The sequence below is a fragment of the Cryptomeria japonica genome, chromosome 9 (assembly GCF_030272615.1).
Source record: "Cryptomeria japonica chromosome 9, Sugi_1.0, whole genome shotgun sequence".
NCBI classification, from domain to species: domain Eukaryota; kingdom Viridiplantae; phylum Streptophyta; class Pinopsida; order Cupressales; family Cupressaceae; genus Cryptomeria; species Cryptomeria japonica.
Window position 1 is genome coordinate 207710463 of NC_081413.1, and position 288358 is coordinate 207998820.

The window sequence follows — 288358 nt, forward strand, 5'->3', positions numbered from 1 at the left end:
TCTTCTCATTGGAATATTTTCCTTGACTCCCTTGACTCCCTTGATTAGCCACCAAAGCCTTGGACTTTGAGGACTTGAGAAGCCCCATGTTCAACAACTTAGATTGTTCCAATATCAACATTTCTATGAAAGCATCAAATGAAGGCATAATGTAGGAACTCCCCACTGTCAAACAATGAGTTTGGAAGCTAGACACAAATGTTGCATATTCTGGTGCAAGCTTGTCCAATAATTTGAATATCAATTGAGCATCCTTTTTGTCAATTCCACAATCCTTAAGCTTTTCTCTTAGCTCATTTGCTTTGGTGACATAATCTTGGATTGTATCAAAAATCTTGGGATCCAAGTTGGTGAGCTCATTGTCGATCTTGTAACCTCTTATTTCATCAACTTGACCATACAATTTATGAAACATATCCCAAGCCCCCTTGATTGTTGTACACTTCTCAATGTGAAAAATAAGGTCATCTGATACATACTTACGCAAAGTTCCAAGAGCCATGCAATTCTTAGTAAGTCATTCTAACTGAGCATTAGGATCAACCTTAGGATTAGGTGGTGCTGCTATTGTTCCATCTATGTAATGTGTGAGACCTTTTCCCATTAATTTGCTCCAACTTTAATTTTCCATGATGCATAATTATGTGGAGTTAAAGGTGGAAATTTATGAGGACTCATTGCAACAAAAATGAAAGAGAACAAGGAAAAGAGAGGCACAATCACACAAGACACCCCCCCAAATTCACTCAATCAAGGACACACCCCCCAAAAAAAAGATGATTTGGCACTTTATACTTAGTGCATGTACAATGGGCCACTTGCAAAAAATGGAAAAGTGGACTTCTGATTTCAATTTTACAACTGCCTCAATAAGGCCAAAGGAGACTCAAACTAATAATGCAAGAGATCTAAACTAAGATCCAAGCAAATTACAAGTACCAATTAGGCCAAATAAGACCAATATCTGAAAGTACAATTTCCACTTAAAATCTCTGAAAAATGATCATAGATTATGAAAGTAGAAAAAAAAATATGCACTTTCAAAAAAAATGACACCTGAAAAGGAGGTCATATGAGCTCAAACGAAGCCTTTGAAGTTGCAAAATTGGGGATTGGACAAGTACAGCTGAGAGAATCCAAAAATTCTGAAAAACCTATGCATCAAAATCAAAAAATAACCACACCACTACGAAGAGCATGAACAATTACCCCAAATCAAAAAAAAATTGCACCCAAAAAGGAGCAAAAATGAGCAAGTTATGAGCCTCCAAAGTTGACTCAAAAATCCAAACTGCTCAATGGAGAGGGGTCTCAAAAATTTATTAAAAATGTTGACTGGGTGCTGGCTATGCAAAAAATGTTAGGTGGCACTGACTGGGAAAATTTGCTGATGTGGCAGGTGACTGGACCTGTTGGTGACGTGTCAGGTAGAGGTGGGTGACGTGGCAAGCAGGCAAGCTCTGTCGGCGGTCGTCGTGGCAGAGGCTACAGAGTAGGCGATGGGCCTGGATTCGGAGGTTCGATGACTGTCGGAAGGCCGATGGGATGTCTGTCGGGGGTAGGTCGGGCCGGCAGGTCGGCGGAAGGTGTCGAGGCCAGGTCAGAGCTGTCTGCCAGAAGGGTTGTCGCGGGGGTCGGGTCAACGATGGAGGGCATGCATGGAGACCGGCAGGAGTAGACACAGGTATGACAGCACCTGCAATGGTTGGCCTGCAATACACACAAGGTATGGAGATCATGGGGGGGGGTCTACCAAAATCAATTTTTTTTTGCAGAAAATTATTTATTTAAAAAAAAAATAATTCGAAATCCGTACAAATATAGCAAAATTGGCGAAATTTTTTCCCTCACCAAATATAGTTGACTTTATTGTCAAAATTCATGAAAAAGGCCTCCTGAACGCAACCGTGATGTCCAAATAGCTCTATGACGCCCCCAAAAATTGAAGATCCCCAAATCCAAAAATTTAAGCCTCCAAAATGTCTCCAAAAGACTAATCAATGAAGCCCTATAGGCTCTGATACCATGTGAGATTTTGCCAAGATCAAGGGCACAATGAAAAGTATAAAAGAGAGATAAAAGAATGACAAGAACAAACTGTGTTCTCATCAATATGAAAATGATCAACTAGATTAACCAATACAATAAATATGGGCCTACTTATATAAGCAAGGCCATATGGATATACAAGCACACAATCATGACATGTGGCTCAATGAGAAACAAGGGTAGGTAATAAATACTAGGGGTAGGTAGGAGAAATAATATAATATCCCACAAGAGGTGGATGACCCACTGAATGTGGAGTGTAACAGCAAAATAAGACCACAAAAGGTGGAATTTCTCCTACAAGCTATATCCCTATGTGCACAATTCCCTAAGTGTCTCAAATCCAAACTACAAAGAGATGCATTATCCTAAGTTAACTTAAGTAAAGTGTAATAATATCCATAATGAATATATATTTACACCAACACTCTCCAAAGTGAGCTTCTTGGGAAGGTTTTCTAGGGGTGTCTCTGAGTGCAGCAGTTGAGTTTTCTTCATACACACTTCAAATTTCTCTTTTCTCTTTAAAAGGTGCCAATACAGTATACCATTCTTCTTTCAAGACACCAATTGGATTTCAAAAGTGTCGAAGTCCTCGATTAGTCCCCACACACGATTCCTATAGGTTGCAAGTCTTTTCTCATGGCACACATACTAACTCCTCACTTGTTTAACCACTAGCTCCAAATCTCCTTGTTCTTTTAAACATTTGGCACATTTCTTGAAGGCGAAGAGGAGTCCTCTGACTAAGGCCTCATATTCATCATCAGCTATTGGACACTACAGGGTTTGCACAGGTTTATACGGATCTCACGAGCTAGCAACAACGAGCAAAGAGTTTGGGTCAAGAGGTGGCCTATTACAGAGGATTGTAACATGGGGTAGTGTCAACAGATCAGTGAGCCACATCATATACTAAGAGCACTCAGTCACATAGGACACAGAGTCACCATATAGGTTCTTCCGTGGGGATGAGGGCACCACAACAACTAGGTGGGCGCTCTAGTGCAGCAGCAGCAGGAGATTGGAAGAGAACAAGATGGTGCTTGTATGTGACATTAGATTATTTTGACCCTTCAGGGAGGACATGCTATTGTACCATGATTGACACATTCATTCATTTTTTTGATATATATGAGATGTGATTTTGGCGGCGTATATGCATGTATATGCTTTTATTATGGACTTTGATGGACTTTGATTGTTGTTTTATAATGTTATGGATGATGATGTTATGATTATGATTTTATGTTATTGTGATATTATGCTTGAATCAACCAAGATGAAAGAGACCAATAGATAGCACAATGACAAGAGAGATAAGATATAACAAGAATAAATTGTATTCTCATCAAGATGCAAAAGAGATCAACGAGATCATCAAGAATTACATACAATGTAGATGAGTCTGCTTATAAATACAAAGCTAAGAGATCAGAGAGCACACAATGATGACATGTGGCTCAATAAGATCCAAGGGTAGGTAGGGGTAGGTAGGAGAAATAGTAAAATATTCCACATGAGGTGGATCACTCACCAAAGGTGGAATGTAACAACAAAATCACACCATAAAAGGTGGAAATTCTCCTACATACACACTCCCAATGTATGCACATCTCCCTAAGTGTCTCATATGCAAACTACAATGTGGTGCATGTACCTAAGTAAACTTAAATAAAGTGTAATTATATCCAAGATGAATAGATAATTATACCAACACCCCCGCTTAAGTGAAACTTAGGGGAATACACTCAAGTCTACAATGCAATATGGGTCCCGGCTATAAGGCCATGTTAGGTACCCATGTACAAATTCAAATGCAATCTCCTATAAAGAGGGGAAAGAGAGAAAAACCTAAATGGGAAAAAATCATCCCCCAAAAGAGATCAAAACTATACAAAGGACTCTCAAAGAAGTATGTGAAGGACAAAACCCCATGTGAGGAAAAAGTTCCCCCCATATGAGAGAAGAAGAAGAGAGACTAGGTATCCCCCCCTCAATGTAGAATCTGCACCAATGGTATAAGCTCGAAACCGAATAAAGAAACTACTCCATGAACATTGACCAACATTCCTCCCCTTGGGAAGAAACAATCAAACTTGTATCCATGAAGTCTCCCCAATCATGAAGGGAAGATGTAGGAAAAAAACTCATGATGTATGGTCTGAAAAATGCTCAAGTGTCCCCATGTCAATGCTGAAAATTACCCCCTCCAAAGGTGGTGTACTGATCCACACTGATAAAAAATGAAATCCAAGATCTAGTGGAGAAGAATGTAGAACAATTTCCAAAGACTCACATGTCTCCTCTAAGGATAAAGAGACCTCCTCCAACTATTGTACATAAGAATCCACAATCATGTCAACCTTGAAAGAATGATCATGTAGAGAATGAACAAGAGGGTCAGAGTGTTCCCTCGCAACAATCAAAGAAGGATCATCTTTATCAAAGAGAAGATGAATATCATCAATGATGTCTCCCAAATCTGCAATGTAGGACTCCACAAACAAATATGCAATGTATGTCAGGTACTCATCCCAATGTACTGAAGCTGGAAGACAAGATATATCCTACTGCACTAAATCACAAAAATGCAAAATTATTGCATCATCTGCATCATTAGGTGCAATAGGTGATGTGATATCAAAAGGAGGAGATGAAATCCAAGTCTCAAGAATGGGGTCACATGTGAGAATCCCCAAGCTCAAGTACCCAAAGTTCTCCTCAAAATATGAATCATCACAATAAGTGTGATCATCATATGTAAAATCATCCTCATCAATAGGAACAAAATCTGAAAATGATCCACAACCCCAATCACAATGATAGCTCTACTCTCCAAGTCTCTAATAATAACTGACTCAGGTGTGAACTCCATAGTTTTCTTTGTTTCCCCATGTGTGATTTGATAGATGGAAAGAAGATTGTTTGTCAAATAGGGTACATACAACACATCATTGAAGGAGTTATCCCAAATGGCAATAGATCCTTTCCCAATCACATCCATGTATGTATGATTGCCCATAAAAATATGGGGCATGGTGCAAGGCTCAAATGAAGAGAACATAGATTGCAAAGATGCCATATGATGAGAATTTCCTGAATCTAGAAGCCATCTCCATGAATCATGACTTGTAGTAGCACAAAGAGGTTGTCCTTTTCTTGTCCCAAAAGCATGAGTCTTCCCACTTGTTGCTGCCATAAATGTTTGTCCTTTCCCCTTTGATTTTCAAGAAGTGGAAGGTGACGAATCCTCCTTCTTGTAGGCATTAGGAAATTCAATGTTGTTCTTTTTGAGGGTATGGAGGAGTTCATCAATCTTCTTAGAATGGCAATGACGCTCCTCATGACCAACCTTTCTATAATAGGCACAAGTTCATCTCTCCTTCTTTGGTGAATTGTCCTTCTTGGAAGAGGATGAAACCCCTTGTTGTGGAGAAGGTGGTGCTTTGTCCTTAGGCTTTGATTTCTCTTTCTTCTTGTTGAGTAGTCCTTTCCTTGATTTCCTTTGTTCCCTTGGGTTTCCACATATGCTTCAGACTTAGAAGTCTTAAGAATGCCCATGCTTATCAACTTAGTTTATTCCATCATCAACATGTCGGTGAAAGCATCAAATGTAGGAATTGTGTAGCTTGAACCCATTGTCATCCTATGGGTTTGGAAACTAGAAACAAATGTTGCATATTCTTGTGGAAGCTTGCTCATCAAATTAAAGATCAATTGTGTATCCTTCTTATCAATGCCACAATCCTTGAGTTGTGCCCTCAACTCCTTTGCCTTAGTGACATAATCTTTTATTGTATCAAAGTTCTTGGGATCTAACATGATGAGATCACTATCAATTTTATATCCCCTATTCTCATCAACTTGACCATACAAGTCTTGAAACTTTTGCCAAGCATCCTTAATTAAAGTACATTTCTCAATATGAAAGATGAGATCATTTGATACATACTTTCTTAAGGTACCAATTTCCATGATGTTCTTAGTGATCCAATCCAAGTGACCATTGGGATCATCCTTAGGATCAGCAGGAGAAACAATAGTTTCATCCATGTAATGAGTTAATCCTTTTTTCATTAGTTTACTCCATGCATCAATTTTCCAAGTAGCATAATTATGTGGAGTTAAGAGAGGGAAATTAGGAGAACCCATAGCAGAAAAATGAAAGAACACAAGATAGCAAGAGCACAAGAGACACCCTACCAAATTCACTCAATCAAAGTACCCCGCGGCCCCCCCAAAAAAAAGAAAAAATGATGATTTTGGCATTTTATATGTAGTGTGTTTACAATAGGCCACTTGAAAATAATGGCAGAGTGGAGTTCTGATTTTGTTTTACAACTTGCCCCAATAGGCTTACAACTATAATGCAAAAGACCAAAAGGATAGATCTATGCAATACAAGTGCCAAATTGGCCAAAAAAGACCATATACTGAAAGCACAATTTCCACTCAAAATCACTACAAACTGATAGATGATTATGAAAGTAGACAAAAAATTATGCACTTTCAAAAAAAACAGCACTAGAAAAGGAGTTTGTATGAGCCCGAATGGAGTTCCGGAAGTTGCAAAAATAGGGATTGGACCGGTACAGTCACCAAAAACTTAATTTTCTGAAAAATAGGTCCACCTAAATCATAAAATAACACCACCATGTAAAATTACATGAAACATTAGCCCATTTCAAAAAAAAATTCACTAAAAAGGGAGCCAAAATGACCAAGATATGGCCTTCCAAAGATGGACTGCTAAACTGAAAATCTCAATAAGAGGGGTTTGAAATTTTTTGAAAATGATGATGTCATCATATCACCCAATTAAATTTGACGGTCGTATGGTCATCCCCAAAAATTCACCTCCCTACCTTATTGGGTGTTCATACGGTACAGAATGCTAACGTGGTTGAATCAAAGGATGATACATGGCAGGCCGTACGAATGATGTGGCAGTACGAAATTCGTGTGGCAGTGTATGGATTTAGTGATATGGCAGTACGAAATTCATGTGGTAGTGTACAGATTTAGTGATGTGGTAGTATGAAATCCATGTGGCAGTGTACGAATTTAGTGATGTGGCAGATGCTGATTGGACCAGCCTGCTGGCTGGATTCCACGTGGCACACTATGGCAAGCTAATGTGGAGCTGATTGGATAGATCGGATTTTCTACATGGACAGGTGAGTCACCAAAAGATATGGAAGATGATGTGGTATTCCTACATGGGAAGTGCACCCGCGCGCCACTGGTCACCTACCATGTGGCGAACTTGGGTCCCGGTAGTAGGCGGTGGCAGGAAGAAGAGCCCGGTCAGAGCACGGCAAGGCCTCAACGGTGGAGGGCGGAAGAAAAGGCGGTCGGCAGAGTGAAGACACTAGCCGGCAGTGGTAGAAGGGTCCATGACCGGCGGGGTTAAGACACCAGAGGGTCGGCGACCACATTGTTGGTGGCACGGGGAGGAAGTGACTGTGGGAGTGATCATTGGGAGCTGGGAGAAGCTTGAGAGGAAGGCAGACCGTCGACGGTGATATGAGTCAGGGGAAGACCAGCAAGGAGGCAGAAAGGCCAGTGGTAGATGCGATCCAACAGATGTACAACCCAGAGAAATAGGAGTTTGTTGACAGATGTACAACCCTACAATAATGAATAAGCATTATGGGTGTCGAGGGAGGTTTAAACCCCAAGAAAAATATTAAAATACTTTGTTTTTTTTGTTTTTTTTTTCAATAATATAACAAACATTTACATATAAATAAAAACTGAGAAAAATAATAGAAATGTGGAAATACAAATTTCACAGAATTTTTTTTTTTTTTGAAAAAAACTGTACCGCTAGCCGAATAGGCTAAATTTTTCCTCCAAAGCCCCAAATCTTATTTTCACCCAATATAGGCAAAGTTATAGTCAAATTTCATGGAAATGGCCACCTGGACACATTGGCAAGGTTGGATCTGGTCTAAGACACCTCTAAAAGATGTTGCTCCTCATATTTGCCTTTTGATCTCCTTCAAAAAACACAATAAAATCTCTCCAAAGGCTATGCAATGGTGCTCCAACCACTCTGATACCATGTGAGATTATGCTTGAAGCAACCAAGATCAAAGAGACCAATACATAGCACAATAACAAGAGAGATAAGATATGACAAGAATAAACTATATTCTCATTAAGATGCAAAAGAGATCAACTGGATCATCAAGAATTACATGCAATGTAGATGAGCCTACTCATAAAGACAAGGCTAAGAGACAAGACAGCACACAATGATGACATGTGGCCCAATGAGATGCAAGGGTAGGTAGGAGATATAGTAAAATATTCCACATGAGGTGGATCGCCCACCAAAGGTGGAATGTAACAACAAGATCACACCATAAAAGGTGGAAATTCTCCCACATACACACTCCCAATGTATGCACATCTCCCTAAGTGTCTCATATGCAAACTACAATGTGCTGAATGTACCTAAGTAAACTTAAGTAAAGTGTAATTATATCCAAGATGAATAAATAATTACACCAACAGTTATGATGATGCATGTGATAAATATTATCTGATTTATTTGTGGTGCAGGACGGATGATTATATATGTATGCATATATTGTTTATGTTGTTGCTAACATGTTTGTGGATGCAGGATGCATGTGGATGATATGTCTATATGATATGCATGTTTTGGATGTTTATGTGATGATGATGTTTATGACATGCAATGCAAATGAATGTCCTATATGCATGCTATATGTTGTGATGTGATTAATGAAATGCACCTAAATGAATAATAACTAGATGTGTCGAGTGATATAATGGAAACCCTTATTTAGACACTAAAAAGATAATAAACCAAAACCCTGTGCCCGTTTAATGACCTACATGACCATTGGCATAAAAAATTATTGAGTGAGATCCTGATGTATGGTGTGCTGACTAACTTACCAAAATGTGATTATTTTTGAATGTTTTATATTGAATAGTGTGATTTTTAATGATTGCAAAAATTAAAAAAGGTCGATTAATGGCATGCATTACCATTCGCATGAGATGTTAATGTTTGAATGCATCTAAATGTAATTAGATTATTTTCGAATAATTAATATTGAATAGTGTGATTAATGAATGCAACACAACATGAGATGCTAATGTTTGAATGGGATTTCATTAAACTTACATCAGGTATTTATTATGAACCTAAAATGTGTGGCTATGAACGTGCATGACAGGTACATTTCGATAGATAGTCAAGATTGTATGTACCAGTTTGCATGACACAAATGCAATTAATGAACAATGTAACTAAAACAATTAAATTAAATGAATAATGTACCTAACTAAATGGACAATGCAATTAAATGAATAATGTATCTAATGATGAGAGTAAATGGTAATGAATTGATTTTTTTTGGAATGTGCCAACATAGTACAACAACATAGGACTAGAAGAAATTATCAAAGTGAATAAATTGAGGTATCCAAAATGCGTAGTGTTAGGATGAAATGCAAATGATGAGAGTGAGATGGAGGGATTAATTGTTGTGCGAAATGTGGAGAGAAAACCTAGTTTTGATATTGCCAAGGATAGTCTACACCACTGATTATAGGAACCAAGATGTTATTAAAAACCCAAGGCATGGACTAAATTTCAGACAATAGTGTTGGCATTTGACTGAACCGGTAAAGACTATTGTGTTTTGCAATCGGTAAATGATTGAGTGGTGAATGTGATGAAGAGATTGAGATTCTTGTTTGATGACTAAGTCTTGTGTTTTCATTGATGGCAACAATATTTTTGTGGTCATTTAAGTCTTGGAAGCCAACTGGTAAGGTATAACCGCTACAATTGATAGTTTACCAATGAACCAACAAATAGGTTCTTAACCAGTAAACAAAGACAAAGTTGCATTCATGCAACCGATAGAGGCGATTGATGAAGATTTGAATGATGTGATTTTATAGGAGTGATGGAGAAAGGTATTTGGAGCTATGTTCATGACCGCATTGGTAGATTCAACCGGACAAGAAAGATTTGATGTATAGAGCAAGTATTTTGATGAACACTTAACCAGTAGTGATAAAGTCACTTAAATCGGTAAAATGACATAGGTTTTCATTTGTTATGTCGGTGGCCGACATAAGTTCGGCGTGCAAAGTTATTTTGTCTAGATTCATTGAACCTAGGAAATTGTTCCAAGGTTGTAGCCGACTAAGTTGATGCCTATAAAAAGTGTGATGAGTTATGAGATAAATATAAGACCAAAGGTGAATATTGAGATTGTGATTGTGCGGTAATTAGTGAAGCTTTGTATTGATGTGTTATTGATTTTTTGAGGGTCTAAAGTGGATCTTATTAGGCACAAAGGTGTTATATGAAGATCATTTGAACTATTGTTATCCTAACAGTTACAACAGTAAAATCCCCTAACCGGGTAGGTCCTAACAGGGTAGATCTATATAAAAGTGTTAAATCCTCTTGCAAGGTTGATCCTAACAGGTCAAATCTCCTAATAGGGCTAATCATTTAAATCCCTTAACTGGGTGACTCCTAACTGGGTCTTCTCCTAACAAGGCATGTTTGTAAGACCTTAACCGGTCAAGATTTCTATTTTGCAGATAGTGAATCTTGTGGATATTAACTCCCACTATAGTTTTTCCCTTTTGGGTTTCCACATATAAATCTCTTGTGTTATGTGGAATTTTTTTTATTGGACATTATCTTATGTGGTGATATTCCTCTTATGCTTGTTAAGTTTTAAGTTGTTTAAGTTGGTGATCAGATTCATATGTTTTTTCTTGCACTGATTCACCCCCCCCCCCTCTCAGTGCCTTATAAGTTTATCAAATAGGTATCCCTTTCACACAACCATGTAAACCATATAGATGTAGATATAGGGCTTTAGGTTCATGCAAGAGAAACCATCAAACATTCTATACCATAAAGAAATGCCCCAGTATACACCCATCCAAAACATGTTAGGATATAAGATGATCCTGGCAGCCATAGGAAGGAGTAGTCGTAGGATAAAATGATGCAAATCAAATCAAAAAGATAAAATCATGCAAACAAAATGCACAAGGCCAACTGACCTCTCTTGCCAAGAGTAGGACTTAAGGCTAGGGATAAACTGCCAAACCTAGGAAGGATGCATCCCATTGGACAGAAATGTTGATAGGACTATTTAGGCAATAGAGTAGAAGACATGGACATATTGATGCAAATGTGATACTCATTGCAAAGACTTGATTAGGCTTATGTGGATGGGTTTTTGGACAACGTGAAATTCAAGAAGAACCTCAAAGCTCATAAATCAGGGTTAAGCTCAATGTACTGGGATGGAAACTCAATGTGATTGGATGAAGCTCAGTGTGATGGGATGATCCTTATTCATGACTTGGGTAAAGACTCATCATCTCAAGGGAAATAGATCAATGAAGATACAAATAACCTTGATATGCATGGGTGAGATAGAAAAGGTTTATGTGATGACATGGATTGAAGAATGTAATTGAGGCTAGGGAGGGGTATCATTATGTAGATTTATTAAGAGATTAGACATTCTAGGAGTGGGATGGAAAGGTTTATGTGATGGCAAGGATTGAATAAATGAATGGGTCAAACGGTTGCAAGAAAGCAAGAGGAATGTAATGGGGGATAATAGGATTGACTTTTCCTATAGAATGAAGGAGACAATCGGCTACAAGTGAAGTACGAGGAATGGTGGTAAGTCAATACAGGAGTCATCCGACATAGATGGCCTTATAAATAGGCTTCTACAATCCTCCTCATTGTTAGGGTACGGGAATGATGTCAAAATATTTGATTTTTATTATAAAATATGAGAATTGGGTGGGTGGGCGAGGGAGGGATATGCCATGAAGCAGAATTTGGCCGCAAACACTATCAGAATTGCAAGACCACTAGGTGGGTATTTGAGTCTGTCTAAATAGACGATGGGTCTAGATTATTTATGTTGATGCTTGAAACTAGGTTTTCACCAAGGTACTTTCCCATAGTGCCACAGAGTGTTTTTCACTAATGGACGAATTGATTTTTCTTTACTTTTTCCATTTTTTCATTTTTTTGTATTTTTCCTTGATTTATTGATTTTTTGATTTCTGAAAACTTGGTGATCTCGTAGGACTAGGAATAAAAAATCTTCAGGTGCACGATGTTCATGGGCTCCTCCAAGGGTTCAGCTTTCGGAGTAGCCAACTAGTATGCACCTGATCCATATTTTATAGTAATCATGTAGGGTCCAAACCAGTTAGGCTCAAACTTACCTTTCTTTTCTTAGTCCTATAGATTTCTCTGAATCTCCATGAGCACAAGATCACTAATTTCAAACTCCCGGTTTTAGACCTTCTTGTTGTAGCTCAACCGTAGGCGATTGTGATATACCCAAAGATGATTCAAGGCCTTGAGATGCCTTTCATTCAACATTTAAAGATCTTGTAGCCTAGAAAGCATGTACTCCTCATCAAGGAGGATGTTCTGCAGCGAGACCCTTAGTGAGGGGATCTTGATCTCAAGGGGTAGGATGGCTTTGAAATCAAATACTAGGGAGTACAGGGTGGCTCCTATGGGTGTGTGGATGCTTGTGTGGTAGGACCAAAAGGTAGGATGGAAATGCAAGTGCCAATCACGGCCAACTTCATTAACTATCTTTTTGAGGATTTTTATGAGGGTTTTATTTGAAGCCTCATCTTTACCGTTAACTTGCAGGTAATAGGGCATAGAGAAGCAGTGTTGGATGGAGAATTTCTGGCACATTTCTTTAACATCCTAATTTTTGAAGAGTTTGTCATTATCTGTGGTGATTGCTTTAGGGATTCCATAGAAATAGATAAGGTAATTTGGGATGAACTTGGAAACTTGTTTCCCAGTCATGAAGGTGAGTGGTATGGCTTCCACCAACTTGGTAAAGTAATCAGTGGCAGTTATCATGAATTTATGACCATTGGAGGAAGTGGCGTGGATTTTCCCTATGAGATGAAGCCCCCACTATGAGAAGGACCAAGGCATGATGAATGGCCGTAGATCTTGAGAAGGTGCATGGATTTTGTCCCCTTATTTTTGACAAGGAACACATTTCTTCGCATAGTGATATGCATCTTCTTCCATGATTGGCCAATAGTATCATGTTCACAAGATATTTTTTGCTAATGTAAGGCCACTTATGTGTGCCCCACAAATGCCTTCATGTACCTCAAATAGTGACCATTCAACCTCCTCTTTGTCTAAACACCTTAGGAGGGTTCCAATAAAATGCCTTCGAAAGAGTGCATCACCAAGGATAGTATATCGGGCAGATCGGCAGATGAAGGTTTTTTGGTGGGTTTTAGTGAGGTGGGGTGGGATAATGTTGCCTCAGAGGTAGGTGTATGTTTCTTGATACCAGGGAGATTGGGGACCAATAAGAACACACACCATTTCAGATTTGGGGAGGTCATATTTTGGTATCACGAGTTGCTTGACCAAGAATTCACACTTCTGACTGTTTGTTGGCATCTGTAGGAGGGAAACAATTGTTTCCATGGCATCAATGGCTCTATTGTTTTTTCTAGGAAATTTCTCAATCTGGATAACAGTGAAGTGTTTCTTGAGATATTCAACCATACTTTAGTAAGTGATAAATATGTCATCCTTAGTCTGATACTCATCATTTACTTGTTTGATGACAAGTTGGGAGTCACCATAAACTTGTAGCTCATTAATCTTTCATTGTATGGAAAAATAAAGTCCAGTGATAAGAGCCTCGTATTCTACAATATTGTTGGTGCTTGCAAAGGCAATTTTGTAGGACTTAGGAATACAATCTCCTTGAGGGGTTATCAGCAGGATGTCTTCCCTCAATCCATTTTGTGTGCATGAGCCATTGAACAACAACTGTCATTTGGTGGATGTGGAGATAGTCATGATGGCATCATCAAGGAACACAGCTATGAGGGGGTGATCTCCTTGAAGAGGGGCTTCAGCCAGCTGGTTTTCTATAACCTATCCTTTTATGGATTTTTGATCCACATACTCAATGTCAAATTCATTCAATAGCATGATCCACTTAGTAGTGCGGCTTGTGGGGGAAGCCTTAGACAATAAATACTTCAAAGGCTCAATCTTGGCTATGAGATTTGTCTTGTTGTTGAACATGTAGTGCCACAATTTTTGTGTATTGAATACTAATGCAAGGCAGGCTCTTTCAATAGGAGTGTAGTTAAGATAATACCCTACAAGAGTGCAGTTGATGTAGTATATTGCATGCTCTTTGTCATTCTCATCTATTTGTGCCAACAATTCCCCCAGTGCCACTGATGTTGTTGATACCTACAAGATAAGCGGCTACCCTAGGATTGGTGGCATTAAGACCGGAGGAGAAGCCAAGTACTCCTTGAGTTTATCAAAAGCCTTCTGACATAGGCAATCCCACTTGAACCTGGTGTCTTTGCGAAGGAGATGAGAAAAAAGGATGGCACTTGTCTACTAGTTGTGAAATGAACCTGTGGATGGATTGGAGCTTTGCTTGAAGACTGTGGAGCTTCCTGAGTGTCTTAGGGGGAGGGATTTCCATTATAGCTTTTACCTTTGCAGGATCTACTTCAATGCCTCTTCGAGAAACTATAAACCCTAGCATCTTGCTTCATGTAACTCCAAAGATATAATTCTTGGGATTTAGATGCAGCTTGTACTTCTCAAGTCTCAAAATTCTTCCTTAGGATGGGAATGTGCTCTTTTCTTAAATTGGACTTACCTAGGAGATCGTCTACATAGTCGTCCATTATTTTATGTGAGAGATCATGGAAAAATGTTGTCATAGATCAGTGGTAAGTATATCCTGCATTCTTAAGGCCAAAAGGCATAACTTGATAACAAAAGGTACCCCATGGTGTTGTGAATGTCATCTTATGATTATCTTCCTCTACGATCCTGATTTGATTATACCCTGAAAAACCATCCATAAGAGACAAAATTTCATGCCCTGTTGTAAGGTCCATAATCATGTCTATGTTTGGTAATGGGAAATCATCTTTTGGACATGCTTTGTTCAGATCCCTGAAAGTTGTACATATTCTAATGCCCCCAATTGGCTTTCCAACAAGTACAATATTGGAAACCCATTCAGGATAATCTATTAGTTTAATGAAGCCTACATCCAACATTTTTTGTAACTCTACTTTAACCAATAGTGCTATCTGGGGATGCATCTTGTGTAACTTCTTCTTGACTATTTTGGCATCAGGTCTGAATGCAAGATTGTGCACCACTAATTTTGGATCAAGACCTGGCATGTCTGCATAAGACTAGGCGAAGTTGATTTGTGTCTCCTTTAGAAAGCTCATGAAATTCTACTTCTCTTGATCCGTTAATGATTTGGCGAGGAACACATTTTTAGGTTTGTCTTTTGGTCCCATATTGATTATGTCAATTTCTTCAATTAGCAGTCGCAATCTTTCCTATTTGGATGGAATCATGGTAGGCAAGTCAATTCCCCCATCTTCTAGCACCTGATCTAGGTTTTCACTACAAGATGTGTCCTTTGTTTTTACTTTTTTAGTGTCCATAGGTTCCTTAGAAAGGTTTTCACCAAGGGACTTTTTTTTTTTTTTTCATTTTTGCGATTGAGAGAGTTGACTTGACTACCAAAGTAAGCTTCTGGGTGAAGTTGAATCCCATGCACAGTCATATGGTTCTTGAGGTCTTGCATATTTAGTAATGCTATAAGAGCATCATCATCATCATAGACATCTAAAACACATGGTTCTTGATGGTCATGGTCAATAAGTTCGAGATGAATTAGTTTGAGCTCATATGGTATGGAAGGGATAATGGGGGTGATGGCATTTACATGGGTATCATCTTCACATTCAAAAGGCATTTCATGGAACTCCTCTTCATCAGAGTCTTTGACATCAGAGGGAGGATCTGGTTCAACCCCAGTAATGTTGATCTTAGGCACAGGTGTGAACCCCAAGCCCCTATTATATTTGTATGAAACCGGGGAGATGGGTGCTTTTATGCCTTTTTCTTCAAGTCTGAGACCATGTCCTTTATAGCCCATCTTTTCTACAATAGTGGAAGCCTTTGGATACATTTGTTTTGGGATTTTTGCCAGTTCTTATTCTTCTTCTCAGTACAGCCAAGAGGTGGCATCGGTTTCCAATCTCTCCTCATCAAGTGGACCCCACTATTGGAAGGTGGTTTATTTGCATTTAATAGTGGTTTTTCTTGTTTATTTATTTCTTTTGGTTTTCCATATAACTTAGGAGAGAGTGGGAGATGGACCACATAAAGGGTGTTCTGCAAGGTGTACTCTCCACAGTCATTGTCTATTATTTTGACCTTTTACTTGAGGTGGGAATGAGGTGGATGCGACATTGGAAGGATTAGATGGAGGGAGCAGAGCAGGTCTATTAAGTGGGAAATTATAAGGATGCTTCCATTTAAATAGTTTGCAATACTCAAAAGGTTGCAGGTCAGCACGGATGGTGATTTCCCTACCATTGAATGGAAATTTTAGGCATTGATGGTATGTGGAAGAGATAGCTTGAATGGAGTTGATCCAAGGATGACCAAGGAGAATGTTATAGGGGAGATCAAGGTACAAAAACTTGGCAAGGTGTTTCCACTATAGCAGGGCCCACCTGAAGAGGCAAAGTGATTGTTCCTTTGGAGACTCTCTCTCTACATCATCATATGCCTTTATGACTATCTTGCCTGATGTGTCAACCAAGTCCTCAGAAATACCCAGTTGTTTAATTAACTTATATGTACACAGATTCAAACCAGATCCACCATCTATGAGGAATCTCTTAATCTTATGTTTATTTACAAGGGCTTTAATGTGGAGAGGCTTGTTATGAGTTGCATCATTGGAGGGTGCATCATTGGATGTGAAGACAAGATGGTGTTATGCAGCAAGATTACCTATGAGGGATTGGCATTGGGAGGGATTGGCATTGGGTAGGATTAATATTGTTAGGGATGCGAAACTCGAGGAGGGATTTCTCTAGGATCTCTTTGTGTACAAGTGAAGTCTTGAGGAGCTCGAGGATGGAAATCTATGTAGGAATCTTTCCAAGGTGATCAAGTGATCTAAATTGAGGTAGGAGTTCAAACGATATCAAAAGCAATAATATCTGGTGTAGGAAACCTGTGATATTATTCTCAGTACAAGAAGGATGAAAACTCAAAAATAGAGTTGTATGCAATCCAAAAACTAACTTCTCGTTTCCAAAATCTAGATTATAAACAAGTACAAGAATACCAAGAGTCACCACAACCATCAGGATTCGAAATGATAAGTTGGCTGTGAGAAAATATTCAAATATTTTAATATGAAAATTTTAATTTTAATTTTGAACTAATTTTGCATCTCTACAATCTCCAAATCATTCCTCCCTCCTTGACAAGCAATGGGCCCCGTTGCACTAATTTGCTACAATAGATGAGGAAATTGTGCTTAAATTTGTTCTTTACTTAACCACTTGCCCTGACAAGAAAATCGGCTAGCTCGAACAACCTGATAAAGAGGGATCTTTTGATTCCTAAGAGTCTTCACAATAACCTCAGTGACATGGTCACGGTGAAGTGGAGTCTTGGCAGTTGGATTCAATTTTATAGCATTGAGGTATTCAGAAGCTTGGGAAATATCCAACAAAGGGGGAAAATAAGGATGTAGCAGTTCGGCATTAAAAACCAGATGCAATCCCAAAAATGGTGGTAAATCTAGCTCAAAAGCATTTTCACCAACTTTCTTGATAATGGTATATGGCCCATAACAGAGGGGTCAAAGCTTCTTGATTGGTCCTCAAAGATGCTCCTTCTATAGATGTAACCACACCTTGTCACCAACCTGAAACTGATGAGGAGTTTGGTGTTGATCATGTTTACCCTTATACTTCTTATTGCTCTGCTCCAAAATCTCATGAACTTGTTGCTGCAAGTTTCGGATTTTATCAATGAGTTTCTCTGCCCTGTCTTCCTCCTTGCTAGCATCAAATGCACAATCGGATTGTAAGGTAGGGAGAGCTATATCCATAGGTGCAAATGGTTTATACGAAAGATAGACCTCAAAAGGACTATGCCCTGTAGAACTATGAAGGGCGTGGTTATAGCTATGTTGCACATAAGGCAAGCTCTCATCCCTTGTACAGGGATGCTTGGAATGATACATTTACAAGATATGAATGATCATTTGATTTACCACCTTTGTCTTTCCATCTGTTTGAGGATGAAATATTGTAGACTTTGTCTATTTTGTGTCCATTCTATCCCATAGTGACGACCAAAAATGACTAATTAATCTACTATCTCTATTGGAAATAATGGTTTTAGGCAAGCCAAAATGAACCTAGACATGTTCAAAATATGACCTGGCAATCTCTTCTGTAGAATCATCTTTTGACATACCACCATGATAGCCATTTTAGAAAATCTATCCACCACCACATACACACAATCATGCCCCCGTCTGGTAGTGGGAAGTCCAAACATGAAATCCATTAAAATTGGTTGCCATTATTTATCTGGAATTGGTAGTGGTACATACAGACCCAACTTGTGATTTGCAGGCTTCACAATTGCACAAGTTGCACAAGCTTGTATATATGCAATGATATCTTGTTTCATTTTTGGCCAATAGAAGTACTTTTGAATAATAGCAGTAGTCTTACTAATACCAAAATGGCCTACAACACAACTGTAATGTGCTTCCCATATCATTTTCTTGCATTCATCGGTAGGAACACATATATGATCAACATGACATAACAACCCATCCTACAAGTGAAAATCAGGGAGAAACTTTCCTCCTACCAAACTACCATAAGATTCAGCAAAATCAAGGTCATTACCATATAGTTGAGCCCATGTGGATTGATGGCCACATGAATCCAACACCATTGTCAAACCTGCAATTAGAGGCCGACTCAAGAATGGACACAAAACTGACAAAGTCTAAAGCATTTTATCCTCAAATAGATGGGCAGACAGAGGTGGTAAATTGAATGATCATTCATATCTTGCGAATATATCACTCCAAACATCCCCATCTATGGGATGATATCTTGCCTTATGTGCAACATAGCTATAATTGTGCCCTTCATAGTTCTGCAGGGCATAGTCCTTTTGAGTTCTATCTTGGGTATCAACCATTGGTACCTGTGGATATAGCTCTCCCTACTTTACAATCTGATTGTGCATTTAATGCTGGCAAGAAGGAAGACAGGGTAGAGAAAATCATTAATAAAATCCGACACTTGTAGCAACAAGTTCAAGAGATTTTGGAGCAGAGCAATAAGAATTATAAGGGTAGACATGATCAACAATGAACTCCTCTTCAGTTTCGGGTTGGTGACAAGGTGTGGTTACATCACAGATTACCTCATCCTTGAATGACTTGATTGAATATGACAAACGACACTATTGGTTTACCTGAATATCTTTCCCCTCATTCACCCATCCCATGGAGTATGGTTGTGGGTGTTTTATTGTCTTCAAATTTAATGTATTAACTGCCTCCTTAGAGATCAAATTATTTTGGCTACCACTATCAGCAATAAAGTGAAAAGGCTTCCCATCTATCCACATTTGTGAATGAAACAACCTCTCTTCATCTTCACGACACAACACCTTAGTCGTGGCAATGATGGCACACGATTCATTTCTTCTATGACTTGGTCATTCTCCTTCTATTCAGAGGTATCCATAGGCAATGATTCGAGCTCAATTTCTTCTCCCCATATTTTAGTCATCAGGCTCTTGAAGCTTCGATGGTCTTTAGCATCATGAAATGGAGTCTTATGTATTTCACACCACATGTCTGTATTTGATTGTGTCTTTTTAGCATCCCATGTTTGTTTATATGAGTTTGAGGGAGATTCTTTGGCTACCTATTTCCCTGCAAATATGTTGCTACTTTCACCCCTTGGTGTATTATTTGCAAATTAGTCTCTTTTCCTTTTCTATTTGAATTTTTCTTCAATTTTTCATAGCATATTTATATGCAGTCACCAATGTTTCAATATTCAAAAACTCCATCGCATTTTGAATGTATCTGTGAAGTCCATTGCGATACTTCAGAATTTGATGTTTCTCTGTATCTTCGATGCCAAGTTTTGTTGATAGTGCATGAAATGTATAAGTGTAATCCTGCACTGATTGATCCCTCTTTTGTCAAAGCAATTGTCATTCCATGTATTTCTATTCATAGACATTCTCAGGCAAATATGAATCTTTTATGAATTCCACAAATTCTCCCCATGAAGGTTTGTTATCAAAAGATATCTCCAATGCTTGCCCAATTGGTAAATTTCTATCTCTATTTCCCACCTTAGTTTTCCATGCCAACTTCACATGTTTTCTGCTTTAAGAAGAGCAAACATTATTTTTTCTGCATTACAGAAATTATTTACAGAGAATTATCATTCTAGTTTGGACAATTAGTCGTCAACAGCATCAATGTCAACTTTCCCTTTAAAATTTGGGATATCAAAGTTTACCTGCACCTTGAATGCGGTGACTCCATGAAATAGTGCCCCAACTCCATGGGACTGATTCTGTAATAGTCATGCGAATTGATCCATCATTTCTTGTCATTGTCTATCCAAAGCTTCTTCCACCGCTTTCTTAATAGTTTCTACTAGGTCGTCTGACATTTTGGTGCGTCTCAAGGGAAGGTATTGTGACAAATCTTTTGTATCTAATCCCAATCTTTGGTAGTATGATCTTTTGTAAATTGGCATACAGGAGCGTTATGGCTCTGATACTACTGATCTGAATTAAGGTAGGAGTTCAAACGATATCAAAAGCAATAATATATGGTGTATGAAACTTGCGATATTATTCACAATACAAGAAGGATGCAAACTCAAAAATAGAGTTGTATGAAATCCAAAAACTAACTTCTCATTTCCAAAATCTAGAGTATATACAAGTACAAGAATACCAAGAGTCACCACAGCCATCAAAATTCAAAATGATAAGCTAGCTGTGAGAAAATATTCAAATATTTTAATATGAAAATTTTAATTTTAATTTTGAACTATTTCTACATCTCTGGAACCTCCAGATCATCAAGGATATCATATCTGCGGGTGGATGACATGGGTTGGGGAGATGGAGGAGGGGATCCTAGAATGGTTACTCTTCCTCTACGGGTGGTGACATTGCAATTATTTTGATAATTGGGAGGTGCAGTGCCTTGAACAACTATCTTTGCTTGGTAAGGGCAACTTGACGACTAAGAGGGAGTCTCCCCTTGGATGGTGTTTCTAGGTCTAGTGGCGGGTGGGGGTTCTACTCCTTTGATGGTAATGGTGTTGATGGAGGTATCGGCAGGCTCTATGCGACCCACCAGGGAGTCAAAGCCGGATATATAATTGGTATAATCATAATTGTCCGCATGAGATGATGAGGCCTTATCTTTTCCATGCTTAGGGAAGGGATCCTAATACATTTTGAGCTTGTCATTGGAGTTACCATATTTGGCAACATCAACCTCAATATCCCCTTTATCAATAAGGTATTGGATGTAATTCTTGAGTTTCATACACATGTGTGTATCATGACCATTGGTAGGATGGTAATCACAATATTCATTTTCATTGGACCATCAAGGTTTGGGTTGGTTAGGATATAAAGGGCGCATCATCACGAAGACAACAACACCAGCCTTGACAAGTTTCTGGAAGATGACCACAATGGGTTCACCTAACGGAGTATACTCACACTGACTATTGGACTGAGCTGGGAAACCTTGGATAGAGGTGGGATTGCGGAGTTGATCTTGCGAATTGGATTGATTGCAAGGATTGGATCATATTATGAAGAAGTTATTAGTGGTGGGTTTGGATAGTGCGATGATGGTTTGGATACGTTTAACATCAGTGACTCCATCATTGGTGACATTTTTATTTTTGGACCAGAATTTTAGCTTATCATTATGAGAGGAGGAATTTTGCATTGATTTCTGATAGTGTTTGATAGTTCCATCCTCTAAGATCCTACAATCTAAAGCTATACCCTTCTTGGAAATTTCCGCAAAGGAGGTCAAGCATTGATGAGTCAATGGTTTGGAAAAATTTGGTATCAGATTGTGTTGAAATAATTCGACCTGGTTTGGTTCTAGTATTGTCCAAGGGAATCTCTTAATGAGATGTCGTAATCTTTGAAGGAAGTTGGCAAAAGTTTCCTCAGGCCTTCGATTTGTATTACATAGGTCTATTATGGAGGCCTCATTCTCAATGTTATAAGCGTAATGATCCACAAATTTTTTGACTAAATCATGGAATTATGTGATGGAGCCCTGTGGTAGAGAGGAGAACCAAGCGAGGGCCTCTTCAGTGAGACTTTTTGGAAAGATTCTTCTGAGATATATGTCACTGTAAGAGACTTCTTGGAATGAAACAAAGAATTATTGGACATGATGTCTAGGTTCGCCTTCACCTTTGTATTTTTTGAACTTAGGCATCTCAAAACTAGGTGGATATGGAGCGACTAAGATGGTCGGGTCAAAGGGGTACATACATATTTCCTGAAAGGAATAATTTCTCTTGTTAGAACCCTCTTTGAGATTTTTCACGAGGTTCGTCATGTCCTAGATTTCTTTGATGAGATCGGGTTGTTGACTGGGGACATTAGGAACATAGTGACCCATATTTAATGTTGGTATTTGATATGACGAGGATGAGGGACCACCACCAATATATTGATATGAAGAATGTGGAGGAGGTTGGAAAATGTGGGGAGATTGTGATCCTCGAATTGTGTTAATGGGAGGGAAGCTCATGTTGATATCATTGGTCCTATTTTGAAGAGGTGTGGATGAGTTGGGCAGATTAGAAGTATGAGGAGGAATAGAAGTTGCGGACGTGCAGGTTGAGGATGAACAAGAGGATAAAAAATGGATTGGTTTGCGAGGTCACCTGTCGGAGGTTGGTCAAGAATGGATCTATCAAAATCAAAGGGTAAGCGGGCCACTTGGGCAATGAGTTTGGCCACAAGCCTATTGCCATCATGTTTGAAAAAATTCTCCATCATATCTTGATTATAAGGTTTGTTGATGAATGATTGGACACGTGGACAAAGGTCGGGTTGATCAACAACTACTTCCTCTTAGGGTGGAGGATTTTGGGTGAAGGGGTCATTAAATCTAGGCACATTATCGTTATTGCCTTGGGCAGCCATTTTTGCCTTTTGTGATTGAGTCAAGACCATGCACGAGTCAAGTTAAATGACCCAATTAGGTGCATTTAAGGTTGGAAGGTGAGGAGGGGACAAGTGGACTTAGCCATTTATGGCTATTGGTTGACTTGGTGGCTAATCATGGGGATTAGCCACTAGAAAATGATTAAGGAGGTGATTAGGTGGTTTAATGAGAGATTAGGAGACAAGTGGGATTTGTAGGAGGATTTGACAAGAGGAGAGAGAATGAGTGGAGGAATTAAAAATTAGAAAATAATATTAAGTGGGCTTCTAGAAGAGTTAATTAGGCTAATGCAGAATTAGGGAAAGTGATTTGTAGGAATCACATGACTAAGTTAATTAATTGTCATTAATTAACTAAAAGGGGGTTTAGAGAAATTAATTAATTTTGAGGACTTTAGAAGAGATAGGGAATAATCAATTTATTTAATAAATCACTTATTGGACTATAGTGATGATAGATAGACTTTTTGGGATGTTTGATGGACCTGGATTTATGGAACATGAAGGAAAGTGATTGAATGAAAATTTGAGCTGGAAAATGTTTACAAAGTGTTTGGGAATGATGTATTGTCAACTATTCTTGGCAAGAAACATCAAGAAAAGTATACACATTGGCCAAGTGTAACACTCAACAATGAGTGTGAAAGTAATGGGGGCCTAGATTAGCCCAAACAGATTTCACTGGTATACCACAAAATGAAGACACACATCAAACATAAGACTTAGGCTGGAAAGTGGAAACCACTTGATAGGCCCCTTGCATAAGCAATACCTCACTCAAGCAGACAAATAGAGATTCTGGTAGCATTGGCTCCACTCCATGGAACTCACTTCTTGGGCATACTAGATTCTCTTACCCCAAAGATACGAGGATCTATTATATGAGGGAATCTTGTCTCATCTTGAGTGGATACATGAGGAGTAACTTTGGGGTATGATTTGCATCCCCTGTACTATCAAATTTAAGATTTTGGCTACTACAACTGGTGTCTAGTGTAATTTTTTAGGACTCACCAATCCAATGATGGAATTTTGAAGCAAGCCACTTAAGACTCTAACTGAGCTTATCTGTGCAGGGAGGGCCCCCACATACGTCTAATTCACTTAGCACCTCAGCCACCTGACCAACTTATTTATATAGCGGCTCAGAAAACCCACTCGAGATCATGTTGGGAGAGTTGATATCCCCGACGTGTCCCAATTCGAGGTACTCTTGTGGGGTGATGAAATCCTCAATCAAGAAATACCCCTCAACTACAAAAATAAAAAAGGAGGGTGTCATTGATCACTCTTTCTCTTACACCCAAGGTCCATGAAGGCGAGAGGAGAGGATACTTGAGTGCAGTGGTGAGTCCACCCTACACTAAGTGTGCAAGCACACCAAACACATAAGACACTTGTTCATTTTAATTCCACATGTATATGATTTTCTATCTAAAAATGCAAATACAATCTAAATTAGTGGAAAAAAGGTGCCTTGGACAAGCGTGTTGCAACAAAAACAGTTAGTAGTTTCAAAATAATGCCTTGGACAAACGAAACAGACCTGCAAAAACTCAAAATGTAATCAGTAACCCAAAAATCCTATGGATACAATGAAGATGTTGATCCACAGGCGCAGATGCTGCAGTGGTTGCGCAAACATTGAGGCTTCTACGTAGATGTTGAAAGAACCTGTGCCTAGCTAGCAGACAGGCATGTAGGAAAATGGATTTTAAAATTTTTAAAATTTTTAAGTTTAAATTTACCTACTTTACATGTGTTGATTCCTAGCGCAGGCGTTGATACGTATCTACAAGCATAAAAAATACATAATTAATTACTGACAGAGTTAGTTGAAAATTTAAAATTTAAATTTCAAAATTTACACTTTGGGCGGGATGTCTGGCTCAGCGGAGGCACTAAACCAGAGCGTAGACTTTGATGCATCTATGCAGGCATTGATATGCTTGAAAACCAAAAAAAATGACCTAAATTGCCTTAAAAAGAACTTAATAAAACATAATAAAGATTTGTTTTTGTTATTTTTATCCCTTTTTAAAAAAAAATTATGATTTTTTTAACCTTAAAAACATAAATAAACACAAGCTAAAGCTCTAAACTAAAGTGTCTAAAGACACTACAGAGGCATTGAATGATATTGGAGCTAAATTTTTGAAAGTTAAATCACAGATGATGTTCCTTGGTAGAAATATCGAAGCAGCCAAGTGGAAATGTCGAAGCAGCCAAGCGAAAAATGCCGAAGGGCAGGCGAAAACATTGAAGTTTCAACCTGCGAGCTAAAATCACAAAAAATTAAGAAAATGATTAGTTTCAAGGGATGTGGGTCTCACCGGGCGTGCCACAATGAAGAGGGATAAAAAATAGGAAGGCGAGATTCAATGGTTATGATGTAATAAATCAATTAAAACACAAAATAAAAAGCATTATACCTTACTAATTATACCTTCTCCTTCATATTGGGCTTGATGAAGTGGAAGATGCACCTTTGTGCTCCACTTATTTGGATTTCCCTTCTTGATTGATGTGGATTGCTCTCTAAGATTGCACAACAAAGATGGATGGAGTGGATGGTGAATGCTCAAAGGATGCTATGGATGCTTATGGATTCTAAGTGGATGTTTGACTATAGTGGTGATGATCTTGATGGATTGCTAAATCTATGTGGACAACATAAGATTGCACAAATTGGAGATATGAAATGAAGGGGAGGAGACCCCAATTTATAGATTTGAAGGGGGGTGAATGGACGGTCAAGATTGAATATGAATCAAGTGTGGATATTGAAGCAGAGGGAGCACATGGATTGAGAGGACATGGTGTGGAGACCAAGAGATTCTCCATTAAGGCATTTCTTGTCTGCACACTCCACAATGTACATGGGGAAGATATCCCAAGTACATTGGGAAGACGAGAAGGAATTAAAAATTCTCAAATAATGAAGTGCATGGGGAAAGGAAATGAGAGATAGAATTTAAAATTTCTTGGGAAGGTGAGAGACATGGGAGAGTTTGAGATTTTGAATACCTTGAAATGACCCAATTAGGTGCATTTAAGGTTGGAAGGTGAGGAGGGGACAAGTGGACTTAGCCATTTATGGCTATTGGTTGACTTGGTGGCTAATCATGGGGATTAGCCACTAGAAAATGATTAAGGAGGTGATTAAGTGGGTTAATGAGAGATTAGGAGACAAGTGGGATTTTTAGGAGGATTTGACAAGAGGAGAGAGAATGAGTGGAGGAATTAAAAATTAGGAAATAATGTTAAGTAGGCTTCTAGAAGAATTAGGGAAAGTGATTTGTAGGAATCATATGACTAAGTTAATTAATTGTCATTAATTAACTAAAAGGGGTTTAGAGGAATTAATTAATTTTGAGGACTTTAGAAGAGATAGGGAATAATCAATCTATTTAATAAATCACCTATAGATCTATAGTGACACAAATAATTTGATTTAATTTAATTAATTCTGAGAAGAATAAAGTTAACATAATTAGATTAATTAATTACGTAGAAAGGATAAAATTAATTAAATATTTAATTTTATTGATTATGGATGTCTACATGTTTGTTTCTACAATGAGATATCTTTACATCTTGGTTCCCTATACCCTGGTGTGCAAAGTTTCATTGTTACATAATAAGGCTCATTGATGAATATATATTGTGTTATGAATAAAGGAACACATTCATGTATCTATCATTACCAATCATTTCCATTTTCTCATCTTAGTTTTGTTGATTCTTTCTCCAGATCATTCTCCCATCAAATATCTCTTTTCTAATCAATTCTATCATTCATCTAACATGTTATCTCATCAACTCTCTCTATCTCTAATCTTCCTTTCTTCTAATCTTACTAACATTTCTTCTTAGTTAATTGAGTCAAGTGGTACTAACAATTCTTCTATTGCTCACTAGCATGGTATCATTAAATTGGTCTCAGATCCATAATTTTTTGACCAATTTTCTGAGGGGGCATATTTACACCCTAAGCATTGTCGGGGCATACTAGGGTAGAAAATTTTTTGTTTTCTTTGAAACAACATTTTTCCAACATTGTCTCAAAGAGAAGAAAATGTAGACACCTAAAAATGCCTCATAAATCATCTACTAATTATTTGTCTAATTGATTAAATAATTATTTAATTAAATTAATTAATATTATTCTTCTAAATTCACATTTCTTCACCATCTTAATAATTATTCTATTTCTATTTCATTTTAATCAATTAATCATTTAACCCTTTTTCTAAATATTAATTATGTAATTAACTATGATTTAATTCCTTTAATTGAAAATCTTTAGTATTTAATTAAATTCATTTTCTAAATAATTAAATTATTTCTTTAAATTATGTAATTAGCTAATTAATTCTTCTAATTCAAATTCAAATCCCCAAATTCTAATGTCATCTAATTTCAATATTCTTCTAATTCGAATTCGAATTTCCCCAAATTCCAATTTCATCTAATTTCAAATACATGTGCAATTCAATTTCATGATTTGAAAATATAAATTCAATATCATGCAAAAATCAAATTGAAAATCTAAATCAAGTTTGTATGAATTCAAAAATCAAATTGAATTTAAAATAATTAATTCAATTTACATGCAAAGATTAAATTGAAAATCTAAATCAAGTTCAAGAACATGCAAATCAAAATTGAATTTCAATTAAAATATCCTACAGCACATGCTAAATTAATAACTAATTGATCAATTCAATTAGTTGGTTAATTTAATCATTTCTCTAATTCTCTCCGATCATTCTTTTTCTATCTTTCAATCGGCTTTTTCTCAATCAGTCATCTCCCCAATTAACTCAATTATGTATTCAATCTATTCAATTTCACCTCTCAATTAGCAGTTCAACCATCAATCAGCATGTGAGCTCACTTGAGTTCCACTTCTCAATCAGTCCTCTCCAATTCAGCATCAATTCTCTATTTTCAAAAATCATGAACTTCTAATCTTTGTGCCATTTTTATGCAGGTTAGCAGTGCAATATCTGAGACTCAGCATCAATACTCAAGGAAGAGAAGGACAATGGAAGCTATATGCGATCATGGGATAGGAAGTTTTGATTAATATTATACATCCTTATTGTCTTGTTTGCATTATTCTATTGATATTTATTTAGATTTGTTTGGTTAGAATAGGGATTTGTGATTTCCTATTTAATTCTAGTTAAGAAATGATGAATTATATATATATATATATATATATATATATATATATATATATATATATATATATATATATATATATATATATATATATATATAGAGAGAGAGAGAGAGAGAGAGAGAGAGAGAGAGAGAGAGAGAGATGCATACATACATATGTATGTATATATATGGGTTTGTGTGTGTGTGTATATGTACACACAGACAGCACACACACACACACACACATATGTATATGTATATATGTATATGTGTGTGTGTGTGTGCATATATGTGTGTGTGTGTGTGTGTGTGTGTGTGTGTGTGTGTGTGTGTGTGTGTGTGTATAACACTTAACTAATAAAGTACTAGAATATTATAATAACACTACAATAACGTGTTCTATACCTTACTCCTAAGCATCTCGTAATGATAGAGAGTTAAAGGATTTGCTACATAGCTCACCACTAATCTTGACTTCATAAGACGTGATAATAAGAACAAAGTGAAGTTTACACAAAAGAGTATCTATTAACTCATCTATGGTGCTCGAATGGTAGTCGATACACGAGACTATGATAAGAAAGGGAAAGATTAAATGGACAGTGCAGATTTAGCATGTAAAGATACAACATGGTACACACAAAATGAAACAGAGTAATTTCCAAGATTGAGGATTTATGAATTATAAATCTATAGTTCAGATCAAATGTCAAATCTGTAATTAATGATGATATATGGTTGTAAAAGAGAATAAAAAATTTAAATAAATAGATAATCTAGAAGCTCATATATTAATAGAAAATATGATTGGTAGTGGTCAGTAAGATGACTACTACAGCATAAATAATTTTAGAGCCTATGTGAAGACGAAGAGCTCTTTCTTGGTTAATGAATACTATAGAGGGTTTTTACCTCAAGCCTCATGGGATACTATGTGAGATACCAAGAGGGATGGAGGCCATGGAAATTTGAATTCCCATCTCATGTTTTTAAGGAGATGATAGAACTAGACAATAGAAAAAAGTTGCATGCGAGGATATTATGTATGATAATGTCTATAAATAGGTTAAAAGGCTTATCTATTTGGCTTTCACACTAAGTTTGTTAGGATATGCATGGTTGAGAGATCGACTTTGATGCAAATTTATAAGATCTTTGGATTATACGGTAATAGAAGTGAATCCAATACAAGAGAAGGAAAAGTAAAAGATTCACAAGTATACGTTTTGGATTATTTTGGATTCACAAGTATACATTTTGGGCACCAAGTAATTTCCTTTCTTGTTTTGTGTTAGACTTCAAAATTTTGGTCGCCCTGTGAAACGTGGTGATATCATGGGATTTTGTGGTAGGCCTCCCCATCGTGCCTCCACATGTTTGGTTCCCGCTCCGCAAATAGGGTGTCCCAAACTCCCTGTAGTGCATACTCCATGTGGCTTCCCCATGGTACTTCTAAGGTTTTTGGTGATCAGGGTATCTCCTTTCCCCGCCATGTTGCCACTTGTTTGAGGGTCAGAAACATAGTTTTGTTTGACTTTCAATGAATACGGAGGATTTAGATTGTCAACGGTGCGAAATGATAAGAACAAATTAATGTTACTAACATTTTGGCAGGGGAATAAGAACATTTAGATCTCCCGGGGCACTTATCAAAAGATATGAATCAGGATCATATTGAAAAAGAAGGCCAATACAGAAACCATCTTAATGGCCATCTACCACCTCAGGGTGGCAGAAGTTATGGTTTCTTAGTTTCTTAGGGTTGTGATCTCAAAGTATAAAGAGAGGATTTTTTCTTTGGAGAGGGACTTCTTCTTTTTCACAATTTAGAGAAAATACTTATAGATTGTGTCATTTTGGTCTCTCTGTGTTTTCATCTTTGGATTTGTTTAAAATTATTATGTCAAAGTTATTGATGAATGTTTTATGACTTTTATGGTTTCGATTTATCGAAGCAAGTAATTGAATCATGTTCTTATTAACTCTTTTAGTAACTTGTGGATGATACTTTGTTGTCATATCATGTCAATGTGAATGAATTGTCATTTCAAGTGGTCAATGAAAGGCATATGTCCCCTCACGAGTCTTAGAAAATAATTTTACTGGAGATTTTGAATATTTGGCTTTTATGTTGTAAACTTCAAGCCTCTTGTTTTTCTTCAAACGAATGAATTTATTTTGTCCTCATTTTTATGGATGCCATGTATGTGATTTAGTTGGAGAAGTTCCTAGCATTACAAAATTCCGGTGTATCACCCTAGTATTAGTTTTTTTTCATTGTTCTTATTTCCTTTTTCACCCCATTTGTAATTACAAAGATCCAACTTCTAAAATCTTGAAGGTCGTTTCATAGAGAGAATCAAGTCCCCACCTCTATGAAACTTCTCAATTACCCCACTTCGGGTCATCGGACATGATTGGGGATCAACAGTATTTTCTAGCATGCCTAATGGGAGTATCACAAAATAGGCCTAATGGGAGTATCACAAAATAGCCTAATTAGAAGTCAGAAAAAGTTGTGTGAGCCAAGAACTAGCAACTAAGTCAATAAATACACCAAATCCAAGCTTAATACTACCACCTTTGGTAACTATTAGTAAATCCCAACACTATGTAGTTTGAACTGCTCAAGCCAGTACTCAATCTTAGATTCAAATGGTTACCCCCACACCACCTCGAAACTTTGTTAATTGGGATAGTAGAAGCCCTTTAGCCCCTCCCACTCCACCTGACCAATGGGACCCTATTTCTTCTTCAACATTAAAATCCTTGCCTAAGTTCAATGGAGAAGAAGGGAAAACCTTGACCAAACACGTGTAGGATGTCGTAGATGTGTGTCGAGTCCATTTTGTCACCAAGGAAAACGTTTCTTTGAGATTACTCGCAACTTCCTTTAAGGGAAAAGCTTTAGATTGGTATAGATCTTTAAACACAAACTCTATACGAGATTAGGATGGTCACAGAAATGCCTTCTTTACACGATTTAGTGAGAAAGAAGAATGGTCTTCATTGTTTCACCAACTGATAAATATCAAGAGAGCACCCCAAGAGGCTATCACCAACTTCAACATGAGATTCTAGAATACATGGCAGAGAATTCCAATCACTATGTGACCACCGATAGATATGGCCTTTATTTTTTACCTCAAAGCTTTTAACTCAGTTATTGCAATAATGATGCAGTTGCTCGGAGCAGCTTCTCTACCACAAGATTATTAGGTGGCCATCCAAAGTGAAAATTGTTTGATTGATGTTGGGAAACTCACTCCAAGACCACCTATGCCTGTATTCCCAAAATATTTCCCCTTCACATCAAGTGATTCTCATCCAAGTACATCCTCGGCTCTCCAATCCATGTACATGTATCCAAATGCATCAACCCCTATAGAAATTGCCTCTACTTTGGTTGTGAAAATGAATGACATGAAAAATCTCCTACATACCTTCTAAAATGAGATTATCAATATCAAGCACCAATAGTCTTCACCAGCCAGACTAACTTTCCAAAATTAACAAAATGCAAAGCCCCCATATCAACCAAATCAATACCAAGGGATAACTCGGGGAGGAAGCCAAAGACAACCTTTGAATCAAATTATAGTTGTCTTGACTCCCATACAGGTTATTCCCCTGAACAGCGGCAAGAACTGGTGGCAAGACAAAATAATTTTGTGGATGACACAAACTCATGGTGTTTCCTTTGCCACGATGCACATGCACCCTGAAACTATCCACAAGGCAACTTATAATAAAATATATTTGAGCAATGGGCCCAAGTTATCTCGCCATACCTTGGGAACTACTCATATTCATCCCTGAGGATGGATAGTTCAATGTTAACCATACAAATGCAAAGTATGTCTCTAGAAGAAGAATCTAAGATTGAACCGAATCATGTGCTTCTCTCTTGGATGGAAGAGTAAGACACAGTCTTTATCAATGATGCCTCCACACCCAAACCACACGTCCAGTCATATTACAATACCCAATCAAAGAGGTGGTTAACCGGGAACCTGTCTCTTAGAGTCTTAAAACACACATGACCTTTTAAAAGGGCTCAGAAAATGTTGCACCTGCACCTTTTCCATAGAGGCCATGAGATAGATTCCCGTATAAACCAAAGGATTCCAAATTTTCTACACCCCTAGCAATGAACATGGTGGAATAGCTAAAGAAATCCCCTGCTAAAGTATCTCTATGGGACATCTTGGTTATTCTTGAACAAAAGTTGTTGCTAAAATAAGCCCTAGAAGACTGAGAAAAGTTGGCTCAAGCTAAAGAGCCTATAGGAAAAAAGAAAGGGAAGGAACCAGACAATCTAGGATAGCATATGTTACCTGCCACCTTTGTCAACACCAGTGAAGACCAAAAGAAAGGACAAATCGGTAACTCAAAACCTAGGCCTTTCTTTTTAATGTTGTTAGTAGGAGATAAGTTGTTACATAATTCCATGATAGAGTTGGGGGCTAGTACCATTGTTATGCCCAAACAAATTGTTGAGGACCTCCAAATTAAATATGAGTCGTTAGAAAGGAGAACAATGCAATTAGATGGAAAAAAGGTGCAAGCCTTGGGAATTATCTGGGATCTACACCTAACCCTATATTTTTTCCCTAGCATCACTATGCCTCAAGAAGTGGTTATAATTGATATTCCCACCATCTTCAGCATTTGCTAGTCCTAAGATTTCATGACTAATATTGGTGGATATATGTCCTTGGACTAGTCTCATTTGATTCTCCAAACTAAATATGGTTCAATTGTCGAAACCCCTCCATTTTGAGTGCATAGTGAAGGACGTTGTGAAGAGCTTTGAGCCCACTCATACTACTATTACCAAAGAAGAGATGTATTGTGATAAATGCTAGAAGAAGAAGAGGTTACCAACGAAAGAAATGAAAAGGAGGAGATCCTCCTAAATGAGTTCATTGAGAATGATCCCTTCTGTAATTACCACACCATGGGTTTGGGAACATATGTTATCTTTGATGATGATCGGTCTATCCGCAAGATCATTTGTGATGAGGAAAAAATTGCCCCCAAAGGAGAATGTTTCCTCGAGTCTAAATTATGGACCATGCTTTTCGATGGTGTAAGATGAAAAATCACTTCAAGAGAAGGAATATGCCTAGTATCCTCAGAAGGTAAACAAACGTTGAAATCTTTCCACTTCCAGTTTCCTTGTACTAATAATGAAGTCAAATATGAAGGTTTGATCAGAGGCCTTAGTATGGCTAAGTGAATAGGGATTAAACAATTGAAAGTCTTTGGAAATTTTGAATTGGTGGTAAATAAGGTGTGTGGTACTTCTTCCGCAAGGAATGTACGAATGAGGTCATATCAGCATTGGGTTGGGATTTTATTAAGAGATTTGAGGCATTCAATGTCCAAGCCATTCCCCGGAAACAGAATATGACAACCAGCTAGCTAGCAGTGATTGGATCACAATTTATCCTAGTGATGGATTTTCCAAACAATGAGCATTTGGTGCAAATGGTAGTAGGGATGGCAATTCTAGATAATGAATGGAACAAGCAAGTTTTTGAGAGTGATTCCTAGGTGGCCTTGTTTCTACAACAGTCCGAAGAATTCGCAAGTGTATTGCAACTGAGGATTGAGGAAGCTTATGAAGATCAAGTAATCCAGCTAAAAGGAAATAAGCTCCTAAAAGGCTTGATCACCTTGAGAACTTGTTCGATTGCAACGACACAAGAAATGACAAGAGAAACTTTGTCGCGGATGAGGGTGACTACGCTAATCTAGAGGTTGGAAGGGATAGAAAGCTCACGACTGGGAATGATGTTACATAGAAGGATAAAGACCACCTGACCTTCCTCTAAAGAAGATATGAAGGAGTCATATCTTGGAGTTATGATGACCTAAAAGGATATGGTCTGAGCATCATTCAATATACAATTGAATTGTCAACCGAAGCCAAGGCCATCCACCAAAAGAAAATAGTGGTAAATCCTAAGATCGATTCCCTCATGGCTCAAGAGCTTATGAAGTTAGTAGATTCCTGGATTGTGTACTTGATCAAGCATAGTACTTGGGTGTCTAATCTAGTACCTATTTGAAAGAAGAATGGTGACATTTGATTATGAGTAGATTATTAGGATTTGAATAGAGCATCCCTTAAGGACCATTACCCACTCCCTTCAATGGAACAAATCCTATAAATAGTTTCTGACTCTGAAATGTTTTCCCTACTAGATGGATTTTTAGGATACAATCAAATCTGGGTAAGAGTTGAAGACTGGAACAAGACAATATTTACTACCAAGTGGGGCATGCATGCATAAGCTAAGATGCCATTCATATTTTCCAACATTGAAGCCATTTTATAGCGAGTAATGGATATAGCCTTCAGTGAACACATAAATAAAACTATCCTCATCTAGTTAGACGGTCTTACTATTTTTTCCAAGAGGAAGGAAGATCATTTTGATCACTTGGAAAAGGTTTTCTAGAAGTGTCTGAAACTTGGGGTATCCCTGAATCCCAAGAAATGTGTGTTCGTAGTCCCTCAGGGTAAGCTCCTTTAACATGTGGTTTCAAAGGGGCGTATTTCAATTGACCCCAACTAGATCAAATAAATCAAGGAAATACCTCTACTAGTGAATAGAAAAGGAGTTCAGTTCTTCTTGGGGAAGATTAATTTTGTAAAAAAGTTCATATCTGACTTTCTTAGTTTAGTGCAGCTAATCACCCTCATGTTGCGAAAGGATCAAAGCTTCAAGTGGACTCCAAAAGGAAAATTAGCCTTTGAAAGAATAAAAGAAGTCATAGCCTCTACCCCAGTGCTCGTAAATTTTGGTTTTTCAAAAGACTTTATCATGTATGTGTATAGGAGTGAGCACAGTGTAGCAGCTATCATGACTCAAAAAGATGAGAAAGCCTTAGGAGAACATCCAATAGCTTTCTATTCGATGAAATTGCAAGGGTATGAAGCTAAGTATAACTTTATCAAAAGGAAATATTTTGCAATCGTTAAAGGCCTTAAAAAAATTTGGCATCTGATTGGGGCCAATAAGGTGTTCGTCTACGTCACTCATTCAAGTGTATGTGAATACATTATGGAGAGTGAGATCACAAGAAAAGAGAGAAAATTGGATTACCAAAATCCTTGAATACAACATTGAGGTTCACCCTACAAAGATCATTCATGGTTGAGGACTCTTTAAATACTTGGCCACTCAGAATGATCTTGAAGAATCTAATGGGGAACTTGGAGAATTAGTGCTAGTGAACCAGGTGTCTTGTTCAGATGATTGGCTCGATGACCACATCGATTTCATGAAGTATGGCAAATACCCTTCACAACTTCTTTCTTTTAAAAAGGAGAATTTTTATACTCCAAGGGACCAAATATATCCTAATCAAAGGGATCATATTTAGGAGAACCCTAAATGGAGTTCTCCTCTAGTGTATTGATTTAGCTCAAGTAGGAAAGATCTTGATAGAAATGCATAATGGTGCTTCAGGAGGGAACTTCTCTACCAAAACAACAACCCTGAAGATTATGAGAGTCATTTATTTATGGTCAACTATGTTTGCGAGCTACCATCAATGGGTTCAAAAATACCAAAAGTGCCAATTCTTTGTATGAAAGAGGAAAAGCTTATCCATGCCCCTTAAGCCAATAGTTATGGATGAGCCCTTTTCTCAATGGGATTTGGATTTTATCAGAATGATCAGCCTCCTGTCAAGTGGTCGCAAATGGATTCTAACTACTACAAACTATTTCACCTGATTCTCTAAAGCTCCTACCTTGAAGAATATGATTGAGTCCGAGATAGTTAATTTTCTAGAAGAATTGGTAACCAGGTTCGACCCACCAAAAACCATCATATAAGACAATGCGGGGGCCTTCTTGGGATCTAAGGTGCCTAAGTTTTCTTTCACATTTGGTATTTTCTTAAAGGCATCATCAAATTACTGCCTGCAAGGGAATGGGATGGAAGAATTGACCAATAAGAACCTGATCAAATTGATAAAACAGATGAGAGTAGATCACTAGAGAGAGTGGCACAGGCACTTAAAGATCATTTTATGGGCCAATCATATTACCCCCAAGAAGATATTGAAGACCTCTCTCAAATATTTCCTTATGGGTCGATCGTATTACCCCCAAGCAGATAATGAAGACCTCTCCTTATGAGTTAGTCTATGGGAAAGAAGGGATACTACCAATTTCAACTGATATTCCCTCATTGTAGTTGCTAAAATCTCTAGACATATAAGAGAAATGTTGGCAATTGACACTCATCCGGCTTAGTTGTGTTGTCATTGATGGAAACAAACACCATTTTGGGTTGGTCACTTAACTGGCACTCACTGTTATTCATTGTTTGGCAACTGACATTCTAGGAACCGATATATGAGGCCGACACAGGAAATTGATTTGGCAGGTCTACATGGCAATGATTAAAGGCATCAGTCATGAAGATTAATTTTTGCTTAGGCCGACATGTAAATAAATTGTAATATCTTTGTAAGATGACATAAGGCATTTATGTTTGTGTTTGGGAAGGGTATTTAAGTCGGTTTGGTTAGGTTATTTTGGTAATGGATAAGGATATTGTGTGAGTGATCTTGATCAACAGAATGCGAATGTAATATTTTGTATTCAGTCTTGCATTTTGGTTTAGAGGTTTGGGAAGTGAAGCAAGATATCGATAAGGAAGGACACAATGGAAACCGGTACAGACTGTGCTTTAACCGGAACTCATCCAGCATAGCAGATGAACTCTTAGAGTTTAGAATTTTGTTTGTAACTCCATATGTGGTGTTTGTAGTCAGTGAGGCTCCTTTTGTGATGAGCAGTGTGCTCTAGGTTGTTGGCCTTCTTGCATGTGCAGGCCCCTATTGTAATATTTATTCATCTGGCCAGTGGATAGATATTGTGGGTCTCCAATCTCACTGCGGTTTTTTCCTCTTTGAGGTTTTCCACATATAAATCTTTGTGTTATGGTGTATGCTCTTGTGGTTGCTTCATTTCTATTTGTTGTTATATTCTTTCATGTTTACCAGTTACTGAATTGCATTGTTCATAAGGTTAAAATTGAATATACCGGCAAAACACTAATTCATCAGTTACTAAATTTTCAAGCATGATCATCAGTTACAAGGTAACCCAATCTAATCTGTTGAACTCTGTTTCAAGTTCATGCATTTTATATGCTCACAAAATGATTAAGGAAAATGAAAAGCTAGATCTATGTCAATGGATGTGTGATGAGTCGATAATAAACTTAGGGAAGATTAAAGATGAGAAGAAGGGTACTTTCCAGTATGGCAACCTTGTTGTTTGTTTGATGCTTTTCTTTCTGAATGAGTTACTCGAAACCGGTAAGACTCAATGTGCATTTGATATACCAGTAGCAAAACAAATCAAAGATGCTATAAGGAATATCAGAAAGGAAAAGGATAGGGACTCCATTCTTTGGGGTTATTTCAAATCATTCCAGAAGACAATGAAGAGGAGAGAAAGAGTTCCTAAACATATTGTAGATAAGTACTCAACTGAAATCTATTTTATGGTGAAAAAGGCTGAAACATTGGTGGAGGCAGTACAACCTAGGAAGATCTAGATAACTGAAATGGGCTATGAGGTAGATACTAAGATCTTGGACTTGTATGCCAAGACTCTTATTGATGCCCCAGTAGATGAAGCAGAGAAATCCTTTGGGACTGCTAAGCAAAATGAAGCTGAAGTGGAAATTGGATTCAGTAAGAAGAAAAGGGAAGGAAATATCAAGAAGGTTGGGGAAGCTATGCAGAAGATGTCCACTGAGATAAAGAAGATTATTGGAGTAGTTGAAGGGTCATCTCCGGCAGCAGTATAGGCGCCACCGATAGCAGCAACCAACAAGGGTGTAGTAAAGAGGAAGAAATTGGAGACTTATATTGCCCTTGTTACATCTAGTTCCAACATTGATGTTGTGCCCTCACAAATTCCTAAAACTTTTATTAGGATACCAAGGAAGAAGGATGAGGAAGTAAAGAAGCAAAAAGTGAAGGTTACCCCTCTGACGGCACCAAAGAAAATCTTGAAGGAGAGGAGGCCCACAGAGAAGAGGAAACAGTTTAAGGAGTCTACTTCTACTCCCGATAAGAAGAAGAAATCAGATGTAGATATTGCTCTTGAATCCGGTAAGAGTATTGAAGACATTCCTCCTCTTTCATTTGTTGAGTTGATTGATCAAATCACTAAAGATGGAATTTTGAGTAATATACAACATTACTATGTACATATGGATGATAAGGAGAAAATGGAGATAGAGGAATCAATTTTTTAATACTAGATATATATATAAGAAGGCACTTTTAGAGATTGAAAAACAGATACTGGCAGATTTGTATAGTAAACTAGATGCTAGAAGATTATCCGCGGTTAAAGAAGATAGACATATAAAGGTACAGGAATTTTTAACTATGTGTGGTGCTATAACTGATGAAGAGATGCATAAGTGTTTAGAGTTTACTAATAAATCAATTTTCCAAAGCAAACATCGGCATGTGAGTCTCATGGTAGGTAGAGTGAATGAGATAGTTAAGGAGACACATGAGGCTTGGGTAAAATTCTTTATAGATAAACCAGGATTCTTTACATCACCAGAAGTCTCTCAAATGTCTAACACTCCAGATATCCCGGTAGATGATAAGGGGAAAGGTATATTGGGAATGGATACATCAATTTTAGATCAAAAACTAAGGATATTCCTCTGATAGAACCACTTGTACCTAATATAGAGATACTGGTAGATAACATTGATACTGTACAGGATAAGTAGGATACACTGATACAAATCATTTTGGATATAGAGGTCATTGATGTGGAAACAACAAATAATCAGGTTGAAGATATTGAACCTCTGGCACCAAATATTCATACTGAAGAGGTTAAGGTTGAAAATATTACTGCACCAAGTGGCGAAGCCACTAGTGCAAGTCTTGTGATTGAATCTTCACAAAAGATTTTGGATAGTCATTCATTGTTAGCACTTGACTCATTCAGTCAAGTTGATTTTGCACAGAAGAATATTGAGAAGCTAAGTAGTTTTGAGTTGATGTATGTCGTAGCTCATAAGTTAAAGAAGGAAGGGACTAAAGATAAACAGGTTATTGAGTAGACCATTCTAGTTTTGCAGCAGCTTACACCAGAATATAAGGTAGATCATATTGGTAGTCCATCCAGTAAACTAAAAGGTTTGACTGAGCATATTTCCAAAGAGTTTAAAACTCTTCAACAAATATCAAACTGACGGTTGTTTGAACGGTATAATGCAGCCCAGAAAGTCACTAGTGATAGCATGATTTCATCTGACAAGGCCAAGCTGGCAGATGAGATATCAAAGATTGATGTGGCTCTACATGAGTGTAGCAATATATATAGGTCTTGTACTAACATCGGCAAACTAATAGTGGACCTTGAGGTGAAATTGAAGGCAGCAAAGACCTGGTTACATCTTTTGGCTAACAATTTTGATGGTACTCAGACACTGACCAGTACCATTGATGGTAAGATTTTGATTACAGAGTCTGAGATTTCTGGATTAGAGAAGGACATGGATAGGTCAATCCGACGTGCAAGAGAATTAAGAGGTTTGGTGAGTCCCCGATTGAACACTTTGTTACTTCATAAGAGGGAAAGCATAGAGTTAATTAATAAACCTACTTCGACAGACCTATCAGAAGAAGAGCTTCATGCATATAGTCTTAATGGTTTTGTATCCATTTTGAGCACATTGAAGATAGGTTGGGATGCTTATTTAGGACTTTTGAAGAATGCTTACCCGGATATTTTCAAGTATATCTAGATCCAGTAATCACGTTTTGATTTGTATAAAATTTCATTTCTTTCATTCATTTGCTTCGACTTTGGCATTGTTGTCAAAGGGGGAGAAGTTGTTGTGAAAAATGTCTAGGGACATGAGAAGTAATGTATAGCTCAAGGGGAGCAGTCTTCCAACAATTTTTTAGATCATTTTTGGAGTTTTTGGTAGGGAACCGAAACAACACTTCAATGATTCATTTTTCACATGAGTGTTGCCATCAATGCCAAAGGGGCAGATTGTTGGTAATTGACACTTGTCCAGCTTAGTTGTGTTATCATTGATGGCAACACACACCATTTTGGGTTGGTCACTTAACCGGTACTCACCATTATTCATTGTTTGGCAATCGGCATTCTAGGAATTGGTATATAAGGCTGACATAGGAAATTGATCCGGCCGGTCTACACGGTAACGATTAAAGGCATTGGTCTTGAAGATTAATTTTTTCTTAGGCTGACATGTAAATAAATTGTTATATCTTTGTAAGCTGACATAAGGCATTTATGTTTGTGTTTGGGAAGGGTATTTAAGTCAATTTGGTTAGGTTATTTTGGTAATGGATAAGGATATTGTGATGTGATATTGTGCGAGTGATCTTGATTGACATAATGCGAATGTAATATTCTATATTCGGTCTTGGATTTTGGTTTAGAGGTTTGGGAAGCAAAGCAAGATACCAGTAACGAAGGAAACAGTGGAAACCGGTACAGATTGTGCTTTAACCAGAACTCATCCAGCATAGCAGATGCACTCTTAGAGTTCAGAATTTTGTTTATAACTCCATATGTGGTGTTTGTAGTCAGTGAGGCTCCTTTTGTGATGAGCAATGTGCTCTAGGTTGTTGGCCTTCTTGCGTGTGCAGACCCCTATTGTAATATTTATTCATCTGGCCAGTGGATAGATATTGCAGGTCTCCAATCCCATCGTGGTTTTTCCTCTTTGAGGTTTTCCATGTATAAATCTCAGTGTTATGGTGTATGCTCTTGTGGCTGCTTCGTTTCTATTTGTTGTTATATTATTTCATGCTTACAAGTTATTGAATTGCATTGTTAATAAGGTTAAAATTAAATATACCGGTAGAACACTTATTCACCCCCCCCCCCCCTCTCAATGTTCTTGGATTCCAACAGAGAACAGGCCCCTGGATTCTAGGATGGCCTAACTATTAAGAGTAGAAGAAGAAAGAGAAAATGCTTTTGATGCCCTAACTAGTCACCAAGAAGTGGTGAAGAGGTGGTTCGATAAGAAGACTTTAGACCTAAAGTTCAAGGAAGGAGACCTTGTACTGAAATATGATGAATGAGTTGCCAAGCCAGAACAACATGCCAAGTTTGATTCATTATGGGTGGGACTGTTCCATATTATAAATTGTAATGAAAGTAACTCTTTTGAGTTAGAGGACAAAAATGGTAACCCACTTAGGAGATCCATTAATGGGATCGGCCTTAAACATTTTCATTAAATGTTTTTCCTGCCATCTATACTAATTCTATATAGTATAAAAATAATTATATTTTAAATATTACTAAAAATATATATAAATAAAAGTTAAATTAAAAAATATTATATTTGTATAATTTAAACAACAAAATAGACAAGGCAAAGAAAAAAAGATAAAATAAAATGGAAGCTAAAAACAAAAAGGGAAAAACATATATTGAGATTGTTAGAATTTTTTTTGTTCATGATTGGAAAGAAGAAAAAAAATCAAAGAAATGTGATATTAAAAATAAGTTAATATTCTAGCTATTGTTTTCTCTAGATTTGAGTGTGTAAATATTTTTGTGTCCAACATTCTAGATCAAACTATCATCAAAGAATGAAAGTGTGAGAATAGAGAAGAAAGAATTTTAACAAACCTAGGTGTCTAAATAGATGGAAGGAGATAGGAAGCAAGGCTAATTGGCATAAGAACTAAGGGACACTATGTGAGAAAGAGGAGGAAGAACTAAGGAGCGGGGAAAAGGTTAGGAGAAGAGAAGCCAATAGGAGACCAACAAATTATTGACAATAAAACAAGAAAATATAGAAATATATAATTAGAAAACAAATATGATAGAAGAACAAAATATATTTAATAACCAAAATTATGTTAATATAATATGGGGAATAAAAGTTTGTTTTTTTAATCAACCAAGGGCCAAAGCCTAATATATTAATAATATCAGTAAATACATAATAAAGAGTTTTTACCAGTTTGAAAATTTACCCGAAAAACTACCAAATTTGATTATGCCAAAATCCCTCATGGGCATAAACCAACGAACATCAGAAATGCAGAGTCTTTCTCAAAATCAATTCCTTTAAAAGAAGCTTTAAAAAACTAGCCTAACTAAACTTAAAATTCTGAAAAAAAACACATTATCCAAACCTAACCATGAAGCTTACATTTTGAAGATCAACAGGTAGGTGAAGAAGGTCTAGGAGTTGTCGACGTATCAAATAGTTGAACAATGATTGGAATTCTTCGCCCAAACCAAGCTAGTTCAGGGGAAGGGAAACACTCAACCACATCTGCAAGTTCTGGCCCAATGTTGGCCATAAAATTGTTCAATTTATTTTCCCATTCCACCACCCTATCCTCTGGAGCCATTTCAATTATACCAAACAACTTGAAAATATGCTTAATCCAATTTTCATCTAAAATCTTTGTTGATTGAAACAAGGACCATAGGAAATTTGCATATTTCTCAAACACAAATCACCTTACTTTAAATTGTTTCTCATCCTCAAAATATAAAATAGGGAACCTGGGGGGAGGTTTACCATTTCTGATGGTGACATTGTAGTCAATTGACAACAAAATTGTCAGCTTCTCGTCTATTTTCCACAAAACACTGCCCAAATCTCTTAGCAGGTCGACCTTAAAAACCTTTCTATGTAAATCCTTTGTTTTGTTTTTTGGTAGGCCAAAGTGAAGGAGGGTGGAGACGAATACTGCAAGAATCTCCATATTCACTCTATATTTGTGGTTGGTCTCGAGAAACAGGTCTCCCAAAATGCCTTTCACTACACTGATTATAATATCATGTGATGCATTCATCACCTCCTTCATCCTTTTATCTTTGATCTGTTAGATGAATGCCATCTGCCTTCTAAAAAAAAGGAGTCTAATGGGAGTGTCCATGCCTTCAACGCCTCTTATTAAACCCATAAACATAGAAGCTTGAAGGGGTAACAATTCCAGTCTAAAAGTTTTTGTCAGTAGCAGATAAAGAGTTAAATTGACTAAAAGCTTGATGGAGAATAAAATGAGCTTTGAATTTTGGAGAAAATCGCAAGAAAAGGCTCGTATCAAGGCAGCTTGCTTTGACATGTCCTTTCAAATCAATGTGCCATCCTTTCAATTAAATGCCCCTTTATCGGTGAGCTTAGTGAATTCATCTATCTAATAGTCAAATTATCCTCTCAACCACTCTAAACCCACTTTCCTCCAAGTTTAGAGTCTAACTAAATTTATAAAAAATGCTAAACCCCACTTTTGCCAAATTTAGCAAAGATTTTATCAAAATCCATGTGAAATCATGATGATCCTTTTTTTGACAATTATTCAGTTAAGTATATTATTAAAAAAAGTGGTTAACTTTTTTAAAAGCACTCCTCCTTTATTCCATTCACCAATCATAAATGTTTGTCAAATAGGCAATATTTCCTTATGATTTCGATCTCCTATTATTTCATCAATAAATACTTTCACTTTTGTGTCCACTAGCTAATCAAATCAACTGGACTATCATAAACCCTTACAAATCTCGTCGTTGAGACTCATTTTGAAAGAAATGCTCACCCACTTGTCCTTTCAACTATCAAAGAATTCCTCCCTAGTTTGAATAGCCTTTAACCCCATTAAATCATGTCGTTGAAGATGTTAGAGTCTACTACTTTTCAGCAACATAATCTAAAAAAGTTTTAAGAAAATGATTAAATGCCATTGCCAACTTGGGCTCTCATTTTACTTATTGCATTTCTCAGAGGAGATCCAAAGCTCGCCAAAATTTTAATTAAAACATCTGACCGTTGACCCACCCCAACATCATTACTACCAAGATTTCCTAAGAAACTATTTCTTGAACTCTTATCACCATTGGTCCTAATTTTTTATGTCCTTTTCATTAAATCCATCTGCTCCCCTGTTAGCTAATCGGTCTGCCATACCATTAGCTTCTCTATAAACATGATTTATAGTATATGCATCAAAACTTCTAGGTAATTCAATCATCCTACTTAGAAAGGAGTTTAGTCTCCAATTTGGGGTGTTTCATGTCCTTAAAGCATTTACAATTCTTGCAAAATCTCCTTCAATTTCCACTCTTTTAAGACCAAAATCTCTGAATAACGCTAAACCTTCAATAGCTGCCTAAATTTCTGCTTTGTTGTTTGTGTCCTCTACTAATGCTTTGGCTTGTTTTGCTATTTCCACCCCATCACAAGAATGAATCATGCATCCTACTCCTAAAGTTCCAGGGTTTCCCCTAGAAGCCCCATCAATGTTCAATTTGAACCAACCTTGTCTTGGGAGAATCCATTTTGATCTCTCTCTTTCTTTTTAAGAATTCTCACCTGCTTTCCCAACAAAGGAAGAATTTTAAGATCGAACCAATTCCCCCTCATTTTTTTGTCCCCAAATTGAGAATTATTTTGCTTATTAGCTAAGAGTCTGTTGTTAACTACTTCCATTGTGGCTTCTTCTAACTTATTGATAAATGTCTCCCATGGCATTTTTTCCTCTTGGAAAATCCTCCTATTTCTTTCCTTCCAAAGCTCACATATTGAAATTGATGGGGAAGATATCCATAAAGCATTAAAGAGATTGAATGAAAAAAGGGTTGACCAACATTTCAATAGACTCAATATATCATTCAACAAAGCTATCATCCATCCTTATTTAGCACAAAGTCATTGCCAACATTTTGAGGCAAAGGGAGAAGACAATAATAAATAATTTATTATAGGACTAATAATTAATAATATATACTAATAATAAAACATAAAAAATATTGTTAAAGTGATAAGGTCTAATAATATAGACTAATAATAAAAGTACTAATTATAATAAAGATAAAAGACTTATTATAAGACACAAGAAGATAAATAATTAATGATATAATAAAAATTACTAATTTTATAAATAGCGAAGATTAAATAAAATGCAAAGAAAAAAATGTAATTATTAACAAAAAGAAATTGTTGTTGATTTAAATTAAAATATTAGGAAATAACCAAATAGCGAAGTGGGAGGGAATAAAAGCCGCCTAGAACCAAGTTCTTGTGATGAAACAAAGAGTAGCTCTAGGGTCTAGGATATCTTGGTTGTTGGTGGGGTTACTCCTTTCATGGAGAAACTCCATGGTGCTGATCCTCAAGCCTCCAGGGATTTTGCTAAAGGTTGGAAAAGTTGCATTGTTTTTGTCTATGGAATGGGATTGGAAATAATGAAGTTAATTTAAAATAAGAAATAAAAGTATTAATAATGTGATATAGTCTAATAATATATACTAATAATAAAAGTACTCAATATAATAAAGATACAAGACACAAAAAGATATATTAATTAATAATATAAAATTGTTAAATTACAATAAAAGTATAGAAAAGGGATTAAAGATAGAGAATTAAACAAATAAATAATAGAAAAAATCTAGTAAAAGAGTCTAAATATAAAAGACATTAAATGGCTAGAGATGAACGATGAATCGAAAGAAGAAGAACCCAAAGAAAATGGGAGAAGGGTTAGGGAAGCCAAGAGGAGGGAGAATGAGAAGGAAGGAAACTTACGGAGAGGGGAGGGGAGAGGGAGGAGGATTAGAAATTTTAAAGTGATTTATCAAAGGATCTAGAAGAAGCTTAAATTCCAACCACCATTTCTATTAAGGTTATAAGGGTGATTATGGATTTCAATGGCTTCAATGAGCTTCATTTTGAAGAAGTTGTCTTCGTTGGCTAAGATTTGGGTGTCTTCTAAGGGGATGTGGTGCTTGGCCTTTAAGAGTGCTCAACAAGGACAAATTTTAGGATTCGCTCATGTCTAATATTTGCCCCTAAAAATTATGAATCCTTCTCCCTTTGTGCTCCCCCCTCCCTAAGTTTTCTTCCTTCTTGTTCCCTCTCCTCCCAACTTCCCTTCCCATTTTCCTTTTTTTCATTGGGTTTTTCTTCTTTCAAGCCATTTAACGTCCTCCTTTATATTTAGACTTTTTTATAAGACTTTCTCTATTATTTATTTCTTGTATCCTCTATCTTTAATCTCTTTTTTTATATTTTTTTTGAATTTAAATATTTAAAATTATTAATTAATATATATTTTTGTGTCTTGTATCTTTATTATATTTAGTAGTTTTATTATTAGTCCATATTATTAGACTATATCACATTATTAATACATGTATTGCTTATATTAAATTAACTTCATTATTTGGTTATTATATACTAATATTTTGATTTAAATTAACCACATTTTTTCTATTAATAATTAAAAAAATTCTTTAGATTTTATTTCATCTAGATTATTTTAAAATTAACAATTATTATTATATCATTAATTATTTATGGCAGGATGCTATTGCATTCATTCAATTCTATTATTCAATTAATTTAACCAATCAAATTAGAGAATTAAAAAAAATTGACCAAAAATCTATAGTTTATCTTTAATTTTTATTTTAAATAATTTAAAAAGATCATTTTTCTGAATTCAAGCAGAAAATTCAATTTTAAAAACAAAATCACTAATTTCTACATTAAATTAAATAAGATAGTACACTGACATATAAGCCCATAATTCTTTGTCTACGTGGTGGACCAGTCCCATTAATTCGTTACAGCCACGTGGCCATGAACAAGATGCTAAGCATTATTTTTTTAATTGTTTTTACCTTAAAATATACTCCTCTTTCAATACGAATGCTATTCAAATCATTAGTATTAGTACTAATTAAAATTACTTTCTACGCTGAATGAAAAATTAAATTTTAGCATTAAATCATATCACTGGAAAAAGTGCAAATATATTTTATTTATTTGTCACCAATTCTTATCCCATTTACTTTGAAATTTTGAGCTTCTCTCTATCAAAAATGACAATCACTTTTTTTTAATGTGGGCTACAAAATATTAATAAAAGCATTGGTAACTTTTAAACTTTAAAAAAATATTAAATCAAAGTGCATTAATAACTATCTTTTATTTGTGATGTTCTTGATTTTTTTAATTGTAATAATTGAGAGATAATTATATTGACATTTTGAGTACTTTTTTATTAAGAATTTATGTTATTTATTTTTACTAAGGTGATTGTAAATTTTAATCAAATAGTTTAATATATTAAAGTAAAATTTGAAAATTAAAAAAATAATATCATAAAAAGAGATTTTTTTTAATCAATTGACAAATATTCATATTTATCTATTTTACAATATTTTGTTTATAAAGTGGATTGGTTATGATGATAATAAAAAAATCAAAGGATCATATTTATTTGATAATTTTTTAATATCTATGTATCTAAAAATAAACATTTGATGATAATAAAAAATCAAAGGATCATATTTTATTTGATAATTTTCTCATATCTATGTATTTAAAAATTAACATTTAAGACATTTGTTATTACAAATTAACATATATATTTACATATATTTCTTGATGTTTGATGTTATACAAAGTAAATTTATTTAAGATATCTTTTATCTACAATTTTGATCATATATTCATATCTTTACAAATTAAAAGGATATTTTAAAATGTTAATTAAGTTCATCTTAAAAATTTGGATAAATCTCTCTCACACACATATACATACATACAATGTAAAAAAAATTCTTATCTTATAAACAACTAGTGTCATATTTGTCCTTTGTTGTTCACTTGAATGGTCTTTTTATGTAGTTTATATTTTGATTAGTTTTGACATATATTTAAAATATTTTGATATACTTTTTATTTTATATTTTATTTAACTAGAAGTTTATTTAAAATAAAATAGATAGTTTAGTGTAGAATAGAATACACACAAACTATCTCTCACACACACACTATCTTTATTTCTTGCTCTTCCCCTTCTATCTCTTCATATCTCCCCTCTCCATGTCTATCTATATCTAGACATCTAGACACCTCTCTCATTCACTTCATCTCTCCCCTATCTTTGTTTCTCTCTCCCTCTCTCTATTTATATATCTATTTCTTTGTAGTTCTCTCTATATATCACTTCCTATATCTTTATCTTTCTCTCCATGTACCCCTCTCTCACTATCTCCATCTTCCTATCTATCCTATATCTTTACCTTTCTCTCCATGTACCCCTCTCTCACTATCTCCCTCTTCCTATCTATCTCTCTTAAAACACTATTGGCAGCTCTCTCTCTCTCTCTCTCTCTCTCTCTCTCTCTATATATATATATATATATATATATCTTTTCCCCTCTCTATCCCTCTCTTCACCTCTCTCAATACCTCTCTCTACTATTGTCTTTGTTGCATTCTCTCTCTCTCTCCCACTCTTGCACCTCTATCTATAAACTAACCTACCTTTATCTCTCCCTCTGCCTCTTTCTCTCTATCTATCAATCTTCTTCTCTATATCTCTCTATTTTTATCTCCAACTCTCCCTCTACCTTTCTCTATCTATTTGTCCTTCTCTTCCTCTCCCCCTCTATCTTCATCTCTACTTTTATCTACTCTAAACTAATGGCATGAACTGTGGCGAATTCATGTTTCTAATAAGTTAATAGTTTATTTTCTCAAACTTCAAAAGTTTTTCTGTAGACATTTGAGACAACAACCTTATACTCATTCTATGTTATCACAAGTCGAGAAAGGCAAGGATTAATATTATTTGCAATCCCCTATCTATATCCTAAATCTTGCCAGCATTTCAGTAATTTCTTGCCCATAATACTCATCATGTAAATAAAACTTAATTCACACCTCAAGGACAATATGCAACATCCGAAATAAGTTTTGAGGTGAAACTAGCTTTAAAATCTAAGAGCAGCTCTAAATATTCTTTTAATAAATGTTGTAAATTTACATTACAGAATGAAATTCTCCAAACATATCTATGACGCCTTCAATGCACCTATGGGCTGATGCTAAAAAACAAAAATGGAAGATGCATAAATCAGCTGAACCCAGGTTTTTTGGCAACCAAATAAGCTGCTTTCCAAAACAGGGCCTCTCGTATAAGGAAATATCATTTGCAAACCAATGGGACAGATCCCCCTCTCCATCTGTGGTCTTTCTATAGTTTGCTCAAGCTTTTCTGGCCTCAGAATGTATAAATTGCATCAAGGTTCAGTTCTGTTTTCCAAATTTCCACAGGAAAAATTTTAATATTTAAGTGCAAGCACACTTCACCACATAAAAGCATATAGCACTCTAAAAGTAACACTTAATAATTAATTCTAAAACTAAAGTTATCAATACCGAGGTCTTGTATGGTAAAAATATTAGGAAATTGAACCTGGAATCTGTAAAATTTCTGTCCGTTGGAACCAATTCACATAATGAGCGAAATACCACCCTGGTGATTCCAAAAATTATCCTTAGAAATGATTCTCCAAAGGTGCCCAAGCAGACAAGCATACCACAACAAAAAGCACAGGGAATTGAGATGAGTTGAAACAGTTACTGGGTCCTTACATCTTGCACAATGAATCTGTCCGAATGTTGCAGAGATGGCATTTCCCATTCTGATGTGTAAACAGGGACCTTTATGTTTTCATTCTCACTCGTATCATCTGGAGCCAAATCATTCCAAGACTAATCATTGCATTGCACTATTTGAAAATAAAGAATACGATATCCATGATTTGCAAGATATATAAAGGAATCATTATATTTAACCAATATACACATACCTGACCTTCCAAGCAGTAGCCTGTGGGTCACAAATGCCTGCAAGTATAATAATATTAATTATATGAAAAAATTTGGGTTTCTTTTCCTTGAAGAATTATCAAAGATGAGGACATAACGGCCAAAAGGTATAAAGCAAACTTGAAAAGTTATTTATTTCTAACCTCAAAAATACTATGTGCAATAACACACTGACAATATATTGTAAATGGCTGCAAACTGTCAAATTGGGAAGCTAACACTTTGTTGCAGATCTTCACTTGCATGTCTAAAGTTTCAATGATGATTTATCAATTATTATTCAAACTCAAAGAATTATCAGAGCCTTTAAACTATCAACTTGTGTATCATGATGATTATAAGTGAAGAATATTTGGGAAAGTAGCTCTATAGAGCAGGCAAGAAACTTGAACATCTGCTTCAGCTCTAGAGTGAATTACTCAGCATTTTGGAGGAAGTGGAGAATTGCTTATTAGCTATGATAGGGCAGCCACCTTCTAAGATGCCACAATTTGCTATGACTCCTTCAGTGACTCATTGGTAAAGGCAAAGCTTTTGAGACACCAAGACAAATATATAGGACTTGAATTTATCACTTGTAATAGTGAAATTACTAGAATAACAGCTCTTGAAGTTTCCTACAATGATGACATTTTGAGGGAAACATTTCAGCTGATTCTGGAAAGTTTCCAAAGTTTGGATGATATCAGTAAGAGGGTTACAATTTTAAAAATTGTTGCAAAAGTTAGATCTTGTGTGGTGATGCTCGACCTAGAATGTGATGATCTAATTATCAAAATGTTTCACTATTTCTTTGTTAACGTCAGAAAGTATCATATAGAATATGTTATAACAGCAATGCAAACCATTGTGTCTATGATTTTGAATAAGAGTGATGATATCTCCCAACAACTCTTATAAGTTTTGTTGGCTAATGTGGAAGGATGAGCGGAATTTTCATTTGTTCCACATGCTCTAGCTAAATATGTTGTCAAACAGTTTGAGGAGAAGTTGAAGCCACACATGATAGTTGAAATGGCAGTTAAAGAATCTACTCTATGTAATCAGCAGATTAAGAGTTTTGTTGCAAGAAAGGAGAGAGAGGACAAAAAAAACCTTGCTTGTTATGCAAAGAATCTTGGAGCAAAGAAGAGGTGAAATCCAATGAAGATCCAATAAAGAAAGTGATGGATACTCCTAAGCCACAAGCTGGAAGAGAAAAAACAAATTGACTTGTCTATTCCAGAAGAATGGTGATAAGAGAAAGGAAGAAATTTTCGCAATGGAGCATAAGGAAGAAGAGAAATTTGTGTGAAAACAAAATTAAGTTGTTAAAGAACCTGAAATTCAGAATGAACACTCAGAAAATTCATGTGACCAAGAAAATGTCTGGACTCGAAGCATCTGTGGTGGAGCTCCATAGTGACTTAATTGAAACATGCGCACATGAGACAAATGATTTAGGAGTTTCTAATGATGGGTTTAAGCTTGCTGAAAATTTCACAACAGTAGCTAATGATGAATACTTAGATCAACTTTGTGAAGCTCAATCAGAAATGGAGTGAGAGTTGCAAGAAACCTTTCAAAGTGACTTTCTGAATGACTCTATTGAAAGGTATGTCTTAAAAGAGAATGTTGATTTTTGCATCAATTTTAAATTTTGTGTTGTCAGTTGGTCTAGTTTCAAGCTGATTGTGATGGTGTATCCTATCTGAATCATGTCTTTTTGATTCAGATATGCTTTGGTGGTTGAGTTTGGATGTTGACATGGATCTCACTATGGTGTGTGTAGATCCATATTGAGTTTGTGCATTGCAGGATTTTTTGGGCTGACTGATTGGAGTGCTTAATTGTTTATCTACAAGTTTCATTTGATGTCGACTTTGGAGAATGTGTTAGTGTATGGGGTTCGTTGCAATCGGTTGCAAAGGATGTGTTGTGATGTGTTTGGGTCCCCTTTATCTCCTGGAGTGGACCGCAATGGATATTATTGGTTTGGGTGGCCTTATTTATGTAATATTGTTTATTTTGTCTGTGGACGAACTAGTTGCGGGTTTCAATGAATAGTCTCGTATATATAGGAGTGAGAATGTATGAGTTGTGTATGGGATGTGTGTGAATTAATGTAAAGTAGATGTTAATGATGCACAAGCAAATTTGGTGTAGCAGAAGTACGAAAGACAGTTTGTGAAGAGCTTTGAGACAGTGATTGATGTCAAATATGTTTGCCATGATATTGGTCGCTTGACACAAAGGTTCAAGGACAATTTCATGTTCAGAAGATCTTGTTCATTTCAATTCATTGATCCTTTGCACCTATCGGAAGGTGTGTTCCATTTGGCAGTTTGTGCAGCCCTTTGCATGTTGCCCTAAGGTTGTGCGCCTTAGTCCTGCAAGTCCTTTCAGGGGCAATGTGCTCCTTGGCCTTGAAACCTAAACATTGTAATGAATTATTCATGTTGTGACTATGATTTTCCTCCTGGTTTTTCCCTCTTTCGGGTTTTCCACATAAATGTAGTGTTCCTGTGACTGTTATGCTTTGTGCTTTCATGTTTCATAATTGTAGTAATAAGTTAATTGTGGTTTGAAGTTTAATAGATCAAAAGTAAAGTATTATGTGGTCTAGATTGATTAACACCCCCCTCCCCCTCTTAGTCTTGTGGTGTGTTCATCAATTGGTATTAGAGTCTCCTTCCTCTTAGAGAAGCTTAACCGCTTGAGGAAGATCCGAAATGGTATAGGATGTTAATTACAAAGCACCGAAGTTTGATGAAACAAATTACTCTTATTGGAAGGAAAGGATGGAATGTCATTTGGAATCTCTATTGACTAGAATATGGGAGAGTATCCAGAATGGGTATACTACTCCGGCAAATGGTCCTCAGACTTTGGATGAGGTTAAGGCACATGAGAACAATGCGAAGGCTAAAGTTGCAATTATCCATTGTTTAAGTGATCTTGTATTTGTTGAAGCTATGGGTTTGAAGTCTACTAAAAAGATTTGGAAGAAGTTGAGTAGTGTATATGAAAAATGATCAAAAGACAAAGCAACCCAAGTTGACAAATATGAAGCATAAGTTTGAGAACCTAAAGATGTCTGATGATAAGAACATTGAAAGTTATCTACATAGAGTAAATGAGGTTGTGGGTGCAATTAAGAGTATTGGTGGTAAATTAGAAGAGAGTGAAGTTGTGAGAAAAGTGATATTAATACTCTCGAGATGCTACAAAGCTAAGAAGTATGCGATTAAAGAAAGTCATGATATGGAGAAGTACACTTTGTATCAGCTCTATGGCTCACTCCCTACCTTTGAGATTGTTGAGCTAGATGATTTGTGGAAAGAGAAGGAAGAAGCAACATTCAAAGCTACCAACAAGACTAAAGATGAACCTGAAGCGAGCAATGACATGGATAAGATAGAAGCAAACTATGTGAGAAGACTAAAGAAAGGATCCGTAAAATACAAAGGTAAGTTACCTTTCAAGTGTTTTAATTGTGGAAAAACTGGTCTTTATGGTTATAGATGTACTTATAGGGAAGATTATGATAACAAGGGAAGAGACAATCACAAATGGAATAATAGAAATAAGAGAATAGATAACAGAGACAAACCTAAGTAGAATTTCTACTCAATGGAAACCTATTCGTCTAAAGAACAAGATGGTGATGACTCAAATGAAGAAATTGTTTAGCTATAGAGGAGAAGAGTGATGAAAGGTGCAGTAATCCAGATGATGTGAAGAACAATGAAAAACCAGTGAATGTGACGACTGCAATGCATGAAAAAGTAGAGCCCAAGGCATGGATAATTGATTCCAGAAGTTCAAATCATATGACAAGAGATAAAAGAAAATTCATTGATTTTGAGAAGTATGATGGTGGATCTATAAAATTTGCAAGTGGGGAGGCTCCACCTATTTGTGGTAAAGGTACTATTTCAATTGATGATAAGCATAAGACTGATGATGTTTATTATGTTAAGGGTTTGAGACATAATTTTTTGAGTGAGTCAGATGTGTAATAAGGGTTATAAGCTCAGATTTCATGGGCCCAGATGTGTGATCAGAAAAGGAAGTTTCGGGAGATTAGTTCCAAAAGGTGTTAGAACTAATGGCAATGTTTACTATGCAAAGGATAATAGTGGAAGTAGTTGCATGTTAGCACAAGCAGTGAATGTTAGTTGTGGCACAAAAGGATGGGACATATCAATTTTGACATTATGGTGACGATCTATTCTACTCATGTTGTAAGAGATTTACCAAAGATTATCAAACCTGTTGATACTGTGTGCAGGGAATGTTAGTTGGAAAAGAAAACAAGAAGGGGATTCAAGAACAAAGAGTATTATACTTCAAAACCCTTGGAGTTGGTTCATACAGATCTTTGTGGATCTACAAGAACAAGGGGACTAAATGGTGAAAGATATTTTATGTTGCTTATTGATGATTATTTTAGAATGACATGGGTTACTTTCTTGAGAGAAAAATGTGAGACATTAGAAAAGTTTAAAATATTCAAGTCTAGTTGAAAATCAAGTTGATACTAGGATAAAATGTTTAAAATCAGATAGAGGAGAATTTACATCAAATGAATTTGATAGATTCTGTGAGGAACATGGTATTAGACAAAGAAACGGGAATCGCCCAAAATCGCCAAGTTTGGGCGATTTCTGAGTTGAGTCGTGTTGACCGAGTCTAGTGGGCTCGGACTCGAACTCGGCTGAGTCTAGGGTCCAAACTCGCCAAACTCGGCCAGACATAGACTGGGGTCCAAAATCTCTAAATTTCTTGAGTTTTTCACTTTGTCGAGACCAATCGAGTCTATGCCGAGTTTCGACTCCGAGTCCCGAGACGAGTAGGCCTCACCGAATCGGGTCCGAGTCCTGAGTCCCGTTTCTTTGGTATTAGAAGACATTTTTTTGCTCCTAAGATGTCTCAACAAAATTGAGTTGTTGAAAGAGAGAATAGGAATGTTGTTGAAATGGCTATAACTATGATGAAGGATACTAACCTACCTAATGTGCATTGGAAAGAAGTTGTGCATATTGTTGTTTATATTTTTAATAGGGTACAAATAAGAGTGAATCACACAAAGACACCTTATCAGCTATGGAATGGAAGACCTCCTACAATCAAGTATTTCAAAATCTTCAACAACAAGTGCTACATAAGGAGAGATGAGGAAGATCTAGGGAAGTTTGATGCAAGGTCAGATGAAGGCATATTCTTGTGATATTTTGCAAGAGGAGGAATACCGGTGTTACAACAAGAGGCTAAACAAGATTGTGGAAAGCACAAATGTCAGAGTTAGTGAAGAATGGAATCAGATTGAGACTGTACCTGAATCTAAGACAAAAATAGAGGTGACTCCGGTTGCTGCAAAAGGGAAGGATGCTCTGGAAGAGAAAAAAGAGACAAGTGTAGAAAAAAGAAACCTAAACAGACTTCTAAGACACTGACAAAGTATGTGACGAAGAATCATTCAGAGGAACAAATCATTGGAGACAAGGATAAAGGTGTTCAAACAAAAAAAGACTTGCAGAAACCAATTAACAAGCAAATTACATTTTTTATCTTAGGTGGAGCCAAAGACCTATGCGGAAGCTAGCCAGGATGAAAGTTGGATTAAGGCAATGGAAGATGAGCTGAATTAGATAGAGAACAATCAAATATGGGAGTTGGTACCTAGACCAGTGGACAAGAATGTGATAGGAACTAAGTGGGTGTTCTGAAACAAGCTAAATGAAGATAGAAAAATCATAAGGAACAAGGTAAGATTGGTGTGTAAGGGTTATTCACAAATTGAGGGCATAGATTTTGACGAGACATTTTCTCCGGTTGCAAGGATGGAGGCTATAAGGATGTTTCTTGCATTTAATGCTTACAAGAACTTTAAAGTATATCAGATGGATGTCAAGTTAGCATTCTTAAATGGAAAACTTTAAGAAGCATACATTGAACAACCGGATGGATTTAAGCTATCGAAAGATCCAAAAATAGTTTGCAGACTCAAGAAGGCACTTTATGGGCTCAAGCAAGCTCCTAGAGCTTGGTATGCAAGGTTGGATAGGTATTTGTTGCAGCAGAATTTCAAAAGAGGTACTACAGATAGCAATCTTTATTTCAAAGTTGGAGGTGATAAACTATTGATTGTTGTTGTGTATGTTAATGATATCATACTGGGAAGAGATGATAATGTATGTAGGAAGTTTGTAGAAGAGATGCAAAAGGAATTTGAGATGTCTATGATAGGTAAGCTGTCATTTTTTCTTGGTCTTCAAGTTAATCAGAAAAACATATTTTTATTTCTCAAACCATGTATATCAAGTAGATGTCGAAGAAGTTTGGGATAGAGAAATTTAAACCAGTTGCAACCCTTATGGCTATTGGGTTGTAAGTTAAGCAAGGATGATGGATCCTTGGATGTTGATCAGAAACAGTATAGATTTATGATTGGAGGATTGTTGTATTTGACTGCTTCAAGATCGGATATTATGCAGGCTATTTGTTTGGTTGCCAGATATCAAGCTAATCCTAAGCAATCTCATGATCAAATAGTGAAAAGGATATTCAAATATTTGAAAGGGACTCCGGATTATGGATTATGGTATAAGAAGGATGATGATTTCACTTTGAAAGCATATACAAATGCTGATTGGGCCAAATGTGCAGATGACAGGAGAAGTACAAGTGGTGGTCCATTTTTCTTGGGAGACAGGTTGGTCTCTTGTTTGAGTAAGAAACAAGATTTAGTGTCATTATTTACTACAGAGGCAGAATACATTACAACACCATCTTGTTGTACTCAAGTTATGTGGATGAAGCTGAAATATCCCCTGCAATGTATTAACTGAAAAACAAAGGATATTTGCTGTCAAACTGACTGTCCAATCTGCGTGTTATACTGATATGCGACTTGCGTGTTATGTTGATATGTTATCTCAGAGTTTTCAGTTTGGTGTAGAGTTCAACAAACATATATTTATCATGAAAGACCAATTATAAATGACTCCTAATTGATAGATCAATCACCAAAGATGCATATGACACTAGTTATAGAGTTCAATACCCATTTAAACACACTAACATACATATACAGCTTGTTGTCATTACGTCAAACAGTTGGCATGAAAACTTCAGACAAATATGAAATAGGAATCCAACCTTATTTCTCCCTTTTAATTCAAAATGATGATCCAATAAGCCTTTACAATGGCAATACCATGATCAAACTCTACCATTCTTAACACTCAGAAATTCTGAAGATTATTGACAGCCATGAATAATCCAACTAACTGAAATGAGTAAATAGAACATTTGACAATGAACCTGGAAAGGATCGCCTAACACAATCCTTGAAGAAGCAAGCAATATTGTTGATTAAGGAGCCTCCACTCAGCTGAATCAAACTTGTCTTCAGAAATCGCCCTTGCTGCAAATAGGTTGATCTGATAACAATCAATGGTTACCTGCTGGCCTTCTATTACCTCTCCAAAATGATCGCCTAATCTTCCCAAGTATGGCGCTGTCTTCTTAGGTAAGGTTTGTTGCCAAAATAGGAAGCCATGAGCAAAATCGAAGGGAACAATGGTCTGATACCATTTAACTTCAGACCTGATATGCTACTGATTTCTCTTCAAATACTCCTCCAAAATACCACAAAAGGTATCACCCTTCCTTACTAATGCTTCCGCTGACCTCCAAAGTGCGATTTAATGCTTCAATGATGAAGGGAGAGTAAAATCATGGGTTTAGAGGAAAAACCCAATTCGATACAGGCCTGCAATTCTGATCAGTTTTTTACCCAAACAACACTACCAAAAAATCCTCAATGAAATCGCCTTCCTCCTTTAATAGAAATCGAAGGGTTTAAGACTCCAATAGAATAAGTTTGAAAAATTCATGAATCCCAACCACCATGACAATGTATCAACTCAATAAGCTCAATATGGAAGACTGACTTGTCTCCCACTCTCAGCTGCAACCCCTCGGAAGGTCTTTCACACCCTCAATTATGCTATCTATGGGAGTTTCCGTTCCCAAAAACCATGATCTGCAGAAACCCCTTGGTTCTACAAAACCCAATCAATTCAATTATCAACTCTTGGCTACCTTGAAGCTCAACTTGATCTCCTTTAATACTTTTTCATCCCAACATCCAGAAGCTTCTAGAAATAATATTATTTCACTTAAGTGACTTTATGATATTATATTTAATTAAGTCGCTTTATTAAATTAATTAAATATAAAGTCATCTTTTAATTTTTAATTTATTTGATAACTTTATACATAATTAACTTAGTATTATTAATTAAAATAGTTAATTAAGCTATCCATGAAAAATAATAATAATTTGGACAACTTAACTAATTAAATTAATTAATTAATTCTTCTCCAAAAAATGGGAACATTACAGAAGCAAAATCTTAGAGATATCAAGGTGAAGTATGATGAGGCAATTCCTATTATGTGTGATAATACAAGTGGTATTAAAAGTCTAATTATTTTTGGCTTTTATTGGGTACTGAAATTCTTTGGTTTCTTCGGAAGAGAAGGAATGAGCATGTGTTCAAAGGTAAAGGGAGGGTTCTTACTGAGTCTAATTATAGACTCATAGTGCTAATGATTATTGAAAAGGTAGCATTTACATTGAAGATGCTAGCAGGAAGATTCATGAAGATATTGGATGAAGACTCCTCTTCAATATATATATAAGGCATTCAGGATGTTGACTATTGGCCCCAATATCTAAGAAAGATAGACAAGAAATTCTAGAAAGAGTATATAGACTTTCAAAATAAATACTGCAAGGAACACCAATATTAGTTGAAGAGGGATGAAGCTGTAAGGCACCTAGAAATGACTCACCAAAACATTGACTGCACCAGTTGGGAGAGGATCTCTCGCCCCCTTGGAAGAGAATTTGACACTTTCCAGATCAGAAGGACTAAACCTAGGAATGACAAAGGAAAAGACAAAGAAGCTGATAATGAAGATGGAAAGAATGAAGAGAAAGAAGAGGATCCACAAAATGACAATGATAATGAAGCTTAGTAATCTGTTACAGTCTGTCTTTTTGAATATGTTGTCAATAGATGATATATTACTAATGTAAGTTGATGTTGACTCGAAATTCTACATATTACTCGTAATCGTAAAAATTGATTCTGTTTTTTGTGATTTGAAAGTGGTTTAGCCTGGTTTGGGCTTTGATGGAGTGATCAGCTTGGTCACTATTATTGTAACCAGACTATGTACTCTGATTTTATTTTGGTAATTGATCTTCAATTCAAAAAAAATACATATATTTCATATTTTATATTACATATTAATATTAATAAATTAATTATTATTATTAATATTAATATATATTTTTATATTTCATATATTATATTGATATATTAATAATAAATATTATATATTTATAACTATATATATTATTTATATTTTTATACGTTTTTGTATGGATGAACCCAAAATGAACCCAACCCCAATTTTTTTTTGAGCGAACCCTCGAACCTGAATTGGCAACCTTTCTCAAGACCAACTAAGCTCACTACCAACAACAAACATCACCTCTAACAAGGCTGGTGCTCACCTAGAAAACCGAACTTAACTACAATGCTAGACAGACCAAAAATGGGGAAATTACAATAAATTACACACTTTAGCATACATGAAAAAAATTCGTCATTTTTCTCATTGTTTCTGAATTTTTCAGCTTGAAATCAAGTATTTAACATTTGTTTTTAACCCTTCATAACCTTTTTTAAACAAACATGGCCACTATGTTTAAGACCAAAAAGAGTTCACCTGCCAAACAGCTGGCATGTATTCACGATGCACATTCTTTTCTGACACTTGATTACCATGCTTTGAAGCTTCCAGACAAGATTTAGACCATTTTCTCCCTTCCCTGCAAGGAATGTAATTGTCATCTGTACCAAGTATGAATAATGACAACACTATTAACGATCAATCTTCTAAAAGATTGGCTTAACATGGATTTCTATTTAATGCAAATATCAAGAACTATTTTGAAACACATATTTTCTAGACTAAGTAATAAAGCTCATATCAAATGATGACATGGATTTGACGTTAAAACAATTTAACTAATACATTTCTTCAAGGATTCGGAATCAGATTCTAATCACAATTAGTAATTATATAAGGTTTCAGATTACAATAAAAAATTGCACCCTTTAAACAGCATCCTGCCACTTCATCCAAGTAGTATGTTTCAGCCTGCCTGTAAGATCTAGGTTACCGGGTTCGCCTCTGGGCCCCCCTGGTACGGGTCCGGGTTCGACCGGGTCCGTGGTACGGGTCCGGTTCGACCTGGGTTCGACCAGGGTTCGAAAAACCCAGAGTGGGTTCGACCCGGGGTCGAACCCAGTCGAACCCGGGGTCGAACCCAGTCGAACCCGGGCGGACCCAGTCGAACCTGGGCAGCTAGGCGGCCCGTAAAGTCAAAAAACAATGCAAATTTAATTTTTTTTTCAATTCCGCCTTGTAAAAAGTGAAAGTTATAACCTTAAAAAGCAGAAAATTAGACGTCTTAAAAAAACAGAAAACTGATGCACGCCATGGAGTTCCGTGTGGGTTTGAAGGTTGTGATTTGGTGTTGGCGGCGGGGGCGCTGCCCCTCGACCCCGCCCTGTACCGCGACAGGGAGCGCGCCCTGGGCGCTGCCCCGGGACCCTGCGAGGGGCGCTGCCCCTCGACCCCGCAAGGGGCTCTGCCCCTTGACCCCGCTGGGGGCGCTGCCCCCAGACCCCCGCAAGGGGCGCTGCCCCTTGACCCCGTTGGGGGCGCTACCCCCAAACCCCCGCAAGGGGCGCTGCCCCTTGACCCCATTGTGGGCGATGTCGGCAAAATCCAGGTCCTCAGTTTGAAAAATTAAACTTGGATGTTCTTAGTTTGAATCCATTTAATGATCAAACTTTAAATTGTTGAAAGTTGAAACAATGATACTTGAATATTTTATCATTTTGATATTAGACTTGATGTATATGATGCTGTTATGGTATGATCATGATGCTACGATTACAAGTTTATGTTGGTTTTGTTGTTTATATGATGCTATGTGACATGCTAATCTTAATTCATGCTTATAGGTTGCATATATATATAATTTACATGTTTTTGTACTAACGAACCCAAACGAACCCAAACCCCTTTTCAAAATTTTGCCGTACCGGCGTACCGGGTTCTTCGAACCCGAACCGGTACCCGAACCCGAACCGGTAACTTAGTGTAAGATCTTTAAAAAAATTCAGATCATTGGCAAATCTATCCATGCATATGTGTTTTCTCTATAAGCATAAAAAATTATATTTTTCTGTTATAGAAAAAGATAGTTATATACAAATGCAAATTAGTACCTGCTCGCTTAGAGATGTAAACTACTCCCTTAGCTGGAATCAAAATTTGCAAACTAATATCTATAGATTGCATATTATCTAATTGAAAATCATAGTACATTTTCACAAGATCCCGTCTAAATTAGCACGCAGACAAACAATTTTGGCAAAATTGCACAATCATGTGCTGAACTTAAGAAAATTCCTTGTGTGAACTTCAGAAAATTCCTTGAGTTGGCTAATCAATGTGTTGAAAATAAAATGCCAGAGGCATCCTATACATGAACAAAAAACTTTGAATATCTTCCAAATTGGATCTAGTTTACTATAACAATTCGTGTACGAGGTATTTAATCTGTAGCTTCTTGAGCTGCTGGACAGGTATGGAGTGAGGAGTATTCTGTTTGTACATGAACATAATCTGAGCTTTTAAAATGAACAGACCTATTATGTCATATTATCTAAGTTGCCGAATCAGAATCATGGATGTGTACAGGTGGCAGTTTGCTGCTATGGAAATTGTTTTCTGGAGGGGAATGGGGGTGCTGGGTATGTTCATTGAGCTCTACTTACTAATTTGAGTCTAAATTGAGTAAATTATAGTTAGACTCTGAATATCTTCACCATTTGAACACTTTCTCAGTTCTAATGCATGTATTTGAGAACTGTTTCTTATTGTTCCTGAAAAATCTTGGATGGGAAACAACAGAAACAATATGGACAAACAAGTCAAAGATGGAAATATGACTCGTGTTTGACTAAAGGACAAGGATTAGGCTTGAAACTTAAAACAATACAAAAAAATTGTATGGCTGCAAAAAATACAAAAAATAACTCTTTCGATACCAAGCAATTAAAGCCACGAGTGACCATAAATTAATTAATTCTTTACAATTGTAATGCATTCTAAATATTCAAGTTAAATTGTTCTTCTCTTAGACACTGTCATTGCTCCTAGAAATGAAAAAGACAAAAGATAAGGATCCATGAACAATTATGGCACTTAATCAGCATCATTGTCGATGTCTATATTTCATCATGCCTTCTAATGGGATTTTATCTAAACAGTCATTACTTAGGCAAGGCCATGGCAGAGCCTACTATAATTGCCTTCTGCAAGATTATGAGGGATCACATAGCTTGGGATGTGAAAGTCCACCAATAAGCTAGATAATAGCCATGTACATTGAAATGTGGCTATAATAGATGTACAGTGTTCTAATTACAATTGAAGTTTTAGATTGACTCAAAATTCATAAGATTTGAGAAATACTATTTTTGTTCTTGAAATATTTATTTTCCATTCACCCAACACGAAGAAAAATGTGACACCAGTCAACTTTTACTTGTGGCACAGACTCACTTTATCTTCTTCAATGTTTATAGAAAGATATTTCGGATGCAGAGAATGTAGAAAGAAATGAGAATATAGAATCCAACAAAGAATCCAGAAAAAAATATCATACACAATGAAAAAGACAAAGGATCACTTTGAATTAATAAATTTATTTTTATATAAGAAATAAATAAAAACACATAAGATCAAGACTAAATATTCCATAGAATAATCTAATGGAATATCTAAACGAAAAGAAATCAGTCTAAACAAGAGAACATGTACCTGCCCACAAGATTTTCTGATGGTCCCGTACTATAGATAGTGGGTTTTGTGGCCAATACTAACATGGGATTGATTTGTAAAAGATGGCGTAGTTCTTGAACAACAGTTTCTGAAACAACTTGCAAAGATAGAGATTTCCTGAGAAAGCAAATCAAATGAAATTAAGATTTAATAAAAAGTAATATAATTATGTCTGTAGCCTTAAATAATAATGTTTGAGCTTTTGTGCAATCTATCACCAAAATATCCAACAGCAGATTTCTAAAAATGGAAAGATATTAGTAGATTACAGTAAAACAACAAAATGTCAAAAAGCATAAACAATATTTAAGAATAGAAACTATACTCAACAGTAGAAAAAAACAGATTAACAATATTTTATCATTATTTAGTGGTGTAGAGGAATTAGAACTAATCGTAACAACTACACTATGTCATCTTTAAGTACTTGTAAAAATATTTTGGTTCTAGACATGTTACAGAATCTACTTCATGTGCTCCCAAAAGATTTCCATTTTATCTATGATTTTACAGCATATGTTCATGTTGTGACCATTTCACACATCGCCCCATTAAAATGGGGACCCCCTTTTTTTTTTTTGCTTCTGTTTTGCCTGTTCTTCTCTCTGCTTTTAGGGTTTTGAGTAAGTGAGTGAGTTGTTTGGACTAGGGTTAAGCAAAGGGGGTTTCTTTTGGATATTTTCAAGCCGAGTCCAGTCAAATTTTGAAGATTATTAAGCATCCTCCCGAAGATTGCAATTTTTGAAGTAGGATAAGCCTGTCAGAAAGTCAAGTATGTCTCAGGTTAGGTCTAATCAGGATTTTGGGGAAAATTCAAGCTATGTCTAAGTGTTAGCATTTTAATGATGGAATTGTACATTTTTTGTCTGGATAAATTTTGACCAAATTTTTGAAGGCTTGCTAACTGGTCCCTGGCCTTGAAGATGACCTAACCCTGCTTGGTGAAGTGATTGAAGACCTAAATTGTGGGTATTTTGGCTTATAAAGGTGAAATCGCTCCTGTCCCTCTCCCAGGGACCAAGGCGAAAATGTTATTTAGTGCATATTTGTCTCTAACTTCCTTCAATTGTTTTGTGCAGGGTCTCCAAGGGAGGTGATTGGACATGACTTGATGATTTCAAGGATTTTGAAGATTTGAAAATGATGAAATTTGAAGGATTAAGACAAATCGCTCCTGTCCTCCACTGAAGGACTAGGGCGAAATGGTTTGTCAGGGTTATTCTTGGCCTTGATTGGTCAAATTGAAGCATCAAGGGTACAAGGAAGAATGAAGTGAGCATAATGGAGTATCCAGACATAGTTAAAAGCATTGAAAGGTTGAACTTTTTGTCTAGCAAGATGAATTCGCTCCTGTCCCTCACCAAGGGACCAGAGCGATTTTCTTTGTACACACCTTCTTGGACCTTTTTTGGATTTGGGCTCTCGTTCATGGATTGTAAAAAGATGATATCTTCCCCAGCAAAGGAAATTTGAGATGAAAAATGAAAAGATTTGGCCTTGAGGACAAAAGGCGCTCCTGTCCCTCACTGAAGGACCGGAGCTTGAATTCCGAATTTGCATTATCCTTGCAAGATTTAAGTGATTTCGCGATTTGAAGAGGTCAAGGGAAGTGTGTTTTATTCGTTGAATATAACTTGAGTGGCCTACAAAGGAGAGAATCAACCCAAGTTGCAATAGGTGCTCCTGTCCCTCTCCAAGGGACCAGAGCGATTTTCTCACAAGACAAATTTTTGGCAAAGGTAAAGCGAGTTTCAAGTTTGAGATGAATGAAGGAAGGCGTAATCAATCCATTGAAGATAATTTTGAAAGTTAGCAAAACATAAGTGTGCTCATAATTGCCAAGGCGCTCCTGTCCCTCACCAAGGGACCAGGGCGAAAAACACATTATCAAGTCTTCCTTCCTAAATTGGGACGAATCCAGGCCAAGGCACGAGATGGCAATGATATTTAAAGTGCTTCAAGATGGAATGAAGTTGCAAGGACCGCAAAATTTGATGAAAATGGGCTAGGGCGCTCCTGTCCCTCACCAAGGGACCAGAGCGAAATCTTCAAATATGCCTAATAGCCTAACGTTTTGGAATGCTACTTTCGTTTCCAAGACTCAAGATGGAATAAGGAATGATGTTTTATGCCTTGAAGATAATTAGATATTGATGTGGTTAAGAATTTGTGCTATGGACTAAAAATCGCTCCTGTCCTTCACTGGAGGACCAGGGCGATTTCTATAAAATCAACAATTTTCCTCCAAAGCCACGCCAAGACAAGGTGATACAAGATGGGAAATGTCTTTCGAAAATGATGGACAAAGAATTGACCCCAAGAATCAACGATCCTAGGTTCAAATGTAAAAATCGCTCCTGTCCTTCATTGGAGGACCAGGGCGAAAATCCTTGGAAAAGCTCATTTTGTCTTGAGAAAGCGAGTTGGACATGCATAGAATGAACAATAAAGATCATTGCTTACCCCCCAACATGAATTGGCAATTTGGAAGATAAAGACCAAGGACAAAGACAAAAATCGCTCCTGTCCCTCACCAAGGGACCAAGGCGAAAATGCTTTAAGGCAAGCTCCTTCCAAAGATCAAATAAATTACACTCAAAGTTCCAAATGAAAATCCCATTTTGGACGTCCAGGAAGAGATTTTGAACGTGAAAGCAAGGAATACAAGGCCAAAAATGAAAAGGCGCTCCTATCCCTCTCCCAGGGACCAGAGCGAGGTTATTAACAAATTGATATTTTTACCATGCCTAGGCGCCAATGTCCTCTAAAACACATTAAATGCCAATTTCGCTAAAACTCCAAAATATTTTTAAAAAAAATTAAATTGACATTTAATAAAGGCGCATGGCATTTAATAATTAATTTTGGAGCCTTGGAAAATCGTTTTTTTTTTTTTTTTTAATTTATTAATTGAGGCATTTCGAAATTAATTATTATTAATTTAAAGTAAAAAGATAGAGCGCTTGGGGTATCATTTTAATATTTTTATAAAGTCGGCCTCTTCTTTTATTAATTTTTGTTTATTTTTGGCCTATTTTCACCAAGTCGGCCTATGGGAAATGAGGTAGTAAGCGCCTATATAATATTGGTGTTTTGAAACATTTTAATCAATCATTCAATCATTCACTCAAGTGCGATTTGGAGAAGCAAAGAAGGAGTGCGAAATCTGATTTAAGAGGAGCGAATTTTATTGAAGGACAAAGGTGGTAGAATTAATGATTGCGAAGTCTAGAGGAAGAACATTTTGCTAAAGGGAGAGCCTCGACCCACATTTTGCCTAGCGAGCTTGCCTAATTTTGCATCATTTCTTAGAATTAGTTCTCAAGTGGAGGTATGGCAAGATCTTCCTAGTCTCAATGTTGAAATTTTGAATTTTGAATTTCAAATTGCGTAGTTAAATTTAGGAAATGATAATTCAAAGATTTACCATGAAGTTTCCTAAATGTTTAAATTGCAAAATATATTACTCATTATGAAATGTTGTGTAGGTGTCAAGATGGCGACCCCAAAGGCAGGAGCATCCACTAGTCGTCCAGCTCTCATGAAGGAAGATCAAAGGAATGAAGAATTGGAGACCAAGATCGTGTCAAAATGGAGCAACATTGGAGATACCAACTTGGGAAACTTCAGTGTGAAGAAGTTTCGAGAGGTCCCTTACATTGGAAAGCCATCACCTGTCGCAAGGAGAATAATTGAAAGTGGCATTATCAAGGCAGCCGGTTTCCCTCCAACAATCTTGTGCCATGAGCTGATGATCGAGTGCGCCCGCCATTATAACCCACAATCAAGATCAATCGTGTCCAAGGAAGGAAACACTTTGGCTTACCTTTCAGAAGAGGCTATCAGTGAAGCTCTCCATTTACCAGAACATAAAGATATGATTTACAAAAGCTTGGAAGGAGCTAGATCTATGTACGAAGATGATCCAAACACTTGCTTGAGCATTATCAATAAGAATTGGTTACTCAAAAGTCATCCTCGCTTGAGCAAGATTCCCAACACACCACATAGGATCGACTTCCAGGAGGAGTACAGAGATTTGATAACTTTGCTCAATCGAGTTACAGGCGCTCCTCAAGCCTTCTATTTTGAGAAGTGGATGTTCTACTTCATCCAAGTGATAGTTCAAGGGAAAGGAACAATTCATTGGGCTAGAATTATTAGCCATTGCTTGGATGTGCAGTTAAGAAGACTGAAGGCTACCAAATCCTTCCACATGAGTTCATACATCATATATGCCTTGATCAGGAGTTTTGAATATGCAGGATTACCTCACAGAGGAGTGATCGGAAGAGGGCCCGGAGAAGTCAGAGTTTGTGATTCTTATGTCCATTTGCATCATCCACCTAGAAGTGACTACAAGTTAGTCAATGATACCTTCACTATGAACATCACTAGGACATTGCAAGGCGGGATTCACAACCGGTTATCTCAAGATGCACAGGAGCTTGTGAAGAGGTATGATGCTTGGTTCATCCAATTCCAAAAAATTTACATATATTAGAGTTCATGGGTGTCCTTCACCTCCATATATGTTGCCAAGATATCCGACAGACAGGATAGTGTTACTTGAGGTAACTCGACAGTTGGCGGCTTATGCAAAGGCATTCAGACACAGGCATGGAAATGGAATTCCTGTGCCTATCATACAAGGGAATTCAGTTGAGGTATGTCCTAATGCTCTAGCCATGGATGATGCAGAGAAAGAGTTGGCCTTATATTCATTTTCATTCTTTGCCTTGAGAGAGAATTTTGATCCTTATGGATATATAGAAGAAACAGTTGGTAGAAAATACAAGCACGAATTTCAGATAGAGGACTTTTTGATGAATCTCTCAGATGATTTAGAAGTGAAAAGAAAGATGCATTCCAGGTTACCTTTGGATTTCATCAGGAAATGCAAAGTTTACAGAGTGGCTGATCAAGCTCAGGACAGTGGCAGACATCTCCAATCATCTTATGACCGAGAAGACAAAGCAGTGAAGATAGATTGGAATGAACTTGAGGTTTTTGACTTAAAAGCTTTGATGGCTCCAGTTTTGTCTTGTACTCGCAAATGGGTTGATGTGCAACATCAAAAGTTGAGAGAACAGAACATGCCTATGACTTTTACTTTGGAAGAAAGACCAGGGGAAGGAGGTACAAGTGTAAGTGAAGGCAATCCTCATCCTAGAAGCACAAGTGAAGGTAATCTTCGAAGTGCAAGTGAAGGCAATCCCCATCCTAGAGGTGCGAAGAGGAAAGAGAGACCTGAGAAAAGAGAACCCTCCAAGAAGAAACAAGAGGCCAATCGAGATCGCTCATCTGGTACATCTTCTCGACATGAAAAAAGGACAAGTCAGAATGTAGGACAAGAGAAGAGGGTACCTGAAGTTGAGGAATCGATGGAATCAATGGTACAGAATGATACACACGAAGAAGGGCAGGCGTCTCAACGTTCATCAAGTCAATCTCCTCAAGTTAATGAGCTACATGAAGACAAGAATAATGATGTAGTGACATCTCCTCTCCGAGAAGAAGAACCGTTGCCTAAAGAGATACAAGTTAGAGAGACAAGATCCGCCATTCCAGATTGGTTGAAAGAGAGGCTAACAAGGGTGATTGTGATCGAAGATGAAGATAATGTAATTGACTTAGAGAGCCTTGTAGGAAATTCTCAGGGAGTAACAGAAAGGAAGAAGGCCACCAAGATGTCCAAGATGATCAGAGATGAGACAGGGTCCAGGAAGTTACAGATAGCTACACCGGCAGTGGACAAGTATGAAGGTGAAATCCTTGCAGAAGAGTATGATGTAGAAACATTTGAGCTTGGTCCACTCACCGCCGAGCAGACACTAGATGAGGCAACTGATTCATTTGAGGCACTTAAAGACAAGCTTAAAGAAGAAATGGAAAAGAATAGAAAGCTTGAGAGAGAGGTCGGTGCTTGGAGAGGCTACTTTAGCCATCTCAATCAGCCTTTGGGACGTCAAGATCCAGCAGTGTCTCCTGTGCAAGCACTTCACCTTGAATCAGTTGGTGAGGCAGAAAGAGTTAAGAGCTTGGTCCAGCTTATGAGCTCTTGGATTGACAAATCTCATACTGTTGCCATTGAGTTCGCAACAAGAATGATGCAGACCACCCATCGAGCTATCCAGGTCCTTGAGATCATTCACAACCTAATGATAACAGTAGCCGCCTTTGCCCACACTAGAGATGTTATCATTCCTGTTCTGCAAGTAATCAAGCAAACACCAAGGAAGATCCTAGCACAAGAAAAGATAATGATGGAGGAGCTCATAATTTACTCCAGTGGTCAACTTTACTCCAGGTGAAGGAAGTTCTTTTCGAAGACATTAGCACCAAATGCAATCAAGTTGAGGAGGTCATCCATCCAATTCAGGACAAGGTGTTTGAGGTGTTATGTTCTATTCTTGGCAGAAGGATTGAAGATGAGACAGATGTGAATCTTCAAGAGTTGGAGGAGAAGGTCAAGGTCATCTTTTGCAAAGATGAGAATGTTATCACAGATGAGCAAAGGGATCAAATGTTCGCTACTATGCTCCTGATTGAGAAAATCAAAGAACTCGAACCTGGATGGGATGTAGCTCTTCTCAAGGCCTTCGATCAGGTCATCCACTTGGAAGAACGAATGAGGAATCTTCCAGAGATTCCTATTGCTGAGATTGAAGGAATTGTGTCCAGATTCATTGCATATGCTAAGAAGGAGCATTGGAAAGGGAACAAGGTTCTAGAAGAGAAGTTGTTATAGATGATGTGGCACCTTAATTATCATTGGTCTATGTTTCCTAGATTTTTGTGCCAATTAAATATTTGGCTATGCATTTAATATTGTTCAATAAAAGGGGAACTTTTTGTAATAAACCCTAATTAGGGTTTAGGTGTCAGAATCTCAGCCGTTGATCTTCTTTTGATCCGGGCCGTTCATTGTAATTGAGGATGCTATATATACCCTCATTCATTTTCATTTTGTCATTAGAAAATGAGAGATTAGAGAGAGTAAGTTAGAAATTAGAAGATTAGAGCGTTGAAGACAGAATTTTAAGCAATTGTTGTCTATTTTTGGCTTTGAGATCAATAAAATATTGAAGTTATGGTGTTTTATTGCAATTCTTGTGGCTACTTTCATGGTTGCTTACTTTCTTGAATCATTCTTGGTCGAAGTAGTATTTAAATTTGAAGGACTAAGTGTTGGGCTTGATCTTTGGTGAGATTCACGTTCCAAACTACTAGCTTCTTACCGACTGTAAGAACGCCTTGTGTGGTCAACTGGAGATATTTGGATTACTTAAACCTTCAATCATCATTGAACTATTGATATGTACCTTCATGGTAGTGTCTATGATCCTTGATGAATTGGAAAATCATTAAGTCACCTTAGAAGATCGCATCAATTTCAGTTGAGTTGTTGTGTTTTGGCAATATTGAAATTGGTAGAATCTTGCCAAATCTAGCCTACATTGAGTCATTCTTAAGATTAGATTAGAATTCATCCCTTGCAAACCCTACCTTTGATCTTTTTGAGAACTTGTTAGTTTTAGGAAATCTTATTCCTGCAGCTCGGAAAACGTAAGGCCCCTTGATGAAACAGCATTCACAACGACCACTGGTGCTTATCCACGCGTAGAGACCCTACATCAAAGAACCTTGGAGTCATCCTGATTGATCCTTTTTTTGCGACATCTTCAGCAATCAGAGGCTTTATTCAAGAGAGGATAAGGTACCCTTGGGTATTTTATTCTGTGTTTGATTGTGTACAAAATACACGTCAACAGTTTAGTATCAGCTTCTAACACATGGTCATCAAGCAAATCCAATGGAGTTTGGAGCTCAAATTCAGGCAAAAGATTTAGATATAGCAATCTACCATTTTTTTCTGTATCTTGTTTGACAGTTGACCATTTGAGCAGCTTTGCATCACTATTCTATATTTATATTTCTTTGTTGTCCAACATTTCTTTCTTACAATAGTTTCACCACCCCATGTATATTATACATTGCACATGTAAAATTAATAGGAATCATCATATTGCTTTTCATTGAGAGTATCACTGGCATTAGCTAATTTGTTGGAAGGAGAAGCAGTGTTGGTGCTGCTCCTACTAGCTGCACCATGCGAATGACACTCTGAACTAGCTTCATGGCCATCAGCCTTAATTGAGATTGACAAAAGCTGTTGCTTAGGGTTAAGAAGTTTGTTTTATTCTATTTTTTATTAAAAAATTATTACTTTTTTGGGTCCTAGGTGGATTCTCCTTGGGTTGCCCTGAGGTCTTCCAAGGTCCTTTTGTGGGCCTTCAGATTCAATCTGGGTATGTTGAGATGTATTTGGGCTGAATCTACAGTCCGAGGGCAAGAATTTGGATGAAACCATGCAAGATGTAGACTAGGCTGAAAACTTAGTTCCATTTTGGCCAAGCTTACCACAGACCTTGGTTGATCTAGATCAAAATTAATACAAAAAGAACTTAGGGGCAATTTGATCATAGACATGCAACTGATAATTTAATTTGCATAGGTATCCAAGAGTTGATTACCAATCAACTGTTTTTGTTGATCATCAATTTTACAAATGTTGTATGCACATATTAATAGCTGGTTACTCTTAGCATGTCCTTAAAGTTAAAACAAGGCATGTTTTCTCAACATTGACATTTGGTTATTACCTTTTAACTGTATTCAGTAAACAAATCACTATATTTTAGCATACCCTTGATATCCATATGAATGTTACGCTATTGTTTTTATTCTTTTAAGAACATTCCAAATCATTACTTTTCTTAATCCAAATATAGAAAGTAAAGGGCACGAAAGGTTGAATGCAGTTCATAGTTATATCAATATGTCTTATTATATTAATTGGATGAAGCCATGCAGTGGATGCAAATGAATATTTCTAGAAGATTAATATAAACCATATTGATTTACTTTTAGCATTTGGCAGTTGCCATTGAATTATTGATTATCAGTAACATATTGTATTTTGTACCATTTGTGCAAATTACACATACACAATATGGATGACCAAACTTAGATATGACTATTCAAGCTGCTCACCCCCATCTAACATTGAAACTCTAGCAAAAGTTATTAAACAACTTCAAAGGGAAAGGCAAAGATGGCCTAAGGCAGTTGGGAAAACAGCCGAACCAACCTCCACACCTAAACCAACTTCCAACCCAAAACCAACACCTAAGAACCTGTTGTGACCTTTTCACACATCGCCCCATTGCAAGTGGGGACCCCCTTCTTTTTAGGCCCCTTCGGTCTTTTGGCTTTGTTTTTTGGGTCTTTTCGCAACAGTCTCTCCAGTCTCTTTGCTTTGCGAGTGTTCCGGGGTCAAATTGATTAAGTTTGCTTTTCGTTTGGGTGAATTTGATGAAGTCTAGGGCTTGTTTTGTCAATTTTAGGGTTTTTGCCTTTAGTCCTAGATTTTAGGGGTTTCTATTAGGGTTTTGGAAAAACTGAACATGGAACTATAGTCAAGACCCTTTAAGGAGCCTCCCAGTAAAATTTGAGCGAAAACGGAGCAACTTTCTATTTTTAGAAAGTTCCTATTTTTTAAGGATTTTACTGAGTCCCAGAATGTCTTCATTTTGGCAAAAATCAAACTTACTATTTTTCGTAATTTCTATTTTTAGTACGTTTCTATTTATAGTAAGTCATTCCTGTGTCTTGTTTTGGGGTCTAACGCTGATGTTCTGAAAGTTTCTATTTTTGGAAATTTTATTTCTAACAAGACCATTCAAGCAAGCAATGAAGATCAAGCATTCACGACTACTTCTAAATCCGGAAGGTTTGAAAAGCAGATAGAATTAGTCAAAATTGGCTAAGTATTGGAAGCCCATTCCTGAAGTGGAAAGCTCGAGAAATTTGTCTGTCCGAGAAATCACATCAAATCCATATATGGTAGCCTGATCCGGAAGAGGCCCAAAAATTCACCAAAATGAAGGAGACATGGAGGAATAAAGAAAAAACCAAGAATTCCTCTTTCATGGTCAAAATCCGCCCAAAGCCAGGTTAGGGCACCAAAATGAAGTCTCCATGGATAGCATGGAATTGCCAAATTCCTCCTCACCACCAAAGGCGCCAGAATGAGGTCAACATGGAAAGTTTGAAAAATTGTGAATTCCTTCACCTCAGTCAAATTCCGCCCTACTCCTTAGGAGGGCGCTAAATAGGAGAAAGCATGTAAGCAAGGACAAATAGAGAATTCCATGACAAGGTCAAAAAACCACCCAAGAAGGTCATAGGGCGCCAACTTCAAGGGATGATGGATAATTCAAACAAAGTATGAATTCCTCCTTCAGTGTGAAATTTCGCCCTAGCACTGTGGAGGGCACCAAAATGGAGTCAACAGGGAAAATTTGGAATTCATTGAATTCCTTGACCAAAGGGAAATAACACCCTAGGGAATAGTAGGGCACCAAATGGAGGGGATGAAGGAAAATGTTAAAAATCATGAATTTCTCCCTCAATGAAGAATAGTGCCTAGTAGTGAAGGAGGACACCAAAACACAAAGGGCATGGAAAAATGGAGAAAGTTTGAAATTCCATGGCAGGGAAGAATCAATGCTCTGGTCAAGGAAAGGCATTAAAATGCCTAGGCCTTGGAAAATGTGTAAAGGATGAATTCCTTCATCAAGCCAGTTCAACGCCCAAGTTCAAAGACAGGAAAGGAAGGTTTAAATGATGATGAAATTTCTACTCCAAGATGATTTCACGCTCAAAAGATACTGGAAGACTCCCATGGCCAAGGATGAAATGATGAATTCCACCATGCAAAATGAATTCCATGCTCAAGCCGAAAAACTAAGGAATTTGTCTAACACATGAAAATTTCTAAGGCAAGGAAGGAATCAGGGATGAACTGAATAAGAAATTTTCCCCCGAGAAAAATTTTGAAAAATCCATTCTCAAGCATCAAATCACATCCAAATTTCAAAAAAATTTAAAGATTTGGATTCATAGGAGAATTCTCTCCCTCCTGGACTTGAAACCCTAATTTGTGGAAAATTCCTAAAAAATAGGAGATGGTGGAAAATCATTAAAAATCTCCTCCAAAGCAAGGAAAGTTCGAAAAACTTTAAGAAAATTCGTCATGGATCAAATTGTTCTCTCCTGAAGTTTTCTCTCTCCAAAGGTTTCTTGCCAAGTGGCAGCCGGGTCAACGCATGAAGAATTAATGGAGCATCTTTTGCATGTAGCCGTCACATTTAAGGCATTATGGCAGATTCTTTTTGCATGTAGCCATCACGTTCAGGAGATGATGGTGCATTTATGGCATCATGGGGCGATTTTGCATGGAGGCATATTTATTGCATTTATGATTTATTGGGCGAGCTTGATGGATGATGGTGCATTCAATGCACAATGGACGCCATTTTTGGCAGGAATGTAATTAATTGTAACAGGATTGTAATTAATTATATATGGGCATAATGGGAATTTATTGTTGATTCCCACCTTGTTGCATTGTGTGGGGAATCTTTCAGGGAGAAACCCTAATTAGGGTTTGCATGTTATCATGGCTTGAGGCCTATATAAAGAGGTGACCCCCCTCATTTGTAACAAGAGGGAGATTTGTATGAAATTGTTGCGATAAGTTTTTGAAATAATAACAGTGAAACATTGTTCTCTGATGGTGTCCACTTAAGTTATTTTTCAAAACTTGCATGGTTTCACCTTCCTCACTTAGAGTAGAATTTTATTTTCTCAGTCGTTAGATAAAGTGCTTTGATTTCAATGGAGAATGTAATGGTGTTTGATGAATTCCCATGGTTCATACCTTTTGCATCTTGCTGATTATAAGTTGCAGTGTAAAGTTAGCCCGAACCCCTAAATTTATGCTAAGTTCGATTGTGAATAGTCGTTTGGATTGCGCCATGTTGGGTATTCAAATGCATTTTCTCAATGTGAAAATCCTTCAACATCCTCAGAAGATTGCATCGGTTCTTGCGGAGTAGTTGTTGATCTTGGTGAAGCAAAGCTTGGTTTATTTGGAATTTGTCCACTGAAGCATTAATTGTTGATATCACTGCCCTTAGGAGTAGATTTAGATCCTTCTAAACCCTTTTCCCCTTTATTTTCAGTTCATTTTAGTCCGTTTGAAGCAGCAGCATCGCAAAATTGCCATATTCGATGATGGAGTTCCAACCACAACAAAGAAGTGAAAGAATGATGCAAACGTAAGGCCCCTTGGATTACCAGCAATCACATCAGCCAACTGAGTCACGTTCGTAGCATAAAGGAACCTTGGAGTCGATTGTTTGAACTTCTTGCAATCTTAGCATGCAATCGCACTTTGATCAAGAGAGAGTGAAGTGACCATAAGGCAACTTTATTCTGTGTTCGACGTAGTCATAAAAAACACGTCAACATAACCCTCTTGAGAAAAGGGTTGTACTGGAAGACCCAAAAAGCCATTGAGTACCAACCCCGGGATTTAGAATTGACACTTTTCCTGATTTTGATGGACAAGAAGAGCCCATCATAGGCGATGATAGCAGCTCTTGGATAGAGCTTGTGGTTTTGTAAATACTAAATAATGATGTAATTAAACATTTTGAAGTGATGAAAAAGTTAAAATTTTGTTGTGCATGTAAATATTTTGTTATTTAATTTCCGGTAGAAATGAGATGAAAAGTAAATCTGAAATGGAATAATTTGACAATTCCAGGAACCAAAACCTATAAGTATGGAGAATACTAGGGATGACATCAAAGGGTTTGGACCCACAGACACTCCGATGGCAACATTAGACCAACTCCTTACTATGATGATGAAACACAAACCAAACTCCATAACCTGGAGCAGCAAGTTGGGGGTCAAAATGAGACTAGGGAAGAGGAACAAGAGTCTCAGTATAGGAAAAACTTTAGTAGGCGCGAGCATACCACTCAATGAGCACCGAGAGGAAAACTCAGATAGCCAGTATTATAACTGATGACATGAAGAAAGGCCCCCTAAGTTTGACGGCTCAATGTCGGGAAATGATGTCGGAGCCTAGTTGATAGAAATGGAAAAATACTTTGAAATCCAAGATTACATAGAAAACATGAAGCCCGTGTGGGAGGCCTACTAATTGACTGGAGAGGCAGCCAATTGGTGGGAGAATGAAAACACCGAGCTACGCCTGAGATCAGATGAAATAGCATGGGATTAGTTTGTAGGAATTTTAAAGCAGAGATGGCTACCCCAACTATTCTTTGATAAAAAACTGACAGATTTCCAAGATCTAAGGCAAGGGGAACTCTCAATCAATGAATATTAGGAAAATTTCACCTGACTGTTACAATACGTACCCCAGTTCCAAGCGGATAAAAGATACCGAATCAAAAGAATTATTATGGGCCTTAACAACCGCATCAGTAGAGCGGTGGACGTCCTTGCACCTACTACCATGGACAAGGTTTACAAGAAGGTAGAGGCTCGAGAAAGATGATGCTATCAAAGACAAAAATTGGAAAATCATTAGATGGACACAATCTTCACAACCCTTCAAGACGAAGGGAGAGCAATATGACTTGGACAAGAAAAATGATAAGGGGTACAAAGATAATAGGAAGGATGCCAGAAAGGGTAGGAAAGGTTTTAACAACTCCAAGAAGGAAGAGGAATCATCTAATAAGGGTACAGTCAAAGAAACGGGACTCACCCGGACTTGCCCAAACTCAATGAGTCTGGGTCCGAGTCTAGCGAGCTCGAACTCGAACTCGGCCGAGTCCAGGGGGCGAACTCGCCCAACTCGGCGAGTCCCGTGCCTGGGACTCGGCCGACCGTTGGGCTTTAAAAAAAGCCAAAAAAAAACATTTATTAAAGTTTTTTTAACTTCTTCTGTTTTGTTATTTATCCTCCAACCCTAAAAGTGAACTTCATTTCATTCATTTGGCAAAATAGGAGGAGAAAAGTGAGTTGTGAAGAAAAACAAGGGTGCATTGAAGAAAAACCAGCAAGGAGGAAGCTCAAGATTTCTTCCATTTATCACATTATGTGATAAATGGAAGAAATCTTGAGCTTCCTTTGGCCCTGTTTGTTCTCCCACATTTCATTAATTCTAAGCCAACCTTACCCTTGAGATTCTTCATTTTCACATGTCTAGCTAGAGTTCTTCCAAGCCAGCCGACCTTATCCTCCTAACTCCCCCTATTAGACATGGTGCAAACCATATTCAAGGCATAAGGCATACCTTAGGAAGGCAAGCACACACATGAAGTTATCATGCTGAAAATATGCATACACATAAGATATGAAGCATAGACATAAATACACACGAAGCGTAGGCATGAAGCATCCACATAAGACATGCAAGAAGTAATACACATAAATACATGTAAGTCATGAAGTATACATGTCAGACATGTAAGGTATGAAGCAATACATGTAGGACACATAGCATAAGATACAAGTAATACATTAGAAAGGTATAAATGGAGTAAGCACACTGTAAACCATCATTGATGAAGCAAAAAACAAAGACACTTATGATACGAAGCATTGAGACAAAAGCATACATGTGAAAGGCATATAAAGCACAGATAGAGAGAACATGCAGAAAACACATTGGGCATGAATCCAACACATCAAGGATGAAGCATACACACGAATACATAAGGCATGAGTCATACACACGAATACACAGAAGTTGTAAAGCATGAAGTATACAAATAAGGCATGATTCACCATGAATGCATGGTAAAGCATGAAGTATACACACGTAAGGTATGAATACATGTAATGTGTAAAGCATGAAGTATACACATTAATATATGTAAAGCATGAATCGTACACATTAATACATGCAAAGAAGTATACACATGAATACGCTTAAGGCATGAATCATACATGTGAATACACATAGCTCATACAACATTAAGTATACACATGAATACACTTAGGCATGAAGCATACATGAGAATGCATGTAGCACGTAAAGCATGAAGTATATATATGAATACACTTAAGGAATGAAGCATACACATAAAGCTTGAAGCAATATACATAAATGAAGCATTCATGTAAAACATGAATCAATATACATAAATACACACAAGACATGAAGCATACATGTAAGGCATGAGGTATAAATACATGCAAGGCATGAAGCCATATAAATACATGCCTGGCATCAAGCATACATTTAAAAAGGCACACACATATAGAAGTGCAATGTTGGCCTATTTGATTTTAATTCACTTAAGGCGTCCTAATTGTATGGTCGTTAAGTAGGTTTGTCTCGCAAGTTGGCACAATCAAGACTCTGATACCATTTGTAATGTCCCCTTTCGAATTTACCCTATATTTTGCCATAGAATCACTATTGCAATAAAGCAAGAGATGAGTTAGGTTTAGGGTTATATCTTTAACAAGTAAAATATCTCTTTTAAACAATATAAGCCTTGATTTAGACCTTGCAACCATAACCAAGGAAATTCATATATAGATACTTCAATTATTAAGGTTAGATAATAACATATAATAAACTCAAATCAATATATAGACAATATCTATATCACTCCCTACTATTAAAACCAGAGAAACAACACTTGCCCAAACTCAGCGAGTCCAGGTCCGAGTCATGCCCCCCGAGTCTGGCGAGCTCAGACTCGGACTCGGCCAAGTCCAGGGGGCGAACTCGCCAGACTCACCGAGTTGGCGAGTTTGGCATAAACTCGGCGAGTCCCGTGCCTGGGACTCGGCCGGCCGGTTGGGCTTTAAAAAAGCCAAAAAAAAACATTTATTAAAGTTTTTTTAACTTCTTTTTTTTTTGTTGTTTATCCTCCAACCCTAAAAGTGAAATTCAATTCATTCATTTGGCAAAATAGGGGGAGAAAAGTGAGTTGTGAAGAAAAACAAGGGTGCATTGTGTTGGGTTTCAAATCAACAAATTGGATAGGTTCTAAGGAAATGCCAACTCCTATGATCAAACCCTCCAATTGACTTGGCCATCTTGTAGAGTGAACCTATTTGGTTACTGGCTCTCTCACTTTAGGCTTTGCAGGACCTAGGCAGGTATACCTATTCACTAGTTGTTTTCAATGACCAGTGCCTTTTATAGCAGATTAAGTATCTTGATCTGGTTTCCTCCTACCTTAGAATGGCATAAGTTCCTAGGATGGAGATATAGCAGATGAGTTCAAGATTGTTGTTGTAGAAGCTATTCGATCTATGTATACACTACTGCCTACCTACTCTATGTTTCCTACTCAATTACTCCTATTGCTTTAAAATAACATATGATGAATATAGTGATAAGTGTAATTTGTAAATGGCCAGTGCCTTCTTTGCTGTTTGGGCTACAGAGTCTTTATATTTTCTTAGGACTTACTGTGCGAACTTGTGAGACAATTTTTAAACCCACCCCTTTATGGATTTGTCAGTTACTATTTCTTATGAGATCAATTGAATGCCTATATCATGAGTTGCTTGAATGAATTTGACCCTACCTTTAAGGGACCATCCAAGTAAGCACTGCAAAGAACAATTACAATTTGCAAGCAGAACTTTTATTTCAACCTTATAACATACAACATAAATCTCACTCAAAGAATATGAATAACCTTATCTCCTTTAGATAATATCACAAGCGACTGCCAATAACAAAATGAAATAATCCACAGCACATATGCAAAGAAAAAACGACTGATCATATTATGTATTCCATCAAAACTCGTATAACAGAAAACTTACAGGCTGCCATACATTACTGTCTTGTTCCTCCGATATCTCTTGAAAAAATATTACAAGAAACCATCTCTCATATATATATGAGAGCAAATGTTATTTACGAAAAGACGTGTCTTTTCGAAATACTAATTGTCAATTTGAACATTTCTAACAAACTTAAGTAAAAAGGGATTAAGAATCCCTAAATGATGAATATAATCATCCTCTTTAAAGGTCTTGATCTTGATGCTCTGTTTCTTTAATTCTTCTCCCTGTGAAAGGTATCCGAATATCATCTGGTTGACGGTAGGGGCCATGTCTTTGCTTCGATCCAATTTTGACAGACCCCGATCCTTGATGCTTATAAGTTCATTCCGCCAATCTTCCATAGACATTACTTCTCCTTCTTTATAAATCGAGGGCATTCCAATAGGGCTCCCATCATCCAATTCTTGAAGATCTCTTTTTAGCGCACCCTCGTATTTAACATGATTTTCCATATACGAAGTTCCTTCTGTTTTCTCCTCTATTGTCATTATATCAACATTGCTTATTACTTCATTCAATCGTGCTTTTAACCTCTCATGCTCTCTTAATGCCTTTATGGTTCCAGTGCACACCCTCCAATAATGTTCAACATGTATAAGCATGGTGTTGAATCGGTGTTCAATGATATCATTAACCAATCTATCCATTTTTTGTTGGATATTATTTACCTGTTTGGTAGCCTTATCCACTTGATACTTCCAATACAAAACATCAGAAACATCATCCAAGCTCTGTCCTGTGGGATATGAAGCATATTCACTTAAAGGAGTTCCCGTCTCAAGTTGTAATATCTTTGCTTGTAGCTTTTGATTCTCCTCTTTAGATCTTTCATATAAGCCCTTATAGGTAATGTTTTCCCTGACCAAAAACTCTGTCTGATCCAAATTTAATTTGGCTACATCCAGGTTCAATTTTGCAGTGACCCTAGGGTCAGTCTTTCCAACCTGATGGATCATAAGGTGTCCAAAGGTTTCTTCAATATCCACAATAATTGGTCTTTTTCCCTTCAGATACAGTGCCCATTGTAGGAGAGCTTTTTGATCAGGATCATATCCTGAGCCTAGGAACAATTTATCTATCTCTTGAGGCAATACCTATTGATTTAGGTCCCGCTTCTTCAAGAATCCATCAAACAGAAGTGCTGAATTTATATCCCAACCAGGAAAGATGATAACACCAGCCTCCTTTAATATTTTCCTCCCTTTCTCAGGGGTCATATCTTTCATGAGGGTATCTATCTCATCTTGTAGCCTTTTCATCTGTTCTTCTTCTGATCTTCCAGCCATACTTCGTTTCACATGAGCCCCTTTGTACTGGTATAGGAATGAAAGAAACTCTCTAGAAGAAGCGAATCTGTCATCCGCAACAAAGTCCTCATGTTCTGTCATCCTTATATCAACTACATCTCTAATATTAAATTCTCCGGTGTCCACATCTACCTCTGCTTCAAAACCAGGGGGATAATCTTCTCTAGGGGAGTCAGCAGGGATGCTACTAGCAGCCAATTTCGGTGACATGTGAGCCAATGGTTGACTATCCTTTTCAGTGTTGATAAAATGAAGGAACTGTGGAGGTACTCTATGCATAATCTCTACCTCATGTTGAAGTAGTTTTTTGGCCATCTCCAAAGGATCTTGGAGGTTTCCAAGTAGGTCTCCATCCACCATCCCCCTTGCTCTTTTCCACTTGAAGGCTTCCCAAGTCATCTCGCTTCTTTCTCTCAAAACCTTGGCCTCTTCCCTTTCAAGGTTCTTGATTAGATCGTCTGGCATTTGAGCCACATGTATTCCGGCTCCTAGTTTCTATGATGCCCTTGCAGCTTTTATATATCCCTCAAGATCAAAGTTCTCTCTAGGATCACCCAAAGTCATGCCATAATAATCTAGTTTATTTTGAAGTAAATGATAACTTTTGGAACTTTTAACAATAAAATCAGAAAACACTAATAACCCTGGCACAATGGATTGTTTACCAAAATCTGTAAGATGTTTGGCACTGACAGCAGATAATTGTCTTACAATCTCTAGGCTAGCCACCCTGTTTGGCACTGTAATTGGAAGCATGTATGGCTTTCCTTCATACCCAAATACCCTGATTTCTGTATGATTAAGGTGGCAATACCAATCACCCCAGTTATGATCAATCTGAGACTCTGGAGAGAAGTCTTTTGGCCTGAGGAATCTTTTAATTTCAGGAGACAAAGTATAATCTCTATGTTGTCCAAAGGCTGCACTAAGAGGTTTCACAAAATATTCCTGAAAGTGCCAATATTGGTTGTTTATAAATCTTTGATCCCATGCAGAAACCCACAACTGGACTGGTTTCTTCAAACCATTTTTATCATAAGCTCTGATGCTAAAATCATCTGACCAGAAATTGATTTCTTGTCCACAATAAAGAATGATGTGCATTAATAAGGAATACAATGAGAAATGAACATTCACAAGATCTCCTTTCAACTTTTCCAACCCATGATTTAGGGCTTCTGCAACATAAGTAGCATAGTCAAACGACCTAAGGTCTTTTGATTGTAGATCAACACATAGAACCATAACCCCAATATCCATGAGAGGATGAGCCTCTAAGCCTAATACTTGGGCCGCAGCATAGTATGTATACTTAAAATACGGATGGAATTGGTTGACATCAAATGGCACCTTGTCATTTTTACTGAATGGAACAAAGGACTTTCCTACTTTTGGCCGGTGAATGGGTAGTCTCCATGTCCTATAAATGTCCTCCAAGTAAAGAATTCTCGCGACAGTTTCTGCATATCAATTTTCTCTTCTACTTCCCAGTCTAGATCAAACACCATATCAATAGTCTGTTTGTTAATCACCACCATAGGATTCCCTCGGTAGTCACATATGGTTTTGGTTTTTGGATCATAACAATCTACTAGAGCCTTCATTAATTCGACATCCACAAATACATTCGGAACTACTAATTTCCCTAAATTCTTCTTCCACAGGTAGGTTACGGGCTCAGGAGCATCCCTTCTCTTGTAACCAAATAAGAACAACTCATGTCCTCTGATTTCAATCCATATGTCTCCTAGATGTTCAAATCTATCTTCCAACCCTTCCTCTTCACTCTTGATTTTTTTGGACCTCACACTGGATGTCGGGCACTGGTCTAGTAAATCCTGAGTTAAAGCTCTACCCTCCTTTTTCTGTCGTTTGGGCTTCTCTTCAGGGTTTAATTCCTTCCCTTTTCTACTCTTTTTAGAAGAAGAAGAAGGTTCCATAATTTCAATCAATACGAGAAATCACACTTACTTGGAGAATTGTCAAGCTCTTCTGACTGTCGTTTACGAATTTCAGCAAACTCCTTGCATTTTTCCGTCTTTTGGCATCAATCTGGTTCTTATGAAAATTCGATCAATTCAGCTGTAATTGTATGGGCAACTTGTGCAATAGTTAATGTCTCTGCATTTATAACGGTTATTCAAATGTTTAAAATTAACTGCAAATGTGACATCCCCCACTTGAGCTTTTAATTCCTTCGCGGGAAGTATTGTTCCACTGAAATGATCATGAATCGAGTTTTCGATGAAACCCTTGTCTTCGGCTGAATACTTTGATCTTTCATCGAAAGTTCATTTTCTTCGATACCAACTTATCGATGAATAGCCCTTGTCGAAAAACCATCTTCTAGTTTCCTCGAAATCATCCTTTCTTCGATAAAATTTCTTTCGATGAGTCATTCGTGAGTTTCATCGAAATCATATTTCGATGAGTTCTGTTCTTCGGTGGAAGTTCATGCAAGCTCTCCGAAAATCTTTTTTCTTCGATGTCCTCCTTTTATTGATGAAACTCTTCTATTTTTATCGATATAATGTTATCGATGAGATTTGCTTTTCGATGAATGTTTTTTAAGTCTCTTCGGCAGTTGTATTTCCTCGACTTCACCTTTTGTTAGCCTTTCACTTTTCGATGAAACTGGGATATTGATGAGCGGCTTCTTTCATTTACCAAAAGAGATATTCTGCCGAAGTCATTTTAATTTATTGTTTTACCTTTATGCTTCATTTCGATGAAATTATCCTTTCGGTGAAACTCTTTCTGAGATGCTCGACATGATATTTTGGCCGATGATCTTTTTAGCTTTCACGCCTTTGAGAAGATTTTTGATTTCAAATATATTGTTCAACACATTGAAGAAAAACCAGCAAGGAGGAAGCTCAAGATTTCTTCCATTTATCACATTGGGGCTGCATTGTGTTTGGATTTGGTGCATCAAGAGTTGGATAGGAAGAGTTTGCAGCTCATTTCAAGCTTGTTGTAAGAGGTAAGATTGTTTTTTTTTTCGATTTTTTTGTTTCTTGTATGCAAAAATTTCATTTTCTATTCATTTCTTTTGAAAGTTTTACATTTTTTTCCAAAATCTTTTGATGTTACTATGTAGAGTTTGTAAAAAAATAAATTTAAAAGTAGGATTTGAACATTTGATCAAACCCTACATTTTTTTTTTTTAAATTTACAAACCCTACCTTAGTTTTTTTGAAAAAAATTGTACAATGAGAATGAATTCACAACAAAGAATGAATGTATTAATTATTTTTTGTATTTGCAATGTCTTATGACTTGTAATTTATTGCAGCAACCTTCACTTTCTTATTTGCCTCAAGTTTCACAAAACTATCATACAATGTCTTCTTCATCTTCTAGACCCCCAATTAGAAAGGACCCCGCTTGGAAATTTCACGAAGATTTTCCTGTGCAAATAAAGGGGCAAACAAAATGTATGTTTTGCAAAACAATATTCCATGGAGGCATTTATAGATTGAAATACCATATTGCTTGTGTGCGTGACCATGATGTCGACCCATGCATTGAAGCAACGACTGAGGCCATACGCAAGTGCTATGTAATGCATGAAGAAATTGAAAACAAAAAGAAGAAAAAGGAGGATTGTGCGGCCATTGGAAGTGGGACAGCTTTAGGTTTTGTTAAAGGGCCTTCTTCCATGCCTCCACATCATCCCACTCACCATGCTACTACTAGTGGTAGTGCTTCTTCTTCTGCAAGTGCCACTACTCATGTTCCTAGCACTACCAGTGGTAGTGGGACTGGGAGTGTTAGCATTGGACCTAGAATTCGTAAATCTAGGTTGGATACCTTCTTTGTACCTCGCACTACTCCTAGGTCCCAACAATCGCTTGAGAGCATGGGTTGGAACAAGGAGGTCCATGATGCCGCTAAAATGGCAGTTGGCAGGTTTTGGGTCTACGGCAGTGTTCCATTCTTTACAGCCAGGTGAATGTTTTATGTTTGATTGTTTTAATTTTTATGCTTTGATTCTTCGTTTTACTTTTTCTCGTACATACTACATAGTACATACTTAACTTATCTCATTTAATTTATTTGTTGTAGGTCTCCTTATTAGCAAGAAATGGTTGATGCCCTTACCATATGCAGGGTGGGGTTCAAAGCCCCTTCTGAGTCTGATTAGAGGGGACCCATTTTGACTCAATTGGTGAATGATGTGAAGAAGGAATTAGGTGAACAACGCCAGATATGGAGCACTAAAGGTTGCACCATCATGACTAATGGTTGGACGGATAGGAGAAATAGAACTCTCCTTAATTCTCTTGTTTCTTCTGCAGGTGATTGATTAATTTTAGTTTCATTTAGTCATTAATTTTTTATTTTTCATTTAATGATTTATTGAATGATCATTGATCTTGCTTTATTTTTTTATTTCAGGGGCCACCGTTTTCATCAAGTCCATTGATGCCTCTACCCATTGCAAGAATGCCACCAACCTATGTGAGCATATAGAGGAGGTGATTGATGAGGTGGATGAGGAGAATGTGGTACAGGTGGTGACCGACAACGTAGCAAATTATGTTGCTGCAGGTAAACTTTTGATTACAAATACAAACTAATTTTTTTTGCAAATTAATTACTATTTTGTAACTTCATTAATTACAATGCAACAAATTATGTTGCTACAGGTAGACTATTGATGGAGAGGCATCCATCTATAGTTTGGACTCCATGTTCCACCCATTGCATTGACCTCATGTTGGGGGATATTGGAAAACCTCCATGGATCAAGAGATGTGTAGAAAGGGCAAGAAATGTGTGCAAATTTGTATATAATCATTCATGGGTGTTGGCTCTTATGAGACAATACACAGAGCAGAAGGAGTTAGCTTGTCCAGGAATCACAAGATTTGCCATAAACTTCATCACATTGCAGTCCATGCTTCGCTATAAGTCAGCCTTGAGACGTATAATTGTTGGTGAGGTGGTCTTCCTCATCCTATGTTGCCACCCCTGCAGGGAAAGATATGGCAGACTGCATTTTTGATGAGCGAGACTTTTGGATCCCTTGTGATGAGATAGTGAAGCTAAATTCTTTATAAATTCTACAATTTAACTTTTTGTTTTATAACTTATTCATCATATTCTCTTATTTGCTCATTTTTATAAATTACACAATATTTTCAATTTTGCAATTTGTTAAGCCCTTAGTGGTTTTGTTGCAAGTTGCGGATGGAGAAAAGCCCGCAATGGGCTACATATATGAGGGCATGGATACGACGAAGGAGGGCATCAAATACGTTTATGAAGGAGATGACAGCAAGTATGGTCCCATTTGGGAGATCATTGATAGGAGATGGCATCATCAGCTTCATAGACCCATCCATGCAGCAACCTATTATCTGAATCCGGCATTCCATTTTAGCCCTACTTTCAAGGCTGATGTGGAAGTCCTTAATGGGCTATACTCAATCATGGAGAAGATGGCACCTGTTGGTACTACTCAGACAGAGCTTATTTGAGAGCTACAGTTGTTCTCAAATGCACAAGGAGAGACCTCTCGTCCTATCGTCAAAGAAAGTAGAACAACTATGATGCCAAGTAAAAATAAATTGTAAGGCTTAATTTTAGTTTTATTGTATATTGTTAAATGAGTTTATGAGTGAGACTGATTTTATTTATTTTTCTCATTTCAAACTCAGATAATTGGTCGAGCATTTTTGGCCCAATGACACCAAATATTCAGAAGTTGGCCATTCGCATCTTGAGCCAACCATGCAACGCATCTAGTTGTGAGCACAATTGGAGTATGTTTGAGCCAGAGAAACGGGACTTGCCTGGACTCGCCCAACTCGGCGAGTCCAAGTACGAGTCAGGCCTGGCGAGTCCCAAGGGCTCGGACTCGGACCCGTCCGAGTCTGGCGAGTAAAATCACCAGACTCGCCAAGTTGGCGAGTTTGGCCCAAACTCGCCAAACTCGGCAAGTCCCGAGCCCCGGACTTGGCCTACGTCAAGCCAACTAAAAAATACAAAAAAAATTAATTTGCAAAGTTTTTTTTAAGTCCATTTTTTTATGTTAATTATCTTCTATCCCTAAAAGTGACTTTCATTTCATTCACTTGCAAAAAAAGGAGGAGTAAAGTGAGTTGGGAAGAAAAACAAGGGTGCATAGAAGAAAAACCAGCAAGGAGGAAGCTCAAGTTTTCTTCAATTTGTCACATTGGAGCTGCATTGTGTTTCGATTTGGTGCATCAAGAGTTGGATAGGAAGACTTTGCAGCTCGTTTCAAGCTTGTTGTAAGAGGTACGGTTGTTTTTTTGAAGATTAGTTTGTTTCTTGTATGCAAAAATTCCATTTTGTATCCATTTATTTTGAAAGTTTTACATCTTCTTTCAAAATCTTTTGTATGTGTGTATGTAGCATGTAGTATGTAGTTGTAGTGTTGTACTATGTAGGGTTTGTAAATTTCTTTTTTTTTAAAGTAGGGTTTGACAAACCCTACTTTAGTTTTTTTGAATGTATGTAATATGTATTAATTTTATTTTGTATTTGTAATGATTTATTGCAGCAAACTTCACTTTATTATTTCAATTTGCCTCAACTTCAAGTTTCACAAAACTATCCTAAAATGTCTACTTCAGCTTCTAGACACCCCATTAGAAAGGACCCTGCTTGGAAATATCATGAGGATTTTCCAGGGCAAGGAAAGGGGCAAACAAAATGTATGTTTTGCAAAACAATATTCCATGGAGGTATATATAGGCTGAAATACCATATTGCTGGTGTGCGTGGACATGATGCCGAACCATGCCTAAAAGCAGTCCCTGAGGGCGTACGTGATTGTTATGTAATGGTTGAGGAGATTGAAAGGAAAAAGAAACAAAAGGAGGATCGAGAGGCCATTGGGAGAGAGACAGTTTTAGGAAGAGGGACACAGTTAGGTTGTGTTGGAGGCCCTTCTTCCTTACCTCCATATCGTCCCACTCAGTTTGCTACTGCTGGTGCTTCCGTTTCTGCTTCTGCTTCTATAAGTGGCAGTGCCACCACCACTTCTCATGCTCCTACCACTAGTAGTTGTAGTGGGAATGTTACCATTGGACCTAGGATTCGTAAATCTAAGTCGGATTCCTTCTTTTTGCCTCGCACTACTCCTGGTCCCAACCATCACTTGAGGGCATGGGTTGGAACAAGGAGGTCTATGATGCAATTGGCAGGCTGTATTCCATTCTTTGTAGCTAGGTGAATGTTTTACTAACTTTTATGTTTGACAACTTTGATTGTTTTAATTTTTATACTTAACTTATCTCATTGAGTTTCTTTGCGACAGGTCTCCTTATTGGCAACAAATGGTTGATGCCATTACCATATGCGGAGCGGGGTTCAAAGCCCCTAGTGAGAGTGATTTGAGGGGACCCATTTTGTCTCAAATGGTGGATGATGTGAAAAAGGATTTAGATGAACAACGCCAGATATGGAGCACTAAAGGTTGCACCATCATGACTGATGGTTGGACGGATAGGAGAAATAGAACTCTCCTTAATTTTCTTGTTTCTTCCGCAGGTGATTAATTAATTTTAGTTTCATGTAGTCTTTAATTTTTATTTTTTTATCTAATGGTTTATTGAATGATCATTGACCTAGCTTTATTTTTTTATTTCAAGGGGCACCGTTTTCATCAAGTCCATTGATGCCTCCGCCCATTGCAAGAATGCCACCTACCTATGTGAGCAGATAGAGGAGGTGATTGAAGATGTGGGTGAGGAGAACGTGGTACAAGTGGTGACCGACAATGCAGCAAATTATGTTGCTGCAGGTAAACTTTTGATTACAAACTATTTTTGTTTGCAAATTAATTACTGTCTTGTAGTTTGTACCTCCATTAATTACAATTTACAATGCAACAAATTATGTTGCTGCAGGTAGACTATTGATGGAGAGGCACCCATCTATAGTTTGGACTCCATGTGCTGCTCATTGCATTGACCTCATGTTGGAGGATATTGGAAAAATCCCATGGGTCAAGAGATGTGTAGAAAGGGCAAGAAATGTCTGCAAATTTGTATATAATCATTCATGGGTGTTGGCTCTTATGAGACAATACACAGAGCAAAAGGAGTTAGCTCGTCCAAGAACCACAAGATTTGCCACAAACTTCCTCACATTGCAGTCCATGCTTAGGTCTAAGACTGCCTTGAGACGTATGATTGTTGGTGAGGAGTGGTCTTCCTCATCCTATGCTACCACCCCTGCAGGGATAGATATGGCAGACTGCATTTTTGATGAGCAAGGCTTTTGGGTCCCTTGTGATGAGATAGTGAAGGTAATTTTTTTATAAATTCTACAATTTAACTTCATGTTTTATAACTTATTATATGTATTCTCTTATTTGCTCATTTTTCTAAATTACACAATATTTTCAATTTTGCAGTTTGTTAAGCCCTTGGTGGTATTGTTGCGAGTTGCGGATGGAAATAAGCCCGCAATGGGCTATATATATGAGGGCATGGAAAGGGCGAAGGAGGCCATCAGATTCGTCTATGGAGAAGATGAGAGCAAGTATGGTCCCATTTGGGAGATCATTGATAGGAGATGGCATCATCAGCTTCATAGGCCCATCCATGCGGCAGCCTATTTTCTGAATCCGGCATTCCGTTTTATCCCTTCTTTCAAGGCTGATGTGGAGGTCCTTAATGGGCTATTTGCAATCATGGAGAAGATGGGACCTGCTGGTACTTCTCAGATAGACCTTTTCCGAGAGCTACAGATGTTCTCAGATGCACAAGGGGAGACCTTCTCTCGTTCTGTCGCCAAAGACGGTAGGACAACTATGATGCCAAGTAAAAATAAATTGTAAGGCTTACTTTTAGTTTTATTCAATACTATATTGTAACTTGTTAAATGAGTTCATGAGTGAGACTCAGAGTGACACAGCTGTTCCTGATGTTAGTGAGCATGACACAGTCGTTCCTGATGTTGGTGAGCATGGCATGGTGTCACAGAGAGCGACTATGGCTGCTGAATCATCCAGGACCTACTTTAAACGCCTTCGCAGGGGGCCAGGGCGAGAGGGTGCACGGCCCTCGGAGCCATAGGCTTGTACACTTGTAGTTGTATTTAGTATTTACTATTTACCTTTGGTATTTGTATGAAACATTTGATGATGATCATATGATGACATGGATTTTTTATTCCATGAGTTTTGTAATATTGTATACATTTGACAATATTTATATATCTATGTTTGTTATTTTCTTCAGCTACAATTTGCGTTTATGCTTATGTGATTGATGTATACTTGTGTATGTAATCAAATGAGCTGAGATTAATGATGTTTTTGTGTCTTTAAGGTGTATTCAATAAAGGGTGTCTGAAACAAGTTTTAAATCTTTAAAAATCTCTAAATTTCTTGAGTTTTTCACTTTCCCGAGTCCAGCCGAGTCTGACGTCGAGTCCCGAGTCCGAGTTCGAGTCTCGTTTCTTTGGTTTGAGCACATACACTCCAAGAGGCGCAATAGATTATCCGTGGAGAAGATGAATGATCTCGTCTTTGTTCACTACAACCTCCGCCTGAGAATGAGAAAGAATGCATTAGCTGACATCTCTCCTATCATTCTAGATGAGGTTGATCCTAATGCAGAGTGGGCCACTGCGATAGATCCTGCGACTGTCTTTAGTGATGATGACACTGATTGGATCGACCAGGTAGATATAGAGGTTGAGGCTGTAGCCATGGCAAAGGAGGAGCGAAGAGCACAAGCAGAGACAGGAGATTTAGAGGCAGATACTGATAGTGACACAGATGTTCCTGATGTTGGTGAGCATGGCATGGTGTCACGGGAATGGCTATGGCTGTCGAATCATCCAGGACCTACCTTAGATGCCTTTGCAGGGGGTCGGGACCAGAGGGTGCACGCTCCTCTAAGCCATAGGCTTGTAGTTGTATTTACCTTTGGTATTTGTATGGAACATTTGATGATGATCATATGATGACATGGATTTTTTATTCCATGAGTTTTGTAATATTGTATACATTTGAGAATATTTATATATTTATGTTTGTTATTTCCTTCAGCTACAATTTGCATTTATGCTTATGTGATTGATGTATACTTGTGTATGTAATCAAATGAGCCGAGTTTGATGATGCTATTGTGTCTTAAAGGTGTATTCAATAAAGGGTGCATGAAACAAGTTTTAAATCTTTAAAAATCTCTGAATTTCTTGAGTTTTTCACTTTCCCGAGTCCAACCGAGTCTGACTCCGAGTCCCGAGTCCGAGTTGGCCTTGCCGAGTCTGAGTCCCATTTCTTTGATTCAAACACATTAGGGTTTGGACGAAGAAGCGTGATAGGTCTGCTCCAAGCCATCCCCGCATGAAGCCCAAGAGCGGTCACTTGGCCTCTTGGCCCCAATGGCAAGCAACATGGACATCCACTCGAGGTGATCTACCTAGTGGGGTGCTTGTACCTGCTTTCCCTATCCTCATCCCCTAACGTCAACAATCAATCATTGTAGAGTCAAAGAGGAGATCATAAGAGGAGGCCTCTTAATCATCCCATCTAAGCCCAAGAGTGGAATTTTTGCCCTCTTGGCCCTAGTGGCAGGCAACATGGACATTCACTCAAGGTGGCCTACTTAGATGGCGATCTCATAGTTACCCCTTTACTTTACACCTTCTTCCTTCCCTACATGATGGGTGTTTATATCAGATTCATTAACAGACATGTGCATTTTATATCCAATCATACATATATATATATATATATATATAAGAGATAAATGTCGACAGAAATTGCATATATAAATATATACCACAGGAGCAATTATTCAGATTATTTGATGCAGATTATAACAGATCTGAATCAGATTAGTGAGAATCTGATCTAGAATATGTATTTGTTGCTTACACATTTTTCTAATCTGATTATTGTCTCCTTTCGCTGATTTCTCTGATTATTTTGAAGTCATTGATGATGTTCTTTTCAAAATGCTGGTCACTTGATATGATTGTCTGATTGGATTCCTTTTATACTTTCCTACTTTATTGAGGAGATGCATCCCTTTGAAAAGAGACACATTTTAAGGGTCATATCTACTCATTGCTTGCCTTATCATTCAAATCAGAACTGCACTTCTGATTATAGATTAAATGCTGCTTCTTTTGATTCCCTTCCTCTTTTCTGTCCCCTCTCTAATTGAATTTGTCTTCCCTCTTATATCTTTAAGTGAGGAGTCACACCTCTTCATCTTGTCTGCCCTTTGCAAGGGTCACAACCTTCATAATCATCACCCTTTGAAAGCTTCACAACCCTTCTTTATTTCTGCCCTTTAAGAGAGTAACAACCTTTCATAATTATTACCTTTGAAACAGTCACAACCCTTCATTATTTCTGCCCTTTTGAGAGAATCACTTCCTTATTTCCTTCCCATTCCTTCTTCTTCCATTTACCTTTCCTTAATTCTACGCTTGTAATGTCCCTAAATCTTGCCCAATATACTTGTAGACACTAAATCTACAAGTAAATCTTGCCCAATATACTTGTAGAATTATTGCAGGTTATGTATTTTCAGTCTGCTGTGGTAATTTGGACAGATTCAATTCGATGTTATTTCCCTCTTTAAATGCACAAGTCTCCTGTTTATATCAATCTGATGCGCTGCCTATACTCAGATATATATATGTGTGTATGAGAATCCTTTCTATTCCATTAGGTCTGATTCTCTGATTATTGATTTAATGTTTCCTCTTCTTTTCCTTCAATGCCTGCTTTATGATTGTTTGCAGATTTGTATTTGTGTTCTAATCTCTTTGATAAATGTTCATATCATTCTTCCAGATTGTCTTATAATTCTGATTTAGGTCTGCTCCTAAATCTGCTTTTAATGCTTCAGATATTTTGTTCTATTCCATGGATCCATCCTTCTCAAATGAAAACTTTTCCACTTTATATCCTCCAATGTGAGGGAGAGTCACAGCTCTTCTTAATGGTCATAACCTTTCACAAGTACCACCCTTTGAAAGGGTCACAACCTTTCATCATTGCTGCTCCTTGAAAAGAGTCACTTCCTTATCTTCTTCCCATTAATGCTTCCTTAATAACTTTGCTCCCCTCTTTCTTCCCTTTTTTTCCTTTTTCCCTAAATGGAGTTTTCCTCTCTCCCTTTTATATCTCATGTTTGAGGGAGTCACAACTTTTCATTTCATGCCTTTTAACCATTCATTGAACTTAACTAAATTTTAATTATATTAATTTTTATTTTTGTTCTTTTATATTTTAATTTATTATAATTATTTATTAATAAATCCTATTTCAACAAGGAGACATTACAGTCCGCCCTTCCCAAAATTGCTTGTCCTCAAGCAATGTAGGTTTCTAAAGATTGAATAAATCAACCCTTGGAGATTGGTATTTTTTCTTTAATTTGGTTGACCCAAGGCTTGCACCATGCTATGGATATCTCTTTGTGTTAAAGCATGGGTGATCTTAACATATATTATGATGACGATTAGAAGCATGACACACATCTATGACCTCAAATGCAACTTACATCTTTCTAGTTATTCACATCTCTAGAACATATCAAGTATGAACCAAACATGGAGCATACACATAAAAACACGAAGTATGCGCATGAATATATGCAAACACAAAGCATACACATGAATATATGTAGTCACAAAGTATACAAACAAATACACATGTTGTTAGATCCCTTTAGTGGGTCTAACCCTATCTTTCCATTTGAGCCAAAAAGTGGGCCTAATCCCAATCCTTCTGCTCCTAATCCATTTTGAGTTAGAAAGTGGGCCTAACCCCAATCCTTTTGCTCCAAATCCATTTTGAGTCAGAAAGTGGGCCTAACCCCAACCCTTATGCTCCTAATCTATTTCAAGCCAAAAAGTGGAACTAACCCAATCCTTCTGCTCCTAATCCATTTCGAGTCAGAAAGTGGACCTAACCCCAATCCTTCTACTCCTAATCCATTTCGAGTCAAAAAGTGGGCCAAACCCCAATCCTTCTACTCCAATTCCAATTCGAGCCAGAAAGTGGGCCTAACCCCAATCCTTCTACTCCTACTCCAATTTGAGTTGGATAGTGGACCTAACCCCAATCCTTCTACTCCTAATCCATTTCAAGTTAGAAAGTGGGCTTAACCCCAATTCTTCTACTCATATTCCATTCCAAGACAGAAAGCTAGCCTAACCCCAATCCTTCTGCTACTAATCCATTTCGAGTCAGAAAGTGGGCCTAACCCCAATCCTTCTGCTTCTAATCTATTTTGAGTTAGAAAGTGGGCCTAACCCCAATCCTTCTGCTCCTAATCCATTTCGAGTTAGAAAGTAACCAATCTTTCTGCTCCTAATCCATTTCGAGTCAGAAAGTGAGCCTAACCCGAATCTTTCTGCTTTTGTATGCTCATTGATGTCTCGTAAACTTTCTCCAATATGCTTCAAACATTTGCTTAATATGTCCCATAGATCTTGGGGATGTAAGGGCGCCATAATTACTAGATTGGCTCCTCCACAAAGCTCCATTTGTTTATTGTTCCTTCTTCTCCCGCTTGGATGTTTTAAAGATCTTCCAAATCATGCCTTGTTTACTTACTTGGATTTCCTTTTGTTTCACCATCGAGCATTGCCTCTATATTACGTAATTGGCTTTCTTCCTTTCTCTTTCGATAGCCCTTAAAGCTTGTTGACTTAATTGCATTAACTAATTTCCCTCAAGCTAGCAGGAACATGCTCTGATACCACTTGTAATGTCCCTTTTTGGGAGGACACTAAATCTTGCCCAATATACTTAGAATTATTGCAGGTTATGTATTTTCAGTCTGCTGTGGTAATTTGGACAGATTCAATTCGATGTTGTTTCCCTCTTTAAATGCACAAGGCTGTTGTTTATATCAATCTGATCTGCTGCCTATACTCAAATATATATATGTGTGTATGAGAATCCTTTCTATTCCATCAGGTCTGATTCTCTGATTATTGATTTAATGTTTCCTCTTCCTTTCCTTCAATGCCTGCTTTATTATTGTTTGGAGATTTGTATTTGTGTTCTGATCTCTTTGATAAATGTTCATATCATTCTTCCAAATTTTCTTATAATTCTAATTTAGGTCTGCTACTAAATCTACTTTTAATGCTTCAGATATTTTATTCTATTCCATGGATTCATCCTTCTCAAATGAAAAATTTTCCACTTTATATCCTCCAATGTGAGGGAGAATCACACCTCTTCTTATGTTTATAACCTTTCACAAGTACCACCCTTTAAAAATGTCACAACCTTTCATCATTGCTGCTCCATGAAAAGAGTCACTTTCTTATCTTCTTCCCATTAATGCTTCCTTGATAACTTTGCTCCCCTCTTTATTCCTTTTTTTCCTTTTTCCCCAAATGGAGTTTTCCTCTCTCCCTTTTATATCTCATGTTTGAGGGAGTTACAACTTTTCATTTCATGCCTTTTGACCATTCATTAAACTTAACTAAATTTTAATTATATTAATTTTTATTTTTATCCTTTTATATTTTAATTTATTATTATTATTTTTTATTAATAATACCTATTTCAACAAAGGGACATTACAATGCTCCCCTCCTCTTCTCCTCTTGTCACAATTGTTCATAGTATGCCTCTTTAATTTTTCATTAAACTTAATTAACTTGTAATTATAGTATGTTATATTTTATTATTTATTTATTTATTTATACTTTAATTTAATTATTATTATTTATTACAAATCCTATTTCAAAAAAGGGACATTAGATTTTACCTATTAGGAAGAAGTCTTTGGCCACAATAATGACATCATAGCCAACGATATCCCAAAATTCTTGGAAAAGGGTTGGGGGAAACCATCAAGCCCCGAGGCCTTATAAGCCCCCATCGTGAAGGTGGCAAGTCTAACTTCATCATCAGTGATCAGGACAAGGAGTTGGGTGTTATCCATCAAAGATAGGGCAGTAGATAACCAATTTAACAATTACTCTTCCCATCCAAGGTCATAGGTTGTGTCACGTTCTGAATAGGCTTGGTAGAAGTAGTCAAAAGCCATTATACCAATTTGAGTGTCACCTATGACTTTTTGACCGTTCTCATCAGGAAGGGACAAGATAGTGTTTGTTTTTCTATGTCTGAGAACAAAATTGTTGAAGAAGGGAGAATTCCTATCCCCCTCCTTCAACCACTGTATTCGTGATTTTTGTTTCCAATAAAATTCTTCTTTCTTTAAAATGTTTTTCCAATTCCTCCTCAAGGCTTCTTTACCAATATGGGTCACTTCAGGAAGGTCCCCATTGGCAATTTGAATTTGAATATTGGTAATCTTAGTTGTCAACTCCTTTTTAAGCAAAACACCCCCAAAAGTAAATTTATTCCACCCCTTCACTTTTGCCTTTATGAGGTTCAATTTTTGAGACAACTTGTACTAGTTGTCCCCCTAGATGGGTTTATTCCACCAATTGAAAATACAATCTCTAAACTCCGAGTGGGTAGTCCACATTATTTCATACCGCAAAGGAAAAGGTCCCCTTCTGCTTCTCTATGCATGAAAGAGCAAGAGGGGTTGTGCTCCGAGATAGTCCTCGACAAAGCAACCAGAATGGAGTTGTAACCTATGTCCCAGTTGGAGACCAAAAAACGGTCAAGTTTGACTTGGATAAGGTTATTACCTTTTCTATTGTTAGTCTAGGTAAGAGGCTGCCCAAGAAGATCAATGTCCATTAGTTATGTAGTGTTGATGAAGTCTACCAGGTTAGCCATGCTATCTGTTAATTTTGTGACTCAAACCAGCAATCAGACTTTCAGTATTTAATCATTTGCTACCATTAAGTAAACTATAAACAAGTAAATGAAAGAGAGAAAGCAAGTGCACAAGAGACCAACACAATTACCCTGGGAAAACCTCCAAGGAGGAAAAACCCAACACTAAAGACCCACAGGTCAGATTATGTATTCAATCTTGAATTGTAACAATAGAATACTTAGCTGGAATCTTCAACCTCTTATCAAATCTGCTCCTTTTGTCATATCAGATCTGCACTTCTAATTTCACCAAGTCTGCTCTTTAATGCACTCTCCAACAGAAATTAGGAACACCAAAATAGCTTTGTCTTCCTTGAATAAGTTCGCCCAGTTCACTTCTTAATTTCTCACACCAAGTAGAAGAAGAATTTCGTTGATTGCATGAATGAAATGATTGATTTGATCTTGGCAAATGATCTTTATTTATATGGCAGATAACTTTCAAGTCGGCCTTAATTAGAATTTAAGTTTGGCGCCAAAATGGTTTTGGAGTGGCGTGTCATTATAGGCAAGCCTTGTTTAGGGGCACGCTACCCTCTTTAGGTCTAGCCCTACACGTTAACCTTGAAAGGGGATGCCCAGCCCTTTAGAGGTTCGGATGTTGCCTTTAGGCAATCCGAACCCCCTTTCCTAGTTACAAACAATACTCCCTCTTAACTAGGGAAGAAGAGAATACATAATCTGAACCTTTAGAGTTCCATCTAGCACACAAGCATAGAATGGATCTAACAGACAAGCATAGAATTACATCTTCCACCTAGCACACGAGCATAGAATGGATCCTTTCATTCTTGCACACAAGCAAAGAATGAACAAAATTCTGCAGTAGAGAATCACTGAGATTGAAACTCCCTCTCAACCAGGGTTTCATTTTCCACAATACCAAGTATGTCCCTGAAGTATTTAAACTTCACTCTGGATAAGGGTTTGGTAAGAATATCTGCAACCTGTTCATCTGTGCTAATATACTTCAGCTGAATGGTGCCTCTTTGCACCATATCCCGAATGAAGTGATAATGAGTTTCCACATGTTTGGACTTGTCATGGAACACAGGATTTACCGACATCTTTATACAGCTTTGATTATCACAATGAATAGTGGTAGGACCACTAGGTTGACCAAATAATCCAACAAGAAGTTTGCGCAGCCACGCTGCTTCTCTAGATGCAACAGATGTTGTAATGTACTCAGCTTCTGCAATACTCAATGCTACCGAGGATTGTTTTCTACATGCCCAAGAGATTAATGCAGAACCCAAGTTGAAGCAAATACCCGAAGTACTTTTCTTGTCCTTGACACTTCCTGCCCAATCTGAATCTGAATAGCCTTCCAAGAAGATTGAGGTTTTAAGTGAATGCTTCAGCCCATAACCAATAGTGCCTCGCAAGTATCTCAGAATGTGCTTGGCTGCAACCAGGTGAACAAGTTTAGGCAAGCTCATGAACTAACTAAGGGCATTCACAGAACTAACTAAGGGCATTCACAGCATAACAGATATCTGGTCTAGTATTGACTAGATACATCAAGGATGCAATCAACTGCCTGTACTCAGATGGATCTGCAAAATCAGAGTTAGCTGCAGAAACACTTAACTTCTTTAAGTTAGATTCCATAGGAGTAGACATAGGTTTACAGTCCATCATTCTAAATCTTTTCAGAATATCAATAGTGTACTTTCCTTGACTTAGAAAAATTTCATTGGATTTTTGCCATACTTCTAACCCTAGGAAGTAATGCATTAGACCTAAATCCTTCATTTCAAATTCTGAGGCTAATTCTTTCTTACATCTCATGATTAATTTATTTTAACCAGTGAGAAATAAATCATCCACATACAAAACCAGAATAAGCATATCATCATTACATATCTTCAAGTAAAGGTTAGCATCAGCATCATTCTTACGAAATCCTAAGCTTAGTAAGTACTTATCAATTCTTTCATACCAAGCACGAGGAGCCTGTTTGAGCCCATATAAGACTTTCTTCAACTTGCAAACATGAGAATCTCTTATGGATTACATAACCTTCTGGTTGTTCAATATAGACTTCTTCCTCAATAACACCATTGAGGAAGGTTGTCTTAACGTCCATTTGATGTAGCTCCCAACCTTTAGCTACAGCAATAACTATTATAGATCTAATAGAAGTATATCTAGCAACAGGAGCGAAAGTTTCCTCATAATCTATTCCTTCCTTTTGAGAAAAACCATGAGCTACAAATCTAGCTTTATATTTTTCAATACTACCATCAGCATTATGCTTAATTTTAAATAACCATTTAGAAGAAACAACAGACTTACCTTTGGGTCTGGGTACAATGTCTCAAACATCATTCTTGATGATAGACTCATTCTCTTCATCCATGGCTAATTTCCAAGCATGATGAGTCATAGCTTCTTCGACATCGTGATGTTCAGACTCAATGATGTTACACATTACAGAAATGTAGTTGGCATGATTTTGAGGTCTCTTGTTATCTCTGAAGGTTCCTCTGGGAGCAGCAAATCCTTCAGCATCTTGAATAGTGTTTCTAACCCAAAGTGGCCTCTTCTTGCTGACCACAATATCCTTAGGTATATCTGTAGAGTCCATGGGCTCTGCTAGATCATCCTGAACTTCCTGATCCGGGAGGTCAATGGACTCCTTCTGTATCTCAGGGTTAGTATCAACATTTGAATCTTGATTTTCAATCACAATATCATCATTATCAGATAATGAACCTTTAGATCTTTTGAATGCAATATCTTCTTCAAAAGTTACATCTCTACTTACCTCAACATACCTTTGACCTAAAATGTAGATCTTGAAGGCTTTGGAAGATTCATTGTATCCTACTAAGATGCCTTTCTTTCCAAAGGGATCTTTAGGCACATGAACATACACAGGGCTCCTAAAGATCCTTAAGTGGCTGATGTCAGGTTTGATTCCTGTAAAGGCTTCTTCAAGGGTTACATTATTTAGAGCACGATGAGGACATTTATTCTGAATGTAAACTGTTGTTTTGGATGCCTCCGCCCATAGGAAGGGTTGCAGGTCTTGATCATGAATCATGAATCATGGCGCTTGCAGCTTCAACAATGGTCCTACTCTTTCTTTCAGCAACTCCATTTTGCTGAGGATTGTAGGGAACACAGAACTCCCTCTTAATTCCTGTCTCAATACAGAAATCATTAAAACTACCTGAAGTGTACTCACCTCCATTGTCAGACCTTAAACATTTAATTCGTTTTCCAGTAGTATTTTCAACCAAGGCTTTGAATTCTTTAAATCTATTTAAGACTTCTTCAGACTCTTTAGATTTAAGAAAGTCAATCCATGTTTTCTTAGAGAATCATCTATGAAGATAACATAATAAAGGAAACCGCTAGGAGATGCTATAGACATAGGACCACATAAATCTGAATGAATAAGTTCTAACTTTTCTTTACCCCTACTATCACTTTTATGAAAAGGGCTCTTCACATTCTTACCCATTGCACAACCTTTACAAGCATCATCATGAGATAAACTAAGTTTAGGTATACCTTTAACCATTTTACCAAGAGTGGGAAGAGCTTGAAAGTGTAGATGTCCAAGTCTTCTATGCCATAGCTCGCATGATTCAGGGGCCTCATGAATGAGAGCTTGAATTGGGTTAGCTGCAAGCTTATACAAACTATCACATCTATTTCCAATAACACGAGCTGTTTTAAAACTAGATTTCTTAGACCAAGCATGTACTTTCCCTTCAGAAAATGTTATTTGCAAACCCTTATCTTCTAAAGCAGAAATGGAAAAAAGATTTCTTTTAATTCCAAGTACAAAAAGAATATCACTGAGTTGTAAGGAAATACCAGAATCTAGTTTTAAAGAGGTAGTACCAGAACCTTTTATCTGGTATCGAGCATCATCACATTACCACATGAAGGTTGGTATCCTTTTCTATCAGATCTGAAAGATGCTCACGGTAACCTGAGATGTGTCTGGAGGCACCACTATCAATTATCCAAGTATCACTATCCGTAGGAACGTTGCTTGATAGAACAGAAATAAGAAGATAGTCCTCATTTTGTTTAGCAACTTCATTTGAATTGGCTTCCCTTTCCTTAGGATCATTCTGACAATCTCTAGCATAGTGACCATACTTATCACATCTGAAACAACGAATATGAGAGGAATCTCTTGACTTCTTCCTTGGATCGTAGGAGGGGGATCTAAAATCTTTGCTTCTCTTTTCTTTCTTCCAATGCCCACCTTTCCTAGACTTAGCTGTGAGAACATGATTATCATCTTTGTAAGAGTTCTTGAGTTTTCCTCTTACCTCAATTCGAGATTCCTCTTCAATACAATCAGATTGAAGACACTCAAAGTTGGGATGTTCAACTCTTCCACCAATGCTACGAATGAATGGTTCCCATTCATCAGGTAGACCATTTAATGCAATCATGACAAGATCTTTATCTGAAATTTGGCAATCAAGAGTACTTAGCTTGTCCTTTAGTTAATTGATCTTCATGAAGTAGGCCACGATTGAGTCTTCTTCTTTCATTCTGATGTGAAGTAGCTACTGCCTTAGAGCAAGAGCCCTGCTGAGGTTGTTGACTTCATACATCCCTTCCAAGTGTTTGATCATTTCCCTGGCAGAAGCAAATTTTGATATGATGGTGACAAGATGATTCTTGACTGATTCAATTATGATCTTCCTAGCCTTGAGAGAGTCTTTCTTGAACTACTTCAGTTCTTCGGCATCTTCAAGAGGGGACAGCCTTTCTTCTTCTACAAATTTAAGCAGTTCATTCTCTTCAAGAATCAATAAAATACGGCCTTTCCAAGAAGCAAAGTCAAGGGCTCCATCAAGTCTATCTTCAGCCCTCAAACCTGACATTTTAATCTGAAAACAAACAGCAACTAGATGCAACAAATAATTTACTGAAATCTGAAGTTAGTAAAACCTTAGCTCTGATACCATGTTAATTTTGTGACTCAGACTAGCAATCAGACTTTCAGTATTTAATTATTTGCTAACATTAAGTAAACTATAAACAAGTAAATGAAAGAGAGAAAGCAAGTGCACAAGAGACCAACACAATTACCCTGGGAAAACCTCCAAGGAGCAAAAACCCAGCACTAAAGACCCACAGGTCAGATTATGTATTCAATCTTGAATTGTAACAATACAATACTTAGCTGGAATCTTCAACCTCATATCAGATTTGCTCCTTTTGTCATATCAGATCTGCACTTCTAATTTCACCAAGTCTGCTCTTTAATGCACTCTCCAACAGAAATTAGGAACACCAAAATAGCTTTGTCTTCCTTCAATAAGTTCGCCCAGTTCACTTCTTAATTTCGCACACCAAATAGCAGAAGAATTTCGCTCACCAAGTAGCAAAAGAATTTCGCTGATTGCATGAATGAAATGATTGATTTGATCTTGGCAAATGATCTTTATTTATATGGCAGATAACTTTCAAGTTGGCCTTAATTAGAATTTAAGTTTGGTGCCAAAATGGTTTTGGAGTGGTGTGTCATTATAGGGCAGGCCCTGTTTAGGGGCACGCTACCCTCTTTAGGTCCAGCCCTACACGTTAACCTTGAAAGGGGAGGCCCAGCCCTTTAGGGATTCGGATGTTGCCTTTAGGCAATCCAAACCCCCTTTCCTAGTTACAAACAATACTGTCAATGTAATCTACCAATCCCCCAAGTTTTTCAGAAGGAAATAGTGGGGTATTGAAGTCACCAGCAACCATCCAAAAGGAATCCTTGTCAATTAGCATCTATAATGAAATGTCGTCCCAGATAGCTTTACAAGCATTACGGGAGTTAGGGGCATAAAGATTAACCAGGATCTACAAGAAAAATGGGTTGGAGAACTTAACAACCAAATTGCTCATAGAGAGCGCAAGGAGAGCACCAGAATATGCCTAGGGTCCCACAATGTAATGATGCCCCCAAAGGCACCAATAGCATCACTAATAAGAAAATTGGTACCCAACCAAATGTAATTAGCTACAGACTGGAATGTATCTTTGATCATTTTAACTTCTTGATTAAGAGGATATCAATCTTATTCTCAAAGATACAATTCTTGACAGAGTGTCTCTTTTGAGAGCTATTAAGGCCTCTCATATTCCAGGAGAGGAACTTCATTTATGGATCTTTGAGGACTCCAAGGTCTTTTTCGTTCCATTCGCAATCTCTCTTGCGACTTCCTTTTGTCTTGTAAGGCATTGTGAGGGACAACCAACTTTTGCATCCACCCCAACATTAATTTTCTTATTCTGGGTTTTTTCCTTTTGTGTTATCCACCCATCCCCATTGAGGGGAACACTTGAGCTAGCACCAAGGGAGAGCACAAACCCCGTAGGGGACTAAACTACTGGAGATGAAGAGCGTATGTTTAGAATTGAGGAGCCAACAAGAGGTGCTTTGAGAGAAACCACCTCATCCACTGGGATATGCTTCAGGACAAGTATAAGGTCGATGATCATAGTTGGTGGTACTTCCATGGCCAATCATTCACACATCTACAACCTCTTGCGATCAAAATTTTATCACAAGTTTTATAAGAAAATTCTTTTAAGTTATATTTATAATTTAAATTTCAAAATTTTGTAACCCTTAAATCTCTAATTTTGTCTTGATAGGTTGCTAGTTCATCTACATCTAAGAGAAATTAGAGCACATACTCCATCCTCCCAGTAAAGTGCAATAGGCTGCACACAAAAAAGGCAAAGGACTTGGTGTATGTCCATTGAAACTTGAGCTCCTTACACAAAAAGTGGCTACAAGGAAAGGGATACAAGGAAGTGGGATATCGAGCCTGAGCATATTCATTTGGATGCTTCCAATTCCCACTTTGTTGCACTTAATCTTGAAGATGAACCAACAAGAAAGCATGAGAGTGCTGCTACTAGTGCCAGTGGCACTATTTGTGGCTCTTCTAATTTACTAGTACCTACATCATCTAATATGGATTATGAGAATGATATTTTTAAAGACCTGTATGATTTTTTATCAATGGCAGCTCATTGTTGACACTTGACATTATTATTTTTAACTTTAATATACATAATGATATTCGAGTTGGAATAACATGTGACTATTAATATGGTGGTTTTGTTTAGTATATAATATAAGATGCTATGTGTGGTGTATTTGAACTTAATTACTACTACAAATATGTACATATTTCTGATTTTTATATGTTTTTGTATGTACCAATCCTTAAAAAAAACCAACCCCTAAAACAAATTTGAATCAACCTCAAACCAAAATCTCAAACCCAAATCTGAACCCGTTCCAAGACCAGCAATTTAGACCTATAGGAATGATTTACCCTAATAATCATTATGGAGAGTGCATAATTTGAAGAGGCAATCAGATGAGAGTCATTTATTTTCCTGTAACTTTTAATTATTGCCACCTTTTTCTTCTGTTTACCTTTTTGTAATCTTTTCCTTACTCATGTGCTAGACATATTTTCTTGAATAAATATATTCTCTGAGCTATTTCAAGAAATGTTTAGCTTGTATAAAATGTTTGTAAATATACTACAGCAGAACTATTGCTATTAATGATTATACGTTTTGATTTGTAAGTGAACATTCAAATGCATATGTAAAAATAATTAATGAGATTTATTACTTTCATCATATAAATAAATTGGCATAAACAAATTCAACATGTTTTAAACTTTAAAGACAATAAATAGTAAGGGAGAAAATATATCTTGAATATGTGAAAACACCATTAGATGCATATTGCAATACTTCAATGGCAACTAACGTGAGACTTCATTTTTGTTAATGGATTGTTTTATTCCCTTCCATTAATGTAATACTAAAAGATGTTGGCAGTTAAGACAATAAATAAAAGATCAATTGCTTTACTTAGTACCCATAAAATCTTTTAAAAAACATCAGTAATTAAATTATATGCTAAGCATGTAATATTAGATATATCAGATAGATTCATTGTAAAACAATCAAACATACAAAACTTATGAAAGAGGGATTTGATTATAACAGTAGAAAAATTGTAAGTGATTAAATCACCAATATAGAAAGACGGATGACCTGACAGGCTGACTCATTTAGGAAAAAATGTTCAAAGCAATGAAATTTCATTTAAGGAAAGTTTAGCAACAATTTAACCATCCTTTAATAGTTCAGATTCATTGGAGACACCAAATAAATTCAAGTTAACATTTACCCCAAAAATCCAATACACATTGAAAAAAGATAGATACCTTTGCTAGAGAGCATACCTACTAGCATTATTGTCTATTGAGGCAGACTTTAAAGCTCGATCAAGCCAGTAAAAAGCACTTATGCTGAATGGAAACAAGCAAACATAAAGACCAATTGATTGTCACCTTAGGACGCTTCAGAAACTTTTATCAATCAATTGACCAAAAATTTTCTGTTGTGAAAATCCAATAAAGCAATATATACCATCCTTGAGCATGTTCCTAAAAAATATCTACCAACTATATTAAAATTGTGTCAAACAAACAATTAATCATATTTCATTGCTTATTCAACCTATACTATGATCAACTAAGAATATTAAATGAAATGCATCTACCATGAGCGATACTCTTGTTCAAAATAAATTCTATGCATGACATATATAAAGAGCTAAGAAGAAGCCTATGTTCCCTAGCTAATTTTTGGAGAACCAAAAGCGTATAAATATTTCAAATAAAAACATATTTACCATTAGTATGCAATATAAAACACTAGACAAAAAAACTTCAATTATACAATTGTGCTATTTTTTGGCGCTTAGCACAAACCAATCCAAGCAAGACCATAATCTTGGAACCTACAAGATATCGGGATGATCTTTGATACAAATGAACCTACTGTGAATAAATGGAAATGGTTTAGTTTTAAAGGTTAAATCCTCTCACCTTTCCCCAAGTAGCTATGGCATTACCTTGGGTCTTGAATAGCATTGCATTTCATATTTAACATAATTAATTATGACAGTAGACTACCATGTGCTCCATTGTTTTTGTGTATTTTTAATGTGTTTCACTACACTTTCAAGCAATGAATCTATTAAGAGAACACAAGACTAGGAGACATAAGGAGCTATACAATAATACAGAAGGAATGCCAACTTGTACTTAAAATATCCCCAAAATCATTCATAAGATGGGGACACACATGAAACGCATCCATCTTAGTACGCACATATATGACTTTAGTGTTTAATCATCCTCAACTTCCAAATGAATTTTCCTTGTAGCATGAGGAAGGTAACATGTTATACAATTAAATTCCTACTGATTGTGTGCCAACCTTAAATGGATTCAGTTCACTCAATTTTTTTCCCGAGTATAGACTGCTGCAGTCAATGACTCAATAGAACCAACTAGATATAAATATTAAACTAGAAAAGTCTAAACATTGACCTATAGTTAAAAAATTATGACCAAGGAATGAACCCAAATATGAATGTGTAGGATATTAAATGATTTTTGTTAAATGCATTACCAGTAATGCATTTTCTGTACATACCATTATGTAAAAATCTTTTTTGAGAATCAACTTTGTGCTATATCAAACCATACTTCATGGCCCACCTTTCATGAGTAGTGGTTCACAAGAAGCCATCTCTCATGGGCTTGAATGATCTACACTGCACTCATGAGAAATGAATTCTGTGATGTCCCCTTTTTGTTGACATCAGATATTCAATGGGATTAGCCTATTACTGACCCTCGTAGGCTAATAAGATTGAATAGAGGGTTCTTTGAATAATGCAGCTTCTCCAGTGGTCAGAGTTTTGTAGGTTTGGCTTTCGTTCGGCTTCATTTGGACTCCGTATGCGTTACTTACTATTTATAGTAAGTCAGAGATGTTAGAGATGGACCCCTGCTATTTTTAGTAAAGGGGTATGGTCGTATGCAGCTTCATCATGTCAGCTCCCAGTTCAGACGACATTCAAAAAGGATGAGTAATAATGGAGATATTAATGTTTATTTAGTTTAAATAAACATTAATGGTTCTGAGCTTATATTATTAAGTTATAATATAAACTTAATATTATAACTTAAGTGAGGGTTGAGGTATCATAAGTTGGGGCCATTGGAATTAATTAATTAGACTCTCAAATCAAGGTAATTATTAAATGATAAAGTGCATCTAATTTTATTATCATTTAATATCATTTAATGAGCAAAGGAGAAATCGAACTTGTGAGGGAAATATATATTGTCTTGAAGAACTCAAACCTCATTGTGAATTATGCATTTTGATACTTGAAGAATTTTGGAGAGGAAGAAGCCAAGGGTTTCGAATTTCCAGGCCATTGGAGAACGTGATACTCTTCAATGTTGCAGCTGCTGTGAAGTGGTGAAATATCCACCGAATTGTGGCATTCGGGAGAGCTTCATCCAGGAGTTCTATTTGTGCTTAAAGTTGGAGAATTTTATCAAGAGTTTGAAGGGGTTTAAAGATTGATCAATTAGAGACTTGTGGCTTCTACTTGGCAGCCATTAAAGAGAAGATTGCAGGCTTTTATCAGCTGCTACAGTACCCGTGAATAGAAAATTGCTACAGTACCCGTGAATAGTAAATCGCTACGGTACTAATACATTTTAGAAGAGTTAATCTACAGAAATTCAAAGGGGTTTGAAGAGCGATTTTCAGATTGTTGGAGGCTACATTTATTGCTGTTAGTACCACTCATTGGCACATGGGAATTACATGTATGTATGACAAGTGTTTGTGTTAATGACAATCTGTTGTAAGTGCATTTTGGTCTCTTAGAATGCATGCCAAATGTTCGTAGAAATGTCTAACAGCTGTAGATGCATATTTCATATGATTTCAGTCACAAATTGTCATTGAAAGGTTAGTGGTAGGTGTTACATTGCATTCTCATTTAGTTTCAGACTTTGATATATGACCTTTGAGTTCAATGAATGCATATTATCATCTCATAAATCAGAATATCAAAAAGAAACCACAATCAGCAAATACAAAAGTTTCATGACAAGTGTTTGACAATATTCCTTGAGCATTTAAATCATAAATTTTCAATTAGATTTGGCAAGGGATATTATAGTGGTATCAGAGCGGTTTCCAGCCAACCTGTTGGGTAGATTGATTCAGCTAGTTAATCATGGTTACTTCAAGTACCCAAAATCAGTGGGACCAAAATATGAAGCAAGTGTATTCCTCATTGGAAAAGTTAAAACAAAACCAGAAGAAGCTGGATGAATTGACTTCACACCCTGCAAAACTTGATAGAATTGTTTGGTATATGACATCTATTTTTAAGGGGAAGGAGAAACATGAGGACTTTACAAGGGAAGTATCTAGAAACCTCTGTTATGAATTTCTAGCAACTTGTGACCAGCATACAGCTGAACCTATGGCGAGCAAAAATCAGACTTACATGGAGAAAAATGTTGAGCACAAGATACTTCATGATGACTCCAAGAGTGAAGAGGAGCAAGAGCAAAAAAATAGGGTAAAATTTGAAGTGGGTGATGATGAGTCCCTTCATGATTCCTTTGGGGCTGATGTTAAATGCACTCACGAAAATCCAGAGGGAAAAGTAACAGGTGAAGTGTGGACCAGCAGTATTGAGACCGGGTCTATTTCAGTTGATCTTCACCCAGTTGATGTTACAGATGGTAGAAAGGAAGAAACGGTGGATTCTACAGGACAGGATTGCATGAGTCTCCTAGTTGGTGACATGGAGGTTATGATTGGGGACTCTTTTGATACTCCTAAGAGTGAACTTACTTCTCTGCATGAGGTTAGTGATTCACCATCCACTGAGTCTACTTTTTGGAGTGTTGATGAGGAGTTTGGGTTGGGAACTACTGCTGCTCTAGTACCAAACCAGCAAGAGGACACTTTAGAAGAATATTTTGATGAGAGTCAAGCTCTCCTTTGGCAGCCCACAACTTCTACTAATGAATTTTCCTTTGTCCGTAAGTCTGATTTGGAGAGCCAACTAAAGGTTGGTGAAGATAAGATTGTTACAGCATTGTCCCATTTTGATCGATTCCGCAAGATGGTGGAAACTCATCTATGGAAAGTCCAACTTGAAGGGAGATATAGAGGCGTTGAGGAGGTTTCATCTATCTCTGAATTGCAAGCATTTAAGACAGCCATGGAGATTACGAAAAATAATTATTTAACTCTTCTTTCCGATAGAGATCACCTACTTGAATTGGGTGTTATATATTCTGATGCATTGAGGACGAAGGAAGAAGAAGTAGACTCACTCACTAATGAGCTCAGGAATACTAAGGAAACCCTAGAGGCTACCTTAGTGGCACTTCGGCTAGCTGAAAATCAGATTGTTGAGCTTAATCAGAAATCAAATTTGTCACACTCTACTTCAGGTCAACAATCAAATGTAACAATTGAGGAGGACCAACAGGTAACCGAAGTTGATGAACTCTGGGTGGATGAGATGGTACAGGAAGGTTTCGTGAACAACAAAGAGATAGATGCATATGAGCATGATGCTGATTGTAAATCAGCTGTCTCACATTACGATACAAATAGTAGCTTTGAAGTTAAGACTTTAACATGGAGTGCAAATCAGTTTCATCGAGTTGAACCTCTTGCTATAGTCTATGAAAATGTGTATCCAGAGGTGGAGGCGGTAACACAAGCCATGGGCCAAGTTGATAGGATTGCCACACTTGTTGATTATCTCATACAACATTAGTCTCAAGATGGAGTTTCCATGACAGGCTTACAAACCATTAGGCATGCATTCGGAAGGATTAAAGCAGATATCTCGGTAATACTTCCTGATATCGATCATGCCTCTTCATGTGATGAACAAGATGAATCATACTATATTGTGACTAATGATTCTGAGAGTGCAATATCAAGTGGTGCCCGTAATTCTACTATCACTGAGGTTGTCATTGATGATAGCACGTGGGTTGGTCGGAATGAGTATGATTCATCTACATTCGGTAGGCCGATTGTGTTTAGTGATGAGCCATTAACTGAGGTTGGTGCCTTTATCGCAACTATATAGTGAGAAACGCTCATCATTTTTCTTTTGATCCACACGTGGATGACCTAATGATGCATAGGTGTGGATTGGCTCAGGGATTATATCATCCCTTGTGGGATGGAGGGTCGCCATCTATAGAAGATGGGACTAGAGGCTGCAAGTACTTGATTCAGATGGTTGTAGGAAATTATTTGTAAGGACACCAGTCAGTTTTCCATCATATTGATGTGTATCCGACAGGGTTGGTCACTCTTATATCACCGAGTTTTCATACGGATACATGGTTACAGGGTGATTATGGTGTCAGTAGCTGCAAGATGGATTACTTGTCGAGTCAGCACATTTGTGGGAGTCTATCAGAGGTGAGAGATAGTTGTGGAGTTGCAGATACCTTCAAGAATTTGTATCTCTTTATCGAAGATGGATGTGAGTGTAGCTTGCTTTGGGACCCGAGTGATGACAGGGTTAACACTGTAGTTTGGGTGGGGTCCATTGGTTGGCTTCACCACTTTTGGCATGGTGAAGATGAGATCAAAGTTGAGCACCAGGAATTTGAGGATCTGTGTTGCATGCTTCTATTCGAGGTTTGGGATCTTTTGGGTGCATCAGGATTTTAGACAGAGCTTGCAAAGGAATTTATGGGTGTGCATATGATGTCGAACATCTACACTTTCACATTTGAGCCTCATGTACGTGATTTGTTTCAGATGCACAGTTCAGTGCCACATGTGATGGACAGTTTGTATGACAGCATACCTTGTGCCAAGTTTGGTAGCAACCAAGATCAGTGTTATGAGTTGCTTACACCTGAGACTCTTATTCCAGTGACACCAGATGGCGGGGATGAGTTGATTCAGCAGGTTCAGCTTGATGTGCCAGGGTTACAAGATGATGGGAATGGATATGGGATAGACTAGCCTAGTCTATGCTCCTTGATCCTTTCCTTGGATCACCAGGTGTTCCAACCACACCCTAGGGCCTCTAGGACTTCCCTTGCTTGAGGAATCCCCTGACCTTGCCCAATCCACCCACCAACAACCTGTGATACTTCTCCCAAGGTCACACCTACTCACAAGCTTGAAAACCCTCACATAGGCTAATAAGGGTTTAGCTCCTCCTACACCTTCTTAGGTCCTAGCAAGGATAGGACAAGTCTTTGACATAGTTTTCCATCCATTCATGTGCCCCCAAGAGGTTTTGACCTTCCTATTTGTTACCGATCTCACTATTTTGCTTCTTTCCTACAAAATAAGGCTACAAAGAATGTGCCCAATTAGGCCTCCATTTTGGACTTTTGGGTCTCCCTCTTGCAAACGATGCTCAAACTTGTGAGACTTCCCAAAGGGATTGCTATTCATTTGGCAAAGGCTCAAAGATTTTCCTGGTTTTGGGCCTCCAAGTGTCCATACACTGCCCTAGGTGAATTTAGGGGTTTTTGAGGGTTTTTAGGCCTGCCAGGGTCACAATGATGGTTTGTTGTCTTTACCACCTTATCTGGATTGGTGGAAGCTCCTCCTTCTCACCAATGGTGCTCCACACACCCCTCTACAACTCCTCCAAAGGGTGTCTCCTTCCTTGTCCTACCTTGCTCTCATGGACCTCTGCAACCTCAACCCTTCCTAGCTGGGCACAGTCCAGTCTCGCCTAGGAGTGGGTCTTTGAAAGGCTTTCCTGCATCTTCAGGGGCCCTGCTTCCTCTGAGGTACTGTACAAGGTCTGCACTCCTATTCCCCATGGTTTCATGGTGTTTCCACAATGGGGATAGGAGTTGTCAACCCATTTACACAAAACAGTCCAAAACTGGACAGTGAAAGAGTAACTTCACAAAATATTTACAAAACACACAAAACCTGCACAATAAACCTAACCTAATTGCTCAAAATGAAAGTATCTCTCAACACCGTTTAGTTTGCAAAACAATCCATTGTCAATCTGTTAATGCTCCATTTGTGCCGACTGGAAACAAAAACACAGTCACAGTCAAGGTCTTTTCCCTTGGGCCGTACAATCTGACATCCAACCCCTCATTTTAGGGTTTGCAACAATATATAATGTCTTTGCCTCGGTTTGTGTGCCAAGGTTAGGGTTCTCCACACCTAGCTAAGGTTATTACCTATTAGGTGGAAAAGTTGCATGACAACTTTGAAAAGTTGTCATGCAACTTTTTGCAACTTTTGAGCAACTTTTGCAATGTTGCTTTTCTTGACTTTTGGGCCTACATTGGGCTATCCTATGGACACAACCATGCTAAAAGGACCCCAAACTCATCAATGGCACACATACTCTCTACTCCACAAGAAAACTAAACCTAGACTTGTGAACCTAGGACCTAAACTAGGACCTAAACAAGACCAATGAGCTCTTGGCTCTTATTACATTTACATGGCTTCTTAAAGAAGCAAAATTCCAACAAAAATCAAATGGAGGAAGACCTTAGAAGGGTGCTCCCGCACCATACTCCCCCTCTGCACAGAATTAAGGAACTAGGGGAGAGATGAGAGCCGGGTCAATACCAAGTTTCTTGAACCTGCCCTCTTCAATCCAAGTGGCTTCAGACTCAGGTTGACCTACCCACTTCACCAAGTGTTCCATGTAGACCTGGTGTCTAGTAGACTTCTTCACCCTTGACTCCAAGATCTCCTCTGCTATGGGCTGCTTCACTTGAGGTAAGGTATTCATATCCAAGTCCTGCAGCACCTTGGCTTGATTTTCAGTTTGCCCTGCTATTTCACCTTTATATAATATCAGATCAGCAACATTGAAGACTGGTGATATAGCCAAATCTAAAGGAAGATCCACCTTGTAGGCGTTCTCACCATATTTGGACAGAATTCTACAAGGTCCTACCCTCTTCATTTGTAGCTTAGTAGGCTTGCCGCTTTGCATTCTAGCTTTGCTTAAATGGACCATCACATAGTCACCCACTTTGAATTGAACCTCTCTCCTTTTTTCATCCACTTTAGCTTTCAGTTTTTGAGTAGACTCTAGGATGGCTCTCTTGACCTGTTCTTGGACTTCCTTGATGGTTTGAGTGAAGTCCTCTGCTTGCCCACTCTTCATCTCCATGGCACCAAGTTCTCTTAGTTCACACACCCCTCTTGGATGTCTGCCATAGACAACCTCAAAAGGACTCCTTCTAGTGGTCCTATTTACACTGTTATTGTAGGCATACTTAGCTTGTGGAATAACTAGATCCCAAGTCTGCCCATACTCCTTGGTTAGACACCTCAACAAGTTGCCTAACACCCTGTTAATGACTTCAGTTTGACCATCAGTTTGTGGATGGTAAGCTAAGCTGAATGATAAATTAGTCCCTAGTCTTCTCCATAAGGTTTGCCAAAAATGGCCCATGAACTTGCTATCCCTATCTGAAACAATACTTAATGGGAGTCCATGAATCCTTACAATCTCCTTAAAGAAGAGATGTGCAATATAACTAGCATCATGAGTAGTTCTACATGGAATAAAATGGCTCATCTTAGAAAATCTGTCTACCACCACATAGATGCTATCCATACCTGTCTTTGTCTTGGGGAGTCCTACCACAAAGTCCATGCTCACACACTCCCAAGGCCTATTTGGGACTGGTAATGGTTGATAGAGGCCTGCATTACTGGATACTCCTTTTGCCCTTTGACACACACCACATTGCTCCACATACCTTCTCACATCCCTTGGTAACCTAGGCCAATAGTAGTACCTCTGTACTAGATCCAAAGTTTTATTGATTCCAAAGTGTCCACTTAGACTACCATTGCGTTTCTCTTGTATGAGATTTTCTCTCATGGATCCTCTAGGCACACATAACTGATTGCCTTTGAACAAGAGATCATTTTGAAGAGTGTAATCTGCATACTCACCATGAAAATGATTCTCAAACTCCTTGCAGACCTTGTAGGCTGATGAGAAGTCCTCATCTTCTTCATAGAGATCCTTGAAACCTTCTATCCCTATGCTCTGCAATTGTAACTCTTGGACAGTCAACAACTTTATGCTTAAAGCATCTGCCACCTTGTTAAGCTACCCCTTTTTATGCTTGATGGTAAAGGTAAAGGATTGGAGGTACTCCATCCACTTCAAATGTCTATTGCTAAGCTTCTCTTGAGTGTTGATGTAACTCAAAGCCTGGTTATCTGTGAACACCACAAATTCCTTTGGGAGTAGGTAATGCCTCCACTTCTTGAGAGACTGAACTAGTGGATACAACTCTAGATCATATGCTGAATACCTCTTCTTTGCCTCATTAAGCTTCTCACTGAAAAATGCCATAGGCCTTCCCTCTTGACTCAATACAGCCCCTACTGCAATTCCACTTGCATCACATTCCAATGTGAATATCTTGTCAAAAGTAGGTAAGAGTAGGATGGTTTTGTGGCTACTTCTTGCTTCAATAATTGGAATGCTTCATCAGCTTGTTCAATCCATTTGAACTTAGTTTTAAGGCCTCCTTTTATGGTGTCAAGTACCGGTGCACATATGCCACTAAAGTTCCTCACAAACTTTCTATAGAATTGGGCTAAACCATGGAAACTCCTAACTTCAGTCCCTGTTTTAGGGGCAGGCCAATTCAAGATCGCCTCCACTTTGCTTGGATCCATCTTCAAGGTTCCCTTAGACACCACAAACCCCAAGTAGACTAACTCTTGCTTCAAAAAGTCACACTTCTCTAAGTTGATTGCCAACTTCTCTTCATGCAACCTCTCTAGGACTAACCTCAAATGTTCTAGGTGCTCCTCTTTGGTTCTGCTATAGATGAGTATGTCATCTAAGTACACCACCACAAATCTGCCTGTGAAGTCCTTCAACACCTCATTCATCAACCTCATGAAGGTGCTTGGGGCATTGGTAAGTCCAAATAGCATCACAAGCCATTCATACAACCCTTTTGTGGTCTTAAAAGCGGTCTTCCACTCATCACCCTCCTTAATTCTAATCTGATGATAACCACTTTTAAGGTCCAACTTAGTAAAATACATGGCACCTCCTAAATAGTCCATCAAATCCTCTATTCTAGGAATAGGAAATCTGTACCTTATGGTGATCCTATTGATTGCCCTTGAATCAGTACAAAGTCTCCACTTGCCTCCCTTCTTTGTTGCTAGTACTACCGGGACTGCACATGGGCTGATGCTCTTCTTGATTTGTCCTTGATACAACAACTCCTGCACTTGCCTTGCCACCTCCTTGTTTTGATCAGGAGTGAGCTTATATGATGCTTTATTGGGCAGGGATGCACCGGGGACAAAGTCTATTTGATGGCTTATAGACCTTCTTGGTGGAAGTGTTGCAGGTGCTCCATCACTCACTATATCTTTATACTCTTGCAACATTTGTTTTACCTCCTTAGGTACCTCTGTCTGCAACTTATCTTCCTCCTCCTTTGGCTTCACAAAGATGGCACATCCCACTGTCTCCTCTTCATGTAGCAGGTGTAAGAACTCTTTACCAGTATTAAGTAAGACACTAGGTGTTCTTGAGGTTCCCTCATCATTCTCTGTCAAAGACTGAATCTTATAGGTTTTGCTGTCCTTCTTGAAGGAAATGGAGTTCTCCTCTCCATCATAGATCATCTTCCTATCAAATTGCCAAGGTCTACCTAGCAGCAGATGACAAGCATCCATGGGTAACACATCACAAAGGATCTTATCCTTGTATCCTCCAATAGAGAACTCTACCCAAGTCTGTTCATTGACAAGCACACTCTGTCCTTGATTCAACCATGTCACCTTGTAAGGGCTAGTGTGGGGTATCTTTGTGAGTTTCAACTTCTTGGCTGCCTCATCTGATATGATGTTATCAGTTGACCCTGAATCAACTATCACCTTGCAAACCTTATCAAAGATTTTGCATCTCACCCAAAACAATGCTCTCCTATGCTTAGGTTCATCCTTAACCGGCTGTCTTATCAAGACTCTATTGAACATCAGATTTTCTCCAATCTCTGATTCAATATGGTCCACCTCAGGTGTTTTGCTGCTTGATGTGTCTTCATGGGCATAAGCAACCCTCTTTCCATTGTTTGATTAGGTAGGCTTGTCAAGGCATCTATAGGCCGGGTGTCCCAATTGACCACAATTGTAGCATTTCATGGTTGCAAAGTAGGAATTACCCCTGTTGGTACCTCTGCTCCTATTTAGGCCCCCTTGTGTACCTCTTCCTCGAGAATGGCCTCCTCTAAGAGTGGTTTCACTGTTATGCTCAGTCACCTTAGACTCTCCTTGATTCCTTTGCTCACTTGCCTTGCTTTGGTAACCACCTCGGTGATTCATTTGATCTCTACCTCTGCCTCTACCCCTATTGTTGGAGTCTCCCTTCCTCTTGTTCCTCTCTTCCACCTTGGCAGCAAGCTGATGACACTTTTGGACAGTGGTAGGAGTCCATAGGCTTATCTCCTCCTGGATGTTCCACTTTAGGCCACTTAGATACCTAGCCACCTTGATAGATTCCTCTTCTTGGACTTTGGATCTAAGACAAAGCTTTTGAAACTCCTCTGTGTAGGAGGTCACATCAAGGTCTTTTTGCTTCAATCCCTGTCTCTTCTTATGAAGTTGGACTTCATAATCCTCTGGCAAGTAGTTCTCCTTGATCTTACTCACCATGGCCTTCCAGTTTGCAATAGGTAGCTTTCCCATGCTAACTCTCTCCTCTTGCAAGTACTTCCACCATGTCAAGGTTGCTCCCCTTAGTCTTGATTTGGCAACCTTAACCTTATGTCTTGATTTGGCAACCTTAACCTTATGAGCTTCTATCACACCTTCACACTCAAAGTGGTTCTCCATACCCTCAATCCATTCCATGACGATGTCAATGTCCATCCTTCCACTGAAATGTGGCAATCCTTCAAAAACTTTTGTATTCAAAGCCTTGATGGCCTTTACGAAAGGTGCTTCATTGATTAAGGGGTCTGGTTCAGGTATGATGTCATCAAGATCAATAGCTTTCTTGCCTCTGTCACTGGTTTCCGCACCCCAGAGATCTTGTGCTCTCTGATCAACCACTTCTTGCAGCTTGTTCCTTATCTCACTCATAGCATCCTCAAGGAGTCTATTTTTCTCCTTTTGTTCTTCTACCTCCCTAGCCAGCTCTGCATTAGTGACCATTATGTTCTCCCCTACTGATTCGCCAAAATATAGAGACATGCACAGTCCACCAAATCTTTAACTGGCTCTGATACCACTCTAATGGGAATGGATATAGGATAAACTAACCTAGTCTATGCTCCTTGATCCTTTCCTTGGATCACCAGGTGTTCCAACCACACCCTAGGGCCTCTAGGACTTCCCTTGCTTGAGGAATCCCCTGACCTTACCCAATCCACCCACCAACAACCTGTGATACTTCTCCCAAGGTCACACCTACTCACAAGCTTGAAAACCCTCACATAGGCTAATAAGGGTTTAGCTCCTCCTACACCTTCTTAGGTCCTAGCAAGGATAGGACAGGTCTTTCACATAGTTTTCCATCCATTCATGTGCCCCCAAGAGGTTTTGACCTTCCTATTTGTTACCGATCTCACTATTTTGCTTCTTTCCTACAAAATAGGGCTACAAGGAATGTGCCCAATTAGGCCTCTATTACGGACTTTTAGGGCTCCCTCTTGCAAACGATGCTAAAACTTGTGAGACTTCCCAAAGGGACTACTATTCATTTGGCAAAGGCTCAAAGATTTTCCTGGTTTTGGGCCTCCAAGTGTCCGTACACTGCCCTAGGTGAATTTAAGGGTTTTTAAGGGTTTTTAGGCCTGCCAGGGTCACAGTGATGGTTTGTTGTCTTTACCACCTTATCTGGATTGGTGGAAGCTCCTCCTTCTCACCAATGGTGCTCCACACACCCCTCTACAACTCCTCCAAAGGGTGCCTCCTTCCTTGTCCTACCTTGCTCTCATGGACCTCTGCAACCTCAACCCTTCCTAGCTGGGCACAATCCAGTCTCGCCTAGGAGTGGGTCTTTGAAAGGCTTTCCTGCATCTTCAGGGGCCCTGCTTCCTCTGAGGTACTGTACAAGGTCTGCACTCCTATTCCCCATGGTTTCATGGTGTTTCCACAATGGGGATAGGAGTTGTCAACCCATTTACACAAAACAGTCCAAAACTGGACAGTGAAAGAGTAACTTCACAAAATATTTACAAAACACACAAAACCTGCACAATAAACCTAACCTAATTGCTCAAAATGAAAGTATCTCTCAACACCGTTTAGTTTGCAAAACAATCCATTGTCAATCTGTTAATGCTCCATTTGTGCCGACTGGAAACAAAAACACAGTCACAGTCAAGGTCTTTTCCCTTGGGCCGTACAATCTGACATCCAACCCCTCATTTTAGGGTTTGCAACAATATATAATGTCTTTGCCTCGGTTTGTGTGCCAAGGTTAGGGTTCTCCACGCCTAGCTAAGGTTATTACCTATTAGGTGGAAAAGTTGCATGACAACTTTGAAAAGTTGTCATGCAACTTTTTGCAACTTTTGAGCGACTTTTGCAATGTTGCTTTTCTTGACTTTTGGGCCTACATTGGGCTATCCTATGGACACAACCATGCTAAAAGGACCCCAAACTCATCAATGGCACACATACCCTCTACTCCACAAGAAAACTCAACCTAGACTTGTGAACCTAGGACCTAAACTAGGACCTAAACAAGACCAATGAGCTCTTGGCTCTTATTACATTTACATGGCTTCTTAAAGAAGCAAAATTCCAACAAAAATCAAATGGAGGAAGACCTTAGAAGGGTGCTCCTGCACCATAAGAGTCATTTGTTGATAGCAGGGACATTGTACAGGTCTTCACTTGGGATCCAGGTGGAGGAGTCTATTTGCCGACGAGATTGCTTGGGGACAAGCAATTTCAGGAGGGGCGGACTGTGATGTCCCCTTTTTGTTGACATCAGATATTCAATGGGATTAGCCTATTACTGACCCTCGTAGGCTAATAAGATTGAATAGAGGATCCTTTGAGGGATGCAACTTCTCCAGTGGTCAGAGTTTTGTAGGTTTGGCTTTCGTTCGGCTTCATTTGGACCCGTATGCATTACTTACTATTTATAGTAAGTCAGAGATGTTAGAGATGGACCCCTGCTATTTTTAGTAAAGGGGTATGGTCATATGCAGCTTCATCATGTCAGCTCCCAGTTTAGACGACGTTCAAAAAAGATGAGTAATAATGGAGATATTAATGTTTATTTAGTTTAAATAAATATTAATGGTTCTGAGCTTATATTATTAAGTTATAATATAAACTTAATATTATAACTTAAGTGAGGGTCGAGGTATCATAAGTTGGGGCCATTGGAATTAATTAATTAGACTCTCAAATCAAGGTAATTATTAAATGATAAAGTGCATCTAATTTTATTATCATTTAATATCATTTAATGAGCAAAGGAGAAATCGAACTTGTGAGGGAAATATATATATTATCTTGAAGAACTCGAACCTCATTGTGAATTATGCATTTTGATACTTAAAGAATTTTGGAGAGGAAGAAGCCAAGGGTTTCGAATTTCCAGGCCATTGGAGAACGTGATACTCTTCAATGTTGCAACTACTGTGAAGTGGTGAAATATCCATTGAATTGTGGTATTCGGGAGAGCTTCACCCAGGAGTTCTATTTGTGCTTAAAGTTGGAGAATTTTATCAAGAGTTTGAAGGGGTTTAAAGATTGATCAATTAGAGACTTGTGGCTTCTAGTTGGCAGACATTAAAAAGCAGATTGCAGGCTTTTATCAGCTGCTACAGTACCCATGAATAGGAAATCGCTACAGTACCTGTGAATAGTAAATCGCTACAGTACTAATACATTTTAGAAGATTTAATCTATAGAAATTCAAAGGTGTTCGAAGAGCGATTTTCAGATTGTTGGAGGCTACATTTATTGCTGTTAGTACCACTCATTGGCACATGGGAATTACATGTATGTATGACAAGTGTTTGTGTTAATGACAATCTGTTGTAAGTGTATTTTGGTCTCTTAGAATGCATGCCAAATGTTCATAGAAATGCCTAACAGCTGTACATGCATATTTCATATGATTTGAGTCACAAATTGTCATTGAAAGGTTAGTGGTAGGTGTTACATTGCATTCTCATTTAGTTTCAGACTTTGATATATGACCTTTTGAGTTCAATGAATGCATATTATCATCTCATAAATCAGAATATCAAAAAGAAACCACAATCAGCAAATACAAAATTTTCATGACAACAATATTCCTTGAGCATTTAAATCATAAATTTTCAATCAGATTTGGCAAGGGATATTACAGTGGTATGAGATGGCTTTGATACCACTGTAGTATCCCTTGCCAAATCTGATTGAAAAATTCTGATTTCAATGCTCAAGGAATATTGTCAAACACTTGTCATGAAACTTCTATACTTGTTGATTGTGGTTTCTTTTTGATATTCTAACTTAAGAGATGATAATATGCATTCATTGAACTCAAAAGGACATATATCAAAGTCTGAAACTAAATGAGAATGCAATGTAACACCTACCACTAACCTTTCAATGACAATGTGACTGAAATCGTATGAAATATGCATCTACAGTTGTTAGACATTTCTACGAACATTTGGCATGCATTCTAAGAAACCAAAATGCACTTACAACAAATTGTCATTAACACAAACACTTGTCATACATACATGTAATTCCCACGTGCCAATGAGTGGTACTAACAGCAATAAATGTAGCCTCCAACAATCTGAAATCGCTCTTCAAACCCCTTTGAATTTATGTAGATGAACTCTTCTAAAATGCATTAGTACTGTAGCATTTACTGTGCACGGGTACTGTAGCGATTTACTATTCATAGGTACTGTAGCGCACTGTTCACGGGCACTCTAGCAGCAAATAAATCTCTGAATATAATCCCTTTCAATCTACAAACAAACTCTGAAATAAACCCTCCAATCAACTCAATATTGACTCCTGAATGAAGCCAACTCTCACAAGCATAATCAGATGATATCGCACACCCTTTATATGCTGTTACAATGAAGAAGCCACGCTCTCCAATGCCGACGAGCCTTGAATCCTGCAAAAACCCTTCGTATTCTACACTTCAATGCTCTAGAGAAACTTCAATCAAAAACTCCAATCACATGATGAAGTTCGATTCCTTTTACACACTTATATTTCCTCAAGAAGTTCGAACTTCTTCAAAAAGCTCTTAATTAACATTAAAATGTTATAATATTTCATTGGCATCAATAATGTAATTAAACCTTGGGTTATGTGCTCATAAATTATTAATAAACTTGGGCCCCTTCTCATGATAAATAGACCCTCATTTAAGTGCTTTATAATATAAAGTCATTTTATAACTTAATAATATAAAATGGAGATATTAATGTTTAATTGAGCCAATTAAACATTAATATCTCCATGAATACTCTGTATTTTCAAACGTCGTTTGAACTGTGAGCTAACATGAGGAGACTGCATATGACCATACCCCTTTTACTAAAAATAGCAGGGGTCCATCTCTAACATCCCAAGACTTACTAAAAATAGTAAGTAGAGCAAATGATGTCCGAATGATGCCAAACGAAGACCAAACTGAAGCACTCTGAACACTAGGGATGATACCAATCCTCAAAAGACCCTCTAAACAATCCCATTAGCCTACAAGGGTCAGGGTAATAGGCTAATCCTCACTAAAGAACTGATGTCAACAAAAAGGGGACAGGTAATTACTAAAGTTTTATATTCCTTAATAAAGGAAAATAAAAGAAATGACTTGTCCTCACACATGTACTAGAGGACAAATTACATGTAGGGATTCCAAAAGACTATCCTAAACTAAATACAAATAAACCTAAGTCAAGTAAAGATTAAATATTCTAACATGATGCAAAATATAAAAATTAAAGAATATCTTTAAATCAATAGAGGCAACAAAGTATACAGGATTGCAGATCACATCTACTTAGCTTGTGTTCACTTGTATAAAGTAATTACCAAGTTTAGCTCTCAAGAAGACCCCACAAGGTGTTCAAAACAAAAACGTCCTCAATCTTTCGGACATCAATATAGAATTAACATGCCTCTCAATTTATTAAAAAAAGCGATCCAAATTATGACACTTTCTACAACAAAGCCAACCCACTTACAAGATTACAAGATTATGACATCCAAGATATATTATTGTTTTCTGAATAAAGGGGTGCAAACAAAGTCGGGCATTATGAATAATGCATTTTCCAGATAATGTGAATAAGAAGATGTTAAAGACCAACTTTGAGGATAGTGTTGGAAACACCTGGGTTTGCCCAAGTTCAGACTAGGCACTCGAGTTGAAACCTAGGGTCGGCCTAGAATTGAACCCGAACCCAATTCCACACCCAAATCCACAAATCGAGTAATAGAGGTCTGAGCTTTCAGATAAAGGCTAGATGAAGTTAAAAAGAAAAAGAGAAAGATTAGAAGCAAAGACAAGGCTTTGCCTAGTCCTAAAAGATTAGAAAAAGAAGGCAAAATTCCTAAATGTTTTGAGAAGTTTAGGAATTCTAAAAGTGACTCTCAATCATTATGCAAATGATGATCAATTGTAAAAGTTGGAATATTAAGGGGTTGGAATTCACTAACAGGAAATACATTGTTAGAAGATTTTTCAACCAAATCCACAACAAGGATGTAGTATTCTTGCAAGAAGCAAAATCTGTCAATTTTACTCTTGAAACTAATTTGAAGTTTATTTGGAAAGATGCCATGCAATTTTGTACTGCGCATGATAAAGGCAGAGGGGGAGTGGTCATTCTGCTCTGAAATGGTTGGTCCCCCTTTGTTACTGTGCATGTAGTCTCCCTTTGTAACAGAGCAGTGTGGATTACTATAGAGAGAGATAATAGAAAGTTTGGTCTATGTGCCATTTATACTCCCAATGAGAATTTGGAGAGACTCGATCTATTGATATGGATGTGTGAGATTCAAGACATCCCTTCGATTATAGGAGGTGACTTTAACATGGTGGAGAACCAGGAAGACAAGTCAAGAGGAAGTAAGATGGAGTGGAAAGGAAATGAGAAATTCTTCTATCTATACTGAAGAATAAGTTCAACCTCTTTGATCCTCTTGAAGGGTGTAGGAAAGATAAACAGCACATTTGGTTTACCTAGTGCAGCAGTCAAAAGGGGTCCAGGAGGATATACTATCACCTAACCAGATTTTATGCCAATAAGGATTACTTCAGATTTGGTCAGATATGTGATGAAAGTAGCATCAAGGTTGCCCCTTGCTCCTTATCTGATCATCATCCTATTTGTTGCAAAATACATATTGATAATGTCAGACCTAAAGACTGTGGTGAGCATGGTAAATTTCTTCTCAATACAAATTTGTTAAAAAATCATGAGTGCAATGATGCAATATTCGCTCTAAGAGAAATCAACAAATGGATGTTAAAAGACCAAACTCCCATTGAAAGATGGGATAGCAACGTCAAAAGTTGGGCCGGTATATTCCAGGTTATTAGGAAAAAAAGAGCATTATATTCCAGAAAACTGAAAATGGTCTTCAAGAAAAACTACTTGATCTGGAAAAGGATATACAATCTTATCCTAAAAACTTAAGAGTAAATGAAGAGTTAGTCATAGCAAAAAACCAATTGAGAGGTCTTCAAGAAACAAAGATATAAGGGTTAAGAGTTAGAACCAAATTGAATTGGCTTAACTATGGAGACAAGGGCTCCAAATTCTTCTTTAGGTATATCAAAACAAAGACTATCAGAGAACAAGCCGGTAATATTTAGTCTGATAGCAATCTGATTAATGATCCTGAGGAAATAAAAAAGACAATTTCATAGCTTCTATAAGACTCTATTCTCCACTGAAGGAAATAACTCTCGAGGACATAATACTGGAGAAAGATGTAAAAATTTAATTCCTAAGAAGATTTCAAAGGATATTGAAGATGAACTAAACTTGGCAATAGCTAGAGTTGAAAGTATAAATGCAATCCAAAAGTTAATAATGACAAAACCCCTGCAGTTGATGGCCTCCCCATTGAATTTTATAAGTGTGGATGGATTGCAAATGATCTGATGAAAGTATACATTGAAGCCATAATCAAAGGGTCCTTAGGAGACAATATCAATAAAGGTATCATCAAACTGCTCCCTAAGGATGGGGAGAAGACTCCAATTAAAAACCGGAGACCTATAACACTCCTTAATGTCTCCCATAAGATCTTGGCCAAAACATTGGCCCTTAGACTAGTGGATATACTTCCCAATTTTATTAGCTACACCCAAACTGGTTTCATCAAGAGTAGATACATTCTAGAGAATCTCATTACTAGATGGGAGGCCACAGAATGGGCCAGGACATCTAATCAAAACACTGGCGTTCTTTTGCTAGATTTTGAGAAAGCATATGATAGAATGGAATGGTCATTCTTGGTTGATGACACTTGAAGCATTTGGCTAACCAAGTGGTTACTATCAAATGGTAAAAATGCTTTTAAATGATCTTGTAGCTCAGGTTGATGTTAATGGCTCCCTACTTGATCTTTTTCCTCTAGGAAGGTGTATTAGTCAGGGCTGCCCTCTAGTTCCTTCTAGATTTGTGATAGCCTCTAAATGCTATTTATTATATTCTCAAGGACTCTAGCTTGTCTCCCGAAGCTAGAGGAGTCTCTCTCCCCAATGCAAAAGACTTGTTAAATGTTCAATTTGCTAATGATACAACAATGTTTGTTGATCTTGAGGAGAGTAATGTTGACTATCTTATACGCAAACTCAATTTGTTTTGTGAAGCATCTGAAGCCAAAATCTCCAAGGCTTAAACAACAATGCTTAGTTGAAATAGTGACCCCCACATTGGTTCAACAAGTACAAATTTCAATGGGGTGGACCTAACAAAATAGTTAGGTACCTGGGCATTCCCTTTGCCATTAATCCTTGTCTGAAAGAGGTGGGAATGGATTAGAAGCAAGATTGATAAAATACTCTATAAATGGAATAAGCAATACCTCTCCTTAGCTGGTAGGCTTCAGATTTGTAAGAAAATTTTATCTTCGTACAATCTATATTATTCATCAGCGTGTCTTTTTAGCAGCTACCAAGCGAATGAAATCCAAAAGAAGATTTAGACAATTCCTTTGGTCTGATGGAAGAGGTAATAGAAAAAAACATGCGGTGAAGTGGGATTGGTGTTGTTTAAAAAAGGTGGAAGGAGGCTGAGGATTGAAAGAAATCAAAAGACATGGCATCTCTCTAGCTAGTAAGTGGATCTATAAAACCTTGAGTGGTCATGAACTGTGGAAGGTGCTTGTCATGAACAATATCCAAGCTGTTGTTCCCAGACAAGCTAAGAGTTGGAAACAACTCCCTTTAAATGACATTCTCTTTGGTAACTTTTCAGTAATACCTGCTTAGTCCAACATATTTAAAAGTATTTGGAAATGCTGTGAAGCTAATAGAGAACATATTAAAGGATGCGAATTTTTGAGTTGTAATAGTTGTGCATTAAATTCTGAGAGATCCATCTGGCAGAACCATTCAGAAAAGGATAAACCAGTTGCCTTATTACAAGGCTTCTCAACAGAAACTTGGCATCTAAAAGGTATTAGGTGCTTTAACAACATTCATTGTAACAATCATCTTATGTCTTGGAATTAGTTGAGCAATGAATTCAATTTGCCTCCAACACATTTAAGGACATACTCTGTTCTTCGAGAGGCTTGCAGGAACATTCCTTTCTGTTGTGACCATTTCACACATCACCCCATTAGAATGAGGACCCCCTCTTTTGTTTTTTGGTTTTGCCTTCTCTTTGCTTGTTTTTCTCTCTACTTTTAGGATTTTGAGTGGGTGAGTGGTTGTCTGTCTAGGCTTGGGCTAATCCTTAGGGGTTCTTTTGGGTGCCGTTCAAGCCAAGTCCAGTCAAAATTTGGAAAATCGTTGGTCTTCCTAAAGATTCAGGATTGTCAGAATGAGGTATACCCTTCAGGAGAGTCAAATTGGTTAGGTCAGGGATAGGACAGGACTCAGGTTAGGTCTTGATTGAAAGAAGGTTTTTGGGGTAAAGTCCAGCTTGTTTCCAGGTTTGAGTCAATTGAGTCATTGAAGGAAGTGAGTCTAGTGGGCTAAGTTAAATAGGGAATGAAATGGATCAAGAGCCTGAAAAATGTCAAATTCGCTCCTGACCCTTTCTGAGGGTCCAGGGCGAAATTCTTTGTAGACGGGATTTCCTTCATAATTTTGACTAAGTTTTAGTGTTTGGAGATGAATTTGTGTGTTCTCGCTTGGAGAGGTTTTTGATCGATTTTTGGAGAGCAAGATGATGCCTGAAATAGGGTATTCACTCCTGACCCTTGCTGAGGGTCCAGGGCGAACTTCATTCTAAACACAATTTCTTGTTTTGAGTGAACTTGCTAACTGGTTCCTGGCCTTGAAAATGACTTGACTTTGCCTTGTGAAGTGGTTTGAAACTTAAAATTTGAACAGTTTAGCCTGAATTGAAGATTTCGCTCCTAACCCTCTCAGGAGGTCCAGAGCTAAAATTTTGTTTAAGTTTATTTGTCACTAATTTTGGCTAACTTGTTTTATGCAGGGTCTCCCAGAAGGAAGATTGAACGTCACTTGATGCAATTGAGGGTTTGAAAGCATGAAAATTGATGAATTTTGGGCAACAAAGGCAAATTCGCTCCTAACCCTTGCTGAGGGCCTAGGGCGAAATTTTGAATTTTCCTTATTTTGCAGTGAAAAAGATCAAGTTTTGAACATGAGTGAAATAAAGACATCTCCCGTTACCCACCTGAGAAAGTTTCAACTTGAAAAGATAAAGGACTTTGTTGAAAACCTAAATTTCGCTCCTGACCCTTGCTGAGGGTCCAGGGCGAAATTCCTTCAATCACCTGTTTTCCTGGCAAAATCAAGTCCAGCTTGGGTATGGATGAGAGAGGAATAGTGTTTTCTTCCTTGGAGAGGAGAAATCAACTTGAAGTAATGATGGAACAAGCATGAATTGAGAAATTCGCTCATGACCTTTGCTGAGGGTCCAGGGCGAAAATCTCTATTGGAGTCATCTCTGGCCTTGTTTGGTCAAATTGAGATGTCAAAGGCGTGATGAATGGTGAAGTGAACATAATAGAGCCTCCTAACTTGTTTGAAGATCAAAAGATGAAGGAATTTTGCCCAGGAAAGGCAAATTCGCTCCTGACCCTCTCAGGAGGCCCAGAGCGAAATTCTCAAAACACCTCTTTCTTGCAAGGACAAAAATGATTTTTTGGGTTGGAATGGATAAGAAAAGGTATGTTTTATCCTTTGAAGATGATTTGGATGGCCAACAAAGAGGCAATCAAACTAAATAAGGAAATTCGCTCCTGAACTTTGCTGAAGGTCCAGGGCAAAAAATCCAAAATCTGACCTTTTTTTTCCTCCAAAGTTGAGCAAAGCTAGGCCTAGGAGTAAGCTTGAAATGATGTTTGAATTGCTTTGAAGTGAAAAGGGATTGTTAAGAATGAAAGTTTTAAGGCTAAGGAGGAAAATCGCTTCTGACCCTCTCAGGAGGTCCAGGGCGAAATTTCCAAATCCTCCTATTTTCCTTGCAAATTGAGACAAGATCTTGTTATTCATGATTTGGCTGGGGAGAAGGCATGATGTTCTTTGCCTTAGAAGAGATTTCAAGTTGAAAGCATGAAGAAATATGCCTAAAACTCAAAATTCGCTCCTGACCCTCTCAGGAGGCCCAGGGCGAAAATCTTAAAATCTCCCATTCTGCCTTGCAAAACAAAATCAAACTTGGATTGGGAGCAAGAAGAAAGATATTTCCTGGCATTGTGAGGTGGATTGAAGTTGGAATGATCAAGAATTTGCTCAAAAAACTCAAAATCGCTCCTGACCCTTGCTGAAGGCCCAAGGCAAAAATTGCAAAATCAACCTATTTCCTTTGAGGTTTGCTAAGACAAAGATGCACTGGGGTAAAAGTGGCCTTTAAAAACATGATGAATAAAGATTTGCTTCCAAAACTTGATGATTCTAAGCCAGGGAAGAAAAATTGCTCCTGACCTTTGCTGAGGGTCCAGGGCGAAAATTTGAAAATCTCTTATTCTACCTTGCAGAAACAAGGCAAATTTGGATGGGATGGATAAGGAAGGACATTACCTAGTGATGAATGAAAGTTTCAACGAAAAATGATGATGGATTGAGTCTAATGCAAAATTCGCTCCTGACCCTTGCTAAGGGTCCAGGGCGAAAAACTTTGAAGGAGGCTTTTCTTGCTTGGTTTGATTGAAATGAAGTATCAAAGGCATATTGAAAAGAGAAATGAACATGGTCTTGCGTGGTGAAGAAGTTTTTAGATGAAGAAATAAGGATTTTTTAGTCAAAATTGCAAAATTCGCTCCTGACCCTTGCTAAGGGTCCAGGGTGAAAATCTCCAAACACCTATTTTGCCTTGCAATAACAAACCAAGCATGCATGGAATGAATGAAGAGGATCGTTGCTTAACCTTGTGAAATAGATTGGGGCTAAATGATGGAGGAGTAAGAGAAAATTTGAAAAATCGCTCCTGACCCTTGCTGAGGGTCCAGGGCGAAAAAACCCTAAATGCACTTTTCTTCCAAAATTCAAGTGAAATCAAACCCAAACTCCAGTAAAAGATGCCATTTAAGATGCCTAGGTGAAGTTTTGGACGTGTAACAATGAGGTATTCAAGGCCTAATTTAAAAATCGCTCCTGACCCTTGCTAAGGGTCCAAGGCGAAGTTATTGACATTCTTCATTGATACCTTAGTCAAGCATTGATATTCCTCAAATCCCCCAAAATTGCTAACTTCAAGGCCTTTGGAAAGATTAAATCAAATTCGCATTAAATTAGATGCATTTTAATTTAATAAATTAATTTTTGACCTTGAAATAATCAAAAGGGGCATCTTAGAGACGTCTAAAATTAATTTTTAAATTAAAATTTATCAAAAGCGCTCAAGACATTATTTTGCCTTTATTTGGCAAGTCGGCCCACAATTTTAAAGGTTTTATTTTATTTTTTTTACCTCTTTATTAGCAAGTCGGCCTTGGGGAAACAAGAGGTGAGAGCTCTATATAAAGGGGATGCTTTGTTCAAGTTTTAATCATTCATTCATCCCTTCTTAAATGCGAAGTTGAAGTGCGAATTTGAGGAGCGAAATATAGCATGTTTGAGGCGAGTTTCTACTAAGTGTGGATACTAAGGAGGGTGGAATTTATTCTTTTGAAGCTAGAGGAGGCGCAATCCATCCAAGGGAGGACTATAATCTAGGCCTTGTCCATCAAAGTCTAGCTTTCTTTCATCATTGTCAAGTTTTTTTTGAGAAACTCAAGAGGAGATATGGCGAAATTATCTTAATATCCTTATTCAAGACTTAATTTTTTAGGCATTTTTTCTAGAAAAGTCTAAGTGTTGATTAATTAATTAGGAAATGAATAATTCTAGATTTATCATGAAATTTCCTAATTAATATCTTAAATCCTCCTTTTGAGTCTTATTTTCTACCCTTTAATGCTCAAGGATTAATTTTGAAATGTTGTGTAGGTGTCAAGATGGCGACTCCAAAGGCCGGAGTATCTACTAGTCGCCTGGCTCTCATCAAAGAAGATCAGAAGAATGACGAATTGGAGACCAGGATCGTGTCCAAATGGAGTAATGTTGGAGACACCAACTTAGGCAACTTCAACGTGAAGAAGTTTCGAGAGGTCCCATACATTGGCAAGCCATCACTTGTTGCGAAGAAGATAATTGAAAGTGGCATCATCAAGGCGGCAGGTTTCCCTCCCGCAGTCAAGTGTCATGAGCTGATGATCGAGTGTGCCCGCCACTATGACTCACAATCAAGGACGATCGTATCTAAGGACGGGAACATCTTAGCTTACCTTTCAGAGGAAGCCATAAGCGAAGCTCTTCATCTTCCAGACCATAAAGATATGATTTACAAAAACTTAGAAGGAGCCAGGTCAATCTATGAAGATGATCCCGATGCATGTCTGAATCTCATCAATAAGAATTGGTTGCTCAAGAGTCGGCCTCGCCTGAACAAGATTCCCAATACACCACATAGGATTGATTTCCAGGAGGAATACAGAGATTTGATAACTTTGCTCAATCGAGTTACAGGGGCCCCTCAAGCCTTCTTCTTCGAAAAGTGGATGTTCTTCTTCATTCAAGTGATAGTCCAAGGAAAAGGAATGCTTCATTGGGCCAGAATCATTAACAATTGTTTGGACATGCAGTTAAGAAGGCTAAGACCCACCAAATCATTCCATATGAGCTCATATGTTATATATTCTTTAATCAGAAGTTTCGAGTATGCAGGGCTACCTCACAGAGGAGTGATCGGAAGAGGACCCGGAGAAATAAGGGTTTGTGATTCTTATGTTCATCTGCATCATCCGCTTAGAAGTGACTACAAGTTAGTCAATGACACATTCACGATGAACATTACCAGGATATTGCAAGGTGGGATTCACAATCGTCTGTCTCTGGATGCACAAGACCTTGTGAAGAAGTATGGCGCCTGGTTCATCCAATTTCAAAAGTTCACATACATCAGAATTCAGGGGTGTCCTTCACCTCCCTACATGTTGCCAAGATATCCAACAGACAGGATAGTGCTACTCGAGGTGACTAGACAGTTGGCAGCTTATACGAAGGCATCCAGACACAAGCATGGAAATGGAATTCCCATGCCCATCATATTGGGGAATTCAGTTGAGGTGTGTCCTAACGCTCAAGCCTCGAAGGATGTAGAGAAGGAATTATCTTTATACTCATTCTCATTCTTTGCCTCGCCGAAGAATTTTGATCCTCATGGTTATATGGAGACAGTCGGCAGGAAGTACAAGCATGAGTTTCAGGTAGAAGACTTTTGGATGAATCTCTCAAGTGATTTAGAGGTTAAGAGAAAGATGCATTCCCAGCTACCCTATTCCCGGCTACCCTTAGATCTCATCAGGAAATGCAAAGTTTATAGAGTAGCTGATCAGGCCCAAGATAATGGTAGATACCTCCAGTCATCTTATGAGAAAGAGGATAAGGAAGTGAAAATAGATTGCAATGAGCTCGAGGTTTTAGACCTGAGAGCTTTGATGGCTCCTGTTTTATCATGCACTCGCAGATGGGTGGATGTACAGCATCAGAAGTTGAAAGAGCAGAATGTATCAATGACATTCACTTTGGAGGCAAGACCAGAAGAAGGCGAAGCAAGCATGAGTGAGAATACTTCTCATTCCAAAGGCTCAAAGAGGAAAGAAAGACCTGAGAAAAGGGAATCCACCAGGAAGAAGAAGAAGGCAAACCCCGATCACCCACCAAGCACATCTTCTCGACATGAAAAGAAGGCAGATCAAGAGAAGATGGTATATGAAATTGATGAGTCTATGGAATCCATGGTACAAAATGACAAGCAAGAAAAGGGACAGACACCTCAGCAGTCGTCGAGTCAATCTCCCCAAGTTGATGCTAATGAGCTACATGAAGAGAAGAATGATGATGAAGCGACATCTCCTTTCTGAGAGGATGGACCACTGCTTAAAGAAATACAAGTAAAGGAAACAAGATACGCCATTCCGGATTGGTTAAAAGAGAGACTGACAAGGGTAGTTGTGGTTGAAGAGGAAGAAGATGTATTTGATTTAGAAAGCCTTATAGGGAGTTCTCAAGAGGTGATAGAAAAGAGGAAGGCCACAAAAATGTCCAAGGTAATTCGAGATGAGACAAGATCCAGGAAATTGCAAGTAGCTACGCCAGTAGTGGACAAATATGAAGGTGAAATTCTTGCAGATGAGTATGACTTAGAAACATTTGAGCTTGGTCCACTTACCACCGAACAAGCGATGGAAGAGGCAACCGATTCATTTGAAGCACTTAAAGACAAACTTAAAGAAGAAATGGAAAAGAATAAGAAGCTTGTGAGAGAGAGAGAGGTGCTTGGAGAGGCTATTTTAGTCATCTCAATCAGCCCTTGAGACGTCAGGATCCAGTAGTATCTCCTTTACAAGCACTCCCTCTTGAATCGATTGGCGAGGCAAAAAGGGTCAAGAGCTTGGTTCAGCTTATGAGCTCTTGGATTGATAAATCCCACACGGTAGCCGTTGAATTTGCAACAAGAATGATGATGACAGTTCATCGAGCTATCCAGGTCCTTGAGGTTATCAATAATCTAATGATAACTGTAGCCGCTTTCATTCACACTAGAGATGTTATCATTCCTGTCCTACAAGTAATAAGGCAAACACCAAGACGGATCCTAGCACAAGAAAAGATAATGGATGGAGGAACCCAGAACCTCCTATAGTGGTCAGCTCTGCTCCAAATGAAAGAGGTCCTTTTTGAAGACATCAATACCAAATGCAGTCAAGTTGAAGGTATCATCCATCCAATTCAAGATAGGGTGTTTGAAGTGTTGTGTACCATTCTTGGCAGGCGGATCGAGATTGAGACAGATGTGGACATCCAAGAGTTGGAGGAGAGAATCAAGGTCATCTTTTACAAAGAGGGGAACATCATCACAGATGAGCAACGAGATCAGATGTTCACTACCATGTTCCTAATTGAGAAGATCAAAGAACTTGAACCTGGATGGGAGACAGCTCTTCTCACTGCTTTTGATCAAGTCCTTCACTTGGAAGAACAAATGAAGAATCTTCCTGAGATTCCCATTGCTGAGATTGAGGGAATTGTGTCCAGATTCGTTGGATATGCTAAAAGGAAGCTTAGGAAAGGGAACAAAATTCTAGATGAAAAGTTGTTATAGGATGATGTGGCAGCTTAATTCCTATTGGTCTATGTTTCCTCGATATTTGTGCCAATTAAATATTGGCTATGCATTTAATAATGTTTATCTAAATGGGAACCTTTTTTGTAACAAAACCTAATTAGGGTTTAGGTGTCAAAATCTCAGCCGTTGATCTTCTTTCGATCTGGGCCATTCATTGTATTTGGGGATGCTATATATACCCTCACTCATTTTCATTTTGAGTTAGTTTTTAGAAAAGTTAGAAAAGAGAGAGAGAGCTTAGAGAGAAGAAAGTTATTGTGTAGCAAGATTGAGTAGTGAAGAAAGAATTTTGAACAATTGTTGTCCATTTGGCTTTGAGATCAATAAAATATTGAAGTTATGGTGTTTTATTGCAATACTTGTGGCTATCTTCATGGTTGTTTATTTTCTTGAATCACTCTCAGTCGAAGTAGTATTTAAGTTTAAGTTGGAAGGACTAAGTGTTGTGCTTGATCTTTGGTGAGATTCACATTCCAAACCACTAACTTCTTACTGATTGTAAGGATGCCTTGTGTGGTCAACTAGAAATATTGAGATTGCTTAAAACATCAATCATTTTTTAGAAGTATTGATATGTATCTCTATGATAGTATCTATATCCTTGATGATTTAAAAATTACTGAATTACCTTAGAAGATCGCATCAATTCCAGTAGAGTTGTAATTTCTTGGCAATACTGAAATTGGTAGAATCTTACCAAGTCTAGCCTACATTGAGTCATTCTTAGGATTAGATTAGTATTCATCCCTTGAAACCTTTGTCTTTTGATTTTTTTGGAAAACTTGTTAGTATTAGGAAAATCCTGTTCCGGTAGTCAAACGAGAGTATAATGAACAAGCTTTCTTTGGAAGTACGTAAGGCCCCTTGAAGAAACAGCATACATAACGACCACTGGTGCTTATCCACACATAGAGATCCTACAACGAAGAACCTTGAAGCCATCCTGATTGATCCTTTTTCCGCGATATCTTCAGCATTCAGAGGCTTTATTCAAGAGAGGATAAGGTACCATTTGGGTATTTTATTCTGTGTTTGGCTGTGTACAAAATACACGTCAACACTTTCCCAATCTGCAAAGCTAGTGAAAATGGTTTTCTTGATAGAGTTACCTAGACCAAAGGAACTAATTTACCAAACTTGAAGCCGAAACACATCTATAGATCTCTAATCTCAACTCAAGACCTCACCAAGGACATAAATGATTGCTAGAATCTTAATTGTTCTGGAAAGCGCTGATCAAAAAAATTTAAGATCTTATGGAACAATGTGTTAGGACCCAAAGTGGCTTGCTTTAAATGGTTATTTACAATTCAAAAACTCCCACTTGCTATATCTTCCTCTATGGTTACTTTTTGCTTTGTTTGCAAACAACCTGATAGCATTAAACATATCATCTTTGATTGCTTCTTTGCAAAATAAATTTAAAATATGTTCTTTTATGATCTGGTTGGTGGGAAGATAATGGTAAAATAATTTGGCAAGAGATTCTCTTTGCCTCTGTGAATGGCTAAAGTCACTCTTATAACTTGTTTTGGAATACTTTGACTGCTTATATTTTATGGGCTATCTAGAAGGAAAGAAATGAGGAAATGTTTCAGGGTACTAGGAGCATGTTTACTGGGTCTTTAAGAAGACATATTTTATACTATTTCTGTGCAGTAACACTCACTATGGAAATATCTAAGAACAAGTTTCACTTAAAGATGGAAAGATGGAGATCAACAAAGAAGAGGTAAAATATGGGAAACATTGGCCTTACAATAAGGCTGATAATGTCCCATACATGCAGAGTTATCTAGCTTTCCAAAAGAAATACAACAAGCTACACTCTATTAATCAGGGACAAGACTTCACTGTAGAAACAGTCAGATCCAATGAAGAGTTGTCAGTTGTCCATCCGCCTTGGAACGAAAATGATTCCTACAGTGAGAGCATGAACTTTTGACAGAGCACTGGAAGGCTGTCTAATACTTCATTATGGCAGCAGTCTGTTTTTGCAGATGACAATTAGATCTATAGCTAGAGCTGTAGATGAATTCTATCTCATGGATAAGCAATATAATGTATAGTTTTATTGATTATTTCCTTATACTCAAAAGAAAACAGCATATTATTTTGGTCAATTTTGTATTCAACATACAAATGGTCTATACCCTCTGATGTTGGTCTTGATTAGACCCTGTGAGGTCTCTTAGTAGCTTAGTAAGAAAGAACAGTGAGTTGTCCCAAACAATTTCAGTTGGTCATGTGCTTCCATTTTTTATTTGCGATCCTTAATACAAAAAAAACAAAAGAATGAGTCTATAGCAATTGTATTTGAGTAAAAAAGAAGTTATAAAACTATTTAGCTCATATGGTTTGAAGAGGATGAACAAAGCCTAATAACCATTGCTGTAATGTATGTATACAAGAGAAGAAACAAGAAGAAATAACAATGGACCCAAATGCAAGGAAAAGAATCCAATATCATGCTTCTCCTATACCTCCATTTGATCAAATAAGAGGATGAGCAACCTCAACACCCCTTGTTCCACACTTGCATGTGGTTGTAATCTTGATGAATGATGGAATGGTGTAAGGAATGTAGTTGCTCTCAAACCAACAATGTAACCTTAGTATTCAATGTCTTCTTATTGAAGATGGCCTCCAAGAGGTCTTATTTATAGATTTTTAGGGTTTTGGATTAAGAGTGGATATTGAATCTCAAGATCAATGTCTAGGGATACATTAGGGTTTTGGTGCAAGAAAATGCCTCCAAGTGACACCTTGTGATTGATGCACTTGGAGTGAACAAGGATTGATAGGATTTGGATGACTAATATTTTCTTATTTTGATCAAATGGCTATGATGAACCTCTTCAAACATGTGTGAAAAGATTTATGGGAAAGAGAGCTATGACAAGTATCCTCTCACATGTGAGAGGATTGCATAGAGAAGAGAGGGATTATGATAAGTGTTCTCTAACATGTGTGAAAGGTCACATGGGAAAGAGAGATGAGACAAGTGTTGTTTCACATGTGTGAGAGATCACATGGGGAAGTGTGGATAGTGTAGATTTTCTACAATAAAATAGAGGGTTGAGATTTCATAGGATGATTTTATGGGTAAGTGGGCTAGTAATTAATTAAATTAACCATGTCTTGACTTTGTGCCAATAACTAATTAAGTTTATTAATTAAGATTTTAGAAATGTGAACAGAATAAGGAATTATTTGAATAAAAATAAATAAAAATGGTTAATTTTTTTATGATATGCATAGCGAACTTAAATAAATAAATTTTTTATTCATTTATTTAAGGTGGAAGCTTAGGAGAAGCATTTATTTAACTTAATGAAAAGTCCTAATTTATATAACTAATATTAGAAGAAATAGTAGACTGATTAATTAAATAATTAAAATTATTTAGTTAATGTTGGAAGAATAATTAAGCTGACTAATTAAAAAACAATTATTTAATTGAATTGGAAATGATGACGAGAATTTTACAGAATTAAGTGAGGGATAACTTTAGATGTCTATAAGGTGTTTTGTCTCCAGAACATGCACCTCGGTTAAAACATAACTCCCATAAAGTCAAACGAGGTGATTTTCTTCAGTTGATATTTTGAATAATGGGTCCTTGCAGCAATCTTTAAGATTACATAAAACACACAAAAAAAATGTAGGGTACCTATTACAAGGGCCTTCAAAAATATGCAAAATAGCCCACACGAAGGGATCAATAAATTAGTAAAAATGTTAAAAAGAACAACATCCACCAATCGTCCAACCTGACAATAGGTCTTATGAGATTAAAAACAAGTATCCACTTGATCCTAAGTCCAGCAGTGGAATTTATTATATCCAATCTTCCAACCTCATAACAAAGATTTATAAGGCAACTAAGGACACATTTAATCCTAGGTCCAGCAGTGGAGTTTATCTTATCCACCACTCTTCTTGTCATCCATACATTAGTGAAACATGGAGAATAATTCAAAAACATAACAAGCACATTGTGGAAGTATCCACTATAACCGCATTGAAAATTCCCCACTGGTTGACCACTCATTCGTAACAAAGCATGAATTTACATAGAATAAGTAAAAAAAGATAGCCATACATAAAATCAAAATAAGCTATTGAAATTGGGAATCATCAGACCAATCTAGACAAGGCTGGAAAATTTACTTAGATGGCTTTGGGGGACCCATTATCTGCAAGCTTAGAAGCTACAATCTTTGTAAAGCTAAATATATTTGTTTTATTGTGTAATGTCAACAAGGATACTAGTATGCATTTAAGTACTTGTTCGTTTGCATTTTTCTCACTTGGTTTCCAAATATAGTATTTGCTATGATTTCCTAGACCTTGTTGTATGCAAAGTTATCTAAGGATCTCCTATTTGCAAGCTTTATAATCAACCATCCTGACTGACCCAAAATGTCAATCTAAATTTTTTATCTGTGCAATTGTTTTTCAAAAAATTAATTTCATAACCAATATGGATCATGGAAGTATGACATGTCTACCTCGATACACTATAAGGCACGGGATTATAAAAGAGAACCATTGATGACTTTAGCTGCCAGTCTAAACACTAATTAATGCCCCAACATTGTGCAGAAAGGCATGTTAATCTGTCATATGAATCATAATTTTCCTTAAATGCACCCCAATGCTTGAGGTCTATTTATATTATATCATACAAGCTTTAAAATGATATTTAAAATTTAAATTATCATTTCCAGTAGCTATTTACCTGTCAATCACTAGAAGATGCACTCCATTACTGTGTTTTTCAATTGCTTTTTGTAGTTGGGGACGTATTGTCTGTAAAACACAAATATCAGGCAAAGTAATATTCCAGCACACTTTATAGAAAAGTGCGCCAAAACAGTAAAATATTTAAATAAGTTAGGAATGGTTACAATATTTTATATAATCATTTGCCAAGCTTCAAAAGAGCATTAAGTATGATTTACAAAATTATTACTTTGGAAACAGAGAATACAATTCTCTGTCATCACTATCAAGTTTTACCTTTAGAGCAGCTAAAAACTCAAAACTGTTGTAACATCGGATGTACAAGAGCCGCTCCATGCAAGACACAAACAACTCATCCTCCTGATATATGGGTGTCAGCAAAGAAGCTTGACTGCCTTGCTTATCATTTGATCTAATTTCTTTTCTTGTATACATGTTATTGTGTGTTCCTGGTCCTGCATGTTTCACATGTCAAACTATACTCTCAAACTCCAATCATATGTCAACATCCTCAAAATACCTTTAAATAGTTATATCTATTATTTCACAGCACTCATGTGATTTGAAATTAAGCCAAAAATAATGTGTGAATACAAATAGGCAAAAAGACAAGTACCTAGCTTGTATCATAAATGATCAAACGATTTGAATATTTCTTGCCTTCATAATTATTCCATGCCTAAATCAGAGAATCCAATACCAAATAAGAAAAACTTTTGCTATCATATTTACTTAACAATTCCTCCAATTTACATGATTATCAAAATAAGTAGCAAAAAAGAACAACAGTGTGGAAGAAGCAGAACGCTATAGCAGCAACAAGGAAACGAGACAATTGTTTGGCAATTTTATCTTCCCAAGGCAAGGTAGAAAGGCAAATGTAAATCCAATCAGTGCATTGCTAGACTCTTATTATATTTTTTTCTTGTATATTCAGTAAGACTTATGTATTTTAATCATAATAAATTGTCTATTGGCATCTTCTACTAGCAAGAAAGAACATAGATGCCAGGATTAGACATTTCTCATCAAAGATGATACATGTAGCTTGTAAATAAATAATAAGATGAGTTCTTTTGTAATTAAGAAGTTAGTTCCCAACACTCTGTTGTCAGTTAGTAGTTCCTGACAATTGGCATTCTCAACCACCGTCGGCTTTGCTATATATTTCTTATTGTACTCATAGTCGAGGACTGCATGTATTGACTCTTGTAACTATTGCATATCTGAGGAATGAATGAATAGAATGACAAATCTTTCTAAAGCACTGTTGTGAGTGATCATTATATTCAGTTATTCCATTTACTCTTTGTTAATCATTCAAGTAGAATTATCAATTAAACATTTGGCATCGTTGCCGCTTCAAATCCTAAATGGTGTAACTCATAGATGAAAATCATGGCAATGTAATGGGACAGCCCATAGAGGAACATAAACAAGCCAACGAGGAATGTGAAGACCAACTTACACAAGACCTAGCGAAGTTGTGGGACATCTCATTAAAGGACCATGTTCAAAGGGAAGCTCTCAAGAGAAAAGTCCATCAAGACTCCATCTGGGACAATCTAACTATCAACGAAGAGGTTGATAGTCTGCTACACAAACTGCCAAGGCTTATTGCACGCCATTTTATCATCCTACAAAACCTTCTAGCTGAGAGGGATCAGGAACAGCAAAAGCAATAAATATTGCAATGGTATGAAGAGAGCAACCAACAAGAGGATGAACGTAACACCAGTAGGAGACGTACCCCTAAGAATTAATGTCCATGCAGCCTAACAAATGTAGGACATGTATTCCAAGCGATCATGAAGGGACAAAAGGATCAGTATGAAGATCCCTTCGGTTAAGAGAACAAGGAGAACAACAAAGAGGACTAAGGAGAATTGCCAAAGAAACTAAAGGATTTCTGACAAAAAATCCAAGCCCACCAAGATGCAAAAGCCAAAGCGTCAGACAAAATCGTAGTCAAGAGGAAAGGAAGATTTTCACCGAAAAACATACAAAGGGAGAGTGGGTGGAGATAGCCAGACACCTACCACTACCTGACAAAGCATGCAAATACCTTGCTAACCAAGTGGGCAATCCATCCATAGAGTCAACATCGAACAAAGAGAGGAAGAAGGAAACCCTAGAAATGAATTAACTGAAACATTCAAGAAAACCATATACCACATCCAAGAACTATACATTTCAAAGGAACCAAGAATTGGAGGAACTGAGCCAAAGACCCCCAAATGTAGGGAGTGTAGAAACGATTCTAAAGATCACAAGAATGCAAGGATACTAAAAGAGGATGTGTAGAGGACTCGTATGTGGCCAAGAGTGTAAGAAAGGCACCATAATGTAGAGGTCAAAACAATCCGGTCAGGTCCAACGCACAAGGAACACATCAGGCGAGGAAAATGGTGAGTCCCCCAACAAGTCCAAGCATTAAAAGACAAAAACTCTCGAAGCTTAAGAGGAATGATTCTGAGGATCCTGTCCAACATTGTAAAACATGTGAGACCATATGGATAGCAAGCCCAAGAGGACAAAGATTATTGGTTGAGAGCATTCCCAGCAACACTACAAGGTATAGCCATAGATTGGTTCACGTAACTTGATACACAACCATAGCCTCATGGGCCACACTAAAGAAAGCATTTGAGGCAAAATACAAAACCAAACAAGGAAAGCAAGAGAACTTACAAGCTTATAATAGTAGGCTCAAAGAATTGTTGATGAAGTTGGAGAAAAAACCTATAGATAGACTGAAGAAAAGATGGTTCATTGAAGGTTCGATCCCCTTCCTACGTAAGAAAATGAAGGTCGTGCCTACATCCTCATATGTTGACACCTACAATTCAGCAATCGACATTGAGAATGAAGATAAGACATTCTCTTGAGGGAAGCGGAAGATGGATGATGACGATAGCACAAAATATATTAGTGACGAAGAATCAAAGACAATTCAAGCCCTACAACAAGATATGATGAGAATAGCGAAGGAGATCAAAGACAAAAAAAAAAAAAATCAAGTAGAGTAAAGAATTATGGTACACCAAGTGCAAGGTTGAAGGTCACACTAAAATAAACTATTTGAAAAAGTTGTTCTATGACGTATGCCAAGTGATGGGACATTCCATTAAGGAATGCCCATACAATCTAGAGACAAGAAGCACACAAATACTCTTCACTTAGGGAGAACAATTAACCCCGTCGACCAAACCTCCAATTCCACGAAACAATAATACTAATGCATCTCCTAGCAGATACCATAATGTAATGTCACCTTCCTAGGTGACAGGCAGTTGAGCAAGGATTGGCCTATCATTTGGTTCACGTAGGCCAATGGAGTGAAGAGGGAAGCCATTCAGGAATCATGGAGCCTTGCAAGGGGCTTTGTGAGCTGGTTCAGACATTCAAACGACAGTTCCTAGTTTTTAGGAGTGATCTCTATTTTTTAGGGAATGACTGAAAGTTGGTTTCGGGGTGTCTAGGAACCATTCTAGATCGTTTGAGACTATCTCCTAAATTTTAGGGATGGTCCTATATTTTAAGGAGGACTACTAGTTGACTGGTTGACCACCCAGAGGGTCGTGGAGCAGAGTTGGTTTTCTTTTAAGAATTCCCAAATGTTTGGAAACAGTTTCCTACTTTCTAGGAGGATTCCTACTTTTTAGGGGGATCACTACCAGTTAACCTGCAACACTCAAAGTTCATCCATGGATAGCTGGCTTCAATCAAAATTCGATTCGGAATCCACATGAGCAGCTTTTGAATTATTTGGGAAATATTTAATATTCCCTAAGTTAGATTAAATAAATAATAATAAAGTGAAATAATATAATCACTTTATATTAATAAAGTGGCCCCTTGACACATTTTCCTAAAAGTTATAACTTAAAGGTTATAACTTAATAATATTGCCATTTTTAATGAGGAATTAGACCTTCAATGGGTCAAACCACTTAGGGAAAGTTATTTTTTAATAAAAAGAAACATTTTAAAATGTTTTATGATGCCAAAAGTACAACCCTAACACCAAATTCGAATTAGGGTTTGAGGAATGTTTAACAGAAGCATTTGGCAATCATTTTGCCATTCTTGATTGCTTTTTTAATCAACTCTTGTGGAAGGAAGTCTGCAAATTCAGATCTGCAGGTATTCACAAGGAATTGGGATAGAAAACTCCCATTTCTTCACTGATTGGACGTAGCCCCAGTCAGATTTGGTCATTTTCCAGCATTGTGGTGCTTATAGAAGATTAATTTCAGGTCATTTGAGGACCAGATTGAGGAATATTCATCTTTAACAGCAAGGAGGGTTTGTGGAGATCATTTTTTTGTCATTTGGAGGTCATAATCTGCAGCCGCAACATTCTTATTGCAGGGGTACGGCAGGCCGTACCCCTAGGAGAGATCCTTTGCACCAAAGAAAATTAATTACAGGGTTACAACAGTTGGTTTTGTCACAAATTTCATTGTCAGCTATAAATAATTGCAGATCACAAAGATTTTCAGGTGGAATTAATGCCTAAGAGGGTTAATTGAGCAATTTATTGGGGAAAGTGTCAGAATTTGGAACCCTTGCCTGGAGACTTCGTGGGTTATGCAGCATATTTGCATAAATTGTTTTTGGTAATTCTTTTTAGGTCAAATAAAACTCATTGGTGTTGTTAGTTCATCTTGGAAGACCTCTATCATCATTTCTTGCATTCCAGTCAAATAAAGAAGCTCAACCAGGCAAGCTCTGGACACCTGGTATGCTATTTGAGCCTTGTGTGGAATAAATTAGTTATTATTTGTCTTTCTTGTTTGCTGCAATAGAAAAATCAGAAGCCTGAATTCAATTTTCAGTATTAGACTAGTTGTATCTTGCATATTTCTTTCATTGTACAAAATTCAAAAGTCAATAACACCCAAGCAAACCTCAAAACTCTTCAAAACACAAAACATCTACATGTTGGTCAAAGAATTTTATTTAAACAATTCTGTCAGATTGTGCCAATCAGCAGTTGGCATCTTTCAATGGTATCGGAGCCAAAATCCTGCCAGCCTGTGGGATGTTGAGATTGTTTACAAAATGGAGATGTCAGAGATGATTATAGAAATGGAAGAATGGGAAAATGAAATTGCTGCCACTAAAATTGCTAAGTGGTATCAGAGCATCGAACCTACCAGCCTATTGGGAAAAATTAGTTCAGCTACAGGTCAATACCATGGCTAGAATTAAAGATGGGAGATTAATACCTATTTTCCTTCCTGCGTCACCAACGAAAGAAAAGATACATTCAAGAAAATCAATTTAAATAAACCAAATAGCTTGAGAAAAAACAGTGGTATAACGGATATCAAAAGAGGAAGAATCTTCTAACATTTCAAGAATATCAAAATTCGTCAAGGTTGACTATTCCTGTGAATGAGGAGGTTTGTTGTGACGTATTCACACATCGCCCCACTGCAAATGGGGACCCCCACTTTTTCGCTTTCTAGGTTAGTTGTCTTAGCTTAGTTGTTGGTTGTTGTCAAGTCCTTGTTATTAACCTTTTGTTTGTAGTTGCTCAAGAGCTGATCAAGTCTCTTTCTTAAGGATGAAGTGCAGTTCAAGACTACCTTTGCCCATCCAAGGCATAATCACTTCCACTTCTTCCAACACTGTTAGTCCGTGCCCAAACCCGATCACACCCACTTCCATTCCTCACCATTGCCATCACCATTTCACCATTCCATTTCCTTCCATTTCCACCTTCTCTCTCTCCATCCCATAAGCCCTTCCATCTTCTCTACTTTCCACTTCCTTCCACTTCCACCGCTCTATGCCTTCACCACACCCCTCACATCTCCCCTTCCATTTCCACCTCCCCTTTCATTTCCATCTTCCCTCATTCATTCTCATCTCCTTTAGCTTCCATTTCCTTCCATTTCCTCTACCTCCCTACCTTCACCTATGCCTTCACCTACCTACCCCTCTTCCCATGCTAGCATACCCATCCCCTCAACTTCCCTACATTTCCACCTACCTCTACCTTCACCCACATTTTCTAGACCTCCCTTTATTTCCTTACTCACTACCTCTCCCTTATCCTACCCATCAACTATCTTATTCCCCTACCACCCTACCCCTTACCCTATTTACTACCTCTTATGACCCCCATACCACTTTACTCCCCATATATGCTAACTCCTTTACTACCCCTTATACCTCCCAACTTCCCTTCCCTTCACCGTAGCACTCTTTCCACACATCCATACCTCTTATGTCTCCCTTTCCTCCGACATCCCATTCCTCCTCTTTTCCCACGTAGTAGCTCCCCTTACCAGCTCCCTCACATTCCTTCCACCTCACATTTCTCTCATACCTGCTAGGCCCCACAAAATCTTAAATGGACATTTAAAAGTTTGTTTTAAGGCATAACATTTCCTTTTGGCTTCCTTTACCACCGTAGCCTTACTTGGGTCCCACTAATTACATAATGAATGTAGATCAAAGTTTCTAAGGAATTCCAAGGATCGACAGCACTTCCTTTGACTGTCCTAATCAGCATTGCAAGATGGCAATATTCAATGACTTCCTTTGCTCCCAATTTTTAACAATCCCCTTTTAAGAGCATTTCGATTGCTCTAGAATTCAAGCGATCTCATTTTGGTTGATTTCCATTGCCCTCAAAAAAAGAGCGATGTCCCCTTGAGTGATTTCCTTTGCTCTCAAAAAGAGATGTTCTTGAGGTTACTTCCTTTGCCTCTAAATTTTAGCGATGCATTTTCAAGGAGACTTCCTTTGCTCTACATTTTGAGAGATGACTCTTGATGAGATTTCTTTTGCTCTCTAATTTGAGCGATGCTCACTTGAATCACTTTCATTGCCTAGAAATCAAAGTGGAGTTACTTCCAAAGGCATTTATGGAAGATGTTATGATAAGCTTTCATGCATAGAAGTCAAGATACTTAAGGTATTAAGGATGAAATCAGAATAGAGGGCAAACTTGTGGAGCATTTCCTTTGCAAGTGAGTTTAAGACAGCATTTCCTTTGCTCTAGCATTTGACCGATGCTTTTAGAAAGCATTTCCATTACTTACAAATTTTATTGACCCCCTTTTTCAAGAGCACTTCCTTTGCTCATAATTTTCAACGATGGGTATCTAAGACTTGCTTTGCCCATGATTTTTAGCGATCTGTTTTGAGATCACTTCCTTTGCTCTTGATTTTTAGTGATCTGCCTAGGGAGGACTTCCTTTGCTCACCATTTTGAGCGATGTGCATTTGACTCATTTCCATGGCTCCAAAATTTTAGCGATGCTTTTGAGAAGACTTCCATTGCCCTCAAAATTGAGCGATTTCGCCTATCTAAGAGATCAAGTGAATATATTTGGCGCTAAAATGCAAGATTTAAAATTCAAAATGGAGATGTTTTAAATAATTGTCAAAGTCAGCCTTCTTGAGAGGGTAAATTTAATTTTATTTGAACATGATCAATTAGGCCTTCATCCTAAAGGACATGTCTTTTGCCCTAAGACGCCTATATAAAGCAACTCCAAGGATTCATTTGAGCATCAATTCAAAGCATTTTCTCCTACAGCGAATCTAATCAGCAGACATCGAATTCAATTAGCATCATTCAGCGAATTTCATCAGCAAGGGGACAATTTCATCCAACATTAACAGCGAATCTCTCCTCTAATAAGTGAATTCAAGCACAGGGATTGCAGACTCGGTAATTAAGAGGAGCGAACTTCATCATAAAGATAGCAAATTCAGTCAACAAAAGGAGCGATCTCCCCTAGATACACCTATCAGACCTGCAACACGTGAAAAATCAGAGATTATATTAAGGTGTGTAAAAGCTATATGTCATGAGTATTTGATACCATACTTGTTTTGTTTTGCAGATATGAAAGGAGGATGATGCTAATTGCAAAGCAGCACCTTGAAGGAATAGGAGAAAGGAGACTGCAAGATCTACACCATCATGCAACTTCAAGGAAAAAACTTCATCAGCAAGCATAGGGGTATCAAGGAAGGCGATTACACAGGAAGGAACTCAAGGTATTCAAGAACTCTCACCACATCATAATGACATGAGGAAGGCAAAACCCCAAAGTATAAGGGAGAGATTATACAATCATCTCAAGGCAGGATAAGCAAACAAGGATGGATGAATGACACTTCCCATCATCACACCAAGCATCGAGCAAGCTTGTAATGTTGAGTATCAAAAATTCCAAGTCTACAAGCGAATTGAGATAGCATCCCAGTCATCACTCCACCAATCAAGAAGTTCTACATCATAATGTCCCGATTCAATGCACCGGGCTTATCCACAAAGGCACAAACTCTAATTTACCTACCCCCACTATCTATTGGACAAATGCTCAAGAAATGGCATGTGTCTGAGCATTGTAATTATTTCATTGGCCAAAATAGAGTTTGTTGTAACAAACCCTAATTAGGGTTTCATTGTAAGATCTTGGCCATTGATCTCATATCGATCTAGGGCTTTGAATTGTAATGAGCTATCTATAAAAGGTTCAAGCTTCTCATTTGTAAAGGTTAATAGCTAATAGTTGATAGTTGGTAGCTCAAGAATAGTTTAGCTGCAGATAACAGCTAGAGTAGAATAGGAGGAGAAGGCAGAAATTATTGCCAAAATTGTAAATAAACTTCCTTTTCATTGAAGTTATGGTGGAATGTGTTGTTTCTTTACAAGTGTATGGTTTCTTGTTGGATCTTCATATTAGATGATGAATACTTAGATGAATGAAAGGAATTGTGTATGATTCAAGGTGAAATTCCTAATCCATACCACTAGCAGTTTGTTGATTGCAAATTCGCCTTGTGTGGTCAACTCGAATTCTTAATGAATTTAACTTCAATTGCTATTCACACTTTGATATGCATTGCCTTGATGGTGTCTTTGATGTTGATAGTGATTTGAACATCATGTTCCTACCCTAGAAGATCGTACTAAGCCTTGTACAGTTGTTCGTTGATGGCGAAGCGACGCTTGGTCGAATTTCACCTAGTCGTTTATCATCTCCTACATTCTTAGGATTATAATAGACCCCTCAAACCCTATGTCTTTTGCCATTTATTCTCCAAGCAAATAGTTAGAGTCTAAGTTCCAGCAATTCAAGCATTCAACAATTCAACACAAGTCCCCTTGTGATTCCAGCATTATCACATCAAACCATTGAGCTTATCCTCACGTCAAGACCTAACATACCAGAACCTTGGAGTTATCTCAAGTGATCCTTAAGCGAATCTTCAGCATTTGAGGACTTTGATCAAGAGAGGATAAGATACTTTTGGGTATTTTATTCTGTGTTTGCATGTGCCTAAAAAACACATCAACGGAATTGGTGCTAGAAGGAGGGCAAACATTGAATTGTATATCAAAGAAGTTCTATTCCAAGTGGAGAGTCATCAAGTGGAGAAGCTACCTCAAATCTTTCAGACTTGCATCCTCCTCTTCACGCTCAACAGAATTGAAGCAGAAGAAAGGCATGATTGTGGATACATGAATGAAGCAGTTGATGCTGGAGTTTATCGAGTCATAACTTGAAGTAGTCGCCAACAAAATTTACACAAGAAAAGAGGGTGATCGCCAAATTATCAGTTGGGTTTACAAAGGAAACAAGTACTTCATACAGTTGGAACCAGTCGAGCTTTCAAGCTAAATTTGAGATTTGTAAGATCTCTTTATTTCCAAAAAAAATTGTGAAAAAACCAAAAATTAAAAAAAAATCAAAAAATCAAAAAATTCAAAAAAAAAGAAAGATTTCTCGATGAAGCAACAACAGTTTCATGATGAACAACGAGTTGATATTCCTCAACTTTGGTGGAGGCTAAATGCACAACTATACCCACGCCACTTGTCCAAGTTTGCAAGGCTAGGACGGTGTAGAATCCATGAGACAAATGAACATGATGAGATGCATTGTTTGACATACCTATCAAGGATGGAATCCGCAGTGCAAGGAAAGATCTTCTTTTGGGACGTTCCCAAGCCAGAAACAAAAGAAGGCAATTTTAGTGTACCAGAGAGAAAGGATCCTCTTTCAAGCTTCTTATGGATGATTGAAAATCAGCTTGTTTTGAATGGTGAAATGCATTTAGAAAGCATATTGCTACCATTATGGTGTAGAATTCATAATGCACCCCATTCTGAATTTACTTGCTCATTGTGCAAAATGGCCATTAACCAAGTCAGCTATCAGTTTGGAATGCCAGCCTTATCTGAGGAAGAGTGTATTGCTAATAGATCTTGGAGTGCACACCTTGCAGCCGAATTTAGAAGAACATATGAACAAGGCATTGAAGTGGAGGAAGCCAGTTGCAAGCCAATGTCATAGGTCAACTTGATGATCAATATGTTACAATGAATGAGAGCGTCCCATACCTTACATCCAAAGAGGAGTACATGGGAATACAAGTTGAGAAAACAATTGAGAATGAACAAACTAGTGGGATGGTTGTAAATGATGATCAATGTCTCAATATGACAATTAAGGAGGACAATGATTCACATCCCTTTCAAGAAAGAGAATTCATTGATGAATTTTCATTCCTACTACAAAAGGAGATCTTTGAGAGTGAATTGCAGGAGATTTCAAGTAGCAGTCTTGAAGGAGAAGAAAACAATTATGTCGAGAGATTGAATGAAGAAATGCAAGTATGAAGAACAATTTGAAGAAGCATTAAAGGACATTATCACTACAATGCTATTTGAGGGAGTGCTGAAAGATCTCATGGAGAAAGTACAAATGGAATCACTGCCAAAAAAAATTCAAAACAAACAAGCTATTGTGAGTGATGTGACTCATTATTAACTCCGACCTCTTGAGACATTGCTTGAAGATGAAATACCACCAAAAATTGTATTTAATCAACTAGAGGAAATTTTTGAAGATCAATCACTCAAGGAAACTTTCATTTTCAAAGATATGCTTATGGATTTTCACAAGGATGCATGGTTTATGCAAGATGTCACTATGAAAGCAAAGAATGTTAAGCTATTCAAAGGGGCGCTAAGTTTATTTCAAGAAGAGCTTGCAAGTGAGGATCAACATATTGTGAATACTCGTGGAATGGTACATCACCAATGGCGACCCCCTAAAGCAATTGATGATCTCTCTTCTTATCATGCGAAGGTGGCAAGTACACAAAAGTCTCCACTCTAGCCCGAAACACGCCAGGTTGTCTCTTTCCTTAATCCTAGTTCTAAAAGCTATTTTGATTTTGATTATGGGGGTTATGAGAAAACAACTTGCATTTGGATAAATCACGGACCTAATGAGTTGCCTCAATTGCTTATCTTGCGCGAGGAGTTGATAGAATATGAAAACTGCCTTGTGAGAACCTACTTCTCTAAATTCAAAGACGAATTTGCAAAGCTTAGAACTATCACCTTTGCCATGATGTTGTTACACAATCTGAGAAATCATGTAAAGTCATGCACATACGTTGCCACTTCGAGTCGTGTCCGTTCTTGGAGTCTTGTATATAGCTTTAGAGTAGGTTTCTTTTCGCGTGCTTTAGCTTAAATGTTTTGTCAAACCTAGTAGTTGGTTTGCCTTGAGTCATTTGACTCATGATTTTGAGTGGATCAAGTAGTTAGTTGTTTGCTTTCTTAAGTTCGCTTTAGTTTTGGTTTGCCTTGGTTTAAACTTTAATTTGCTTCTGTGTGCTTTAGTTTGCTTTGCTTTAGAGTCAAACATTTTGCTTAGTTTAGGTGTCCTAAGTGGGAGCCTTTGTTTGTAAGAAAGGCGTTTGTGTTGTTTTCTCACGCACTGGCACATTTTGGATCTTATATTTGGTCCATTTCTTGGATATGTAATTATGAAATGCTTTTGAATCAGAGGTTATTCCTCTCTAGCTTTATCATTTGGTTAGGACTTGTACGTGATTTGGAAGAGAATCACTTTCTGTATCTTGATACCAACATCATTTGATTACTATACCTTTAAACATTAATAAACTCCGAGTCATTATGGCTTTCCAGGCGAAGCCGTGATTAGTGAAACATCCAAAGTCTTGCTTCAACGCCACTATAATCATCAAACCCAAGTAAGCTTCACTGCTTACGAGCCAAAGGAATTGACGGAATATGAAAAGAAAAGAAAGTAGTATCAAAAGAGAAAAATGAGAAGAAAAAGAAAAAAATCAAGAAAAGGGAAAAGTGAAATGAAATGGAATGTCAAGATTGGCTATGGGAACATGCAAGTAACTCCATCAGGGCTATGGACGCCCAACTAGCAATGGAGCAATATTCATGAGATTACAACGATAACCTCGTCGGGGCTATAGACGTCTGACTGGCAACGAGGCTCTATCTAGGATGCTTATGAAGTTTAGACAAACTACGTATCTAATCATGAGGGAACTTGGAAGTCATAATGTTCTTGTTGAGAAGAAATGAATACACTTGCACACACACAGGTAATCAAAGACAAAGCGACTTGATCCGGTTTGGATTCTTCTTCCACCTTGAGTATGTTTCCTAGTCTCTTGATAAGTTGGGTTGAATTTTCTCGAGATTCCAAGTGTGGATTGGGTCTTTATCTTTGAAATGTTCAGGACCATTTATTTGAGGTGGTGCTAGATGTTGTGACGTATTCACACATCACCCAATTGCAAATGGGGACCCCCACTTTTTCGCTTTCTAGGTTAGTTGTCTTAGCTTAGTTGTTGGTTGTTGTCGACTCCTTGCTATTAACCTTTTGTTTGTAGTTGCTTAGGAGCTGATTAAATCTCTTTCTTAAGGATGAAGTGTGGTTCAACGCTCCCTTTGCCCAACCAAGGCATAATCACTACCACTTCTCCCAACACTGTCAGTGGGTACCCAAACCCGATCACACCCATTTCCATTCCTCACCATTGCCATCACCATTTCACCATTCCATTTCCTTCCATTTCCACCTCTCTCTCCATCCCATAAGCCCTTCCATCATCTCTACTTTCCACTTCTTTCCACTTCCACCTCTCTATGCCTTCACCACACCCCTCACATCTCCCCTTCCATTTCCACCTCCCATTTCATTTCCATCTTTCCTCATTCATTCTCATCTCCTTTAGCTTCCATCTCCTTCCATTTCCTCTACCTCCCTACCTTCACCTATGCCTTCACCTACCTAACCCTCTTCCCATCCCAGCATACCCATCCCCTCACCTTCCCTACATTTCCACCTACCTCTACCTTCACCCGCATTCTGTAGACCTCCCTTTATTTCCTTACCCACTACCTCTCCCTTATCCTGCCCATCAACTATCTTATTCCCCTACCACCCTACCCCTTACCCTTTTTACTACCTCTTATACCCCCCATTCCACTTTACTCCCCATATATGCTAGCTCCTTATTTACCCCTTATACCTCCCAACTTCCCTTCCCTTCACCGTAGCACTCTTTCCACACATCCATACCTCTTATATCTCTCTCTCCTCTAACATCCCATTCCTCTTCTTTTCCCACGTAGCAGCTCCCCTTACGACCTCCCTCACATTTCTCTCATACCTGCTAGGCCCCACAAAACCTTAAATGGAGATTTAAAAGTTTGTTTTAAGGCATAACATTTCCTTTACCACCGTAGCCTTGCTTGAGTACCACTAATTACACAATGAATGCAAATCAAAGTTTTTAAGGAATTCCAAGGACCGACAGCACTTCCTTTGACTGTCCTAATAAGCATTGCAAGATGGCAAAATTCAATGACTTCCTTTGCTCCCATTTTTTAGCGATACCCTTTTAAGAGCATTTCCATTGCTCTAGAATTCAAGCGATCTCATTTTGTTTGATTTCCATTGCTCCCAAAAAAAGAGTGATGTCCCCTTGAGTGATTTCCTTTGCTCTCAAAAAAGAGCGATGTTCTTGAGGTTACTTCCTTTGCCTCTAAATTTTAGCGATGCATTTTCAAGGAGACTTCCTTTGCTCTACATTTTGAGAGATGACTCTTGATGAGATTTCTTTTGCTCTCTAATTTGAGCGATGCTCACTTGAATCACTTTCATTGCCTAGAAATCAAAGTGGAGTTACTTCCAAAGGCATTTATGGAAGATGTTATGATAAGCTTTCATGCATAGAAGTCAAGATAACTAAGGTATTAAGGATGAAATCAGAATAGAGGGCAAACTTGAGAGCATTTCCTTTGCAAGTGAGCTTAAGACGGCGTTTCCTTTGCTCTAGCATTTGACCGATGCTTTTAGAAAGCATTTCCATTACTTACAAATTTTAGCGACCCCCTTTTTCAAGAGCACTTCCTTTGCTCATAATTTTCAGCGATGGGTATCTAAGACTTCCTTTGCCCATGATTTTTAGCGATCTGCTTTGAGATCACTTCCTTTGCTCTTGATTTATAGTGATCTGCCTAGGGAGGACTTCTTTTGCTCACCATTTTGAGCGATGTGCATTTGACTCATTTCCATGGCTCCAAAATTTTAGCAATGCTTTTGAGAGGACTTCCATTGCCCTCAAAATTGAGCGATTTCGCCTATCTAAGAGATCAAGTGAATATATTTGGCACTAAAATGCAAGATTTAAAATTCAAAATGGAGATGTTTTAAATAATTGTCAAAGTCAGCCTTCTTGAGAGGGTAAATTTAATTTTATTTGAACATGATCAAGTAGGCCTTCATCCTAAAGGACATGTCTTTTGCCCTAAGACGCCTATATAAAGCAACTCCAAGGATTCATTTGAGCATCAATTCAAAGCATTTTCTCCTACAGCGAATCTAATCAGCAGACATCGAATTCAATTAGCATCATTCAGCGAATTTCATCAGCAAGGGGACAATTTCATCCAACATTAACAGCGAATCTCTCCTCTAATAAGTGAATTCAAGCACAGGGATTGCAGACTCGGTAATTAAGAGGAGCGAACTTCATCATAAAGATAGCAAATTCAGTCAACAAAAGGAGCGATCTCCCCTAGATACACCTATCAGACCTGCAACACGTGAAAAATCAGAGATTATATTAAGGTGTGTAAAAGCTATATGTCATGAGTATTTGATACCATACTTGTTTTGTTTTGCAGATATGAAAGGAGGATGATGCTAATTGCAAAGCAGCACCTTGAAGGAATAGGAGAAAGGAGACTGCAAGATCTACACCATCATGCAACTTCAAGGAAAAAACTTCATCAGCAAGCATAGGGGTATCAAGGAAGGCGATTACACAGGAAGGAACTCAAGGTATTCAAGAACTCTCACCACATCATAATGACATGAGGAAGGCAAAACCCCAAAGTATAAGGGAGAGATTATACAATCATCTCAAGGCAGGATAAGCAAACAAGGATGGATGAATGACACTTCCCATCATCACACCAAGCATCGAGCAAGCTTGTAATGTTGAGTATCAAAAATTCCAAGTCTACAAGCGAATTGAGATAGCATCCCAGTCATCACTCCACCAATCAAGAAGTTCTACATCATAATGTCCCGATTCAATGCACCGGGCTTATCCACAAAGGCACAAACTCTAATTTACCTACCCCCACTATCTATTGGACAAATGCTCAAGAAATGGCATGTGTCTGAGCATTGTAATTATTTCATTGGCCAAAATAGAGTTTGTTGTAACAAACCCTAATTAGGGTTTCATTGTAAGATCTTGGCCAGAGATCTCAAATCGATCTAGGCCTTTGAATTGTAATGAGCTATCTATAAAAGGCTCAAGCTTCTCATTTGTAAAGGTTAATAGCTAATAGTTGATAGTTGGTAGCTCAAGAATAGTTTAGTAGCAGATAGCAACTAGAGTAGAATAGGAGAAGGTAGAAATTGTTACCAAAATTGTAAATAGACTTCATGTTCATTGAAGTTATGGTGGAATGTGTTGTTTCTTTACAAGTGCATGGTTTCTTGTTGGATCTTCATATTAGATGATGAATACTTAGATGAATGAAAGGAATTCTGTATGATTTATTGTGAAATTCCTAATCCATACCACTAGCGGTTTGTTGATTGCAAATTCGCCTTGTGTAGTCAACTGGAATTCTTAATGAGTTTAACTTCAATTGCTATTCACACTTTGATATGCATTGCCTTAATGGTGTCTTTGATGTTGATAGTGATTTGAACATCATGTGCCTACCCTAGAAGATTATACTAAGCCTTGTACAGTTGTTCGTTGAAGGCAAAGCGAAGCGAAGTCGAATTTCACCTAGTCGTTTATCATCTCCTACATTCTTAGGATTATAATAGACCCCTCAAACCCTATGTCTTTTGCCATTTATTCTCCAAGCAAATAGTTAGAGTCTAAGTTCCAGCAATTCAAGCATTCAACAATTCAACACAAGTCCCCTTGTGATTCCAGCATTATCACATCAAACCATTGAGCTTATCCTCACGTCAAGACCTAACATACCAGAACCTTGGAGTTATCTCAAGTGATCCTTAAGCGAATCTTCAGCATTTGAGGACTTTGATCAAGAGAGGATAAGATACTTTTGGGTATTTTATTCTGTGTTTGCATGTGCCTAAAAAACACATCAACGGAATTGGTGCTAGAAGGAGGGCAAACATTGAATTGTATATCAAAGAAGTTCTATTCCAAGTGGAGAGTCATCAAGTGGAGAAGCTACCTCAAATCTTTCAGACTTGCATCCTCCTCTTCACGCTCAACAGAATTGAAGCAGAAGAAAGGCATGATTGTGGATACATGAATGAAGCAGTTGATGCTGGAGTTTATCGAGTCATAACTTGAAGTAGTCGCCAACAAAATTTACACAAGAAAAGAGGGTGATCGCCAAATTATCAGTTGGGTTTACAAAGGAAACAAGTACTTCATACAGTTGGAACCAGTCGAGCTTTCAAGCTAAATTTGAGATTTGTAAGATCTCTTTATTTCCAAAAAAAATTGTGAAAAAACCAAAAATTAAAAAAAAATCAAAAAATCAAAAAATTCAAAAAAAAAGAAAGATTTCTCGATGAAGCAACAACAGTTTCATGATGAACAACGAGTTGATATTCCTCAACTTTGGTGGAGGCTAAATGCACAACTATACCCACGCCACTTGTCCAAGTTTGCAAGGCTAGGACGGTGTAGAATCCATGAGACAAATGAACATGATGAGATGCATTGTTTGACATACCTATCAAGGATGGAATCCGCAGTGCAAGGAAAGATCTTCTTTTGGGACGTTCCCAAGCCAGAAACAAAAGAAGGCAATTTTAGTGTACCAGAGAGAAAGGATCCTCTTTCAAGCTTCTTATGGATGATTGAAAATCAGCTTGTTTTGAATGGTGAAATGCATTTAGAAAGCATATTGCTACCATTATGGTGTAGAATTCATAATGCACCCCATTCTGAATTTACTTGCTCATTGTGCAAAATGGCCATTAACCAAGTCAGCTATCAGTTTGGAATGCCAGCCTTATCTGAGGAAGAGTGTATTGCTAATAGATCTTGGAGTGCACACCTTGCAGCCGAATTTAGAAGAACATATGAACAAGGCATTGAAGTGGAGGAAGCCAGTTGCAAGCCAATGTCATAGGTCAACTTGATGATCAATATGTTACAATGAATGAGAGCGTCCCATACCTTACATCCAAAGAGGAGTACATGGGAATACAAGTTGAGAAAACAATTGAGAATGAACAAACTAGTGGGATGGTTGTAAATGATGATCAATGTCTCAATATGACAATTAAGGAGGACAATGATTCACATCCCTTTCAAGAAAGAGAATTCATTGATGAATTTTCATTCCTACTACAAAAGGAGATCTTTGAGAGTGAATTGCAGGAGATTTCAAGTAGCAGTCTTGAAGGAGAAGAAAACAATTATGTCGAGAGATTGAATGAAGAAATGCAAGTATGAAGAACAATTTGAAGAAGCATTAAAGGACATTATCACTACAATGCTATTTGAGGGAGTGCTGAAAGATCTCATGGAGAAAGTACAAATGGAATCACTGCCAAAAAAAATTCAAAACAAACAAGCTATTGTGAGTGATGTGACTCATTATTAACTCCGACCTCTTGAGACATTGCTTGAAGATGAAATACCACCAAAAATTGTATTTAATCAACTAGAGGAAATTTTTGAAGATCAATCACTCAAGGAAACTTTCATTTTCAAAGATATGCTTATGGATTTTCACAAGGATGCATGGTTTATGCAAGATGTCACTATGAAAGCAAAGAATGTTAAGCTATTCAAAGGGGCGCTAAGTTTATTTCAAGAAGAGCTTGCAAGTGAGGATCAACATATTGTGAATACTCGTGGAATGGTACATCACCAATGGCGACCCCCTAAAGCAATTGATGATCTCTCTTCTTATCATGCGAAGGTGGCAAGTACACAAAAGTCTCCACTCTAGCCCGAAACACGCCAGGTTGTCTCTTTCCTTAATCCTAGTTCTAAAAGCTATTTTGATTTTGATTATGGGGGTTATGAGAAAACAACTTGCATTTGGATAAATCACGGACCTAATGAGTTGCCTCAATTGCTTATCTTGCGCGAGGAGTTGATAGAATATGAAAACTGCCTTGTGAGAACCTACTTCTCTAAATTCAAAGACGAATTTGCAAAGCTTAGAACTATCACCTTTGCCATGATGTTGTTACACAATCTGAGAAATCATGTAAAGTCATGCACATACGTTGCCACTTCGAGTCGTGTCCGTTCTTGGAGTCTTGTATATAGCTTTAGAGTAGGTTTCTTTTCGCGTGCTTTAGCTTAAATGTTTTGTCAAACCTAGTAGTTGGTTTGCCTTGAGTCATTTGACTCATGATTTTGAGTGGATCAAGTAGTTAGTTGTTTGCTTTCTTAAGTTCGCTTTAGTTTTGGTTTGCCTTGGTTTAAACTTTAATTTGCTTCTGTGTGCTTTAGTTTGCTTTGCTTTAGAGTCAAACATTTTGCTTAGTTTAGGTGTCCTAAGTGGGAGCCTTTGTTTGTAAGAAAGGCGTTTGTGTTGTTTTCTCACGCACTGGCACATTTTGGATCTTATATTTGGTCCATTTCTTGGATATGTAATTATGAAATGCTTTTGAATCAGAGGTTATTCCTCTCTAGCTTTATCATTTGGTTAGGACTTGTACGTGATTTGGAAGAGAATCACTTTCTGTATCTTGATACCAACATCATTTGATTACTATACCTTTAAACATTAATAAACTCCGAGTCATTATGGCTTTCCAGGCGAAGCCGTGATTAGTGAAACATCCAAAGTCTTGCTTCAACGCCACTATAATCATCAAACCCAAGTAAGCTTCACTGCTTACGAGCCAAAGGAATTGACGGAATATGAAAAGAAAAGAAAGTAGTATCAAAAGAGAAAAATGAGAAGAAAAAGAAAAAAATCAAGAAAAGGGAAAAGTGAAATGAAATGGAATGTCAAGATTGGCTATGGGAACATGCAAGTAACTCCATCAGGGCTATGGACGCCCAACTAGCAATGGAGCAATATTCATGAGATTACAACGATAACCTCGTCGGGGCTATAGACGTCTGACTGGCAACGAGGCTCTATCTAGGATGCTTATGAAGTTTAGACAAACTACGTATCTAATCATGAGGGAACTTGGAAGTCATAATGTTCTTGTTGAGAAGAAATGAATACACTTGCACACACACAGGTAATCAAAGACAAAGCGACTTGATCCGGTTTGGATTCTTCTTCCACCTTGAGTATGTTTCCTAGTCTCTTGATAAGTTGGGTTGAATTTTCTCGAGATTCCAAGTGTGGATTGGGTCTTTATCTTTGAAATGTTCAGGACCATTTATTTGAGGTGGTGCTAGATGTTGTGACGTATTCACACATCACCCAATTGCAAATGGGGACCCCCACTTTTTCGCTTTCTAGGTTAGTTGTCTTAGCTTAGTTGTTGGTTGTTGTCGACTCCTTGCTATTAACCTTTTGTTTGTAGTTGCTTAGGAGCTGATTAAATCTCTTTCTTAAGGATGAAGTGTGGTTCAACGCTCCCTTTGCCCAACCAAGGCATAATCACTACCACTTCTCCCAACACTGTCAGTGGGTACCCAAACCCGATCACACCCATTTCCATTCCTCACCATTGCCATCACCATTTCACCATTCCATTTCCTTCCATTTCCACCTCTCTCTCCATCCCATAAGCCCTTCCATCATCTCTACTTTCCACTTCTTTCCACTTCCACCTCTCTATGCCTTCACCACACCCCTCACATCTCCCCTTCCATTTCCACCTCCCATTTCATTTCCATCTTTCCTCATTCATTCTCATCTCCTTTAGCTTCCATCTCCTTCCATTTCCTCTACCTCCCTACCTTCACCTATGCCTTCACCTACCTAACCCTCTTCCCATCCCAGCATACCCATCCCCTCACCTTCCCTACATTTCCACCTACCTCTACCTTCACCCGCATTCTGTAGACCTCCCTTTATTTCCTTACCCACTACCTCTCCCTTATCCTGCCCATCAACTATCTTATTCCCCTACCACCCTACCCCTTACCCTTTTTACTACCTCTTATACCCCCCATTCCACTTTACTCCCCATATATGCTAGCTCCTTATTTACCCCTTATACCTCCCAACTTCCCTTCCCTTCACCGTAGCACTCTTTCCACACATCCATACCTCTTATATCTCTCTCTCCTCTAACATCCCATTCCTCTTCTTTTCCCACGTAGCAGCTCCCCTTACGACCTCCCTCACATTTCTCTCATACCTGCTAGGCCCCACAAAACCTTAAATGGAGATTTAAAAGTTTGTTTTAAGGCATAACATTTCCTTTACCACCGTAGCCTTGCTTGAGTACCACTAATTACACAATGAATGCAAATCAAAGTTTTTAAGGAATTCCAAGGACCGACAGCACTTCCTTTGACTGTCCTAATAAGCATTGCAAGATGGCAAAATTCAATGACTTCCTTTGCTCCCATTTTTTAGCGATACCCTTTTAAGAGCATTTCCATTGCTCTAGAATTCAAGCGATCTCATTTTGTTTGATTTCCATTGCTCCCAAAAAAAGAGTGATGTCCCCTTGAGTGATTTCCTTTGCTCTCAAAAAAGAGCGATGTTCTTGAGGTTACTTCCTTTGCCTCTAAATTTTAGCGATGCATTTTCAAGGAGACTTCCTTTGCTCTACATTTTGAGAGATGACTCTTGATGAGATTTCTTTTGCTCTCTAATTTGAGCGATGCTCACTTGAATCACTTTCATTGCCTAGAAATCAAAGTGGAGTTACTTCCAAAGGCATTTATGGAAGATGTTATGATAAGCTTTCATGCATAGAAGTCAAGATAACTAAGGTATTAAGGATGAAATCAGAATAGAGGGCAAACTTGAGAGCATTTCCTTTGCAAGTGAGCTTAAGACGGCGTTTCCTTTGCTCTAGCATTTGACCGATGCTTTTAGAAAGCATTTCCATTACTTACAAATTTTAGCGACCCCCTTTTTCAAGAGCACTTCCTTTGCTCATAATTTTCAGCGATGGGTATCTAAGACTTCCTTTGCCCATGATTTTTAGCGATCTGCTTTGAGATCACTTCCTTTGCTCTTGATTTATAGTGATCTGCCTAGGGAGGACTTCTTTTGCTCACCATTTTGAGCGATGTGCATTTGACTCATTTCCATGGCTCCAAAATTTTAGCAATGCTTTTGAGAGGACTTCCATTGCCCTCAAAATTGAGCGATTTCGCCTATCTAAGAGATCAAGTGAATATATTTGGCACTAAAATGCAAGATTTAAAATTCAAAATGGAGATGTTTTAAATAATTGTCAAAGTCAGCCTTCTTGAGAGGGTAAATTTAATTTTATTTGAACATGATCAAGTAGGCCTTCATCCTAAAGGACATGTCTTTTGCCCTAAGACGCCTATATAAAGCAACTCCAAGGATTCATTTGAGCATCAATTCAAAGCATTTTCTCCTACAGCGAATCTAATCAGCAGACATCGAATTCAATTAGCATCATTCAGCGAATTTCATCAGCAAGGGGACAATTTCATCCAACATTAACAGCGAATCTCTCCTCTAATAAGTGAATTCAAGCACAGGGATTGCAGACTCGGTAATTAAGAGGAGCGAACTTCATCATAAAGATAGCAAATTCAGTCAACAAAAGGAGCGATCTCCCCTAGATACACCTATCAGACCTGCAACACGTGAAAAATCAGAGATTATATTAAGGTGTGTAAAAGCTATATGTCATGAGTATTTGATACCATACTTGTTTTGTTTTGCAGATATGAAAGGAGGATGATGCTAATTGCAAAGCAGCACCTTGAAGGAATAGGAGAAAGGAGACTGCAAGATCTACACCATCATGCAACTTCAAGGAAAAAACTTCATCAGCAAGCATAGGGGTATCAAGGAAGGCGATTACACAGGAAGGAACTCAAGGTATTCAAGAACTCTCACCACATCATAATGACATGAGGAAGGCAAAACCCCAAAGTATAAGGGAGAGATTATACAATCATCTCAAGGCAGGATAAGCAAACAAGGATGGATGAATGACACTTCCCATCATCACACCAAGCATCGAGCAAGCTTGTAATGTTGAGTATCAAAAATTCCAAGTCTACAAGCGAATTGAGATAGCATCCCAGTCATCACTCCACCAATCAAGAAGTTCTACATCATAATGTCCCGATTCAATGCACCGGGCTTATCCACAAAGGCACAAACTCTAATTTACCTACCCCCACTATCTATTGGACAAATGCTCAAGAAATGGCATGTGTCTGAGCATTGTAATTATTTCATTGGCCAAAATAGAGTTTGTTGTAACAAACCCTAATTAGGGTTTCATTGTAAGATCTTGGCCAGAGATCTCAAATCGATCTAGGCCTTTGAATTGTAATGAGCTATCTATAAAAGGCTCAAGCTTCTCATTTGTAAAGGTTAATAGCTAATAGTTGATAGTTGGTAGCTCAAGAATAGTTTAGTAGCAGATAGCAACTAGAGTAGAATAGGAGAAGGTAGAAATTGTTACCAAAATTGTAAATAGACTTCATGTTCATTGAAGTTATGGTGGAATGTGTTGTTTCTTTACAAGTGCATGGTTTCTTGTTGGATCTTCATATTAGATGATGAATACTTAGATGAATGAAAGGAATTCTGTATGATTTATTGTGAAATTCCTAATCCATACCACTAGCGGTTTGTTGATTGCAAATTCGCCTTGTGTAGTCAACTGGAATTCTTAATGAGTTTAACTTCAATTGCTATTCACACTTTGATATGCATTGCCTTAATGGTGTCTTTGATGTTGATAGTGATTTGAACATCATGTGCCTACCCTAGAAGATTATACTAAGCCTTGTACAGTTGTTCGTTGAAGGCAAAGCGAAGCGAAGTCGAATTTCATCTAATCGTTCATTATCTTCTACATTCTTAGGATTATAATAGACCCCTCAAACCCTATGTCTTTTGCCATTTATTCTCCAAGCAAATAGTTAGAATCTAAGTTCCAGCAATTCAAGCATTCAACAATTCAACGTAAGTCCCCTTGTGATTCCAGCATTATCACATCAAACCATTGAGCTTATCCACACGTCAAGACCTGACATACCAGAACCTTGGAGTTATCTCAAGTGATCCTTGAGCGAATCTTCAGCATTTGAGAGACTTTGATCAAGAGAGGATAAGATACTTTTGGGTATTTTGTTTTGTGTTTGCATGTGCCTAAAAAACACATCAACAAGGTTATCATAATTTTTTATTATTATTTAAGTGAACCTGAGGAGGTCAAGGCTTCCGAATCTTTTAACAAATATTACAAGAAAAGGATGCTTGTATCAATTGAAGATTTGCCACCAAGATATGACCATAATTCCGAAGTTCATAACAACGGTGATATAACTTCTCTTCCTCAAGATATGGCAGCCTTTGGTCAAGAAGAGAATAACGATTTGCATTTTAAATTTGAGGGTACACATGGTGCAAACATGGGTTATGATAATGTGAATAATACAGCCCATCATAAATCAGATTTTGTGCATTTTGGGACAGCTGATATAGAGCAATCCCAGAGGATGAATGAAGGATGGTTGGCAAGAGCCAGGCAAGCGAAGTTGATAGCTCATCAAGCCAATCTTCAACTTCAGCACATTCATGATACTCATCACCATATTGGTAAGGAGGAACAAGAGCTATCTAATTCTGATTTTTCAGCTGATATTGGTTATTTTCTACATGGTGGTGATGGAATTGACAATGAGGCTCATAGTGGACCAGCCACTAATGAGTTATCCTTGATTGGCACAAAAGGTGCTCCTGATGCACCTATGATTTTGTCACCTCTTTCATATGATAGGGCAGTGCTGTACTTATTGATTGGTGCTTAGTTTTCTTAGATTTGATAGTGGGCTATGAAGATCAGCATCTAAGGGACTTCATTTGGTGCATGGCTGAACAAAATATTTACTTAGCATCTTCCAAAGAAGGCATACTAACTTGTGGAGGAATTGGACAAGTTGCAGCCACTGATCAAAGGTTTTGGACATGCTTCCATCACACTTCCCTTGTTGGAGATTGGTTCATTGATGGGTTCATATCAGTATTGATGGTTGGTGGTACTTGTGGCTTAAATTGGAGTGAAGCTCTCAGCCGGTTAGATGATGTACAACATAACAGCAGCAACATAATGAGTATTGACGTGATGGATGGATATGACAGTACAATGATTTGGGATCCTAGTATCGACACGTGTAGGGCATTCCTTTAGTAGATCCGTGATGAGTTACTTCACTTCGGGTATACAAATGTTTATATTAGAGTAGCACAGCGGTTGGGTGAAGCAACGTTTCTCATATCAATATGGGATCCAAGAATTGGCTTTCAGCATGCAAGTGTTGATTGCTTGAGGGCAAGCAATCTTCGGGAAGGGAGGATTGTAATCTCCCCTTCCTAGGTGACAGACAGTTGAGCAGGGATTGGACTATCATCTGGTTCCCATAGGCCAATGGAGTGAAAAGGGAACCCATTCAGGAGTCATGGAGCCTTGCAGGGGGCTTTGTGAGCTGATTCAGAAATTCATACGACAATTCCTAGTTTTTAGGATGGATCCCTTTTTTTTAGAGAATGACTGAAAGTTGGTTTCAGGGTGTCTAGGAACCATTCTAGATCATTTGAGACCATCTCCTAAATTTTAGAGAGGGGTCCTATTTTTTAGGGAGGACTACCAGTTGACTGGTTGACCACCCAGAGGGCCACGGAGCAGATCTGGTTCGCTTTTGAGCATTGCCAAATGTTTGGAGACAGTTTCCTACTTTCTAGGAGGATTCCTACTTGTTAGGGGGATCACTACCAGTTAGTCTGCAGCACTCAAAGTTCATCCATGGACAAGTGGCTTCAGTCAGAATTCGATTTGGGGTCCAGATGAGCAACTTTTGAATTATTTGGGAAATATTTAATATTTCCTAAGTTGGATTAAATAAATAATAATAAAGTGAAATAATATAATCACTTTATATTAATAAAGTGGCCCTTTGGCATATTTTCCTAGAAGTTACAACTTAATAATATGGCCACTTTTAATGAGGAATTAGACCCTCAATGGGTCAAACCACTTAGGGGAAGTTATTTTTTAATAAAAAGAAACATTTTAACATGTTTTATGATGCCAAAAGTACAACCCTAACTCCAAATTCGAATTAGGGTTTGAGGAATGTTTAACAGAAGCATTCGGCATTCATTTTGCCATTCTTGATTGCTTTTTTAATCAACTCTTGTGGAAGGAAGTCTGCAAATTCAGATCTGCAGGTATTCACAAGGAATTGGGATAGAAAACTCCCATTTCTTCACTGATTGGATGTAGGCCTAGCCAGATTTGGTCATTTTTCAGCATTGTGGTGCTTATAGAAGATTAATTTCAGGTCATTTGAGGACCAGATTGAGGAATATTCATCTTTAACAGCAAGGAGGGTTTGTGGAGATCATTTTTTGGTCATTTGGAGGTCATAATCTGCAGCCGCAACATTCTTATTGCAGCCGTACAGCAGGCCGCACCCCTGGGAGAGATCCTTTGCACCAAAGAAAATTAATTACAGGATTATAGCAATTGGATTGTCACAAATTTCATTGTCAGCAATAAATAATTGCAGATCACAAAGATTTTCAGGTGGAATTAATGCCTAAGAGGGTTAATTGAGCAATTTATTGGGGAAAGTGTCAGAATTTGGAACCCTTGCCTAGAGACTTTGTGGGTTATACAGCATATATGCATAAATTGTTTTTGGTAATTCTTTTTAGGTCAAATAAAACTCATTGGTGTTGTTAGTTCATCTTGGAAGCTCCTATATCATCATTTCTTGCATTCCAATCAAATAAAGAAGCTCAACCAGGCAAGCTCTGGACACCTGGTATGCTATTTGAGCCTTGTGTGGAATAAATTAGTTATTATTTGTCTTTCTTGTTTCCTGCAATAAAGAAATCAGAAGCCTGAATTAAATTTTCAGTATTAGATTAGTTGTATCTTGCATATTTATTTCAGTGTGCAACATTCAAAAGTCAATAACACCCAAGCAAACCTCAGAACTCTTCAAAACCCAAAACATCTACACGTTGGTCAAAGAATTTTATTTAAACAAATATGTCAATTTGTGGCAATCAGTTGTTGGTATCTTTCAGTGGTATCAAAGCCAAAATCCTGCCAGCATGTGGGATGTTGAGATTGTTTACAAAATGGAGATGTCAGAGATGATTATAGCACCCTTTAATACTTAATAATCTTACATATTCACTCCATTTCACATACAGAACATAAAAAGTAAATTAAAATAATGTACAATACTAAAAATCAATCATTGGAAAATAAACTCACCACAAGTTCCATCAATTCGGTATCGCAAACAATGACCAAGGCGCATTACATCAAATCGACAATCTAAGTCAAACACCATCACCACACCCTCAGAGCCTCCATAACTCACCCCCTTCCACTCCTTTGGCAGAATACAATTAACAGCAGCCTGTTTTATTTAAAACATAGCAATCATAGGACTAATCACAAGAAAAACAAATTTACCCAAAAATGTGTAGAAAAAGTGATCAAGTAATGATAAAACATAAGTATCCTAGTTATGCATTCGTTTTAAAGTAAATAACATCGTGCATGTCAAAAGTCAAGAGAGTCTCAAAATATACAAGTTAATGCCCAGTACTTCTTCAATGACCTTGAATTCTGCATTTTGATTTCTAATTGGAGTGGAAATCAAAGATTCATTGGGAACAATTAAGTGCCCACATTCATTTAAAATTATACTTGGAAGACAGTTCTAGATTAAGTTGTCATCTACAGTGTACTTAACTATCAACCGATGTCATTAGTCTGCAATCTACTTTGCCAGTTGAATGCATTTCTTATGTTGAACATGAATACAATATTTTCAAGGACTTGATGAAACAGAACTGTCTTGCACTAAATAGGTGGCTCAACTATCTATCCCCTTTCAGCAATCAATAAGTGTGCTGCTAATCCAACAAGTGGTCACGTGCCATCTACTACATATAACCTAGCATCCTAACATGAAAGTATTTATGATGTAGTTTTATCCCCTAGCATCATCCCCAGTCATCACATTTATCTCATCTGAAGAAGATAGCAAAAGTTGAAGACACGAGACCTGAGCATCCTAGATCAAACCAAACACCTATAACACAGCAAATTGTGTTCCTACATTAGAATGCTCATTATTTTCTAAAAAGTGTGTTCTTTACTTCTCACCATTTTCCTGTATTATGCATACACTTTACAAATACTTTACAAACATTTTCATTTTCAAGAGGCTTTTCATTGCTTTGTGATGAGCACACACGTATACTGAGAGGAGGGGTGAATCAGTATAAGACAATCTTTTACTTATTTGAAAACTTAATGACCGTGAGAACATCAAACACACAAGATCCACACAATTAAGAACACAATATTTACATGGAAACCCTTTCAGGAAAAAACCACAGAGAAGGATTGCTTGGATCTACTATCCAAATCCAGCCACCACAAAATAAAATCCTCTTACAAATCTTCGTAGGCACCAACCCACTAGAGACACCAATTCCCGCTACTAAGCACCAACTTAGCAAGAGACACCAATCTCTTCTATTAGGAGGTGCCAACCTCCAAATGAACAAAACTTTCATCTTCTTGATTATTGCTTCTTTAAAGCATGATAATCATGTGAATCCCCTTCATAAAATCTACTTATAAATCTGTTATAAATCTCCTTGAAAGTCTGCTATAAATCTGAAAGATATTTCTTTATTTTCTTGCTTTCTAGCTTCCATTGTAGCTTCTATTTATACCCTCCTTATGCCTCTTCACCCAAGGGAAGGAATCCTTCCAAGGAGGTCAGCCACATCTTAGAATAAATCAATTTATTTTAGTTTAATGTCTTCCCAGATTGGGCAACCACACCAATAGGGTCGGCCAATGTCAAAAATCCCTCAAAGAATATTAAATTTAATTAGTGTTTGGGCACCACATTTGAATGGGGGCGGTGAGCCCAAAAGGTCAAGTTTTAACTTTAAAAAACAATAAACAGCAGCTAATATTATCCTCATTTCTGTTCTATATTCCTTAGTATATCGATTCTCCTTCAATAGCAACAACATGATGGCAGCGATACTCCTTTGACATCAATAACAACAATATTTCCAACACTTAGCATTTCTTTCCATTGACATATCATAAAGTATGGATGGGACTCAACTAGAGGTATCATGTCACATTATCATCATGTAGGTGCCTTTAGCATACCTTAGGTTCCTTTATTGTTTTATTCCTGTGCCTATTGAAATCACCCTCAAGACCAACATTTACACTTTGCATGCTTACTATATACATTGGTCAACACATTGCCTTGCATATAGTAAGCTCTCTTTTATTACTTATTGTCATACATACTGTCATTCTTATTTCCTTGCACATTGTTTTTCATTTACCATATTGCATGCATTATCATCCATAAATATATTGCCTATTTGCAACCTTCCTTGATTCCTTTGAGTGTATAACAAGAGAAGCCTTCCATCTTTTCTTGTTTAGAGGTCAATCTAGTAGAGTCCGTATCTTAGTGGAAGCATTTTGGTGAAACTGACATGAAGCAAAACCCACCTTTTGGTTGCATAATCTTCACATATTCTATTTTTTTCCCACCTTCCTTTTATTTATGTCTACTTTATCATGGACAAGTGAGAGATATATAAATCCTAAAAACTAATATCAATGGCAAACATCATCTAGAATTATAAGCTGATGTCAAATATGATGGACATCTATCCACTTCACCTAGCAACTAAGGAATATTAGAACTCCCTGAAGCTAGAGAATTGAACAAGTTCGTCAACATAATCACAAGTTGGGATACTTCACAACAACACCCCCTCATTTCCACAACTTTATTCCCTTTATAAACTCCAAACTAAAAGATCCTAAAAACATACAACAGCCCCCTATCACTTCAAACATGCAAATGCAATACTTGTCCTACATGTCATTAACATAAACTTTGCCACAAAAGAAAATCCACACAGTCAAAATACGAATTTTACTCACTCCTAAGAAAAACCTATCAATATTTACACTTTAAATTCAAGACATCTTTGCAGGGTAATATTCCAACATTGATCCTAAAATTATAGTGCATAAATCATGACTTATCCTATTTTTGCCCCAATATACCCAAAAAAAAGACTTAACTCCCCAAATAATTTTCTGAGCTATTCTACAAAGAAATCAAAAAACTCTTGAATATTTTCTTCACAAAAACCATTATTCAAAATGGGTTTCCAAATTGTTCTCATATGAAAAAGTTACCACAATCACATGTATATGCACAAACTTTAGCAATGCCAAATATTGAATGTCCAAAAGACAATTTCCCAATACCCTTTATTGATGTCAAAAGATATTCAACACATGATATGGCCACTGATAGCAAAAGATATTTAACACATGATATGACCAAAATGATATTCGTTTATTCCCAAGCGTAATGTTTGTACATCAACAATATCCCCCTGTTCCCGATACAACAACAATATAAATAGTAGACTACCAACCGTCAGCAACCGACACAACTCATGAGAACTAATTACACTACCATTATTAGGAAAACATAAACAAAGTACTATTTATTAGAAGCAGAATATTTGCCGTCTACAGCCTGTGCCAACATAAACTCCACTAGGGCCCTTACAAGCCACACAAGCACCACAAAGCACATTGACATAGTCTCCTTACAACCGAGTTAATAATGCACTCAATGGCTGAACGTAGTAGCAATGTGGGATTTTGAGTCGAAAGTGAATGCTTCAAACATGAGCCCACCTCAAAACTCAGACTGGTGAAAATTCTCAATGAAAGGGGATGCAACATTGTCTCCTCTATACCATGTTCGTGAAACCACCTCCCAGGAACAACAATGTGCAAGCACAAACCTTCACAATGAGAGAAGCAACAAAGACTATTTCACCAATGAGTGATAATGAATTGAGATGGAAAAACATGTACAAACACCCTGTATAAATAGCGAAGGTGTGACGACATGTAACTATCGGTTACAATTATTAAATGGGTTATGTAATTATTAAATACTATTCAACTAATATCTAATAAATTATCATTTCAGCTACCTAAGTGAAACTTAAGTATATGTAAATGAGATAACAATAGTGTATAGTCTATGTCAACTATAAAGCCATGAGTGATATGAACAAATAGAGACCGCAATAGTAGCCAGCCACTTATCGAGATTCATCCCTATTTCTTATTTCAACATATATCGGATTACATTTTAGAAGGAATCAATTTCAATCTGGAAACGCATATTGGCTCCAGGAGCATACCAAAGGAGTGGCGTAGGCATACTTCTAGACAGCGGCAAGGCTGTGGAACTTCTCTTACTGATTGTAAATTTAACAGTGCATATTCTCTATACAAGCTACAGGATATCATAAACCGAAGGAGACAAACAGAACTCTCTTGGAATGCGTAGTGGGCTGATTTGGAAGACTCTTAATTGATTAAGCAGTCAGTTGTACATTCATTACCAGGTAACTTCCTACTCATCACAGGAAAAGTTGTCGCTTCTCCTTGAGGTCAGGACTTGAATATTTATTCTGTATTTTATATCAGCAAATTGTACTCCTTTGTATTTAGATAGATAGTTGCAAACTGTTTATCAAAATGTGTCACTACTATGAACTTTGAGATGCAATAGTAATTGATTTATGTCCAAAACCTTAAAACAATTCCCATGGTAAATCTACTCAGGAATTCCAATTCAAAGGTAATATGCAAACTGTTTGATGAAATGTCAGCATGAGACAGATTAGAATTTTATTAGAGTTAATGGAGAATTGGTTGGAACCTACATCTGGATCTTACACTATCCAACGAATTGCTTTTAGAGGATGCCAAATATGTAGGATTGATTCAATTTTTGTGAAATTTGACTGTAGGAGGATATGAAGCGAAAAACTACAGTGAAAAAGAACCTGTATAAGCAGCTCCGACTTAGCAGAGGAAGAAGGTCCTACGATTTCTACCACATTCCCTGCTCGTAATGGTACTCTCATCAAGGGTGGAATCTGTCTTGTGAGTGCTACGCATGATTGCCGGTTTACCAACACTCTTGCAAGCATTGTCTTTGCATTTTCATCGCCATTAATCCATTCGCTTACCCCGCCAAAATCTTCCATATTCCTCAAATTACACGCCGATATCAGAGCAGGTATTGTTGTGTTAAATGAGAAAGTTGCAGCGTAGATAATCTTGTTGCCAGTTTAAGGATGAAATGGGGTCGTCAAAAAAAAATTCCATTTGACACTGAAAAAGAGAAATGCGGGGGAGATTTTGAATACTGTGAAAGTGAATTATGGCTACGAGATGTACAGGGAGGGAATTTAAATTTAAGACTAAGAAATTCAGGTAGAAAATTGAGAGCGGATTCTCAACTCTTTCGATTCTGTCTTAGAGGGTTTTTAAGAGTTTTATCGTATGAAATTTAGCGCGCATTGATTCCATCCACTTCTGTCATCGGAACGTTATAATCGTAGGTTTAGATGCATTCGGTGATAATTGCATGACTTGCATTTTTATTCGTCCTACACATATTTAACTATCTTATATATTTAATTTAATAATATATACAAAATATATCAAGAGATATTATTTTCAAAACGGCTATTAGATCTTAACATGAAAAATATTAAAAATAAGCATATTAAGAAAGATATCTCTCAACATATTTTATATATTATTAAATTAAATATATAAGCTAATAGCAGTCGACATACAAAATATATAAAGAGATATCATTTTCAAAACGGTTATTAGATCTTAAGATGAAAAATATTAAAAATAAGCATATTAAGAAAGATATCTCTCAACATATTTTATATATTATTAAATTAAATATATAAGTTAATAGCAGTCGACTCAACATGAAAAATATTGAATAAGTCAATATATATTTATATATTATTCTATTATTAAATAGAAATGTATTAATATTTAATAATCTATTACATTATAATTAGTTTTAATAACCGTAATTTTACTCTAAGATAATGTTTGGGGTAAGGGTTATGTTTAGGGTGAGGTTATGATTAAGTTTCAATTATGCTAAGATTAGGTTTGAAGTTAAGGTTAAAGGCTATAATTAGGTTATTATTATAGGATAATGCTTGGGGTAAAGGTTTATGTTCAATTAGAATTGGCATTAGGCTTAATGCTAAGATTCAATTAAGACTAGGGTTAGTATTGCAATTAAATTAGGGTTTAATTAGGGTAAAAGTTAGTGTTAGGATTCAAATAAGTTTAGGAATTTAGAATAAGGCTTGATTTTAAGGTTAGGGTTAAGGTTTAATAAAGGTTATGGCTTATGTTAGCATAAAGATTCAAATAGGTTGAGGTTCAATTTGGTTTAGATTAGGGATAGGGTCGAGGTTAGTTTGGGTTTATGGTTAAGGTTCAAGTTCAAGATAGGGTTTAATTATGGTTAGGATTAATTTTAGGGTCAGGGTTAAGGTTAGGTTAGGTTAGGTTAGGTTTAAGGTTAATGTTAAATTACGATTAAGGTTACCATTGTAGGATAAATCTTGGGGTTATCATTAGGGTTCAAATCGAGTTTGAGTAGTAGTTTAATGACCATTATTGTTCAAGCACAATTAGGGTTAATGTTAGGTTAGGGTTGGGGTTCAATTAGAGGGAAATCTTAGAGTTAGGGTTAGGGTTATAGTTAATTACAGTTACAGATCAATTATAGTTAGGGTTAGGATTAGAGTTCAATTGGGGTTAGAATTGGGGATATTATCCAATTACATTAGGGTTAGGATTAAAATAGGATTAGAGTTTAATTAGGATTAAGGTTTGGGCTAGAGTTCAATTAGGATTAGGGTTAGGTCAAGTTTAGGGGTACAGTTTAAATATGGTTAAATTAAGGCTCAAGTTGTAGTTAGGGTTGAATTCTAGGGTTAAACTTTAGGGTTAGATTATGGTTAAGTTTCAATTGTGGTAGATTAGGATTAGGGTTAAGATTACACTACAGTTGGGATTATTATTCTAATAAATTGCTTGGGGTAAGGGTTGGTGTTTAATTAGAATTAATGTTAGAGTTAGGGTTAGGGTTTAATAAGGAATAGGTTTAGTATTATAATTTAATTAGGATTTAATTAGGCTTAGAGTTAGTGTTAGGATTCAAATAGCATTAGGATGTAAGGATAAAGTCTGGTGTTAGAGTTATGGTTGTATAAGAAAGCTTTATTTTAAGATTAGGGTTAAGGTTTATTTCTAGGGTTATAGCTATGTTAGCATAAAGGTTCAAATAGGGTTAAGGTTAAATTAGGTTTAGATTAGGAATATTGTCAAGGTTAGGGTTTGATTAAAGTATGTATTTTTAATTATAAGTATTATAGTTAAATTATGGTAATAATTACCTAGGGTTATGATTTAATTACGTTAGGGTTAGAGTTAAATTAGGATTCAAGATCAATTTAGGGTTAGGGTTTAATTATGGTTGGTTTGGGGGTTTAATTCTAAGGAGAGAGTTAAGATTAGGGTTAGGTTATGGTTAGGTTTCAATTATGGTAAGATTATGTTTAGGGTTAAGGTTAGGATACAATTAGGGTTACTATTGTAGGATAATACTTGAGGTAAGGGTTGGGGTTCAACTAGAATTAGTGTTAGGGTTAGGGATAGGGTTCAATTAGGAATATGACTAGTACTACAACACAATTAGGGTTTAATTAGGCTTGGCCTTAATGTTAGGATTCAAATATGGTTAGGTTTTAAGGTTAGAGTCGTGGTGTTAGGGTTACTGTTATATAATAAAGATTGAATTTAAGGTTATCGTTAAGCTTAATTTAGGGTTATAGTTATGTTAGCATAAAGGGTCAAATAGGGTTAGGGTTAGATTAGGTTTAGGTTAAAGATATTGTCAAGGTTAGGATTCACTTATGGTAAGCATTTAAATATAGTTAGGGTTAGTAATAGAGTTCAATTAGTGTAATATAATCAGGGTTATGATTCAATCACATTAGGGTTAGGGTTAAATTAGGATAAGAGTTCAATAAGGGTTAGAGTTTGGGCTAGAATTCAATTATTATTAGGATTGAAATGGGGTTAGGGTTCAATTATGATTAGATTAGGGTTTAAGTTTTAGTTAGGGATTAAATCTAGGGTTAGAGCTAATTTTAGGGTTAGGTTATGGTTAGGTTTCAATTATGGTAAGATTAGGTTTAAGGTTAAGATTAGGCTACAATTATGGTTAATATTTTAGGATAAGGGTTGAGTTTCAATTAAAATTAATGTTTGGCTTAGGGATAGGGTTCAATTTAGAATAAGGTTAGTAGTTCAATTTAATTAAGGTCTAATTAGACTTAGACTTAGTGTTAGGATTCAAATAGGGTTAGGCTATAAGGATAAAGAATCATGTTAGAGTTAGGGTTTTGTTTGATAGGAATAATTTTTAGGCAAATGGATCTACAATAAAATCAAACCTCTCATGTAGGACTTAAACTCAACTTAGCTAGAATAACTTATTTCTTAATCTACCTTTTAGACCCAAAACATTAAGATCCACTATTTTTTATTATAAATTTATAGATGATAATATATCTAGATATGTTGTATCTCAAGGTCAAGTTGCATTACCATCGATCTCTATTCTATCTAAAAAATGCACCTTATAGTAGAACTTAAAGAAAAAGGAGGATAGATCCATCTTTAACATTGGTCCTCCCATGTCGTTATATGATTATAAGTATCACCTTTCACCTTTGGTGACACATCTATAGCTTTAGGTTTCAATGTAATTCTTGAAGATAATGGAATTGCACATCTTATGAACAACACCTTTAAATATCATTTTTTTCTTTACACGTCAAATTATATATTAATAAATCACATAGCCAAATCTTATCCTTATTAGTTGAAATAACTTTAGATAAATATTCATTAAGATTTAATTATTTTAGTTCATCTATTTTCAAAAAAATTGGCTCCTTCCCATCTTTTTCTCATTTCAAATGTTTATATAGAGACATATTTATTGAAATCAAGAATAGAAACCAATTCATTTCATTTAAGAAAAAAAATTGGAAAACCAAAATAAGTTACTTTCTGACTGACTCAAACATGGAAAACTGAATATTTGAGAATAAATGAACCTCCTTGAACATCATAGCCTTACTTTTTGTAACAAAATATTTTAGATCTTCTTCATTGTCTTTTTAGAGCAACTTAACCTATAAAACCTAAGCTTTGGTGAGGAATATGAATGCCTAATGACATAATTTTGAAATTCATTATTTACACATTAATACATTTGCAATAATTTCTTATTTAAGATCATTTATAAAAATAATACTTTAATATATAAACATTCTCAAGTTAAATCTTTAAAACATAATTCATTTATAAAAAATCTTTTTAATAAATTTTAATTACCTCAAACAATAAAAAATATATTTTGTTAAGATGAGCCATTAAATTTCAAACATCAAAAATAATATGAATTATGGTCAACATGATCTAAAATCATTTAACAATTAGCTTATGTTTTTAATGGAAGAATGTGGAATATATTATATAAATACAAAGAATTTAATGGCAAAAAAATATAAATAAAAATCTATGTAGTCATTACTAAAAAATGTTCAACTTGTGACAAATCTAAAACCAATGGTAAATTTAAAACTTTCTGCTAAACTTGGAATTTATTCTCTTTAAATAGAGTCCATATTTTTGTGGAATACAATTGCTCGAGCATTAATAATATAAATATATGAATCTAAAAATCAAAGCACATAAACTTTTTAAAGTTTTACATGAATTTAAAAATATAACAATACATAAATCAGTTTTATTTTTTAGATAAGAATTTATTTCAACCATTCAATAAAATGAAACATCTAGTCAATAGTTGAATTGTCTTGTCTACAAATAATAAAACTTGAATTCAATAAATTTTAAATTTTGGTTGAGTTCTCCCTTCTCCAAAAATTTGGTCTTCCAACCCTAAAATAGATAAGAAGATGTGATTGGTTTTTTTTTAAGAATGATCAATGATATTGCTAGTATGCCTACCAAGTAGCTATAAATCGTCCCTCGGGAAAGAACATAAATCTCACAGCTTGCAATATATTGATCCACATCAATTTCATATAATCCCTTCTTTGCAGAGATATAAGAGCTCAAACACCAACATAAATTATGAAACCACTCTTCTTTCAATAGCCCCACTCAAATCAAAATTTATCTATAGCTTTGAAATAGGTAAATCCAAAAACTATTAGACTTCCATTCAAATAGAAAATCATTGGCCGATTTGAAATAAGAAAAACAAAAAACTCTTAAAATTCCATGTGTTTGATATCGTTTGATGTTCTCCACTTCCCAATGCATTTGTAACTGCCAAATAATATTCTCCACTTTGTATGCATTTGGAACTGCTGACAAATATTTTTTATGTACACAGACTGGTTAACTCTGTGTTGCAATTGTAGGGTACGCCTCTTGGCGTAATAAGGTTATAAGTAAATTACTTTAGTGTATGAAGTTTAGATTTAGATTAATTATTAAAAAATAATATTTCTATAAGAAATTGTTTTCTGAATTTTGTATTTTTTGGTTTAAATTTGTAGATATAGATTAATTCCAAAGTTCAAAGGTCGTGTGATCTTACATCATCTAAAAATATGTTTGACATTTAAGATATTTGTGTGTTTTATGTTTTGATTGTTGTTTATTGTCTTGTATTTTTGTGTAAGATGTATATGTTGTTTTTATCTACGAAAAGTTTTGCTGTGAACTTTTATCCATCTCCAACTGTATTTTTCTCATGTATTTACTTCAAAGGATGTGAACAAGGTTTTGAGTGTTTATATAGATGGTCTCTAGATTCACATGCACATTATATAGAAACCATTGTTGGTTGCAAAGGTTGACTTCACATAATAGGAGCCTTTTGGACTATGTTATATTATGTTTTGCATTTTGATTATGAGGCCAAAACTTAATTTATGAGTAATTTAAAATATGATGACTATTTAATTTTATATCAATTTGATATTATTTTTAATTGGTGTTCATGTGAAATTGAATTACATTGAGATGATAATAATTTTTTTACATTATGTTCTAGTGATATATTCTGATATATTTTGTCAAACTAACCTCATTGGTTTAATGAGGTGGAAGCAAGAGATAATTTTCTCCCCCTCCAAAAATTGAGAGGGAAAGTATCACCAAAGAGAGGGAAGCAGACCTAAAGAAACTCACACTTACCATTGTTAGTGAATTTTTTATTTAGGAGGCACGCTATTTAGCTTAAGTTAACTTAGTTCAGCTAATTTTAGTTTCTTTAAACTGATTTTAAGTTTATATTTTAGAGTAGGGCTTCTCTTGCTTTCTATAAAGAAAGTCTGTATGCATTGTTTTATTCATTCTATAATCTTTTACTTTTGAGAAATATAGCATTTATTTATTTTTGCTCTTGTTTTGAAGAAGGTGTTATTTGTTTGTTGTTTGATCTTGCAGGTGCTTGTGTTGCAAACTTCAACATAGTATCAAAGCATTCATTTGAAGTGATTTATTTGTTAGATTGCTTCCTCGTCATTCAAGCTGCAAAAGGGTTTAGTTTTTTTGTTGTGGCAGGAGGGAGGGGACAGGTGAGTGAAGCAAATTATATCTTCCAAATCCTCATAACATACCAAACCTATGGTGGATTCATTTTCTATTAAATACCTTACACCCCATAATTATCATAAGTGGAAAACCTAGAAGACTAGATTTCTCATGTCTAGAGGTTTATGGTCAACCTTAGATGAGAACTCACCAAACTTGACCAATCAATTTGAGATCTTTCAGCATAGGAACAAGATGGATGAGGCTATGGGTTTGATTGTCATGCATGATTTTTAAAATCTCCCATTTCACCTTGAGTCTTGCATTGCCTTGGGTTATGTTGTTTAAGTTTATATATCTTTTTGGGACAACTAATGAATTTAGGGCATGTAGCTTGAGATGGATTTGACTACCTTAGTACCTAATTCATTCTCCTCCATTGAGGAATTTCTAGATAAATTCAAGTCAATCAGATCTTTGTTACTGTTAGATATTGTTGCTGCTAGGATATTTTGTAATCATTGATGTCAACATATTCCCGTGTTTTGGTGTTGCAGAGAAATGTTTTTGTGATCCAGTGATTGCAGTGAGTTGATCTGGTTGGTTTATCAGCTTGTTATGCTGAATCAACTAGAGATACGTCATTCCTTATTGATTCCATGATGCTATGTGACGATTTGATCGAGCTGAGGATTCTGATATGGAGACTCGTTTTCAGTGTTTAGTGTTGCAATGTTCTGGTGTTTGATATATTGTGCTCTAATATGATCATATCTTGTGTTGTGGATTTGGAAGAGTGGTTGTGATGTTCGTGTGTATCTTCATTTCAAAGGGTTCATGATTTAATTCTCTACAAGCCATCTTTCTTGTCCAAGTTGTTGTTGTTAAGTGTTCTTGAGTGTTAGCGTGTTGATCGATGAAGATTTGAATAAGTGGTGTTGGTGTAGCTATTGTGGATGGTTCTAACATGCTTTTTGGTGTTTCCTAATCATGTCCTATTTGTTTTGATGGTCTTCATTGATCATTATGCGTGTTCTTGATGATCTTATGGGTTCGGTGATATTATTTGTGTTATGCAGTATTTTTGGTGGTGTAACATGTTGTGATTGATCTTGGCGAGATTTTCGATGATGGTGTGCATTTGAGGAGTTGATTTAGATCCATGCTATGTTGCTTATGACATTGTATTAGTTCGGTGGTTGATTTATGTATTGTGTGATGTAATTTTATAATTAGGTGTTAAGGGTTGCTAGTGGCTTTCTTGTCCTCCCAACCACAATCATCTAGTTGGAATGGGAGGACAGTGGGATCGGTCGATATTGTAGTCAAGGTTGATGATTTGTATAAATGGGTGAAATATTCATGTAATATTGGTATGGTTGTTGAGTCTGCATTATCAGAGAGTGGTGTATGTGTGATCAAGTGAATTCATCTTTTGGTGTGGTGTATTGAGTAGACATTGGTGAAGGCCAGACATATGAGCTTAACCGGAACTGTCATCAGGCATTAGCAGATGTTGTTTTTGTAATTCATCTTTGTCGGATTGTAGTTTGAATCTCTTTTTAAGGTAGTGAACCTTCCTTGAGGGTTATAGCCTTTTGGGTCATTGTTATTTGAGCAGTGAGCTCTAGGTAGTGTGTCTTAATGCATGTGCATTTCCCATTGTAATATTTACACATAATACTACAGAGTATCATCTCATTGTAGGTAGGTTCCCACCGTGGTTTTTCCCTTAACTAATTTTTCCACGTAAAAAATATTAGTTTTATGTGCTAGTTATGGCATAAGAGGATGTGTCATGTAAATTTTGATTGCATAGTGAAGATCAGTTCAACACACGTTGTTGAAGATTTTCCCAAGATTGTCAAACCTCATAATCTAGTATGTAGAGAATGGCAAATGGGTAAGCAAGTCAAAACTTCTTTTAGAAGCATACATGATTAATCTAATGAAATTTTTGATCTTATTCATACTAGTCTATGTGGACCAGCAAGGACTAAAAGTTTCAAGGCGATAGATATTTTATGTTACTTATTAATGACTACTCTAGAATGATGTGGGTTACATTTTTAAAAGAAAAATCAGAAGCTCTTGAGAAATTTAGAATCTTCAAAGCTATGGTTGAGACTAAGACAAGATTGAAGATAAAACTCTTAAGATCGGATCAAGGTGGTGAGTTTACATCCGATGAATTCAACAACTTTTGTAAGAAGAATGGAATCAGAAGACAACTTTATGCACCTAGAACTCCATAGCAGAATGGATTGGTGGAAAGGAAAAATAGAACCATATTGGATGCGGCAAGGACAATGATGACTAAAGCTAAATGGTTTGATATCTATTGGAGAGAAGCTATCAATACTGTTGTATAGACTTTCAACAAAGTACACATAAAAGGTGATAGCGGTAAGACTCCTTATGAATTATGGTTTGGTCATACTCCTCCTATTAGATATTTCAAAAATTTTGGAAGTAAATGCTACATTAGTAGAGATGATGTATTCGAAAATTTGATCCTAGAAGTGATGAAGGAATATTTTTGGGTTATTCTACTAAGAGTAAAGCATATAGATGTGATAACAAAAGATTGAATAGGATAATGGAGAGCATAAATGTTAAGGTGGATGAACAAGGTAGTAATCAGATTAGATCATCTGACTGTGGACCGAAAGATGAATTTATCAGACCTGAACCAATAATGCAAGAAGTTGCTCAGAGCATTGAATCAGTGACTCCAGAAACATCAAAAAATTCAACTGTGACTATTGAACAATAGAAAGAGTCAGTAAATCAAGAAAATTCAAAGACTCCCAAGTATGTGAAACTAAATCATTCTAAAGATCATATCACTGGAGATAAAAGCAAAGGTGTGATGACTAGAAGAAGGCTAGCTACTGAAGAGGCATGTTTGATTTCTCAAATTGAACCAGAATAATTTATTGAAGCAAGTAAAGATGCAAATTGGATGAAAGCAATGGAAGAAGAATTAAACAAGATAGAAAAGAATAAGACATGGGAATTAGTTCCCAAACCTAAAGATAAGAATATTATTGGAACTAAATGGGTTTTCAGGAACAAATTGAATGAGGAAGGTCAAGTTGTAAGAAACAAAACTAGATTGATTTGAAAAGGTTATTCACAGGAAGAAGGAGTTGATTATGGTGAGACATATGCTCCGGTTGCAAGAATTGAAGCGGTAAGACTATTTCTTGCCTATGTTGTACACAAGAACTACAAAGTATATCAAATGGATGTCAAATGCGCATTTCTAAATGGAGATCTTGAGGAGGAAGTCTACATTGAGCAACCTAATGGATTTTCTTTATTAGAAGACAAGGACATGGTTTGCAGATTGAAGAAAGCTTTATATGGACTAAAACAGGCTACTAGAGCATGGTATGCTAGATTGGATAGATATCTTTCTAAGCTTGGTTTTAGCAAAGGTAATGCTGACAGTAACCTATATTATAAAATTGAACAGGACGACATGTTGATTATTGAAGTCTTTGTGGATGATATCATATTTGGAGGAGAAGAAAGTCTATGCATGAAATTTGTTGATGATATAAAGAATGAATTTGAAATGTCTATGATTGGTGAGATGAAATTTTTCTTAGGTTTGTAGATTACTCAGAATGATAAAGGTATTTTCATTTGTCAAATTAAGTATGTGAAGGAATTGCTTAAGAAATTTGGACTTGAGAATTAAAAACCTGTCGGTACTCGTATGATAACCCGTTGCAAATTGTCAAAGGATGATGAATCTCCTAAAGTGAATCCAAGTAGATACAAATCAATGGTTGGTGGATTTATATACTTAACTCAGACTAGACCTCATATAATGAATGTTGTTTGTATTGCTTCTAGATTTTAGTCAGATTCTAGAGGAACTCATGATATTGTTGTCAAGAGGATATTCAAATATTTGGCAGGTAGAATAGAAATTGGGTTATGTTATCCAAAGAATGGTGATTTTAGATTATGTGCCTAGACACACTCTGAATGGGAAGGAGATGTGGATGACAAGAAGAGCACCGCCAATGGTGCATTCTTTCTTGGAAAGAAGTTGGTTTCATGGCCTAGTAAGAAACAATCATGTACTTCATTATCTACTGTTGAAGCAAAATATGTAGCTGCTGCAACCAACTGTACTCAGATTTTATGGATGAAACAAATGTTGAAAGATATAAGGATAAGTTATGATGAGCCTATTATTATTCACTGTGATAATACTACTTCTATTGATATGTCAAAGAATCTAGTATTTCATTCCAAATCAAAACACATTTCTATAAGGTATAATTTCTTGAAAGAAAAGGTTGAAGCCAAGGAAGTCAGATTGATTTATGTGCCTACTAAGGAGCAGATTGCATATATTATAACAAAACCATTGCCTAAAGATACTTTTGAATATCTCAGAGGTCAATTGGGGGTTACCAACCCTCCAGAAGAGACGTAGAGATGTAGGAATGCATAAATCAGTAAGCTTATCAGATATTATCTTTGATTCGGGTTTGGTATCCGTCCTTTGTCATTGATGTCAAAGGGGGAGAGATGGTAGTCATGTGAAAATAAGTCACATCTTTGGGGGAGATTGTTGGCATTCCTTGGCACTTGGATGTTTTTCACATTCAGTGTTGCCATCAATGCCAAAGGGGGAGATTGTTGGCAATATGTTGGATTTGGTTAAGTGTTGTCATTGATGTCAACACTATATCCTGATTAGATATGGTTATGCTATCCCGGTTGGAACTATCTCGATTTGTCTTGGTGTTTGTCTTGGTTTTGGCTTCGATTTTGATTAGGTATGATCAGATCCTTGGATGTGTTTTTGGATTCTTATTCTGGATGGTTATATGCTTACCATATTTTGTTGGTTCAAGTTTTGGTGCTTTGATAACTATTGCTTATGTTCCTGATTGGTATTTCCTAGTACCGGTTAGCTTTACTAGTAAGTGATATTTGATGTTTTGATCAGACGATTTTGGTCTGGCTTATGGAATTGATTTCTATCATGCTGAAGGTGCTTCTTGATCGTATTATGAGTGTTTGGTGACTTTGCATTGGTTGGCGTGTTGTTATGGTGGTCCTATTTGAATCCAGTTAGACTTTCTGTGTTACTTCAGTGAGGGTTTCTATCAGTTGGTGAAACGTGCTAGATTTTGGTCTTAACAGAATTTTCGGTGGATATAATTGTTTGGCTATTTGAATTAGGTCCATGCTATGTAATGTAAATTATAATATTGGTCTGGTGATATCGTGTAATGTAATTTTTATTATTATGGGTTTTTTAGTTTTAGGGTTTAGCTGACCTTATCATAAGGTTGATGATCTGTATTTATAGGTGACTTATTCATGTAATATGCAAGAGGTGTGGGATCGATGGTTATGTCTGCATTATCAGAGGAAGGTTTATGTGCGAACAAGTGATATATCATTCGGCAGAAGTTTTTTGGTATTGCAGGGTAGACATATGTGCTTAATTGGAACTGTATCAAGCATTAGGAGATGCTACTTTCATAGTTGATTATTTTCGGATTATAGTCTAATGTTTTGTAAGTCAGTGAGACTTCTCTTTTGTGATGAGTGGTGATCTCTAAGCGATTGCCCTGATTGCAAGTGCAATCCCCATTGTAATTATTTCACATACTGTTGTAGAAGTATTATCTGATTGTGGGTAGGGTTTCCCACCGTGGTTTTTAACTTTACCGGGTTTTCCACGTCAAAAAATATCAGGGTTGTGTGTACTGTGCTTTCATGTTTTATCCTTCATTTTGTTGGTTTCTTTGTGCTCAAGTTTAAAGGTTTTTGATATGCAATAGTTCTGATTTCTGATAGTAAACTGATTAACCCCCACTCTCAATTTACTCCTAGTATCATATATGTCTAACAATCCTATCCAAACCTACCTCCATATGTGCACATCCTAACCTCTTTTCCCTCCTTTTGGGGAAAATATCCTATTTTGAATGGCTTTTCCCAAAACGGACAGGTGTCCTTAGGGATACATGTCACCCCTTTCCCTCTAGCTAAGCCACTTGTCCCCTTTGAGGACAAGTGTCTCCTCTTCACACCCCCTCTCCTTCCTCTCATCTTCTATATAAACCCTCCATTTCCTATGCAAACGATCCACTTTTCATTCACTTGCATCGTTACTCGGTCGAAATCACTACTCATCCTCATTATCACTTTCATAATCACTCATATTTGCATCCATGGAGCATAATAGAACATTCATTGACGTCATGAGCACACATCAAATCCTGGAATAATCGAATCAAAGCAAGGATATTGGTTTGCATTTCTTGTCATTTGTGTTCTTTGTTTTGATTTTAACATTCTTATCTCGAAGTGTTGAGTTTAATGGTTGTTGGTTGTTTGATTTGAATATGGATTTGGATTTTATTGGATGGTCATTAGATTAGGACAAGATTGATTTGGATTAAGATTACACCTCAATCCTTGGATTAGGATATAGTTGAGGTATAGGGGTCGATGATGTGGGCCAAAAAGTTAGGTAAGAACCAAGCTAGGCTAAACTCAGGCCTTTGGAATAGGATCAAACTTTATTCTACTTAAGATAAACTTCGTTCCTAAGGAAAATAAGACAAGGGATTAGGGTTTGGATCAACCCAAATAATTAGAATCAATTTAGCGAGGTAATTGAGATGGATTCTTTCTCAAGCACAAGGCTAATTGGTATCAATGAGTGATAAAGGTCTAAGTCGGACTTTGCAAAGTGTTGGCCTTGGATTAGGAGATTGATTGATTGGCTTGGATGAAGGTTTGTGAGATTTTGCCAAGATCTAGAGGCAATGGAAAGCACAAATAAGAGAGAAAAAAATATGAAAAGAATAAACTATATTCCTATCAAGAAAATATTGATCAACTCGATCATCAATCGTTACATACAATGAATATGAGCCTGCTTATATAGAAAAGGCTATATGGATATGTGAGCACACAAACATGACATGTGGCTCAATAAGAAACAAGGGTAGGTAGGAAATAGGTGTGGTAGGTAGGAGAAACAATAAAATATTCCACATGAGGTGGATCACCCACCGAAGGTGGAATTATCACTCCACAATAAGTGGATATGATAGAGTAGTAACAAGATCACACCATAAAAGGTAGAAATTATCCTACACACACTATCCCAATGTGGAACAAACACCCAAGTGTCTCATACCCAAACTACTCTGATATGCATTTCCTAAGTAAACTTTAAGTAAGGTGTAATAATATCCACGATGAATAATTATTTACACCAACACCCCCCCTTAAGTGCAACTTAGGGGAATGCACTTAAGTCTACAATGCAACTAAGCAATGCAAGATGGGTCCCGACTATGAGGCCATGTTAGGTACCCATGTACAAATGCAAATGCACACAAACCAATGCAATGAAATCTCTCACAAAGTGGGGAAAGAGAGAAAAACCCAATGGGAAAAAACCCTCCCCCACAAGAGAGATGAAAACCATATACAAAGCACTCTCATAGAAGTATGTGAAGGACAAAACTCCATGTGAGGAAAAAGTCCCCCCCCCATATGAGAGAAGAAGAAGAGAGACTAGGAAGCCCCCCCTCAATGTAGAATCTGCACCAATGATAGAAGCTTGATGATGTATGAAGAAACTGCTCCACAAACGTCGAACAACATTCCTCCCCTTGGGAAGAAACAAAATCAAAGGTGTATCCATGAAGTCTCCCCAATCATGAAGGGAATATGGAGGAAAAATACTCATGATGAATGGAATCTCTGAAAACTGCTCAAGTGTCCCCATGTTGATGCTGAAAGGTACCCCCTCCAAAGGTGGTAAACTGCTCCACACTGCTGAAAAAGGCACTCCAAGATATAGTGGAGAAGAAAGTAGAACAAATCCTAAAGACTCACATGTCTCCTCAAAGGATAAAGAGACCTCCTCTAACTGTTGTACAAAAGTATCCACAATCATGTCAACCTCGAAAGAATGATCATGTAGAGAATGCACAAGAGGGTCAAAGTGTTCCCTCGCAACAATCGAAGAAGGACCATCTTCATCAAAGAGAAGATGAATGCCATGAATGATGTCTCCCAAATATGCAATGTAGGAATCCACAAACAAACTTGCAATGTCTATCAAGTAGGCATCCCATGAAACTGAAGCTAGAAGACATGAAATATCCTGCTGCACTGAATCACAAGAAGGCAAAATTGTCGCACTAGCTGCATCATCAGGTGCAATATGTGGTGTGATATCAATAGGAGGAGATGAAATAGAAGGCTCAAGAATGGGGTCACATGTGAGAATCCCCAATTTCAAGTACCCAAAGTTATCCTCAAAATCTAAATCATCAACATAGGAAGAATCAACCAAAATGTGAAAAAGAGTACAACCAAGATGCATGATCAACCACCCTAGTCACAATGATAGCTCCACTCTCCAAGTCTCTAATGATTATTGAATCGGGTGTGAACTCCACAGTTTTCCTAGTTGCCCCATGTGTGATTTGATAGATGTAAAGAAGATTATTTGTCAAATGGGGTACACACAACACATCATTGAAGGAGTTATCCCCAATGGAAATAGATCCTTTCCCAATCACATCCATTTATGTATGATTTCCCATCAAAATTTGTGGCATGTGGCAAGGCTCAAATGAAAAGAACATAGACTGCAAATATGCCATATGATGAGAAGCCCCTGAATCTAGAAGCCATCTCCCTGAATCATGACTTGTAGTAGCACAAAGAGCTTGTCCTTTTCCTTTATTTGTCCCAAAAGAGTGATCATTTCCTTTATCCTCATCCTTGGAAGAAGCCCATGTAGACAATCTAGAAGGTAGGTTGATTTTGTTCTTCTCAAGAAAATTCTTCAACTCATCAATATCCTTCTTTGTAACAATGATGTCCATTATGTCCTAACTTCTTGCAATATGCACAAAAAAGATTGTCCTTATATGATTTCCTCTTAGGTGAGAATGGTGAATCAACTTGTTGTGGAGAGGATGATTGTGCTCCATCTTGTTGTGGTTTTGACTTAGGTTGCTTTTGATTCTTGCCTTTTCCTTGATTGCTTTGATTCCCTTTGTTAGCCACCAAAGCTTGTGACTTTGAAGATTTGAGAATCCCCATCTTGGTCAACTTAGATTGCTCAAGTATCAACATCTCCGTGAATGAATCAAATGAGGGAGAAGTGTATGAGGAACCTTGATCTAACCTATGGGTGTGAAAGCTAGATACAAAGGCTGCATACTTTGAAGGAAGCTTGTCCAACAAGTTGTAAACCAAATGAGCATCCTTTTTGTCAATTCTACAATCCCTTAGCTTTTCTCTTATAGCTCAATTTATTTTGTGACATAATCCTAGATTGTATCAAAATCCTTGGGATCCAAAGTTATGAGTTTACTATCAAGCTTGTAGCCCTTAATCTCATCAACTTGACCATACAATTTCTCAAAAATATCCCAAGCCTCTTTAATTGTTGTACACTTCTCAATGTGAAAAATGAGGTCATCTAATACATACTTTCTAAGAGTTCCAAGTGTCATAGTATTCTTAGTGAGCCATTCAATTTGAGCATTAGGATCAGCCTTAGGATCAGGTGGTGTTGTTATAGTTCCATTTACACAATGAAAGAGACATTTTTCCATTAGTTTACTCCAAGACTTAATCTTCTATAAAGCATAATTATGAGGAGTTTAAAGTGGAAATAGGAGAACCCATAGCACCAAAATAAAAATAAAAAACACAAGATAGAGAGAGGCACAATCACACAAGACACCCCCCCAAAATGATGATTTGGCACTTTATACTTAGTGCGAATACAATGAGCCACTTGCAAAATAAGGCAAAGTGGACTTCTGATTTCAATTTACAAATTCTCAAAATGAGATATAAGAGACTTTGACAAATACTGCTAGTGATCTAAACTGAGATCCAAGCGAAATACAAGTACCAAATAGGCCAAAAATGACCAAATACTGAAAGTACAATTTCTACTCAAAGTCACTGCAAACAAATGATAGATTATGAAAGTAGACAAAAAATTATGCACTTAAAAAAAAATAGCACCTCAAAAGGAGGTCGTATAACCCCAAACGAAGCCTCTGAAGTTGCAAAATCAGGGATTACTCAGCTACAATGATGAAGATCTACATTTTCTGAAAAATCCATCCATCAAAATCAGAAAATTCCTCCACTACTACGAAGAGTACGAAATTATAGCCCATTTCAAAAACAATTGCACCAAAAAAGGAGCAAAAATGAGCAAGATATGGCCTTCCAAAGTTGAACTGCAAAACTGAAAAGCTCAATGGGATGTTGCAGTGTCCATGTATTCAATGTATTTTAAGCTGCAGGTTCTGGGTATCCTCCTTCCACCAATTCTCAAAGTTCTTGGGATAATAGTGGGGTCTTCATTTTGATACTCCAATAATCATATTTGTCTCTGATAAACAATGAAAGTGTAAATGGCAAATCTTTGCTATTAGCCATCTAGAGATAATCGTTTCTCTAACCTTGCTACTTGCACAATCAAAAATCCTGCAACCCACTCTGATACCAAATGAAAGATATAATAATAATTTTAAAAAATTCACAAAATACAAAACATCAACTAAAAAAAACTAAATATTATTGATATGAAAAACTTAATTAAAAATTACAATAACAATGATTACATTTATAGACTCCTCAAGTCTATCAAAAAAGAAAAGTAACTAAAAAACTAATACAGTTTTGTCATTGCATAGACAACAGTTTCTAAAAAAAAAACACTATTTAGACAACAATTTTCAAAGACTAAAAAGCTACCAAAAAACTAGACTAATGTATATCTTAGCAGTTTCCAAACTGCTATTTTATTAACAAAAAAACACACATTCTTAGTAGTTTCCATCTAGCCTTGATCTCCATGGCATCATTCTAATCTTGAGCTTGATCTCCAACATAGCAATCTCCAAGACAACATTCTATTCTTGAGCATATCATTCCAATATCGAACTTGTCTTCAAATTATGTGGTTGGTTCTCCCAAGAAAAACCTAGAGTCTAAATAATGTGAGTATCAAGGATCTGACAATTGGGAAGGCATGCTAGATCCCCTCAATGAGAATCTTAGGTGAAAGATTGTTAAAAGAGAGGAATTCATCCAAGAAAGAGTATGGTGATTTTGGGACAAAATCTGAACGACACCGAGAACCTTTAGTTTACTCTTATAATTTTGATTTCTTATTTAGATTTTCTTCATCTTTTGTTTCTAATTTTGTTTTTTCCTTGAAATCGCCTGCACAACTTCATTTAGTTTACTCTTATAAACTTTTGTTATAAAAATGCTCTCAAATTTTCATAGGAATTGGAGTTCTACCAATTTCTCCTCCACCTTCTCAATATCTTAGTGGGATTATCATTTAAAGCCTATAGCCTTATTATTCTTCACAAATCATCTGTTATTTTTTCATCTAGGTTTTGATTCAATTTAATACTTTATTTATTCATTGTTCTTATTTTGATGTTTTTTTGGAATCTGCATTAAGTGTTGAATAACGACACATAAATACTTTGTTTTTAATTTCTTACCTGATTTTTTTTCTTTTGCTACCAGAAGTTCTTAGATATGCATACACGCATAGATTATTTGGTTGTAAGCTCCCATACAAGCCAATATTTGATTCCAATTCAAATTCTTTTGGTGAGGTTTGCTTTCAAACTTTCATAATTACTATTTCGGTTACCTCTTTGTTGTGAATTAGTTGTTCATTTCTTAAGGGTCTTTTCATTTTAAAGCCTATTTAATTGTAAGTTTTAATCCCATGTTATTTTAAACTCTTTATCGGTGTGCAAGGCTTTGGGTCCTTTCAAAATCTTATTCTATTTTAGTTCATAAAATCATTTATCTAATAAAAAACTACAAAATAATCTTATAATATCTCTAAATCATCCATACAACAATCAAAACTAAATTCTAATATTATTTCATCAATTCGATCAGATTTTATTTCTTCTTTCTAAAAATTATTTTAGATCTCATAATTTCCTATTAGTCTCATATCCTATAACTCTAAATTGATTAACTTCTCATTATAGTTTAATTCATTAAATCATACAACATTCGCATTCAATATATGAAAAAAATAGACCTTATAGATGCTTTCAAATCTATGATGAAATTTGTTAAGTCCATGTATTCTTGTACACTTTGTTTTTTCTTTTTTAATTTCTCCTTGTAATGTGTAAAGAGTTAATCTTCACTTCCAAGATATGAATTATAAATTTGATAAATCAAAAGTGATCTTATTATTCTCTTAACTCCTTGTTATACTTGATTCAATTCTATTATCATGTAATTATTCTCTTTAATTTTATTTTCTAGGTTATTTAATAATTTTTTAAATTCTTTTAAAATATAATCTTTTAATAGGAATATTTTAATTCTATTTTATTCTAAATAATCTCTAATAATTATTTTATATTCTAATTAGATAATTTAATTGGAATAAATTTTTTTAGTCTATTAATTAATTAATTATATATATATATATATATATATCACTTCGTGGACTAAGATTATGTGCTTCCCACTTCATAATTAAATTTTGGTTTGACCACTCTCTACAAACATGTACCTATTACGTCCCAATCTCTTTTATACTCATAACAACATCTATGTTATATGATAATAACTACATAATAGAATACTAAATAATCTAATTAATATTCTATCATATATTCAAACATATTTAAATTCAAGTATAATGTACAAATGACCACAATGTCAAGCACCTCAAATATTAAAACTAACCTATAATCAAAAGAGCAAGCTTCAATTTTAAATTATGACTAGAAAAAATGCTACCAACCAAATAAGAAAAAAATAGGAATATTACATTTTTCTCTCTAGTTTGATGAAAAACTACATTGAAAGGGATAAGTAACTCGAAAAACATTACTTTAAAAAGTTTCATTCATATTATTATTCCATGAACTAGGATTAGGTGTTTAGCACTTCATAATCCAAACCTAGTCCAACCATCCCCCACAAATTTTTACTTAGTACATCATAGCCTCTGATATACCATAAGAAACATTATGTTATATGATTAAAAAAATCATATTAACATTTATAAATAATTTGATTAATATTTTGTCATATGATAAAGAAATAAAAACCCTTTCTACCTTGACCTAGGCTAATTAATTAAGATACAAATGCAAAAAAATAAATTAAACTAGATTAACAAATGATAGTATTGGGCATAGATATTTGTTGGTGTAAATAATTATTCATCATGGATATTATTACACCTTACTTAAGTTTACTTAGGATAATGCATTTCATAGTAGTTTGGGTATGAGACACTTGGGTGTTTATGCCACATTGGGATAGTGTGTGTAGGACAATTTCCACCTTTTATGGTGTTGATCTTGTTACTACTCTATCATATCCACTTATTGAGGAGTGATAATTCCACCTTCGGTGAGTGATCCACCTCATGTGGAATATTTTATTGTTTCTCCTACCTACCACACCTATTTCCTACCTACCCTTGTTTCTTATTGAACCACATGTCATGTTTATGTGCTTACATATCCATTTAGCCTTGCCTATATATGCAGGCTCATGTACATTGTGTGGAGCATCTATTGAACAACTATTGATCTTTTGATCATCTATCTATTAATGAGAATACAGTTTATTATTGTCCTATATTTTGTCTCTCTATTTGTACATTTCATTGAGCTCTTGATCTTGGCGAAATCTCACAATATTAAAAATAATAAATGTATTAAGTATTAATTATAGAAGGTGAATAAAAGGAAAAAACAACTTAGCTCTAAAATTGATGATGATGCATTAATATGTTGGAGATGTTAAAACCAAATTTTATTGATCCTAGAAATAACATATCTTTCTTTGGAATTTCCCATGGGATCTAAATAGTTGACCAACTCTATAAGGGATTGAGCTCATTAATCTAGGCCATTTATGCAATTATGGACAAGATCTCCTAAGTCAACCTCATAAAAAACTTTATAAACACGGTGACAACAACCAAGATCACTTGCATGATCAATTTCACAAATGAATATGCAAGATAAACAAATATTATCATACAAAACATGTAAAATTTACAAATGAGCCATGCATATAAAGGAAAGGATAGGGAGGTGAGAAGGTAGGATTGAAAGTCAAACTAATCCTCTAAAAGTGAAACATGTGTAGGACTCAGAGGACAAGTGTAGGGATACTTGTAGAGTTCACATGAGATGAGACAAAAATTAAAATGTCTCTCTATGTAAGATTGAAATTTAAACTAATGTGAATAGGTTTACTAGGTACTAGATAAAAGTAAAGTTGGTAGTTAATATCTATTTTCATACTAACACATAAGAATGATCAAATATAGAAAATTTCAACCATGCAAATATTCTAAGATAATTGTGGAAGTCTAAATTTATTTAAGTACAACAATGTAAATGTTCACACTCTTTGAATATGAATAATATTTCCTTGATATTTAATCATATTCGTATCTTTAAGTACAAGTATGTAGCAGCTAATCATACAATATTTTTAGGTAATTCAACATGATAAAGCAACATGCACATGGAAATGACATAGGACATGAGAATGTTAAAATTAAGAGAGATTGAATATATCATGAAAGAATGTATAGATATGCATATTTAAATGAATAAATATACATATAATTGGATGAGTAAGAATATCAATAAATGAATCTCACTATATTACATTGAAGACATTCCCTATGATAAAAAATGACTTGACATGAGGGGTCGGTGATTTAGGATTTGGTAGAGACATACAAGATGATGCAATTCATTGCAAACTTATATGTATTTGAGGGTAATCAACATATTACACTTGGGTGATGGTAAAAAGAGATATGTGATAGGTTTTTCTTTTAACATTGTGGGTTATTTCTAGCATTAATTTGTCTCTTTACAGACATGTATCTAGTAAGATTAAACAAATTTTAAGTAAAAGTAAGGTTAGAGCTAAGACAACTGTTTTAATTAGGGTGAAATAGAAAGACAATTAAATATTAATTTATGCTAAGTCATTAATATGGACATTGGTATAGAATCTCATCCTAAAATAGACTACTTCGTGCTTACTACATGCTTTTGGATACTGTAATTAATACCTCTCTTAAATGAGGCTAATCATAATAGCATTCAATTTGCATGGGACCAATATGATAAGCTAACAATGCATTTTTAGACCATAAAACTAAGAACAACAAGCCAAAAATTGAAAGTTGAGTATAGTAGAAAAATTGTATCTTCTTTGCTTTAGTTTACTTAGAGATAAAAAGTGCCAACTTATTTTCATATTTTGCCAAAGATATTTTTACTAATATCCATTATAAATGAATAGTAAAAAATTTACACAATTTATTGGTACAAGTATTATTTAGGATTTTTTACATAGGAGTGGTTGAGATTGTTTATACTTCTATGTTAAGATGAAATGAGACGATGAAACATAAAACATGTGAAGGTAATATTTTGTTAATAGGAAAATTAAAATAGTACATACAAGATTTATGATCTCCTCAATGGATGTAGTTTAGATTGCATATACTTTCATTATAGGCCTGACTTCAGAGGGAAGCTAAAAGTTATGAAGTGTTTATTTTTATGCATATTGAAATTCAAATCTAAGGTATGTTTTTCTTCTTCTTGGATAAATTCAAATGCCCAAATAAAATTAATTTTCTATTTTCTTGGATCGATAGAGGGCAATATTTGATGATTATTGAATATGACTTGAGGATATTTACTTTTATCTATTCCAAATTCAATTTTTTATTTTACTTTCCCAATTTTTTAATTTTAAACATTAAAAATTCTCATTCACAAGCTTGAAGAACAAAACAAATTTACTAACATTGATAAGCACTTTGTGTTTTTGATTAAGGAACAAACAGGTTTTGAGGGGACCTGAAACCCCTTACAATAAGTTTTGAAGGGACTTGAAACCCTCAGATTTTCTACGGATCTGGAACCCAAATAAGAATGCTACCATAAGATAAAACATAGACATTTAACAGCCCATCCTCAGTCAAACAAAATAAATTATTTAATGAAAAGCCAACTAGAAAAGGAAAAGGCCAAAGCCAAAAATCAGAAAGCTTAGACAAACGTAGCCATAGGGGTTTTCTAGGCACCCTCAACCTCAACAATGGGTTTTTGAAAGGCTCCCATAACCTTGATCTTGAGAAAGAACAAAGTTGAGTACATCATACCCTCCATAATCACCAATGTTGGCATTGTGTTTTCATTGATGTCAACCGACATAGCATGTTACCGGTATAACAAGACAGCTGATATGAGAGGATTGTTGATATGTTGTCATTGATGTCAACCGACATTGTGGTGTCTTTGGTGTTCACCAGTATAGCTATCAGTGTTATCAACTGGTAGAGTGGACAGTTGATACTGAACAAGCTTGGGAGAGAAGAGACTGATGAGTGATATGAATCGGCAAGCTTGTGACCGGTAAATTTTGCTGCAATATGAACTAATGAAGGGTCAGCAGTGCAACCCGTATGCTAGTATGATGCCATCTAGCGGGACTCCCACTGGATGAAGATAAGGTTGATAGAGAGTGTATTGCTTTAGTGAGAAAAGATGACATGTGGAAAAGGTACTGGGACATATGTCAAGTTGAAGATGTATCCTCTCCTCAGTGAAATCACATTATTACTAGTAGGTGACATAGGTCTTCCTCCACCGGTGTTTGGCAATTGAAGTGCAATTGTCTATTCTTCCCACGAGTAAGTGGTAATACCTTTCTTATCCATAATATATGAATCTCTGGGATAAGACGGTTAGAGTAAGAAAAGGCAGGTGATTTGATGCATAGACCGGATGACTAATGTAGAAGATGAGGATGCCTCCTGAGTTTGAGATCAGAGATGTGCGCCGGATCAGCATGTGAAGACATGATGTGCTACCAAGACAGAGAAGGAAGAGTTAAGATTGTGAGTTTGCCACCTTGGCAAACCAGTTGAGAGGAGAACCAGTCAAATGAAGATAAGGCTCTGCAGTTGCACACATGGAGTTACCGGTATGCGGATGGAAAGTGGTGTTGCCACAGATGCATAGCAGTTGGAGATGGATGGCATGAAGATATCATGCACATTACCGGTGTGAAGGCAAAAACATGTCAACCAATAAACAAGGTGGATACCAACATACAACTAAGTGAACATAGGGACAAAAGTGAAGTGCTCTCAATCTGATGAAGATGCACATGGTGAGTCATCCTAGATAGTTGTTGAGGACTGGCATGGTTGATGATCGCACAAATGTGATAAACTGGAAAGACAAAGAAGGTAATGGCAAGAAGGTTAACCGATAAAGTATGATGTACCGGTAAGTGTAGAGGACCGATAGGTGTGCACCGGTTAAGTGTTTGGTCGGTGATCCTATCTGAACCAACACAAAGATCTAAGCTGATGAATACCGACAAAGATGCCACATGGAGTTGAAGTGGAAAGCATGCAGAGGTTGGTGATGTGTGTCGGTGAGGTAGTTGGTGGTTGGTCTAGCATTTAATGGTGACAATGAAGCTCAAGGGATGAGAGCATAGGTGTGCGGCTTGAGGAAGGTCAAACATAAGTGATCGATGGGATGCACTGATCGATGCAGAGTGTCCAGGTGCAGATCAAAGTTGGTGATGCAAACCGCCGAACCATTTATGGTGATTGACCAAGTGCCAAGCTGATTGACTGTCCATGTTTGCTAAGTATAGCAAACATGCTTTGGAAGAAAGGAGATATGGTGGAAATTCCCGATTGCTTGCAGGTTGTTGATCTTTGTGCATAACGAGGTCTAATTGGATCCGATACTCCTCGTGATCAGTGGAAGAAACCCTAGTGCACAATAGTTTGAAGTTGCGTTTTGATGGGAAAGCTCAGTTATAAGTATGTAGGTAGAAGATCGGATAGGAGGATGCTGGTTGGTGGAGTCGAGTGATCCCAAGAAAAGTAGAGAGTTGATAAGACTGAGAAGAGTCAAGTAACTAAGGATCTGAAGTAGAGAGCCAACAAGAGTGGTTAAACCGGTAAGAGGGTTTAACTATGAGCTAAACCAGTAAAGTCCAATGTAACAGGTAAACAACAAAAGAGAATGAGTGCAGAAGTGAACCGATGGTGTTCAAGCTAGCAAGAGGATATCATAGAGTGTGGTGGTTGTGAGTGAGTTGTAGAGAAGCTCTGACAGGTAGGGCAAGGTTGAACTGGTAAGCAGAGAAATCGGTATTCCAGTACAGAATTTGTTAGACAAACAACCGGTAAGGCTTGAGTCGGCAAGTGAGCAATAGAGACATGAGGAGGCAACAGTGAATGAGACAAAGTGTGAACCGACAGTGAGGAGGCTGAGTGGAAGACAAAATATACTATTGATAAAGCTGAGGAGAAGGGAAATCAGACTGAGATTATACATGAGTGATTACATAACTCATTTATAATCAGGCTATTACTTTTGTATTTGATGATATTCATTGTAGGATCACTGAGTTGGTGCTCAGTGCAGGGGTTGGTACTCCTTGGCTTGGTGCCCTAAAAGTTGTAATTAGTGTTTCATTGTGAGGCTGGATTGGAGCAGTAGACTCCAGTAGCATTTCTCATTGAGGTTTTTCCCATCTTGGGTTTTCCTTGTATATATCGGTGTCATGTGATGTGCATTTGTGTGTGCTTGCATTGAGATATCTTTCCATATCTTACCGGTAGGTTAACTTGGCATTAGGATTGATAACTAGTAATCACTCTTAGTATTAAGAGGTTAAGAAATTGGAAACCACTGATTCACCCCCCTCTCAGTGGCATCTTGTGTCCAACAAACACCTCAATAGGTGATAAAGGAGATAAATTAATTAAAAGATCATCCACAGTTCTCAAATAGCCTAGAGACAGGGTACCATCAGCCTCCCATCAGCACCTCCCAGCATCAACTGCAACACCCAACTCCACCTCAATAGGAGAAACCAGAGAAAACCAAGGCTGCTGAAATAAAAGCAAGAAGGCTAGTACCAAATAAGCAAGAAGGGGGAAGCCAATGACAGGGCCGACAAAAATAGAGACAACCATAACAACCCAAAGGGTAGGAACCTCAAACACCATCAAGGGGATAAGAACACTTGAACATCCCCTCACAAAATAAAAATAAGGGTGAGAACATGATAATAACCAGATAGAACCACACCCTCTAGAAACCAAACAATAGCTTTGGTATCCACAAAATGGGAGCAAACAGAGAGTTAGAAAAGGCTCCCAAAATTTACAACAATACAGATCCTGAAAAACTTACTCCAAAGAAGCATCAGGTCCAAAAACCAAAATGAAGAGCAAACCTTCACAGGGCCTAGAGAGACACATAGGCAACCACAAAGGGTCTCAACCCTAATAGGGAAAACATAGAAAGAGTGGGCTAGAGGATAATAGAAAAACCCCATCAAAATAATTAGCCCCCACAAAGAGAAAAACCACAGTAGAGCCCATACTAGAGGAAGGGCCAACTAAAGGACGAAAATTGCACAAGCATGGTAGGACCAGAGATGACACCCCTTCATCAAATCTTCAAAAAAACACATAGGTCACATAAATCACCCACCACTCCCAAGATCTTGAGAAAAAATGGAGGACAACTTGTACCAATAGCTACAACCCCAAACTAAGAGAAAAACATGGCCGAAGAGAGAAGCATGGCGACACCCCCCCCCCCCCCCCCCCAAAAAAAAAAAAAAAAAAAAGAGGGTATGATGCTAGACCAGGTATAGAAGTCCTCCAAGATTGAGCCCAGGTAAAATAGAATCCTCCCAAGCCGCCCGTCTATCCATCTTCATCCCATTCACCCAATCCTCCGCATCATCTACTGAAACCCTAACTATGCCCTCCACTTTCGCTCGTCTGTTCCCACTCACCATTTGAATTTATATAGTATTCTTCTAGCAGTTTATACAAATGATGATATTTATGAACTACATGTATTAATATATATTTTGTCAAAAAAAATCATGTTTAATTTTAGAATTGGGACATATTTATTATTTCGCTTTAGATTCTAGTCTTGTCTTTTCACAAGCATGTCTACAATGATTGAATGAAAAATACAAACTACAAAAAAAATGTCACTAGATCATACAAATTTGGTGTTGCTTTTCAAAGCCTCTTCTCTATATTGAAAGTAGCAAACACACTATTCTTCTTTAGATGCAACAACTTTGTACCATTTCAAGAGGTATTTCATATTTCATAAGCATTGCATTTCCTAGCAAATAAAGCTTGGTACTCAATAAATTATCTTTGCAATTTTTTACATTAATTATTTGTAGCATGCCTTTATAGCATTGTTTAGCATTGTTCAAATGCGTAGTATTTAAAATCAGCCTATAGACATTGTTTGTAAGAGAAATAACTCTCTTTTCAACACATTAATTTTTTTCTTCAAACCTTTGCACATCTTCAAATGTTACATGATGCCATCTAATGAATAGTTCATGTCACCCTTGATGTTGAATATTAGTTTAAGCAAATAAAGTGAATAACAACTTTTATTGGCATAACAAAAGGTCACACCATTTGAAAGTCCTCGTAAAGGAGTACATCATCAAATAAGAGCCCAGTGGTATTCCATCACTTTACTCAAAGACATTTCTATTCCTCTAGGGTGTTACCAAAATTATATAATCCTACTCTCAAACCATGAAATCCTTAAATTTCAATGCCACCTCCTTGGGGTTCTCATATCATACCTTTCTCCCTTTATATATTGTTCTCTATAATATATAATCTTGATGTTTACTCAAGAGATATATTCAATTAGAATTTTTATCACATTTCATTCAATATCACTTTGCTAAAAAGTTTGCATAATTTAGTTTGCTTGATTTTAATGATCATGATTTAATTTCTTTTGCAAGTTAGATGCATGTTGAAGTTAAACAAATTTTTGCAACTCTTTAAAATTTTGGTCAGTTTCCGTGTCTTTATAATGTACATTTAAAAATAAATCAATTCTCTTTAATTTATTTAATCTATATTTTGTGAACTTAGAGATCATTTAATGTCTTTTTTTTCATTTTTATTATTTATTCTAAAAGATAAGTATTCAATGTAGAATGTCAAACTATTAGGCATCTAACAAAACTTACATTATTTATTAATTTATATGTCCTTTTCTTTTTCTACAAGCTCCAACTTCTACAAAATATGTTTTTGATTCACTATACTATTCCATATAGCTTGCAAATTTGACTTATGCGAAAAATGGACAATATTGTCTTCATTGCATACATTGTTATATTTCCAAAAATAGATTAATGTGACAAATATTTCTATGACATATTCTTTGGTATCAATTGAATGATACTTTTCAAATATTTTTTCATCTGGCTCTACTCTTACATCTCCCCCTTTGTCCACATCTCTCTATCTATCACTTCCTATATGCATCTTTATCTCTTCCACCTATACCTATCCCTCTCTCCTCACTCTCTTTATCATCCCTCTCCTCTCAATATCCCTCTCCTTCATCCTCATCTCTATCTTCTTCTCTATCTCTCTCCCCTCTCCCTATCTCCTTACCCCTCTATCTCTCTCACTCTTCTTGCTTTATCTCTCCCTCCCTCTCCTTATTGCAAATATAAACTAAGATTGTAGGAATGAAGCTTGATTATCTTCCTCATTAAGAGGGCTTTTTAAATTCATGTCTTGATCCCTATAAGTGTATGCATAGTTGATTTAAAGCTATCACTTCTTCATTGAGAATTTTGTTGCGCAAACACCATCATTTGTTAAATGGCCTAGCAATTGACCTCATTTACTACATAACTTTAAACAAAAATTAGACCAATTTTTTTCCTGGTTGATCTTCATGAACATCTCTTCATGTACCCATTACACACCAAGGTGTGACTACTAGTATAATAAAATATCATTTGTTGATATTTAAATATACGAAACTATTACTTTAAACAACAATAATTCAATATTTATTATTACGTCGAAGGCCTCTCCTAGATATATAAGATGGACAAGCTTATTTTTAAAATCAATAATTAAAAATTCACAAAAATCAATGCAAGAAAATTCAAATTGTCTCATCTATTGATTTTTTCCTGCCATTTATGCTTTAATCTTCTATGTTTTTCTATACAGTCATTCGTCATCTCCCATCAATTCAAAAATTTATCTAGCGTTACTTGTAAACTTTACAGAGGAGGCATCCGATGACAAATTGGATTTCACCTTTTTCCCCACTGTTGTTTTCTGAGTACAAGGATAATTACTGCTTGCAATTTCCTTGCACCCCGACGGTACTGTCGACAGCTGTTTCTGACGTCATTTTTTCCCACCTGTCGTCTTCCAGTTCACAAGCTGTTTGAAAAATTCACGATTAACAAAAATACTTAGTGCCTGCATGTGTGTGTACAATTCCATATTAAGAAATGAGGTTCATTCCACCAAGAGATTTTCCTTTAATTATCTAACTTAATTTTTGATCCATATTTTTATTATTTTCTATGACAAATGATACATTTGTCAATTATTTTTATTGATATATACTGTAAATTCAATATTAAATAAAAGAACAAATAAATAAATACAAGATATACACATAATATTTACTTAACTTTAATATTATATATTAAATGTTTGCAAATATTAAATATATAGAAATATAAAAAATATATATTAATATATTAAATTCAAATAATATATATAGTATATAATATTAAATATAAATATTGTCATGGTAAATACTCTACTCCTTTCAATTAGGCTATCTTCTATAGCAACAAAGTGGATAAATTACAGTTGTAAACAAAAAAGTAATAGTAACTTGATAAAATTAAGCACGTATACATATGTCAAAAGTAGAACTTTAGTGGACACCTATAATTGTTTGACAATATGAACGAGAGAAGAATGAGATGACATCTCATGGAGTATGAACATTCCAACATACGAAAATAAGAAAGTAGGGCAACAAAGAGTAAATTTGCTTATTGTAAGTCATCAAGTTAAATCAGTTATGTTCAACTAAGTAATTTAGACTAATTCAACTAGAATATATTTTAACATCTACATTTAATAATTCAATCTTAACATTAAAATTATTGACAAATTTTTTTCACTCAAGCTATGCATTCCTATCATAACTAAGATTATTTAATTTTACTAGAAAAATACACATAACTCTATTTTATAAAATTTTAGAGATTATACCATTCTTGTTAAATTTTGTTTGCGTTTAGTGTTTATATAAAAATATATATTTGTGAAGCAATAAAATTTAATAATTGTTAATTATATATTTATGATGATTTTATAGATTGATTTTAATTAGATATTATTGTAAACATATAATTAATGTAAATACTAATAAATAAATATTAAAAGAATAAAGGATAAAAGGTTTGAATATCTCTATTTATTGATATCTGCTTCTCTTTTCTTGTATTTAACTCTAGATCTATATTTATGTCTCTCTCTTTCTCTCTCCCTCTTTCTATATATCCTTACATCTCTTTATATTTCTTTCTCCCTATCACTCTACCTCACCATCTACACACACACAAACACACACTCGATTTATCTCACCCTCTTTCCATCTCTATTTATCTATATCTGCTTCTCTTTGCTTGTATTTCACTCTCTCCCTCTTTCTATGTGTAGACGTATAAAAATGACCATATTCCTAAATGAATATTTTATGTTCATTTCTCTATTTAATTAAATCCAATTTAATTAAATTATCCGCATTCCTCTATTTAATTAAGTAAATTACTCAATTAAATTCACTATAACATTTAATGAATAAATCATTTTATTCAATTAAATCCCTTCTATCCACTTTTAATTAAATTCAAATTTAATTAAATAAGTTTACCCTAAATTAAATAAATCTCATTTATTCAATTGCAACCAAATTGAATTAAATTAACTTTATTTCAATTAAATCCTATTATCTCTCCATCCACTTGCAAAATCCTACATCTCCCACTTGCATTCTAACCCTCTTCCTAATTTCTTCTAGAATCCATCTAATCCTAATTAATTAACCCAAACCCATCCATTATCCCTTTTTCCTAAATTTGAGGAGGTCACTTCTCAAATTTGGAGTAAAGTCTTCAAAAGGCATTAAAGCCTTTATCCATTCAACAAGCTAACTTGTTGAAAGCCCCCAAATTTGGAAGGACTCTTACAAATTTGTCCCAAAAGTCTTCATAACCATTAATGGTTAACTCAAACCCTCTTGCATGGTTAAAGAATTTCCATAAACTCAACCTCCATCTAACCCAAGGGTCTCATCAAGCATTTATTGTTTTGACCATGGTTATCCTTAAAACTTTGCACAAGAGTTTATCCTTTGGGTAAAAGCTTTATCCAATGGATAACCCTAACTTAACCTTAACCCTTAACCCCTAGGGTAACCATGAGGTCTTCTTAAGCATTTAATGCTTCTTACATCTCCTCTCAACCAACCTTATGTTGACAATTGTCACCATTTCATTGGTGCCAATTGCAAGCATGGATCCCCAACTTTCAAACTTGGCCCTTGATTGCCTCTTTCAATCCTGACCATCCATTGCCCTGTTTTTGCTATAAATAGAGCTCTCATTCCTCCATTTTCATCATCCAAGTTTTTAGTATCATACTTATGCTCAAATACATTCAAGCTTTCATATACCATTTATGCTCATCATTTAGCCTCTCTTTTAAATAAGAATTAATCTAATATGCATTTTAGAGTATTTCTATTATCATTAGCTTAAATCATTAGTTAGTATATCATGTTAGGATAGTATTGCTACTAACCTTGTCATCTTATAGCTAGTTTATTGCATTTATAGAATCATGCATAGCTTAGGATGCATCTCATACTAAATCACCAAAAAAAGCATCCCTCGTTCTTGCATTTACCATCCCTAAACCATTTTGCTCAGTGATCTGAGAGCAAAAACGTTGGTTTGAGGGACCGTGCAAGATAGAGAACCATGGAACCATCCTTGGGAAGCTAAGTTATGTTTCATAACTCCATAGCTTGCACCAAGAAGTCTTGTGGGTGTGTGAGCAAGGCTCCATAGAGCTCCATTTTTCACATATTGAGTTCTATCGACCCGCTTTTCTCGCATACATTTCTGGCGCCCACCGTGGGGCCCTACCCCATATATCAAATCATTTTTTTTATTTAACCCTTTTTGCAGGTATGGGGGAAAAATGAATTAGTGCATTGAGTTAACTGTTTAGCGCATCCAATTAACAACCTAGCGCATCCAATTAACAACCTAGCGCATTCGGTTCACTGTTCAGCGTGTTGGGTCCATCATCTAGCGCGTAAAGTCTGTATATTAGCGCATCAGGATACAAAATTTTTCCTGTAGGTTTCGACGCGGGAGAAAAACAGAGCAGCATCTCTGAAACATAGAGTAGCGCATCCCGAAGACAATATAGTGCATCATTGATTTATTTTAGCGCATTACTGTGATTTTGTAGCGCGTACAGTTTGTTCTGTAGCGCATCACAAACAGAAATAAGAAAAACAAAAATTATAACCGAAAGTTAAAAATTAGACTTGTGGAAGTCCACCGAGTTATCTAACGTCTTTCACTGGTTATTTTGCAGGTTTCTAACAACTTTATTGCAGATGGGAGCTTCGTCTTAGGATCAAGATAGTTAGATTTTTACTAACTTATGTTAGTTTAAAATTTGATTTTCTTTTCTTAAAATTGAACTCACCTTGTTTTTAGGCTATAAAAAGAACCACTATCAGAAATTTTCTTGCTTTCATAGGAGAAAACCTTTATTTTAGGCTCTAAAAAGAACAACACAAACTTTTCTTTTTGCAAAACGTAGCTTTAAAAAGAACCTCACCATCCTTTGGTGTATAAAAGGATTCATTTTTAAATTTTGCAAGGGAAAGAACCTCACTTACGAAGTTTTGTTCAAAATCAAAAGAGGGAAGTTATTCTCCTTTTTCGATTTTCTTTTGTTGACCACATTGATAATTTTGCTTTGTTGACCAGTTTCTTTCACTAGATTAAATAATCATTGCCTGGAGGAACTAAATGGAACACCATGCTTTTTTTGGAGCAACATCTCCAAGTAGAGGTTAGCAAATCACTGAATTGAAGGCTTAAAAAGAACTTTGATTGCCTTGTATCGAAAGTGGAAGGTATATGTTCTCCCCTTAACTGGGTGATCAAAAAGCCAGACCTCTCTTAAAAAGCTTTCTTTCCTTCAAGCATTTACATCCTTTAGCAGGCCTGCCTTCCTGAGGAGTTGAAATCAACTCTTAAAGCCATTTATGGCCGGTGTGAAGGGAACGACCTAAGTGGGAAACGACTTTGATGCCAAGTGTTTCAACCCACTATAATCACAAGTGAAAAGTGGCGAAAGTCCTTTTCAACGGTTGCGCGCAGCGATTAGCCTTCCCCCAGTATCCTTGAGATATGTAAAGCCTTTGTTCTAAAGGTTGGGAAGCCTCCTGAGGGAGTTTATCGTTGACGGTCGAACAGGAAGCCTGATTACGAACCATAGAAATAGAAACTTTGAACCGAGTCAGTAACCAGACATTTATAATATCATAGTGCAAGGGTGGGGAAGAATCTGCCCCCAAGATTACTCACCATATATCTCCCAAGATAACTACTCAACTGTGAAGCAATTCACTTTGGGTTAATTTCTGGCAAAAGACAAAAAAACGGGTGCCCTCTAGGGGGTGACATGGCTGTTTGAGCTGACGGAGTATCGAGACTAGTGGGCTATGATGTTATTTATGACCTTTGAATAAAGAGTCTTTCTGAAGTGTATTATTCGTATCCAAACCTGTTAAAACATTGGGGATTTGAACACATCCTCGCAGAACATACACTTTTTGTTAGATTAGGCAAAATGGTTGTACTTTTTGTGCTGTGCTTACATTTATTACTTCAGAAAATCATCCATCAAAGCTGAAAAAATCGCAATCAAACCCAAAAATTGCAGAAAAACCAACCGAAGGAAAAAATAGGGCAGATTAGCGCGTGGGGACAACTCTTTAGCGCGTAGGGTATTTTCGTTAGCGCATCAAACCATCCAGTTAGCGCATCTGTTCCAAACAGTAGCATTTTATCCCAAGTCCAAAACAGTGTTAAAACATTTAGCGCATCAGAAAAATAGTCTAACGTGTTGAAGCATCAGCGTAGCGCGTAGAAACCAAACATTAGCGCACCAGGTTTAACAGTTAGCACGTCGCAGACCCAGATTAGCGCATAACTTTTCAAACAGGCAAAAAACAATAATTTTAGCAGTCAAAACTTTAGCGCGTGTCTGGGGGCAGCCTAGCGTGTGTGGTCATTCTTTTAGCGCGTGGAGTAATTTTGGTAGCGCATTTCGTCCCTGTTCTAGCGCATGACCAAAAACATATAGACAGGGGGCAAAACAGTGAGGAATTTTTAAATTTTTGAAAACATTTTCAGAAGCCTCTTTTCATCAACAACATTTTTCATCAAAGCGGAGTAGCGAAAACAAAACTTTAAAAGCTATTTCTTGAGTTAAGTTTGTGTCAAAACAAACGTTGTAAAAATCCAAAACTGATCGCACGGTAAAACATATCTATCTTATCATAATTCGGAAACCTCATCATAAGTATCAATAGAATCCTTTACCATCTTACGGATTTCATCTCAAAAACACTTGTTTAACAATTTCAGGTTGTCAAATCAAGTCTCCATATCGAGAGACTTTTAACCATATCATTTGACACGCTTTGTCGTGAAGGGGGCATCTAAACCTTCATTTTGATAGAGTAAGACTTGCAATTTTCAAAACAAGATCAACTGAATCCAAACAAATCAAAGGAAAACATTGATCACTCATGCATGACTAATCCCCATATTCTGAGAAGAAAGAACCTTTATCGTAACATCACGTTGAAGAAACAACAACCTAGGTTTTCCAAATTCATCAAGAGAAATAAGTTTTTATACATCAATCGTCAACTCTTCAAATCTCATCGAGTATTCCTTCATCACGTCAAACGTTATATCCAAAACAAATCCAACGAATTTGACAAAGAGCCTTTAAAAACTAGGGCATATTGCCAAAAGTCCGCTTTTAATCAAATCATAAACCATGGAGGAAGGATCAATCCGACATTCTTACCCGACGAGTGTATCACTTATAACACACCCCGGCCAGAACCTCCAACCCCCGAGCGACACATTGAAGAGGATTATGTCCCCTTCGTCACTGAAAGTTTCTACTAAAATGCTTGTTACTCGCTCTCAACAAAACCAACAGAGCGAGACACACACGGAGTCTAGTATGAATCGAAGGTTGTCAAATCCTTTTGAGGGTCCACACCTAGAGGATACTGAAATTTCTGAAGAGCTTCTTCAGGAATGTCAGGAAAGTGCTTCATTCCAGAAGCTTGTAGAAAGGCTCATGGAACACGACAAAGAAAAATATTTGCTCATGCTCACAAGTAAAGGAGTAAAACTTCCTGAAAATCTTGACGCAGATGTGTTTAGGACACACCCTTAGCATTACAAATATCAAGAACGATAGTGAGAAAGGGAAATCCGAGACCCTGAACAAAACATCCCGGATCAAGAACATACTAGAACAACATACACCAATGCAAAACATCCCGGATCAAAACATACCAGAGCTACATACACCCAGACAATACCTCCCCGAGCAAAACATACCGTTCCAAACACCGTTTCAACCTAGGATCAATACAAGGGAAGAACTATTCCCTCGGCAAAACAATGTACCTTTGGCTGCCCTTACTCAACAAATGCAAATGTTGCAAAGGCAAATGTAGGACATGCAGCAAGGGACAACAGTACGGTACTCTTTAAACGAAATCTGTCCTTATCCTTTTGACAGGAGACTACACATGATCCCTTTTCCTCCAAACTCAGACGTGCCTAAATTTGACAAATACGATGGAAAAAGTGATCCTCATGATCATGTCAGAGAATTCTGTACCATGAGTCTTGAGTTTGCTCATGATGACACCTATCTGATGAGGTTATTCCCAAGAAGCTTGGGAGGGCAAACAATGGAATGGTTATCCAAAATTACACCACCTGTCAGATCGTTTGATGAATTGGTTAACAAGTTTATAACACAATACTCCTATAACATCCAACACGCCATAACCATGCTAGACATCTGCAACACCAAACAAAAGAACAACGAAACATTCATGATATTCCTTCAATGCTGGTGACGTATGGTATCACGATATCCTCGAGATATTCCCGAAAAGGAGAAAATAGAAATCTTCATCGACAACTTGAATGGTGAAATGAGTTACAGGCTAAAAATCCAATGCATACCGTCTTTCGCTAAATTGATTGAAAATGGCATTCAAGTAGAGGAAGCGTGTGTAAAAAAGGGAACACTCAAATTCTTCAAGGAAGGAACAAACTCATCAAACTACAATAACCAGAACAACAACAACTTGGACAAGTCTCGATTCTGGACTCGAAACAAAAATGAAGGCAACAATGAATCACATGATCCCAAATCTAAGCAAGCAGTGCTTGCATTATCCGGAAATCCTCAAGTGACGAAAAATCCTAAAATTGCTAATCCAAATGCTAACACATATGCACCAAACACCAATCAAGGACAACTCCACACAAACAACACTAATGATACTCAAAGAAAAAACACAAATCCAGGACCCAACAACAATTCACGCGACAACACGAACAATTTCCAAAAGCGTGTCTTCACACCACTGGGACAATCACTAGAATCAGCATTCAGAGAACTTCTGGCAAACAAGATTCTCTCCTTGCCTGCGATTAGCAACTATGAACCCCAAATCAAACCACCTTGGTGGAATGATTTGCACTATTGTGATTTCCTTCGTAACAAGGGTCATCAGATGAACGATTGCATGAGATTGAAAAACATTGTGCAAGACATGATTGATCGAGGTGACTTAACGGTAGATGGTCTCAAAACAAATGGTGATCACGGAGCCTTTAAAAATCCCCTTCCAAATTACAACAAAGATGGAGCTTCAACCTCAAACGATACACGTGGAGCTCGTATCAACCATATCTACAACAACACCATAAATCACATATCAGCTGAAGATCGTCAAGTAAATGTCATCACCATCTGAGATCAACGTGATCATGAATCTGTCAATGTGACAACCCGAACTCAGAAATATGTCTTAAAAGGACATACTGAACATACAACTACTACACCAAAGATCCAATATGACTTGGTTAGCCAACTACGTAAAACTCCAGCTCAGATATCTATACTAGAATTACTGAAACTATCACCCAAACACAAAAAACATATTGGAACAAGCGCTATTGGAAACCAATGTACCTCAAGATCTAGATGCGGACAGATTTCAAGCCATGGTCGCCCATATCACAGGACCTCATAATCTCACCTTCTCAGAGCATGACAATGCTTCCTTGAGTCATCCGCATAACACTCCTCTCCACATTGAAGTCATTGTTTGCAAACACCGAGTAAAAATAGTCTTAATAGATGGAGGAGTTGGACTTAATATATGTACTTTAAAGCTTATCTATGCATTAGGCTTCTCAGAAGAGTCTATTGATCCCTGTAAGAAGATTACCATAAAGGCCTATGATGATGAGGAAAGGTCCTCTAAAGGAACCGTGATGTTACCCATTCAAGTGGGACTAGTGCAAAAGGATACTATGTGTCAAGTCTTAGACATAGATCTCACCTACAATATTTTGTTAGGGCGACCTTGGATACATGAAATGCAAGCAGTGCCTTCTACGTATCACCAGTGTGTCAAATTTCCTTATGACGGACAAGAAATCTCCATATCTACTGATCATAATCCATTTCAACATTGCAACGCAATGGGGGCAGCCCAGGACAGTTTAGTTCCTCATAATAGAGAAAAGCAACAATCTTCAACATCAGATCTACAAATAGCAAAGCCCAACTCATTATCTAGAGATTTCAAACAGCAAATGCAAATCAAAGACCAAGGTATGGGAGAATACTCTTTGGAACCCCTATGTTTGGCCAAATTACCGACATCACCTAGATCTCATGGATTGCCTACTACATCAACACATCTGGTAACTCAGCCCATCACCAAATTTGATGGTAGCTTCATCCAATTGGGCACTCTAGCACATGAATCAAAAGATAAGGATATTCTTAGCTGGTTATACAAAGATGAGGAAGAAGATAACAGAGCAGCTGCTCTGGACATTGTTCTACCAACACACCTATATGGAAAAGGATACTTAATCATGCAGCAAATGGGATATGACGGTAAAGGACCTATTGGGAAATGCAAAGGAGTCACTAAACCCATAGATCTTCCTTCATAGCCCAGTAGAGACAAAACAAGATTGGGTTGTACGCTCACTTTCCTATTAAGAAAGCCGCCACGCATAACTGTGAAACCTTAATGGAAAGTAAAGAAGAAGTACAAAGAAGAATCCTGCAGGAAGCACTATTTGAGTCAGCAGAAGCAATCCGCAAGGCATGGGAACGTCAAGAACAAAAGTTACATCAAGAAAATCTTCTAAGCCACAAGAAGGCCATATTTGCAGCAGTAGCTCATATTCAAGATCCACTATTTCAAGAACAAATAAAATCATCTCAGGATACTATTATTTCTCCCCAAGGAGGCACAATCTATGAACAAATACAGAAAGTAGAAGTAGGATCTGACATCGAATCAACAAAAACTATCAAAATGGTATCCATTATCAAAGATTTGTTTTCACCATACAACATACCAGTTTACAACACTGATAGAATCTGGGATGATGCCTCAGAGACTGATTCCAATGAATATGAGTGGGGTACCTACTCAAATGCTACTACAAATATCCCTAATAACATTGGCACCATACCCCTTTCTCAGGAAGAGCATAACACAGAAGATAGAGCTCTTGAATTTGGACCACAAAACATCTATGACGCCAAGGAAAGTGAACAAAAACATTATGAACAAGTCTATACAAAAGATAATACCATCGAAAACCTCGACAAAATCCTGGACTTCTTTAAAACCAAGAACAATCACGATAAAACCTCTGTCTTGACACTTACAGTAGCAAAACTTGATCCACCCAACGATTCCTTACCACTTGTCTTTCCCGACCTCATAAACTGGGATGAACCTGAAATCCATGATATACCAATTTTCCCAGATGATGAATCTATTATCCACTACCTATGTACCGTTAACCTGGAAACAGGCTCTACCAGTGAACAAAGTAACGATGTCTACCAATCAGGGAGTGCCAAGTCTCTCAGTCGCAAAAATGAACCAAGTAAAAGATCTGGTGCTGAAAACCAGTCAATGGCAGCTCTAGATCACAAAAAAGTAAAAATAAAGGATGCATCTGAGGGTGAAAACCTTTTTAAGGCACCTAACGATGGGAGACTTGACACTCTTCCTGAGCACTTTCATGAGTGATCACCCATATTGATTGATCCCACTCAATCAATCAACATTGGTACCACAGAAATAGTAAAAAACATACACCCTGCAGAATCTCTGACAGAGGAGGAAAGATCAACATTTATCATTTTCTTTAAAGAACAACAAATTAACTTTGCTTGGTCATATGCTGATATGCCCGGAGTCGATCCACACTTAATCATGCATCACTTGTCCATCTCTCCAGGAGTTAAACCAGTCAAACAAAAGCTACGAACGATGAATCCACAGGTGGCACTCATGGTCAAAACTGAACTGAAGAAACTATTAGATGTCGGATTCATCCGACCCATTGACTATGCAGAATAGATTTCTAATATAGTACCAGTATCAAAACCAGATGGCAGTATCAGAATTTGCACTGATTTTCGAGATGTCAACAAAGCTTGTCCAAAAGATGACTTTCCTCTGCCCAGTATCGACATAATTGTAGACCTCACAGCGGGCCATGCAATGCTCTCACTAATGGATGATTTCTCAGGCTATAATCAAATCAAAATAGCCCTGGAAGATCAAGATAAAACCGTGTTCACCTGTGCTTGGGGAACGTACTATTGGAATGTTATGCCTTTTGGCTTAAAAAATGCAGGGGCTACTTATCAAAGAGCAATGACAACAATCTTTCATGACATGATGCACACATTTATGGAAGATTACGTGGATGATTTACTAGCTAAATCCTTCACTAGAGCAGAACATCTCAGTATCCTCACAAAGATCTTTGATCGATTGGAGAAATTCCAAGTCAGGCTCAACCCTAAGAAGTGTATCTTCGGGGTTACATCAGGCAAGTTACTAGGTTACATAGTCTCAGCTAAAGGTATTGAAGTAGATCCAGCAAAGGTCCAAGCCATTATGGAGATTCCACCACCGAAGAATATTAGTCAACTCAGATCTCTACAAGGACACCTACAATCAATCAGGCGATTCATCGCTCAACTAGCCGATACAAGTCTACCATCCAATCATTTACTACACAAAAATGTACCATTCAGATGGGAGACCAAGTGTGCAGAATCTTTTTATCAAATCAAATAGTACCTGATGAATCCACCAGTTCTAGTACCACCAGTCGCAGGAAAGCCACTTATCCTATATATCTCAAAAACAGATATATCGTTGGGGGCACTATTAGCACAAGAAGATCAACAAGGAAAAGAACGAGCCATCTACTACATCAGTAGGACATTATGAACTCAACTATACATTCATTGAAAAGGCTTGCCTAACAATGGTCTTTGCATCTCAGAAGTTCCGACATTATATGTTAGCCCACACCATTAAGCTAGTAGCAAAAATTGATCCTCTCAAATATCTACTCAGCAAAGCAGCTCTTACTGGACGATTAGCTAAATGGGTCATGATTCTCAGTGAATTCGACATCCAATACACAGAAATACGAGCCATCAAAGGACAAGCAATTGCAGATCAACTAGTCGAAGCATCGCTACCAGGCAAACAAACTATGGAGATTGAATTTCCGGATAGGGACGTCCATGCTCTTTTTACCAAACAATGGATTCTATACTTTGACGGATCCTACACCCAACATGGTTCAGGTGCTGGTATTCTTTTCATCACTCCAGAAGGACACACTATACCAAGATCATATAGGCTTATGTTCCCCTGCACAAATAATGTGGCTGAATATGAGGCATTGGTTATAGGCATCAAAATGGTCGTAGAATGGAAAATCACGGAGTTAAAAGTCTACGGAGATTCACAACTAGTCATCAATCAGATCAACAACGACTATCAAACAAAGGATGACAAGCTGCTACCCTACAAACGAATGGTGGATGACTTCAAACAGTATTTTGTGCACATCACCTTCGAGCAGATACCAAGGTTGAACAACAAAGCAGCCAATGCCATGGCTACTATCGCTTCATTACTACAAATTCCAGAGCAACAGAGTCGTTATGAGTTCCTGGTAGAGCAATTGTTCTCCCCAGCCTATGACCACTCTGAATCCCATGTTATCTGTGCCTTGACTGGTTTAGATTCTCCGTTATATGGACCAATATATGACTACCTTAAGAACAATATCTTACCCATTGACCAATCCAGTAACTAGAAACATAATTTTATCTGGCAAGCTGCCCATTATACCCTTACCACTGATACTTTGTACCATTGAGGTCTAGATGGTACTCTTCTTCATTGCCTTGATTGTAATGATTCTGATTCCGTTTTACACGAGCTTCACGAAGGTATTTGTGGAACACATTCAAGTGGGACTACTCTTGCTAAAAAGCTTCTAAGGATGGGATACTACTGGCCTACAATGGAGAAAGATTCTTACCACTTCGCCAAGAAATGTCCTAAATGCCAGATCCATGGGAATCTGATACATGCACTAGCACAGGAACTACAGCCATTTACAACATCCTGGCCCTTTTGTCAGTGGGGACTAGACTTAGTCGGCAAAATTCATCCTTCATCTTCTAATGGACACAAGTTCATTATAACTGCAACAGAATACTTTACCAAATGGATAGAAGCAATTACCATGACCACAGTAACTGGGAAACAAATTGCCTCTTTTATCCTCAATTATCTGATTTGCAGATATGGTATTCCAAGTTCAATCATCACGGATAATGGACGACCTTTCAAAAACCAAGATGTACAAGAACTATGTGAAAAATTCAAAATCCAACATCGGTTCTCTACACCTTACTACCCATAGGGAAATGGTCAAGCAGAAGCATCTAACAAGACAATACTGAAAATCCTAAAGAAAACAGTGAATGATGCAGGCAAAGATTGGCACGTACAACTTAATCCAACACTTTGGGTATACAGAACCAGCATCCGCACGCCTATAGGAGCAACACCATACTCATTGGTATATGGATCAGAAGCCATTTTACCCCTGGAGGTAGAAATCCCATCTCTCAGAGTCTCTTTGAAAGGTTTAATCCCAGATGAAGAGTATCGAGCTAACCGACTGCAAGAATTGGATCTGTTAGATGAAAGACGTCATCATGCTTACACTCATCTCAAAGCATATCAGCAACGCATGTGCCGCATCTATAACCACAAGGTCATCCCTCGCAACTTCAAAGTTGGTGATCTAGTCCTCAAAGAAAATCCTAAAAACCAGCAAGATCAGGAAAAGAAAGAAAAATTTGAGCCTAACTAGTTAGGTCTCTATGTCATCATATCAGCCTGTGGATCAGGCGCATATCAGTTAACAACTTTAGAAGGAGATGTGCTCGAAGAACCAACTAACAACAGTCACCTGAAGAAATACTATACCTAAGGAAGTCTAATGCATGGAAAAGTAAAAATAAAAATAAAAAATATAAAAATAAAAATAACAAGGTACAATAAAAGCAACTGGTGAAAACTTGGTAACATGCGCTATTGTGAGAGGACGGCTCCTCTATCTATATCCATACCATTTTATCCATATCCATCAAACACTATCGGCTATCGCCCGACACTTAGCACATATCCATTCAGGACATACTTAGCGTAGTCACTATCCTGGTCTATCCATATATATCCTCTTACCACATTCCACCATGGCTTGGAAATCATTGTACATATTCACATCAAGAGGCACACTTAGCTCAGGGCAATAAATCGTCAAAACTTGCAACACATTCAAGACATCAAACCTATTTACAAAACTCAGAAACATTACATCCAATGAACAAAACTGCACTTCATCACAAAAGCAACAACAAAGCATCACAAGAAATACCAAAGATGAATGATTTTCTGAAGTAATAAATGTTGCATTATAGCATAAAATCTTGACTATTTTTGCATTTTGAACTTTTTAAATTATTGGATTCTCTGTATTTTCTCACTAAATGCTTCAAAGCTAGAGATCATGGGGAAACTCCAATATTTTCTTAGTCTTCTATCTGGGAAGCGATCATTTGTACTGTGTGAATACTTGTCTCGAAACGTGATTCAAAGCATATCACTAAAGACATAAATCCACTTTACGCATACAAATGGTTTAATCTTGTCTGTTTATACACAATCCGCACTCTGGTTGTCCTGGTTCAATTATACCTTGACGCTTGTGCTATCTTGCAAAATCAAACATCATGTAAATTTTTCTCAGGTCATTATGGTTCAATTATACCATTATGCTTGTATAAATTTTCAACATATCCCAAAATCAAATCAATGCTCAATGATGACACTTATCTCGAAAGCAAATAACATATGGTTATATTAGGATGGCAAATACAGAATGAGGATGCTCCAAAAACAATTAGTTGCATATCATTTTACAATTAGTAGCATATCATTTTACAATTAGTTGCATATCATTATCATACATCTCATTTTCAAGATACATCTCACAGCATATCATTATCATACATCTCATTTTCAAGATACATCTCACAGCATATCATTACCATACATCTCATTTTCAAGATACATCTCACAGCATATCATTATCATACATCTCATTTTCAAGATACATCTCACAACATATCAAAACATACATCCTGCATCATACATTATATCATATATTTAAGCATTGCATCATCATAAAGTAAAGAAAAGAACACATAGCACATACATCCATATAACACACCACATGATCAAAGACAATGATGCCATATATATATATATATATCTCAAAAATGATCAAAATGTACAAAATATGTCGTATCTGTGCCCAGTACAAAGAATACAATGATCAAAAATACAACGGAGACAATGTCTCTCAAGTATGGCTATCCCCTGACGGAGATGGTCTGGCTCCAGAAGTCCCCACCCTTAGATCTCTAGGGGGATCATGTCTCGATGGCCCTGTCACACCTCGGCTCTCAAACCACGACCCAATATCTCGAGATCGACTAGATCTTGACTGTGTAAAGCTTTGTACTCGGCGATCCCTGGGTACCGCAGCCTCATAGTGATGACGGTAGTACTTCACCTTCTGATCTCTCAAAGATAGCTCTCTCAGGGTGTCTCTCATCGGACCACCCACCGTTGCTCTCTGCATGCTCCTCCGCTCGACCCCGCTGCTCTATCTTTGTGTCTCGCTTAGTGGTCAACTGCACAATTTGTCGCTGATATGTCAATAACTGTGCCTGCAGCTGCTGTACCGTCACCTGTAGGGTCCTAATTTGTGCATCCTCCACATGAGTAGGGATCCGGACCCATAGCGGTACCTGTGCAGGGGCATCCCCTCTCCCTCTGCCTATCCTCAGTGCAGGAGGCAGTAGCACATCTGTCCTCCTCTGAACTGGCCGTGTCGCCTCGTCAGTTCCCCCCACTGCAGCTAAAACCTCTCCCACCCTCCCCTCTCCACCTGCTTCAAGGGTCAACCCCCCTCTCTCTCTATCGATCACCACCTGTCTCACTGCTCTCTCCTCCCTCTATCTCCTCTCCCTCGTCGTCCTCCTCCACCATCTCCATCATCCTCATCATCTTCACCTCCCTCGTCATCATCATCATCAAATGACGGCCGCATCTCCTTTGGATCTGATATCCTTGCCACTGCTCGCACGGCGAACAATCTGGCAAACTCGTTTGTCATACCCGCATCCAAAATCTCTGGGGTATAATCCCATATCTGGCCCGCTAAGCTGACAAACTCCTCTACCGCCGCCGCACTATCAATAGTCGGACCCCAATCTGGTATGTCCTACCTCCGACGTGCATACAAACAGGCCCCCTGAGGTATACCCTGCTGTCGACCAAACTGTCACAAAACTCTGGTGACCACGAACCTCTCGATCACGAATGGGGTCCTCCCGATCAAGTATCTTGTCATGAAAACATAGGGCATCTCCAGCCCGTCCTCTGCCCATATCTCGCACCCTGTATACGGTCGCCAAGTGACCGTATCAATGTCATCCAACACTCTCCTCCAATGCTCCAGTTTGCCCAACTTACGTTGGACAACTAGACCCCTGTAACCATAGGCATAGGCACGTCCAACGGGCCTATCTCTATCTGCTAATGGCCTGGCTGCCGGAATGTGCTCCCAGCACCATACCTGTAGGAGCATCACGCCAGCTGACAAACTGTCGTAACCCAGGTATACCACCTCGTGCAAATCCCTGTACAGATGGGCTAGCATAGCCGATCCCCACGCAAACCTGCGGCCCTGTGTCACCATATCCTCTAAAACCAGCCCCCATCCCATAGATAGTCCCTTCGACCTACGGTTGGGACATAGAAAGCCACCTATAAACCCTGCCAGTACTGATGGAAGTGGTGCATAATCCAAGTCTAGGAACTCCTGCCAAGGGATCTCATATCCGCATACTGTTTAATCATGAAATATACAACGAAGTGCCTCTGTACCGCCCTCCTCTGACTTCTCATAAGGTAGTAGTGAACCTACTACTGGTATGCGCAGAATCCTGTAACAGTCCTCTAGCGTGACTGTCATCTCACCCGTGGAAAAGTGGAAGGTGTTCGTGTCACTGTGCCACCTCTCTGAGAGCGCTATAAGTAAACCCCAGTTCACAGTGAACCGAGGCATATCCAACAGGGAAGTAAGACCGCATCTCTCGATAATGTCAAGGTTGGCCTGTGCCAACCGTGGTATCAAAGTACAAGGCCTAGGAAATCGCTCACGCAACTGAACCACGCCCAATCGCTCCTGTCAACCAGCAAAACAAGTCCAATATCAGTTTCCAAATCAAAACAAAGATATCAAAATCAAAATCATATCAAAAACATGAAACAATTTGCTCATCTACATCAAGTTCAACATCCTATCATTTCATATCAGCTTGTAAAACAACTCAAGTTATCAAAAACCATATCAAAACTTGTAAAACAACTCAAGTCTCCAAATCACATAAACTTGTAAAACAACTCAAGTTTCCCACCCATATCAGCTTGTAAAACAACTCAAGTTTCCAACCCATATCAGCTTGTAACACAAATCAGGCTCCACACAATGAACTTGAAACACAGTGCAAAAACAAATCATACTTTGATTAAAACAACACATTAATATCTATGCATAACTTGAAATATCGCAAATCAAAACAAGTTATATCAACACTCATATTGGACAAATCAATAAAAACCATGACAACAAAACACAGCAAACGCACAAATTACACCTATCCTGACAAAAACTGGCCTTATCCTATCAATTTTTCTCATTCACAAATCACCCCATCTCACAAAATTTTTCCCGATTCGCTAAAACAGATTGTCTACGTGCTAAAATACACCCATGCGCTAAGTTGTTTTCTCCACACGCTAATCTATTTACCCTATGCACTAGACTGACTCTACACGCTATCCTTTTTCCTCCATGCGCCACCCAACCTACCCTATGCGCTAAAACCGATTTATGCGCTAACCTATAACATGCTGGCGCTACCTATTTGACCCTATGCGCTAGGTCTAACCTACGCGCTAAAACCCCTTACCCATGCGAACCCCTATGACCCCTATGTGCTAGGTCTAACTCAAGCGCTACCCTGTTGACCTGATGCGCTACCCTGTGTTCAACATGCGCTATTCTACCGCCATGTGCTAACCTAAAACTTTCATGCGCTACCCTATTTATTTCAGATGCAGCCCTAACTTAAAACGCTATGCGCTACCTAAATTATCGTATGCACTAAATTATGACTTCTAAACGCTAAACCGATGAAACCGTATTTCAAAAATAAAAAACTGACCAAAAATGATAAAATCAAAAATCAAAAAAGGGTCAAAAGCGTTGACTTACTGGTGGTCCATATGCGGCAGGTCTCCAGTACCTCCGAACGCGCTCAAAACGATGCCTGAAATACAGAATGGGCATTTTGACTTCTCTCCAAAATCTCTTTCTCTAAAGTCAACAATGCACAAATGAATCAAATCAAAGCACTTTTCCCCTTTTATAGGAGAAAGATGAAATTAGGGTTAGGGAAATGGGCATGTAATTTTCTCGCTGTCTCCCTTATACCCTAAAATGTGTAAATTATCGGGAGATGAATCAATTTAAACATTTCACATAGACAAAATCATACACACCAAACACGAATCACCAAATCAAATCAAAATTTTCCAAATATTGATTCATCTCCCGAGGGGGCATCACCATCAAATATTGAATCTGGGGCATCACACATCAAATCAAATCTGGGGCACAACTTGAAAATCATAAAAGCGACATAAAATTTCATTTGATCATAAATCACGATAACACATCATTTTCTTTGAAATAGCATGTGCACACACGTCACTTCAAAGAGGGGCAAAATGTAGATGTATAAAAATGACCATATTCCTAAATGAATATTTTATGTTCATTTCTCTATTTAATTAAATCCAATTTAATTAAATTATCCGCATTCCTCTATTTAATTAAGTAAATTACTCAATTAAATTCACTATACCATTTAATGAATAAATCATTTTATTCAATTAAATCCCTTCTATCCACTTTTAATTAAATTCAAATTTAATTAAATAAGTTTACCCTAAATTAAATAAATCTAATTTATTCAATTGCAACCAAATTGAATTAAATTAACTTTATTTCAATTAAATCCTATTATCTCTCCATCCACTTGCAAAATCCTACATCTCCCACTTGCATCCTAACCCTCTTCCTAATTTCTTCTAGAATCCATTTAATCCTAATTAATTAACCCAAACCCATCCATTATCCCTTTTTCCTAAATTTGAGGAGGTCACTTCTCAAATTTGGAGTAAAGTCTTCAAAAGGCATTAAAGCCTTTATCCATTCAACAAGCTAACTTGTTGAAAGCCCCCAAATTTGGAAGGACTCTTACAAATTTGTCCCAAAAGTCTTCATAACCATTAATGGTTAACTCAAACCCTCTTGCATGGTTAAAGAATTTCCATAAACTCAACCTCCATCTAACCCAAGGGTCTCATCAAGCATTTATTGTTTTGACCATGGTTATCCTTAAAACTTTGCACAAGAGTTTATCCTTTGGGTAAAAGCTTTATCCAATGGATAACCCTAACTTAACCTTAACCCTTAACCCCTAGGGTAACCATGAGGTCTTCTCAAGCATTTAATGCTTCTTACATCTCCTCTCAACCAACCTTATGTTGACAATTGTCACCATTTCATTGGTGCCAATTGCAAGCATGGATCCCCAACTTTCAAACTTGGCCCTTGATTGCCTCTTTCAATCCTGACCATCCATTGCCCTATTTTTGCTATAAATAGAGCTCTCATTCCTCCATTTTCATCATCCAAGTTTGTAGTATCATACTTATGCTCAAATACATTCAAACTTTCATATACCATTTATGCTCATCATTTAGCCTCTCTTTTATGCATTTTAGAGTATTTCTATTATCATTAGCTTAAATCATTAGCTAGTATACCATGTTAGGATAGTATTGCTACTAACCTTGTCATCTTATAGCTAGTTTATTGCATTTATAGAATCATGCATAGCTTAGGATGGATCTCATACTAAATCACCAAAAAAAGCATCCCTCGTTCTTGCATTTGCCATCTCTAAACCATTTTGCTCAGTGATCTGAGAGCAAAAACGTTGGTTTGAGGGACCGTGCAAGATAGAGAACCATGGAACCATCCTTGGGAAGCTGAGTTATGCTTCATAACTCCATAGATTGCACCGAGAAGTCCCGTGGGTGTGTGAGCAAGGCTCCATAGAGCTCCGTTTTTGACATATTCGGTTCTATCAACCCGCTTTTCCCACATACACTATGTTTCTTTATATCTCTTTATATCTCTTTCTTTCTATCACTCTACCTCACCATCTATATTCCTCTCTATCTCTCTCCCTCCCTCTCCCTATATATATACTCTGTTAAGGATATAGCTTCATTCGGATTGAAGCAAGTAATATATAATGACATTGAATGAAGGGTCATGTCCCCGTAGGGTCATGACTCTACGTGGCATAAGCCATGTAGAAGTCATGCCCCTATGTGGACATGACTTCATCATTTTATTTATAGGCAACGACACTTGCTGTGAACGAAAAACAATAACCGTGGCAGTTTCACGAACCAGCAAGCTGTCGATATTATCGTAGAAGATTAATAGTTAGAGTTATATATATATATAAACATCAGAGGTAAAACATATTCATTGTAGTGATCTTATTAAAGTCTATCATCACTACATATTACCAGACTATTGTATTCTCTATCTCTAATCTAAATTCATTAACATGGTATCAAAGCCACGTTGGTAGAGAAATAATAAAATAGTGACACGTCTTTTCTAAAAAAAATTCAGACTTGCACTTAGAATCAAAGGAAAAACAATCATGGTGAACAGTGTTAGAGTGGAGGATAGACCTGAAGGCACATCCAACTTCGTCTCATGGATAATTCGAATAACAATAATTCTTCAAGAACTCGAACTAGATGCATACACAGAAGAAGATACTAAGATGCTCGAAGATGAGCCAGAGAAAACAACCCAGAAAAGATACAACAACAAGGCTAAGAAAATCATAATTGATGGTGTTAAAGATCACATTCTCCCAACCATCTCAAAACTAACTACAACTTATGATATGTTCAAGACCATTCAAAAATCATATGAAATAAATAATGCAAGCAGATTGCTCACTTTAAAACAACAATTAATACATATCTACATGAACAAAGGAGAAACAATCACATCCTATTTCATGAGGATTTCAGAATTAAAAGACCAATTGTCAAATATTGGGAATAATATAGATGATATGGAGCTATCTCTAATAGCACTTAAGGGATTATCATCCAGTTGGGAATCCTTTATTCAAGGCATTAGTGCTCGTCCGACACTACCAAAATTCGATCAACTCAAGAATGATTGTACTCAAGAAGAATCTCGACTAATCACAAGAGGATTGGGTCCAAACAAAGGGGGAGAAATTCAAGCACTACATGCTAACACAAGCAACAAAGGGAAGAAAAGGAAGTTCAAACAGAAGAGAGGAAATAATCATAAAAGTAAAGACTTCTCCAAGAGTCAATGCTACAAGTGTGATAAATTTGGACACACTCACAGGTTCTACTCGGAAAGAAAGAAAGCTCAAGCAACCATAGCTAAAGTCAAAGGAGTAGAGAATCCTCTATTTTTCTTAGCCTTATCAAGTGAACTAAACTCAAACAAACATATGTGGATAATCGATAGTGGAGCATCTCGACACATAACTAGTTTTAGAGATCAATTTCAAACCTTTGAAGGTCACTCAACTGAAGAAGTTACAATAGGAGACAATTCCACAGGTATCTAGTGAAAGGAATTGGGACCTGCTCAATTCAATTAAGAATAGGAGTTGCATTACAATTGAAAATGTTCTCTTTGTTCCAAGTATCAAAAGGAATTTGGTCTCTATTTCAGGACTAGTTGATCAAGGATATCGTGTCACCTTCCATGAAGATAAAGTTATACTCTGGCCTAAAAACTCTAACATAAAGAATGCTATTCCTATAGGATCTAGAGATGGTAGTTTATACACATTATGTAATACTAAAAAACAAGCACTAAATAGTGAAGTATCAAACTCTAATGAAATTTGGCATAGAAGATTAGGACATCTTCGATTTAGTGCCCTACCTTCTATAGGAAAAATTACCACAGGATTACCCAATCTAAAATCTGATAATGTTGTAACTTGTAAAGGATGTGCTCTAGGGAAGAACTCAAAAGGGTCCTTTCCCTCAAGTGAATACAAATCAAAAGTTGTACTAGAACTTGTCCACACTGATTTGTGTGGTCCAATGTCATTACCATCACTAGGGGGATTCTTGTATTACGTGATATTTGTTGATGATTACTCTAGGAAAACTTGGATCTATTTCATAAAACTCAAAGAATCAAATGAAGTGTTATTGAAATTTAAATAATTTAAGGCCCTAGTGGAAAATCAAACTAGGAAGAAAATAAAGACTCTAAGATCAGATAATGGGGGTGAATATATCTCTGAATTTTTTTAAGAATTATGTATTTTTGTTGGGATTAAGAGGGAGTGTATTGTACCTTGTAATCCTCAACAAAATGGAGTTGTAGAAAGAAAAAACAGAACCATCATCGAAGCTGCTAAAGCCATGATGCATGATTAAAATCTACATATCTCATTTTGGGCTGAAGCCTCAAATACAGCTGTGTACATTCAAAATAGATGCCCTCATTCAATCCTAGAGAATATAACAATTGTAGAAGGCTTTACAGGAAATAAGTTCTAGATTTAAGCCATCTAAGAATATTTGGTTGCCACGTGTATATTCACATTCCTAAAGAAAAGAGAACCAAACTAGAACCCTCCGGGAAGAAAGGCATATTTGTTGGCTACAGTGAAACCACTAAAGGATACAAAGTCTATATTCCAGGACGAAGATCTATTGAAATCACTAGAGATGTCAAATTTGAAAAAGATGCTGCTTATAAACTATCTCTAAGTGCAGAAGATGATCTAACCGCAGAATTAGATGAAAATCCTACAATTGAAAATTAGAGGGAGAATAGTATAGAAAATCATGAACTTCAATCACCTAATTTCGAGAATGCTGAAAATCCTAACAACAAGAAAAGACCACTATGGGCAAGAAAGATGATTGAAGAAAATAATGTGGAACCCGATGAAATCTTCAAAGAGAACAAGAAAATAAGAAGTCAATCATGCTATGTTGCACTCATGACCGAACTTACAAAATCTGAACCATCAAATATTGAAGAGGCTTTAACATGTCAAGCTTGGAAAGATGCAATGATTGAGGAATACCAATCTATCTTAAAAAATGATGTCTAGGACATTGTACCTAGACCAAAAGACAAATCAATTGTCTCATCAAAGTGGTTATTCAAAATCAAATATGCACCAGATGGTAGTATTGAAAAACACAAAGCCAGATTCGTTGCTAGGGGGTTCCCTCAAAAGGCTGGAATTTATTACGAAGAGACATTTGCTCCAGTTGCTTGATATAATTTTGTAAGAACCATCATTGCCACTGTAGCTTCCAAAGGGTGGAAGGTACACCAAATGGACGTGAAGACCACATTTTTGAATGGTGTTATTGAGGAATCCAAGTATATATAGAACAACCTGAAGGCTTGGCTACACATGATAGAAATCTCTATGTGTGTAGACTAAAAAAAGCTCTCTACGACCTTAAGCAAGCTCCCAGGGCATGGTACGAAAGGATAGATAGTTATCTCTCCAAACTAGGATATTCCAAAAATAAAGCAGACTCTAACATATACTTCAAAATATCAGATGGTGACATGTTAATACTTGCTCTCTATGTTGATGGCTTGTTGATAACAGGAGAAGATCACCTCATTGCAAAATGCAAACAAGATCTTGTGGCTGAATTCGATATGAAGGATCTAGGTCTACTGCACTATTTTCTAGGCCTAGAAGTATGGCGAAAAAAAATTATATTTTCCTAAATCAAGGAAAATACACCACTGATATCTTGACCAGATTTGGTATGATAGATTGTAAGCCACTATCCATTCCAATGGAAACAAATATTCATAAGCTCAAAAGTGAAGCAACAAATTCATGACCTACAGATCCTACATACTATAGACAAATTATTGGATCTCTTATGTACCTGGTAAACACTCGCCCTCATATTTGTTACGCTACCAATGTGTTAAGTCATTTTATGTGCGAACCTAAGAAGATTCACCCAATGGTTGCTAAGCATATTCTGAGATACTTGTGTGGCACTATTGGACTTGGCCTGAAGTATAAAAATGTTGAGAAATAACTCCAAGGGTATTTTGATTCCGACTGGGCGGGAACTTCCATTGATCGTAAAAGTACAACGGGGTGTTGCTTTAGTCTTGGATCAGCTATGATATCCTGGTTTAGCAGAAAATAGTTAGCAATTGCTCAGAGTTCCACTGAAGCCGAATATATGGCTGCCTCCATGGGAGCACGTGAGGCAGTATGGTTAAGGAAATTGCTAGTTGGACTATTTGGGAAGCCTCTAAACCCCACTGTGATTCACTGTGATAATCAAAGTTGCATCAAACTTTCTGTAAATCCAGTTATTCATAATCAATCCAAGCATATAGAAATCCCATACCATTACATAAGAGATATGGTAGACAGAGATGTCATCGAATTGACCTACATCAACACTGAAGAGCAAAGTGTCAACATATTCACCAAACCTCTTGCAAAGTTGAAAGTGGAGTACTTTAGAGGTAAACTTGGTATGACTAAATTATAATGGAAATTTCTGATATTAATCTTAATCATATGTAATTGATATATTCATGAATATCTTGAATGCAATATTGCATGTATGTGTTATGTCATGGAAGGTGATGATCTTTCATGTGATGTAACTGTAAGATCGCTATTGTAAGGTGACGACTTTCTCAATAGCCTTATTTGTTATCAAGATTGACTACATTAAGTTGCTGTTCCGGAATGTGTCGGAAATCTTGATACTAAATTTGCTATGATGAGTTATTGAATTGTTATCATTAAATGATTGTTACGAAATATGTCAGAAATTATGATAACAATCATATCATGATTGACTACATTAATTTGCTGTCCCAGAATGTGCCGGATATCATGATACTAAAATTATTTCACCTGTGATAATGACTTTGTTACAATTGTCACTAGAATCAAGGTTGTAATCTAATAAGACTTCAAGTAGTTGTTGTCCAAGAGTGCTGGATATCAGATAATCCATATCTCTCTGAGATATGAAGTATTTCACTAGTAAGTGTTACTGAGTGAATGATCATGTGTCAAATGAATGTGTATATCTAGAATGTTGTTCCTTAAAACTTAATTATGAAATTCAATCCTCTTTTGCTAAGAGGGAGTGTTAAGGATATAGCTTCATTCAGATTGAAGCAAGTAATATATAACGACATTGAATGAAGGGTCATGACTCTACATGGCATAAGCCACGTAGAAGTCATGCCCCTACATGGATATGACTCTTCATCCTTTTATTTATAGGCATCGACACTTGCTGTGAACAAAAAACCAATAACCGTGGCAGTTTCACGAACCAACAAGCTGTCGATATTATCATAGAAGATTAATAGTTAGAGTTATATATATATATATATATATATATATATATATATATATATATATATATATATATATATATATATATATATCGAAGGTAAAACATATTCATTGCAGTGATCTTATTAAAGTCTATCCTCACTACATATTACCAGACTAAATATCCCCGTCTCCTCTCTCTTTATCTCTCTCTCCTCCTCTTTGTATCCCTTTCCTTTTCCATCTCCATCTCCATTACCATATCTATCTACATTTCGTCTCTCTCTCTCTCTCTCTCTCTCTCTCTCTCTCTAGATTGCAAACATAACATGAGCTTGTGGGTCATGGAGCTTGATTATCTTCTTGATTTAGAGGTTTTATTTTATTCATGTTTCAATCCTTTTAAGTGAATACATATTTGATTTAAATCTATGAATTCTCCACGGATGTTTTCTCATTGATGGTTAAGTTGTTAAGTGGAAAATTTCATTCGAAACAGTAAAACTCTTGTAGACTTATGAACTTCATGCACTCAAGTTAAATGATCATGACATCGTTGAGATGAAGTGAAAACTTAATATACTTCAACAACTCCATCCATTGCTATTTTTGTATAAACATTTCAAATTGGTTTTAAACATTTCCATAATGTAATGCCCCTAGCTTTCACACAAGACATTAATTGAACCAACATTGAATGAACAATTTTTTTGCACTGTAAGTGACATTCACATGTGCATTACACACCAATGTAAACACAAGGTATCATGATAAGCACAACGACACACAAAATGACATCACCAATTCATTAGACATGGGGGCACATATCAAAAGACTTCAATAATCAAGTGAAAGGTAATTGTTACATTTTTGTAGAAACAACATCATTTTCTGAATGACCTACCAATTGACCTCATGTATTGCACAAATGTATGCAACTACTAGACCAGAAATTCTTAATTGACCTTCCACGCCTTTTTGGCGTACCCATTGCACACCAAGGTGCAATTGCTTGTTTAAAATTCCTTCCCACTACTTTTTTTTAATATTATATTATATGTTTAAAAACTTTATAATATTAATAGAAATAATACTATTCGATGTAAATTAAAAAATAAAACCTAAACTAACATGGGTGTATATGTTAGTGATATATCCTTTCAATCTAGTTGGCAAGCACATGAGACGTGAAGGACATTGTTTAAGAAATTCTGGTAAAAGATTTTATGTGGACGACATCTTTGATTGCATTGACTTCTATCATTATTTTTATGGATGAAAACTGGCCACGACTCAAAGGGATTACGTACCATTATTGATTTGATATCTTTCTAGTTATAGGATAAGATTAACTACTGTTTTGACTTGAGATGTATCCTTCACGTTCGCGTAAGAGGCGTTACAATTTTTGCTTATCGATCACCATTAGAAACAGTTGTTCATGATATCTATTGACTTGATTCCTACGCCCCTCAGATTAAAATAAATGCGCGTGTCCATCATGGTTACGTAAGATACGAGATCAGATGCCAGGGGGGGTCGTGCGTGAGGTGGTTAATCTATAGTCCAGAGGTCCTCTCGGATCAGCAGCTTTTACTCTAGTTAGGGAGGTAGTTAACTCCTTGGAGTTCTCACTCTTTCTGAATCTGGCCAGATAGCTCAACCGGGGCCCTCCCACCCGGTAAGAAAGGGCATTACAATTTGTGCTTATCACCATTAGAAACAGTTGTTCATGGTATCTTTATATACCTACACAGCTGATCATTATATCAAAACAGACATGGAGAACAAGGGGAGTCTGCATGCAATTCTCCTGAATATATCATCCAGAATGAATTCTAATCTTATAGTTGGGTCTGCCACAGTCCTTCTCATGGCAATAATAGGTTTTTGGTTTAAAAAATATAGAAGTGATAGGCATAGACTCCCTCCAGGACCCAGAGCGCTCCCCGTAATAGGCCATTTTCATCTTCTGATAGATAAGGAAAGGCCCTTTCATAGGATTCTTGATTCACTCTCAAAAGTTTATGGACCCATTATGCACCTCAAATTTGGTAGCCGCCCAGTTTTGATTATCAGTTCTTCAGAGCTAGCCAAAGAATGTTTTACAGTAAATGATTTAGCTTTTGCTTCTAGGCCTCGTCTTTCTCAAGGAAAACATCTGGGTTATGATTTTATGTTTATGGGTTGGGCTCCATATGGGTCTTACTGGAGAAACGTTAGAAAAATATGTGCTCTTGAGCTTCTTTCTTCTAAACAGATCCAAACATACCGACCCAAGAGAATGAGGGAGATTTCTAAAACTCTGAATTATCTGTTTCAACAGGCTCAGATGAAAACCACAGTTAATATGAGAACTGTTTTGTCCCAGATGACTTTGAATGTTCTGATGAGCATGATAATGGGTGATCACTATTTTGGAGAGGAAGCGGGGATGTCATTTTTAGAAGTTGCACATCTGATTGAAGAGTCTTTTGTGCTGCATGGGGCTGTCAATATTGGGGATTATATTCCCTGGTTGAAGTGGCTTGATTTGCAAGGGTACGAGAGGGCTATGAAGAAGGTACAGGGGAAACTCAATCCTTACATGCAGAGAATAGTGGAGAAGCACCGGGAAAACCCACCAACAGAGAAGGAAGACATGGACTTCATAGATGTGCTCATCTTGCAGGCGGAGGAGAATGGTGAAGCAATCCCTGACAAAGATACCTTCATCAAATCCATTGCTGTGGTAAGCTCTTTTCCCTGTATATGTGTGTACGCACTCAGTCTTAAAAGTAGATTTATTTGGTCTAAATTGAAAATAATGTGTACACACATACATATGCACATATACTTATACGTATATGCATGCATATATAGATATGTGTATAGTTGTAAGATATATGAATGAATATATATATAAATATGTGTGCATTTTCTAACTAAACATAAATAATCATTATTATATCATGTATAACAATTATGTAATATACATTTGATAAAATTGTTCATGTATTAAAAAGTCTGATAGTGAATTGGTTAACTTATCTCTAAGTCTATTATTAAATGTATTTTTATATAATTACTAGTTAGTTCAATTTAATATTGAAAACAAATTATGTTTATTAATATATTATCATAGTTCCTACAAATCTTTAGTTTTTTTTTCCCTTCATATCAAGTAGATTTGAAAAGATATCTTTTGAAATTACTTGAATATTTATGAAAAGTATTATATATTGTATCTTTTTAAATAATACATTTATATAATGACTAATAATTCTTGTAAGAAACCTAGTTCATTGATTCTATAGCTTTTCATCTATTTCATGTGGTCAATAATATACTTTTCTTTTAAATACTATGAATATATTTTATTCAATTAATAATAAAAAAATCAGATTTATAATAATAACAAAAAAAATCTTACTCTTGTTACTAATTTCTATTTTTCTTCTAGAATATGTTTAGTGCAGGCTCAGATACTTCTTCACTTGCCTTAGAATGGGTATTGTCATTATTAATATTGCATCCCAACATAATGAAGATGGTTCAAGAGGAGCTTGACTCCAAAGTTGGAAAAAGTAGATTAGTAGAAGAGTTAGACATACCACAATTAAAATACTTGCAAGCAATAGTCAAGGAGATAATGCGTCTTTTCCCACCTGGACCTTTACTTGTACCACATGAATCTATTAAATCATGCACACTTGGAGGCTTCCACATTCCAACGGGAACAATATTGATGGTAAATGCATGGGCAATTCAGAGAGACCCAAGAATCTGGAATAAACCATTGGAATTCATACCAGAGCGTTTCTTGGAAAATAATATAGAGATAGAGAGCATACAAACTTTAGGGAATGAATTTGAGATGTTTCCTTTTGGGGTAGGAAGACGAGGATGTCCTGGTGCCTCTTTGGCAATGTGTCTAGTGCATATAACTCTTGCAAGGTTGTTGCAAAGCTTTGACTGGTTTCTTCCTGATGGTAAAGCCCTTGATATAAATGAGGGAGTTGGTTTGACAATGCCAAAAGCAGTACCTTTGGAGGTTGTTATTAAAGCTCGCCTTCCCCCTCATCTATACCCAAATTCTATTGGATATTGAGCTTAAATGTTGAAGCTTTCAATTTATTTGTCAACTTCAATATACAATAAAGGTCCTTTTCTTTCTATTTTCTCTAGCAAAACATAATACAAAATTATCTTAAACAAAAGAAATTAATGTCAATTTATTTTTCAACTAATACACATTTAAGTCATTTAAAAACACACATTATTAGACTAATTTTTCTATGAATACCATAATTAATAATATATATATTCTTATTAATTTAATATAAGATATGAAATGCATATAAAATGATTGCTAGCCTATTTAAGAAAGAATCTTCTACTCATCTCGTAATCAATTTTATTAACTTTTTTACTATTTGTAATTCACTACTTGAATGTGGTAAATAATTTTATATACAAAATTATTCTAGATAATGAAAATTAGTCAAAACTTCATAATAAATTAATTATGAACATTCACAAACTTAATTTAATGAATAAATAATTTATTATTAGAGAAAATTTTAAATCAAGACACAATTGTAACAAATAATGTATTAGTTGGGATTTTTGTGTATTTTGGGTTTAGTCTTTTGTTGTGTGTGAACTTCTCATGCACCCCAGGTAGTTACTTTTTATTAGCTATGTAAAAGGATCAGGCCTATCCCACTTTAATCAAATAGAACAAACAATTTATTAGTGACCATAATATGGAAGATTATTACACTCAAATTTGAAAAAAAACATGGCGGATGAATGAAAGCAAAATTTGAAACAAATCTTTTGTTTAAAAATAAATAAATTTGAAAGACATCTTTTGTGCACTTGTGTTGTTGTGATGTTTGAGATTGAAAATGTTGAAAATGAATTTTTATCACAAATAATTTGAACTATTGAATGACACATTATTTATAGAAAGAGATGTGTTATATTAGTTTGTGATATGAAATAAGGTATAAAGATACAATAATTTTAATATAATCTGAGAATGTTTTGTATTAAAAAGAATTGGAAAAATAGATTAAATATTTAAAACTAATTAAAATGAGATGAAATTTATTAATAATTTTTACTTAAGATGATAGACTTTCCTTTGGTGTATATTTAAGTAAAGCACTTGATTGATAGATGTTTATATTAAGAGTGCACAAATCAATTGTTATTTTAGAAAAAAGTTAAATGTATAGAGATATGAATAGCTATTGTGGATGGAGAAAAATGTCTGAGATCTTATGGGACAAGATCCAGGTTTATTTCAACATCCTCAATAGAGTACCTGCAAAACACACACAATGGAAACCAAAAACTAAACTAAAAACACACAAAACTACTCCATTGCACTCATATTCCTCAAGATTTGTGTATTGTGGTAATACTGCTCTCAGAAGCACACACAAAGGCTATGAGGAAATGGAGATTTGAAATATGATGGATGCAAGATAGGAATGCTAGAATGCAAAAAGTAAGCTCTAATATTAGATTGACATATTGCTAGATTGTTGGATTGCTTATTATGATTGATACGAATGAGGGAATCCTCTTATATAGAAGACCTTTTAGAAAATGGAGGGATAGGATTAAGAGGTGAAAGGATAAATGGTCAGCTAGGATTAAAGGGTAGGTAGGGAAAATAATAAAATAATGAAAGGGGTAGGTATAGGAAAATTAAAAGATAAATGACATGTGTCATAGAGTGAAAAAGCTAATGAATTAATTAAATAAATAAAGATTTATTTAATTAATAGAGGAAGTGAAACCAATTAAATAAATAAAATATTTTTTTAATTTAGGGAAAATATACTTTAAATAAATAAAAATATTTATTTAAATAGGGAAATGTTAGAAAATGATAAATGACTTAATTAAATAAATAAAAATCTATTTAATCAATAGAAGACTAAAGAAAAAATAATTAAATAAATAAAATATTTTTTAAACTAAGCTAAGACAATTTTAGGTGTCTACATTTTGCCCCTCTTTGAGACAATGCATCTTGTCGTGTTGGCTCAAAGAAGATAAGATGAGCTAATACAAAGGTGTTGCAAGATGGGAATGATATGGCCCCTTGAGAGATTGATCAAACAGATTGATGAAGATTGATCACCTGATAGATTACAGGAGATAAAATTGGATAATTGATAATGCTCAAGTGATTAAGTTGAAATACAGATTTGATGGAAATGCACATTTGATGAGGTGTAACTGAACAATTGATGGAAATGATTAGTATAGCCAAGTTGATAAGCTGATTAAGCTGATTGAGCTAATTAAGTTGATTGAGCTGATTAAGCTAAGAGGGATTGATGCTAGTGTAAGATAAGGTGATCCAAAGATTAATTGATTGATCTAGGGGCATTGAGGTTGCAAGAAGCAAGTTGATTAATTTGATAAAGTGATTAAAGATTCAGAGACATGCATTAGTTGGATAAAGCATTTGATTGAGCACACTCCAATGAGAAGAATATAGAAGATAATGAAATAAATGATGAAATAGAGAGATGAAAGAGGTGACGATAAGAGAAAAGTGATGAGAAGAAGAACGATGAGAAAGAGGATATGAAAAATGATGAGAATTCTTGTGCTTTCTTAAGTGCTTATATCATTATCAAGCTTATTATAGCAAAAGGATAAAACTCATCTAGATATGAAAAATTACCGAATGAATCGTCATACCAATTGCACGAAAAAAAACACATTAGACAAGAAATGATTTCCTCAGATTGCATCAAGTCGTTATGTCCTTGATGATCTTAGATGATCATGTCCCAAGACGAGTCATTATATTACTAACGAATAATCCACAAGAAGCAAACAGGTGAACATGCCCCATTATCACCTTTCTAGTCAAAGACAACCTGTAGATAAAATCTCTACTCAAAGACATCCTAGAAAAGCTAAAAGACATGTCACCAAAGATAAAATCAAAATAATCAGAAAACATAATCAAACAAATAGATAGACATTATACTTTATGCCAAAGTGATTCTCATTCACAGTTAATGTGTTTGGTTTTGATAAATTGATAGGGTGTTGTTATGTTTGCTCAATCATAATCTCGTCACGTCTTGATTTCGTTGAAGTTCAAAGTTGCACGCTTGTCTGAAGTGTTTGTGTCTTCGCAATGTTTATTACAGGTTTTTGGATTTTGATGAAAAGTTTTACGTTTTTTTATGGTTTTTTCCAAGACGTTTTATGATTTTAAAGATTTTTTCAGGACATTTTATGATTTTTTCAAGATTTTGTATGATTTTTTATGATATTTTTAGGACTTTTTTATGATTTTTATGATTTTTTCAAGACATTTTAGATAGTTAATCTGATCGTGAGATTCCCAAATATCGTAACGCACTACTTAAGTTGAGGAGATGCCCCCAGTGAGGGATAAGACTAGCTTAGTATGCAAGAGTAGTGCATGCATGGGTTATGCAAAACAATCCACAAGCTATGATGGAATGAGAGGGTAGATAAGGATAGGGTGTGATCAAGTAGAGTATTGAAGGAAAGATGAGCAAAATATCTACACATGGTGTCGGTTGCCTTGTTTTCACCATGGTACTTGCCCAAGGCACTTGTTTGCCAGGTTTTCACCACTGGATGAATTGTTTTCTTTACTTTTTTGTTTTTTTTACTTTTTTTTGTGTCACAAGGCACCTGTTTGCTAGGTTTTCACCAAAGTGACAATTTTTTAGGTCTTTTTCGCTTTTTGTTTGTGTCACACGGTGCCTGTTTGCCAGGTTTTCACCGAAGTGATGATTTTTGTAGGTCTTTTTCTCATTTGCTTGTATTTTTTCAAGATCTTTTTCTCATTTTTTTTGTATTTCTTAGGATCTTTTAAAGAAATTGTCTGAAATACTCAAGTGTAAAATTTGCGAAGGTGAATGCTATTAATTGGATCTTCATGTGGTTCACCCTTGGGAGTAGCCAACTGATATGCTCTTGATTCATAGGTAGCAGTGATAATATATGGACCAAGCCAATTAGGTTCAAACTTGCCCTTTTTCTCTCTGTCTTGTTGATTCTTTTAATTTTCTCAAGGACAAGATCACCAACCTCAAATGTTCGAGATTAGATTGTGGTTATAACTTCTGTACATGCGTTGTTGATATGCTCTGAGGTGATCAAAAGCAGTTTATCTTCTGTCATCCAACAATTCTAAGTCATGTAAGTGGGAGACTCATAGGAAAGGTATCTCAACCTCAATGGGCAATATAGCTTCAACACCATAAACATGGGAATATGGAGTGGTGCCTGTAGAAGTGTGGACACTCGTGTGATAAGTCCACAAGGCGGGATTCAACTGAATATGCCAATCATGACCAGCTTCATTGACCTTCTTTTTAAGGTTTCTGAGGATATTTTTGTTAGAGGCCTTAGCTTGGCCATTACCTTGAGGATAGTATGGTGTGGAGAAATAGTGGTGGATGTGGAATTTCTCACAGAGCTCACAAACATCTTGATTCTTGAAGGGACGACCATTATCAGTAATGATGGAAAGGGGGACACCATACCAGCATATGATGTAGTTCAAAATAAATGTGGCAATTTTTTTCTAGTGATATGGGTAAGGGGAACGACTTCAATCCATTTTGTAAAATACTCGGTAGTAGTGATGATGAATTTATAGCCATTGGATGAGGGTGGATGGATTTTTCCCATGAGGTTGAGTCCCCACTGATAGGAGGGCTAAGATGTAATGATTGGTTGTAATTCTTGTGCCAGTGCATGTATCAAGTCTCCGTGTATCTGACATTTTTTGCATTTTCTAACAAACTGATAAGCATCCTTCTCCATAGTAGTCTAGTAGTAACCAGTACGCAAGATTTTCTTAGCTAGGGTAGGACTGCTCAAATGTGCCCCACATATACCTTCGTTTACCTCTCGCAAAATAGTGTTGGCTTTATCATGCTAAAGACATCAAGGTAAGGTACCATCAAGACCTCAATGATATAGGGTATCAGCTAAATGGCATAATAGGATGTTCGATGAATAAAGGTTTTTTGGGCTTTAGTGGATAGATTAGAAGGTAAGGTATTATCATGTAAGTAGGCATAAATATCTTCATACCATTGGGAATTAGGAACAATGATGAGACATATCAATTTAGATTGAGGTACATTATAAGCGGGTTCTAAGAGTGGTTCAACCAAGAACTCACAATATTCGACATTACTTGGCTTTATTACAAGGGAGGCAATTGTAGCCATTGCATTAGCCTCTCTATTGTTGTCTCGAAGAATTTGCTCAAACGTGATTATGGTAAAGTAGGCCTTGAAATCATTTACCATTCTCTTGTATGGCATAAGATTTTCATATTTTGGTTTATAATCATCATTGACCCGTCTAATCACTAACTGAGAGTCACCAAGAACATGCAACTCTAAGATTTTCCATTGTATAGCCATACAGAGTCTAGAAAGTAATGCTTCATATTCTACAATATTGTTGGTACATGAAAATTGTATCTTATAAGCCTTAGTTATGCAATCCCCTTTCAATGTAACAAAGAGAATGACAACGCCAAAACCACCATGTGTGAAGGAGCCATCAAAATATAAAGTCTAGAGATGTGAAGATTCCATGTTAAAGATTGGCTTGTCAGGTAAATCTGTGATAAGTGGATGATCATATATGATAGGAGCATCAATGATTTGATCTACTATAATTTTCCCTTTGATTGCTTTTTTTTTCTACATATTCAATGTCAAACTCATTGAGAATCATGACCCATTTAGCCAGTTGTCCTATAAGAGTTTCTTTACTCATAAGATATTTAAGTGGATCATTTTTTGCAATGAGCTTTGTTTGGTGTGTAAGTATGTAATGTCATAGTTTCTGTGAGGCAAAAAATACAAGAAGACACACTCTCTTAATAGGACTGTAATTGAGCTCATATCCCACTAAAGTATGACTGATGTGATATATTGCACGTTCTTTTCCTTGAGAGTAATGTTGCGCCAAAAGTTCCCCTAGTGTTGTGGTGGTTGTGGATATACACAGTAGTAAAGATTTGTCATTTGTAGGAGGTACTAACACTGGTGGTGACATCAGGTATTCTTTGATCTATTGAAAAGCTTGTTCACACTTGTCATCCCATTTGAATGAAACATTATTATGTAGCAAGTGTTGGAATGGTTAACATTTATCCACTAGTTGTATTATAAAATGATAGATAGATTGAAGTTTCCATGTAAAGATCTCAGCTGATGGATATTTTTTGGTGGTGGCATCTCAAGTATGGCTTTTAATTTTTAAGCATCAACTTCAATTCCCTTAGATGATACTATGTATCCAAGGAGTTTCTTGGAGGTTACCCCATTTAGACACATTGCTTTGGATTCAATTGGACTTTTTTTTTTTCCAACCTTGTAAAGATTTTATCCATGATTTCTTAATGTCCTTTCCTAGTGTAAGATTTTCCAAGCAAGTCATCTACATAATCTTCCAGATATATATACATCATGTCTTGAAAAATAGTGGTCATTTCACACTGATAAGTAGCTCCGACATTCTTCAATCCAAAGGGCATGACGTTCCAACAAAAAGGTCCCCAAGGATAAGTAAATGTTGTTCTGATTTGATCGCCAAGAGAAATTTTGATCTAATTGTAGCTTGAGAACCCATCCCTGAGGGATAACATCTCATGTCCTGTTGTAGAATCCACTATCATGTCAATATTTGGAAGTGGGAAGTCATATTTAGGATAAGCTTTATTTAAATATATAAAATCTGTGAAAACACAGATATTCCCATCAGGTTTTGAAACTGGTACCAAATTTGAAATCCGGTCAACATAATCAACAAGGCTTAAAAATCCAACATTTAGCAACTTTTTTAGTTCTTCTTTTACCAATAGTGCCACGCGAAAATGCATTTTTCTCAATTTTTGTGTGACAGGTTTTGCCCTTGGTAGCAAAAACAAGTGATGCATAACTAAATCAGGGTCAAGTCCTGGCATGTCTACATAGGAACATACAAAATTAATTTGTCTTGCCTTGTAAAATTGGATATGCTCTATTCTCTCTTTAGGTGTGGTAGATGTATAATCTTTGGTTTCTCTTATGTGACCAAGTTTGCTAGTACTGTCTTTTCCACTAACATAGATGAATTCTCATGATATAATGCTAGGGGAAGTGTGTCAAGTCTTCCATCCTTAGGTGCCTTAGATAGGTTTTCAACTTTGGATATATCCTTTATTTTTATTTTTTTCGGGTCTAATAACGCTGCAAAATGGTTTTCACTAGAATACCTATTGATATTTTCAATAATTTTATGATTGAAAGGCTTGACACCTTCTCCAAAGTATGCTACATTGTTGAGTTCTATGGTGAATCTAGCCCTATGATCTCCAAGGGGTAAATCACTTCGTTCTCCAAGAAAGTTTATGATTGCCTCGTCATTTTGATAAACATCTAACTAGAGTGGTCCTGATTGGTCCCAATCAATAAGTTGTGGGTGAACAAGGGGTAAAGGATCATGAGTATACTCAAGGTTAGGAATGGGTTCAAGGGTACAAATAGAATCATAGTCATATATATCAATGAAATCTTTAGAGTCATCAATGACACCTTCCTCCTTAGTCTGTATTTTGTTATAAGACTCTCCTACCTCACTCGAGTTACCCTTAATTCTCAAGGTCTTATCTTTCTGTGTATCATTCCCTAGGCCAGGAACCTTACGTCCACCAACAGGTTTGATTGGTTTAAGTATACCTTATTTGTGTAAACTAAGAGGATTGTGACCATCGTAGCCATATCTTTTCATTATCTTCAGTCCCTTTCCATATTGCTTAGCTGGTATTTTGACTTCATGTTATGCAATTTGTTCTTTCTCTGTGTCTTCATCTTTGTATAACCATCTCAAGAGGTCCTCTTCTTCCATTTCATCATACAAAACTCCCTATTTTTTGAAAATAGTAGGTTTATAGACTATAGTAGTGGTGTATGATGTGGTTTCAGTCATTTGTGGTTTTCTATAAGTGTGAGGGGACAAAGGTAGCTTTCTAATGCATAAAGCATGGCTCATAGAATATTCGCCTACTCCATGGTCTTTTACTTTTATTTGATCTCAACTTCATTGGATTTGGAGGTGGATGCTTCTAAGGAATCAGGATCAATATATGCTTAGGAAGGAGGTGCTTCACGATTGCTAGGAATGATGGATTCAGTCTTAAAACTTAGGTTGTTGCAATACATAAAAGGGTTTGGATCTCCTAGTATAGTTACTTCAGCACCATTGTGCAAAAATTTGATACATTGATCGTAGGTAGAAGGTACAACTTGCATTGCATGGATCTAGGGCCTTCTCAGGAGAATGTTACAGGTCAAGGAGAGATCAAGGACTTGGAAAACCACATCCTTCACCATAGATCCCACTTTGATAGGCAATGTAACTGATCCCTTAGATGAGCGTTCTTGTTCATCATATGCCTTTATCATGAACTTTTCTTTGGATCAACTGCACATTCATCAAACCCAAGCTCTCTAATTAATTTTAGAGTACAAATATTTAGACCTGCTCCTCTTTCTATTAGAACTTTCTTGATCTTAACTCTATGGACAAAGACTTCAATGTGTAAGGGTGCATTATGCAGTTGTTGCATGGATAAATCATCATTCTCAATGAAAGTGAGGGTATGAGGGGAGGCAATATGTCCCAATCTTGGAATTTATCTACATGTAGGTCTGTAGGCATTGTGATAGTAGCGAGTTCTTTATCAAAGATATCTTTATGTTCAAGGGATAAGTGTAGCAACTCAAGTATAGAAATATGTGTGGGTGTTCTCCCTAAATACTCTATAAGGTTTTATTGTAAAGTCAATGCAATGGGTTTAGAATTAGGGCCTCTAAGGATTAATGTGCCTCTGCGGGTGGTAACATTACAATAAGTTTCTCTTACCTTTATGATGAAAGTATTGACATGATTGTCAGCCTCACTGATGTTGTTTATGGTATAATCATATTTAGCATTGGTATAGTTCATGCCATAACCAGATTTGGGGGCCTTTCCTTTATCTTTGTCATGCTTAGGGAAACGATTCTTGAATATCTCACAATCGGAGTTAATAGAAGGAGTATGTCCATCAATTGAAATCTTTTCCTCATCAAGAAGATCTTGTATCACATGTCAAAATTTATTGCAACTGTTAGTCTTGTGACCTTTGTGTCTATGATAGTCACAAAAGTGATCGTCATTCCACTATGGGGGTTTGAATTGAGGATTCTATTCCCTTATTTGATATAGGAGCATCCCTGGTTCTTGGCAATCTCGCATCAACCAAAAGATTTCTCTTTAGTTTCTTTTCTATTTTGCAGTTTTAGCATTTCTTTCTGGGTGTGTGCACCAAGATGGCATGCAAAAAAGTGGACACTTACCAAAAAAAAATAGCAACCGTGTTCATGATTTTCAAATTTCAAAATACCCCGTACGCGGTTAGGTTTGTTGTGGCTGAGCCTAAAGGGCCAAAACCGCGTACAAGGTCCTTTAGGAAATAAGACCGCGTACGTGGTCCTTTAGGAACTAGGACCTTGTACGCGGTCTTATTTCCTAAAGGACCTTGTACGCGGTCCCTGCTAATAATTTTTTTTTTTTAACTCTCGACTGTAATTTTTTTACCCCACGACCGAGGGAGAGTTTGGGTGTGTTTTACCCTCAAAACCGTGCATGGGCTCCATTTCTTCACACCCAATCACCATGAAAAGAGGTTAGTTATGCATTTTTTTTTGTTTTTCTTGCACATTTGATAAATTTTATTTACGTTTTCAATTTAAATTCGTTGATTTTAATTAGTTTTTTTTTTAGTTTTTTCTTACCAATATCAAATTCTGAAAATCCAGAACCACAACAAGATGCACCTCAAAACCCACAACAAAACCCACAACAAAACCTGCAAGACACACCTCCAGCTCCTCCTTTAGATCGTACAACAACTACACATGAGGAATTGATTTATTAGTTAGGGAAAAACACTGCTAAAATAACTAGACTAATTCATAGATTGAAAACATCTAAGATTGAGCATCATTTATCCCTTGCCACTAGCCTAGAAACATTGGCTAGTGGTGCCATTGTAGTTTCAAGTTAGATTACAAATTGGGGAAACTATAGGGATAGGTGTCACACTTATTATGTTGATGGGTTATCATATGATGCAATGAAAAATAAAAACATAAGTAAAACACAAATATGTGCTCTTTTTGTTTATCCTAGAACTGGTGAGTCCTTACCTCTTAATGCAAAGAGGTTTCCCATACATTGGTGTACCAATGTGCAGATGAAGAATTTGTTATGGAATAGGTGGTGGATGGTCTTTGACGAACCACCTTGTAATAATTTTGAGGGTCCATTATATTTTTTGAGGAAAATATATTGTGAGTGATAATCTTAGAGGATCCGGTTAATACCGAGAGGGGGGGTGAATCAGTATTAACAATAATTTCAATCTTAAAACTTGAACTTATTAAACTTCTTCAAATCAAACATAAACTAGTAATAAACTCTTTACCATTACTGGTAATCACTGATAACCAACTATTAAACCGATTTATCAGAACAACTCATTAAGTGTTCATCAATATGCATAAACTGAAAGTAAAACATAACAACTCATAAACCATATGAACAACATGTTTCTCACGTGGAAAACCAAATAGGGAAAAACCATGGTGGGAATTGGCACCCACAAAATATTGTGCACTCTTTCGGAATGCACCTTGTTAGGAGCCTAGCTTGGTTAGAAGCTTACAATGATGCCCTGTTAGGAGAAGACCTTAGGATTCACCCGATTAATGGATTTAGATGATGAGCCTTGTTAGGAGATTTGACCTATTAGGATCAACCTTGCAAGAGGATTTAACACTCTAATATAGAGCTACCCGGTTAAGGGATTTACAATGTAGGGCTTTTTAGGACCTACTTGGTTAAGGGATTTTGACTGCTGCAACTGTTAGAGAACAATAATGAATGATATGGGTACAACACTTAACTGCTTGCTTGATCAAATTCAATTAAGCTCCAAATATGCTACTCTCTAGAAGATCTCATACTCTGGTTCGACTTCACACCATTCTCAAAACCACCGACACACCAAACATCAACTGTGTTGACATAAATAACTTTTACAACTTAGTCGGTTACAAAACCCTAAGACTTACAACATAGATCATCACATATCTTTTACAGCTCATTATAGATCATCATATGGATCATTACAATCAATTACAACCATTGAATGATCATCGCATCTCGATCTGATACAAAGTCAAACCCTTAGAACACTTCGCTAAGCACTTTGCATATTCCCAATAAATTCGCTCTCCAAATGCACCAAAATATCTTTCAAACACTTCACGCGGTTTGTGCCATGTCATCACCAACATTTGAACTTGATGTAGATCATCGCCAAACCAAAAATCATTACCGGTTAAGAGAATTCTTTACCGGTCCTTAAACCCTTCTTAAACCCTAGCAAAAATACAACAGAAATCATAAACATGATTTCTGATAACCAAAACATGATGCGGTTTCGGTCAGATACATATTACAATGATACAAGCTCACATTCCAAACCACAACACTTCAATCATCACCAATTGCCAGATCAAATCAAAATATTCCTTGTTTACAGGTTAAGGTCCTAATTCCTAGTTCTCTATCTATAATACTGGTAGGGCATTTCTGGTAGACCAAAAAGATTTAGATGACAAAATACAACATAGTAAACATCAGTTGCCATCAATGACAACACACATAACTGATCAAAGTCATTCGATCATGCAATCTCAATCTCTTCATCACAATGTCATCACTAACAGTCCTTTACCGGTTCAGTCGCCATTCTTGATATGCATCATTTATGCCAATGATGCCAACATTCTCCCCCTTTGGCATTGATGGCAACACCAACATAAACTCCAACATATTCAACTAAAATCATGTTGCTCAGTTCTGAAACTTCTCTATTGTACTTCACTCTTCTGTTGGTTCACTCAGTTCATCTTTACTTGGAATTGAATCTTCATTTCTTCTCCCTCTTTCTGTTACACATCTCCTCCTCCTTAGGCTAATATATTTCTTCTCCCCCTTTGCCAACAATGCCAAAGGTGCATATGCATCGCCGATCATCAAATATCGTCTAAGATGCTCCCCCTGCGGAGTAGCCACCATTTCATCAATCCTCAATGAGAAAATATTCAACAAGCCCACTAGATTGATGCATCTCCTACATATTAGTTCTTCTTGTGTAGGGGTCTGACCCCTAATTTACCTCTGAGGTACTCAAAGGTAGTCTTCAGCAATGGTTTTGTGAAAATATCTACAAGTTGTTCTTTGCTTGTCACATACTCTATTCTGACTTACTTCTCCTGAACTCTCTCCCTCAGAAAGTGATATTTCAATTCTATGTGCTTTGTCCTTGCATGTAACACATGGTTATTTGAAATATTAATAGCACTTGTATTGTCACAATAAATAGTTATCGGTTCAAACATATCAAGTTTAAAACCTTCTAATACATGTCTCATTCAGACCACCTGCATGCAATTCATTGATGCTGCAACATACTCTGCCTCTGCTATTGATTGTGATACACATGTTTGCTTCTTACTTGTCCAAGCAACCAATCTACCTCCAAGATGAAAATCTCCACCGGTAGTGCTTTTCCGATCATCAACATTGCTTGCCCAGTCTGCATCAGTAAACACTTCCAGAGAAAAATTACTTTTATAAGGATACCATAAACCATAGTCTATTGTGCCTTTCAAGTAGCAGAATATCCATTTTAGTGCAACCAAGTGAGTCTCCTTGGGATCCTTCTCCTTGGGATCCTTTTGAAATCTAGCAACCAAACCAACAACATGTGCAATATCAGGCCTACTGTGCACAACATAATGCAACTTATCGAGCATGAACCTGTATTCCTTTTCATCAATAGAGGGTGAATCATCTTGCTTAGACAGTTTACAACCTGTCACCATTGGAGTACCAGCTGGTTTACAATCCTCCATGCCAAATTTTTTATCACTTCCTTTACATACTTACTCTGACAGATAAATATTCCACCATCCAATTGATGGACTTGCAACCCAATGAAAAACTTAATTTCACCAATAAGAGACATTTCAACTTCTTACTTCATCTCCTTAGAAAACACCATACATAAATCATCGTCACCTCCACAAATTATGTCATCTACAAATACTTCAGTTATCAATACTTTGTCTCCATGAGTCTTAAGATATATGTTACTATCCTCACTGGTACGCTTGAATCCTATCTTGATCAAATGTGCATGGAATCTTTCAAACCATGCTCTTGGTGCCTTCTTCAATCCATACAGTGCCTTATACAACTTGCAAACCATATCTTTATTCTTAGTTAAATCAAATCCATCTGGTTGTTCTATGTACACTTCTTCCTCAAGGATGCCATTAAGAAAAGCAGATTTAACATCCATCTGGTAGACCTTAAATCCTTTAAATGCAACATAAGCAAGTAACATTATGACTCCTTCCAATCTCGTCACCGGTGCAAAGGTTTCTCCATAGTCTTCTCCTTCTTCTTGTGCATAGCCTTTGTATACCAACCTTGATTTATTCCTCACAATCTTGCCTTCTTCAGTCAACTTGTTTCTAAAGACCCATTTAGTGCCAATCACATTCTTGTCTTCTGGTCTGGGAACAAGTGTCCATGTCTTGTTCTTCTCAATCTGATCCAATTCCTCATTCATGAAATTAATCCAATCATCATCCTTCAATGCCTCTCTTACTGTTTTAGGCTCTATAGTTGAAATCAGACAGGAGTTTTCTTTGATTTTCCTTCTTGTTTGTACACCACCATTTTTATCTCCTATAATTTGTTCTTCTGAATGATTCAGTTTGCATATCTTGGTATTACCATTTCTGGTGATGTGCCTTCTGCTTCATGTTCTTCATCTTCTTCATAGCTATCTTCATTTACCAGTTGAGCACCTATTTCTGCATTGTTTTGCTCATCATTCCTTTGTACCTTTGGTTCAATAAACACAAGTTTATCTTCATCTTTCTCAGGTTTAGATCTGCTGGTCTCATCAAATTTCTCAGAGAGTTCATCTACCTTTAGATTAGCACTCTCAATGATCTTTTTTGTTCTCTTGTTATAGCATTTGAAAGCCTTACTCTTTGTAGAGTAACCAAGAAAAATACCTTCATCACACTTTGCATCAAACTTTCTAGTGTAATCATCACGTTTAATGAAACATCTACTCCCAAATTTTTTAAAGTAACTTACAGTAGGAGTCTTGCCATGCCATAATTCATAAGGTGTTTTGTTGTTACCTCTCTTGACAAGTACCCAGTTCAAAGTGTAAACAACAGTGCTAACTGCTTCTCTCCAAAACATTTTTGGTACTTCACCTTGAATCAACATGGCTCTAGCAGCTTCAATAATTTTTCTATTCATCCTCTCTGCTATCCCATTCTATTGTGGAGTTCTAGGAGCTGACATCTGCCTCTTGATTCTGTGTTCATCACAGAACTTCAAAAATTCATCAGAAGTAAATTCTCCACCTCGGTCAGATCTTAAACATTTCAAATTCTCCCAAGTTTCTTTCTCAACTAAAGCTTTGAATTGTCTGAGTTTACTGAATGCCTCTAACTTTTCTCTCATAAAAGTTAAAAATATATTGTGATGAAGCTTCATGTATAACACACAAATTGAAATTTTTTGTTGAACCCTGTATATGTTCAGAGTTGTGAAAATTTATATTTAAAAAAATAGAAAATTATGTAGATTTGCACCAAAAATTAGCCTTGAAATTTTGGGCATTACACTTTGGAGATTTTTTTATTGTATATGGCAATAGTGTTGCTCAGATTGTTTTTTTGGATTTGAACAAAAAATTATATATTGTATATAATTTTTAAGTTCCTCATATGGCACCAATATTAATACATTCACGGGAAAATCTATTAAATATCAAAACATTAATCATTCAGAATAAAGAATTAAAATAGGTTGACCAATACTTCTAATGTTTATATTTTTTTTCAAATTTATTTCAAAATACACAAATTGTTTTATCTATTATTTTATCGGATAATAGTACTCTACAATCCTATTAGGATGATGTCAACATTTTAAATGCCAAAGTATCAACCAATAAGAAGAAAGAATTAAAATAGTGTAGCATCCTAAAATTGTGACACTTGCAATTTCGACTGCATTTTGGTCTTCACGATGGCGATGCAACACGCAACCTGAATGGAGACCCCGAAACCTGATTATGACACCAAAAACTGCATTTTCTTGCACCCTAGCCTGAACCTCCTTTGCACCCTGCTGTCCCGGGAGGTGGGACCAGAGCGCCCAGCGCCCTGGTCCCCCAGGACCATGGCACCCAGCGCCCTGGTCCCTGGGTCCTATTTTGGGCCCGGTCTCTTTTGGACTTCGGGTCTTTATGTTTGCAAATTGGAAAATTATCTTTCCTGGTCGGCCTAAGGTCGGGAAAATCAGTCTATTAACCCTAATTGGCAAGTATATAAACTACATTTGCCTCTCCCATTTGGGTAGGAAGGACATATGTGTACAATCGTGGAAACTATACTCAAGCATTCAAGCATTCAAGCATTCAAGCATTCTTTCAAGCAATTGATCATTTTAAGTCTCCATTCAAGGCTAAGTGTTGCATTCAAGACAAGGATTCAACCATTGAAGAGGAGATCACATACTACATGCTACATACAACATACAACAATACAACAAACAACAACATCTATACCTTCGCACATAAGGATACAAACATCCTTACAACAAGGTATTAGTACTTGTTTTACATTACATACATTGACATTTACAACAATTTCTCATTTCTTGGTTAATTCCAAAACCGGGGTTTGACATAAAGGCAAACCCCTAATCCCTAACCCCCCAATCGTCTTCGCTTTTCTGTGTGTAGGTTGCAGGTACGCGGCTGAAATTGAAGATCTGGAATCCTTGTGCAGAGACGAACAGATCCCCCTTCGTTTCGCGGATTTTTCGGAGGACCGTGTGCACGCCGGGCGCCATCGTCCCGTCAACTTTTGCTCAAATTTGCAGGACAACGCCGTATCGACATTTTACTGCTAATTCCAGGTCCGCAGCTTCATCCTATATCCCTATCTCAGTTTATAAGCGAATCTTTGTCACTTTCTATGCATTCCTAGCTTAATTCTTCTATCAACATTCTTTACAAAAGAGGGTAGCCTTGCTTTCTTAACCCTTGAAACACATTTAGCATCCAATCTTGCATTGTGTGGGATTGGATCTTGTGGGTTTCAACCCCTCTTTTGAATGTAAAGTCTCTCCCCTAAGTGAAAACCATCAACCCTAGTGAATCTCCCTTCTCTCTCCTTGGAGTTGGAAGAGGGGAGAGCAACTAGGGTTCGATCGCGATTTTTCGCTTTACAAATAGGTCAACCAAATTTTGTAATGTTTGTATTTTTATTTACATTTCCATACAATAGTATTCCAAGTGGTTTCACTATTACATAATAGTAACTAGTTTTTTCCTATTTCCTTTGGCAATGCAATGGGTGATAAAGCCACTTGATTTTTTATAATAATAATTTAAAAAATACATGAAATTATAAATATCAAACATATAAAAAGGTGAAAAGTATAGCTTTAATTAACTCATTTATATAATAATAAGATAATAATATAATAACTAATAGATAATAATACAAATAATTTTTTATATATTAATGAAATACTTATAATAAATTAATTATATATAAATTAAATATAATTGAATAATTAATACTTAAATATTATAGAGCCATTAAGAATAAATAATAGAATAATTATTATTAATAATAATATTTGTTATTAATAATTAATAATATAATAAGTTTTTTATTACGGAAAAAACAGGTTTTGAAGGGAGCCGAAACCTTTTACAAGAGGTCAAAACCCAAATTAAACATGAAATACCTTAAGAACCAGACAAAATGCCGCCCAAAGAAAGAAACAGAGAGAGCGACAACCCAACACCAGCAAAAAACACACAAAAAGACTAGCAAAAAACCAAGGAAAAACTGGGAAGTTAAGCCAAATTCTTTAGAGTCTCAACTACCTCTACTTCCATCTTGTTCATGTTCCGAGCCACCTTCTTCAAATCCTGAATATCATATGGAGATTTCTCAGCCTTCTGCTTCAGATTTGCATGAGTTCTCTTACTGGGACTAGATGCCTCTTCATTACCCCTTTCCTTATCCAAATCCATGTCCACCGCCAAGTTGCCCTGATAGCCCTTCTCTAAGTTTCCCTCAACCCTTCACAGTCCACGGGCTCAACGTACCATCTTTCTCCTCCCATATTCAAAAAATAGATCTTTGATACACAGACTGGTTAAATAGAATGTGTAGCCAAATTAATAACCAAGAGAACTCCCAAACAACCCAGAAAGCATGCGAGCAATTATGCATTAGACATCCTCAAACCTCACCACGACGGGCACCATGAATAGTAATAAATACATTGGCCATCATCGAATGTGGTGATGTGATGTGATACATCCATGTATCCAATGAGATCTATCATACCATAGAAGGGCTCTCACATCATCCTCTATATTGTCTTCGGAGTTCCACGCCATCCTCCTTTTATCCATCACCCCCTTGTTGGCAAAAAAATCCACCACCATGTTAGTTTTCCTATAGGATTGGGAAATAAAGAAATCTTCAAAAGAGTGGATTAAATCTTCTGATAAATTAATCCATCCTTATATAGTCCATGAATCCTTATTATTCCCTTTGAGGCATTGGATAATATTATTTGAATCTCCCTCGATCGAGACTTTTTTACAGTTAATTTAATGGGCAAGGAATAAGAACTAATAGGCCCCAATGGCTTCAGCAAGGTGGTTGGTCTACTTACCCATGGCGAAGCCACCGCTGAGATGAACTTACCATTCTCATCCCTAATCACTCTCCCACACCTAGATAGCCTAGGATTACCCTTGGCTGCCCCATCAAAATTGATTTTTATCCATCCCTCAGAGGGAAAATTTTGAAACACACCATCTCTAGATTTCTTAACAGGCCTTATAGCATTTGAAATGTTAGTTTTGATCTGCCATTCCATGGATACCTTATAGTCATAGTCTTGACAAATCTGCTTCTCCGCCTGACTAAGGAGAGATCCTTTCCATCTGTCCAATTTCCTATTGAACCTATCAATTAGGGAGTTCCAAAAAGCATTAGAAGGTTTTGGACACAAAGGGAGTCCAAGATAAATAGAAGACAGAGCTCCAATTGCACACCCCAAAATGGACACAATCTTCCCTTTTCTATCATCTAGGGTATTGAAAAAGAAGAGAGAGATCTTCCTCTTATTCACTTGTTTCCTAGATGCCTTTTGATAAAGTTCCAGTCTTTTTGAACACTCTTGCCTCCTCTATGGTCGAACTTCCCAATAAATGGTATCATTAACAAATTGTTGAGGAGAGAAAACTAGGGCAACCAAAGAGGGTATAAGGCCTTTCAAGATACCTTCATTCACCATCTTATACATATATCTTCCCAGATATTCCACCATTAAAATAAAGAGGATGGGTGAGATAGGATGACCCTATCTGAGGCCCCTAGTAACCTTAAAAAGGTGAGAAGGGGAACCATTGACAATAAATTTTTTAGAAGAAGTGGAAATGAGTTGCCAGATGAGCTAAAGGGTTCTGTCCTTGAGTCCAAAAGCCTTCAAAACTTTTAGTAAAAAAGACCAATCCACTCTATCATAGGCCTTGGATAGGTCAATTTTGAGCAAGAACCCTTTCTTTTTGGAGACCTCCAAAGAATGGATATTCTCATGTATAGTGATTATAGAGTCAAGAATTTGTCTTCCTGAAACAAAAACACTATGTTGGGGAGAAATTAAAAGTGGGAGAACAACTACCAGTCTGAGGGTAAGGACTTTGGAGATAATCTTATAGAAAGAATTACAAAGACTCATAGATTTGAACCCATTCAAAGACCTCTGCACCAAGGTGTTCAGGGATGAGAACAATAAAATTTGAATTGATTTCCTTCAGGATTACTCAGCCCAAAGAACTCCTTCACAACATTGACCACATCCCCAGCCATGATATCCCAAAAAACTTGAAAGAAGAACATGGGAAAGTCATAAGTGCCTAGGGCTTTGTTACCTTCAAAGGAGAACACCTCTTTCTTCACTTCTTCAAAAGAGGGGATGACAGATACAAACTTGTTTTGATCTACATTCAAAATACTAGGGATAACTTCAATAAGATTTTGTTGTGCATTCTTATTCAATCCCTCCTCAGCTGAAAGAAGGCTACTGAAAAACTAGATTGCTTCTCTTCTAATGCCAACTTCCTTTTCAAACCTAACTCCTTTAATAACATGAGAGATCCTATTTCCAGTCTTGTATTTGAGCATTGTCATATGGAAAAGCTAAGTGTTCTTATCCCTAGAGGACAACCATAGGGATATAAATCTCTGTTTCTAGAATTCTTCCTCTTTTGATATAATATTATGATATCTGGTTAGAATCTCATTCTCTCCAGCCAAGTGATCATCAATATACCCTTCTTCTTGAATCTTGTCCTGGATTTCCTTTAGCTCCAATTGAGTTGCAACTTTCATAGAGAAAATGTCCTTGAAAGCTTCCTTATTCCACTTCCTTATATTGCTTTTAACTTCCCTCAATTTTTTGGCCACCCTGAACATAGCTGTACCTACCACCTTCATATTCCACCAATCTTTGATATAGTCTCTCAATAGCAGGTGGGAAAGCCACATCCTTTCAAATCTAAAAGGGAAATTTCTTTTTCCATTAACAAATTATGCAACAAAGCTTATGGGATAGTGGTATGATCCTATCTTAGATAAGGTCATCAAAGAAATAAAATATTTGACCATCCATTCACTAGATATAAGAGAGTGATCCGAACAAACCTGAATTAGGTCATTCCTAACCCTCCTGTTTATACAGGTGAAGGTAGATCCCCTTAGATCAACATCATGCAATCCTTGATCATTTATAAACTCTACTAGATCCATATTGTTGTCCATGTGAACCTGAGATCCACCAAACTTCTCCACATCATGAAGAGGCATATCGAAATCTCCCATTATAATCCAATTTTCTTTTTGGGAATTTCCTTCTAAAGGAGGTGAGATTGCTCCAAAAATCTCTTCTAGCATTTTTATTGTTTGGAGCATAGATGTTTGAGAGAATCCAAGAAAAATCATCTCTAATGTGCATAAACAGATGCCACATGATTAACATCCTCTGAAACCAAATTACATTGAATATAATTACAGTTCCAAAAAGTGACTATAAAACCCGAGGCACCATTTGAACTATTACCCATAACTCCATATTTCTTGAAAGGTTTAATCATTTCAATTCTTTCCTTAGGTATTTTGGTATCCTAAACTAGCAAAATATCAGGCTTATGGTCCCTAACAAAATTATGCAAAATGTATTGTTTATGGGAGCTATTCAGCCCCCGCAAGTTCCATGACATGATCTTCATTTCTTACCTGGGGAACAAATGTCCTTGATGGTTCTCTGGGTCCCATGAGTAATATTCTGGAGGCACTCTTGTTCCCTATACCATTTAGTCAATTTCCTTCCAACCAAGCTCTTACTGGCACCACAATCAATCTTTGATCTATTTTTGGTGGAGACTCTTGGAGCCATATTTGATTTCTTCCCTTTTTTCCTCTCCACTCTGGTGAAAGTACTCTCATCTTCCAAATCAGAGTCAAGCAGACTCTAATTTTCTTTTTCATAATCCAAACCCTTATCGACACTATTCTTCTGGATTACACATTCCCTATTTTGATTTAGGACAACAAGAACATTTTCCTACCCTCCCAGCAAAACATCCATCCTAACATAGGATGAGAAAGACTTCCCCTCAAGATACTAAACAAGAGGGGAAGGGAAGGAGGCCATGGCCATGTCTGGGGTTCGAGACTCTTAGCTACACACATAAATATGAGAGGCTAGCTCCCCTTTGCTTCCAGCTCTTTCTCGAGAATCATTACTTAATTCAACAATAATACCATTTTTAATAACATGATCCTCTTCCTTCTCGATCATGTCCTGATCCAACTAATCCTTCTTAATAGTACATGTAAAGGGGAAAATTAGGTGACTTAGAAATTTGCATCATAGAAGGATAAATCACCTATTTTCTTTTGAATGGGGAGATGCCTTTACATTCAAAAGAGGGGGTAAATCCACTAGATTCAGTCACTAATCAGATTAGGATTGAATACTAAGTAGATTGATTAAAATGGAATGTGTTTGACCCTCTTTTGTAAGTTTACTAGTTGAGTTAAGACTGTGGTTGATTTGAAGACAAATCTGAGAAAATAGTGAGTTGTAAACTCAAGATTGTGTCATGCACTTGGATCTGAGAAGTATGAGATGATTTGGAACTGCTTTGTGAAAACTGCCAAAAATAGCAGGGACTGTGTGCATGGACCAGGACACCCTCCTCTTGATCCTTCAAAATTTTTGATCGTCGAAAAGGGTTTTTCTATTTCTGTGTTTGAAGCTTATCCCGAGAGTTACTGCTGCGCACCTATTTTCTACACATAGAGAAGGAAAGGAAAATGTGTTGGAGATAGGGGTTTGCCTTTAGGTCAAACCCCAGTTTTGGAATTAACCAAGTGGTTGAAATAATGTAATTGAAATGACAGAAAGTAGAAATCCTCCTCTTTGAGGGGATGTTGAATTGACTGAAAATGAAATGCTTATACCTCCTTGTGAATTTTTTCTTGCCTCCACATGGAATTAGGACTTCATGAATTAGGATGATGATCTCCTCTTCAATGCTTGAAATCTTGACTCTATTGCTACTCCAAAGCTTGAAGGGAGACTAAAAATGCTCAATTTCTCTTGAATGCTTGATCTCTTGAATGCTCAATGTTTTCTCATGAATGTAATAGATGATCAAATGAGAGGGGAAATTCTCTTATATACTTGTCCAAAGGGAAAATAAATTAATTTTCTGACATGAGCCGACATGGAGGGGGTTTTTCCACTCAAATTTGAGATAGCCAGCGGGTCCAAAATAGGTCCCCATTAGGGAGGACCAGGGCACCACGCCCTGGTCCTGCCCTATTTTGGGGCAGGATTAAGGTGGCAATGAGGTGCATCTTTGAGCTAGATGATATTTATGACATGTATGAGCATAATCAGGTCTCTGATCAAGCCAAGGGGCACAAATACTAAGGTGAAGACCCAAATGTGATAAAAAATTGCAAGGGGTGCAATTTTAGGATGCTACTATATTCATAGGCTTTGGATGAGCTACCCCTTTATCTATAGAATCTACTGCTCCTAGGCTAGGTGTATCTCCTTTCATGCTATCATCACTAGCCTCTCAGTTCTTTTGAACTTCATCAACTCGTGACCTGACATTGCTTTTGTTCAGAGATGTTGGGACCCCATTGTCTCTACCCTTATCATTATCTTGATCAAGTTTTGATCCCTCACTCGGCCCCTAGACTTCCTCTAGGTTTTTGAATTTCCAAACCTTACCCTTCCTTTGTTCCTTCTGGGCAACTGATTTGGTAGCCCTCAAAGGGAATTTCTTGGCCCAATGCCCTTATTTTTTACAATTAAAACATACAAAAGGTAGAGATTCAAACTCTATGGGTTGAGCCTATGTCCCCAATTTGAAATCTATATCAATAGAGGAGGGGAGGTTAGATGAATAGACAAACCAACACAGATCCTAGCGAAAACCAGCCTCTTGCGAGTTTCCGTCATAGCATCAATAGATAAGAGCTCCCCAAAGGAACTCACTATACCCCTGAAAATATATTCATTCCTGTATTCCAAAGGTAGGCCTAGGTTTTTGACCCAAACTGGAATAACTTCAAAGATGGAATCTGAGAGGTCCAGATTTGGAGACAATTTCATGAGTGCCAAGGATGACTTACCAATAACCTAGGGATCACTACTTAAAATGGTTGAAATTTCCTCTTCGCAAGAGAAAGGAAAGGAAAATAAACCCTTCGGTATGGTAGAGACATCTACCTGGCCCTTCAACCTCCACTTCTTCCTTGAAAATACCTTGACAGTCTCGATATTGGGCCTAGGACCCATGAACTTGCCCACAAGAGATAAAGCCATAAGATAGATGTTATGATCAATAACAAGGTCCAAGATAGAAATGGCAAATCTTCTGAAGCTTGGGTTCAAAATATTATTGATCGGGGGAAGCCTCGACTTCTCAGAAGGTTTAACCCCAAAAAGGGATGACCACTGCTTCTTTGTTTCTCTCAAATCCCCAGATTTTGTATAAGCTTCCTGGGCCCCTCCAATAATATATTTCTCTTGCCTATTTGTCTCGAGATACAGAGTATAAGTATCATGGGCATATTCTGGACCCCCCAGACAATTGCCAAGGGAAAACCCAGAAAACTCACCACCTGGGTCCACCTGAATATTTTTAAAAATGAAACGCGCATGTGGGTCCCCATCCTTAGAATTAACATTATTTTGACCTTCATGCGATGCTCTTGTCTTCTGATTTGCTCCCAAAGCAAGCACTAGAGATCTGCCAACCTTCAAAACGGGTTTCCTTCGTCCTTCTCCCACCTGTGCAAGCCCTGTCCTCCATCTCATGTTGTTTGTGGAACAAAGGAAAATATGTTTATTATAATAAGTTATTATTATTATATAGATTAATTATTACATGTATAATTATTCATGATATTAGTTATCATTATTATAATTAAACTTAATTAATTAACAATAATATTTGTATAGCTATTGTAATTATGTAGTTATTATTAAAATATATATTAACTAATTTTAATTTAAAGATTAAAAATTACTATATATGGAGCTTTAATTAGAATCTAACATAGTTTGTTTTTGCAAAACCTTTACTATCCATATCTAGTTTTTGTTATATGCAAAAATCATTATTGTTACAATGCTTTAACTAATTGGCAAGAACTAGATGAAATGTGTTCTTTGTTTACTTGCAAAGGAAAAACATTTTATGTTTTAGCATTTACATATAGATCCTTCAAGGTTAAAATTTCCTCAATATTTTCTTTTTGTATTAAGTATCATAGAACAACATTACAATAAAGCTCATTTTTTGCTCATTCGAGCATCCACGTTACAAACTTATTACAAATACCAGCTCCTTTCGAGCAAACTTATTACAAATACTAGCTCCTTTCGAGCACCAAACTAGAAACAACAATTGGAAGACCAAGGGTCACAACTTAGAAATCCACTTTAAACAATGTGACAAATACAACCAATGGAAGACAAAGAGTCACAACTTAGAATTCCACAAAGGTGTCCCTCATGGGAGTTGAACTTGGGTCCCCACATTGAGAACTCAATGCTTTAACCAGCTAAGCTCAACCCCCTGGACTCAATATTATTTTTAAAATTTTTTACTATGTTATTACTACAATTATTATTTAAAGAATTCCAAATTATTATTAAACAATGTCGATATTTTAATATTATTGCTACAATTTACAAAAGTTCCAACTTTAATACAAAATCATTAAGGTAGGAACCTGATGAAAATGCATCTTTTGTTGAGTTTCTCTCTCCAATATTTTTCACTGATTATCAAGCAAATTATAAGGAACTAAATGCAAAAACCCCTAATTGCCTTGGTTCCTAACTCTTTCTTTAATGTGATGTGCTCTTTGTAGTGTTACACATATGATTACTATTATGCTATTGTTCCTAATTTGATAGAAGCTTTCTAGAAGATTTCTAGAGATGTTTTATTAACTAACATATTTACATTTTAAAATATCTATGTAGAGGACACTAAGAAGTATCTTATAAAATAGTATATTAATTAAATTTTGAAATATTTAACCTTCATAAATATGAACAAATTTACTATTGAAAATAATTAAAAAGATATATTGAAGAAAAAATAATAGATCAATTGATTTCACATTTTCAAACACTTATACAAGAATTCTCTCTTGTTTTCCAAATTCAAACTTACCTACAAAACTAACTTCACTAGTAAAACTAGTAATTGTTGTTGTTGCGCCAAAGGGGGGAAGATGGATATATAGATCCCAAGAAGATCTTTAGTGGTTTCCTTTAGTAGGTAGGTGTTGAAGGGAAGGGTAAGAGATAGTAAGTTTTCAACACTCAATGTTTATCTCGAGTTGTCTTCCATGCCCAATCTACAATTAAAAAAATAATGTGCAAACTACTTCTCAGGGATTTTAATCTATCTCTAGTTAGTGGTTTTGTTAAAATATTTGTAAGTTATTGCTCAGACTTACAATAATTAACTTTTATGTTACCATTTTTAACAAACTCCCTCATGAAATAATAATAATACCAAATTTCATTATGATTGCTTCATCCATGAATGGCTAGATTATTCATCAATGCTATTGTTGATGCATTGTCATAAAATATAGTTGTACCATCTATTTGTTCTTCCTCCAAATCAACTAGGATTCTCCTTATTCAAATAGCTTCACTTGCTACTGCATTTGCTACTATATACTCAACTTTATCCATAAAAAGTGAAGGTATCATGGGCTGTTTCTTGGAAGCCCGTGAGATAACTCCCAAACCCAAATGAAACACATATATTGATGCTCTTTTCTTATTATCTATACTTGTTTCCCAATTAGTATGTGTGTATCCAACCTACTCAAACTCAATTTCTTCAGTATAAAAATTATCTCTTGGTGACATTTACATACCTTAATATTATTTTACTTTCTTGTCAATGTGCATACTTTGGAGTCTCCATAAATCTGAAAATTAGACTTATTGTATGCATTATATTAGGCCTAGCTATTGTCAAATACATTAAATTTCCAACCAAATATTTGTACATAGTTGGATTGACATTATTGTTGCGATATTCCTTGCTCAAAATCAAACCTATGATTGTTGGTGTTGGTGTAGGCTTCGTATCTTGCATTCTAAATCTCTTCAAAATCTTTTCTGCATACTTTTCTTGAGAGATACATATGTCATCTTTCATTTTCTTTACTTCCATGCATGAAAAATACTTAAAGAGACCTAAATATATCATCTCAAGCTATCCTTTCATGGCCTCTTCCAAAATATACAATAAGGAAATCATCATTCCCTATGAAAAACAAATCATCTGCGTACAAGACAATAATCAAAATATTACCACCACTAGCCTTGATGTAAAAAGTGGGTTCACCATCACTTTTTCTAGAGTCATTGCTCAAAAAATATGAGTCAATCCTATTGTACCATATCATTGGTGCTTTCTTTATCCCATAAAGAGATTTATAAACCTATACATGCTTTGTTTACTTCACTTGGAACTTCATAACCAGGTCGCTGCACCACACACACTTCCTATTTCAACACTATTCAATGAGGACTTCACATCCATTTGAAAGACCTTCCATTTATGTTGGTATGCTATTGCTAATATTTCCCACATAGTTTCCATCTTTGAAAGTGGAGCATATGTCTCACCATAATCTTTTCCAAACTTTTGTTTGTATCCATCAACAACCAATATTTCCTTATGCCTTTCTATTCTTCCTTTGACATTGTTCTTGGTCTTATATGTCTACTTTACAGAAATAACTTTCTTACCAAGAGGCAAATCGGTTAACTCCAATGTTCTATTAATCTATATTGCATCTATCTCCTCATCCATGGTCTCATACTATTTTTCTTTCTCCACAATATCCTCAAAACAAATTGCATCACTATGATAAAATAATGCAAAATTCAAAATTTTATCAAATTTATCTTCATACCTTTAAGTTTGGTAGATCTCCATTAAACTCTTGATCTTTCTTGGCATTAGGGATGTGAGAGTAAGGTATGAACTCTCACTATTATTAATGCTTTTCTTCATATAACATATTCGGAGCTATATATCATTTGTATTCATAGACTATGTAGTGTTATAGAGCCATCTAGAGGACTATGCAATTGAACTCTATGACTATTTGTTTAATTGTTTGTCTATGTCTGGATCTCTCTAGAGCTAACTATTGGGCTTCATACCTTTTGTAGCATCACCTTGCTTCTCTTCACGCACTTCATCTTTATCATAAATGGGCACTCTAACTGATATACACAAAGATGTTTCCAACATACCATCCCATGACTAATTTTCAATAAACTCAACATACCGTCCACTTGAACTTTATACATGCCTCTTGTAGAATCTTGCCACAAATTGTCTTCATAGGAATTCTATTTATCAAATATATTTCTATTTTGGAGTCCCTTGTCTTTCAAAATACTCCTTGCCATCTCCACGGTGGTCCCTAGAGGGAAATATAGAGAGTAAGAAGCCTCACCATAATGAATAATCTCTTGCAAAAATGATAAGTGTTTGGAGGAAAAACATGATCTAATGATTACAAACAAGTTGTCTCCCATAGGAAAAATAAAAAACATATATAATTGCAGGAATACTTCACATTTAGAAAATGATAATGATTTTGTCTCCAAACAATGCACATGTGTCTCCTTGTCCAAGAAATATAATGATGCCACAATCCAATGAGGTATAGGTGACAAGCTAGAATTATGCAAAAGCTGATATTTTCATTTGATCATTGGTTGTCTTCTTACATTTAAAAATATCTTGTGATTCCTATACAAAGAACATCTTTAATCATTTCTAAATTCTAAGAGACAATTCAATTGCTCTAGTATTATCAAGAAATCATTGCAAATTTGATCTTTAAGCATATTGAGTACCAAATTACAACCTTTAACATTCAGATGGTTTCATGTTTTTCATGTTTTGCTATCATTTTATTGTATTACCACTTGCAACACTTCCAAAAAGAGTATTGCATCACCAACATTTTTTGAAACTCCATTAGAGGTACATAAGGTATAATTATTTCATTTCAATATTTCCATTATTGATTTGCCTCTATCCTCCTTAGGGTACACATTCTCTTACATTCTTCTCTATTTCTATGTGTGAAAATTTAGATTCAACAACAAATGTGGTACAAGAGCATAGAGTAGACTATCGCAAATTGTGAATGACTTTTGAATGAACAAAAATACCTAGGCTAGGATACCCAACACCCATGTTTATTTTTTTCAGCTATATTTGTGGGAGGCGGGCCTACTAAACCTCCTTATTGTAATTATACTCCTCTTTGTCAATTACATGCATCTTAGACTAGGGTGTATAATATTTGTGTCAAAGCATTCATGTCTAGATTTTAGATCTAGGTTCCTCTTTGTATGATCTTCTTTCTAGATCTAGCTTACTGTGTCTTCTTTCTGTTCTATAATTTACCATTATTGTTAAAATCTATCATTTTTCTATCATTATACCCTAGATCTCAAACACACACTTCACAATCTCAGTGCCATTGTGCAAAAAAGGAACATAAATCCAAGAGTTCAACTCTCATATAAAGATTTTAGTTGAACCTATTCATGTTCCAATGACATGCCATGGACATTTGAGATCGTAGTTTGCATACTTAGGCCTAGGATATCATTTTCCACCAGACCATGTAGTTATTGTTATGTTAGATCATTCTTAGATAAGATAAGTTGATATCATTTATTTTAATTATTGTTATGTATACATTTAAGTTTTGTAAAATAATTGATTTGGACACTTTATCATACATTTAAGTGATACTTTATTTATGAAGTTATCACTAATTTTTTATTATCAAGAATAATTATTCTATATAATTATTTACCACATACAAGTAATGAATTAGAAATAGTAAAAATATTAATAAAATTGATTACAAGATGAATAGAAGATTATTTCTTAAATAGGATAACAATCATTGTATATGCATTTAATATCCTATATTAAATTAATACCATTTTATATATTATTAATTTTGGTATTTAAATACAAATTAGTTAATAATCCTAAAAATATGAGTTCTCAATGACTTAACTGTGCATTGATTGAAAAAACAAATCATCTGTTAATTTATTTTATTTTAGGATTTTTGGGTATTATGCTATACCATATAAAGAGAAAGAAAAGGACCTTTATTGTATACTAAAGTTCACAAATACATTAAAAGATTCTACATTGAATCTTATTATTCAATAGAATTGAGGTATAGATGAGGGGGAAGGCGATTTTTAATAACAACCTCCAAAGGTACTACTTTTGGCATTGACAAACCAACTCCTTCATTTATATCAAGGGATTTACCATCAGGAAGAAGTCAATCAAAGCCTTGAAGCAACCTTGCAAGAGTTATATGCACCACACACATTGCCAAAGAGGCACCAGGACATGCTCATCTTCCTACCCCAAAAGGAAACATCTCAAATTCATTCACTAAAGTTTTTATGCTCTCTATCTCTATATTTTTCTCCAAGAAACGCTCTGGTATGAATTCTAGTGGTTGATTCCAAATTCTTAGGTCTCTATGAATTGCCCATGCATTTACCATTAGTATTGTTCTTGCTGGAATATGAAAGCCTCCAATTGTGCATGATTTAATAGATTCATGTGGTGCAAGTAAAGGTGCAACTGGAAAAAGACGCATTGTCTCCTTAACTATTGCTTGCAAGTATGTTAATTGTGGTATGTCTGACTCTTCTACTAGTCTACTTTTTCCAATTTTGAAATCAAGCTCCGCTTGGGCCATCTTCATTATGTTGGGATGCAATATTAATAAGGACAATACCCATTCTAAAGAAAGTGAAGAAGTGTCCGAACCTGCAATAAAAATATTCTAGAAGAAAAATGTAATTAGTAGTATAAAAATAACAAGAATAAGAAAAAAATTGTTACTATTATAAACCTCAATTTTTATTATTAATAAAATAATATATATTCTTAGTATTTAAAAGAAAGGTATATTGTTGACGACATGAACTAGACTAAAAATTGTAGAATCAATGAAATAGATTTTTTACAAGATTTAATAATCAAATTACATATTAAATATTTAAAAAGTACAAGATATAATATTTTTTTAATCATAAAAGTAATTTTGAAAGGCCATTGTCTAAGTATAGAGAGAAAATATATTATTAAAAAATTATAAGACCAATGATATAATGTGATAATAAAGGTAATTTTCTTTTAGTATTAAATTGAAGTGGCTAGTAATTGATAAAAATACACCCAATAATGGATTTAAAGAAAAAATAACCAATTCCTATCTCACTTTTGATATATACATGCATACGCCTTCAAAGAATGAGTACATACATACAAATACATGCAAATGAGCTTACCACAGCAATGGCTTTGATGAAGGTATCTTTGTCAGGGATTGCATCACTATTCTCCTCAGCCTGCAAGATGAGCACATCTATGAAGTCCATGTCTTCCTTCTCTGTTGGTGGGTTTTCCCGGTGCTTCTCCACTATTCTCTGCATGTAAGGATTGAGTTTCCCCTGTACCTTCTTCATAGCCCTCTCGTACCCTTGCAAATCAAGCCACTTCAACCAGGGAATATAATCCCCAATATTGACAGCCCCATGCAGCACAAAAGACTCTTCAATCAGATGTGCAATTTCTGCAAATGACATCCCCACTTCCTCTCCGAAATACTGATCACCCATTATTATGCTCATCAGAATATTCAAAGTCATCTGGGACAAAACAGTTCTCATATTAACTGTGGATTTCATCTGAGCCTGTTGAAACAGACAACTCAGAGTTTTAGAAATCTCCCTCATTCTCTTGGGTCGGTATGTTTGGATCTGTTTAGAAGAAAGAAGCTCAAGAGCACATATTTTTCTAACGTTTCTCCAGTAAGACCCATATGGAGCCCAACCCATAAACATAAAATCATAACCCAGATGTTTTCCTTGAGAAAGACGAGGCCTAGAAGCAAAAGCTAAATCATTTACTGTAAAACATTCTTTGGCTAGCTCTGAAGAACTGATAATCAAAACTGGGCGGCTACCAAATCTGAGATGCATAATGGGTCCATAAAGTTTTGAGAGTGAATCAAGAATTCTATGAAAGGGCTTTTGCTTGTCTATTAGGAGATGAAAATGGCCTATTATTGGGAGCGCTCTGGGTCCTGGAGGGAGTCTATGCCTATCACTTCTATATTTTTTCAGCCACAACGCTATTATTGCCATGAGAAAGACTGTGGAATACCCAACTATAAAATCAAACTTCATATGTAGGAGAATTGAATTCATACTCCCCTTGATCTCCATGTTTGTTTTGATATACTGATCTGCTGTGTAGGTATATAAAAATACCATGATGGACACACGCATTGGTTTCTAATGGTGGTACCCAATAATTGTACATCTCAACTAGAAACAGTAAGTAGTCCCTTTGATTCGTGGACAATTTTTCTTCTGTACCTAGAAAGATAAAAAATGAGTCATGGCCAGTTTTCGTTCATAAAATGAATGATAAGAATCAATGCAATCAAAGACGTGATCCACATAAAATCTTTGATCAGAATTTCTCAAACAATATCGGTCACGTCTCAAGTGCTTGCCATCTAGATCGAAAGCATATATCACCAACATTTACAGCTGAAGCTATGGATGCGTCTATTCTAGTTTCAAAACGGCAGTATAGATTGACTAACATGTTGCTATGACATTATACGAAAGGTCTGTTTTGGAGCCAGAATAGTTGGACATGTCTATTCTGGCTCCAAAACGGCAGTACGGATTGACTAACGCGCGTGTTAGTCGTGCGTTTTATACCATTGATTTTGCAATAAACAGCTGCGATTGACTAACATGTCGCTATCATGCTGTACGAAAGGTTTGTTTTGGAGCCAGAATAGCTTCGGCCAAACTAGTCAATCGCAGCTGTTTATTACAAAATCGACGATGTAAAACGTGCGACTAATACGCCCTTGTTTATTTAGTTTTATTTTTTAATCTAGGTCAAACAGTGCTATTTCTATTAATTATAGGAAAAAGTTTTTAAACATATATAGAAAAAGAAGGTAGTGGTAAGAAACAATTTAAATAATAATTATTAAATAATTATTATTTTATAATAATATAATATATTTCAATATCAACAAATGATATCGATTTATATGAGATTCATTTTTTTATATTCTTATTCATTCAATTTCATATACATTTATTCATTTAAATATATATCTATCTAATTTAGTATATGCATTCACAATATGTATTTATTACACATGCACATTCTCTTATGATATATTCACCACCTTTCTTAAGTTTCCCATTTCCATGTCTTATGCCATTTGTATGGGCATGTTTACTTTATCATCTTGAGTTGGCTAAAAACATACCGTGAGATAAGTTGCTACATACTTGTATTTAAGATATTTAATTATATTCATTTAATATCAAAGAAATATCATTCATATTCAAAGAGTATGAACATTTAGATTAGTGTACTTAAAAGAAATTTAAGATTTGCATAATTATCTTGGAAATATTTTCATGGTTGAAATTTGCCAATCTCATGTGTTAGTATGAAAAGAGATATTACCAACCTAATTTAATTTTGTCTAGTACCTCGCAAACCTATTAACACTAGTTTAATCTCACTTCGAGAGGCATCTTAATTTTGTCTCATTTCATGTGAACTCTACAAGTGTCAGGCCTAGCCCCTATGTGTAATTATTATGACTCTTTGGACGGTTCTGTTTAATATTAAAATGCGTAGTTTTGCTTAAGTATGGTGTGTTATAGATTTTGTGGATTAGTCATATTGTATCTAATTATCTCTTCCTTTTCTTCTTAATAAAAATTTGATGATCATTATAAGAGAATGGAATGTGCGATGTATAAATGATTGAATTAAATTATTAGCTTGAGAGTCAATGGAGTGATAAATGCAAATAGTTAAGTGTTGAATTTATTAGATGTAATATTTGGCGATTGAGATTTAATAGCAAATGACCTTGTAAAACAAGTAAAGTGAGGTAATACAAAGAGATGCTTGATTTAATATTGTTAAATTCAAATTATATGTTTAGACCCTATGGTGGATGTGGATATATGACATTATTAAAGTTTGGATTGATGGTATTCAACTTAGTAGGAATATATGTGAGCACATGAGTTTGATAATATATACAAAAATATTGTATTATGAACAAATTTGACTAAGACAGGAGATCAGGATGATGTAACCTAACATTTGTCCCAATGGTTACCAATGTATTTTATGTCACTTGGTTAGGGTAATATCTAGAGATTGATTGGGACCTATGAGGTATGCAAGAGCTCAAGAGAATCATTAATCAATTACAAATGCATGTGACCAAGGTGGTTCCAATCAACAAAAGGGTGAACCTGAGGTAGGTGGAGGAGGTAACTACCATACATTGTATATCATATATCTGTATATTTATGTTTTCTTTTGGGTAAATGCATATTGGACACCAATGCCAATAGGTAAAGGAGAAAATCATTGAAAATCCTATTAGGATACTTTGGTTGCCAAATTTTGATGTCATGATTTAGTGTCTTGAGAATGGTAAGTTGTTGTGATTGTAGTATATTTGTTTTTTTTCTATTGAAATACTGAGTCAAGTCCTAGGTTATTGTATAATAGAATGTGTAAGATGTGTTGATATATATGGAATCCCTTTTTTTTATTAGTTGATGATGCTTTTTTTAATTTGAGCTTAAAAGTGATTAAGTGCTGATTTTTGCCCTTTGTTAAAGGTTTTTAAAGACCCTAGGTATATACCTATGGGTTAAGCACCTTTTGTGGTAGGCCAAAACTAGGGAGAAGAATAAGAATAATTAATAACTAGATTCAACTTGGTCTATGTGTCAATCCAGGATGTTGGCAACAATAATGAAGGAAAACTGAGAGGGGGGTGGGGGGTGGGGAGGTGAATCAGTTTTCACCGAATTAACAAACTTAACCACAATCACAAAAATCTAATAAAATGCAGTAACAACAAGGATAAACAAATAGATATACCAACACACAACACCAAGATTTTGACATGGAAAACCCAGTTAAGGAAAAAACCACAGTGGGAACCTACCCACAATAAGATGATACTCTGCATACTTAGTATGTGTAAATATTACAATGGGGAATATACCTACATTCAAGCTCACTGCCCAGAGCTCACTGCTCAAGTATAATAACCCAAAAGGCTACAACCCTTAGGGAAGGTTCACTACATTACAAGGAAGTCTCACTGACTTAAAAAATATTTGGACAACAATCCGGAATCAAATGAACTGCAATGATAGCATCTGCTAATGCCAGATGACAGTTCTGATTAAGCACATGTGTCTGCTCTCCAACCCTCCAAAACTCTTCTCAACCTCAATGTGGGAGGATGTATTCACTTGAACGCACCTTTTCCATTCTTAGATAATGCAGACATCACACCCATACATAAATTACATGAATATGACACCTATTTATACAATTCATCAACCTTGACAGCAAGGTCGGCTAAACCCTTAACACCTAATTACAAAATTACATCACACGATACAAAGATCGACCACCAGACCAATATAATGATATATATGATTAAGCACATGTGTCTGCTCTCCAACCCTCCAAAACTCTTCTCAACCTCAATGTGGGAGGATGTATTCACTTGATCGCACCTTTTCCATTCTTAGATAATGCAGACATCACACCCATACATAAATTACATGAATATGACACCTATTTATACAATTCATCAACCTTGACAGCAAGGTCGGCTAAACCCTTAACACCTAATTACAAAATTACATCACACGATACAAAGATCGACCACCAGACCAATATAATGATATATATGATATAACATGGATCTAAATCAAATCTGCAAACACACAACACCACCAGAAATCATGCCAAGATAAACCGCAACATGCTACACCACTAGGAATACCGCATAACATGAAGAATGTCACCGGTTCAGCAAAATCACCAAAAACTCGCATGTAACGATCAATGAGAATCATAAAAACAAATAGGACACATTTAGGAAACACCAACAATCACATTAGAATAATCAATAACAACTGGGTAAGTGCACCAAGATGGTGAACAAAAAGGGGGGTATAAGTGGCCACTTTTTTCTCTGAAAACAGGTAAACCTAAACTTCAAAGAGATATTTGAAGGTCATGCACTCAAAACTAGGAGTTGAGAAAAGAATAAGAATTGTTGTACTCTGAATCTATTTTCTAAACTACTATTTAAAAAAAAATTGGATGATTAAGAGGGTCAAATCTCTCGCGCACGTAAAAATGTTCTTGATTTCTTAGGAAAAACATAACATAGCTGTTTTCGTGCGCTGCACAAAATATATAGTTAGATTTAGTATTTTGAAAAACCCTTTGGTAGGATGATAGGTAAGAGTGAGATCTAGAAGTTGTGTAATTTTTTGTAGAGTATTTTTTTAATGATTTTTTGAAGTGACTGCATCCTGAAAATTTGGTACCTGTTCGTGCGTTGGGCATAACTTGCATCAAAATAATTGAAAATGCAAACTTCTTTTTTTAAAAGTGTATAGTATCTAGTGTAGAATAATAATATGTAATTTATTTTGAATTTGGTCAAGTATATAAAAATTTATTAAAAAATGGTAGACATATATCTGTGAGGACTGTCAAGGCACTAGTAAAGAAAATTAAAGTTTACTATGCTAATGTTGTCCAAAAATAGAAAAAATTGTATGGTCGGAAAGATGAGAAGATGCCTGCGATATTATGGTGGTAAGTTTAGAGATACCCACTTGATCATTTGTAAACCTAATGACGATGAAGTCAATAAATCATGTTGGAAGATGAAAAAATGTGTAAAGGGACAAAAATGGAGGGAAAATGGGTTTGCAAGCCTTAAGGTCATTTTCCAACCCTCTTACCAAGCCAAAACCCACACGGATTCTGATATGCAAGATAACCTGCTTGGGTTTTGAAAAACAAAAAGTACCATTCATAGTTCTACATAACCTGTATGGGTTATGTAGAACTAAAACCATCATTTTGAGTTTCACAAAACCCGTATGGGTTATGAAGACATCAAAATGTATGCTTGTAAACTTAGCATTTACTACACATATGTATAGACATATATAATGTGTTTATGTATGTATATATGCATCTCTATAGTTATATATACATATAATTATATAGATATATGTATATATGTTTGTATACATGCATGTCTCTCTTCTTTTCCTCTCTCTCGTCTTCCTTCCCCCATCACCATCTCTATCTATTCTGTGCCCTAATTATCCTCCTTGATTTCTATCTTATCTCTTTCCCCCTCACACTTCTCTCTCTGTTGAATCTCTCGCCCTCTTCTCCTCCGCGTTCTCTCTCTCTCTCTCTCTCTCTCTCTCTCTCTCTCTCTTAATCCTATTCTCACCCTCTCTCCCTTCTCTTTATTTCCCTATCTTTCTCCCTCTCTTCTTATCCTCTATGTCTCTAACTCTCTATCCCTCCCCCTCTCCTTATCCTAGTCTATCCCTCTTCCTACTCCCTACTCTCTCTCTCTAACTCTCTCTCCCTCCCCCTCTCCCTAATCTCTCTCTCTCTTTAACTCTCTCTCACCCCCTCTCCTTATCCTATTCTACTCTCTCTCTCTCTCTCTCCTTCCTATTCTCTATCTCTCTTTCCCCCCTTCTCTCTCTCTCTCTCTTCCTCTCCCTCTCTTAATCCTATTCTCACCCTCTCTCCCTTCTCTTTCTTTCCCTCTCTCTCTCTCCATCTCTCTCCCCACTTCCTCTTTGGTTCCTAGTTCTTCATAACTTGTACGGGTTATGCAAAACTAAGGCCAAAACTTCTAGTTTTGCATAACCTGTACGGGTTATGATAAACTGTGAACGTTCCCATTGGGTTTGCATAACCCGTACGTATTTTGAGGAACTTTTATTATTATTATTATTATTTTTGGCTACCAAGCCTAGCACATTTTTGAATTTCATAGAACACGCACGGGTTATGAAATATTTCATTTTTTTTTCATGTGGCCACTTTTCTGTTCACTATCTTGGTGCACTTACCCATATATATTTGTGTGTGTGTGTGTGTGTGTCAGCTCCAAAGGACTTTTCTGTATGCGGACTTGGGTGAGATCAGATTATTGTAGTAGATTTCTCTACGTAGAATTATGCGTTATTTTTGAGAAAAATCATGGTGGGAAACCCTACCCACAATCAGATAATACTTTTGTAGCAATATGTGAAATAATTACAATAGGGATTGCACTTGCAATTGGGCCAACTGCCTAGAGCTCACTGCTCATCACAAAAGGGAAGTCTCATTGACTTACAAAGGATCAGACTGCAATCCAAAAAGAATGAACTGTGAAAGTAGCATCTCCTAATGCTTGATACAGTTCCGGTTAAGCACATATGTCTACCCCGCAATACCAAAAACCTTGTTCGTACATAAACCTTCCTCTAATAATGCAAACATAACCATCGATCCCGCAAACCATCAATATTCAAATTACATGAATAAGTTACCTATAAATACAAATCATCAACCTTATTGACAAGGTCTAAACCCATAAACCCATTATTTCAAAAATTACATCACACGATACCACAAGACCAATATTATTATTTACATTACATAGCATGGACCTAATTCAAATATCCAAACAATTATATCCACCGAAAATTTCGTTAAGACCAAAATCCAACACGCTTCACCAACAGGTAAAAACCCTCAGTGAAGTAACACAAAAAGTCTAACTGGATCCAAATAGGACCACCATAACAACACGCTATCCAATACAAAGTCATCAAAGACTCAGAATATGATCAAGAAGAATCTTCAACATGATAGAAACCATTCCCATAAGCCGAACCAAAATCGTCTGACCAAAACATCAAATATCACTTACCAATAAAGCTAACTAGTACCAGGAAATACCAACTAGGAACATAAGCGATAGTTACTAGAGCACCAAAACATGAACCAACAAAATATGACAAGCATGTATCCATCCAGATTAAGTATCCAAAACTGCATCCAAGGATCTGATCATACCAGATCATAATCATAGCCAAAATCAAGATGATCACCAAGACTAACCGAGATAAAGTGTTGACATCAATGACAACACTTAACCAAATCCATCATATTTCCATCAATCTCCCCCTTTGGAATTGATGGCAACACTGAATGTGAAAAACATCCAAGTGCCAAGGAATGCCAACAATCTCCCTCAAAGATATGACTGATATTCACATGAATACCATGTCTCCCCCTTTGACATCAAACAAAAGGATGGATACCAAACCAAAAATACTGAACCAAATAGCCGATTACTCCCCCTGAGTAGTAGCATCATCCCATCAATCCAGATCAAAGAAAATATCTGATAAGCTTATCGGGTTGATGTATTCCTGCATCTCTAAGTTTCTTTCGGAGGGTTGGTAACCCCCAACTGATCTTTGAGATATTCAAAAGTATCTTTAAGCAATGGTTTTGTTAGAATATCTGCAATCTGCTCCTTAGTAGGCACATAAACCAATCTGACTTCCTTTGCTTCAATATTTTCCTTCAAGAAATTATACCTTATAGAAATGTGTTTTGATTTGGAATGAAATACCAGATTCTTTGACATATCAATAGCAAAAGTATTATCACAATGAATAACAATAGGTTTGTCATAACTTATTCTTATATCTTTTAACATCTGTTTCATCCATAAAATTTGAGTACAGTTGGTTGCAGCAGCTACATATTTTTCTTCAGCAATAGATAATGAAGTACATGATTGTTTCTTACTAAGCCATGAAACCAACTTATTTCCAAGAAAGAATGCACCGCTGGTGGTGCTCTTCTTGTCATCCACATCTCCTTCCTAATCAAAATTTGTATAGGCACATAATTTGAAGTCATCATTCTTTGGATACCATAACCCAAGGTCTATTGTACCTACCAAATATTTGAATATCCTCTTGACAACAATATCATGAGTTCCTCTAGGATCTAACTAAAATCTAGAAGCAATACAAACAAAATTCATTATATCAGGTCTAGTCCGATTTAAGTACAACAATCCACCAATCATTTATTTGTATATATTTGAATTCACTTTAGGAGATTCATCATCCTCTGACAATTTGCAACTGGTTATCATAGGAGTACCGATAGGTTTTGAATTCTCAAGTCCAAATTTCTTAAGTAACTCCTTCTCATACTTAGTTTGACAAATGAAAATATTTTTATCAGTCTGAGTAATCTACAAACCTAAGAAAAATTTCATCTCACTAATCATAGACATTTCAAATTAATTCTTCATATCATCAACAAATTTCATGCATAGACTATCTTCAACTCCAAAAATGATATCATCCACAAATACTTCAATGATTAGTATGTCATCATGCTCAATTTTGTAATATAAGTTACTATCATCAGTACCTTTTTCTAAAACCAAACTTAGAAAGATATCTATCCAATCTAGCATATCATGCTCTAGGGGCATGTTTTAGTCCATATAAAGCTTTCTTCAATCTGCAAACCATGTCTTTGTCTTCTGATAAAGAAAATCCATCAGGTTGCTCAATGTAGACTTCCTCAAGATCTCCATTCAAAAATGCACATTTGACATCCATCTGATATACTTTGTAGTTCTTGTGTGCAACATAGTCAAGAAATAGTCTTACTGCTTCAATTCTTGCAACCAGAGCATAAGTCTCACCATAATCAATTCCTTCTTCCCATGAATAATGTTTGCAAACCAATCTAGCCTTGTTTCTTACAATTTGACCTTCCTCATTCAATTTGTTCCTAGAAACCCATTTAGTTCCAATAATATTTTTGTCTTTAGGTCTAGGAACTAGTTCCCATGTCTTATTCTTTTCTATCCGATCTAATTCTTCTTCCATTGCTTTCATCCAATTTTCATCTTTACTTGCTTCAATAAATGATTCTAGTTCCATTTGAGAAATCAAACATACCTCTTCAGTAGCTAACCTTCTTCTAGTCATCACACCTTTGCTTTTATCTCCAATGATCTAATCTTCATAATGATTTAGTTTCACATACCTGGGAGTCTTTCAATTTTCTTGATTTACTAACTCTTTCTGTTGTTCAACAGTCACAGTTGAATTTTCTGATGTTGCCAGAGTCATTGATTCAATGCTCTAAGCAGCTTCTTTCATTACCAGTTCAAGTCTGATAAATTCATCTTCTGGTCCACAGTCATATGATTTGATCTGATTATTGTCTTGTTCATCCACCTTAACATTTATGCTCTCCATTATCCTATTCAATCTTTTGTTATAACATCTATATGCTTTTATCTTAGTAGAATAACCCAAAAATATTCCTTCATCACTTCTAGGATCAAATTTTCCCAATGCATTATCTCTTCCAATGCAGTATTTACTTCCAATTTTTTTGAAATATCTAATAGTAGGAGTATGACCAAACCATAATTCATAAGGATTCTTACCGGTATCACCTTTTATTTGTACTCTGTTGAAAGTTTATACAACGGTATTGACATCTTCTCTCTAATAGATATCAGACAATTTAGCTTTAGTCATCATAGTGCTTGCCGCATCCAATATGGTTATATTTTTCCTTTCCACTAATCCATTCTATTGTGGAGTTCTAGGTGCAGAAAGTTGTCTTCTGATTCCATTCTTTTCACAAAATTTGTTGAATTCACCGGATGTAAACTCACCACCTTGATATGATCTTAAGCATTTTATCTTCAATCTTGTCTCAGTCTCAACCATAGCTTTATAGACTTTGTATTTATCAAGAGCTTCAGATTTTTCTTTCAAAAATGCCACCCACATCATTCTAGAATAATCATCAATAGGTAACATAAAGTATCTATCACCTTGAAAACTTTTAGTCCTTGCCAGTCCACACAGATCAGTATGAATAAGATCAAGAATTTCCTTATATTTATATGTATGCTTCTAAAAGAAGTTTTGACATGCTTACCCATTTGACATTCTCTACATACCGGATTATGAGGCTTGACAACCTTGGGCAAATCTCTAACAACCTATGTTGAACTGATCTTCACTATGCAATCAAAATTTACATGACACATCATTTTATGTCATAACCAACTTTCATCAATCTGAGCAATCAAGCAAGTCTTCTCATCAGAATTCAAATGAAAGATGTTACCTTTGGTCTGAGTTCCAGAAGCAATTTCCAATCCAGATCTATTGATGATCTTACATTTTCCATCCTTGAATTGTAAATGAAATCCTTTATCCACCATCTGACCTACACTTAAAATATTATGCTTTAAGCCTTCAACATAATAAACATTATTAGTATTAGTCTTGCCATCCAATGATATTATTCCCTTGCCTTTGATCCTACATACCTTGTTGTCTCCAAATCTGACTAATCCGCCATCAAATTCTTGTAGTGATAGAAATTTTCTCTTATCACCGGTCATGTGATGTGAGCATCCACTGTCTATAACCCATTCATCCTTTTCTTCAATTTTACCATCTAAATCCTTCTCCTCAGTATGAGTTGCTTGAATCACAAGTTCCAAAGTATCATCCTTGATAGAAATAAAAACCCAATATTTACCTGAGCTTCCATTGCCGAATCCACTCACCGGTTCTTCATCATCATCATCATCATCATCATCATTAGTAATACCAAAATCATCATCACTAGCATAATAACATGATTTATCCTTATTCCTTCTGAACCTAAGTCTGCTTTGATATTCCAGATTAGGCTTATAATTCCTCACAAATCTTTCATGATTCCTAGCATCTCTTTTAGGGCAACTAGAAGCAAAAGGACCAATCTTATTGCATGAAAAACATTTAAAAGAGACTTTTCCTTCATACTTACTTCTAGCTGGTCCTTTAGGAATTCTTCTAGAAATCAGGGCTTCCAGCTCTTCAAGTTCTCTTTCTTCTCTATCAATATCCTCCATATCTTTAGCATACATCTCCTTCCAATCTACTTTTTCTTACCAGAGGTAGATGCTTTAAATGCAATCTCAGTTTTAGCAGCACTGTGATCTCCAAGTTCATCAAGTTCAAAAGCAGTCAATTTCCCAAGTAGTGTATCTCTGGTAACAAGGGTACTTGACATTGTCCAGAGTTCATTGATTGCAGTATCCTTCATCTTATAAGTCAGAGGTATAACTCTCAGATCCTTTGACACAATCTCATCCTCACAGACTGATCCGCCGCAGCATTTGATTCCCATAATAATCTCATTTACTCTATCCATGAAATAACTTATCTTCTCATCTTCTTCCATCTTCAAAGTTTCATATCTCACCCGAAAACCTTCAAGTTTTGCAATATTTACTGCTTGGTCACCTTCATTAAGAGTTTCAAGCTTTGTCCAGATCTGCTTTGCATTCTCCAACTCTATGACATTCGATAGTTTTTCATCAGATAGGGCACTTAACAATGCTTCTTTTCCTCTAACATCATTTTCAGTTTTCTTCTATTCATTACCAGGTGCCGATGTTCTAGAATTAGGATCATGAGGTATATACCTTTTCTCCACTATCTCCCAAACTTAAGCTCCAAGACATCTCAGATGAATCTTCATTCGCTCCTTCCATATTTTGTAGTTTGTACCATCAAATTTGGGACTCTCCTTCCGATAGGGATTGAATATAGAAATTGATGCAGTTGCCATCAGATCTCCTCAAGTGGTTGAGCTTTTGCAGAGAGGACCTCGCTCTGATACCAATTGTTAGATAGATCTGATACCGGGAGTAAACTGAGAGGGGGCGAGTGAATCAATTTACTATCAGTAATCGAGACTATTGGATATAAAAAACCATTAAACTGGAGCACAAAGAAACCAACACAATGAAGAATAAAACATGAAAGCACGGTACACACAACACTAATATTTTGATGTGGAAAACCCAGTAAATGGAAAAAACATGGTGGGAAACCCTACCCACAATCAGATAACACTTCTACAATAGTATGTGAAATAATTACAATGGGGATTGCACTTGCAATTAGGCCAACCACCTAGAGCTCACTACTCATCACAAAAGGGAAGTCTTGCTGACTTACAAAGCATCAGACTACAATCCAGAAAGAATGAACTGTGAAAGTAGCATCTCCTAATGCTTGATACAGTTCCAGTTAAGCATAGATGTCTTCCTTGCAATACCAAAAACCTTCTATCGAATGATATGTCACTTGTTCACACATTAACCTTCCTCTGATAATGTAGACATAACCATCAATCCCACAAACCATCGATATGAAAATGACATGAATAAGTCACCTATAAATACAGATCATCAACCTTATTGACAAGATCGACTAAACCCTAAACCCACAAACCCATTATTACAAAAATTACATCACATGATACCACTAGATCAATATTATGACTTACATTACATAGCATGGACCTAATTCAAATATCCAAAAAATTATATCCGTCATAAATTCTGTTAAGACCAAAATCCAATACACTTCACCAACTAGTAGAAACCCTCAATGAAGTAACATAGAAAGTCTAACTGGATCCAAATAGGACCACCATAACAACATGCTTGCCAATTCAAAGTCACCAAACACTCAGAATATGATCAAGAAGCACCTTCAACATGATAGAAATCGTTCCCATAAGCTGGACCAAAATCGTCTGACCAAAACATCAAATATCGCTTACCGGTAAAGCTAACCGGTACCAAGAAATACCAACTGGGAACATAAGCGATAGTTACCGGAGCACATAAACATTAACCAACAGAATATGACAAGCATGTATCCATCTAGAATAAGCATCCAAAACCGTATCCAAGGATCTGAGCACACCGGATTAGAATCATAGCCAAAACCAAGATGAGCACCAAGACTAACTGGGATAGGTCCAACTAGGATAGCCTCCAACAGGGATACATTGTTGACATCAATGACAACACTTAACCAAATCTAATATATTGCTAACAGACAAAGCCTGTGTAATTTGTGGTCGAAGTTCTATTTCCTTTGATGATAAGCATAACACTGATGATGTCTTGTATGTTGAAGGTTTGAAGCATAATATTTTAAGTGTTGGACAGATGGTGGACAAAGGTTATGATTTGTAATTCAAAAATGGAAAATGCAGAACCGTAAATGCCTCCAGTATAGAGATTGCATCGGGAACTAAGACTGAAGATAATATCTTTCATTTCGATGCTGCTGAGAAAAGTTGTTTGATTGCTCAGATTGATGGAAGTTGGTTGTGGCATAGGAGAATGTGTCATATTAATTTTGATTTAATTATTAAGATTAGTTCTACACAAGATGTTAGAGATTTGCCTAAAATTGTTAAGCCTGCTAATCCGGTATGTAAGGAATGTCAAATGGGAAACCAAACAAAAATTTCTTTCAAGAGTAAGCAGTATACGTCTAATGGATTGCTAGATCTTGTGCATACTGACCTATGTGGACCTACAAATATCAAAAGCGTGTAGGGTGATAGATATTTTATGTTACTAATTGATATTTATTCCAGAATGATGGGGGTTGTCTTTTTTAAGGAGAAATCAGAAGCATTAGATAAATTCAAGATATTCAAAGCAAAGGTTGAGACTAAGACAGGATTGAAGGTGAAATGTCTGAGATCTGACAGAGGAGGAGAATTTTGTTCTGGTGAGTTTGATTCATTCTGTGAAAAGCATGGAATTAGAAGACAATTATCTAATCCTAGAACCCCACAACATAATGGAGTTGTTGAAAGGAAGAACATAACTGTCTTGAATGTTGCAAGGACTATGCTGATTGAAGAGAATGTTCTGAAGATCTATTGGAGAGAAGTTGTTAGCACTGCTATTTACACATTCAACTGAGTTCATTTAAAAGTTGATACCGGTAAGACTCCTTATGAGATATGGTTTGGTCATGTTCCTAATGTGAGATTTCAGAATTTTTGGAAGTAAGTGTTGCATTAAGAGAGATAACGATATAGGAAAGTTTGATGCAAGAAGTGATGAAGGAATTTTCTTGGGATATTCAATACAGAGCAAATCCTACCAGTGCTACAATAAGAGATTGGGAAAGATAGTGGAAAGTGCAAATGTGAAAGTTGATGAGAACTATGGAAAAGAAATTAAAGCATGGGGATATGATGATCAAAATGTTGTTTTAACACTAAATCAGACTGAAGAATTAAAGTAGAATGATCTAGTAGAGACTGTTAATCCAGATGTTGTTGCTGTCGATGAAGAGGTACAAGAACTCGAGAATCAGAATAATCAGAAGACCCCAAAATATGTAAGATTGAATCTCTGAAAATCAGATCATTGGAGTTGAAAACAAAGGTGTGATGACTAGAAGAAGGTTAGTTGCTGAAGAGGTATGTTTGATTTAAAAAATTGAGCCTAAATATGTTGTTGAAGCTTGCAAAGATGCAAACTGGATAAGGGCTATGGAAGAAGAACTAGATCAAATTGAAAAGAATGGCACATGGGAACTTGTGCCTAGACCTAAAGACAAGAATGTGATTCATACTAAATGGGTATTCAGGAACAAATTGAATGAAGCCGATGAAGTTGTCAGAAACAAAGCAAGATTGGTATGCAAAGGATATTCATAGAAAGAAGGAATTGATTATGAGGAGACTTTTGCTCCAGTGGCCAGACTTCAAGTTGTTAGACTATTGCTTGCATATGCTGCCTATAAGGATTTCAAGGTATATGAGATGGATGTCAAGTCAACCTTTCTGAATGGTGATCTTGAAGAAGAAGTCTACATTGAGCAACCTAATGCATTTTCATTGCAGATGATGGAGACATGGTATGCAAACTGAAGAAAGCTCTTTATGGATTGAAGCAAGCCCCTAGAGCCTGGTATGCTAGATTGGATAAGTATTTGTTGAAACTAGGACTTAATAAAGGTATTGTTGATAGTAATCTATATTTAAAGATTGAGAATGATAACATTTTGATTGTTGAAGTTTTTGTTGATGGTATTATCTTTGGAGGAGATGACAACTTGAGCATAAAGTTTGTTGGTGACATGCTGAAAGAATTTGAGATGTCTATGATAGGAGAGATGAAATTCTTCTTAGGATTGCAAATTTTACAGACTAGAAAAGGCATTTTTATATCTCAAGCTAAATATGTGAAGGAATTAGTAAAAATAAATGGGTTAGAAGATTCTAAGCAGGTTGGAACTCCTATGGTGACTCACTACGAATTGTCTAAAAATGATGAATCTCTGAAAGCTAATCAGACTTTGTATAGATCTATAGTTGGTGGACTTCTATACCTAACTTAGACTAGACCTGATATTGTGCATGTTGTGTGCATGGCTGCTAGATATCAAGCTGATCCAAAAGAGAGTCAAGTCACTGTTGTAAAAAGGAAATTCAGATACCTGAAAGGAACTATGGATTATGGTTTGTGGTATCTGAGGAATGATGATTTCATGTTATAAGCTTACACTGATGCTAATTGGGTCGGTGATGTTGATGACTGGAAGAGTAACTTTGGTGGTCCATTCTTTTTGGGTAATAAATTGGTTTTATGGGCAAGTAAGAAACAAGATTTTGTTTCCCTATCTATTGTTGAAGTTGAGTACACTGTTGTTGCTAGTAACTGCACTCAGGTAGTTTGGATGAAGAAAATGTTGAAGGATATCAGAGTTATCTATGATGATCCTAATGTCATATACTGTGATAATTCCAGTGCTATTAATATGTTAAAGAATCTAGTGCAAACATGTGTCAATAAAGTATCATTTCTTGAGATAAAATGTCTATGAAGAGGAAGTGAAGCTAGAGTATGTGTCTGCAAAGGAACAAATTGCTGATATTTTTACTAAGCCTTTGCCTAAAGATACATTTGTCTATTTTAGAGACAAGTTAGGGGTATCTACCTCTCCCGATGGGAACTAGATGCATTGAGTTGCATCAATCCAGTGGACTCCACGATCTTATCTTTTTGTCTGGATTGATGAGTTGGTACTGCTACTCTGCTAGAGTAGTCAATGTGTTTAAGGAGGAGAGAATAATGATTTGTTTATAAAAGGGGGAGAGTAATTTTGGTTTTATGTTTTGAAGACCTTTGTCATTGATGTCAAAGGGGCAGAGAAGCATGTGAAAAACTGTTTTATCTGCTTGATCTTAGGGGGAGTTTGTTGGAGATGTTTTTTTTCTTTGCATTGATTGTTTTTCACATTAATATATTGCCATCAATGCCAAAGGGGGAGATTGTTGGTCATTGTTGCTGCTAGGATATGTTGTTATCATTGATGCCAACATATTCCTGTGATTTATTGCTCCAGTGGTTGAAGATTGGTTTATTGGGATTATGGTTTGGTATATGGAGTATTTCATGTATCATTACATCTTTTTGTATTGGTTTTAGCAATCCGGTAAGCTTAATTGATCATATCATATAATCCAGTTTGCAGTTTGGTTTTGCTAGTTAGTGCTTTGCAGAGTTCGGTATTTCCTTTAGTATATTCCGGTGTGATCAGATCTTGAGCTGAGACTTTAAGATATTGTTTGGGATGTTCTTGTGTATCTTCATTTCAAATGGTTCATGATTTGGTGCTCCGCAGGTTATCTTTCTTCGTGATAGTTGATGTTGTTTGAGTGTTCTTGAGTTTTAGATGTTGATTGATGAAGATTTGATAAGTGGTGTTGGTATAGTTGGGTAAGTGCACTAAGATGGTGAACAAAAAGGGGGTATAAGTGGCCACTTTTTTTTTTTTTTCTCTGAAAATAGGTAAACCTGAACTTCAAAGAGATATTTGAAAGTCATGCACTCAAAACTAGGAGTTGAGCAAGGAATAAGAATCGTAGTACTCTGAATCTATTTTCTAAACTACTAAAGTTTTTTAAAATTGGATAATATTAAGAGGGTCAAACCTCTTGCGCACGAAAAATTGTTCCCGATTTTTTCAAAAAAACATAACATAGTTGTTTTCGTGCGCTGCACAAAATATATAGTTAGATTTTGTATTTTGCAAAACCCTTTAGTAGGATGATAGGTAAGAGTGAGATATAGAAGTTGTGTATTTTTTTGTAATTTTCTGTTGAGTATTTTTTTTAATGATTTTTTGAAGTGACCGCATCCTGTAAATTTGGTACATATTTGTGCGCTAGACATAACTTGCATCAAAATAATCGAAAATGCAAACTTCTTTTTTTTAAAGTGTATAGAATCTAGTGTAGAACAATAATATGTAATTTATTTTGAATTTGGTCAAGTATATCAAAAGTTAATAAAAATATGGGAGACATATGTCTGTGAGGACTATCAAGGCACTGGTAAAGAAAAATAAAGTTTACTATGCTAATGTTGTCCAAAAATGAAAAATTTATATGGTTAGAAAGCTGAGAAGACATGTGAGATTATGGTGGTAATTTTAGAGATATCCACTTGATCATATGTAAACCTAATGATGACGAAGTTGAGAAATCATGTTGGAAGATGAAAAAATGTGTAAAGGGACAAAAATAGAGGGAAAATGGCTTGCAAACCGTAGGGTCATTTTCCAACCCTCTTACCAAGCCAAAACCTACACGGATTTTGATGTACAAGATAACCCGCTCGGGTTTTGAAAAACAAAAATTAGCATTCATAGTTCTACATAACCCGTACGAGTTATGAAGACATCAAAATGTATGCTTGTAAACTTAGCATTTACTAGACATATGTATAGACATACATATATATTATGTTTTTATGTATGTATACACACACATCTATAGTTATATATACATATATTTATATAGATATATGTATATATGTTTGTATACATGCATGTATCTCTTCTTTTCCTCTCTCTCTCTCTCGTTTTCCTTCCCCCATCACTATCTCTGTCTATTCTAAGCCCTAATAATCCTCCTTGAGTTCTATCTCATCTCTCTCCCCCTCACACTTCTCTCTCTACCGAGTCTCTCACGCTCTTCTCCTTCTCATTCTCTCTCTACCTCATGTCTCTCACCCTCTCCTCCTTCTCCTACTCTCTCTCTCTCTCTCTCTCTCCTACATATCCCTCTCTCTCCCTCTCCCCCTCTCCTTTTCCCAATCTCTCTCTCCCCCTCTCCTTATCCTATTATCTCTCTCTCTCTCTCTCTCTCTCTCTCTCTCTCTCTCTCTCTCTCTCTCTCTCTCTCTCTCTCTCTTTATCCTATTCTCCCCATCTCTGCCCTCTCTCTCTCTCCCTCTCCCTCTCCCTCTCTTCCAATATCCTCTCTCTCCCCCCTCTCTCCCTCCCCCTATCCTTATCCTATTCCCTCCCTCTCTTCCTATCCCCTATTCTCTCTCTTACCCCCTCTCCCCCCACTCTCTCTCTAACTCTCTCTCACCCCTCTCCTTATCCTACTCTCTCTCTCTCTCTCGTAATCCTATTCTCACTCTCACTCCCTTCTCTTTTTCCTATCTCTCTCCCTCTCTTCCTATCCCCTTCTCTCTCTCCCCAACTCCTTATCCTATTATATCCCTCTCTTATTACCCCCTACTCTCTCTCTCTCTCTCTCTCTCTCTCTCTCTCTCTCTTCTTCTCCCTCTCTTAATCCTATTCTCACCCTCTCTCCCATCTCTTTCTTTCCCTCTCTCTCTCTCCCTCTATCTCTCTCCCCACTTCATCTTTGGTTCCTAGTTCTACATAACCTATACGGGTTATGCAAAACTAAGGCCAAAACTTCTAGTTTTGCATAACCCATACGGGTTATGAGAAATAGAGAATGCGTTTTGAGGAACTTTTTGTTTTTTTAATTATTTTTGGCTACCAAGCCTAGCATGTTTTTTGAATTTCATAGAACACGCACGGGTTATGAAAAATTTCATTGTTTTTTGCATGTGGCCACTTTTTTTTCACCATCTTGATGCACTTACCCACACTATATATTTTCTTGACATAAAAAAATTATTAATAAATGTAATATGATATTATTTATCCACATATTTTATCTAAAAACTCAATTAAATATTGCTTACATATATTAAACCATATGCAACATAAAATGGTAAAATGACATGATGGAATGTGAAAATGGTATGAAAGCATAGGAAATAGGCTTAAATATGGCATAAAATGAGACATAACTAGCTCTCATCATTCCCCCAACTTAGCATATTACACATCCTCGTGCAATCATTATGATCGAGAGGTCTTTGATTTGAACCGATAGCCTTTTGGATTTATAGCTTCTTCTTCACCCTTGACTATTATGCCTCATCATGTTTTTTTTATCAATTCATCTCCATATAAAGCCTCATGAATTTACTTTCAATTATGTTTCACCATCTTTTATAACAAGCTTCATATTTTTGCTTTATTTTTCAACCTTATAGTTTTCTTTCAAAATTTCAATATTTTTTTTTGCTTTTTTTTTTCATTTCTCAATTTCACTTATTTTCCTTCATAGTTCAATTGATCTAATTTTCTTTATTTGAAATGCTATATATATGGAAGGTATCATGAAAAATTATATCTAGTTTCAGCTATGTGAAATGGGTAAAATAATAGGCAACATGAAGGATGAAATAATAATGATTATGAAGGGTGAAATAATGGATGATTAAGGATAAAGTGAGATATAAGATACACAATAAGAATGGTATACCTCCCCCCAACTTAAAGGGTTGACCATCCTTGAGAAACCAAGAGAGAATAGGTATGTATGTTGCACATATGATTAATATAATAAGAAATATTAATAAAGTTAAGAGATAGATCAATGAAAAATAAAATCAACTATTTTACCAACTTGCATGTCCATCTATGCCAAGGTTTACTAGCCAAAAGAACTCAGCAACTATGAATCTCAAGCAAGGAAGGATCCAAAAATTGTGATAGGGACTGCAACACCATAAAAGAACTCCATTTGGTTGAAGCATCATTGAACATGTGGAGGGTAGCTGATTTAACTTTCTGTGACACCACAACTGAATATGAAACACTTTCTATAAGGGATCAAAGTCATGCTAACCACAACAAACTGGAGCATAGCTACACAAGTGAGCAGCATGAGGTGCTTGAAACACTTAGAGTGAAACAACCATAGAAGCATCTGAGTGTTCCTGAAAAATGGTTGTTAACTCAGATGAAGAACATCAATTATTGCATTATTTAATTCTATTTCCATATTTGTTTTTTGATTTTGTTGATTTTTTTCATTGTTGATAAAGACAAGTGACTGTTGGCAAGCCAGTTTTCAATCAATCACTACCTAGTGGTGCTGTAAAGACAGTTTTCACCACTAAAAATTTATTTCAACTACAATTCGCTAGAAACTAGTTTTCAAATTGTAGTTGTCTAACAATGCCTAAAGGTTTTCATTGTTAGAATTTATTCCTTTTTCTATTTTTTCTTTTTTCTTTTTTTTTTCTTGTACTTTTTTCTTTTCTTTTGAGAAACTACATATAATGACGAACAAATAAAATGAAACTCTCATATGGACGTTGAAGTGATACCATCCAAATCATGGAGTTTATTGGAAGCTCTTCAATGAAATTCATCATTGAAATTCGTAGCATCTAGAATGTGAAATGATGACAAAAAACAAGAAATGTACCTCTAGAAATATTGACCATACATCACCGTAGAACACTTTTGCTACAAGAAATCTGGAGCTCATGTAGCTCAGCCACTATATCTGAAAATTGCATGTAGAACATAATTTCACTTCTAGAGATAAGACAATGAAGTGAAAGACCAATTGTAGTCTCTCCATTTTTCTAATATGTTTGTAGTACCCCTTTCTTGATTAGACTTTTTAGATTCATGTTTGACTTTAGTTGAATTTTTTAGTGGATACATCATTGTGATATTTTATTTAGACTTTATGTGATGTTGTTATATGCTTTTATTTGAGTGGTAGTGTATGTTTTCATGCAGTATTTCCTTATTGATGGTTAAATTCGATTTATTGGATTACTGACATGGACTGACATATTCATTTTATACGTATGATGAGTTATATTCATTATTCTTGTCTGTAAGTGTATGGGGTGCGAGGAGATGAATTTCCTTCACTCACGTCGGTGAGATAGGGAGCGTCACGATTCTCCTTCACTGGTGTGTTTTCTATGATTCTATATATATGCACATGTAGTTCGTTGATGCAAGGAATTGCAGGTACAAGTATCGTGTAGGTACAGGGTATCGTCTCCACCTGGCTTCATAGGTCTGAGCGTACCTTACTGATCCGATGGAAGTGGAGGAGATAGTCCTAAGACCTATGTTTTACCCTAGTTGTCTTCAAGTGACCATCGTCAGTCGCCGTCAGTTCCCTATGTTTGGTATGCGGGTCGTGTATTTGTTTGATTTATGTAGTAGTGTAATATGCTTTTGGTGGAATTGATTATTATATTTTAAGTGTTTAATTAGATTAAATGTTTTATTATGCTTTGGTAAATAAAAGAGATTAATTTAAATAGTACCCCTTTATATATTTAATTGATAAATCAAATTGTTTAAATCTTATTGCTAGCAAATTCGATTAAATGTGATTTTCAAAATTGTGAATTAAATCCCTTGTATGCATTTTGGAAAAGTTATAGAAATAAATTAAAAAAAAACCTCTCTTTGACTTTTGAAATAGAATTTGAGTTTTATTTAATTTGGGAAAATAAATTGGAGAGAATAGACTTTGTTTTAAAACTTACTTTTTGAGGCATGAATGTGATTGGTTGAGAAAAATTTCAACCTAAAATAGTTTAAGGTTAAATTTTTTCTATTTCTACCCTGCTCTTCATGGGAAGGAGAATGTAGCTTTGTTTGGAAAAATTGGGTCTTCATCTGGTTAAGGAAATTTAATCAGTTAGAGGAATCAACTCTTCTCAATTAAACATCCAGGATAGCTATTCACGATTGGAATTTGCTTTATCCCTCTGTTTGTTTGAATTTGTTTAATTTAAAAGAATTCCCTGTGTGTGTATGTTTGTATTTTTTGTTTTAGAAAACTCTTGCAAATTTGTTTGGAAAGGAAATGGGAGTTCAAATTTGGCTTTATATTCTAGTATCTTGCTGCCAATTTAATTTCCCATTGTGGAAAAGAAATAATTCTTTTAAAAAAAATTAGATTTCTGTGTGTATCTGGGTGTTGGAAAGAAACAAGAAATTTCATTTGAATCTCTCATTTTAAGTTTATAATGGTAAATTAGTTTGATTTTATGAATCTAGAGTTTGTAATTTGTTCAATTTTGCCCTGTGTGGGGTTATGCTGTTAAAAATTTCCTAGATTTAGTAGCCTGGGAGAGAAATTGGTTTAAAAAAAAAAAATGTTCTATCTTTGTTTTTACTCAGAAATTTTTCGAGTTTATTTTGTTTTGGATTTGTATCCTTAAAAAAAAAAAAAAACTATATTGCTTGTTGGAAAAAAAATATTTTGCCAGAAAATAGTCTTAGAATGCTTTAGCAGATTGGGGGGTTTTTGTTGTTTTTTTTGGTTTATATATATATATATATATATATATTGGAGGGCACGTGGTGGACCAGCCACCACGCACCCCATGGGAGGGGAGCCTGTGGCTTACCCTTCCCATGGAAGGCATTGTGGCTCCCATCATAGCCAAGGCTGTGTTGGGGGACCACGTTGTGGCCCCATAGCCACCGCCTCCCCTTTCATGGGGCTCACGTGGCCATAAAACCAAGTGGCGGGGGGGGGTGGGGTGTGCTGGGGTATTGTGAGTTTTAATTTAATTTTTATTTATTTATTTATAGTTATAAATTTAATAATATCTTTTTAAAATTATATATATATATATATATATATATTAAGTTGTTATTTAAAAAAATAATAATAATATAATATGAAATTTTGGGATGAGAATTATTAGTTGTAATGTTTATTTTTTTTATGGAATTGATTTATTTTATATAAAAAAATAAATTAATTGATATTTTTTTATATGTATTAGAAAATATGTATAATTGTGTAAGGGAATTTTGGAGCTTAGTTATTGTGGAATGGTCATTTTAATGTGGCATTTTGTTAAAATAAATAAATGTATTGAAAACCTTGGCCAATTGGCATTTTTATATAAGAAGATTATTGTCAACCTAGATTAGTGAATAGGTGTGTTTAATTACTGTATTCACATTTATTTTTAAACTGCAAGTCCTCTGTCAAATGTGTCATATTTGTCATGTGGTTGTTTTCATGGTTGTGAATGGTTCTTGTCAAGGGCTTGTCGGTTAGTCAACCTTGTGTGAGGGTTGTTTAGGCCAAGTAGGTTTTCCTACCGTATTGAACTCCGTGTCTTATTCCAGTTTATACCTTGGGTGGGAGTTCTTGTGATTTTGGTTAAGTGTCATATAGGAGAGTGGCTTTCGATTGGGGGTCGCGCCCAAAGAGGTTGCAGGGTAACCCATTGAAATTTTGTTTAAGTAAGTGGTAATTCAATAATATTTAGGGGGCTTGGTAGATGAAACACTAAATAAGATAATTGTGCCTCACTCATGGTTGAGCACTAGTACAGACTCAGGATGCAGCAAGAAGGCCTGGAATGGCAAACCAACAACCCTGTCCTCGTGAAAGGATTGTTGGGTCCACATGAAACTTGGATGGGGTCGGGGGTTTGGGAGAGGTTACAAGGGTAACCCATGATGGGGGTCGGGACCTATGGAGACTTGTCAGGATAACCATACCAAGCTATGTGATGAAACTCTTCCCTTATGGTCACTAGTGTATAGTCTTGTTGATTTCACTTGTTATGACGTGGAGTCATGTTCAACGAGTTTCTATCTGTGAGTTGATCTGATGTTTTGTGAAACCATGTATTCTTTCATTTTCTTACTAGTGCATCTTAGTGCTATCTCCTAGCATAGAGGGGCGGTTCTTTTGAGCCACATGGTCGGGTGGTAGCACCACTTTCCATCGGTATCATGTTCACTTCCTTCTTGTGAGGGTTGTCTTGTAGGTGTTCTAGTTGCTCCTTGGACTTGTTCATCTTCTTGTTCCAGTTAGATTCCTTTGTACTTCGTGGATCCATTATTGTACCTATTTGAACCTTATGAGTTCAGTGGTATCATTGTATTATTATGCCTTCTTGGCATGTTGTAAACTTTGTAAATCATTATATGATCTTTAGTTAATTCATATATCATCCTGTAATTTAAATGTAATGTGATTGAAATATTATAAGTTAACAAATTTTGTAATGGTAATTATGAGGTTATTGAATGTTTTATTGTAATTAACTAGATTTACATAATCTTTAGTATGTAATTGAAGCATGTCTAATTCAGTTCTTTAAATGAATGTCATTGCAATGTTAGGGATAGTTAACATGCATCATAAGTGGTTGAGTGAACCTTAAGCTTTCAATTTCTTTCTTAAGTAATCTTCGTTGGGAACCCTTTATGATTTGGAAAAGTCTTCCACTTGTGTGTTTGACCAATGCAATGTTAATTTAATACACCTTAATTTTATGTTATGTTAAAAAAAAAAAAATTTCGCTTTTATTCCTTTGTTTTAGTGTGATCCTTTTGGGTTTCTTGGCAGGGCATTACATTTGGTATCAGAGCCCATGTTTCAACACTGGATACTTTGGTTTAAAATTGAGCCCATTCAACTTGACCATTTGTTAGGTCTTAGTGTTTTTGTTTCCCTGGTTAGTATCCTTGTTGTAGATCAAAACTTTTGCTCTTGTGTAGTGTTAGGATTATGGCTAGGAAAGCCAAAGGTGGTGGTCGTGGCAATGCCCGCAATCGAGGTAGAGGTGGGGGACGTGGCCAAAGTTCAGGTCGTCATAGTCCTTCACCACAACCTACTCATGAGAGTGTAGAGAAGGATTAGTTTGTGCATCAGAGTGAGAAGCACACTAAGGAGAAGGTTCCCAAAAGGGAGGAGCTGAGGTAGATGTTTCAAGAGGTGTTATCCAGACTTGGCCCTAGCCCTGAGGCCAAGTAGCCTAGCCATGCTCAGATGGGAGAGTCTCACCAGCAGAATCTTGAGGAGAGGGAGAGAGAGAGGTCTCCCAGGAGGAGAGAGGTCCCAGTGGACAAAGATTCAGTGATTATGGGGCACATGAGATATCTGATGAGATCTCATCCTCCTTCCTTTGACGGTTTGGGTACCAGACTTGAGGCAGAGATTTAGTTGATTGGTTTGGATAGGTGTTTTTCCATGCATTTGTATGGCAGAAACACCAAGGTGAGATGCGCCATCATGCATCTCGAGAGGTTTGCTTCTATTTGGTCGTGTTTGGAGGAAGAGAGGATTGGTTTAGACATTAACACTATGTCTTGGGATATTTTCCTAGAGAGATTTAGGGAACGCTTTCTCTCAGCTCAGTGGAGATAGTGTCGAGCAAATGAGTTTTATGCATTACGCCAGTTCGGCATGACTGTGGATCAGTTTGAGCATAGGTTTTATGAGCTCAAATAGTATATTGGTATTGGGAATGACGAGGCTATGTTAGTCCAACACTTCTTGAGAGGTCTGAATGACCGCATCAGTGGAAGAGTGAGAGTATTTGAGCCTGTATCAGTAGAGATAGCCATGGCAAAAGCTAGGCTAGTAGAGCAGAATCTTGGTCGTGCTCATGGTGATTAGTCTGGAGTATAGATTGGGAGTGTGCCTTATAGTAGTTCTAGAGTTAGAGGGAACCAGTCCCAGACTGTTGCACCTTTTAGGAGTTTTTTCAGGTACTCGCTAAGGGTGGGCAGTAGTAGCAGAGTTTTTAGTTGAGGCCGAAGTAGTTTGAGGGCCAACAGGGTGGCAACTCTCAGCCTAAGAAGAATAGGAATTGGCAGAGGAATAAGCAGAGTTTCCCAAAACAGTCCTCTTAGGGTTCTTCACAGGCCCCTAGTAGGGGAAGTTTCCAACAGTCCAGTGCGTCATCTGGAGGTAGAGGACCTAGTAGGGGAGCTTGTTTCTCTTGTGGTTAGTATGGCCACATAGTCGGTCAATGTCCTCATTGTTCTCATCAGACAAGTAGTCAGAGACTAGCAACATCAGAGCCTATAGTGGGGGATGCAAGTAGATCCTGTAGAGTTTTTACGGCAGTTGATGACCGCCAAGCCGAGCATCAGGGTACAGTGATCGAGACTACGGGTGTGTTGGGTGGTATTTCTATCTCCGTACTATTTGACTCTAGTGCTTATGATTCTTTCATTTCTTCCTCCATTGTGGAGTGGTGTGGGCTTGCATCTGCTAGATAGGCGGATATGTGGCAAGTAGAGTTGGCTACTGGTTTGCGTGTGGCCGTAGATTCCTTCATTCCCAGTTGTGAATTGGACCTAGGACCCTTTGTTACCACAGTTGACCTTCGAGTCATTCCTTTTGGGTCTTATGGAGTTGTGTTGGGGATTTATTGGTTAGCATCTCACAAAGCTCATTTAGACTATCGTTAGAAGACAATGGAGTGTTTAGATGATCATGGCAAGAAAGTGGGTATCATTGGGGTTAAAAGATCGATATCCTTACGTATGATTTCTGCTATGCAACTTAACCAGTGTATGTGTCAAGGGTGTTAGATTTTTGCAGTTTCTCTTGAGGATGTGGATGAGGAAGAGAGTCGAGAAATTGCTCTTGATGGTAGAGAACTTAGGTTATTCACAACCTTCTACACAAATCAATCATTTTATTCCTTTGACCACTCTGATGGCTAGTATTCCTACTTTCACTTCAAATATAATGGCTACATCAGCTCAACATGTCATACCTACAACCATTAGTCATGGGGGGAATCCCTCTTCTTTAATAAGCCCTTCATCCTTACCCATGCCTTCAATAAGTATTCCCCTTGCCTCTCACCCAATCAATGTGGTGCAAGGGTGCAAGTCTTCCAATCATTTTATTCCTCCTTTTAGTGTCCCATTTCCTACTCAATCACTCTTATGCCTACTTACCATAGTGTTCCTCCACCTTATTCTCAATCAATGCCTTCTTTCAAGAGCATCACACCACCTTCTCAATCAAACATGTCTAACATGAATTCTTCAACCGAAGCAACCATTAATAATCTTTCTCAAATTGTGTCATCATTGCAACAACAAATCGCTTCCATGAGTCAATCCAAGTTTAGTGTGCCCAAATTTGACGTTGTGAGCCCACTTTCTCTTGGTATTGTTAGATCCGTCCCTCCTAAACATGTTGAAGTCCCTCAATTGGAACTCTAGAATGGAAACGATGATCCTTTAACACATGTGACATTCTAAACTTTGTGTACTGACTTTGCTTATGATCAAAGATTGCTTGAAAAATTGTTTACTAGAACATTAAGAGATAAGGCTTTACAATGGTATTGCCCTTTTCCTTCCTATTCTATTACTTCTTTTCAACAATTAGCAAATGCTTTTATTCAACAATTTAAAAACAATGAAAGTCCTAAAATCACTTTGACTGATTTAATGCATTGTAAACAAGGTGTTAAAGAAAAAGTGACTAATTCCATTGGTAGATATAAGAATTTGTGTTCTCGAATTTCTTTTCAGGTGTTTGATAATGATATTCAAAGAATTTTCATTTCTAATTTTAAAAAGATATTAGAGAAAAACTTCTCCTTTCTGAGTTTACTTTCTTTTTGTAGTTGTGCGCAATACTTCACAATTATCAACTGATTGCGAATCAACTCGAGCAATCCACTCCCATGGCTCCAAGTGATAAGGGTGACAGTGCTCAACAACTATTTCTGAAGTCCAAACCAAGCAAAGGATTCATCAAATTCAATGACAACATTAACAACAACAATGTGAATGCTACAACAGGTGTGCCTCCTATTTCTAAATTTTTCATAAGAGAAAGACAATTTACTCTTTTGAATAAATCTTTACATAGAATTATGTCTCAATTGTTACAAAGAAATGTTATTAAACTTCCTCCCATAAAACCAGTTGACCCTTCTAAGGCAACCTCACCCTACTTTATAATAATTATTTTTGTCAATTTCATCATCAACTAGGTCATGACATTGAGAATTGTTTTGAATTGAAAAAGTAAGATTCAAGATTTGATTGATAATAATACTATATCTTTGCCAGGTGTGAATGATAAGGGAAATAAATCAGTATCCCCTCCTAATCAAAATCTTAATATTTTTATTGATCCTTTACCTTCTCATACCTCTAAGGTGATAGAGACTGAACATACCTCTTTCTCTCCTTCTGATGTGACTACTGCAGTTCAGAATTTGGTGAATATGGTAGAGAAACAAAGGAAACCTAAGGACTTATGTATCACATTTGACCCTATTGAGACCATTAGAGCACCTAATGGGCCTTTAAACATAGTTGCAAAGATTCAAGAAATGCCTTGTCATAGTGTGTTTATTGATCCCTCTTGCATGGTTAATGTAATCACTGAGGAGTATCTTTTCACTTTACGTTTGCATAAACCAATCTATGATGACACTAATGTGGTCGTTAATTTATTTGATGGATTCTCTTGTCCTACCATTGGTTCTATTATACTTCCTATTGAGGTTCACACTAAAACTATGGATGCCAACTTTTTTATCATTCCTTCCTCTGAGCAATTCCGTGTGAAGTTGGGCTATCCTTAGCTATCTTCCATGAAGTCTATTGCTTCTCCAATCCATAAGTGTTTGAAATTTCCCCACAATGGAGAAATCATAACTGTTAACCATAGCTTATTTTGACCAGCCGAGAGAATCCCAGGTGTTCCTATTGATTTCTTTTGGCCTAAACAATTCGAATCTCTTCCACCAAGAAGTGATTCTCTCTTTCAATCTTATCAAAAGTGGAAGAAAGATATGATCCTATCCTTGAGCCAACCTAGAACTCCAACAATTGACATTCCCATCCTTCTTGAAGATGATGTTCTTCCCTTGACTGATAGAACTAATCTTCCACCTAAGGAAGATTCCCAACCTATTCCTATGGATGATACCATACCTTCTCCTAAGAAGAACAACAATATTCCTCCTAAGGTTAGACCTCTACCTCCTCCTCATGGTGGACTTGGTCTCCTTCCTACACCTAACATTCCTCCTTTATATGGTGTAGTTCCACCTCCTTTCTCTTATAGAGAGAAGAGGTCTGCCTCTCCTCTTGTCCAACCTAAAAGACCTCAACCTAAACCTCCAACTACAAAAAATGAGAATATTCCTCCTCCTTTTCAGTCTTCCGCTAAGACTCGAAGGAATCGTTGTGCGAGAGACCGCCGATGAAATCATCGTGCTCAAGCTCATGAAGTTGTTCCTCAAAATATCCAATCTCCCAAAAGACCAACAGTTGACATGACTCCCTTTTCTCCTAAGAAAGATGTTGAACCTACATCTCCAAATCATAAGTTGCAAAAAACATGTGATGGTTTTACTCCTATTTGTGTCCGCGCTCCTCATTCTATAAATCTTCATGAAGAAATAGGTGAAAAAGTTAATCATGATGGCAATACAACTCCTAATGCTTCTGATAGTGACTATAGATATGTTGATGTGGACAAACATTTATCTGCAAAGTTTTAAAAATCCTTAATCCTAGCTATGAACAAAGTGACTGAGCACATGCATATAGTCCTTGTTTGGATCTTGTGATAGCTCCATCTAATGTTTTTGATGTCACTCCTTTGGCATGTTTCCTACCTTCCCAAAATAGTGATTAGCAAGATCGGGAGGTGGATAACATGCTAGACTAGCTACATTAGCACCGTAGATCCTCTACCTCTCTCTTTTCTTGCTCTTTTGTGATTATTCTTCTATGTGTATCCTTGTTCTTCTATTTTCCCTAGTAAATTCTACTTGAGGATGATGCAAAGCATTGAAATCTCTTTTGGTCTCTTTAATGTTGACTCAAAAGACATCTTCTATTCCCTTTCTTCCAAGGTAGTTTCCTTCCTTTGGGGAATGATGATTATTCTATGTGCATATTTCATATGATATACATGAGCTATCATACAACATACTGACCCTGAGGAAATAAAAACTACCACGTCTTTTGTGTTTTGTGTTCATTATCCTTAGGTTTATTTCTCGATTGGGGGCTAAATCCTCGCAATAACGTGCTCTCTCTCTCTCTCTCTCTCTCTCTCTCTCTTTGGTGTACCCTACCTTAAATAAATCACTCTCAATAAGGCATGCGCAATCTCTTTAACGTGGGGGCATACACTCCGCTCATTTTTTCCTTCTTGATACTCAAAGTTACTTAGTGAACTTAGCTTGGATTTGTAATTTTTGGTATCCTTGCCTTTCATGACTCATAGTAAGGGGAACCTTGCTACTTGCAGTCATGGTTCTCTCTCTTGATCTATCCTTTTAATTTTTCAATTGATGTTGTAAGATCCTTAGTCCACTGGGGGCTTGGTTTATCTTGCCTCCTTGACATGGTGACAGTCTTTCAATCTTGTTTCCTAGTACTTTACCAGAAGTATTGGTGTATGCTTATACGCCTGCTAAAGTGAGGGATAAATAGTGTCATAAAGTTGCGACCTTGAAATTTTCAACCACATTTGGGTCTTCACATTGGTGAATCGAATCCCTAAGCCTGATCGGAGACCCGAGACATGCTCACACTGCTCGAAAACTGCATTTCCTTGCACCCCGCACTCTCCTTTGTTGCTTTTTGTCCTAGATAAGGGCAGGACGGGGGCATGGTGCCCCTATCCTCCTAGGATAGGGGCGTGATGCCCTTTTCCTTGCCCTATTTTGGGCCCCCTCTGCATTTATCTTGCA

At 36.6% G+C, this 288358-nt stretch overlaps 3 protein-coding genes across 5 annotated transcripts; 1 reads left to right on the forward strand and 2 right to left on the reverse strand.

Annotated features, from left to right (window-relative positions):
• Positions 1 to 49231: 49231 nt before the first annotated feature.
• LOC131044523 (DNA repair protein XRCC2 homolog) lies at positions 49232 to 169381 on the reverse strand. 3 transcript variants are annotated; one of them, XR_009105686.2, is made up of 11 exons: positions 168817 to 169381; positions 164141 to 164288; positions 137682 to 137860; positions 137401 to 137471; positions 105162 to 105227; positions 63100 to 63237; positions 59926 to 60028; positions 50115 to 50151; positions 49897 to 49994; positions 49681 to 49777; positions 49232 to 49554 (listed from the first exon to the last, which is right to left on the reverse strand). XR_009105686.2 is itself a non-coding variant. In XM_057977867.2 (11 exons), exons 1-10 carry the CDS (start codon positions 169018 to 169020, stop codon positions 49754 to 49756), a joined length of 1068 nt encoding a protein of 355 aa, XP_057833850.1. In that variant the 5' UTR covers positions 169021 to 169380; the 3' UTR covers positions 49232 to 49554; positions 49718 to 49753. The 3 variants fall into 3 exon arrangements, 2 of the variants coding, with proteins under 2 accessions (XP_057833850.1, XP_057833851.1); XM_057977867.2 differs by having other exon boundaries at positions 49718 to 49777; positions 168817 to 169380; XM_057977868.2 differs by lacking the exon at positions 105162 to 105227 and having other exon boundaries at positions 49718 to 49777.
• Positions 169382 to 224453: 55072 nt separating this feature from the next.
• LOC131044593 (xanthotoxin 5-hydroxylase CYP82C4) lies at positions 224454 to 227038 on the forward strand. Its single transcript, XM_057977949.2, has 2 exons — positions 224454 to 225612; positions 226324 to 227038. The coding sequence occupies exons 1-2, from the start codon at positions 224614 to 224616 to the stop codon at positions 226969 to 226971; spliced, it is 1647 nt and encodes a 548-aa protein (XP_057833932.2). The 5' UTR covers positions 224454 to 224613; the 3' UTR covers positions 226972 to 227038.
• A 28864-nt stretch (positions 227039 to 255902) lies between these two features.
• Positions 255903 to 258298, reverse strand: LOC131044533 (cytochrome P450 81Q32-like). Its single transcript, XM_057977879.1, has 2 exons — positions 257130 to 258298; positions 255903 to 256621 (listed from the first exon to the last, which is right to left on the reverse strand). The coding sequence occupies exons 1-2, from the start codon at positions 258129 to 258131 to the stop codon at positions 256181 to 256183; spliced, it is 1443 nt and encodes a 480-aa protein (XP_057833862.1). The 5' UTR covers positions 258132 to 258298; the 3' UTR covers positions 255903 to 256180.
• Between the last annotated feature and the right edge of the window lie 30060 nt (positions 258299 to 288358).

Coding starts and splice junctions, on each gene's coding strand:
- LOC131044523 (XM_057977867.2), bottom strand. CDS start 169,020: ATGGAAGATTTTGGCGGGGTAAGCGAATGGATTAATGGCGATGAAAAT. Junction 137,472..137,681: donor AGTTTTTAGCTGCTCTAAAG/GTAAAACTTGAT, acceptor TGTGTTTTACAG/ACAATACGTCCCCAACTACA. Junction 50,152..59,925: donor ACATGCCAGCTGTTTGGCAG/GTGAACTCTTTT, acceptor TTATACTTGCAG/GCATTTGTGACCCACAGGCT.
- LOC131044593 (XM_057977949.2), top strand. CDS start 224,614: ATGGTATCTTTATATACCTACACAGCTGATCATTATATCAAAACAGAC. Junction 225,613..226,323: donor TCATCAAATCCATTGCTGTG/GTAAGCTCTTTT, acceptor TTTTTCTTCTAG/AATATGTTTAGTGCAGGCTC.
- LOC131044533 (XM_057977879.1), bottom strand. CDS start 258,131: ATGCGTGTGTCCATCATGGTATTTTTATATACCTACACAGCAGATCAG. Junction 256,622..257,129: donor TCATCAAAGCCATTGCTGTG/GTAAGCTCATTT, acceptor TTTTTCTTCTAG/AATATTTTTATTGCAGGTTC.